Source organism: Schistocerca cancellata, chromosome 8 (genome assembly GCF_023864275.1).
Source record: "Schistocerca cancellata isolate TAMUIC-IGC-003103 chromosome 8, iqSchCanc2.1, whole genome shotgun sequence".
NCBI lineage: Eukaryota > Metazoa > Arthropoda > Insecta > Orthoptera > Acrididae > Schistocerca > Schistocerca cancellata.
In genome coordinates, this window is record NC_064633.1 from 470,862,407 (window position 1) to 471,150,764 (window position 288,358).

At 41.9% G+C, this 288,358-nt stretch overlaps 1 protein-coding gene across 1 annotated transcript; it reads right to left on the reverse strand.

The window, feature by feature from the left end:
* Nucleotides 1–10,469: 10,469 nt before the first annotated feature.
* On the reverse strand, nt 10,470–134,012 carry LOC126095637 (uncharacterized). Its single transcript, XM_049910399.1, has 6 exons — nt 134,000–134,012; nt 129,734–130,140; nt 39,276–39,495; nt 35,550–35,727; nt 27,334–27,470; nt 10,470–11,411 (listed from the first exon to the last, which is right to left on the reverse strand). The coding sequence occupies exons 1-6, from the start codon at nt 134,010–134,012 to the stop codon at nt 11,290–11,292; spliced, it is 1,077 nt and encodes a 358-aa protein (XP_049766356.1). The 3' UTR covers nt 10,470–11,289.
* Between the last annotated feature and the right edge of the window lie 154,346 nt (nt 134,013–288,358).

Here is a 288,358-nt window from a genome sequence, read left to right on the forward strand (position 1 = left end):
CTGATGGGTGCAGAGTCCCACGGCTGTTAGTTCAATAGTAAATTAGAAATGAGGTTCTGCAAAGAAAAAACCCTCGCAGCAAAGACTTACGTTCCCATGGCTGTCACAAGTCATCGTCATGTGAAGTATATAAGATGGTGAATACAAAACCTTACCGTGACACCGTGAAGCGGAGATCGCTGAAGAAGCAACAGGGCTGAAAAGAAAAGTCATCTCATCAGTCTTAGGACTTACTTTGAGGATGGATGGATGATACGCGGCCGAAATATCAGCAAAAGAAGTAATATTTGCGAGGCTACATGCCCGAAAATTAATAGATTATCTATTTTTAATTTTTTGCAGCCACCGGACGTTAGCTTTCGAAAGGCTTTCGTAACTAATCCTTCATCACCTTCGACATTGCTGCCACATACTTCTGAACCGCTAACAATCTCGTGAGCTAAACTCATTATCAGCACCCACAAAGAAGGTAAACCTTAAATGATGGTGCACGTTCGCAGCCTCCGTTTTCACAAAATCATAAGGTGAACCTGTTACGCACTCCCACGTGCGACGATCATTGTGCATCAGCTGAACAGTAAGAGTAGTGTGCATCCAGCCAAACTAGACGAGACTCCATTGGTATCTAAATAAAGACAACTCAAGGAGCCTTTATCGCTCTAGAAATAACTGTTATTGGTTGGCTGGGGGATGCCCTCTGCCATTTGACACGCTGGAACATCATTCACAATTTTAATCGATGTGCTGAAGTTCGGAAACATGGATGGCGTCTTCAGAAGCGAATACCTCTAGCTGACTGTCTTCAGAGCTTATGCATGAAACTTAAGTTGGAGGACGGATCATCAAATAACAATATGAGTGAGAGATGTTCTACTCGTTGCACTGACACTCACGTTTCCACGAATGCCGAACAGAGGGACCAAATCACATAGAAACTGCAAACCAAGTCTTTAGAAGAAGTACAGGAGAGGAGAAGCAAACTCATTCTAAACGGTCGGCAGAGGAAAGATACGGAATTACTGCTATGGGAGGAGCTTGAAAGTCCTACCGCAAAGTTGCACTAATCTGCCTGGTACATGACTGACTGATGCGGCACCGTTCTGTAAGTCTTCCGTTCTCATCTTCTAGAGGTCGGGCTGTCTGATCCGGTCCTGAGAAGGCTCTGTAATTTCCGATGGCAAGCGCATTCCGCCATCCAGGAGCTGACGTCCAATGGCTCTAGTACGGATTAAACTCTAGTACGGATTAAACGGATGGACTGATCGGTTTCTAAGTTGCTATTAACTTTTCCGGCAGTTGTCATAGACACCGATGCAACAAATTATTTAAACGGTGTGGAAAACTCAAGGAGGAATATCCCTTTTGCAAGATTTGTCGTTGCCAAGTAACATAGCTCGATGAAACTTGGACCACAAATAGAAAAACTGTTGGAGTGTAGAACAGAAGGTAACTGAAAGACATAAGCAACGGGACGAGCAGAAAAGACCCTTCACAGAAATTCATGGCGGTCCTTTGGACATTAGAAAAGGCGGAACATGGGTCTTAGTAGGGTGTGAGATCAGCACCCATGCTCGCCACCAGGTTAGTAACAAGTTCATGTGGTAGGGCGTTCCATTCCTCCACCAGCGTAGTTTTCAACTTTTGATTGGTCGTTGGTGCTTGTGGGCATGTTGCAATACATCAGCCAAAAGCACACAAAACGTGCTAGTTGAATATCAGACAGCTGAACGGACAGACCAGTCGATTCATCAACTATTGTCTCATTCCAAAAGTTTCTCCGCCTGCGCTGCTCGATACAGTCGTGAATTCTCATTCATAAAAATGAAGTTAGGGCAGGATTCACCCCTGAATATATGGACACTGGGGAGGAGTACAGTGTCACAACAGCCTTGACCAGTGAGAGTTCTGTGTTCAAAGATCTAGAGGTAACATTACACTTTCCCTCCCCATAACACTAGGCCCACGAAAACGGTCATATTCGACAGTGCTGGATCTACCATCATGTGGTACGTACTCCTCGGATGTGACGTGTGACACGCCTGAGTTGGTCTATTTCAACAAGAATTTTTATGGTCCTGAGTTTGACCATTTCTACAGTAGTTTCCAATTTGAGCTCCCCCAGCGTCAGGATGCGTATGTACCGTGAAGCCGAAAGTATGCGCTGAAGGGATTCATTTTGCAATACCTAGATGTTCTGTATTTGAGTCTTACTAGCAAGGCCCCCATGAAGTGACACAATAAATAATTTTTGATAGTACAGTTGCCTTGTAGAGTCTAACTTCTGTTGAGATGTTGAGCTCCTTGCAGGAGAAGAAGAGCAACAGTTCCCTCGCCATGCAAGAGGCTTTAACCTTTAGGTTTTGCACGTAGAGCATGTAGTTGTACCAAGTAATCTGTCCTAAAATGATCGTTTTAGTGGTCCAGGTGATACATTGCTTGAGGGGCAACGTCACATTGCCGTACTGACTTCCAAATCTTAGAATACGGTACACTTACTGGTTACTGCTATTGCGACACTTTACTTCATCCCCATTTGCGTCTTTCCAAGGATGCATTCGGCCCTAGCTTAATTTTTATGTATTATAATGTGCGACCGCATTGAAGAGTTCTGTTGGGGAGCTCTTGGATTGAGACGAACTAGGTGAATGGAGTGGTCTGCTTGTTCTCCCGACTTAAATCTCACGGGCCACTTGTTGGAGAGACGTATTGCAGAACGTTCACATGCACCAAAGACCATCCAACAGTTGCTAACCCTGCTGGTGGAGGAATGAATTTCCTGCCACGTGGGCAGCATGGAATCACGTTGAAGAGCATGCGCTGGTGTCTCATTGGGTATTTCCTTCCATTACCTTCAGTACTACGTTGTAGCACTTCTTTCTAGGTATGGTCCTAGTCTCAACAAGCTCTGGGACTTGGCAAAGACACACCTTGCCCCCGCGAAAGTTACTTTCGTCCTTAACTTTTATATTCCACTGTCAGAGAGGGCTTGTCTTACAGAGAGCGAGATCGTGTCGTCTGTGTACGCTAGAGCACACCTCCGTGGTTGCAAACATACTCATGTGCTGTAGGTTCGGTTCTTTTCCTGGTGGTGGAACATGTTTTCACTGCCATTAAATTGCTCTGAATGGGACGATACGTAGCGCAAAGTTCCAGCTCACCAGATACTGAGACAATATTCTGACTAATGAGTTATTTCGCAAACCGCTCCGCTGTGCCTCACTGAATGAAAGCATGTGAAATTGTAGACGGTGATCCGTTCGTCGGATAGGCACGTTAAGGTAGGAGGCTATCCTTTGGTGCTAGTCGAAAGAAGTAGCTTATGCTGGCGCCGGTTTCCGCCGTCTATCTTCTCTCATAGTCTTACGACTCCAACACCATAGACACATGTATAATAGGTACACTATCTATCAGACAACAACCCCACACAGTGAGGGAAGAGGCCGTTCTAAACGGAGAGAGATAACCCTTTCCTATTAAGCGGCTAAAACCACAAGTCTTCACCTCCCAACCAACGATGTGTTACGACGCTAAATTCTGCTGGAAAGAGGGGTGACTGACCTTCTGGGTGGAACCAGCGTAAACCGCCAGTAGCTACCACGTAATGTTCGATGGAACTTTGTGACGAAAGAATATCTCCATCCTACCAAAGTAACAAAATAAGATACAATAAAATTATAAACAGCGTGTTGCGTAACCGGACGGGCAGTGCGGCACTATGCTTTGTAATTTTTTTCAAATTGTTGCTTCCTTGAGCCCCCGGTTCGGGATGTATGCTCACCGGTTCTCGGCTGACGCTACAGATGACACTTTATTAATAACTATTGTACAAAGTAACATCACCAGTAACAGTTACATTTTCAGCAAGTACACCAAGTCCTTTCATCCATACAAGTATTTTCCCATCATTAGACACTTTTCTACAATAACGGAAATACAAAGTAAAAGGCATATTCTAGTCCAGGTAACGATGCGTTCTAAGTCCGTTATCATCGCGTTACGTAAAGGAGGTCAAGCGTTCTCTATATAAGCGGGCAGTGCACGCCAGCGGAATCATTCTGCTGTGAGCTCTATCTGCAACAGCATTGAAGCACTATGCCTCGTCGACGTATGTACCGTCATCGCCGCCACCGCATGCCAGTCTACAAACACATAATAAGTCTCGAGAATAAACTGGGCACAAATGGCACTTCACAATCTGTTATTATTAATGGAAATATTTTTTTTCGTGGATGTCGACTTAATTTTTCACTCGATGTTGCAAGTGGAGCAGCCGGCAATGAGTAGTTTACACTCGCAATTGTCCGCTGTGAGAATGGGTAAAGGAATTTTTTTACCTAGCTTTCGACAAATATAAATTTGTCTCCTTCAGAAGGTAACAATTTTACATTAGTAAGGACTAATGTACCATCGCCGTTTTTACAATTGTCGGCATAGATCCATATGGCAGAAAAAAAATATAGCCCTAGAATTAGGGTTTGTCACGTTAATATAAAATAGTTCATGGATCTTGCAGAGCTCACAACCGACGTAAGTATAATATATAAAACGCAAATGGTATTATTCCAGGTTAAACCCACTACGTAAGCCTCAATGTGGAAGCAAATACGCTTCTGAAAGAATAATAAAAATATATGGCAGCAGAACATGTATATGAATTTATAAAACCAATATTTCACTACCTCAGAGACTTGTTCAGAGGTAAGTGTGGCACAGACTTGCTCTTCTACAACAGATCTGTACTAAAATCGTCCATCACCGTAACGTCCTGTCATGAATATATGAGTTACCACCGTACTGTCTATTGATTTCCATTTCGGGATATTCGGACTACGTTTGTTCAAAGAATTTGACACTTCACCAGCACGAGTGGCTATCCATTACTGGTGGTGGTCTGATTCCCTGCCAGAGGTTATATGTCATCTCCGCGTTGACGTCGGCAGGGGACGCTGCCTTTGTTATTATCGCTGTAGCTCCTTGATTGTTACTTCCCTGAACAAATGGGCATGGTAGCTCTCCTCCACAGCGAGAACGTGTGTGGTGGTGAATTTTATTACGTGGTCGGGCTCATACAACGTGTGCTCCGCCGCGGCAGATTTCTGCACATGTGCCAACCTGCAGCATCGTCTGTTTGATGATCCTGGTACTAATGGAATTGCCAGTCATTGGAAAAGGACAAAATTACATATTATCGTCTAATAGGTTGTTACTTTGTTTACAAGTGTCACTCATTGACTATCTGGAAAATACTGATTCTTTTTCCAGATGTCTTGCTCTAGACTTTTTTTTTCATCAGTCTTCTGACTGTTTGATATGGCCTACCACGAATTTTTCTAGTGCATCTACCGTTTCATCTAAGAGTAGCAACTGCAATCTATGTGTTCAGTTACTTACTGACTTACTCTACAGTTTTTACCCTCTGCAGCGCAATCTAGTACCATGGAAACTTTACCCTGATGTCTTAACACTAGAACGGCGGAGTTAATGACGTTGCTAAAACGGCGGGAATGGATCATTTTGACCCGGCATGAAATACTTAGTTATGTGACTTAGACTGGTACTTCATTTTAGTGTTAGTAAATCCATACCCTTTTTCTAGTAAGCACAATAGTTATTTATCATAATATTTTTGTTGATGCTAACAAGTGTCCTGAACAGTAGATTTCTGTTTATTAACTGTTTGTGTAGCCTTATAGACACATTTAGTATATTAGGTCCATATTACTCTCGCATGTGTGCTGCACACGTCTTTGTATTGGCTTTCATTCAATTCATTGGAAACTACTAGACGCTCTAAGCACATGTTATTTCTCTTTTGCGCGGGTATTTTCCACACACGGCTTTGTGGCACTTTATATGGTCTTCGCTGGTCTTCTTCCCTTTGCAGATTCTTATTTGACACTCCTTACGCTTTCTAGGTAATTTAAGTCTCCCTTTGCCTGATGCTCTTCCTCTATCGTTTACTTGTTCATTCGCCAGCTGAAATATGAACTTTATCCTTTCCATTTACTTGTTCGTTGCTGTGTTGTAGATGACCCATGCTGCCATCATTTCATCAACCACTTTCACCCCATACTTCGTTCCACTGCAGAATGTTATGATTTCAGGTTTCTTCGTTCTTCCTTGCTTATTTCTACTCCAGGATGGTGTTCACTCAGAAAAATGACATTTTTACTCTTCTTGCTTTGGTATAAAGTCATGGTGTAGCCTGTGTAGCAACTGTGGTACAGAATGGTGGTGATGTGTATTTCAGCCTTAGCCTTCCTTAGTTCATCGGGGCCGCCCGGAGTGGCCGTGCGGTTCTAGGCGCTACCGTCTGGAGCCGAGCGACCGCTACGGTCGCAGGTTTGAATCCTGCCTCGGGCATGGATGTGTGTGATGTCCTTAGGTTAGTTAGGTTTAATTAGTTCTAAGTCCTAGGCGACTAATGACCTCAGAAGTTAAGTGGCATAGTGCTCAGAGCCATTTGAACCATTTGAACTTCATCGGGAATTTCACGATGGAACTTCTTCATTGTGCCAACTAATGATGTTTCCTCTTCTTTGAGTTTCTTAGCAAGTTGAAGGAACATAAAGAAGTTCTCCGTCGTCACATTGCTTCCTTGTTTTGCAAATGGCTCCATGAGATACATAAAGATTAATCTCCGAGTGGTTACTTCTCCCTACGCGTGTCCTCTATGATAGACTTGCCGTCACATAGACAGCCAATCAGAATTTGAGGCCATATTTGTCTGGTTTGTTGGGCACGAAATGAGTGAACCTGCATCTTCTTTTGCTTGGTAGCAGATGCTCGTTAATGGTTATATTTTCTCCAGAGCCCTAAGACGAGTACTGTTGTCAGTGAAATGAATTCAGCTACAAGGAAGGAGTTTCTGGCTACCAGGCTCCCGGTTCGAGTTGATTTTTCATGAAAACGGAGAAATGTGAGAAGCCATTGAAATCTGCCCTTGGCATAATGTGCTTGATGAAAGTAAGCCCCTGAGAGTGTGGCCAGAGGTCATCCACAGACATACCTTTTGTACAAATACATAGCTTTTGTACAAATGACACACCGAACTTATATGATAGCTATCAGTTTCTCCAGTTCTTCAAGTGACACAGTCCAGTTCTTCGTTTACTCGCTAGAAAGCGTAAGCAGTGGGACCTCCACTCTCTTTCACAATGTTCACAGCCGATCTTCTTCCAAAAGATGAAAAATTGGCATTCTCCCACACGGTTTCACCCCTAGCGACCATCTTTGTAGAGGCTTCCAAGTGCGCCTACTGTGGCGAAAGAGGTGATGATTAGCATAGATCAGCATGTGAATCCTCTTCCACTTATCGCTCCTCGTTCACAATGTCTTCAACTTCTCTGGTCTCAGGTACATAATCATCTTCAAAAGTAATGTCAGTTTCCGACTGAACATCGGAATTCTCTAAGATGGGTAACAATTCTTCATCAGAAAGTCTACACTGACGATACAAGTTCGAAACCGTGCTGAATGACGTGATATATTCTGTGGGTGATTGGAATCTACACCTGTCAAGTTGCTAAAAGTAGCAGCAACTACTTTGCATGATTGCTGACTGTTATCGCTACATTGTTGGATAATTTGCATATATCCAGAAGAGAAATTACAGTGGGATCAAACTGACCCTTTCCGCCACTCGCGGTGTATCGATTGAAATGTTTAAGATACTATAAATATTTTGTAATTCAAATAATTATCGTAAAGAGGAGAAAGAATTAGGACAAGTCATATGATTTCATTAACGCAGTAAATAAATTGGGTATGACAATGAAGGGAAACACTATGATATGACTTCCGCCACTCTAGTGATAACAAATGCTCTATCATCCTGCCCTTTTTTCTTGTCAGTCTTTTCCATACACTCCTTTCCACGAGATATCTTACATGAAATAGTGATTTCTACTAATAGCATCGAGGTTGCCAAGAGTAGTCAATTTCTGGTTGGAGAATTTCGACAGACAGGCGCTGGACTTGGAACTGTCTAATCTTCAACTGCGATACAGGTACGTCGATGACAAGTGTGTCGTATGGAGCCAAGGTGATAAACAGCTAGGTGACTTAATGAAACTGTCATCATTCCAACAATAAATTTACTGTGGAAATAGAACAGGATCAACAAGTACCCTTTACAGAAGTGCCGCTTAGAAGGAACAGAAAAAACCTGGCACGCAGTAGGTATCGGAAGCACACATATCCATAGGCCAATAGCGGTACATAAAAAGAAATGCAAGTCGAAGCAATTGGATAAATTAGCTGTGGCCTAGCGCATGCTGTTCCACACAGACCACGTAATGAAATTCGCCGCCTTGTAGGTTATTCCTATGGAAAAGAACTATCATTGTTCATGGAAGCCACCGAAATTCATAAATAAAAGCACAACTTTAAGAACAAAGAAGAAACCCTGATGAGGAATCGAGCATAGATTCCCGTAATGCTGCGAACGTCCAACAGAGGAGCTATAGCTATGATAACAAGGTAAATACCTTCAACCCCCGCCCTCCTACCATACCACCTCCGTGTGGATATCAGTTTTGAGGGTACTATACGTATTACGTCCAACTGCATGCTCGACTCCAGTCCGCCACTAACAACAGGGCGTTAATCTTTGTGAATGTCAGGAACTACACGTACCGCCGAGAAGTACAAATTATCAAAACAAATAGGGCCGAAGATCTGGAGAAGAAAGCTAACAGGCAGTATGTCATTATGTAGCAACAACATTCTCTACAATATGGTATACGATTTAAGGTTCAAGCAAAACGGCCCGTTTTCCACATGTGTCGAAGGAATTGCCATTTGTACCTTGAAGTGGATGTTGTTTTCCAAGCGAACAACTGTCAAGCCAATATTACAAGCCAACAAAAGGGCTTGTCCACCCAGAGATCATCGACCTTCATGGAAAGACCATTTGATGGCACAGAACCATTCATCTCCGTGGTGTAGTTTACCATAGAACTACTTCACAAATGGGAATTGTCATCTCAGGCTCGTCTTAAGATTACTCAAAGGCAACGTTACCAGACCAGCTGCTGCTTCGAATCAACACCACCGTAGTGTGAATGAATCCTGCAGAAACATATATCCAGTTCATACGACAAGTCTTATAACACGCACTGCGGCAGGCATACTGCCTGCGTCTCTCTCTATGTGGTGTACGATGGAAGGGTTGGGTTGGGCTATTTTTGGGGAGGAGACCAGACAGCGAGGTCATCGGTCTCATCGGATTAGGGAAGGATGGGGAGGAAGTCACCCGTGCCTTTTGATAGGAACCATCCCGCCATTTGCCTGGAGCGATTTAGGGAAATCACGGGAAACCTAAATCAGGATAATCGGACGCGGAATAGAACCGTCGTTCTCTCGAATGCGAGTCCAATGCAAACCATTCGCCACCTCGCTCGGTACACTGCGTAGCAAAGGACTTAGTCACAGCTCAAGTGCAGCGTGTCACCGTTATTCTCCTCCCCCTTTTCAACCCCCTCCCCCATAAGCCATTTCAATGGAGTTTTTTCAGGGATCTTTATAATAATTTTGGGCAAATTCGCAGGACGGAGAAAACCCTCACACCTAGGCGCTTTGACACAAAATCTACATTAGTGAAAATACAATGCGACAAAGTCACCACACATGATAATGAGAACCTGATGAATAGACTAAATAAAATAATCATAACAGAAGACCACTAAACGACATGACCAAAGAAATGAAAGGAAACCGCTACATTTTGGATTTCATTTCGATCTTAGCATACTCAGGAATATCATTCCAAGATGTGGACTGTGTAAGGGGGAATTGTAGAACTCACCGCTGGTTCAGCAGACGCAATAAGAGCGTAGTTTATAAGAATGTATTCTGGGCTGAGTGTTTGTATAAATTAATTACCTGTAGCAATGTCATTTTTTAAGGTGTTCCAATCTACTTGTACTTCTGATAATAACATTATATGCCACTTACCCTGTGTTTTACACCAACATAGCATTCACTTGCTTCATCCGCATTCCCAACTTATGCTTTAATGTTTTCTCAACATTTTTCTGTTATGGGTACTTTGTGCAGTTGTGAGAAATCCTTCGGCGTGTAAATGTTTGCAACCACTGTCTGTGAGCATGTATAATACTGTCCAGATTATAGAGTCGCTTCTTTACTTTATAACCACCGAGAACTAAGCACTTTCAGAACGTTTTCTTGACAAATTTAATATAGTTTCCTCCAAATCCTGAGAAACAGAAAAAGGTAATTCAATCTTATTATTTTTACCCTAGACAAAGTTCACGCAGTTATTTCTTTTCATTGCCGTATCGTAAGTAGAAGAAAAACCACAATTCTATTCAGGATAGCAGTGCTTATGAATGTGTTGCATACGTACCTTGCATGTAAATGCTTGTAGCTTATGTATCATAGAAAGGAATACAGGAAAGTCATGTTAACATATCAGTAACACACATTGTATTTTTTACTCTGTGCGCATTAAACAATTGAATTGGCCCTCTTCTTATCAAAAAATTCACCAAGAAATCAATTCATACAAACAGTTGTTCATATCATCAATGATACGACATTTTCAAATATGTTGCACCGACAGTAGTAATACATGGAATGAAATTAGAATATCGAGAACTTGGTCTTGTGTAAAAACCTGTAGACCTTTAAAACGCTGTATATATATTTTTCGTTTTTTATCCATTATTAGACAGTATATTTCTTCTCTAGAAAGCTCACCAGAAAAAAATATTCTGGATTAAAATTTTTATATCTCCAAGACAACCACAATAAATCAATCTCGAATCATCAACACGGGAAATAAAGTTTTAGTCCGAACTGAAAACACATTCTCGTACGAACAACGATAGTTTTTAGAATTCAGTGCCCTTTACCAATCTCTGGGCGTCAGAAAACGGGTCTGAACGCCTGGACGAACACATTTACACTTCTAGAAGTACGCGATTCTCTTAAAATATAATAAATAAATTCTGTCATTGATAGGAAGTCACAAACTGAACACTTTCGTTTGGTGTCTTTCGCAGCATTGCTTCCAGAAAGGAAGTCAAATGAGACTCTGTTTCGAGAGTAGCACCAGATTCCAATTGGAGTGTACAGCCGGCTGGAGGTACAGTACAGGTCGCGCGCTGGACGCCTGGCGAGGACGCGCACCACTGCACGCACAGCGTTCTCCGTGGTCAGCTACTCTCGTGGGGTCCGACGCAGACGTCGTCGATGGCCGCAGAGCTGCTGGCGACTGAGGCACTCGGGTGATATGTGTCCGCAACAAGACCAGCAGTTGTGGCCTCACCTGGCGGCGCGCAGGGCTGCCAACAGCGTGGCCAGTGCTACCACCAGCAGCAGCGGGGCGGAGGTGGCGGGCGGTGTCGGCACACAGTGGCTCAGGTGCAGCTCCGCTAGGCTTTCTCCTGGAACATAGGGGACTCCCCTCAAAGGTGGGCTGACATTCGGCTGAGCTACTGGCATATGACTAAATCTCTCTAACAGTTTTGTACACCGGCCACTTAAAGTATTGCATCTGAGCTGTTCGATATTATGGATCGACTCAAAAGCACCTCTGAGATTACGCAACCAGAGATTATCGTAGCACTATCTCTACGTATGTGGCGCAACTTACCTCTACAGGACTGCCATGTTTGTGGATTCAACAGGGAGGAGGAAAATAATTTGATTGTCTGGTCTGAGTAGGGAAGGGAACAATGAATCGAGCAAAATTATTCAGATAACCATTACTCGCAAAAGTACTGTTGTGAGTGATTCGTGCTTTCCGTGTTTGGCAAAAGATTTTGCTCCGTGTCACTATACGCCTGTCATCAGGCTCTTTGGTTTGGCTGGTCTTAAGAGGGTGCTATCATTTAGTTTGCAGGGGAGTCTGCAGAGGTAGCTGTAAGTAGTCAGAATGTGTTCGGAGGCAGTTCACGGACGGCTGACCTGGCTGCTCAAGGAACGGCCGTGTTTGTGGGACAGGCAGCATTCTGGTGGGCAAGCTGTGAGCCTGGCCTGTAGTGATCACTTAGATCAGTCTGTTGCTTTCAGAGCTCAATGCAGAAGAAATTTGGCGTATGGACGAATAGGGTTCAAATGGCTCTGAGCACTATGGGACGTGACAGCTATGGTCATCAGTCCCCTAGAACTTAGAACTACTTAAACCTAACTAACCTAAGGACAGCACACAACACCCAGCCATCACGAGGCAGAGAAAATCCCTGACCCCGCCGGGAATCGAACCCGGGAACCCAGGCGTGGGAAGCGAGAACGCTACCGCACGACCACGAGCTGCGGACGAGGAATAGGGTTCCATCATGGTGATGTGGGGTGTACCTCAAGGAACTGCCTTCGGTGTTGAGCCCGTGTGAGCTGCCGCGCTCTCCTTTTGAGACCTTTGTGGCGCCGCTCCGCCTTCCTTAGGTTTTGTTTACCAACCTACTGGCTGCTGCCGTTTACTGGTGAGCTGCGTTTTTGAATCCTTTGTAGTTCGGAAGATTGTCCTCCAGTTCCGACCATTAGGGGGGACCTTTAAAGCCCCCTACCTGCAGTGTGTCGCACGAGGTAGCCGCGTGGTCTACGGCGCCTTGTCACGGTCCGCGCGGCTCCCGCCGTCGGAGGCTCGAATCCTCCCTCGGGCATGGGTGCGTGTGTTGTCCTTAGCGTAAGTAACTTTAAGTTAGATTAAGTGGTGTATAAGCTTAGTGACCGATGACCTCAGCAGTTTGGTCCCATAACATCTTACCTCAAATTTCTATTTCTTTAGCGCAGCACAACACACTTCAATGTTGATCGTTGCACGATGAGGGAGGACATCAGGCAGAATAACCCCTTCATGTTTTGATGAGTGGCTAAGGATGTGTCTTTGCACTTTTTCTTCAGAGGAGAGGTGCGGCTCCCTATTGTGGATTGCCGTTTTGTTTCTGGTTGTATGGACAAACCCATGTTTCATCGCCTGTGACGATGTTCGACAAAAACACACACGATCAGTCTCCTAGCGCGCAAGCAGCTCCGCACAGATGACCCATCGTTGGTCTTTATGGAATTTTGTTAGTGCGGTGAGGAACACAGACTATGCACGTCTTTGAGTATCCCAACAGGTGGACGAGTGTGTCGGTACTACCAACAAAGACGTCCCGTTGTGGTGCTGTGGTCACATCGAAAGAGAATGAACATACCTTCCAACATTTCAGGGATTACAATTGTGGACTGACGAATGTCACGCGGGAGACAGAACAGGTTTGGCCAACCTAGATGTGATGGGGAGAGACGCCACTCCCTACAACTCGCCATGTTTTTGTTCACTTTCATGTTTTCTTAGACATTCTGCAAGCGCCTATGAATATCTGCATGGCTCGGGTTTTCCGCCGAAGAACCCTAAGTGACGGTTTTCTGCTTGTAATGCACCTCCGTTAGAAACGACATTTCGAACACCACATATAGCGTCGCCATGTATCAGAAATTCATGAAACTCTGACGGGTGAAGCGGAAATATTCCACCACATACCACAGCAGAGCCGAATTTTTCAACCGAAAGTTGCCGAGAAAGAAAATGTGTAGAATCATTTATTGAGCGCTCGTCGTAATTACGAGCGTCGCGACAATTTCGTATAGAGCGAAATGGCGCAGTGGTTAGCACACTAGACTCGCATGCGTGAGTACGATTCTTCAAACACACTCGACAGTTCAAACCCACGTCCGGTCATCAAGATTTATGTTTTCCGTGATTTCCTTCCCAAGCAAATGCCGGGATGGTTTCTTCGGAAGCACACGGCCAAATTCTTTCCCAATGCTACTAACTTACAGAGGTAGTGGTCCATCTTTAATGGCATCGATGTCAACGGGATGTTGAACCCCATCTGGCTTTCATAGTTTCGTGCGTCGAGCCTTTATCTTCATTGGTGAAACTGAGCAGGGTGACCCAGCACTAAGATACGGCCTTTGTAATACCCAGTTTGACATCCCTAAACCGGTTAATCCAGATTCCAAATGGCTTTGAAAAGGACGTTGTCTATAAATTTCCCTATCTAGTCCTATAGTTTTCGTGATATGCTTCTATACTCATCGGGGGCATGGCGTTAAACACTGATACAAGTATTTTCTTCTTTCCACACCTAAAAGTTCGAGTTAAAAGTAAAACCGCTAAATGGCGGTAAACTATGATTACATGCATGGAAAAGTAGATGGGAATGTGGATACTGAAAAAAGGAAAAAAAGTGGGTACCCATGGTACAAACAGCCTTCTGCTTAACGCTTTTGGATAACTTAGTTATATCTCCGGATCGTGATTTCTCTTGATTATGGACTGCAGGGTGAATAAATATGAACATTCTACACAAAAGATTGGGAAATGTTGAAAAGCCGAGTTTTTGAGTGAAACTGGTGAATCAGAAGACAGAAAAGTGCAGTCCGAAGTTCGATTTCACACAGATTAATGAAGTATCGTTTAATTTTCTGTTTCTTACAAGTTACTATAATGAAAGCTGGTTAGTAACGTCGGGTTATGTGCACTTCCCTCCCTCTATACTGTTGTTATCTATTGGCTACTACAGCAAAGAGTAGCACCGTAACAATGCCTGCCGACTATGCTGTTCATGTTCTTTAGTATCGTGGAGAATAACTAAAGTAGTTTCTAACATACAGCTGCTCTTTCTCACACACCGCTGCAGATACAGTTTTGTGGTAAGTTGAATGTCCCACGTACAATAAGAATAAATTCTCTAAGCGTAAGGAAACGATTGACATATATTCTAAAAAAAGTCTTCGATTTACATGTCTGACATATTGTTTGACTGATTTGGAGGAGGTGGCCAAACCGCGAGGTCGTCGGTCCCATCGGATGAGGGAAAGATGGGGAAGAAAATCGCCCGTGCCCTAATAAAGGAACCATCCCGGCATTTGCCTGAAATCACGGAAAACCTAAATCAGGATGGCCGGGTGTGTGTTTGACCTGGGAGTGTGTTACCCACTGCACCACTTCGCTCCGTACCGGACATATGTCTTAGTCCGTCAGATCATAAGAATTTTTTATGCAGTTGGGGATTTTCTTTGTCTTACAGATAGATTTACAAATAGGATATGAGGTTGCTCTCCGTAGAATCGGAGATAAGACAGTGTGGATAGTAATGAGGAGAAGAAAGTACAGAGCTTTAGGACATTTGTTAAGATATGAGGAAACAACTTCCACGGTACTAGGCGGACATGCAGAGGGTAAAATGTGTAAAAGAAGACAGAGATTGGAATGGACCTACACCGAAAAATAATTGAGGACGTGCAAATATTTCCCTACGGTGAATGGGTTGGCACAAGAGAGGAATTCGTTGCGAGCCCCCTGAAATCAGTCAAAAGGCTCGAATAAAACTAATATAGCTTCAACTATGAAATTTTGTTTAAACTCTCCTGTCTAGGGGATACACATTCTGCTTCAGAACAGTGTCAAACACTTTCACAAATACCGATCATCGAAAATAAATTTTCCGTACTCAAAGCAGATGGTTATGTTTGATAATGTTAGAAACAATGTGCGCATGAAATTGCTTACTGATGTTGTACATCCATTTACTTCATAATTTATCCGATCTTCAATACCAGTTCATAAGCGCAATTCTCTCTTCAGGGAATTATTACACCTCAAACAGTTACAACAAGGTATATTGTGTTCATTTCTATAACAGTAATGTCTTACATATCTTTATAAGTGTCATCATCATTACTCACTTCTGAACTGTCCGGTCTAAGCTAATTCTTTACTGACACATCGAGGCGCAATTTTATAATCAGCTCTTTCCTGTTGGAACTGAATGTCCACCGGCGTTTTCTATCCTAATCTTCCATGTCCTTAAATTTGAATCCAACAGCCTCAATGGCTGATGGATTTTTGATTGTTATTCTGTCTTCCAGATTCAGACACTTAATGGACTCCGCTTTCATTTCCGCCGTTCCTCTCAGACTCATTAATTCTAATAGGGAATTCCCTCTTAACGATTTAAAACTTTTTCTTCATTAACTCTTCGATGTCCTCCTGGTAATTTAGGGATGGCGCAGTATAGTCCCTTTACCTGTTTCACATTTTCATTTCAACAGTGGCAGCTCTGCGGTAGAAATGTTTTTCGAAGTACTTTTATTCCATGTGCTCCCATTCTGATCAGTATTACTATGAACCGAAGCAACTCAATTTATACGTTTTACAATCTTACTAATTATTACTACTTATCTAGAATGACGGCATTGCCTTTGATTTCTTATTTTTAGTAATTTTATGTTATGTTACACTCTAGTTTTAAGGCACCGTTTGATAATAATTTAGTAATCAGATTACATGCACACTATAAAACGAAGTTCCAGAAAAACACGTGTGACATCGACATTTCTATTCGAATCGTTTTATGTTCATATCAGAAATCATTTTACACAACTCTCCATCATACGTTAAATTTGAGAAAAAGAAACAAAACGTACCAATACAATGCATTATATGATCAATGCGTTCTTTCAGCCTGTGTTGTGTTGTGTTGCGTTATCCGCCTTCACTGCATTCATCTTGAATGCACTGATGTTTGCCTTGAATGTTGCGAATGAGTTGTAGCATAACCCAATGAGATCACAAAGTTCACATCTTGCACAGGACTTCGACATAAAAGTTGAATGGTTCGGAAAGCTGAGGCACCACACGATGAATTGCAGCTTTCTTTCCGATTCAAAGCGGTGATACTATGTTTCGATGTTCGACAAAAGTTGTCACGTTCAACATCATAATGGGTCAGCAGTTCCGCACGGATGGTCCTTCGTTGATTTTTATGGTCTTTCGCTGGGCAGCGAGCAAACCAACCACACAGTTTTGCGTTCCCATAACTGGTGGAAGAGTATATCAGTCCTACCAACAGAGACCCCTAGTGGAGCAGCGAGGTGTGTGGTTGTGATGTGTAGATCATTTCGAATGACAGTGTCCGTACGTTCCAACATTACAAGAGTCACAGCTGTGCGCAGCTGGTAGGTACGCAGCGTATCAGAATAGTTTACGCGACCTTGTTGCGGTGTTTGCAGATGCATCGTTCAATGATTCACCGTTCTTTTGTTCACTAGCAGGTCTCTGGAGACATTCTCCAAGTGCCTGTGAATACCTGCGATGCTCTGGTTTTCTGTAAAAAAAAAAAGACTAATTGACAGCTCTCTGTTTGGAACGAACCTCCATCAGACGCCATTTTGAAGGTTAGGTGAAACTATAAGGGCTGTCGGGAGGATATTCTATAATGACCCACAAGAGATTTCGCATTCCTTCAACCGAAATTGGTAGACAAAAAAGTTTCATTACTTATTTAAGGTCCCTCGTATCTATCTGCCAGCAGTTGTGTATACCTCCATTGCATTGTACTGGAAACAAAGTTGGTTATAATTCCAGTGGCTCATTGGCCAGGTGCAAGTTTTTCAATTGGACAAAATTGGACCTCAGTGATGATTGCTAGTAAACAATTAGGTACTCACCAAATAACTCACTGCCGCAAGTCAACACAAAAAAGACGTTAGCCGCATTAAAACAGAACACTAAACACAGCCACTGAACCTAAAATTACTAAATTAATCTAGACACAATCAAACGGGCAGGTTTAACGATTCATTTGAAAAACGTTTAATGTGGTCTACTGGTAAGCTTTATTACTTTTGATAGTCGTGAGTCATATACTCTGAATAACTGGTGAAGAATGTCATACGGTATTGATGTCTGGGAGACAGCGAGGAATTACTCAGTCATCTAATTAGAGGCGTTTCATTTCCTTCACACATACTAGACCCTGCGTAACAGTTATGTCGCAAGTGTCTGAATGTAGATTACTGTAAAAGGTAGATGTATAGTGCGGAGTCATGTTTGAGTCATATGCTGCTAAGGCAAGTGAGCTGATCAAACTCGGTGTTAGCACAAAACCAATCTCTCTTGTACAGCACGTAGGGGTGCTCCATGTCTAACACTCAACGGACAAAACACTAGCTACAGTGTTGGCTGTATGATATTTCTTCCACTCCTGGGTGAGAAGAATATGTCCTGAAAATATGGCCTTACCTGTTAGTTACATCATGTATATTACGAACACAGTTGACATTGTTGCGCTGTGTAAAGTCTTTAACTTTACAGATGTATCCTTTGATAAGGGTAAGGTTAGTTGAATAGGGTCAGATGTCTACATAGAAGATATATACTACTGGCCATTAAAATTGCTACAATGACATGTGATTACATTTTCACGCAATTTGGGTGCATAGGTCCTAAGAAATCAGTACCCAGAAAAACCACATCTGGCCCTCATAACGGCCTTGATACGCCTAGGCATTGAGTCTAACAGAGCTTGGATGGCGTGTACAGGTACAGCTGGCCATGCAGCTTCAACACAGTACCACAGATCATCAAGAGTAGTGACTGGCGTATTGTGACGAGCCAGTTGCTCGGCCACCATTGACCAGACGTTTTCAGTTGGTGAGAAGTCTGAAGAATGTGTTGGCCAGGGCAGCAGTCGAACATTTTCTGTATCCAGAAAGGCCTGTACAGGACCTGCAACATCCGGTCGTGCATTATCCTGCTGAAATGTAAGGTTTCTCAGGGATCGAATGAAGGGTAGAGTCACGGGTCGTAACACATCTAAAAATGTAACGTCTACTGTTCGAAGTGCCTTCAATGCGAACAAGAGGTTACCGAGACGTGTAGCCAAGGGCATCCCATACCATCACGCAGGGTGATACGCCAGTATGGCGATGACGAATACACGCTTCCAATGTGCGGTCACCGCGATGTCGCCAAACATGGATGCGACCATCATGATGCTGTAAACAGAACCTGGATTCATCCGAAAAAATGACGTTTTGCCATTCGTGCACCGAGGTTCGTCGTTGAGTACACCATTGCAGGCGCTCCTGTCTGTGATGCTGCGTCAAGGGTAACCGCAGCCATTGTCTCCGAGCTGATAGCCCATGCTACTGCAAACGTCGTCGAACTGTTAGTGCAGATGATTGTTGTCTTGCAAACATCATCGTCTGTTGACTCAGGGATCGAGACGTGGCTGCACGAACCGTTACAGCCATGCGGATAAGATGCCTGTCATCTCGACTGCTAGTGATACGAGGTCGTTGGGATCCAGCAAGGCGTTCCGTATTATTGGCCTGAACCCATCGATTCCATATTCTGATAACAGTCATTGGATCTCGACCAACAAGAGCAGCAATGTCGCGATACGGTAAACCGCAATCGCGATAGGCTACAATCCGACCTTTATCAAAGTCGGAAACGTGATGATACGCATTTCTCCTCCTTACACGAGGCATCACAACAATATTTCACCAGGAAAAGCTAGTCAACTGCTGTATGTGTATGAGAAATCGGTTGCAAACTTTCCTCATGTCAGCACGTTGTAGGTGTCGCCAGCGGCAGCAGTCTTGTGTGAATGCTCTGAAAAGCTAATCATTTGCATGTCACAGCATCTTATTCCTGTCGGTTAAATTTCGCGTCTGTAGCTCGTCATTATCGTGGTGTAGCAAATTTAATGGCCAGGAATGTAAATGTCTCCCACTATGAATAAGGTATCTATTTTTGTGAATTGCGGCGAGTGATAATTAATACTTTCTGTGCGTCGCAATGTAGACAGGAGTAAGCAAGACCAAACTGCCACCATAGCGAGCGCCTCTATTAGTGAAAGGCAGAACCTAGGAACTGGGAGTTGCTTGGAAGGACTAATACATAGATTGGAAGAGTGCAATCGAAGACAGCTCCCCAAATAAGGTTGAACTATTGGGAAATAAATAGCTCTTGAACTGCATCCCCCACTTTTCAGATCCTCATTCACTTTCTGCAAAGCCAATAACTTCTCCTCTCCGCTCCAGAATCATCTGTGCTAATTATCCTAGGGGACCCTCTCTCTACGTTAAAGGTAACTTAGTAGACCTCAACCCACACTGTCGTCGTCGTCCTGATCTAGTCACGCAGGTCACACTAGAGATTAGAAGTGGTCTCCATACACGCGCTTCAAACTCGCCTTTGAGTCCTGTGACGTCATCTCCGAAGAGCTCGCTGTCCTGTGTTATCGTAGACTCGACTCGTAAGGCTCCGCCGCTGCCCAGTGGTCAACCGAATCTGTTGTTGGGCACAAGTGACTCGACTCGCTCTTAAAGTAGACAGAGTATACGAGTTCGCACGTCTAACCGCGGACTTAGGGTATTCCCTTTACATACGAAAACGTTTTGCAAGGGATTTCAGCCACTACACTATAACTTATCATTCATTTACGTATTTCCCACAATCATGATTTCGGTTTTATTGCCATTGTGAAATGCAAGCTGAAATGTTACAAAACGTCCGACATGTCTAAATGACAGAAGCAAACATTGGACATGATGATTATTACACTGCTGGCCATTAAAATTGCTACACCAAGAAGAAATGCAGATGATAAACGGGTATTCATTGGACAAGTATATTATACTAGAACTGACATGTGATTACATTTTTACGAAATTTGGGAGCATAGATCCTGAGAAATCAGTACCCAAAACAACCACCTCCAGCCGTAATAACGGCCTTGATACGCTTGGGTATTGAGTCAAACAGAGATTGTATGGCGCGCACAGGTACAGCTGCCCATGCAGCTTCAACACGATACCACAGTGCATCAAGATCAGTGACTGGCGTGTTGTGACGAGCCAGTTGCTCGGCCAACATTGACTTGACGTTTTAAATTGGTGAGAGATCTGGAGAATGTTCTGGCCAGGACAGCAGTTGAACATTTTCTGTATCCATAAAGGCCCTTACAGGACCTGCAACACTCGATAGTGCATTATCCTGCTGAAATGTATTGTTTCGCAGGGATCGAATGAAGGGTAGAGCCACGGGTCGTAACACATCTGAAATGTAACGTCCACTGTTCAAAGTGTCGTCAATGCGAACAAGAGGTGATCGAGACGTGTAACCAATGGCACCCCATACCATCACTCCGGGTGATACGCCAGTATAGCGATGATGAATACACACATCCAATGTGCGTTCACAGCGATGTCGCCAAACACAGATGTGAACATCATGAAGCTGCAAACAGAACCTGGGTTCATCCGAAAAAGTGACGTTTTGCCGTTCGTGCACCGAGGTTCGTCGTTGAGTACACCATCGCAGGCGCTCCTGTCTGTGATGCGGCGTCATGGGTAACCGCAGCCATGGTCTCCGAGCCGATAGTCCACGCTGCTGCAAACGTCGGTCGGCAGGAGTGGTGGTGGCCAAGCGGTTCTAGGCGCTACAGTCTGGAACCACGCGAACGCTACGGTTGCAGGTTCGAATCCTGCCTCGGGCACGGATGTATGTGATGTACTTAGGTTAGTTTGGTTTAAGTAGTTCCAAGTTCTACGGGACTGATTACCTCAGCAGTTAAGTCCCATAGTGCTCAGAGCCATTTGAACCATTTTCGCAAACGTCGTTGAACTGTTCGTGCAGATGGTTGTTGTCTTGCAAACTTCTGTTGACTCAGGGATCGAGACGTGGCTGCACAATCCACTACAGGCATGGGGATAAGATGCCTGCCATCTCGACTGCTAGTGATACGAGGCCGTTGGGATCCAGCACGGCGTTCCGTATTTCCCTCCTGAACCCACCGATTCCATATTCTGCTAACAATCATTGGATCTCGACCAACAAGAGCAGCAATGTTGCGATACGATAAACCGCAATCGTGATAGGCTACGATTCGACCTTTATCAAAGTCGGAAACGTGATGGTACGCCTTTCTCCCCCTTACACGAGGCATCACAATAACGTTTCACCAGGCAACGCCGGTAAACTGCTGTTTGCGTATGAGAAATCGGTTGGAAACTTTCCTTACGTCAGCACGTTGTAAGTGTTGCCACCGGCGCCAACCTTGTGTGAATGCTCTGAAAAGCTAATCATTTGCATGTCACAGCATCTTCTTCTTGTCGGTTAAATTTCGCATCTGTAGCACGTCATTTTCGTGGTGTAGCAATTTTAAAGGCCAGTAGTGTATATACCAATATAATGACTCATCGGTTAGCAGCGAATATTGTTCGGTTTACTGATACATTTATATAAGCCAGACGTCCTTCCCCTTAGCTGAGAGGCCAGGGAGTCTGACTGCCATGCAGTGGACCTTGTTCTGTTCGCACATCGGTCTGAGATTTCTTCCCTTGTGGACTGGATGTTGCGTTCTCCTCATCATTAGTACATGATTATTGACACCCAAGTCGTCCAGTGTGACGTCAGCTGAAAAAATTTGCATCTCAGCTGTCGAGCTTTCCCATGTGTGGACTCCCAGATATCAGTGCCATACGATCATTTGACGGCATACGCAAAATTTGTCCGAAGGCTGCAGTAAATTTACTTTTACTATTTTAATATGTACATTCACAGAACGTCTAACGATTATTTGACGTACACAGACTCTTGAGGCGCTACCAAATGTCTAACGACAGTACCAAAATTCACGTCATGAAGTGATATCTGTAAAGGATGAGTAATTAATATAATAAATTACACTAATGAATGCCCATACACGCAAGTTCCCATGACCAAATGCACACAGAAATAGCGCACTTTTTTTTTCTCAGGAATATAACAGTGGCGTGGTGCTGTGCCCAGTTTTACGCTGTACGTACGTTTTCCCAGGGTGGAGGTGGAATAAACCAGAACACAACCGTTTTGCCTGCATTGGACGAAATTCGTATGTTTTTCGTCTGAACTACAGCATGAAACTTATTCCAGATATCACTCCTCCTCCAATGGAACATTTTCGCAATTGTGTAGTTTTATCATACGACCGGATGGTACTGTTGTTGATAATTCTTCCGGGTTATATGGCCGTGGTCCGTGGAATTCTTCTATTCCTAACGTTTCGTCCAATACTACGTTGGACATCCTCACAGGTATTGCTGGTCCTGCAGGACTTAGCAGGACCAGCCATACCTCTGAGGATGTCCAACGTAGTATTGGATGAAACGTTAGGAATAGAAGAATTCCATGGACCGCGGCCATATAACCCGGAAGAATGTGTAGTTTGAATCATGTAATTGTCGTCGTACATCCTCCAGTCTCACAAAATACAGGTTTGTTGAAGGCCATCTGATACTGACAAGTGCTCATTTCACCTTGTCAGTGCTACTTCTCAGCAACATGATCGTGTAATCGTCCTCCGTGCTAACTGTAAGTCACGACTAGCCTTAAACTCCTGCAAACTTCCGTAAGAGAGAACGAGTCGACGAATATGAAGCGACTGCAGCGCCACGGTTCTCATGCTTGTCGTACTCAAGGACCTACAGGGAACAAAGGAAGCCCGTTGGTACTGACGTAACAGCGGCGCCTTGACATGTGAAGTATGCAACACGCACATGAAATTCATTCTCGCTCCGTTTTGGTTCACCAGGCCACACCGTTACCCAAAGCTATTGATAGGACCTACAAATTTCCAGACGATTTGCCTGCTCGCAGAATAAGCCGTTCCCCCTTTCCCTTCGTTCTCACCACGTTTATCTGTCCAGCCTCTCCCACTCTCCTCGTCTCATCTTCACACATTCCTTCACTTAAGTGATCCATCTTGTGTGAATTAGCGATCGTGGCACTACTAAATTTCCTGCAGTGCCCTGCTCTTCGACCAGTGCTGCACATATGATTCGATCGCACCAGAGCTTGTGCGTTTCTCTGACTTAGGCAAGCCCAGTGCCATGGCGGGGCGAAAAGCCGCATTGGACTCAGAGTGGTCGGCAATCAGACGACTCGACAGGAAATAGGGGACACCTACTTGGAGATAGTGTAAGACACCTTGAGCAGTGGTAGGCAAGACTTCTGGATCGGCGTCGGTCTTGGCATGATGCACCGACAGAGCTTTTTGATGTTTCCGATATGGTTGACCCAGGGGTTGGCCAGTGAAGATGGAAGACGCAGTAGCCGCGTTCGTCTTTGAAAGTGGGAGGAGTTGGAATCAGCCAATAAAAATGATCTCTTCTAGCAAACTGGAGCTCCGTATAACTGCCTGGAGACGAAGCAAGAAGTGCAGGGGAACAGCAAGGCAAACTAATGGATTAACAGCAGAGGCTGATTATGGGTTGCTATCAACAATGGACTCCGCTTCGGCTGGAGCAGCGGTCAGTGTTTAGCTTTACGCGTCCGGGGATCATGGCGCTGCTGGGATCTAGGAAGTGCATGCTGTAGCGAGTTTTCTGCCATAGCAGTTATAGCAGAGTGTGTTTGTGACTAGTGCTATATCTATAATTGCGTAGGATTTCGCTGCCAGTCAGTTGACATAAAAGTTTTCTGAGCCTCGTACCGTGTCATAATATAAAAAAATATAGTGGAGGAACCAGCTGTTCGGCCACGATTACAGTGGCATTATTCAGTGTCTATAGCTTTTGTTTTTCAATAATGGTACGGTACGATACCTATAAATCTTCTAGGTCTGATGCTATATTGTCATTCAGAAGGTTGAGTCAAAGAAGGCCTAAGGCCACCAAGAGACGGCATTTGTGACGCACAGCTAGAGCTAGGCCGCTGTTGGGCCTCGAATTTGTATGGCAGAACTCTATTTGATTGAATTTTTTCTGTTTTTGCTGTTGCTTTTCTTTATCTTGCTTGTTACCGTGTGCATCTAACTGATATCGTACTGTTGTCTGGGGCTGTCTGTTTGTATTTACTGTCTAGTGTTCACTTAGGATGTAGGTCTTTTTTGGCAGCTTTGTTTGATTAGTTACTATACTATGATCTTTTGTTTGTTATTCTTGCATCGCCTGTTGCTGAGAATATTGTTATTTCCACTTTATTGTTATGTACTTGGTCACAGACGCTACGTTATTGATACTTTGTGCTGTTGTCGTAGGTTAGTGATTTATTAGTTCGGTATATTTATCCGTATACCCTTACGCAAAGCTGCTTAATGCCAATGGAGTCAGTATTTGATGATGTATTACCATTCAGATATCTAGTGTCATTTGATAAACTTAGTGGTGATTCTTTCTTTATTCCCTCTCCTTTACGCGCTCCGAGTTATACGGTTTAAAAAAAATTATTTACACGTGGTCAATGGTTTATGCCTACACAACCCACAGCGACATTCAGCTCCCAACGTCTCCTGAGTCACAGTTTCATGAGCCTGCCTTGATATCCTACCAAAATCCATTTTTTTTAAATGTCTTATTTCTTTTATATAGTTCCTTGCATGGATTCTGTTTCTCTGTAGCTCTCACTGCTTCACTTGTTACTCATCTATTCCAGTTATTCCTATCTTGCTTGTTTGACGTTTTACTTCGCAAGTCTGCAGCCTACTCACCTTCATTTATTCAATAAGTAGTGTCTGATGCATACGTGATTACTGGAGAATAGTATGCACGGTATAACACTAGTTTGCTCTTTGCTACTACATCCATCCTCCTGAATAAGCTTCTTAGCCTCTGCAAAATTTCGTTGTGCTTGCCTTTTCCTTTCACTAATCTGCTTATAATTACTTGCACTGTTGAATCACGCTCGCCAGGCAATGGAAATTTTCATCTTTCTTTAGTAATTGCTCTCTGATACTTAGAGATATTGACATTATCTTATTCCTAGTGATCGGTACGGAGATTCTGAAGTACTATTTGTCATAACAATTGATTTATTTAATTTAAAAAAAACATTTTACAGGAAGACATGGTTGTATTATCAGGTACTGCAGACAAGGGAAACACAAGTCATTATTTCGCATCATTTGACATACTAATATACACATCTGATTATATTGACCATTTAGTATTATATACCTCAAAAGCATACTAAAATAAAACGAGCATTATCAGGTTTAAAAGACTCTCCATTGTACAAGTAGTATTATGATATTCCTTAACACTCTCACAGAACTGGCGATAATCAAGTATCACTCACCTACAAAACACTGTATTGTCTTGTTGTGTAACCATCCATGCCAACCAAACACAGCTGTCAACACAAGCCTCTGAACGCATGTATTCCTTAAACATACGTTACAATGTTTGCATCTGTTGTGATTTGACACAATATAATGTTCACTGGTATATCATCCCACAAACAGTCGAGTCCTCGTGACTAATGCTTGATTTATGGTCCAAAATGTGTTCACTTCATACATTATCAATTACAAATTATAAAGATAACGAACTTCATTACTGCTGAAGGACGTTAGACATTCTTTTCCCTAGCATATTGCTAAAGTGCGCCCAGAAATGACCATTGGGCAATTCTGTCTTTTTGTTTACACGTTGACTAGTCGTTCATCTGTGAAAGTGTTTATTCATTATATTTCCTCTAAATTTGACGGAAAGTTATCTCATTGCTATTCATTCAATTTATTCAGTCCAATGACTAGCGCTGCTGATTCCGAAGGAGCTTTGCTACCTCCGGTGTTCTCTGTATTATTATATTCGTTGATGCCGATCAAGTCTTCTCGGGCTCCCATCTAGATTACTGCGTTGACATTCTGCGACGTTACGATGAGCGTTACATCATTTTCCCACAAGGTGTCGAGATTGCGCTCGCGTCCCATACGTATACCTGAGTGGAGGCCATCTCTCTGCATTCCATCACACAATCGTGGGATTTAAGGATCTGTGTTGGGGGCGAGGAACGCCGTTAGATTCTCGGTGCGTTCAGGCCTGTATATGGAAACGAAATTTATTCGACATTTCACTCCAAAGATAGTTTTCATTTCTTACAAAAAATAGGAAAAATGTGTTCCCGGGCAATGCCGGGTTTTGGAACTGGTATGTAAATGGGATTTAAGCGCAATCTTGACGCATTACCAGACGATAATGAGACTAACACTCATCGAAACGTCGCGGATGGCAGCCCAAGAAGATTTCATCAGCAGTATACGTCCGCTAAGCCTACGTTCATTCGTCCTTGTCTTAAATATTCTTACAGTCTGACAGAAGCACGATCCTTTTTTTTAAGTTAAATAAATCCGAATTTTGATAACTGGAACGTCAGAATATCCGTACTGATATTTATATACAGTGGAGTCACAACAGGTATTTTAACACTCGTTTTAATATTAACCTCACAGTTCTTTGGTTTACATTTCGGTAAACACTGTCTCACGACTCCCTCCCACACATTTATTCTTTCTTGGAGCTTTCCTTTCCCAGTTTTCCTACCCCTTAAATAATCCATTCATTGTGTTTGACTAGTGAATAGACTTCATTATTTGAAACATTACTCGTTTTCGTGTACCCAGAGGTTTGCTTATTCCGACAAGATATAATCTGGAGTCAGCTTTTCAGAAGAAAAGTCGAGACAATGCCACCTAAATCGGGATACCTGGGAAGCATGATGCCTATCGTTCCACCACTCACTAACCCGAGGCGGGTACTCACCGTTGAGGATGTGCACCGCGACGGTAGCGAACTCGGTGGTGGAGATGGAGCAGGTGTAGTTGCCGCTGTCCGCCTTGTCGACGCGGGCCACAGACAGCGAGCTGTTGGCGCCTTCATTGGTCAGGTCCGTGCGCACGCTGTGACAGCACACAGCATACAGAGTGCATTATGGATGCAGTTACCTGCTGCCCTTACTTAATTAAACACTTACAGTAGAAGGACAGTGCTATTACTAATTGTCAGTCATTCAAAATGCTTGTCACTTAAACGTGAGCTCAGTCAGTCTCAAGACACTACATTATGGAGATATGGGAAACACGCATATACTTATTATTTATTTACCCTGATAAGAAATAACATTATGACTACTGCGCACCGTAAGGCTGAATGCCCACTAATGGTGATTGGAGCACGAGACAAGGTAAAGAAAGAACGTAAGTGGGGCAGTGACGTGCAGGAAACGACACACTCGACTGACATAAGCGTCTTTAACAAAGGGATGATTGTTACGGTCTCCCGCCTCTGTATGGACATCTCGGTTCATGTGATAATACCGTGAGCATCAATGGAAAGGACAGTGAAACCGCGAATAGGCGACAAGGTTTTGGGCGTCCGTGCCACGTCACACCACAGCCTACCCGCTGTGTAAAGGTCTGACGACTGAGAGCAATTATTGTGCAACCACAACTATTGTTTCTGAAACTATCGTTACGAAGTAAAAGACCCATACGTGTTCCTGTCATCAATTAAGATTGCGGCAGGCACAGGAACACCGACAGTGTATTGTGTAGATCAATGTTACAAGTTACCTGTTCGGATCGCATTCCTTGGTACACAAGACCGTCCACCATGTCTGGAATGCCGTAATCTTGGTGAATTACTGCACGGCACGTGCAGCGCACCACAGATCAAGGCCGGTGGTAGCTGACTTACCTAACAAAGGACATTCATATGAGCTGGAAGTTTTAAGGCACGATGATAACATTATTGCCAATCTCTTGCATCCCTTCATACTTCACGTCTTCGAAGCGGCGATGACATTTTCCACCAGGATAACTATATCTCAAGGCCAAAGTCGTGTTATATGTTAGTGAACACCCGTTGATCTTTTGAGGTCTGGTATCATATACTTCCAGAACCAGAGCAAGGTTTTGTCGAACCCAATTCTAGCTGAATCGCTGCTGTACTGAGTTGCAAAAGAGGACCAGCGCACTTTTTAGCACATCATTTTCTTGAGTCCGTAACATCACTGCGCAAAGCATAGAACAATTTGCTCCGTCACACCTTTGCTAATAGTCTTGCCGAGAAGCCGAGAAAATTCTGCTCATACGCGAAATCACGAAATGAGTCGAAGGCTTCCATCCAGTCATTCGTCGACCAGTCACGGGTGGCAATGGAAGACAGCAAAAGGAAAGATAAAGTTTTAAATTTCACGTTTAGAAATTCATTTATGCAGGAGATTCGTACAAGCATATCATCATTTGACTGTTGTAAAGACTCCATCGTGCACGCCATAGAAATCGGCATGCACAGCATAGGGAAGCAATTGGAATAGCTGAAAACAAATAAGTCGCTAGGCCCGGATGGAGTCTCAGTTTGATTTTACAGAGAGTACTAGGGGTGGTGGCATTAGCCTCTTCATCTCCTTGCATTTATCGTGAATCTCTCTCAGTCCCAAGCGACTGGAAGGAAACGCAAGTGACTCACTTACAAAGTTAAAGGAACTGACCCGCATATTGCTACAGAATTCTTGAACACACTATGAGTTCAAAAATTGTAATTTTTTTTGAGGCATTAAAGCATCCGTCCACAATCAAGCAGCCGACCGATGCGGTCAAGCGGTTCTAGGCGATTCAGTCTGGAACCACGTGACCGCTACGGTCTCAGGTTCGAATCCTGCCTCGGGCACGGATGTGTGTGATGTCCTTAGGTTAGTTACGTTTAAGTAGTTCTAAGTTCTAGAAGAGTGATGGCCGCAGATGTTAAGTCCCACAGTTCTCAGAACCATTTGAACCATTTGAACCACAATCAAGCAGGGATTTAGTAAGAATCCTTCGTGCGAGACTCATCTTGCCCTTCTCTCACGCGGCATTCTGTAAACCATGGCTGAAGGGCAGCAGGCAGATACCATATTCCTTTATCTCCGGAAAGCGCTTGAAACGGTGCCCGCTGCAGAATGTTGACAAAGGTCCGAGCTTACGGGTCAGGTTCCCTGATATATGATAGGCTCGAAGTATAGAAACCAGTACCTTGTCCGCGATGGCGAGAGTTCATCAGAGACAACCGTACCGTCAGGAGTGCCCCAGGGAAACGTGATAGGACCGCTTTTATTCTCTGTATAAAAAAATGACTACACTGCCATGGTGTTTGCTGATGATACGGTGATGTACAGCAAAGTGTCTCAGTTGAGATATGGCGTTATTAATGACAGCTTGCACTAAATGTAAATAAATGTGAATTAATACGGAGAAGTAGGAAAAGAATCCTCTAATGTTCGTATACGACATTAGTAGGGTACAGCTTGACACAGTCTCATCAATAACTAGGCATCAAGATGCACAGCGATATGAAATTGAATGAAAATCTGGCTGATAGTATGGAGGGCGAATTCTCGGTTTAGTTTTATTGGGGAAATTTTGGGATAATGTAGCTCATTAAAAAAAGGAGACAGTAGACGGAACGTTAATGCGACTCTTTCTTGAGTTCTCTTTGAGTGTTGGAATCCCAGCTGGGGCAGATCAAACGAAGACGTCGAGGCAGTTCAGAGAGGTGTTGCTAGATATTTTACCGCTGGGTTCGACTAGGGCGGAGGTAACCGAAGGTGCTTCCAGGACTCTAAAGAGAATTTCCGGCGCGAAGGCGACATTGTTTTCGCAACGTACAGTTGCAAAAATATGGAGAATCGGCATTAGAGGCGACTGCAGAACGATTCTATGGCCGCCAATGTTCATTTCGCAGAAGGACAACCAAGACAATATGCCAGACAACACGCCACGTAAGGATGGTTTTAGACACTTTTTCCCTTGCTCTATTTGTGAGTGAAACACGAAAGGAAATGATTGCCTATGGTACAAGGTGGCCTTAACATTGCAGGTGGTTTACGGAGTATGTACATATATGTAAATATAGAACACTATATTAGGTTCATGCATAAATTCACAGCGTTTTCGTCTCATACATTGTTATTCCAGTTTCTATGAATTCAACTATCGAATATCAATTTTGGTTTGTAGCTCTCTGTTGCTTTTTGAGCTTACATACTGTCATTTTGTCATTCGCGGAACTGTGGACGCTGCCGGCCGGAGTGGCCGAGCGGTTAAAAGCACTACAGTCTGGAACCGCACGACCGCTACGGTCGCAGGTTCGAATCCTGCCTCAGGCATGGATGTGTGTGATGTCCTTAGGTTAGTTAGGTTTAAGTAGTTCTAAGTTCTAGGGGACTTATGACCACAGCAGTTGAGTCCCATAGTGCTCAGAGCCATTTGAACCATTTTTGAACTGTGGACGCTAGAAAACGGAGTGCCAAGGGCGAAGTTGAAACATTTCCGACATATTCTCCTGTTTGAGCTCAGTAGAGGGGTGACACCAGCGGAGACAGTATTTGGGCTGTGATGGGGATAACACCACTGGAAACAGCACGCCAAAAAATGTTTTTCTCGTTTTAAGGAGGACTGTTTTGACATTAGTGACTAGGTTCAGGAAGACCTTCAGGGTTTGATGATGATCTCTTAAACGCATTAATCAACAATGATCCAAGTCCGTGTACTCGAGAGTTGGCAAATTTCATGAACTGTGATCATTTCCCATCGCGCAACATTTGAATGCAGTGGGGAAGGTTTAAAAATCGGGTGCGTGGGTACCGCATGCTCTAAGCATAAATCACAGAAATCAGCGGGTGGCCATATGTGCATCTCTGTTCGTTGGACATCAATTGGCTCGTGAGCAACATCGGCCATTCCTATCCTGCATCGCTAGTGGTGACGGAAAATGGAGTCTTCATGCTCACGTGAGGAAAAGAATGGAATGGCTGGGCCCAAACAAAGCAGCAACTTCCGGGACCAAGACCTGCCCGCATTGACGAAAGATAATGTTACGTATCTGGAGGAACAGCGACGACTTCTCGTACTACGAATTGCTTCCCCAAGGTGTAACCATCACTGCTGACATTTATTGACGGCAACTGAGAGGTCTTGCAGGCGGAATCAAAGAACAACGACCAGGAGTACTGCGTGAAATGATGCTCCTCGTCGATAACGCCCGCTCGCATTCTGTTAGACTGACAGGAAACACTGTGCCGGAGTTGGGTTGTGAAGTGTCACACAATCTTGCACCCTCAGATTTTCACCTTCTCCGCTCTCTGTCGAACAACCTTGAAGGGCCTTCCTTTGCGAATGAAAATGCCCTCCGAACTTTGCTTGACGAGTTCTTAGGCTCAAAACCACGTGATTTCTACAGTCGCGGAATGAAAAACGTACCCCAGCGTTGTCAGACTATAGTAAATAGCGAAGGAGAATATATTATTGATGACTAAAACCTATGTTATGTGTTTCTTTTGTGTATTATTAAACTTACGGGAAACCCTACAAACTTATGAAACAACTCAATATTTTGTGCCAGTTTCATACTAAAATTTACAATTTGCACTTTGTGGTGCCATGATCTGAATCGCAGATGGAAACCTTGGTCGGCAGTTAAATCATACAATCCATCCTTTTTTTTTTAAATTTATCAAGCAGGTTGCCATAATGTTTTGACTCATCCGTGCGGGTATCTCAGCCTCCAAATAACCACACACACACACACACAAGCATGTACGCACTCACGCACACACGCAGGCAACATATATGTTTAAATTTCTGTGGGTAATCTACTTACATATACTCGTAAACTATTCATAGAATGGAAAAATATCAAGCAGTTGTGATGAAATTCCAGAATAAAAGTAGGTAACCTCTACGAAGTCTTTGAAATTAGATTCGGAAATGAGGGATTCACTGATCCACATTTGCAGTTGTATTGTAAGCCTATTGAAAAGGGATTGTGCCGAAGTGTACAGACAATTCTGTTCACTGGTATTTTTGTCTGGCGTTGATCGAGTGTATGCTACAGCTCCTTTTAATTAAGAGAACATTCTTCAGCAGAAACCCATGAATTCCGAAAAATTGTGCAACGTTTCCAGTGCGTTTGGGTGCCACCACGGATAGTTCTGACCACCTGATACTGGGCTAAATATGTTTTTCCTAGTTGCCTAGCGTGTCATAAACTGTTATACCGTAGGAGTTAACATGCTAAAAGTATCTGGAATACTTCTTATAGTTAATTACCGTATTCAGTTTCCGCGCAATAAATATATCTGTATTTCCACGAAGGGTTTTCTCCACTTTGTATTTCACTGTTAATTTGATCATCTGTAACCTGCACCACTAACATTTCATCTACACCTACGTCTTTCAGAAAGTGGTCTGTGATACCTGTAACAAATGTACGTAACTGTTTATGTAGAAGAGAACAATGACAACACAGTCAGAGTCAATGTGCCCCTTTATTCTTGACATAGGAGTAGAATGCCACAGTCTACTGTAGGGCTATCGACCGCTGCATGTTACTCCTTGTTACTCTCTGTTTGCTGTGTTATCTCTTGAATACTTTTGAATACTTACGTTCACGAATGCTTTTGAAGGATAACGAGTGTTTGGAGATTTTAAAAATATAAACACGTACCGTTTTCGAGAAGGATTGTCTGCATTCACCAGCATTATGCTTTTACAGAAGACCTGTGTGCTCAAAACTGCATGTTGATTGTGGCCCAGTGACCGATCACTTACACTAGCAGTGGGCTGATGCAAACGTGGATCTATGCCACTTTGATTTTCGAGCATTAGCGTCTGCAGCATTGAGTTTCCTGTTACCTTGTCTATGTTTATGGTTGTGACATTGATGTGGTATCCTTTGTTTGACGATATTCACTAGGTACAACTGTATGCCTCATGGCACGATTATAAAACTGAAATAGTACACTACATGTAGCACATGTGTTGTTGTTGTTGTATTCTTCAGTCCTGAGACTGGTTTGATGCAGCTCTCCATGCTACTCTATCCTGTGCAAGCTTCTTCATCTCCCAGTACCTACTGCAACCTACATCCTTCTGAATCTGCTTAGTGTATTCATCTCTTGGTCTCCCCCTACGATTTTTACCCTCCACGCTGCCTTTCAATACTAAATTGGTGATCCCTTGATGCCTCAGAACATGTCCTACCAACCGATCCCTTCTTCTGGTCAAGTTGTGCCACAAACTTCTCTTCTCCCCAATCCTATTCAATACTTCCTCATTAGTTATGTGATCTACCCATCTAATCTTCAGCATTCTTCTGTAGCACCACATTTCAAAAGCTTGTATTCTCTTCTCGTCCAAACTATTTACCGTCCATGTTTCACTTCCATACATGGCTACACTCCATACAAATACTTTCAGAAATGACTTCCTGACACTTAAATCTATACTCGTACATGTGTTACGAAGATGAAATTGTAATGCACTTGTTGTAGATGCATTATGATAATATTACGAATAACTTGCCTAACGCACTGAGCCATGCACCTCTTTCGACCTGTACTTCATATGCCTGTTTAAACATGCAAGGCAGACAAATGTTTATATATTGTTACCTAGATTATATTGCAAAATAGCCTTAAGAGAGAGCATGTGCAAAACTTTGGCGGCGTGCAGACACAGCAGATAATCACGAGCACACCATCATACGTGGCAGTTACTTTTTTCAACTGGCGCTATCAATATAAGTCTGTAAGAAGGTCTACCGTCTCCGTCAGCTCTCAAATGAATTGCATCCTCTCTTTCTTCCCCTCTAGTTGTCATATGAGTTCCAAGGATTTGAAAATCTCACCGATCTCGCGAACTTTATTCATCTCTCAATTATTTCATCTCTCGTTTATTTCTCTCCTTATCGCATCGTGGTCTCCCATGATCAGTCACACTTCCATTTCCTTCTATGTCTGACTTACGAATTTATCCAGTATTTCATTCATAAAATGATTAACAATGTTTAAAACTAGTATATAAATAGACAGTTAATTGTTTTGATTAGGCACATAACGCTGTCATTACTTTCATTATGGTCACGAAAACTCTTAACAAAGTTCCTTTTGCCAACTATTACAAAGCTTGCTACAACGCTCTTTGATGCTGCTTGTTTACCACAATAATTGTCCAACGGGAAATCTTTGGCCAATTTCCATTTCGGTTAAGTAATCTACAACAGTGTTAACCCGAGGAACTCATTACTACCACACGTCCTGTACGTGCTTTATACCTACTCTCGCAGATTTTACCCTTCAGAGCTATAAAATAAACAATCACAAAATGCCAAAATAAATGCGTCAAAAGCTGCATTGAGAAGTACAATTTTTTATTTCTTGATGGTGGCTAGTTTCGAACAACTTTGTCCATTTTCAAACCATCCGTGTCATAACTGTGACAAATACAGGCGATCGCCTATGCAGAAAACCTGCTCCAACAGTGATGATAAGAGCGGCGCTATGGCCGACTCAACGTTATTAACTGTAGTGTCCGTCAAATGTGTTGCATTTACTGTTGTTGAATCTGCCATATTGCCGCCCTGATCGTTACTGCAGGGGCTGTTTTTTCTACATAGGCGATCGCCTGTATTTGACACTTACAACACGAATGGTTTGAAAATTGAAACAGGTGTCCGGAACTAGTCACCATCACAAAATGAAAAAAAGATACTTCTCAATGCAATTTTTGGCGGAGCTACAACCATTTATTTCAATTATAAGACAAGTTGAGGGCCTATTTTTAACCTGCAGCATGCTGCAAGTTGGTAAATAACAAGGTTATCTGATGATAAGAAGAGATCCGTGACATTAAACAGTCACTGATGACCAAGACTGGAATGTATAGTTACGAACTAATTAACAAAACTATGTGGACTATCGCAAACAAATAGCATATTGAATAAAATATAAGAAAACGGACACATTTCGGATTATTGACTACTGAAAGATGCTTCGCTTGAGCGAAAAGAAGGGCAGAAGGGCATGCCTGGAGTCAATCGTCCATGAAGGCAGGAATCGGGAGGGTGGCTGGAGAAGATTAATGGATAGCGTCACACGTAGGAGAAGCTGCCGGGCACTGGGATGAGGGCCGTGAGCGATGGAGCAGACGAACAGTGCTTACCTTATCCCGCCCCTCGTCGTGTCGTAGTTTAGGACGCGGTCACCATGAAGCCACGTGACGACTGACGACGTCATGGAGACATGCCTCACGAGGCATGAAAGCTGGATCGTGCTCTCCGCCTCATAGAACTTGTCGTGGACTTGATGGCCTTGCTCGTCGACTATCATAACCTCCGGAGCTGTAATTGGACGCCTTATATTTTGTGATGCATGGTACTTTTAGGAAAAGAATAATAAAACATTCATGGTGTATGGTGAAATGGACATTCCTTACACTGTTCATTTGACCAATCAAAACTTTTGCGTAAAAACATTCGCGAAAGGTGAAAGTGGTGAACTGAATTGTACTATAACAGCATTTACGTATTCTGTTTCACGATCCTATTCATATATTGTTTATTTTTATACAACTGTTGTAATAAGTCACTGATGGTCAATTTGACAAAAATACTTGGTAGAAAGTAGGATAAAGAACTGTGGTGATCAGTACTTGAGGGCACAGAGATCCATGCATTTCCTCAAAATACAGTACAGTGCAGAATATATTTCTCACATTTGGTGAATGTGTAGTCGATGGCGACGTATCAGCTCCAGAGTAGGTGCATGATAAAGAGCAAGCTCTACCCACGTTGGTGCTGTATGTTTTTTTGCAAATAAATACGGAATTTCAGGTAGATTTAATGGACGGTGTGAGGGTAACTTCATCGACTACTTTATTACAGTATTGATATAATCATACCATTTCTGGTAGCTGCAATGGCGCTGTAGTTGTAGAATATGCAGAAATATCAAGTACACACAAATGACAGGTGAATCTCCCGGAAATTACGCGCTTTCGATCATGAGGGTGAGTGACTCGGTAGTGAGTGGCCTACATTGTATGAAATCAACTTCTGAAAAGGAGAACTATGCGATTCGTGTTCATGATTAAATATTTAAAGCCAGTGGTTTTGTGAAAAAAGGTGTGGAACCGTGAATTTTATTTTCGATGATCGCGAAGCGTTATATGAATGAAACAAAACCATACGGTTTCAGAGACCTTTTCGAGTCTCAAACATCTACGATCTATATATGCAGACGGAAAAGATGAATGAAAGATTGTACTAAGGCCAAGATTCGAAGTTGGTCTGCTGCTCACTATTGCACAACTGCTGGGACTATCTTAGCTCGTCCCCATTCCTTTGGATTGAGGAGGGAGGTGTAGTCCGTGTAGTTGTGCTGGTTGCAAGGCTGTCCTAGTTATTAGCCTCCATAGTGAGCAGGAGATCCAAGTTCGAATCCCAGCGTCGGTACAAGATTCAATTCGCCACTTCAGTTAGGTGAATCCGTAATAATATTTAGGCGATCATACCTGTAGAAGATCTTCTGAAGTAACTAAATAAATGTATTATTCACAGCGTGAGAAGTTGAAACGAACCAACATCCGTGGCTAAGCAAATTGTGGCTGCTCCTTTGAGATAATCTGAAAAGGGACTGTGAAGTAAAAAGAAGCGATAAAATGAACTGTGCTTTATTCTGATCATTTCAAGAACTTTGGAAATTGTAATACACTATACAAAGAGGAAGAAGTGCGTAAGTTGTTCTTGGCGCGTGGTTCCACTGATAGCCGCTGTGTAACTAACGTACACAACTATTTCTTATCGTCCTTCAACCAACTTTTCAGTGAAATTCAGATAACCAATAAGATGAGGCGATATTACATTCGCTTCACTTTGACATTGGCCGAGCAATACCCAGAGGATGGCTGGCAATGAGGGAAAATACGACGTATGTTCTAGCAGCAGCAGGAAAAACGAGGAAATTTCTAAAACAGTTGCATATCCTAGAAAGTGCCTTTCACAATGGACGAAGACAATAGAGACAGCGGGAAACGTAAAATTCCCTATTGTTAAGGTAAGAACGTACCGTACTGGTCCCAACAGTTGGACCTGTACGGGAAATGAATCGTGTTACTTGGAGTTGATTGACAGGAGGAGGCCAGGACGTTACCATAGGCGAGTTCATATTTCCACCGTCATCGCCTCATAACACCCACCAGCGTGATATATGACACTGTCATTTGCAGTAGTAACTCAGTGATATCTAGAAGCAGGTAAAATACTACAGTTTTGTCATGATCGACGAATGGTCTACCGGCTTAGGTCAACCCGGACTAGCCCCGTCGTAAGTTATTTTCATGTCCATCCTATATACACTACTGACCATTGAAATTGCTACACCACGAAGATGACGTGCTACAGACACGAAACTTAACCGACCGGAAGCTGTGAGATGCAAATAATTAGCTTTACAGAGCATTCACACAACGTTGGCGCCGGTGGCGACACCTACGACGTGCTGACATGAGGAAAGTTTTCAACCGATTTCTCATACACAAATAGCAGTTGACCGACGTTGCCTGGTGAAACGTTGTTGTGATGCCTCGTGTAAGGAGGAGAAATGCCTACCATCACGTTTCCGACTTTGATAAAGGTCGGATTGTAGCCTATCACGATTGCGGTTTATCGTATCGCGACATTGCTGCTCTCGTTGGTCGAGATCCAATGACCGTTAGCAGAATATGGAGTCGGTGGGTTCAGGAGGGCAATACAGAACGCCGTGCTGAATTCCAACGGCCTCGTATCACTAGCAGTCAAGATGACAGGCATCATATCCGCATGCTTGTAACGGATCGTGCAGCCGCGTCTCCATCCCTGAGCCAACAGATGGGGGCGTTTGCGAGACAACAACCATTTGCTCGAACAGTTCGACGACGTTTGCAGCAGCATGGACTATCAGCTCGGAGGCCATGGCTGCGGTTACCTTTGACGCTGCATCACAGACAGCATCGCCTGCGATGGTGTACTCAACGACGAACCTGGGTGCACGAATGGCAAAACGAGATTTTTTCGGATGAATCCAGGTTCTGTTTACAGCATCATGATGGTCGCATCCGTGTTTGGCGAGATCGTGGTGAACGCACATTGGAAGCGTGTATTCGTCATCGCCATACTGGCGTATCACCCGGCGTGAAGGTATGGGGTGACACTGGTTACTCGTCTCGGTCACCTCTTGTTCGCATTGACGGCACTTTGAACAGTAGACGTTACATTTCAGATTTGTTACGACCCGTGGCTCTACCATCCATTCGATCCCCGCGAAACCCCATATTTCAGCAGGATAATGCACGACCGCTTGTTGCATGTCCTGTACGGGCCTTTCGGGATTCAGAAAATGTTCGACTGCTGCCCTGGCCAGCACATTCTCCTGATCTCTCACCAACTGAAAACGTTTGGTCAATGGTGGCCGTGTAACTGGCTCGTCATAATGCACCAGTCACTACTCTTGATGATATGTGGTATCGTGTTGAAGCCGCATGTTTAGCTGTACCTGTACACGCCATCCAAGCTCTGTTTGACTCAATGCCCAGGCGTATCAATGCCGTCATTACGGCCAGAGGTGGTTGTTCTGGGTACAGATTTCTCAGGATCTATGCACCCAAATTGCGTGAAAATGTAATCACATGTCAGTTATACTACAATATATTTGTCCAATGAATACACGTTTATCATCTGCATTTCTTCTTGGTGTCGCAATTTTAATGACCAGTAGTGTAAGGACGAAGAGCTTGCCACATACAGTGAAGTTTCAATAGCTACCACGTTCACGCGATGCTTCTAACACAACTACTCGCTAGGGTACAAAGCTGCAAGTGGCAGCTAGTGTGAACGTAGGAAGGCTGACTCACTCTGGACCAGGAGGTAGGACTGCGCGGCGCGCGGCGGGTGCGTCGACACCTGGCACTCGTAGAGGCCCTGGTCGCGGATGGCGGCGCGCTGCACCAGCAGGCGCCAGTTGTTGGGGTACTGGAAGTCGACCATGTAGCGCTGGTCGGCGCTGTACGTCGCGTGGCCCACCGTCAGCAGCTGCATGTCCTCAGAGCCCTCCTGCCGGAACACCCACGATACCTGCAAACCACCGCCTCCGGCAATTAGCCACCCTTTCACCGCGGTCACAATGGCGGAGGATAAAACTCGATAAGATAAAAGTTTGTAGAAACCACAGGCACAAAATAGAAAGTGTTTCAACGAAAATAAGTACACAGGGTTGTAGAAAAATATCCGCTACCAGTCACAATAAAAGGTTGTTTATTTGTCACACGATCGGTTTCGGGCTTGCGCCCATCTTCAGTGTTCATACGTTCATGTACATGTTTGTACTGTTGGAAATCACTGTATAAAAACAAAAAAAATTATTTGCTGGTGACTACACAGATACAAGTGGGACAATTGTAAGTGGTAAGGCAGCATTTGACGAAAATATTTACATCTGCTACATCTAAGTTCTTTGACCACAGCCCACATGTTTGTATGTACACACGGTGTATTTCACGAGTGCACATCATAATAGTGTAATTTAGAGCTATACTTGGTAAAACTGATATATGGACGTGAAAATTACCACAAGTGTGTAACTAAGTGGCAAAACTATCACCACAGCATAGCTGTAATAATGGTGCTTCATCTTTTTGTAAGTACAGATATATTTTCGTCAAATGCTGTCTTACCACTTACAATTTCCCACTTGTATCTGTGTAGTCACCAGAAAATATTTTTTTTGTATTTATACAGTGATCTCCAACAGTACAAACATGTACATGAATGTATAAACACCTGAAGATAGGCGCAAGCCCGAAACCGGTCGTGTGACAAATAAACAACCTTATATTGTGACTGGTAGCGGATATTTTTCTACAACCCCATAAAGGAACAGTCACGGAGATCGACAGCATCCACTATGGGTAAAATTCATAAAATTATTATACCACAATCAGTGTTTAGTGCCCATATTCTACAGCAATACTAAGATGGTACAAACGCAGTTGGGAAGGGACCGGCACAAATGCACACCAGGATACGAATATTTTTCCGCGTAACAAGCTTTTTTTCATATCAAGAGACCGAAAAGAGTGTCCCTCATATAAAGAAACGGAGATTTCTGATTATCTTATCATTCTCAATAAATAATAATGCTGCTAAAGCGATGGACGATCTCTGACAAAGTGTGAAATCACATACAATTTGTGTGGTACTGTAAACAAAGCCAGGGTTACATTCTGGGCAGTAGGTAGAAATCACACAAAACAGTTTGGCCAATATTTGTGTACCCAGAGCGGTAATTGGTGACGGCTGTGGTGAGGGCTACATAGTGATGGACCAAACGTGCCTCGTTAAGAACATTTCCTGTAGGTATGATAAGTGAAGATTGGAGTCCTGTGTTGTGCATTAAACGTTCCTTGTGAACAATCGGCGGGTGACAGGAGGCGGCCATCTCTTCAGAACAATGGGGTGGAATCACCCAGCGCTGACGACGAGAATGCGTGTCTACGCCCGTGCCACGTTATTTTGCGCAAGCGCTACTCTTGTGAACTACCAGATTTTCCAACATACTTCACTTATAAATTATGGCGCGAAATGGGCGATTCAAATATGACAGTACTGTAATGCTACTATGGAGATTATCTAGTGACTGTTGAGGACCGAAATTGAAGGAAAGAAACAGGACGAATGTTATTCTAGCAGGATGAGACCACTATTGATATTGACAGAAAGGGTTCACACTCCACGTAAGCTCATAATCGAGTTGTTATACCATTCTGTGACACATTCTAACGTTACACAGGCCTTACATTTCCTTAAACAGAATTTGTCGCTATATTTTCTTGATTGTTGCTGATGGAATAAAAGTTCATTAATTAAACGTGGAAAGCAAATGAGGTTTGTTAAATTTTTTAACAATAGGGTAGACTGATAAGACGAAAAAAATTTTTATATTTTCGGGTATGACTAGAAGCACAAACGGATGTGCGACCTTGATTTCAACTGCAAACGTGATATAGGCATGTAGTAAGATTGATCCACTGCCACAAGTATAGGAATTTGTGAAACTATTTAAGAAAATCCGTGACTGCCTGTCGAATTGAGTGTTACGGTTAAAAGAAACAAAAAATCTGAAGTACATCAACAACCTGAGATTAATAAGTGTGTCATCTACCGATTCTATTTGATCATTAAGTAGGGGGTTCCAAGTCGGAACAGCACGGGAAAGTATGAATCTCGATACGTAGGTAGCACACATATGTGCCTCGTTTTTATTGATATTTTTGGCTGGATGCGAAGCGCCGTAATAAGAAATGGCTGTCCTGCGATTATTCGAAACTTTAACGTAATCCTATCTGTAAAATCATACAGTAGTCAACTGCTATTCGCTTCAATTCATTGTGGCAGAGTAAATTAATTTTATTGTAACAGTCAGCAGTGGAACATAAGCGTTACGGATCTCTCTCTAAAGGGCTATCTTATCTGCAAGTTCTGATAAGTATTCCTTTACAAAAAAGACTGTAATGTTTATTTCATATGTATAAAGAGACGAAGGAAAAAACTGAACTGTATTCTAACCACGATAATTAAAATGAGTTCTGGAGATGCTGATGAAATCTCAGATGAATTATGAAGGTACCATATTGAAACACATAAAAAAAATTCCACAGTAATCTTGTAAAATTACTCGTCAGTGAGCAAACATTCTTATCACGAAGTAGCCTTCTGTGAAAAGGAAGAGAAATAAAATAAACGTCAGTAAATCCCACAACTGTAATGTAAGGGGGGATTGAAATGTAAAAGCAGGAGAGGGTGTAGATAATGGTTTCTCATAGGGAATTTTGGATACTGTTACAGAAATTACATATATGATACGTCAGAAGGTTTTGCAGAGATTAATATATTTACACCAAACACATATTTCAGAAGCATAGAACAGCGAACTGAAAATAGTCTTAGCAAGAAGCGAATATAAATAAAAATGGAAATTAACGACTTTTTATTAAGTAAGGAGGAGCTGGTATAGGCTACAGTAGTCCCAGGCGTATTTCGATTACAAAATAATCTATGATGACACAGAATAATACCCAGCAAGGTACCGCAGTGGTCAGTACACTTGACTCGTGTTCTGGAGAACGACGATACAAATGTCCATCCGGCCATGCGGACTTAGATTTTCGGTGATTTCCCCAAATGGCTTCAGATAAATTTTTGGATGGTTCCTTTGAAAGGGCACTGCCGATTTCCTTCCCCAGGCTACCTTAACCAGAGCTTGCGCTCCATGTATGATGACATCGGTGTCCACGGAATGTTATATCCTGATCTCCAACCATAAACCGATAATGTGAAGTAGATATAAAGTAAGAAAGAAATAGGCAGAAAACCATACACATTAATTATGGATATTTATTCAGTTATAGCCAAGTATATCACATTATGTTCACCAACAGTTTCAGCATTTTTCGAAAATAACGTCTATATATAGACGGCATACAATGACAAAAGTAAGCAATTTTTTAGAATGGTTCTTTGGGAAACAGCGTAACATGTTGTAAATCAAGGAAAAGAACCTGTTTTTGGAAATAGAATGTAATTGGATTGATGAAAAATCTAATCACATCACGTGCATGACGTTTTGACAGTGATCTCTGTATTGTGTATTAACCTGTCTTACACCTTTAAGCTCTCAGAATTCCAAATCTCGTCCGGTTCAGTCCCCAACAACCTGTGTTTCCCTCCCATTCTGTCCGATAACTCTCCTCTGATCCAGGGTTCGGAGCGGCTTTTCCAAATTCTCCCTACGTCCTAAACCTCACCAATACTTTTCTTCACCTCACTTCCTTTCCCGTCTGCTGGAAGACGGAGCCACTGGCTTCGTAAGCTTTCAAATTTAAATACCTTGATATGTGTAATATGGAAACTGTCAAAACGTAAGTATTCTTATTTATTAGTAGGTTTAATATCAATAGAAAAGTGCCGCTAGCCTTCGATGACGATTGAGCTAACGTCAAGGAAAGTGGCATTGGTTGTCATCCTTTCCATATCGAACGTTCCCTCACATAAAGTCTTGGCATTTGAGGTAAAAGTATTTGTTCAAATGCAGGCTCTTTACAGCAGTTCATCAGTATTCCCTCATCAGCTTTCACTGGACGTGATTACCCCACCAGCATAGTTCAAAATCACCTTTTCCAGGGCATCACGTCCAATCCTGGTACTGCTGATCCCTCCAAAAAGCAACTTAGAAGTACACATCTTATCACGCAGTATTACCCTCGTCTTGAATGCATTATTCAGCTGCTTTACCAAGGCTATGATTTCGTAAAATCATGCCCTGAAATGTGGTCCATTCCGCACATCTTTCCACCCACAGAACAATTTTTCTGTCACCATCCCAATCTCCACAATATCCGTGTCAAACCCATGCTTCTTATGCACACATATCTGTACCCTAAAGCTCCTACCCCTGCCATCGTCCCCTCTGTAAGACTTGCCATTTGCACCCTCCTGCTAACACCTATACCAACCATGTAACTGGGGAAACATATACTACCAAGGGGAGAGCCATTTGTGATACGAGATACGTCATATACCTGCTACTATGTTAACACTGCTCGGCCTTTTACATAGGCATAACTACAACAAAGTTATCTGTTAGGATGAATGGGCACAGACTGAGGGTATATACTGGCCTGTTGCTGAGCATTCCGTCCAACATGACTGTCTTGATCTCGATGCCTGTTTCATCACACAAGCCATGTAGATTCTTCCCGCAGACACCAGTTTCTCAGAACTCCTGTATTGGGAATTGGTGTTACAACATGTTGGTTGTTCTCGACACCTATGTGACACTAATTAACGTTAATTACCTCGGTCTCAGCATTTCTCCTGTAACTGTTTCTATATTCACTACCTTTTAGGTTTCCATGTGTTTCACTCTTTGATCATTCAATTTTTCCCCGCCCCCTACTCCCCCCTCACCTACGTCTGGCAATAACTTCTGTCTTGCGTTTTATCCTGTCTTACACCTTAAGGTCTAATGTTTTCGAATCTCGTCTGGTGCAGACCTATACAATAAGTCTTTCATTTCATCCCGCCTGGTACATTGTACCAGACCCGGGATTATGGCTGACTTTTCCGAACTCTCTCCATTTTCTAAGTCTGACCAATACTTGTCATTCACATCTTTTCCTTCCTGTTCAACCCTTTGGCCAGAAGAAGGAGCCAGTGGCCCCGAAAGCTTGCAAATTTAGATACTTTTATATTTATACTCTCCTCTCAATTTTTGGTAAGTTGCCTTCATAACGTTGAATATAGAACGAAAACCAAATGTAACAAAAACCTCAAATAGAACACAGCAGCAATTAGGGGAAAAGTGCACGTAATTGATAATTCGAACGTTATTGAGACTGCGCCAACAAACAAAACAACGTGGTAATCTCATATCTAAAGGGCATTAGGACATAATAAACATGTTAACGAGATGTTTAATGTTATCCTCTAATGTCCTCTAGAAGTAATTATCCAGAAGTGAAGAGAGTGTGGCAAGCTGCATCAAATCAGTTTTCGGATGCATGGCCACATCAACCACAAACTTAACATTACTTTTTCTTTCTCACAGTTCTGTTGTACTTCATTGCCTATCTTAAACAGACAGAGTATTAAACATAACAAAACTAAGAGGAAGAAAAATAATATTGATTGTGGTTGTTGTCGTCCTACGTCCGAAAACAGATTTGATCCTGCTTTCGTCACTTGTAGAGCCTATTCAACCCTTTTCATCTCTGTGTAACTACAGTAACATACAGCCATTGACTGTGCATGGGAAAGTCAAGTCTCTGTCTCCCTTTACTGATTTTACCCCCGGCACTTTCCGCCATTACGAAACTGATGATACTTCAGTGCAGGGGCTCCTACCTTTGAGATTACCCGGGCCACACTCAATAATATAATTAAGAGTAATAAAGATCAGAAAGGACAAAAAAAACTACAAAACCAGAGATGGACAAGAGAAAACCATCGTGTAGCAGGTCTGAAAATGTTCAGTTCACCATCACTTTATGTGAGGTACTCACTTAGATGCTCGATCCAGGTCTGCACTGATATTTGCTTTGGACCACATACGGCCTGCAAGAGTAATGGGGCTAGGCGCTTTGTGGTACAGCTGGCACTGTTCACAAGTTTCTCCAAGATAGCGAGTCCTAGATGGTGGCCATAGATGTGACAATGTCACACTGACGTCATAGCTGGAAATTAAAATTTTGTCTGGAAGTAGGGCAACTGGAGCACTTAAGAAACGTAACATGTCCCACCCTTCTCTCACTCCAATGATGTCACCAACTCACAACACCACGTTGTCCCTAGAAACGCGGGTAACGTTCAGTCCATGCTGAGCTACAGGAGAGGAAGGACACAAGGTACTTATTAATTTATTGTGGTGGGAAATGTATTCATGGTGGTGTTATCTTGGTGCTCGATTGTACTCTTCACTCAGCCACTGCCACATCAACTTCCCTCCAACCTACACCCCCACTTTTCTGTATGTTCATTTGAAGACAGACTGTCCTATTCCACAATACAGGCAGCAGAGTGTACTCACCTACCCAACAGCCACCCTTTACATTCCGCCATCCCCTGCCCTCCAACTGTTTTAGTTTCAGCTGCTTGTTTGGAGGTACTGTCAGAGAGAAAATAACTGCAGAGTCCTAGAGCTACTCAAGAGTTCATGACTTTTCTGTAACGCTGACTGGGCTTAATTTATGTTTTCGTCAGGAGTTAGGGATGTTAAGGAATTTAGTTTTTATTTTCGTCAGTTTTCGAAGCACAGTTCTACAATGAGTAACCCACACTGGTGTCTAAGCACAGATGGGAAAATCAGATCAATAACATATAAAAGAATTTACATTTTTCCAAACCAACAAGATCGTGAATTTCCCCATCACAATGCTGCTACTGGTTTTGGGGCACTGTACGCTACTTTCTGCAAATTGAAAAATTACAACAATTTCAACGGAAAACTATTTTATAGAGATCGAAAGAAACATACAGCAGTCATATTACACTGACAGTTAAACCACGCAAAATTGATCTACAGATCATGAAATACAGCAACTATCACCAAAGACATTCAGTAAAATTTCTCTGCTACTGACGAGGAAAGCTTGAATTTTTCGTTGGGAAGACCAATTTCTTCCAGGCTATAGCACCATAAACGTTTGTACACCATACAATATTGCTACGTTGCTGAAGTAAGCACAATTAGTACCCTGCACCATACAAAATCATCACATCTCCATTCTGTACATTGCTGCTGACCACGAGACACTCCTACAAACACTGAAAAGACACACAGGTCCCAAAAGCAGAAGAACAATCACCATATATAGTCGTAGCACTAGGCATTCCCCTTTAGGTCGGTTGGTAATCCACTATTGCTAAAGGCCACGAAGCAACTGCCCTTGTATGCCTTGTCTTGATGCACTATCGGGACAACCTCTACCGATTGGGGTCTCTGCCCGAACTGATTTACAAAGGGTTGAATGGTTCCTCTGGTAGAAAGGTGTCCGCTAACGATATTGGCTGTCGGCTGCCATGGTTTCTGCAAAGAGCTGCGATCATTTCCAGACTCAGAGTTTACAAGAACATTTAATTTCTGATCTCTGTCAATGATAAATGATTCGTCAAGCACGAATTAATTTACGTACCTCGAAACCGTTATCATTTGTAATATCCGATTTTACACGCCATAACGACGATATTTGCTACACTTTTATGGTGTAATCATCGACTGACATATGAAAATTTCCAGAATTTCATGTATTTTCACATGGTCTGCCGCAATATCACACCAATTACGTGACTGTTTTGATATCTTTTGAATACATTACGGGAAAATCAGTGATCAATGTCTTATAAACATTTACTATTAAAAACAGTCTTGATCACAATTTATTTATCAAGGTGACCGGTTTCGACCACTACTGTGGTCATCTTCAGACCATTGAGTAGGAACCTCTTTCTGTTGGAGATTCTGATAAATAAATCGTGATCAAGACTGTTTTGAATAGTAAATGTTTTGATATCAACTGTAAAGCAGAGAGCTAGTATAACTCCGAAAATAAAGTGTGGAAATTTGTCTTTGAGAGCGGAAACTTTAACAAAGTCATTACATGGGATGCGCTGCAAAACCACTGAGAAACTAGAGACTTACCTCATCTGCAGAGATTTTTATGTGAAAACTCGAAAATATAGAAAACTACCACTCCTACTTTTAATAAATAAAGATGTCAGTGATATAAGAGATTCCAGATCACCCTTGTAATTTACGACGTCAATTAAGGTTTCAATATTAATAATCACATGCGACTCTCATTTCTACGCCGGCCGCGGTGGTCTAGCGGTTCTAGGCGCTCAGTCCGGAACCGCGCGACTGCAACGGTCGCTGGTTCGAATCCTGCCTCGGGCATGGATATGTGTGATGTCCTTAGGTTGGTTAGGTTTAATTAGTTCTAAGTTCAAGGGGACTGATGACCACAGATGTTAAGTCCCATAGTGCTCAGAGCCATTTGAACCATTTTGAATCTCATCTATACGGAACCAGGAAATGTCTATTCCGCACGTGTTTCACCGTCTCGATGCAAGTAACACGTCACAATTGACGTTCTCTTAACCCGATGAAGAAATGAGAATGTAGAATGGCAATATACTTCAAAAGTCGTTCAAAAGGCTTCTGGAGTTTTCAGACCCGCTGGGCCAACAACAACACACAGACACGGAGAGAGAGAGAGAGAGAGAAAGAGAGACAGAGAGAGACTTCTAACGATTTCCTTTCCCTCGCTACTGCCCTGACGATGAAGTATAATGTCACTGATCACACCACCTCACAGGTGAACAATAGGCTTTTGTTTCCAGTCTACAGAAATCAATCACGGATGGACGAAATACTCAATAAAAGAATGCGTCCTGCACGATGTTAAACGTATTCTCGTAAAGAATGGTCCCCCTGGAACAATAGCAAAATACCTGACAATTCGCACGGATGAAGAACTGAATGGTCAACGGCGCTGTGCTTTCAAACGTTCTGGATCGGCCGGTACCATCTGATAGCGGTCCTCAGCTAAGTACAATGAGGCTGATGAAGGAAAAACAGGCTGCTGAAAGCTACACTTTCATACTTCGTACTGCTTACGCTTCTGTTTCTCCCTCATACCTATACCTGCTGGAAACCTTTAACACTGAAAAATGGTATCCTGACCAACACCCTCATTCGTCAGATTTCGTATTACGCGTTAAACTACCTTTATTTCATTTCAAGGTTTTCCAGAACAGCGTGACATCGCTCCAGCTAGTATGTTACACAGGTTCTACCCACTCTTTGACAGTTCTTACTATTGATACGACCGTACCTATACCCACCAGAAACGTTTATGGTCTGTTTTTGGTTAGATTTACTACCACATGAGAGATGTTCACAATACTAATTTCGAAAAAAATTACAGGAACTCTGCATTGCTGTATAGCCCAGCCCTCATGAATTTGACAACGGAGTTCACTCATAAAACCTTCCTAAACGCGTTCACAGCCCATGTGCAAAGAATGCGCAGTGAACACGTGTGGAGGCACCTGGCGTGACCTCAGCTGCTGGGTGACACCTCCAGCTGCTAAAAACTCAGGCATGTATGTTGCTTGAGCCCACACTTAGGCGGTCCCCAGTACCAGCTATCAAAAACCTCCTCTTCATACCGCACGACTAGTGATAAGAAACTTGGAAAACACCGCCGACCTATTCCACCAAACATTTTACACTCCGGGTGCTCTAAACGAAGCTCTCTGGCGACTTCGTCCTGCTCCAACGTCCCTGAAGGTTCGCAGAGAGTTAATTCACAACACTGCCTTTTAAAACCTCCACAAGGAAAACCTATAATATTACATATCTTATAACTGAATTCGAAAACAATCTTCGTGCTCTAAACACAGAGATCACTGTGCCCCAAGTGACAGAAAATGCACCATAAACAACTTATAAGATAACCACTACTCTAAATTGTGGTGAGAAACCATCCAGAGCATTATACACAATGCTCATATTTGAAAGCAACGAAAGGATTGAGAAAATCGCGAACAATCACTGTAATAAAAAAAAGCCTTTCAGCCAGAGGAGTGCAGACATAAGAGGAGCAGCTAAGCAAGTTCACATTCCACGTGTACAAGATGCAGAGAGAAGCAGCCTTCCATTCTTCTCCCTCCTTCGCGTCTCCTGATCCTCGCGCAGGTTTCTTTGTTGATGTAGTCCATTCTGCATGATCTTGACACAAATAATCACTTAACCTCACGTGTACATATGGACCAAAGCAAATAGTATCTATCGCTACTCTGCAAAAATAGCGTATTTTTAATTGTGTGTGGAATCTGACCAATGGAACCAAACAGTTCTTCATAAACAAAAACCGAAACATGGCTACCTTGTGAACAATATCAAGCTGCGTACCCCTTTAACATGTATATTCCCGCATCGTATTCGTAGTGACTGAGCAAACACACGTATACACATGGCTAAGGTATAGGGAAAATTAGTATGCAACAGACTATATATTTCCTCTAAGTATTCTCTTATCCAGTAAAAAACAAAAAAGAGTCTGTTCATACCATCTTAATATCTGTTACCTCTTGCATCGCAGGACTAGAATATTAACCCTATTTTTCACTTGTGACGATAAGCTACGAAATCTCTTAAGGTACTGACATAGCAGACCAGAGGAGTTGTAAATATCAGGATAATACTGTCCCGTGATATATACATTTGTTTGCTGTATAGCTTTCATCATTCCATTTGAACCAGCCCCATTTTCGTACCTCACCATACATTCTCAATTTGCACTATAGCTCCTAGGTCATTGATAGCTCCTATGCCGACACATACTAGTGAAGAGTAATATCGGTAAATCAGCTCGACACTGCATAGTCGTTGTGTACCAATTCTATGGGCCCACATCTGTTTGTTATACGAGGCTGATATGTGAAGCAAAAGCTTCATATGGATGCTGATGTACGGGCTGGCATACTCCATTCGAATATATGATGGAAAAATAAATCTCTGGGAAAGACGACATAAGGTTTTGGTAGCGTTCTCAACCTTTTATCCCGCTGGATGTTAGGAAATAACACACGTTTTCCAAGCACATTTTCATTTACTATAGTGCGCTGCTACAAGCTATGGAGGAATGTGTCTAATGTCAGAAAAGACAATCCGTTCACCATGTCACGACATTTGCGCAATAATACCGATGTATATTTCAGAGCACTTGGAGGGTTATAATATTAAGGAGGGATGTTTCATGACATTTGGTAGCTCTCTTGCAGTAATGTTAAAAATTAACACCCTTGTACATGTGGTTGTGATCTCCAAGCTGCACTAGGCGAGACAGCCATCATAAGAAAATCAACTATATACGAAACTGATAGAGTCGCACATAGCATAGTACAGTATATTTAGAATTCCCGTGGGCTGCTGTTTGAATACCTTAAAAGGCTTCGTAGGTGCGTGAAATGAGTTTAATATTCTAATCCTGTGATGACAGATATTAAGATGACAATAACAGATCGTCTTTTTCTTTTTTACCGGATGAGAGAATACTTAGAGGAAACATACAGTCTCTTACATACAGTTGTACATGATTTTCACTATATTCCAGCGATGTGAAAACATATGCTTGCTCAGTCACTACGAATACGAGGCAGGGATACATATTTTGGAAGGCATGGTCAGCACATGGCTCTGAGCACTATGGGACTCAACATCTTAGGTCATAAGTCCCCTAGAATTTAGAACTACTTAAACCTAACTAACCTAAGGACATCACATACACCCATGCCCGAGGCAGGATTCGAACCTGCGACCGTAGCAGTCCCGCGGTACCGGACTGCAGCGCCAGAACCGCTAGACCACCGCGGCCGGCACAGGGTCAGCACAGAGATGTTTTACTATTGATCACAAGGTACACATGTTTCGGTTTGCGAAGAACATTTCTCCTCAGCGCTCGGGAACGTCTTTGAAGCCAGAACTCTCAACACTTCGTGGGATATTCTATATAGGAATTTTGTTCAGGAAGAACTCTCTGGTTCCACTGGCCAAATACCACACACGCAGGTATAAATACATTATTGTTGCAGAGCAGTGACAGCTTCTATTTGCTTTCGTCCATTTTCAAATGGTTCAAATGGCTCTGAGCATTATGGGATTTAACATCTGAGGTCATCAGTCCCCTAAAACTTAGAACTACTTAAACCTAAGTAACCTAAGGAAATCACACGCATCCATGCCCGAGGCAGGATTCGAATCTGCGACCGTAGCGGTCGCGCGGTTCCAGACTAAGCGCCTAGAACCTCTCGGCCACAGCGGCCGGCTCGTCCATGTGTACACGTGAGGTAAGGCACATATTTGCGTCAAAAATCCAGTGCGAGGGTTACGGGAAGGGAGGGAGGCTGGAAGGTAGCAGACTGCTTCTCACAGCACCGTCTACCTGCCAAATTGCGAACTGGCTTAGTAGGTCCTCTGATGCCTATGTGAACACTCGCAGCTGCCTCCAGTGTTCTGGCTGGATCTTTCTTTCATCACAGGGATTTTTCATGATTTTTTTCGATGCTTTGGTCGCTTTCAAGTATTAGCAGCGTGTATAATGTTCTGAATGGTTTCTCACAGTGTCGGTTGCCTTACACGATATTCATGGTACATTTTGTGTTACTTGGGGCATCGGGATCTGTGTGTTTCGAGTACCAAGGTCTTATGGCCAGTTCAGCTAAAAGATCTTTAATATTGTAGCTTTTCCTAGTGGATGAGTTTTCTGTAGGTTTTATTGTGAACTAACTCCGTGCGATCCCTCTGGGACAGCGGAATAAGACGAAGTCACCAAAGAGCATCCTTTAGATGACGCGGGCTGTAGAGTGTTTGATGGACTAGATGGGCGATGTTGCTCGATAGAGAATTGCGGTACAAGGACGAGGTTTTTGATTGCTGGTATTGGGGACAACGTCACTGTGAGCTCGACACCGTAAATGCCTAGTTTGTTAGGCAGCTGCAGACGTCTGTCTCACGGCCCATGAGGCCATGCACAGCGGCTACCGCCGTGAACTGGGCCCCGCACGTGTTCACTGTGCATTCTTTGTGCATGATCTGTAAATGCGTTTTGGAATGAATTTTGAGTGAACTCCATCGTCAAATTCACGTGGACTAGGCTATAGAGCAATTCAGCGTTCCCAACAATTTTTCTTGAAAGCGGTGCCTTGAACACCTCTCATGTGATACTAAATGCAACAAACCACGACCATAAAAGTTTCTAGTGGGCATACGTATGAAGGTATCAGCTGTGAGAAACGTCAAAGTGCGGCTTTAACCAGTCTAACACATTAGTTTAAGGAATGGCACGGTTCAGAGAAGTTATTCTGGAGTAACCCCAACACGGAATAACATTCATTTAAGGTGTAGTACTTAATCTGATGAACTGGAATACGAACAGGAGACCACATAGCAACGCTAGACGTTTCCAGGTGCTATAAGTATAAGGAAGAAAAGATGTATCAACAGTAAGAAATATTAAAGAATAACTTTGACCAGTCAAATGTTTTCCCTGCTTGGGTCTGATTTTGCTTAGCCTAGGACAACTGTCAGACAGTGCGGCCTCATGCAGAACATTGAAAACATAGCGTTGTAGACTGTTCAGTTCTGCATCCATGTCGTATAGTCAGGTATTTCTCTGTTGTTCCAGCGGGGCCAGTATTTTCCAGAAATTTACAACTTGCATGAAGCGTCCTGTTCTTGAGTCTTTTGTCTATCTGTGTTTGATTTCTGTAGACCGGAAAGAGAAACCTGTTGTGCGAATGTCGGATCGTGTGACCTTTGAAATTACACTTCTTTGTAGGTGCTGTAGTGAGACAAGTCGTTACAAGTCTCTATCTTTGCGTGTCTCCGGTCTGGCGGGTCCAAAAATCCAGCAGCGTCTTGTTCGACTGTGAGGTATATGGCCATTCTATACGTTTCTCGTCTTTATATGGTTGAAATAATATCAACTGTGAAGTGTTATTTGCATGGAGATGGGAAATACTGATGAGAGGGACATGTTCTGGTTCTCTACACAAGGGAAACACGTATTATTATGAGTATTGAAACGGTATGCGTTAAAAACTAGGATTGGTACTATCAGTTTCCTTCATTTTCGAGTTTTCACATTAAAGTCTCTGGAGTGAGGTACGTTACTAGTTCCTCACTATTTTGCAGCACATCCCACATAATGATCAAGTTCAAGTTTAGGCTCTCACGAAACACAATTTTCACTCTTAATATTCAGAATTATACTAGCATTCTTCTGTTGTTGTTGTTGTGGTCTTCAGTCCTGAGACTGGTTTGATGCAGCTCTCCATGCTACTCTATCCTGTGCAAGCTTCTTCATCTCCCAGTATCTACTGCAACCTACATCCTTCTGAATCTGCTTAGTGTATTCATCTCTTGGTCTCCCTCTACGATTTTTACCCTCCACACTGCCCTCCAATGCTAAATTTGTGATCCCTTGATGCCTCAAAACATGTCCTACCAACCGATCCCTCCTTCTAGTCAAGTTGTGCCACAAACTTCTCTTCTCCCCAATCCTATTCAATACCTCCTCATTAGTTACGTGATCTACCCACCTTATCTTCAGCATTCTTCTGTAGCACCACATTTCGAAAGCTTCAATTCTCTTCCTGTCCAAACTAGTTAATCATACAGTAGAGCTGCATGTCCTCGGGAAAAAATTACGGCCGTAGTTTCCCCTTGCTTTCAGCCGTTCGCAGTACCAGCACAGCAAGGCCGTTTTGGTTAATGTTACAAGGCCAGATCAGTCAATCATCCAGACTGTTGCCCCTGCAACTACTGAAAAGGCTGCTGCCCCTCTTCAGGAACCACATGTTTGTCTGGCCTCTCAACAGATACCCCTCCGTTGTGGTTGCACCTACGGTACGGCCATCTGTATCGCTGAGGCACGCAAGCCTCCCCACCAACGGCAAGGTCCATGGTTCATGGGGGGGAGCATTCTTCTATGCGACTGATATCGGGAACAGTCACGTAAATGGTATGATATTCCGGCAATCCATGAGACAATATATGATATTCTGGATATTTTCATATGCTCTTTTATGTTTCATATGCTAATAGATGACTTAAGCATAAAATTGTTACAAATGTCGTGGTTAAGGCGTGTAAAATCGTATATTGCAGCACATAACGGTTTCGAGCCCGGCAAATTAATTCACGATTAGAGAAGCATTACTCTTCAACAGAGCCCAGAAGGTAAATATGCTTGTAATCCTAGTGTCTGGAGTAGGTCGCTAGTAGTTGCAGAAGCCACGGCGGCGAGCAGGCCTAGAAGGAAAATATGTCGTTAGCGGACGCCATTGTGCCGGAGGAACCAGCCCAGCCTTTGTACACAAGTTCGGACAGCGACCAAGATCTGCTAAGGGCGTTCCAAATTGGCCGCAGGTAAGACCAGCAAATGGAAGCAGTTACCTCGTGACCAGTAGTCGCAGTGGATGACCTACCGACCTCACGGGGATGTCTACATTCGGTCCATGTGCTTATGATTTTGGAAGTTGTGTGGTTTCGTTGTATATGTATAAGTTTATGGTGGTCCACAGCTAAACGCAGAATGCAGGAGTGACGATTTCTTATGGTGCAGGAAATGAATGTGTTTACTATAACATCGTAGCGACATGGTGTGGTAGTCGAATCGTTTGTAGTGCCATAACTTGTTCGCAGTTCGTTTTCACGCAGGAAACTTCAAGCTTTCCTCGACGGCAGCAGAGCAATGTAAATGATTAAGTTCCTTAGGCGATAGTTTCTGTATTTCATGACCTGTAGACCACTGTTGCATGGTTTAACTGGCAATGCAAATGGCTGCTGTATGTTTTTCTTTCGATCTATAGAAAATAGTTTTCCACCGAAACTCTCGCAATTTGCCTGCCTGTAGAATATAGCGGTGAGGGCTTCACACCAGCAACAGCATTTTAGCAGGTAATCTCAATAAGAACCATGTAGTCTGCTCCATTCGCAGTGAGTTCTATGACGTCAGACAGTCATGCGACATCCTTTGTTGGAGGCATAAGAGTCCCAACAGACTGGTTCGAACAAGACAGGAGCAGAACAAGGCATCTACGGAAAGTTTCGTGTCGTCAGGGAGTCATGTGATGTTTTCTTCGTTGGAGCGTTCAAAGACACTTCGAGGCAAAGTAGCCTCCTCTGATTTGGACAGGAGGGATTCTGCCCACACCGATTCCTGTGGCTTTAGAGCATCTCCAGACCAGCAGTTGTAGGACATTGAAAATTCACATGAAAATCAGCCATTCTTCCCGACCGTAGCATAGTACTTCGAATTCTAGGAGAATCTTTCAGAGATCTGATCCGTTGTGAGTCTGTGGTTGTGGGTTTCGAAACATCTAATGAATTTTTAGATATGTGCTTGTTTGGATTTTTCGATCTGTACTTTTGGTGTGTGTTAGCCATTGTCGAACTGTGCTTCGAAAAGCGAGAAAAATAGAAACAGGGTGCCTTAACATCCCTAACTATAGCAGCAAATAGAAATTAGGCCCACACTCTCTGACAGTGCCTCTAAGCAGGCAGTTTAAACTCGGACAATCTACATCTACATCTACGTGATAACTCTGCTATTCACAATAAAGTGCCTGGCGGAGGGTTCAACGAACCACCTTCAAGCTGTCTCTCTACCGTTCCACTCTCGAACGGCGCGCGGGAAAACCGAGAACTTAAATTTTTCTCTGAGAGCCCTGATTTATCTTATTTTATCGTGATGAACATTTCTCCCTATGTGGGTTGGTTCCAACTGAATGTTTCCGCAATCGGATGAGAGAACTGGTGACTGTAATTTCATGAAAATTTCCAGTCGCAACGAAATCGCATTTGTTTTAATGATCGCCACTCCAATTCACGTATCATGTCTGTGGCAATATCTCCCCTATTTCGCTATAATACATAACGAGCTGCCATTCTTTGTACTTTTTCGATGACATCCGTCAGTCTCACCCGATGCGAATCCCACATCGTACAGAAACACTCCAGAATAGGGCGGACAAGCGTGGTGTAGGCAGTCTCTTTAGTAGACCTGTTGCACCTTCTAAGTGTTCTGCCAATGAATCGCAGTATTTGGTTTGCTTTACCCACAACATTACCTATGTGATCGTTCGAATTTAGGTTATTTGTAATTGTAATCCCTAAGTATTTAGCAGAATTTACAGCCTCCAGATTTGTGTGACTTATCACGTAATCCAAATTCAGCGGATTTCTTTTAGTACTCATGTTAATAACATCACACTTTTCTTTATTTAGGATGAATCATCACTTTTTGCACCTTACAGGTATCTTAACTAAATCATTTTGCAACTCGTTTCGCTCATCTGATGACTTTACAAGACGGTAAATGACAGCGGCATCTGCAAACAGTCTAAGACGGCTACTCAGATTGTCTCCTATGTCGTTAATATAGATCAGGAACAATAGAGGGCCTATAACACTTCCTTGGGGAACGCCGGATATTACTCCTGTTTTACTTGATGACTTTCCATCTATTACTACAAACTATGACCTTTCTGACAGGAAATCGCGTATCCACTAGCACAACTAAGGCAATATTCCAAAGGCACTTAGTTTGGGTAGAAGACGCTTGTGAGGAATGGTATCGAAAGCCCAATGAAAATCTAAAAATATGGAATCAATTTGACATACCCTGTCGATAGCACTCATTAATTCATGTACATCCACGTAATTACTTTGCTATTCACAATAAAGTGCCTGGCAGAGGGTTCAATGAATCACCTTCATGCTGTCTCTCTACCGTTCCACTCTCGAACGGCACGAGGGAAAAACGAGCACTTAAATTTTTCCGTGCGAGCCCTGATTTCTCTTATTTTATCGTGATGGGCGTGGGGCGAGGGATGGCAGAAGGTGGGGTTATGACAGTAGGATAGTTTCGAGAACCCTTTGGTGGCAGTCTTGTGGTCTGTTGCAGTATATCTTCAAATTTCGAAGCAAATATCCACCTGCGCGATCTGAAAAAGTGGGGATGAAGGGTGGCAGAAAGTGGGGCGCGGTACAGTGGAGTGGGGAGGACAATCTACCAGGAAGTAACATCACTGAGAACACATTTTATGCCAAAATACATGAATAAAGTTTTTATGTCCTTCTGCAGCTCAGCAGATACTGAAAGTTTCCCGTCATTTCAAGGAATTGCGGGATTGGTGATGTCATAGGTATTTCCCGAAGTAGTGTGATGTTGCTACATCTCCAGCCACCATCTTGGGTAAATTTGGTAACAATGGAAGTTGTGACAGAAACCATCTATCCCTATTACGTTCATGGGCCATAGGTTGTGTGTGTTTTAGATTTATTTCCTCGCCAAATCGATTCAATAAATATTGGGGTACAAATCTAATCTTTGGCATCGTTATACAGCTCTACATTTCAAATGTTTCTGATCTCTTCTTATCTGAATTGCTTATAATCCACATCTCCTGTAGTAAACACCTTCACTGCTGACAAAAAGCCTTCAGGAAAGATTATGTAGCACATACATTTCTATTCAGATTTAAGAAATCTTCTTTTCTGGCATGCATTTCTTACTATTGAGAGTGTGGATGGTATATCTCCTCTGCTTTGCCCAAATAGTCAAATTATATGCTACTTTGAGTGGGTTATTTCCTAATCTAAATTCATCGTCACATGCCTAACATAATTGGACTACATTCCATAACCTTTGTTTTACTATTGATGATATTTGTCCTATAACCTCGTGTCATGACACTGTTTATTTCGTGCAACTGATGCTTCAAGTCCCTTCCCGTCTCTGACAGTATTATGATACCACTGGCAAACCTGAATGATTTTATTTCTTGTCCCAGTACATTTATTCCCTCTCCTAACTAGACTCCGTTCATGGTTCGCTCAGAGTGCAGACTGAATAATATCGGGGATAGAACTTAATCCTGTCTCACTTCCTTCTCAAACAGTGTTGCTTTGATGTACTTCGATTGTGCAGTCGGATATCTGTATCAGTTGTAGATTACATCTCCATAACTGTATTTTATCCCTGTCAACTACAGAATTTCAATCCAGTCAACATTATTGAAAGCTTTATATAAATACACAACACAGCTTCTCCTTTCCTCGGTCTAAGGTGAGTCAAAGGCTCAGTGTTTCCTCCAGTTTTCTACATTTCCTCAGAACTAGATCTGCGACGTCAACTTCGACAACTCGTTCCATACGGATGTTGTAATAATTCGTGACAGTATTTTGCAACCATGACTTGCCAAACAGAATATTCGCTAAATTCGCATCAGTCAGTATATGCCTTCATTTGAATTATAATTACTGGGTTCATCTTTACATCTGAGGGTATTTTGCCTGTATCATATATGTGGCATACACAAAGGAATACTTTCTTAATGGTATATCCTATCAAAGTCAGCGTTTGAGGGAATTTGGTCTAACACATGCTTCTTGTTTCGATTTATTTCTTTCGGTATTCTATCAAATTCGTCTAGTTGTAAAGCGTATCCCATCTCAATTTAATAATTTTCCTCTTCACTATCCATAGTAGTGTCCTCAACTTTGTTTCCTGTCAATAGTCGAACACATTCGCTTCACCTTCCTGCCTTTCCCTTATTAGTGCTAGCTTTCTAACTTAGCTCTTAGTGTACCTTTACAGGGATACTTCTCTCTTGTTCATGAAATTTTGGAGGTACTAAGTTTGCAGATAACACTATTTTATACGATAAGGTAGTAGATGATAATGTAAATAAATGGATGGTAATTTTGTTGAAGTGACCCTGGCAATAAAGGTGTAGTGTTCTAAGCTTGGGATCATGAAATATTTGGGTTTTGGTTGAGCATAATAATCGGAATTGTTAGTAGCTGGTAGTGGCCACGAAAAGCCGCTGTTGGGCAGTAAGGTTAAGGCGAGCACAAAAAAATTATTCATGATGACGGGAGTTCCGAGTGCAGCGTCAGAAATTTTGGCAAGCTGGCATAAGAACAAAAACAAGAATTAAAAATATGGCGTAGTTCCCAGGGGCGAACCTGTCCTCAGATTCAAAATGATGGGAGAGACGAATGCAATTCAGAAGGTGAATGTAAAAGCAGTTCACCATGAAATTAGAGGTAGTCATTGTTAGGAGGCAGGAGAATTTATGCCATATGTCATTCTGGGAGTGTCTCTACTGGAACCCTCCAGTTAAGTCATTAGATGCAATTTTCCTAAAGCGGATTGACTAGTGTCACTGCAGACCAGAAAGAGCAGCAATGCGGGTGGCCAGCCATTGTAGGGAGAGCGTGAGGCTGCCGTTGAAATAGACCGGTTGCACAGCAGCAGATTATTTTGTTGTAGAACATTTAAAAGAGGAAGCCATTTGATGGACAAATGGTGTTGTCAAGCGTCGTAATGATGAGTTCGGGGAAATTTCTTTTAAAGTTTATTGGTCCTTGGAAATTCAACGTGAGCTGGACGTAGATTTCATGAGTGGAAAGGCCGGCCGAAGTGGCCGTGCGGTTAAAGGCGCTGCAGTCTGGAACCGCAAGACCGCTACGGTCGCAGGTTCGAATCCTGCCTCGGGCATGGATGTTTGTGATGTCCTTAGGTTAGTTAGGTTTAACTAGTTCTAAGTTCTAGGGGACTAATGACCTCAGCAGTTGAGTCCCATAGTGCTCAGAGCCATTTGAACCATTTGAACCATGAGTGGAAACAAGTATCTACGAGGATGCAAAGGTTCTGTGAATGCTGAATATATTGATGCGCATATGCTTATATAACTGTTTGCAGTGGATGCACGGTGTATGCTGCTGTACTATACTCATGGAGATTTGGTTACCACACCCTGAGATAATAACGACAATTACGTCCATATCCTCAGGACAGTTGAACACAGCGTCATAGCTAGATGATGTTAGGCCAATGCATGTCATGTGCTGTTGGAGTCAAAGGCAAAACACATACAGCAGCTGACAGAGTGAAAGTCATTGTAGGGATGATGTTAAACTAGTGGGTTTCGAAGACTCCAACTTCAGTGATACGATGGCAAAGAACATTAACAGACCGATTATAAGCAAAGTGCAGCACGAAGATGCTATAGATGACCTTGGTGGTGTCAGGTAATAGCAGGCGGAGACCGTGGGTCATCCAGCTACCCTTTCGGAGGAGTGCTTTACGACTTTTGTCGTTATAGAGGGACCAGTAATTTTGACGAGTGGGGACAGGGCGCACACACAGCAATAGGGCCGGAGCGCCCTCTGGCGTGAGCATACATACAAGCAGTAGTTCAGGCCATCGTCATATTTCTGATGAACTTCACGATAATCACACGCTTGGAATTGAGAGACTGTTTGCTGAAGTGGAAACGACTGCAGTAGGAATATTAAAGAATAACAGTTCGCTGCCGTGGCAACTTTGGACACCCAAATAAAATATTAAAGAGCGTACTTGCGAAAGCACTACCACATTACAAGCGAGACCTCTTGAACAAACAACTAAAGTAGGAAGTTCAAAAGTTGATTTTGAGAAAAGAGACATTATCTATAAATTCATTATCGATGGCGATTCCGAATATGAACTTCCCTTACGGCTGGATGCCGAGTTTGCTATGCTTTTACACTCACAGCTTAGTGGAGCGATCTTTGTGAATTGCAGCTTCGTGAATGGATGCTTAGATAGTTCTAACGATTTGCCTACGGGAACAGTAAGAAAATTCACTAGTTATGCCAGTTTGATAGAAAAGCAGTAATATAGAATTTGTTGTATGAAGAGGAGCCAGTGCCATCTGCAGCTGTTTCTAATTCTGTTGTAACAATATTAGATGGAAGCTTGAAGAGCGAGTCTTTGGTTTACATTGTTTCGACATTTCAGTAATATCTTGAAAATACTTGCAGTCTTGCCAATAAAAAGGGACTTGGCAGTACCGCCTATGTGGAATGTTAGTATATTCGGTACTACATTGCCCAAAGCAGTCTGACACGTTCTCATACTATCTGTGATATTTAAGGGATGCAACGACGTGGAATTCCTGCATTCGTCGTATAACTTTGAAATTCTTTCTTTATTCTTATGTATCGATTTCCATCGCAGAGTTATCATCTTCAGTGCCAGGCGAAGTCCACTCAACTCATATAACCATGCACGATAACTTCAAGCATAGTTGTTGATAGAAGAACATGCCAATTAGCACGTAAGGTAGTCAATTATGAGGTTGTACACACGGAAGAGATCTGCAGACTCCGTTAATTTTCACACAAATTACTTAATGTGTCTATAAAGGATAACGCTGTATGTCGTGCAATAAAATCTCCACGGCTCTCTTTCCGCATAATTTCGCAGTTTCATTTGCGACTTTTCTGAAAGGCTACCGTCGTTTTCCTTTATTTGTCGAAGGACCGGTTTGTCGCAGTCCGTCTCCGTAACAGGCCTGCAGCGAGCATTCAGATCTCCCAAAGCCCCTCCAAAACAATGGACCAGCAGCCCGGCCGATTGTTTTACGTATCTAGTAATTTGCTTTCGACCTTTACGATGCTGAGTGCTGCCTCTCCCGTCTTAATTGCTTCAGAGGCTGGTTGCAATGCTACAGTGAGACCGAAACACTAATCTCGACTAGCGAGAGTCGTCGTCACACGATATTTGAGTGATTCCTTAATAATTCTCTCCTAGATAACTCAGTAGATGATTGAAGACTCTTCGAAATCGAACATACGCTTATGCGTTGAGATGTGACCTGATAACGCAGATTCATTTTCCTCCCCGACTAATACGTTGAGTAAAAGTTGCGTGCCACGTTAGGAGACACATCGCTGCGTTTGTCTGGTGTAATATTTTCCATGCTTTGGCGGAATATGACAGACCCCAGGTGTAGGAAGTCCAAAGTTATCTTTCACGCTGTCACTACCCGCTCAACACCAGTGATCCATAATGCATTTTCCGTCGCGTCATCGAGGCTCTCTTAACCCTCAACCCATTATCATAGTAAGCAAAGAATACAAGAAGCCATTTGCAAAAAATGATAACCAATTGTTTTGAAGTCGTTCAAATGGTTCAAATGGCTCTGAGCACTATGGGACATAACAGCTGTGGTCATCAGTCCCCTAGAACTTAGAACTACTTAAACCTAACCAACCTAAGGACATCACACACATCCATGCCCGAGGCAGGATTGGAACTTGCGACCGTAGCAGTCGCGCGGTTCCGGACTGCGCGCCTAGAACCGCGAGACCACCGCGGCCGGCATTTTGAAGTCGTGGTTTCAGTAGGGAACCAATGGGACATACCGTTTTCTATCACCTGTCGGTGTATTTGAAAGGAATTTCACATTTTTCATAGATGAAATCCCACACCTCTAAATTTCCATGAAATTATAACGCCTAAAGCAAAACAAGGTTCTAAATAACAAGCAAAAATGGGCTTAAAATTTACTAACTTTATACAAAAAGTACGTACTGCTCCGGTTGGTTTCATTTCGAAACCTCTTATAACAGCAGTAGTGCCAGCTGAAATTGACGTTACAATACCTTCAGATATACTTACTTTCACCGTCAATGCTCTCCTCAATATGATCACTACATAACTAAGGAACACGAGTCACAATCTCCTACAATCACTACTGTTTATTCTGGCTGGAGCCACAGTCACGGCAAATATTTTAAATGATTCTGCCGTCCTTTTACTGTAATAATTATTTTGTACTTATGAGATCGAGATTTTGGCCTCAGGCCATTTTCATATACAAAAAATTATTGATGTGTCAAAAGACGTCAGATTAGTATGAAATGCAAGTCCTTGTCGAGAAATCGTATCTGGTCATACAGGCCAAATCTATCATTAGAAAAAGTTTTAGAGATGTTCTCACTTTGACTACTGACAGATGTAACCTCTATGACCAGATATGTTTTTGTACTTAAAATGGCCTAAGGCCGAAATAGGGATCGTATAACAATAAAATAAAAATTATTTCAGCAAAATAGCGGCAGCATCATTAATAAAAATATCCTACAATCGCGTAGCACTATCTCCGTGCTGACTGTTGCTTTGATCGCTGTGATGCCTGCAAATGTACTGCCTTCGTAGAAGTACGTCAGTATACTAGTAGACGTCTCTGTCTTTCAATAGAATCGGTGACTTCGAGCGTAATGCACAGAAACTTAACCTTTTACGGACATACAGAAATCTCGTAGACTGGTACCATTTTCATCTCACTTCCTCTGTGTTGAAGTATTGGAGCTACAACCTTTACCCTCTACCTAACTTTCAGTTTGAGTGTAAAGGCCATGCAGTGAAGAGACTGTTTTTACATGATTGTTAGTTTACTCAATGTTGTGTGGGACGGCCTGTGAGACTACGGCACAGCAGTTAACTTTTCTCAGGTAATTTGTTTTATATATACTTAAATTTATTTTTATTTCCTTAGTTCCAGATTTATTCATTACAGAGATGATGGCAGAAAGACCATCTACATCGAGAATTCTAAGGGGAAATGGCCCCATTTCTGAGATACGTTCACTTGCTAAGCACCTAGACAATAATAGTGTCATGGAAGAATCATACGAAGTTGAAAGTAGCCATAGCTCAGATTCCGAGCAAGAGTTAGGCAAATTGTCAAAGATGGAATATAGGCCTACTGATGGTAGCAATGACTCTTACATATAATTTTACGGAAAAAGTAAGAATTTCAGGTGGCAAAGGGAACAATCTCTATTGAATATAAGGAAAAGATGCCGTAACCAAATCGTCAAAGTCCCTGGACTTCGACCACTGTCTAGAAGTTTTGGAAAAATCCAGAAATAGTATAGATGTGGCAGCTTCTGTTTTCGGAAAATTATTCAGTCAGAAATAATCACACGGAAAAATGCAGAAGTATCAAAAATGAGAACAAATTACGAGAACCATGAGAGATATCTTCATGACCTTGACATTACCGAACTAAAAGCATTCATTCGTCTCCTTATTTTCCAATCGGGAAACGAGTCCCCAGACAGTTGCTTTGCATCTTATGGGACAGGAATTGACATTTTTCCATGTATCATGACAAAAAATTGGATGTTGTTCCTTTTGGCTGCCCTTAAGTTTGATAACCCAGGAGATAGAGAGGAAAGAAAGAAGGAAGATCCTGGTGCAGCAATTTCAAAGATTTGTAATCTGTTTCTTGAAAAAATCAACGCTCTTAAGAACTACAATGATTGTGGATGAGATTCTGGTACCGGTCATAGAGCGTTGCAGCTTCGTTGTGTACATGCCAAAGAAAGCGGTAAAATATGGCATTAAAGTAAATGCGTCTTGCTAGTGCAAGATTTAATTATGTTAATAATGCCTACGTCTACTGTGGAAGAGGGAGTGAAAGGTGGACTCTATGAAATGGTTAGACTGGTGAAACCAACGGAAGAAACTCTTAGAAATGTGACAGCCGATAAGTGGTTTGTACCCACAGAACTGGTTCAACACCTTCTTAAGAGGGGCTGATATTTGTGAGCACAGTAAAGAAGAATAAACCATAAATCGCTAATAACGTTCTTCCTCAAAGAAGATTTCTTATGGTTTCACGGAAGAGATGTTACTGCTCTCTTTTGCTCCGAGTAAGGCGAAAGCTGTAACCCCCTTTTCCAGTATGCATCAATCTGAGAGCCTCGATCCAGAGAATGGTAAACCAGATATTAGCTCCTTCTATAAAGTTGAAATAGGTGGCGTGGATTCTCTGGATCAAAAATGTGCAGCTTATACCGAAGTCGAAGGACAAGTAGATGGCCTTTAGAAATTTTTTTCGCAGTAGTAGATAATGACTCTGAGCACTATGCGACTTAACTTCTGAGGTCATCAGTCGCAGTAGTAGATATTGCCTGCGGAGTAAACGCGTACGTCTATACCAATCTTTCAAGAAGACTCCAGACGTAACACGTCTTGACTTCATGAAGTCGTTAGCAAAGGCGCTAACATATCTCCTTGTGACACGCCGACTGCAGATAAGAAGTCTTCCAAGGAAACTATCTCTTTCAATCAGACGCAAACTGCAGATACTAGACGAAGAACACCCACAACTTCAGGTTCTTCAAGACACTTTTGAAAAAAGACAAAACCAGTGACTTTTGCCCTCTAAAACTGAATAGGAACAATAAATACCATTGTCAACACTGATGACTCGCAGTATGTCTTAAATGTGAACGAAAAATGTGTAAAATGCCCTTTGAAACGAAAAAATAAGAGCGTTTTTATTGAGGCAGTCACAGGCTTCAATATGAATTATAACGTGCCCGTTTTTTTCAGTATGCAATATTTTTCTTAACAATAACTACTTTCGCAATAAAACAGTTTTCAGCAAAGATGGCTCATATTTATTTGAAATAAATTTCCGAGGTCTGACAGACTGCAGTGTGTTAGTTACGTAAGAAGCATTAGAAATGTTGGATCAGGGTAAAGAAAGTTAGTGAAACGGTGCTTTCAGACAGAAACACTGTTACTCAAAAGTTTAACGCGGCACTGGTAACAGTGTTCAGCAATAGAGACAAAATTACTCTGCACTGGTCCAGAGGTGGACTACAAGCACATAGAATTAATAAGTGGCCTCCTTCGAGAACTGAAGAAACAAAACATGCTAAAAAATTATGGTTTTACAATAGAAACGGTTAGAGATGGAGGAAAATTAATATAAAAGGACGCTGCAGAAATTGTTTACGTAACATACATGAAGTCAATTTTCTACAACGGGGTCTTTGTTACCGCATATACGTTATTCGCTGATAACCTCCACGCTGAGCGCCCGCAAGCTCCGCCTATAGGATATTATGGCTTAATCAGGCCATGAACCAAGCTACCTTTGTGAGTGAGTGCTCCTCAGTGTACTTTTAATTAAAAAAAATACTACGGATAATAGCGTAGTGACCCTCCTATGTAGTTACTTTTACCACACATTTTTTTTCCAAATATCCGTTACTTATTGTGTCTGTCCTTCCGAAACTGACGTTCCATGGCAGTCACAGACATAGAAATTCTCTGAAATGCTCTAATCTGGCAATAAAGTTAAATACTGACACTGCTCGGATGCTAACTGCTTCTAATAATATAGTTTCCCTTCACTTTGCATCCCAGATTGAGGTTTTTCTGAAACCTTAGTCCTTTGTATGTACCCTTTCATATTAGCGGGAAATCATAATCAGTTAAATGCGAGAATTGAAATCTACTGAAGTGTACTGACTTGTGCTTAACTTCTGATGAGATACGTGTCCCTAACATTTGGAATACCAATAACAGCTTACGAATTTATTCATCCGGCAAAGAGATCACTGCTGTATGTTCCTGCATTGATTAAAATTATCCCACTTAACCGAGCATGCTCTATGCTTCTACCAAATTCAATAAAAATGTATTGATTACATTACGTTTCTTGCTGCTAGTTACAATACTGTTGTCTGCCTACAGCGAAGCATTACGTCTGTTCCCTTTATTAGTGTTCCTATAATGCGGAGCATTTAGTAAGGAACATGGTATTGGGTGGAACACGGTAGACGCGATATTTTCCAGCACGTGTGCAGACGATATTGCCGGCCCATTTACAGGAGAAAACCAGCACATTGCGCTTATCGTTAATACCCTAGTTCCGGCTCGGACGCATGTGGGCTGCGTGCGCAGAACAAGGCGGATTCTGCTAATGAAGCCGGCCCTGGGCTTCCGGCGATGCTCGGATGCTGTACCCCTGCCAGCCCTGCACCCACCGTGTAGGCGTAAAGTCGTGTAGCCACCGATGGCTTAGCAATGAGGCCCGTCCCTAGTGTTCGCTTCTCCACACAAGGTACAACAGCTGGAAGCGCACGGCCTGGAGAAAACTGACCTCATGGCCACTCCCTACTCCCCAACGACTACAAGCCAACACTACCCCCTAACAATTCACACTTTAATGCAGTAAATAAGTGTACTGTGGAAGCCGCGTGCAACGTATCAGCGAACAACACTAAACTGGAAGTGAAGACCAAATTCGGCGAGCGTAGTCATTTGCCTGCGGGAGGAAAAGCGACAGTTAGAAATTAAAACAGTAGACAAAGAACTTTGTAGTGCGAGCAGCCGCAGCCATTAAACGTCATAATGAATGGAAGTAAAATGTTTACTGTCATAAGTTGTTTTGCTACATGGAAACATAATCTTAAGGTAAAAACAGTGTCACATTACTGAACCAAGACGCCTCCAACACTCGTAGTCAAAAAAATCGAAACTATGATGAGGAGGAAGTCGTCAAAATAAATAAAATAGGACATGGGGATGATTAGTACGATAGCGCACTACGAGAAAGAAAATATTTAAGTGCCGCGAGTGAAAACGAAAGACATAAATAAGGAAAGATCAAAATTGGGGCCTCCACCGAGCTACATAAGCAACCACACCAACCACCTACGCCATCACAAAAACCTCTCTCCTTCAATCACCGTTACATCAATATGAATAAATGTCGAGACAGTAAGGAAGACTGAGCAACAAGCCAGTAAGAGTATCCATATGAAATCCAGCTAATGGAGGACCCTAAATTAAAATTATCCTGTCTTTAGATACAGTTTTCATTGTTAGTCAGCTCCCCAACCTTTGGTATTCAAAAATCTCGGCCCTCAGTGTCGAAGCATTCGTTTTCTGGGTAGGGGCTTGGTGACCCTAGAGTTCTTGAGCTAGGAAATGGTCAGCGCCGCCAACAACATAAGCTGGAACACTGTATGTCACAGGGAACAGGGAACTTGGCTGGCCCGCCCGGATCACACGACTTGTAGAAACCTCTAAACCTGAAGTTGCGGTGCGCGCCTATGAAATGCACGGCTGTTATGGAAAAGTCATAAGCGGGCGTCTACACGGGAACCTGCCGCACCCCAGTCGTATAAGACTTACCTAGGCACGCAGTACTGTGTCAAGGTTGACTCTTATTTCCCTAGATGCTTGTGGGACCGGGATGAAACCATCGAAATTCTTCTTTTCCCAGGGGATAGACACCAACACCCAAACAAACAAGGACGTAGCCAGGATATTTTGTCAAAGGGTGGTTAGGGGTGGTTGGGTGGTCCGATTTCTTGAAGAAGACCTTCGAAAGGCTCATATTTTTCATTTATTCAGAAACTTTCCGTAAGGAACTACAAACCCATTTTATTTTACAATGATCTCGGAGTTTTCACCATGCAGAGATATAACTCGTTGCTTATGTATGCTCTATTTTGGCAAACCACTAAGAAGCACTCATGCTCCAGTCTCCCTTCACCCTACATGGACACTTTACACTCTTTTTCTTTCAGTCTGGATCTGAGCAGAGGAGGTATTTAGGAACGGACTAGCGTAAATTTTTCGGGAAACCGTAATTATTATCTACTGGGATTTTAGAATAAAGAGATCTCTGTTCGACAGAGAACCTACAACAAATTTTGGAAGAGAAAATTCAAAGGATCTGAAATCATTTAACATTAGGTTTCCCCAGATTCCCTCGTTTAAGTATGCAGCTGATCTTCTTGCAATGTAGAAAGATCATTTTCAATATTACATAATGTCCCAGTAGACAAAAGCATGATCCTAAATGACAAGATCTGGATTACTATTTGTTTAACGTATGGCTTTTAGAACTGAGATTCTTCGAAGAAATGTTTAACTCGCCTTCGATGCAGCTCTTTTCATTTAAGCAAAGAGGCTGCATCTTTAAGGGAATAGAGGAAATAGGAATCTGTCACGAAAAAAGGAATTCAGAAGGAATTGGCAGTGGCCTACATTAAGAGACCACCCCCAGCAATTGCTTGATTCTAACAAAAAAAAAAAAGAATTTTCAGGGTTATTGGAATATGAATTCGAACCATCTCACTTCTTGAAACCATGGATTGCTACCTTAGTGCCACAACGCTCAGAGCTATCCACGTGGATGGATATTATAGAAAAACTGGTTGTTGTACATTGTTTTAAAATAAAATAAAATTCTGCACAACAAAAGGGAGAATTCTGTTATTGTTTATCCTTTACTTGTGCTCCCTGCCGCCGTTGGATAAGCAGCTGCAGCAGCAAGTCGTATACTCCTAGCTCATTCATTTGTTACATAGTTTAATTCTTAATTTCTTTGCGTGTTTTTGATACTTGCATTGTGTAATTCATAAATTTCGGGCGTATTATAGTATTTGAGAGTTGTAGCATCGCGTTTTAGTACCTGAATAGTGTAAATTCGCGTAGTCGTCTGTCATCTGTTTTTGTTTTGAACGGCCAGTGTCGGTTGGTCACAGTCAGTGTGCTCCCTGCCGCCGTTGGATAAGCAGCTGCAGCAGCAAGTCGTATACTCCTAGCTCACTCATTTGTTACATAGTTTAATTCTTAATTTCTTTGCGTGTTTTTGGTACTTGCATTGTTTAATTCATAAATTTCGGGCGTATTATAGTATTTGAGAGTTGTAGCATCGCGTTTTAGTACTCGAATAGTGTTAAATCGCGTAGTCTCCTTCCGCCGCCGAGCAGTGTGTCAGCAGTGCACAAGTGGCAGCATTACTGCATTTACTAGGCAATCTTGTATTTTAATAACCGTTTCAATTTTGTGTCGTTTTGTTTGCGCTCTCTGTAGATTAGTTCAGACGTTCTTTGCACAACAGTTTTTAGCATGGATAGGGACTGCAACTGCTGTGTTCGGATGCAGGCTGAGTTGGCATCCCTTCGCTCCCAGCTTCAGGCAGTGTTGGCTTCGGTCACACATCTTGAGGCTGTTGCCAATGGGCATCACTGTGGGGGTCCGGATTGGGGTTTGTCGGGGACGGCCAGCTCGTCCCACGCATCCCCCGATCGGACTACGACTGTGGTTGCCCGGGATACTGCCCGCATTGAGGCTGATCCCTCACCTGTGGTAGAGTGGGAGGTCGTCTCAAGGTGTGGCAGGGGGCGAAAGACATTCCGGAGGGCTGAACGGAAGGCCTCTCCAGTTTGTCTGACGAACCGGTTTCAGGCTCTGTCTCAGGCTGATACTGATCTTCGGCCTGACATGGCTGCTTGTCCTGTTCCAGAGGTTGCCCCTCAGTCTGCAAGATCCGGGCAGTCGCAGAGGGTGGGCTTACTGGTAGTTGGGAGCTCCAACGTCAGCCGCGTAATGGGGCCCCTTAGGGATATGGCAGCAAGAGAGGGGAAGAAAACCAAAGTGCACTCCGTGTGCATACCGGGGGGAGTCATTCCAGATGTGGAAAGGGTCCTTCCGGATGCCATGAAGGGTACAGGGTGCACCCATCTGCAGGTGGTCGCTCATGTCGGCACCAATGATGTGTGTCGCTATGGATCAGAGGAAATCCTCTCTGGCTTCCGGCGGCTATCTGATTTGGTGAAGACTGCCAGCCTCGCTAGCGGGATGAAAGCAGAGCTCACCATCTGCAGCATCGTCGACAGGACTGACTGCGGATCTTTGGTACAGAGCCGAGTGGAGGGTCTGAATCAGAGGCTGAGACGGTTCTGGGACCGTGTGGGCTGCAGATTCCTCGACTTGCGCCATAGGGTGGTGGGGTTTCGGGTTCCGCTGGATAGGTCAGGAGTCCACTGCACGCAACAAGCGGCTACACGGGTAGCAGGGGTTGTGTGGCGTGGGCTGGGCGGTTTTTTAGGTTAGATTGCCTCGGGCAAGTGCAGAAAGGGCAACAGCCTCAACGGGTGCGGGGCAAAGTCAAGACATGCGGGGACCAAGCAGCAATCGGTATTGTAATTGTAAACTGTCGAAGCTGCGTTGGTAAAGTACCAGAACTTCAAGCGCTGATAGAAAGCACCGAAGGTACAGAAAGCTGGCTGAAGCCAGAGATAAATTCTGCCGAAATTTTTACAAAGGCACAGACGATGTTTAGAAAGGATAGATTGCATGCAACCGGTGGTGGAGTGTTTGTCGCTGTTAGTAGTAGTTTATCCTGTAGTGAAGTAGAAGTGGATAGTTACTGTGAATTATTATGGGTGGAGGTTACACTCAACAACCGAGCTAGGTTAATTATTGGCTCCTTTTACCGACCCCCGACTCAGCAGCATTAGTGGCAGAACAACTGAGAGAAAATTTGGAATACATTTCACATAAATTTTCTCAGCATGTTATGGTCTTAGGTGGAGATTTCAATTTACCAGATATAGACTGGGACACTCAGATGTTTAGGACAGGTGGTAGGGACAGAGCATCGAGTGACATTATACTGAGTGCACTATCCAAAAATTACCTCGAGCAATTAAACAGAGAACCGACTCGTGGAGATAACATCTTGGACCTACTGATAACAAACAGACCCGAACTTTTCGACTCTGTAAGTGCAGAACAGGGAATCAGTGATCATAAGGCCGTTGCAGCATCCCTGAATATGGAAGTTAATAGGAATATAAAAAAAGGGAGGAAGGTTTATCTGTTTAGCAAGAGTAATAGAAGGCAGATTTCAGACTACCTAACAGATCAAAACGAAAATTTCTGTTCCGACACTGACAATGTTGAGTGTTTATGGAAAAAGTTCAAGGCAATCGTAAAATGCGTTTTAGACAGGTACGTGCCGAGTAAAACTGTGAGGGATGGGAAAAACCCGCCGTGGTACAACAACAAAGTTAGGAAACTACTGCGAAAGCAAAGAGAGCTTCACTCCAAGTTTAAACGTTAGCCAAAACCTCTCAGACAAACAGAAGCTAAACAATGTCAAAGTTAGCGTAAGGAGGGCTATGCGTGAAGCGTTCAGTGAATTCGAAAGTAAAATACTAGGTACCGACTTGACAGAAAATCCTAGGAAGTTCTGGTCTTACGTTAAATCAGTAAGTGGCTCGAAACATCATGTCCAGACACTCCGGGATGATGATGGCATTGAAACAGAGGATGACAAGCGTAAAGCTGAAATACTAAACACCTTTTTCCAAAGCCGTTTCACAGAGGAAGACCGCACTGCAGTTCCTTCTCTAAATCGTCGCACCAACGAAAAAATGGCTGACATCGAAATAAGTGTCCAAGGAATAGAAAAGCAACTGGAATCACTCAACAGAGGAAAGTCCACTGGACCTGACGGGATACCAATTCGATTCTACACAGAGTACGCAAAAGAACTTGCCCCCCTTCTAACAGCCGTGTACCGCAAGTCTCTAGAGGAACAGAAGGTTCCAAATGATTGGAAAAGAGCACAGGTAGTCCCAGTCTTCAAGAAGGGTCGTCGAGCAGATGCGCAAAACTATAGACCTATATCTCTGACGTCGATCTGTTGTAGAATTTTAGAACATGTGTTTTGCTCGAGTATCATGTCGTTTTTGGAAACTCAGAATCTATTATGTAGGAATCAACATGGATTCCGGAAACAGCGATCGTGTGAAACCCAACTCGCTTTATTTGTTCATGAGACCCAGAAAATATTAGATACAGGATCCCAGGTAGATGCTATTTTTCTTGACTTCCGGAAGGCGTTCGATACAGTTCCGCACTGTCGCCTGATAAACAAAGTAAGAGCCTACGGAATATCAGACCAGCTGTGTGGCTGGATTGAAGAGTTTTTAGCAAACAGAACACAGCATGTTGTTATCAACGGAGAGACGTCTACAGACATTAAAGTAACCTCTGGCGTGCCACAGGGGAGTGTTATGGGACCATTGCTTTTCACAATATATATAAATGACCTAGTAGATAGTGTCGGAAGTTCCATGCGGCTTTTCGCGGATGATGCTGTAGTATACAGAGAAGTTGCAGCATTAGAAAATTGTAGCGAAATGCAGGAAGATCTGCAGCGGATAGGCACTTGGTGCAGGGAGTGGCAACTGACCCTTAACATAGACAAATGTAATGTATTGCGAATACATAGAAAGAAGGATCCTTTATTGTATGATTATATGATAGCGGAACAAACACTGATAGCAGTTACTTCTGTAAAATATCTGGGAGTATGCGTGCGGAACGATTTGAAGTGGAATGATCATATAAAATTAATTGTTGGTAAGGCGGGTACCAGGCTGAGATTCATTGGGAGAGTCCTTAGAAAATGTAGTCCATCAACAAAGGAGGTGGCTTACAAAACACTCGTTCGACCTATACTTGAGTATTGCTCATCAGTGTGGGATCCGTACCAGATCGGGTTGACGGAGGAAATAGAGAAGATCCAAAGAAGAGCGGCGCGTTTCGTCACAGGGTTATTTGGTAACCGTGATAGCGTTACGGAGATGTTTAACAAACTCAAGTGGCAGACTCTGCAAGAGAGGCGCTCTGCATCGCGGTGTAGCTTGCTCGCCAGGTTTCGAGAGGGTGCGTTTCTGGATGAGGTATCGAGTATATTGCTTCCCCCTACTTATACCTCCCGAGGAGATCACGAATGTAAAATTAGAGAGATTAGAGCGCGCACAGAGGCTTTCAGACAGTCGTTCTTCCCGCGAACCATACGCGACTGGAACAGGAAAGTGAGGTAATGACAGTGGCACGTAAAGTGCCCTCCGCCACACACCGTTGGGTGGCTTGCGGAGTATAAATGTAGATGTAGATGTAGATGTGCTAACTGGTTCATGAATGCATGCATATATTAAGTTTTAACTGTGCATGGCGCTGCTGGCTTCAGTTATTGTGGTATTAGAAGAGAGTAAATAGATTTTGGACCGGACTGGGGGGTGAGTGGCGCAGAGATGCAGGGCGCAATCACCTCGGCCGAAATGAAACAGACCACTGAAATTTTTTTTACAAACGAACGAATTATAAAATGTGGTATCATTACATATCCTTTCCACTCTCCACAAACTCATCCCCATCGTTATGTAACAGATCAGGATTTCATACATGAGAACCACCTGGGTGACCAGAGTGGCAATAGTTCGCCATTTGGGCTGTTAATGACACAATATTTACCAAATTTTTAAAAGAAATGCCACGACCGACGTTTGGGTGGTATTTTTGGGCAACAGAGGCAAATCCTAGTGTGCTTTTATGGAGTGATTTTAATTTAATGTAATCAGACATTGATCAGCCAGAATGTTATGAACACCGACCTACTATCAATGTAAACCCGTCTAGGCGATAGCAGCGTCAGTGGCAAGGAAATTAAGCCAGTCAGACATAAGCACGGTGCATGTAGCATCAGTGAGCATGATGGCCGTATGTAGAATGGGGAAGGTACACAATCTATCTCTTTGACCGAGGGCGTATTGTGATGGCTTGCGGGATCGGCAAGAGCACTCTAAGAGTGCTACGGTTTTCAACACGTAGCAAAACCAAGGTGAAACCAGTCGAGACGGTGTGACGCTGGTCGGCCTATCCCCACTACAGACGTCGGACATAGTAGGCTGGGCAGGGCAGGCAGAGAACTGTGGCGAAACTAACATCATACCTCAATGCTGCACAGAGTACAAGCGTGTCTGAACACAGAGTGCACTGAACACTTCTAACGATGGGTCCTGCAGCTGAGTACCCATACATTTGCCAATGTTAACACTAAGACATTGGCAACTAGAACTGAAAAGGACACTTGACCGTTTGCAGTGGGCGTTGGCGCAGTGGCAGAGTGTAACATTGTCTGATTAATACCAATACCTTGTTCATCATGCCAATAGATGGATGCGAATTCGTCGTCTTCCAGGAAACAGCTTTTTCAGGATTTAAGCTAGCTCCTACTACTGCAGAGTAGATATGGGTAGAGGAGGAGTTGCCACATTTATTAGAAACTACCACAAAATCAAGAACATTGCCATTAATAAATTCTGTTTACAGCAGCATCTAGAAGCATGTGCAACAGAAAGAGAGTTCCATAACAGATCCTATATAATAGTAACTATTTACCGAGCACCTGCAGGAAATTATAATCTGTTCATAAATCATCTAGAAGCTCTTCTGTGTTACTTAACAGGACGAAACAAAGTAATTTTGATTGCTGGTGACTTTAATACACATTTCCTAATGCAATCTTACAGTAAACATTTACTGCACTTAGTAATGTTATCTTTCAATTTAATTCACACTGTAAACTTCCCAACTAGGATCACTGAATCCTCAAGGACAGCCATTGGTAACATTTTTATAGACAAATCAAAGGAACAAAATCATATAATAAAACCTGTAATAAATGGACTATCAGATCATGACATGCAGCTCCTTGTTTTAGATGTAAATTCTTAGCAGATTATCAAGACTGCTAAATATGAGTACAGGAGAGTAGTCAATCAACCAAAAATTGAGTATTTTAGAAAACTGCTCAAAGATATGAACTGGAAAGATGTTTATAGAGCTCATGACATGAATGAAAAATATAACTAATTCATGAACAATGTCAGTACCATGTTCGAAAACTGTTTTCCTCTAAAAGTTACTCAAATTAAACAGAAGTCTATAACAAAACCATGGATTACACAAGGAATAAAGAATTCCTGTAAGACGAAAAGGAAAATGTATCTGTCGACGAAGAATATCTCCAATGCTGATGATTCAGCTAAATACAAAGAATACTGTTATGTATTTAAAAAAGTAGTTCAGACCTCTAAGCAAATGCACTACGAGAAGAAGATAGCAATGTCAGGGAACAAAATAAAAACAATATGGGATATAGTGAAACAGGAGACTGGTAGAACCAGAAAGGAACAGGAGCAAATAGCATTAAGGATAGATAACACATGGGTAATTGATGGGCATAGTGTGGGATATCTATTTAACAAGTACTTCATATCCCTTAGTGATAGAATGGGGTTGTCAGGATCAGTAAATAAAGCCCTTGAATATCTGAAACTAGCCTTTACAGACAGCTTCAGGTGCATGAATATGTCAGTCACTTCACCAAAAGAAATAAAACCATTAAAAAACAAAGCATTCTAGTGGTTACGGTGAAATATCAACAAAGTTAATTAAGGCACGTTCTTGTGAGTTTAGTAAAATTCTAAGTTACTTGTGTAACCGGTCAATTATAACTGGGACATTTCCTGACTGGCAAAAATATGCAGATGTTAAGCCTCTATTCAAGAAAGGGGACAAAGATATACCATCAAACTACAGACCGATTTCACTTTTGCTAGCATTCTCAAAAATTTTAGAAAAAGTAATGTACAGGCAGCTTCTCAACCATCTGACCACAAATGACAAATTATCATGAACACAGTTTGGATTTCTGAAGGGTTCTGATATCAAGAAGGCTATTTACACGTACAGTGAAAATGTACTTAATTAATTAAACAACAAGTTACAAGCAGCAGATATTTTCTGTGATTTGTCAAAGGCATTCGATTGTGTGAACCACAACATCCTTTTAAATAAATTAGAATTCTATGGTGTCACAGGCAGTGCTGCAAATGGTTCAAGTGATACCTCGCTAACAGGAAACAGAGGGTGTCAGTGCAAGGGACTATTGAATTAAGTCATCATCAGAATGGGAAGAAATTACATGTGGTGTCCCACAAGGATCCATCTTAGGGCCATTGCTTTTTCTTGTGTACATTAATGATCTCTCATCAGTTACACTGCCAGAAGCAGAGTTCGTTTTGTTTGCAGATAACACAAGTACTGCAATAAATAGTATATCGAGCGTAGTTCTAGAAAGATCTGCTAATGATATTATCGTGGATATTAATAAATGGCTTAAAGCCAACTCACTGACATTGAACTTCGAAAAGACTCACTATATGCAATTCAGAACCTGTAAGAGGTATCTACACAGCATATGCATAAAGTCTGAAGAAGAGCAGATGGAAGAAGTTGACAGTCTTAAATTCCTGCGATTACAACTTGATAATAAGTTCAATGGGGAGGAGCACACCACAGAACTACAGAAACTCTTTAACAAATTTGTATTTGCAATTCCAGTGTTAGCAGACATAGGCTACATAAAAATGAAAAAGCTTGCATACTTTGCCTACTTTCGTTCAATATTGTTATATGGTACAATATTTTGGGGTAACTCTTCACGTCAAACAAAAGTTTTCAGAGTCCAAAAGCGTGTAATACGTATTATTTGTGGAGTAAATTCACGGACGTCCTGTAGAAACCTCTTCAAAGAACTGGGTATACTAACTACTGCCTCTCTGTGTGATGTACATATTGATTCTGTTAGTATTGTTATTTCAGCTTAAAAAATTTGACATGTCCCACATCCACGAGGACCTCCTCAGCACGGATCTATGGAACGAAAAACTAATCTAACCTCCTTGACACCTCTCCTGCAGGACAGAGACAAGCTGACGGCGGCTAAATTATACTCTGGGGAACATTCACATGGGCATTCATGGGTTCAGTGGAGCTCTTCCAAGGTATCATGACGGCCAAGGTGTATCGTATGCCGGCTGCATACCACGTACACCGCTTCATGGCTATCGTGTTTCCTGATGGCAATGGCATTTTTCAACAAGGTAATGCGCCATGTCAAAAGGCCAGTTGCGTGATGGACCGGTTCAAGGAACACGTTGACGAGTTCCAGTCGATATTCTGGTCCCCATCTTACCAGATCTGAACTCAGTTGAACACATCTGGGATGTCATTGAACGTGGTGTAACAGCTCATAGCTCCCTCCCTGTAATTTACGGGAATTAGATGACCCGTGTGTGGAGATGTGGTGCGAGCTCCCTTCAGCGACCTACCAAAGACCTCTTTGCTTCCGTGCCAAGACCCGTCGCCGCTGTCATTCGTCCAAAAGTTGGACATACCGGCTATTAGATAGATGGTCACAACTTTCTGTCTGATTAGTGTATGTACCATTCAACTGCGTCACGAAATACTGAGATTCTACAACTCCAAAGTTCTGCCAGTCTCCAAACAAACAGCTCTCGACCGGTAATTATTATATCATAGTAGTGTGTGTATAGTTTTGACTTACTGTAATGCTAGTGGAGGAATCAAAACCGGTTTTCCTCAACTTTCTTGTTACTAACTAATCCGTCATTATAAACTGTGTCGCAAAGACAAACAGCAGAAACAATAGATGGCAGCACTTACTTTCAATTCAATTGCAAGCAAGAGCTGAATTGGTTAACCAAAAACAATTGAGCTCAGGCAAACAAAAAACGTACATTAGCTGATCTTGCCTAAATCAGGGATGGGCGATTGCTGGTAGTGCTATAGATATAGTCCTCCTGATTCGGGAGTTAAGCCGATTAGTAATGGGCCTAGTAACAGTACGTACGCTGGTCATCAGAATTTGTTTTTAATAGTGAATAGGTAAGAGGGTAGCATCGAGAAAGTTTCGCCTTTGTGTTTTCAAAAAGACTTAGGAAGCACCGCCGACACTTAAAAATCAGTTAAGCGATTGCATAATGAGAGGTTGCTTTGGGGAACATGACATCGAAACTGAGCTGCACGCACATTGAATTTCAGCTAAGTTGTTACGACGTGCAAGGTTCTGGCGGATATTCCCAAGGAGGAACTGGACGATGGGAGGGCTCCAGAAGGTACAGTCGACGTGCCAAACATAACGAAGAGGGTGAATGGGGATCTTGTAAAATCCGACTCCTTTATCTTAACGTTTGGAAGCACGAATCTTCATGGGCACGTTAAGGCAGGTTTGCTTCGTCAAAGGCTGTGGGCATATACACTCAACACAATAAGCTGTTTCAAATGCCAGCGCTTTAAGCATAATATTCTTGGCAGCAAAGGAGAAGCCAACTGTGACAAATTGCGCTAAAGCTGCACACGAAGATTCGCTTGTTCATCTCCGTTGAAGTGTGTGAATTGTTCTGAGCTCACCCTGTGTAGAGTCGGGAATGCAAGGTATATTTGGAAGAACGGGAGGTACAAGAGCCTAAGACTACGAAACGCATTCCCTACGATGCGGCTGAAAAGGTATATAAGGCCATGCTAGCCCCCCCCCCCTCCGCACAACGTTTACTACTGCCTTTGATTCGTTTGCAGAAAGCCGATGCTGTTACACAAACGGAGGCTGATAATGCCAGCACTAGACCTACGTTCGTCAATGCAGTGTTCTGCTGCAGTTATTTTGGCGCCTGTACCTCTACCCAGAACTTCAGGAAAGGCTGTGGTTGTCGACGTTGCACAGCTCCCTCCCTCTCCAAGGGGTCAATCCAGTACGCATCCGCGGTTGTGTCTCCGAAGCCTACCCAGGGCAAAAAATCAAAGGCGAAGAGTCCTCCATTGATCGAATCTGGAAGTAAGCAGTCCGACGATGTCGACGTCATCCTTTCTGACGTCTCTCTCGATTCTTCTTTAGATGCGATGGACGTTGATGTCATACTGTTGTGCTCCCCTCCCCAGCAGGAAGACAAGATGAAAGTGCGACCCCATGATAGATGGCTCCCGTTGCACAGCGTAACATAGTTTGTTCAGAGAACATGTGGAGGAATTGAAACTACTAGCACAGGAACGCCCGCTGTGGTTGTGTTAGCAAGAAATGCATTTTAAAGCGTCTGATACCCCTGTCCGGTAGAGCTATACACTCTATCGCAAGGATGAACTGACTGGGGAAAGGGTCGGTCATGGGAGGGGTCGCATCGTTCTTCAGTAACGCACAACAGCCCTCTGCTCTCCCACTAGCAACTGACCTGCAAGCGGCTGTAGCTGCAGTTCGTATATGTAAGACGAGCACACTTTGTTCGCTGTATTTACTTCCACATGATGCGATTGACTCCGAGGCTCTAACGAATCTCATTTAAGTCTTCCGTTTTCACTCATTGTATTCATATACGACCTTTTTCTCGTAGTAAAGTACCACAATATTCGCCCCGACGTTCTGTTTTAGTTATTTTGCCGACATTCCTCTTCATGGGTCTGATTTCTGATGACGAACGTTGGGGACGTCTTGATGCGATAATGTGATTGTGTTGTAAGTAAGTTTGAAGTTTGATTTTTTCTACCTGTTAGAATGCTTTACATAGGATCTATGAAAATTTTCAAAAATTTCTTAATAATTCTCGAAAAAGTTTCAAAATTATTTAAAATTTTTAAAAACGTTCTTATAGTATTTGGATCACGTTCATTACTTAGGATCCTTTCCTTCTTATATAGTTCACCTGAGGATGCTGTTTTAATGGAGCGAAAGCGGATGTGACAATAAACAAAAGACCAGCTACAGCTGATTTGCGGTTCATTAATTTCCATTAATTATACAGTGGTGTAGCAGCCACTAGTTTTATGTAACTTTTTCTTCATTGGCACACAAGGGAGAAAAATCGATTTTTTGAAGTAGAGACGATCGACGAATATGGATGGTAACTAAATGTGAATGATTACTAAATGTGAGTAATTGGGATTTAAAAATCGATCTTTCTACGAGGGCTATTCGGAAAGTAAGGAACGATAGGTCGCGAAATGGAAATCATAGTGAAAATCAAAACTGTTTTGTTTGCAACGGATGGGCTACACCTTCCAGCTACTTCTCTACACAGTCACCTCTCAGACTTAGACAACTGTTGTAGCGTTGTGCCAACTTTTCAACTCACTCTTTATAGAAGACAGCCGCCAGTGCTTTTCGACAACTTTCTACTCGGGACTGCAGCTCGGTGTCTGTGTCAAAATATTGTTTTAGTAGCCAGTGGTTCATTTCAGCAGAGATGATCCCCAGGGTTAGCCAATTACGGGCTTTATTACGGGTGATCAAACACGTCCCATCGAAAAATCTGTAGGTGCATCTTCATTGCCCCTGCAAAGTGCGGCCGAGAATTGTCGTGTAGAACGATCCGCATGATTGTTATGTTATGTGGATTGCATAGCTTCGGGCGAAATATTTTACCATTCCCTCATAATTGGCGGGAGACGCTAATTTCTAGCCATCTTTATCTTCTCACTGTGAGCTCAGAACTGAAAAGAACGACATGATGTAATCGACGGGCCAACGCATCTCTGGAAAGCATCAGATTTTCACTGCATTTTCCATTACGCGAGCGATCGTTCCTTACTTTCCAAATAACCCTCGTACATCGGTAACAAAGTCTTTGAATCATTGTAACGTAAATTTCAAACATGAAAATGTCGGCCTACCTTGCTGTCGAAACTTAAATAAGTTGGTAAATAGACAGTCCAGTAACATTAAAGTCAAAAGCCTGTATAACCATCTTCTACATCGTGGACTGCAGAGAGACTTGCAGGAAGGAGGTCAGTGGTGTTCTGGAAGGTGGGGTTCAGGGATGTGGACCCATGACGACGCTACTGCCATGGCCAGCTGCAAGAGGTTTGTCAGTTGAAGGTCCATGGTGCAGACAGGCAGATACAGATGGTCCCGCTGATTCTCGAATGGGTTAAATCAGGGGAGTTTGGTGGCCAGGGTAGTATAGTAAACTCATCCTGGCGCTATTAGCACCACGCACATTCACTGGTAGTTGTGTGGCACATGGGACTGTTGTGCCAAGGAAAAGCAAACTTTCCGCAAACCTTTTGGGAAGAACAGCTATCGATGATCACAATTGTAGTTCGAAAAACAGTCCATATCGCACAAAGCATTTTTCAGGTGAGCGGTTTTGATCTAGAGCTGGACTATCTTCAGACCCTACTCTCATCTATAGATTACAGTAAGTAAAGAGGCACATACAGATAAAATGTAAATAATGTAGTAAAAATGGGTATAACTTGGTTTTATTTTTATTACAATGTTTGTATTTTATCTGTATGTCCCTGTATATTTATAAACTCTGTACTGCAGAATACAGCCTGAGGATGGTCCGCCTTTGGATTGAAGCCGGTAGTGATTTCTGTAATCCACACCGTTCTTCCAAGGACAAGTGAAACAATAACTGCATGTAGGGAAGGACACGGTCCTCAATGATAGATGCTTAGTTGTGTTGAGCCTATAAGCCTTCCAGAATGACGACATCTCCCAGGAAGTGCCAAAAATCATTTCACGGACCATAACATTTCCTTCTTCATCCTGGACGCTTCCGGCGACTGTTGCAAGGTGTGTGCTTCCAGCTATTTCACGCCGAAGAAGCCATCTGTCCGATGAAGTATAAAAAGTGATTCATTTTAAATGGCCATCGGTCGCCATGCAGTGGATGTCCAGTTGAGGTATTGGCGTGAAAGTTCGAGCCTTCGTCACTGATGAACAGCAGTCAGCAAGGTGTGCGTGAGGCAGGCGTAGGTCCATCAGCAGCAACGTTGTCTGAAATGTAGTTGAGGAGCCACCGTCAGTGCCGCCCTTGGTTCATCTGTGAGGTCAGTTGCTCATCTGTGACGTCTATTTGCCCGCACACGTCTCCGCAGGCGACGTTCACCACCGTCATGTATGGCCTGTGGTGCACCACAGAGGCCTTAGCACCGGTTTGGAATTGAGCCACTTTGCCATGCACGGTATACGTTGATAATGGCGGCAAGTGAACAGTTTGAATCTCCGCTGTTTCGAAAGTGCTTCCACCCTTTCCCGACAACCAATGATCGTATCATACTGGAATCTCTCCATTTTCCGCATTGCGACAACGACTACAATGTTTTCCCGGCCCCCGACCTCCTTTATATTCTCTCCGCTGCTAGTCCTGCCAGCTGCTGTCTGTGAGTGGTTATTGCACGTCGATGTCGAACATACGTGGTGGTAACTTTTACGTGACTGATAGTCTAAATCACACATTGCTTATTACCACTCTAAGTAATTTTTCATCATTTAAGAAGGTTTTTGTGAACATCTGTCATAACGACACCAATACGTCACTTTCGCCACTTCAAGCGTGGGCTGGAGGGTGGTAGAGCGGGAGAGGGGGGGGGGAGAAGGGGAAGGAATATTTTTGTTTGAACAAAGGAAGGAAAACTGGATTTTGTTCCAGACTCATACTGTGTAGACAAAGGCTTTTCATTATTCATTCAGCCCATGCCTTCGAGGTGTCTAGAGTGTGCGCTTATTTCGTAGAATTTTCTTTTATGTAATGGGTATCCCAAAAAGAAGTCAGATTTGCAGTTGTCACCAGTAATCATTACTTCTTCGCTGCACAGTTTTTAACACTAATAGAGAATTACTGTATCCTTGTGTTACACAAATTTCAATCCGGGCATCCGATCGTGCTACTCCATACCTTTTGGTTCCTTTTTAGTTCTTATTTGTAATGGCTAGGGAAAAGAAAACTGTCCCAGAATATGTTTATATTAAGTCTGATGCGGGACTGACCCTTGTGAATGAATATCACAGAACATTACAGGAAGCAGTATTACGCCTCATACCTTACTTATATCTATTGTTACCATAATTATTGCTTTTTTAATTTCTAATACTTTTGTGACTTCATTGCTTGTTAAAGTCTAGAGGAGGCATTTATGTAGCAGCAGTTATCGGATGGTTGACGAAAACGATGATGCTGCTCATGATTAGCCGGCCGTTGTGGCCTAGCGGTTCTAGGCGCTTCAGTCCGGAACCACCCTGTTGCTATGGTCGCAGGTTCGAATCCTGCCTACGTCATGGATGTGTGTGCTGTCCTTAGGTAAGTTAGGTTTAAGTAGTTCTAAGACTAGAGGACTGATGACCTCAGATGTCAAGCCCCATAGTGCTCAGAGCCATTTGAACCATTTGATAATGATCATGGTGAAGATCCTCAATAGATAAATAAATGTTTGTGCCACCTCATCTTCTGATTCCTAGGCGATGATTTTGATGTTGACAAAAGCATCAATTAGGTGCTTAGTTGCATTACAGTACCACGTTACCCCTTTAATAATATCGATATCTGTCTCCCATCTTACGAGAAAGCAAGGCTGTAAATACCTTAACCTTGAACAATGCTATCGTTTCCACTGCATTTAAATTTCTATTCCGATTTTTATTTTTTATGCCTTCAGGTGCAATAGTCTACAGTTCTGCGTTACTCAGTTTGTTAGCTCTGAACTGCCTTTCTTGATCAGTTTCAGTGTTTTTATTGCACTAACCTCTTATGGATTACGATCTTACAGTCTAATTGAGTCTTATTTCCCTCATGTTTTCGAAACTGCTGTTGATATTCTTCCCACTATATGAGCTTTCAACATTATATCACATTACCATTATTGTTATTTCTTTCGCATATCAGAGACGCCCTGGTTATGTCGACGTCTGCTACTGGTTTGTGTGGAACCAAATCGAGCAGCTCTCTATTAAAATATGTTATTTTTCCCTGGATTTCAGATAGCCTTTCCTTTTGTCATACTGCACGTTCTGGATAGTCCCCAAGACTGAGCTTTAGTAAATGTACATTTTACTCCGCAGAACATATATTATGTCATCGTTTACCCCGAGTAAGCCTCGGTTATAAGATTTTCTTCTTTTTACCATTTATTCCTGTGATTTTGTTCTTGATATGGCACACTGCGTGCCAGCTTCGGCATATTATACATCCTTTGTATCGGGTTTCCTCTGTTACATCTTCTGGACATATGAGTAATGAGCTTGCTGTATTTTTAACCGGATATCGTAGGTGTACGACGTATAGTGGTGGAATGAAAGCAATAGGCTCTCTAGCGTAGTCTGTGGTGAGATAATGCTCGTCCTATGTGTAAAACATCAGAAGTTTCTTAGTCACAGTGTACTAAAAAAGATTTACATATCCGTGGGTACTCCGAAAGCCACCACAGGTTATATACCTATGAGTACGCAGTGCACAGTATTATCTCCCCCCCCCAATTCTGCACCCCCCTCTCACCCATTACATCCCTTCCCAACCCATTCGTGAATGGTAAGCAGAAAGGTACACGGTCGGTATCTGTGAACCCATTTTTTTTTTTTAATATGGTGTTAAATTCTTGGTAATAATCCGAGATTCTTATTGGAGGAAATACTAACTCAGCTGATTCGAGCTTTAATGTAATTTTGTAAGCCTCTCCGAGATACACAAAGTCTTTCTCGTGTTGTCTTTCATTGTAATTTCTTAAAGACATCCATGAAACGCTTATATCTGGATGGACTGAACAACGATCCTCTAGATCAACTGTTTTAACTACTTTGGCACCTCGACAGAAGAGGTTTATTGGTGTTTCAGAAGTCACATATCTATAAATAAGATTCTATTTACAATGTACTTTCTCGTATCGTTTCTCACCGTTTCGTACCCCGGAGTTAAATACGCAGATATTTGACGTCCACTGGTCTTGTGCTTTATTATCCCGAATACAGCTTCGCAGTTATCGTACAATAGTTCTTGCTATCACCAATCACAAAAGAAAGTGTCTATGCTGTAATTTATGTAAATGGTTACAATTCCTCCTAAGCTTGCCTTTCGATGGCATTATGATGCTGCAACCATATGTTCCAGCATTACCTGTTGCAGTAGGTTCACAGTTGATCATAATCACAGAACATACCCTGCATATGGTATTCAATTACTGCTAAAATCATGCTTTGCAGAATGTTAGTCTTACTGAACACTATCTCTTCATTTGAAGAGCAATGCACTTTCAAGGATTAAAAATACACGTAAATATATTTCCCTTTATCATCTCCCACACTTCGTAAAAAATTTCTGATTCTCACTTTACATAAGCGTCGAACAACAGTAATACAGCACAGATATTTGACAATGATATTTATGATGTCAAAGCAGGCTAAAAAGGCGAGCCTCAGATCTGCGTGAAGCCACAGCAACATGCTACGAGAAACACAGAGCAATACGTACAGTTTGGTTTCTGTGCCCCAGGAGTTACAGTTTGCCCCACAGCGGATATCTCTGACCATTTCATTGTTTCGCGGACGTCTGTTAAAGGAAATAGCTATTCGCAAATTTCCTCTATTTTCGTCCAGCCTGTTACCTACAAAGACAGGTATGTACTCTTGTCGTGGGGACTTACAAGCAGCACATCGATCAGCTACACATTGATGCCAAGCAAACAGAACGTTTTCTAGAAGTTATTTCGTTTTCGTATCAACAGTGTCTAATATCATTTCACAGTGTTTAAGGTATTTGCAACGAAACATGCGACACAAATATCCACTTTTATGGCTACAGTACACACAGCTATGCTTCAGCTTCTACATATTTAGTGCTGACGTCCATTGAATTCCGTTAGCAATGTGACTTACTTTTGAACTCTTTCTTTAATACAAACATAACGAAAGTACAGCTATATACTTCTTATGTCTGCGAAACCGGATTCAGCCCTCCACACAGCCAACTCCTGAAACATATTTATGTGCAAAACTAGAGTTCTTTCCGACATGTAGATCGTTAATATAGAAAGAAACCATATTAAAAAATATTTATCCAGAGGTCTTCCACATAAGTTGTAAGTAAAAGTATACACATTTTTTCTTAATTCATATTTCTAAGTTTGTGTTGTACCTACTCTTTTTCTGTATTTTACCTCCTTTTTTCGCTGGGTCAGATAGTTAATGGTACAACTAATATCTGCAATTTCCATCGAATTCTTTATTAACATTCCCTCAGACTGAAAACTTGAGTTACCAGATACTCAAATATACGAATTCTTTCATAAATAGTGGGTTACTGGGTTTAATCATACCATTTGTATTAACTTTGTAAATTTATGTCCTTTGCAGCAATGTTATGCGAAGTATCACAGAATACCATTAATTAAAAGCTGCGGACTAGAGATAAATAAAGACAAGAGATAAATAAACAACGAAATGTTTTCTCTATTCTCGTAACGCATTTTAGTGATTTCATTCGTTTTTCGAATTTGTTAAGAGAAAAATAGCACACGCTCATCTGACAGTAATATCACTAACTTGAAAGGAAATACAATAAAAATGTGAACTCTAGCGGTAGTCGTTTTTATTATGCATCCACGCACGAGCACACACACACACACACACACACACACACACACACACACAATGCTCAATCACCACTACAAGTTGCATGGCCCTGAAACTATTAAATCATTTTACTATATGCGAAATCTTGTTTCATCCTCCTCTGAACGTGTTCCTTGAGGTGTGGTTTGTCAACGGGACCTTATCATGTGCTGACCGACACGCAAGATCTTTGGTTGGAGCCCTGTTGTAGATCCATCAGATGTTTACAAAATACCATTCACAACAGTAATAAGATCCATTGGGGGACATTTTTAAAATAACGTGTATGCGGGATTAAGACGTTACTATAATTATAATGCCGGTCAGAATGTATGCCAAGAATTCAATGTTTAACTAATTACAGGGGAGGGAACATCAATTTATTCCAAAGAGTTTTATGTTAGCAAAAGTACAGTTAGATTCACTCCCGTATTTCAACAATCTCGACTTTACTACTTGTATTGAAAATACAGTTTTAATTGAATTTAAAGACATAATTTCATTTGATTATTTTCCGTGAACAGAGAAATAAATTTCAAATACTCTTCATTAGTCATTTATTAAAGCAACAGTTTGTGTAGACGATTAATGGCGAGTTTCATTTCTAACTTTTTCCCGATAGTATTTATGATGGCAACGTATGAGAGTAATATAACATCTTTGCAAATGTCATGCGTTATCAAACCCGTATTAATGGCACAGGGATGCCGTTTTTACATAAAGGTATTATCTTTTTCAATTCAACAAAAACATTTCAAAAATACCGATCATTCAACACATTTCTTTAAATTGCTGCATCATGGAATTAATGAGAATCTTCGAAAACAGCTCTTTCGTATCTAGTGTGTAGCATGCAGACGATTGTTCTCTAACGTATAACACACAGAACGAGATCACATTAAGTTGGGTGAGATGGACTAGTATTCACAAGCTCTGCTTGATCAAAACAAAGTGCAACGATTCTCCAACACGAAATTCTTAGAAAAAAAACTGTTACAGTGACATAAAACAATAAGCTGAACACTATTCAAAAGTTTAATGACGAAGATTAGATGGAAATCTTCCTTTGAGGTACGACAAACCGAATGTTATACAGAAATTCAATACTGTTAATACAGTAATACCATCGAGTGCTAGGGATGGTGAAACACGAAAGCGTGTTTTCTTTGCTTACTTCTTTTGCTTACTTCTATTGCTTTACTTACTACGGTATGCATTTCTGGGCAACTCTAAAATTTAAAATGCATATTGGTGTCCAGAAAAGGATTGCATTATATGCATCGCAACAGGACTTCTATAAGTCACTTTTGTGTGTCACATTTTTAGTTGCGGTGGCGTTTAACATTCCACCACTAATTTCGTCCGCACAATTTGTAGGTGTTCACTAAGGTACCTTCTGACTGACATAAATCGTTCCCAATCGACATAGCCTTAGAGGAGTAATGTGTACTCGATCAGAATTTTGATTACATTAAGAACCTGTACAGAATATTTTAACGTCTCTTTCCAGCTGAATTGCAGTTCTCATTGACGAGGAGTAGTCAATATCTCTTCAATGGAACAATTCAGTAATCGGAAAATTATCATTTTTTCTGCTCTGCATGTGGGGTTCACCTTAATACGCGTATTTCATTAATTGATTAATTTTTCCATTCCACTCGAATTGTGTCATGAACGAAGAGAGCAGCCGTAAGAGTGTAGTAAGAATAGCCTTATAGTGTAACTATTCAGAGAAATAATCAGTTCTCTTCCGCCGTTTTCGCTGTTTGCCAACGTGTACCTTGAGTAAAAAAATGATTCAAATGGCTCTGAGCATTATGGGACTCAACATCTTAGGTCATAAGTCCCCTAGAACTTAGAAGTACTTAAACCTAACTAACCTAAGGACATCACACACACCCATGACCGAGGCAGGATTCGAACCTGCGACCGTAGCAGTCCCGCGGTTCCGGACTGCAGCGCCAGAACCGCTAGACCACCGCGGCCGGCGTCGTACCTTGAGTAAAAGGCATTTCGGCATTAGGATGTAAAAGTAGATAAAAACTATAAACAAAGAAACACACACTATTCGGCCTGCTGTGATTCTCTTCAGGGTGACTACATTGACGAGTTCTCAAAAAAAAAAAAAAAAAAAAAAAAACCGCATACATCAAGGTATGCAGTGCTACAGCTGCTTATGCTTCTCCATGCTGTCTGAGTTCCAATAAAATCCATAGGTGTACCGGATAGTGTTGTTCTACAATTAATGACCAACCATCCGCTTAAAAGATGACGAAATTGGTGGGTTCTGAAGATTATCCTCTTTGTTTACCAAATCCTTTCGAAGTACAATGCCACAGACTCGTCCCTGTTCTGGGCAAATTTTTTATCATGTTTTCTGACTGATGTGATGAGTTCTGTAGCGAGCCATTCTTCTGAGTTAATCTCTAAATTTCAGAGCGGCACCTGCTTCTCACATCAGTTATTACTAAGAAATATTCCATTATATCTGCACCTCTACAATTATGGTCCTCTGCGGCTCCCTCCAATAACTTACAAGTTACTATCTAACGTTAAACACACAGCTAAACATTCTGTCCCTTCTCCTAGTCAGTGTTTTCAACATACAACTATCCTCAGCCACACTGTGGAGAGTTATTTATTTTTATCGTCTCTTATCTTCTGTCCATACCGTTATGAGCATCATCCGTAAAATTAAATCTCGAACAAATTAATTTCCTTCCCGGTCTTTCCTCATTGGGCGATCCCGTTCCGTGCGATGCTGTGTTCCAGATGCACATTCTGAGTTATTTATGCCTTAAAGTAAGGTCTACGTTCAATAATTGTAAACTCGGTTCCGATAAGGTCACGCCTTCAAAAGCGTCTTTGCTATATCGGCCGTGCATAGCCCGTCATGTGTGGTACTGGTACTCAAGTAACAAAATTACTTCACTACAACTACTACAACCGTTATAAAAACGCTATGGTGCTTGAGTGATATGTTTGTGCGGAAACCATTGCTGATATTACGGTAACAGATACTCGCCAGGCAAGAGGAAGTTATCTGTTGCACAGGGGTAAAAAGACAACATATTTTGTGCACGAAGTTTGGAGTGAGTGCTACAATGTGTGTACACATTGGTAAAAGACAAACCACCGCATATGCCAGAGACCGTTATCACAATGTGAGACTGGGACAACTCATCAAACAAGCAGGAGATGATCGATAACTGACTATGATTGCCGCATCAGATTCCAAAAGAACTTTGCGACAGACGTGGATGGAACAAACGAAAATATGAGAGGTTAGTCGGATTGCTAAAAGGGATCACAGGATTAGCTGGGAGGATATCCTATATCTGCAGACATACCGGAGTATTAAGCCCAGCTAGGTAGCTGCTCAGCTGCACGTAAGTGAACAGAAGACAAAAGAGAACTGCCGTGCAGCACGAATGGCATGCTGGAGTTAAACGCTGCCACTACGAGCAACCTGCCCATTAGCCTTTGTCTCCCACCCACACTGCAAGAGCAGCACAAGCAATAACCGGTCGTAACATCAGTCCACCATATATAACGACGTGTTATCACAGACCAGAGACGCCAAAGGATTGTGACGTTGTTTATAACATGACAGTCGAGAAACGAAGCAGTGTATACGAAAGATCACTACAGTATCGTCGCCCTGGAGAGGACCACGGCAACTCACAAGGGGAGGGCACGACGTTTGGAACGCGGATTCACTTCAAACTTCGTACACTTGTAGTACTCCATTAGGACAACAAAATGTGTAAGCAGTAGCGCGTACTTCTCAAGCGTTATTGAGAAAATCACAAGATAATTCCGATCATCAAATATATACCTGTGCGTGGGCGATTTTACCAGGAAGCGCCGGCAGCTGAGTGGGTAACGTTAAAGCCCCGTAATCGCTGGATCGAGTCCAGTTCGTAAGATTTTTTTTTAGTTTCTAACACAGTCATTTTTTTACAATTTGTATTAGAATTGATATAATGGGAAAAATGCGTGTAATCGGATGAACTTTTATTAAATTTACAATGTTATTTGGCAGTCTACAAATTTTTATTTTCACAAATAATATAATATTCATAACTATCGTCTAGTAAACGACCAAACACATAAAGTGAGACTGAAAATGTATGCTTCTCCGTGTCCTCAAAATTGTTCGTATTTAATCGAAAAAGAACGACAAATTGCTTCTCGTGGAGACGCTATTAAAATACACTCGATACTACATGATCAGATATCAACGCCGATAATTGAGAAAATGCTGCGTTATGCATGGTTTGCTTCCAAATTATCGGCAGAAGGTTAGGTTTTTGAAAATGTTAACGAGGTCTGCTTTTCCACGGAAATCCTCAAAAGACCTTGCGTATGCGGAAACAACATTTATTCAATGCAGCTTTTGCCGTTTAACTTTATGTTTTCCATGTTTTTGCGAAAAAAACCAACCTGCCATTGTACTTGTAATGTCGAAAGCGACGATTAATTGTACATTTTACGAAAACCATCGGTGCAGGTCAAAACTTGGAGGTAACAAGTAGTTTCAGGATCCTTACACGTATAAAGGATTACTCATACATTTTCAGTATCACTTTATGCGTTTGGTCGTTTACTAGTCGATAGTTATGAATATTATATTATTTGTGATAATAAAAATTTTGTAGTTTGCCAAACAACAATGTAAATTTAATAAAAGTTCATCCGATTACACGCATTTTCACATTATATCAATTGCAATGTAAATAGTAAAAAAATGACTGTATTAGAAATTAAAAAAAACTGACGGACGGGACTCGATCCACCGATGCAGAGATTACAGGGCTTGAACGCTAACCACTTTTTTTTTTTCGATGTCAGGCTTACCACCTTTGCTGAAATACATTTTGTTGTACTACCGCATAAATAGTGTCTACAATGTCCATATGTTGACAAATAGTGGCTAATTATAAAATTAATTAATTAAGGAAATGAGTAAAACTGAAAATGCCCAAATGAAAGACATGAAGAAATTGCGGATAGTACGAATACAAAGGAAACCGGCTCCTGTAGCAATGAAACGAAATTTCTCGTCGGGGGCGACACCTGCTCACTACCCGACGTTCGATAGAGCAAGAGGGCCATCTATAGACTCGTTCTCCAGACGTTGGTGTAAGACCGGGTCGTCTTCTCGAAATTAACTAAGGGTCCGTAGGTGTGATCGATGTCTATCTCGGCCTTTCCGTCTATCTCGTCTCTCACCCGTCACACCCCATCTGGGCGGCGGGTCGGCAAATGTAAGTTGCAAGTAATTAGCGAAGTCATGCCCATATTTCTTATGCTGTTGCAGCTTTGTGTGTCCATCCAGGAGAAAATGCCAAAAATCAATTTTGCCCTTTTCCGATTCGTTATACACGTAGCCCACCACCATCCCCCGTACCCATATCACTGCATTGGTTTTTTGGACCGGAAAATAAGATTCTTGGGGGAAAAAAGGGTGTCTGATGAAATTGAGTGAGCGGCGGAGCGTAACAGGAACGCCAATATCTGTTGTGCCAAGTGCCAGTAGCCGTCCCACTACATGCTAAACGATGTTCATCAGTGTCCACTGTTGTGTAGCCTAAACATAGTGGAGTGTCTGCCAAATGAATCGCGTGCCACCGTTGATTCGTTGCGAACTTCCTGTTTACCACCACATACCATGCTGAGCGTACCGTCGTTGGGAGGTAAACGTTCCGTATAACGCGCCATATCTGTCGCCAGTTCTTGTCTGGGTACTTCTTTTCCAGGGTATTCCTGGGGCACCGGCGCAGTAAGAGTTGGTATACATCTCGTGTCGTCAGTAGTCGTGTTATTGGGAAGGACTCTCTGACATAGCTAAGCTCCAAAAGAAAAAGACTTGAAATGTGACAGCTTCGGTGAAATATGTCCCACATTGACTAGGGGCAGCATTGAAGTGGGCGCTAGTACATCGGCCAACGCACCCGAGATGTTGCGAAATTGACCACGCCACTGTCGGAAAATCATACTGACGAATAACGCCCGTGCCTTTTCATATACGTTCACTAGACCAAGTCCACCTTCTCCAGGTGGTAGCGTAAGCGTTGTGTATTGGATGTTAAACAGGTGTCCCACACTCACGTAGATTCCCAAAGTTGCTCGTATCTGTGATGCTATTGTGCGCGTTAAAGGCAGTACACGCGATACGTGAGTGAGTCTCGGTGCTAGGTATACGTTAACATAGGTCACCCTCTGAATCATATCCAACGCTCTTAATATCTGTAACAGCACCATTGTCCGCATCAGCTTCAATATGCGTCGGTAGTTATCCGCTGCTGTCCGCTGCACATCCGTGTGGAACGTAACACCTAGACATTTTATGGTCTTAACTAACATGAGCGGGCCTTCCTCCCCCGGTCGTAATCCTCGACCGACATTCATGCAGCGTGATTTCTGTAGATTAAGCACGCTTGCTGCCGCCATCCCGTACCGCTGTATCCATGCCAACGCCGTACGTACTTCGTCGCCTGTCCTTGCCACCAGCATCACATCGTCAGCATAAGCGCGGCAATGAAAGGTCAGTTGTGGAACGGCATTCCCTCCAACCGTCTTCGGAGACCATATAGACAGGGTTCCAAAGCCATTGCATACAAAAATATCGAAAGGGGGCAATCCTGACGAACTGACCTTGAAATTACAATGTAGTCAGTGCCCCGCCCATTCACCGAAACCTTTGATCGCACGCCGTGTAACAGTCGCATGATCACTAAAATGAAGGCCTGTGGGATTCCCAATCTGCCCATCACCGCATGCAAAAATGTATAATCCACTCTGTCAAACGCATGATCGAAGTCAATAGCGACGAGTGCCCCACGCACTCGGCATGCCGCTGCTAATGCGATGATATCTCGGTAGTCACCGAGCGCCGTATGTACGTTACTCTTACCGCCGAGGCAAGTTTGATCTAAGAGGAGTCTATCAGAAATTGAAGACCGCAGGCGAGTCCCAAGGATGCGCGCGAAAATCTTATAGTCGCAGTTCAAGAGAGTGAGTGGCCTATAATCTCCTGGCCTTCTGCCACCGCGTGGCTTGGGTATTGGGATGATGATACCCTCCGTGAATTCGGCAGGTATCTCAGTCTGCGGTAACAGGAGTTCGTTGTACATCTGAATCCAGGTCCGTCCCATGAGGTATGCAAAGGCGCGGTAAAATTCAATTGGGAAGCCGTCCTGTCCTGGGGACTTGTTCGGAGCCCCCCTGGCAATTGCGTCTGTCAGCTCGTCCTCTGTTATCGCTGTGATGAAAGTCTCTGCATCCAGTGGTTGTCCTCTATCTGGCATTTCGGAGATGACAACATGTAGTGCCTCGTGGTTCACTTGTACAGATCCATATAACTGGCGGAAATAGTAAACACATGCGCAATATCACGCTGGTTCACAACTTGCTGGCCAGCTTCAGAGATCAGTTCCCTGATGAATGTCCTGCGTCGTCGTTGGCGTTCACGTACTGCGTGGTGCATGGAGGGGGTTTCGGCAGCAACTGTGTCCGCCAATCTCGCCCGGACCATTATACCTTCCATTCTTAGTCTCGTCAGCTGTAATAAGTTGGCTTTTATCCTGCCCATGGCCGTGTGCCTTTCCGGCGATGATTGTTGGGTCATCAGCTCCCTCAGGATTGTATAATAAAAATCAGCCGTCGTGCGGTTCCACTGCGATTTGTCCTGCCCGTATCGTATCAACGTTCACCGTAACGTTGGTTTTGCGCATTGGATCCACGACTGGAGAATCGAGGTGTATGCTCGTTGGCAGCGAACGCAGGTCTCCCAGGCCGCCTCTATCGACCGGCGACATGCAGTGTCACGTAAAAGTGCACAATTCATTTTCCAGTGACCCTTACTCCGCCATATCTTCTGACGAGTTAGTGAAATCGTACATACGTACACCATATGATCCGTAAAAGCGGCTGGCCAGATTTCGGCATCCAGTATCGCCCTCCGTAGAGCTCGTATACATACACTCTATCAAGTCGACTCGCCGAGTGTCCCGTTACAAAAGTATAACACGGTCTGTCGCTATGCTGCAGTTCCCAGGTATCGAGAAGCGCCATTTCGGTAATCAATGCACGCAGTTCCATGCATGGTACATAATGAGGTACTTGGTCTTTTTTGTCGACGACACAATTAAAGTCGCCGCCAACTATATAGTTATCATAGCGTCCAGCGAACAACGGTGCTATCATTTCTGTGTAAAAGGTCGCCCTTTCTCTTCGTTTTGTGGAGCCAGATGGCGCGTATAAATTGATGACACGAACGCCGTCGACAGTGATCGCTATGCCACGTGCCGAAGGGAGAGACATGACGTCCTCCAGTCCTATTCCTTCCCTGGTGAGAATCGCCAAACCGCATCCACTTTCATCGTGCACTGAATAATGTGCCTCGTAGCCGTAGAACTCTGGCGGCGATGTGAAACGCACTTCTTGTAGGAGTACAATATCCACGTCCGCAGCGCGTAACATATCTTTCAGCATTTGATATTTAAGCGGTGTCCGGATGCCATTAATGTTTATCGTTGCAATGCGGTACGCCTGGCGTGTGTTCATCAGTTGTAGGGCGGTGTCATTAAGCGTCTATCTGCACCCCCGGCGTTCCTCACCACACTAAGTTGTTCAACATTGCCCGACCCCTCCAGGCCTCTGGCTAGGGCTATCCTCAATCGTCGCGTTCGTATTTTCATTCTGTTCCTGTTGGTCCATTTCTTGCGCCCAGTCCCCCAGCATATTTCCGGAACTGGTCAAAGGATGGGAGGCAACGTTGTCACCGCTCTTATGTTGGACAATTGTCATCTCGACCTCTGCCTTCCGGTCACCAGAAGGAGAGTTCAAGTTATCGTCGCTGTACAATTCCTGCATCGTCATCTCGGTATCTGTTGAATCCACTGGTCTCAGGTCGATACTCTCGTTGTCGTCCACTGTCCCCTCGGGACTATGGCAATCGTCAGCAGAAGTCAGTCGACGCTTCTTTCTTCTCTTCGGCGAACGCTGTTTCCGTTGCCTTGCTTCCGTATCGGCTGTTTGGGTTGCGTATCCTCCGTCTTGGGCCTGGCCTATCACATTCTCGGTGGAAGCACTGGCAGCCACCACGGATGAGCCTGGAGCGGCCGTCAGCTGCATCTCTTGTGTGGTGTCCTGTGTCTGGTGTGGTGGAACCGATGGTCGGAGGTCCAGTCCGTTGGTGTCCATGTTCTCTATAGGGGGCAGCTGCTGGTGCCCATTGGAAATCTCCCTCACGTCGCCTCTCAGGGCTTCCACAAAGGTCAACGGTAAGACAGTCATCTGTTGTGGCGCCTGAACGTCATCCCGTGGCGTTTGCACTAAACGTCGCTGGAGGCATTCCGAGCGGACGTGACCTTCTTTCCCGCACCCCGGGCGAGTGCGAGGTTGCCCATCATGGATTATAATCGCTCGACAACCTCCTATATACAAATAAGAGGGGACGTGCTTTCGCAGTTCTATCCGTATTTGTCGCACCTCATTTAAAACGGGGTACATGGTAAAACTCGTCCATTTTTCGGCCACATGGGATAGAACTGTACCGTATGGTCGAAAGGCGTCAATAACAAGTTCAGACGGGACGTCAAACGGAACTTCGAAGACTCGTATAGTGGGGATCCCCATTCCCGACCGTGATCGACCGTAACCGCACCAACATTCCCGTCGGCATGACAGAAACGATACCCGTTCGGTGATCGTTGTAGAAGTCTTTCGCAAGCAGCCTCGTGAACAAGCTTGACATAGACGACGCTTGAACCGATCGATAAATTGATTCCCATGATTTCCTGTGGATCGATTTTTACCTCTTCTCTTAAGAAACGTTCAATCTCGTGTGCCTTTGGTCGTGTACAGTGGTTCGCAAAACTGAACTTCAAAGTCGTTTTTCTGTACGAGTGTGCCATCTCGTTCTAGACTCACAACACCGCACACGCGAAGCTGCTCCGGCGTAAACAAACAGGCGCGCGCACCACAGCGTCGCCGGCAGGCAACACGGACCGCACTGTGTCACTGCCGAAGGCAGAGTGAAAAAAACCTCAAAAGACCTTGCGTATGCGGAAACAACATTTATTCAAAGCAGCTTTTGCCGTTTAACTTTATGTTTTCCATGTTTTTGCGAAAAATACCATCCTCCCATTGTACTCGTAATGTCTAAAGCGACGATTAATTGTACATCTTACGAAAACCATCGGTGCTGGTCAAAACTTGGGAGGTAACAAGTAATTTCGGGATCTTTACACGTATAAGGGATTACTCATACATGTTCAGTATCACTTTATGCGTTTGGTCGTTTACTAGTTGATAGTTATGAGTATTATATTATTTGTGATAATAAAAATTTTGTAGTTTGCCAAACAACATTGTAAATTTAATAAAAGTTCATCCGATTACACGCATTTTTCACATTATATCAATTGCAATGTAAATAGTAAAAAAAATGACTATCTTAGAAATTAAAAAAAAACTGACGAACGGGACTCGATCCAGCGATGCAGAGATTACAGGGGTTGAACGCTAACCACTCGGCTGCAGCCGCTTCCTCTAAAAAACCGCCACGCACAGGTATATATTTGACGACCCGAATTATCTTGCGATTTTCTCAATAACGCTTGAGAAGTACGCGCTACTGCTTACATATTTTGCTGTCATAATGGAGTACTACGAGTGTACGAAGTTTGAAGTAAATCAGCATTCCAAACGTCGTGGCCTCCCCTTGTCAGTCTAAATACGGGTGTGTGTATTTCGTCTCTCATTTTACAGAGTAACGTAACCTAGTACCAAAAAAAAATTAATCAAATTGTGACTGGCCGTGGATGCCTAGGACTTAACAACAAAGCAAGTCCTGTTGCAACACAGTTTATTTTTAAACACTTGAAATAACCAGTGTTCTGAATTTCACATTCTTTGCTCTAAGAAAGTGTCCCAGCCTGTCACATGTCTTCAATGATCTCAACGAGTTAGTCTATGTTATGTGCTGCGGCTTATGCAACTTGAAAATTGAAGAAGAGGCACATCTGATTTTATATTTTCTACTTAAGAGGACGTGTAGAACAACGAGCCCAACGAATAGGTTGGCAGCGGTTATCTTCCACAGATTTCTATATTATACTCATATGCGTAATGAACTGCATGCTTTCTTTTTCGTTATTATGTCATCTGGATCTTAGATATTCAGCATTGTTAGAACTAGAAACATTACAATGTGTACAACTGATTGATGAAATATTACAAAATAAAAATCAGCACTTTCTTGGTCAGTAGTTTCTTACACTACATAGAAAGTTCCAAAGAGCTACATATCCTACACCAGGGTTTCCCATTACATATATTTTTAGTTCAATGCTGGGGTGCCTACTTTGCCAAACACTGGCATATGAGGGATGTGAAGAAAATACGGGCTGTCATGAAGATGCACGACACCCTTCGCCTGCAACTGGCAACACAGTTAACAGAGTCATTAATTTGTGATTGTGATTAAAATTACAAAACAATTAGGCACCACTGTAAATGGATAATGTTTAATTCACGTAGCGCTCGTCATGGTGGCTACAAAGGGGAAACGTTGCAAATTTGGTTAAAATGTAATGAGGTACAGAGATTCAGGATTCATTTCTAGTACATTTAATATGTATCACAGAAACAGTGTAAAAATGCCTTCTGAGTTCCTGATGCACTTAGTGTGAACAGTGGCATATATCGTAGCACGAAGGGGAGTAGGATTTTTCGTCTATTAAAGGCCCTTCAGGAGTGGTGAAATGCAAAAGTATATTCTAACGCCAACACACACCGATTCTATTCGACTGCATTTTCGCACTGGTACTTAACAAATGCACTTCCTATTCAACAATAAACTATACCTTAATCGCAAGTCTCAACAGCATTATATCAACAATGCTTATTATCTACATCGTCACGAGATTAGCGTTTTGTTCCGTCCAACACAGGCATAGTAATGGCTTTTCTTGGGATGTGTGCAACAATAGCTACAACTATCTCAAGGGCGTCCGCAAATTATGCGTGAGGAGGAGAAGGTGTGAGACAAATGGGAGCACGATTTTATAAGCATAATTTGTGATAAAAACAAACAAGGTCTTACTGAGATCAGCGATATAAGACTACAACTAGCTAAACGAGAGGCTGGCGGAATCATGATATGTTACTTAGAGAAATGAGTGACAATTCTGTAGGTCCAAAAATGTAGTTACTCCACTTTTTAGAGTAAAGGGGAAGGGGATGCCTATGAAGTTACTACCAATTTTTACCATCCGACTGGAGCTACCCGTTATTGGGAATAATTTATCAGGCAGTGAAGCTACCATTTCACGAATGTAGCTGTTGACCGCTCTCCGCGTTTACAGTGTCCTAATACACTGGATTTCCCATGTACTTGTTCACCGATATTATTTTTTGGGCCATTAAGCTTGCTTTATTCTCGAAACGGTTTTCGATACATTAAGAACGACGGACGTTTAGTTGAAATGCTTTACCTTATAGCCTCATAGCCACAAAAAATTGCTGGTTCAAAAACTAAAGATTCTGGCAAACTTATCCGGGGGCGAAACACACAACAGCAGTGAGCTCTCCCCTGCTCTCTGTGTAATGTAAAATGTCAACGCCAAGGAAGCTTTCAATGCAATATGTAAGCTATTGTTAAAAACTGACTGACTGAGGAGAGCGAATAGCGATTGTTGGATCCAGTGTTACCTGGAAAAGAGAGTGGAAAAGGCAGAATTATTTATGTGATTGCTGATTATAAATTTTTAGTGAATGAACTGTCAGACAAGAAACATGTTTACTACCCTAAAGATGGTGAATTAGGTCTGATTCTGTATTTAGTATAAATCAATGACTTTTCAAACAGTAAAGACATGAATAAAAATAACTCTTTGCTGACGACAGTAACGTCTTAATCATTAAAAGTCGGAACTCGTTTTAGAGATATAAAATGAAAAACTCAAGGGTGTTTACGATTGGGTCGAATTTAATAAATTAATAGTGAACAGAAATAAAACAAACAGTATGCACTTCAGCATAAAGACGGTAAACGACTATATCACATTAAACGATAAATTTATAGATTCAGTAATAAACGTAGATACTGGCAGAACGAATGTCTTCAGCATGTTAAGGTTTTAGGGTTCTATCATCATTATGTTACAGCGAATGTCTTGTGATGACATACAACTGCTACGCACACTCACTTGTTAGCTATGGGATTGTTTTCTGCAGATCTAAGGCGCAAAACATGGACTTAATTTTTGAATTGCTGAAACGGGCCACAAGAACAATATCTAGAAATAGTATTTTGGCTCATTGCAAGAAATCATCTTAAAAAACTCGTTATCCTTAATACGCCATTTCAGAACACTTACTAACCCGGGCTGTTAGACAAAATCATGAAATAAGAATCAGTTTGGTCTTACACCTATCAAGGATAAACAGACAAAAAAAGAACAGCAATATTTATGAGAGAATAAAATTTCCCAGTGAGATGAAAACGATTTTTGAAACGCGTCTGATGAAAGAGAAATTCCGACATCTGCTGCAATCGAGCATTCAAGTAATTAAAATAGCGACAAGTGAAAAGATTTTCAGAGTAGTACTTGCGCCCGGATTACCCGCTTATCGCAAGCGCTGGCCGTAAAACCTCGGCTAACAGAAGGCGCTGACAACCCATCCAAAATTTCCATGTGTCGCACACTTAATAAGTTATTCCACTGTCCAATATCCTCATTACTCCCACCCACACCTGACTCCCGCGTGACGTCGAACGAAGAGTGCATTCGCACTGAAGGTATCAATATTTGTCGTCAAGGCGCCTATACTTGTATGTGTGGTGTCTGTCCTTAAGGCGAAAGAGACCCAGCGTTTGAATCCATATCCCCTTAAATAAGATCTTTTGCTTAGCAATACGAATCTTCACTGTCACTGTTGACATTCTGAGATTTCTGAACTTGATGTTTAAACGGGACAGTGCTGGGAATAAGAGTTGAACGCACATTTTCACATACCCCTTTCTACGTGCAAAGGAGATTTTACACATATTTGTCTCTTTGGTAACATAACCATCATATTTTTAGACGACACATATATCGGAAACACGAGCTCTATTCTCTAGAAAACTCAGATGATCATCTGGTTAAGCGACGCCCATAACGTCAGCATAGGACGTCCATTGTTTGTAGCAATATCTTGTAAATTAGGACGCACCATCGTTTCGAGTGACTAAGATAACGAAAGAGATTCTGCTTCCTGTTAAGTAGAACCTGCCTTCTATTGTTAGTTTGTCTCTCCCTATTCGAAATATTGGTAGGGAAACTTCAGCTCGTTACAGAGACACTGGTCCACTCACTTTTATTAACTGGTCACTGTGCTACACTAATCAGGTTTTTTTTGAAAGTATTTTTACTGTTGTATAATATTTTTATCGTTATTCTGCATTGTTAACTGTGTTGCGTGTTACTGAAACTGATGACCGAGTTTGAGTCAGTATTACATTTACAATCCTGTTCGACGTATTCCTTTGTTATTCCTATTCAGTTCTCGAGATTCTTACAGTTTTAATCGGTTTTAACCATATTCGTCTAATTATATTTCGTAAGGGTGCTGACGATCTTACATTTTTGCGGCCTAAACCACAAACATTCTCATCTGAGGTGTTATTTTAGGGGGAAGACTTCGTGCACGCACGCACGCACACACACACACACACACACACACACACACACACACAATGCCAAGGGCACCTAACTTCAGCCAGTGGTATGATTTTAACTTCCTTTTTTGTAAATACCTTTCATTTCTTATCCTTTAACGTTGATCAGATTATTCAACTAATGACTCAGGGAAGAGTCAAGGACTTACCAGGCAGATACCACGTTAGATGATAACTGAACAAAGCAAATCCCAATGAGACGAGAGGACTTCAAAAAATACGATGCACATGCCATCCCGTGGTAAGACTGAGCACCAAGAATGGCGAACTTTCCGAAGAGAGTGCATGTCCAAATTTCCTGCGGACACAGTTACGTTGCTCTAAACGTAACAGGTGTAGCAGAGTGTGCGAGTAAAATGGAGCAGAAACTGGAATGGTAATCCAAAGCTGAGGTACGTGGGACATCATGGATCACGCGGCCAAAACTTTGCACATTGCGTCGCCGTGAAGTTCTGTTGGTATGTGGACCACATACAATGTCGCCTCAAGCTGTAATGGATTTATGCCAACGGATAGAATAGGGATGCAGACACTTCGGTGATGCTCAGGATGGAAGGCCGTCGACCTCAGCCACAGGCGACTATGTCCACAGAATCAAGAAACTGATTCGCAACAGTCGCAGATTTTCCGACTACGAGCACTTCGACGCATCGGTTGACGAATGGCACTAGGATTTATGTGACAGGTATAACTTCCCGACCGTTGTTTGCTGATGTTTCTTGCTATCTTGAAATATAGTGTCGTGTATCTGTGTCACTTTGAAGCGTAGTGCTGCATTCAATAAAAGTTACCTGTCCTGACAAACTGACGGGTAACTTACTTTCTGAAGCCCCCTCGTAATACTTGGGAGGCATGTGTCTTACAGCCACCGCAAATCCCCCGAAAACCTTGGTCAGAACCGGTGTATAGGTACAATTTTCAATTTAATTGTGGGATCCAAGATGGAAGCCTAGATTACGTGAAAGTGTATTTGAGAGGTATAGATTCCTAAATTCCGGAGTAGAACGACATATTGGTTGTCTCTTTGACCGGAGCCGCTACTATTCGGTCGAGCAGCTCCTCAATTGGCATCACGAGGCTGAGTGCACCCCGAAAAATCGCAATAGCGCATGGCGGCCCGGACGGTCACTATATATATATATATATATATATATATATATATATATATATATATATATATATATATAAGGGACGGCATATCTGGGACAGAGATTCATACCAATAATTCTAATAAAAGACAAATCAATCGAAAAGAAAACAACCAACAGATATCTCGTTCGAGTGACACATGAGTGTCGTTCATCTTTCTGGTACGTTTACCAGGTGGGTTTAGGAGCGCGAAAATGTCACAAACGTGCTCATTCGCTTCCACAGGCAGACGTTACGAGAGAGCCACTGTGAAAATATTACATTCGTAATAAATATTTTGAAGGAAAAGAGAAGGTTTTACTGTCAAAATACCGAGAACGCACGTTTCACGAAAACGCAAGCGACGTAATCCATTCAACCATATTAGTTTCACGGAATGATCATGTCGAGAGAAAGAGAGAGATTCCAGCTCATTTGCAGGCTAATAGATAGTCCATCGTCACGAGCACCCGTCTTGAACAAAAGAGAAAAAGGATGAGAAACTGGTCTCCGCGAAAAATTCTCTTGTACACATTGCGAAATGTATTGCGGACTACAGCTGCTGATTTCATTGGACATATTTCCTAATGCAAAAAGATGATTATAGCTCATAGGAATGATGATGGTTACATCCAATTCTTCATACAATACTAGCAACTAGCACTGACTGCTTTTCATAAAGGTATTACCCTTACATATACTCTAGGGCTTTATCGCACATCCCAAATGATCGAATAAGATACAATTTAAAATTTTTCATCATTATTTTAACAGAAGTATTCTTCTGCTTTCACTTCATCCATACTCGCTAGGAAGAACGCTAGGAGGAGAGCTGATATGCTTATACACTCCTGGAAATGGAAAAAAGAACACATTGACACCGGTGTGTCAGACCCACCATACTTGCTCCGGACACTGCGAGAGGGCTGTACAAGCAATGATCACACGCACGGCACAGCGGACACACCAGGAACCGCGGTGTTGGCCGTCGAATGGCGCTAGCTGCGCAGCATTTGTGCACCGCCGCCGTCAGTGTCAGCCAGTTTGCCGTGGCATACGGAGCTCCATCGCAGTCTTTAACACTAGTAGCATGCCGCGACAGCGTGGGCGTGAACCGTATGTGCAGTTGATGGACTTTGAGCGAGGGCGTATAGTGGGCATGCGGGAGGCCGGGTGGACGTACCGCCGAATTGCTCAACACGTGGGGCGTGAGGTCTCCACAGTACATCGATGTTGTCTCCAGTGGTCGGCGGAAGGTGCACGTGCCCGTCGACCTGGGACCGGACCGCAGCGACGCACGGATGCACGCCAAGACCGTAGGATCCTACGCAGTGCCGTAGGGGACCGCACCGCCACTTCCCAGCCAATTAGGGACACTGTTGCTCCTGGGGTATCGGCGAGGACCATTCGCAACCGTCTCCATGAAGCTGGGCTACGGTCCCGCACACCGTTAGGCCGTCTTCCGCTCACGCCCCAACATCGTGCAGCCCGCCTCCAGTGGTGTCGCGACAGGCGTGAATGGAGGGACGAATGGAGACGTGTCGTCTTCAGCGATGAGAGTCACTTCTGCCTTGTTGCCAATGATGGTCGTATGCGTGTTTGGCGCCGTGCAGGTGAGCGCCACAATCTGGACTGCATACGACCGAGGCACACAGGGCCAACACCCGGCTTCATGGTGTGGGGAGCGATCTCCTACACTGGCCGTACACCACTGGTGATCGTCGAGGGGACACTGAATAGTGCACGGTACATCCAAACCGTCATCGAACCCATCGTTCTACCATTCCTAGACCGGCAAGGGAACTTGCTGTTCCAACAGGACAATGCACGTCCGCATGTATCCCGTGCCACCCAACGTGCTCTAGAAGGTGTAAGTCAACTACCCTGGCCAGCAAGATCTCCGGATCTGTCCCCCATTGAGCATGTTTGGGACTGGATGAAGCGTCGTCTCACGCGGTCTGCACGTCCAGCACGAACGCTGGTCCAACTGAGGCGCCAGGTGGAAATTGCATGGCAAGCCGTTCCACAGGACTACATCCAGCATCTCTACGATCGTCTCCATGGGAGAACAGCAGCCTGCATTGCTGCGAAAGGTGGATATACACTGTACTAGTGCCGACATTGTGCATGCTCTGTTGCCTGTGCCTGTGGTTCTGTCAGTGTGATCATGTGATGTATCTGACCCCAGGAATGTGTCAATAAAGTTTCCCCTTCCTGGGACAATGAATTCACGGTGTTCTTATTTCAATTTCCAGGAGTGTACATACAGAACCAGTAATGTATTAACCAACAATTGTATTTTCATCTCTGATTAATTCCAGAAGCAACCGGTTTCGGCAGTGCATTTTGTCAACATCAACCCCATGATCAACAGAGCAACAGCAGTACACCTGAGATCGCATAAAATTGTGGGTAGCAAACTTATTATGAATTATATATTATCATTACACAAAGCCGTCGCAGAATTAACACCCGTTCTCGTCAGATCACCGAAATTCATCGCTATCGGGCTTGGCTAACACTTGGATGGTTCACTGTTCCGCTCAGTCGGACGCTGTTGACAGGAGGGATGCTTTCAGCACTAGTGAGGCTAATTGAAGAGCCTCTTCATTGAGATCAGGGTGAGAGAGCTGTATGATCACACGTCCCTCCATATCCATATCCAATGAAGCTAATCGGCTGAGGGTGACACGGCGGTCGGTCGGAAACGTTGGGCCTTACGAGGCCTGTTACAACTGAGATTACACAAAAACACATTAAGGAACCTAAAATGCAATGACAAAGATCATGAGGTACCTCTTAACATCATGCCGGCGTTCCTTTTGCATGGCATAGTGCAGGAACTTAACGTGATTTTTACACAAGAAACCGTTGGAAGTACCTGCAGAAATACTGAGCTTTGCTGCCTCTATAGCCATCCATAATAGAAAAAGTGTTGCCTGTGCCGGATATTGTGCACAAACTGTCCTCTCGAAATTTTTTTCGAATCATCAGTCATATGACCAGTTAAACGCGGTCCGCCATGATCCCCTCTTCTGTGCCAACCTTTTGATGTCAGAGTAGCAACTGAAATCTGAGTCCTCAATTACCTTTTGCTTGTTTTCCAATCCCTGTCTTCTTGTATAGTTTTTACCCTCTACAGTTCTTTCTATTACCATAGAAGGTAATCCCCAATGTGCCCGCATCTCGTGGTCGTGCGGTAGTGTTCTCGCTTCCCACGCCCGGGTTCCCGGGTTCGATTCCCGGCGGGATCAGGGATTTTCTCTGCCTCGTGATGGCTGGGTGTTGTGTGCTGTCCTTAGGTTAGTTAGGTTTAAGTAGTTCTAAGTTCTAGGGGACTGATGACCATAGCTGTTAAGTCCCATAGTGCTCAGAGCCATTTGAACCATTTTTTAATCCCCAATGTCTTCATAGATAACATTTCATCTTGTCTCTCCTTCCTGTGGGAGCTTTCCAAATATTCCTTTCCTCGCTGATGCTGCGGAGAACAACATCATTGCTTACCTTATCAATCCGCAGAACTTTAACATTCTTGTGCAGCACTACTTCACAGAAACTTCCATTCTCTTCTGTTGCAGTTTTACCACAATCCATGCTTCAATACCATACACTGCTGTACTCCAAATGAACATCCTCAGAAATTTCTTTCTCAAATTAAGACCTACATTTGGTACCAGTTGACTTCTCTTGGCGAAGCTAGTCTGAATTTTATATCCTCCGCGCTCCTTGCTCCGTCCGTCGTGGGTTATTTTACTGTATAGATTGCTGGTTTCCTTAACATAATCTATTTCGTGGTTCCCAATTCTGATGTTAAGGTTTTCGGTATTCTTATTTTTGCTTATTCTCCTTAATTTCATCTTCAATTTACTTTGAATCCATATTCTGTACTCATTAGATTGTTCATTTCATTCAGAACACCCTGTAATTCTTCTTCACTTTCACACATGATAGCAATGTAGCACTGTTATTTGCGAATCGTGTTATAGATATCCTTTCACACTGAATTTTGATCTCCCTCTTAATATTTTCTCTCATTTTCATCATTGCTTATCTCATACACAAATTGAATAGTAGAGACGAAAGACTACATCCCTGTTTTCCACTCTTTATTCCCTCTTCGTTATAGCCCAACTTCCCTACAGATTACCTCCACTATTCTCTTGATTTTGAGGATCTGGCGCCATGTCACAGTGCCGCACTCTGCTTCCAGATCGAGAAATCCAATGAACTCTTATATTTCTTCAGTCTCGCTTCCATTATCAATTGCAATGTTAGAACTGCCTCTCTGGTGCCTATACCTTTCCTAAAGCCAAACTGATCGACATCTAACAGATCCTCAAGTTCATTTTGTGTTCACCTATATATTACTCTTGTCCGTAACTACGATACATGATCTGTTAAGCTGACTGTGCTGTAAGTAGTGCACTTGTCGGCCCTTCCTTTCTTCAGAATTGTGTGGATGACGTTTTTCCGAAAGTTTGATGGTGTATCATCAGTCTCACACAGTCTACACGCCAACGTGTATAGTCATTTTCTTTCCACTTTCCCTAATGATATTAGAAATTCTGATGGAATGTTATCTTACCTGTCTGCCTTATTTTATCTGAAGTCGTCCTAAGCTCCCCGTATCTCTTCTCTATCGACTCCTATTTCTTCTTCCACCACGTCATCAGATTAGTGATAACCTTCAAACACGCCTTCAATGTACCCTTTCCACTTATCAGCTCTCACACATCGCACTCTCAGTGTTACCGCCCTTGCTTTTAATTTCAACTATGGCTCTTTTGACATTTCTATATGCTGGATCAAGCCGCCTTAGCTTCCCTGCGCTTCCTGTTTATTTCATTCCTAAGTGACTTGTATCTCTCTAATCCTGACAGCTAAAGTATAAATTCTGTTACCCATGGGTTCTTCGCAGTTACCTCTCTTGTACCTGTGTTTTTATTTCCAACTTTCGTGTTTGCTTTTTCAGAAATGTTCATTCATCTTCAACTAAACTGGTTACTGACCTATTCATCATCGCAGTATACATATCCTGTGTATCCCACCTCATTACCCATTGTTTCTTCCTGACTAGTCTCTTAAACTTCAGCCCAGTCTTCATCATTACTAAATTATGAGCTGAGTTTAATCTGCTGGTGGGTATGCCGTACAACCCAGTTTCTGATTTCGGAATCTCCGTCTGTCGATCATATTATCTACATTAAATCTTTTCGTATCTCCCGGCTATTTGCAAATAACCTCCTCCTCTTGTGTTTCTTGAACAGAGTATTCAATATAACTAAACTATATCTGTAGGACATGTCAGTTACTCTTTCTCTTCTCTCGTCCATATTACCAAATCCATATTCTCCTATAACACTTTCTTCTTCCCCTACAATAGCATTCCAATCCCACTTGACTATTGGATTTTCATCCCCTTATGTATTGGATCACCTGTTCAGTATCCTCATATACTGTCTCTATCTTTTCGTTTTCTGCTTGCGACGTTGGCATATATACCTAAACTATGGCTGTCGGTGTTGGTTTACTGCCGATTCTGATGATAACAACCCTGCAACTGAGCAGTTCAAAGTAGCTCATTTCTGATCTACATCCTGTTCATAACGAATCTTATGTCCGTTATACTGTTTTCTGCTGCTGTCCATATTACCTTATATCGTCTGACCGAAAATACTGGTCTTCTTTTCAGTTCATTTCACTGACCCCACGATATCGAGATCAGCTTCAGCACTGCCTTTTTCAAATTTTCTAGTGTACCACCACGTTCAAACTTCAGTCATTTCACGCCTCGACTAGTAGAACATCATCCTACATATGGTTAATCAGGTTTTTTCTTATGGTCACCGTCACCTCCCTCTTGGCGGTTGCCTCCCGGAAATCCGAATGGGACTATTCCGGAAACTTTTGCCAATGGAGATATCATCATCGCACTTTACCGGTTTCAAGCCACATGTCCTGTGGATATGCAATAAGTGTTTCTAATGCAGTGGTTTCCACAGCCTTTTGCATATTTACGCCGTTGATCACTGCTGATTCTTCCGTCTTTAGGGTCGATTTCCCAACCCAAGGGCAAGAGACTACCCTGAACCTCTATCCACTACTCCCTTCTGCCTAACGAGGCCATTTGCCGAACAAGAGTGACTTTTTAAGACGGATATCTTCGGCCGCCATTGCGACTAATTTTTATTCAAAATTTATGCTGTAGCGACATTCGAACTAGACACGTTTTACTGCTAGTCAAAAACGATAACCTAGGGCCACAGGTAGCGTCACATAAATGTTCATGTGATTCATGTCGGGCGATCTCGGTGGCCAAATTATTCGCTCGAATTGTCCAGAACGTGTTTCAAACCAATCGCGAACAACTGTGGCATGGCGCATTGTTATCCATAAGAATTCGATCGTTGTTTGGGAATATAAAGTCCACGAATATCTGCAGATGTTTTCCAAGTAGCCACACGTAACCATTTCTAGTCCATGATCGCTTCAGTTAGACCAGGGTATGTAGTCCATGCCATTTAAGAACAAGCCACACCATTATATATCCATCACAACGTTGCACTCAGTATTGTTGACGACCTGGGTCCATGACATCGCGAGATCTGTGCCACATTCGCACCCTGCTTTCAGCTCTTGCCAACTTAAATCTTGACGCATCTGAGCAGGATATGGTTTCTCATTAATCTAATATCCAACCAAGAACGGAGCACAGAAAGCTCCCGCAGGCGATGTCGTGCCGTTTAATTGCAATTAACGCTAAATTATGCCGCAGTGTCCTAAAGAATTGATTCTGCGGTTATTTCAGGCAGTGTCACTCGTCTGTCAGAACTAATAACTATACGCAAATGCCGCTACTCCCGCTAGTTTAAGAGAATGCCATCGGCCACTGCGTTGTCCGTTCTCAGAGGTCGGAAATCTTTTCACATGAATCACCTCAGTTCAAATAACGATTTCGCAAACGCACTACCCTTTTGAACCTTGTGGATGCTATTTTACCGCCATCTGTATATGTGCATATAGCTATCCCATGACTTTTGACATCTCGATGTATAACTAACGGTGATCTCGATTAGATGTTTATATGCTGTGCTGTATCCGTTAAATATCGTTTTTCTCTCTATGCGTTTATGGTTGGGTCGCTCCGATTGCGCGGTGACATGATATGTAGCTTCACGTTTCTTGCTGTGGAAAGCAGGTTGGCTACATATGTGTTCCTTTGTTGTATGTTGCTATTCCATAATAGATATGTTGTTCCCTATCACACATAATGAGTGTAGTTTATGTATGTTGTTTCGGCTACATTTGCGTCTTGTTTTGAGGCTACATGCAGGTGTCATTGAGAGGCTGTTTCCTGGTCCCTTTACTCCATCTCTCTGGCATTTCAACTGTTATTGCGGGTTTTTGGTAGGGGGACTTTCACACTGTAAGAGGTCTCTCTCCTTCTTTGTGATACTCAGAAGTGTTGCATACAGTTCAGTTTCGTTGTTTCCTCGTACACATAAGCAAATGTTAACGGACCTGAGATACCACATTATTAGTTTTTGTGCATTTGGTTTTCTTAACAGGGCTTCAACACAACGGTATGTTTTCTAGCTCGTATAGAGTTTGAAACCAATCAGGATTATGTGTCCTTCGATACCAGACGCTGCCTTTGACACGGAGCTATGACTGCTACATACTGCATATTCCATCTGTCTTCACTTAGCCCGACTAACATGGAATTATGTAACTATGGTCTGCTAATGGTCACCCATGCAGGTTTAATTGCTGCTTTCTTTGGCCCATATTAGGGTGATAGTTTATTTTATTCATTTCTTATTTCATCTCTTTTAGTAAGTAATATATCTGGAGCCTGCTATGGTGGTGCAATGCTACTTTAAAATTTTGCTATATCACATTGTTATATTTAGTTATACACCCGTCAATCAAAACATTGTGACCACTGCCCATGGCGTCATTGGACGCCACGTGGTTACGTTGCTGGCATATCCAGCGGTAACAAAAGTACGTAATCGGAGCAAACAAGGGCGGGGGGTCATCCTAACGAAAATGAGCTGCGAATGGGGAAATCCATTCAGATAAGTGACTTTGGCACAGGCCAGATTATATTACGCAGTGACAGTAAACGAGTATCTCGAAAAAGGCAAAATGTTCACTTGTTATTGTCGTGAGCATCTATGAAAGAAGGTAGAAGGACAGTCAAACTACTACTATCCGCTAAATGGTTGTACGTCCATTTCACAGAAAGTGGGGTCGCAGGTTGGCTGCTTTGTAAAGTAGGACAGATGGTGATCCGTGACATCTATAGCGAACGAGCACAATGCTGGTAAGCGCAAAGCGTTTCAAAGCACACCGTTCATTGTACATTGTACATTGTTGAATACGAAGCTTCACAGCGGACTACCCCTACACGTTCACGTGTAGACCCAACGACGTCGTTAATTACGATTGCAGTGGGTAAGGGCCCATCGAGATTTGACCATCGATCAGTGGAAACACGTGGGTTCAAGTGAATCACATTTCTGCTGCACTAGGTCGCTGGTTGTTTCCGCGCACTCCGTCACCGAGGTGAACGGCGGTAATGAACGTGCAGCGCGCCACAGACACAGGTTGGTGGTATTAGTACATGGTCCTGCGTTGTAGGAGTAATCGAAGTCATACTGACGGCTGCGAATCACCTGCATCTCTTGATGCTTGATGTCTTCTCCGACGGCGATGTCATCTTTCAGCAGTACAATTGCCAGTGTCTCAGAGCCAGAACGGTGCAACGGTTGTATGAGGAGTATTATAGTGAACTGACGTTGAATTATCGACGACCAAATTCGCCTGATGTACATCCTATGCGGTCTATCTTGGTCTCGTATATGATTTACGCGAATTTCGTGATCTGTGCGTAGGCGTCTAATGCCACATACCTCCATAAATTTACCAACAAACTGTCGGATGCCAGATACGCAGGATCAGTGATGTATTTCGTTCGAAAGACGGACAAATCCGTTATGAAGCAGGTGGCCATAATATTTTGGCTCACCATTATAGGTTTCTTAGTGTAGTTTTGTATAATTCACGTGACATCTGTTACACAGTTTTATGCGACATCAGGTGCAGTATTGCTGTTACTATATTGTTCATAGTACCCCATGAGAGCATTGTGGAACGCCGGTTGTCTATGGAATAAATCGTAGATGACAATACAGGTTGGCTTATTTATTGCTGGTTATTACTTCTCTTAAGTCGTAAAAGTTGAAAATCCCGTGCGTTTGGAGTCCTCAGTGAGCTATAATCTCTGACATTACACCTGGTACACCGCTAGAAGTTTGCTAAGAAGCATCTTTCGTTTTAGGTTGTCGTGTCCCTGGTAGTTAAGGTACATTTAAAACATCAGAAATAAATCTTAGCAACGTCTGGCAGATTTAGCGGTGCTAGATATTGTAACTTGACGTTCGATGTTTACGAACATGCAGAATTGCTAGAAGTTCGCATGTATTTTAATACGTTGCTGAGGCTGAATAAAGCATTCTTGTTAGTGGGTAAACCGTCATGACCATCCTTGTGAAAAGACTATATCGAATATCGATGTATATGGCTAGACAGAACGACAGTCGTAAGCTATCTTTCCACAGTATAATATTTGCGTATAAACGGAGCGACATATTGGTATGCTTATACTAGGTACCGCCTATCGTATTTCAGAGAGGTACTACACAATAGTGTGGAAATATAGGGAGATGTTTTCTGTTGTGATAACTATCAGTAAAAAAGCGGTGTTCGAATGATAGCTTGGGTGAGATTGTCAACCTGGGAAACTTTTGGATTAAAACTTAGAGATAAGAGTTTTACCTCGTGCTTTAAGTCATAAAGATGGGTTTCAGCTCTTGCTCAAGTTAAGCGTCAATTACACAGTAAATGGTTGCAAGTACATTCCAACCACCTGCCTACTGAACAACGAAGATGAAGCTTTCCTTGTACAAACTTGAAAAATCTCTTATCATCATAGTTTGTGATGTAGGAAGGTTAAGATAGAAGCACAACATGTAGGCATGAACCGGACGCCTTAGCTTCAAGGAGGCTAAACATTACTCACTTTGGTAATCTCTGACAGTGGGCCAGATCCCTAAAATAGACAAAGGTCACAGCCACACTTCCCAGGAAAGGAGAGGCTGCTGTCATCCGATCACCATCAGTACCGGCTCCGGTGCCATAAGGAAACCTGGTACAAGCCTCCGCTACTTTGGATGGCGCAATCAGCAATCGGGTATACGTTCAGATGATTTTAATTTTATTGCCTAGGAAGAAGAACGTATTTTGGAGAGGTATAGTAGCATCAAAATTACGATAGAGATCTTCAAGCCGTTGCAAAAATAGCTTGGGTGCAGAAACTGTTATACGTAGTTCGACTGCTTCGCGCTAATGTAAATCACTAAATGAATTCAATGGACATACTCAAACGGTCGTGAGGAAAGACAGAACAGTCTGCATCAATAACGCAGAAAAAATTTCCTTGCATAAATACTTCATTCGTTATCAGTACAAAGAGGTCAACAAAGAACTGTGGTTCTTGTAATTTTTTCCGACAAGCCGTAACAGCTCAATGAAGAATGAAATTTAGCTCATTAACAAAGCTTCACTGTTAGTGAGACAACTGAAAGGACGAAACAATATATCCATTTTATGTTCACGGACCTCACCCCCATGAACCATGGACTCTGCCCTCGGTGTGGTAGCTTGGGAGCCTCAGCGATACCCTTAGCAGTATCGTGGGTGCTACCACAACGAGGAGGGAGGGTATCTGTTGAGAGGTCGGACAAACGTGTGATTCCTGAAGCTGGGCAGCAGCCTTTTCAGCAGTTTCAAGGGCAACAGCCTGGATTATTTACTGCTTTGACCTTGTATTATTAATCAAAATGGCCTTGGTGTGTGTAACTGTGAACGGCTGAAAGCAAGGGAAACCTAAAGCCGTAATTTTTCTCGAGAGCATGCAGCTCTACTCTCTGGATACATTATGAGGGCTTCCTCTTGTGTAAAATATTCTGGAGGTAAAACAACCCCCCATACGGATCTCCGGGCGGAGAATACCCAGAAGGATGTCGTCACCAGGAAAAACAAAACTGCCGTTCTAGTGATCGGAGCATAGAATATTGGATTCATTAATCGGGCTGGTAGGGAAATGGATAGGTTGAAATTAGATATAGTGCTAAATAGTGAAGATCTGGGACAAGACGAAAAGGACAACTGGTAATCTGAAAGCAGTTCTGTAAGTACAAAATGAAAAAATGAATAAGAAAATCAGGATTCCTGAAGCTGGGCAGCAGCCTTTTCAGCAGTTTCAAGGGCAACAGCCTGGATTATTTACTGCTTTGACCTTGTATTATTAATCAAAATGGCCTTGGTGTGTGTAACTGTGAACGGCTGAAAGCAAGGGAAACCTAAAGCCGTAATTTTTCTCGAGAGCATGCAGCTCTACTCTCTGGATACATTATGAGGGCTTCCTCTTGTGTAAAATATTCTGGAGGTAAAACAACCCCCCATACGGATCTCCGGGCGGAGAATACCCAGAAGGATGTCGTCATCAGGAAAAACAAAACTGCCGTTCTAGTGATCGGAGCATAGAATATTGGATTCATTAATCGGGCTGGTAGGGAAATGGATAGGTTGAAATTAGATATAGTGCTAAATAGTGAAGATCTGGGACAAGACGAAAAGGACAACTGGTAATCTGAAAGCAGTTCTGTAAGTACAAAATGAAAAAATGAATAAGAAAATCAGGAATCGGGTAAGTTGCTATGAACAGCATAGTGAGTGCATTATTGTAGCCAGGATAGACACGACGCCAACACCCACCACAACAGTAAAAGTTTAAATGCCAACTAGCTTCGTAGAGGATGAGCGGACTGAAGAAATGTATGATGAGATAAAATAAATTACTCAGATAGTTAAGGGAGGCGAAAATTTAATTGTGATGTGGACTGGAATTCGATAGCAGGGAAAAGAAAAGAAGGAAAAATTGTAGCTGAATACGGACTGGGGCAAAGGGTTGAAAGAGGAGGTCGTCTGGTAGAATTTCGCACAGAGCAAAATTTAATCATCGCTAACACTTGGTTGAAGATTCATGGAAGAAGGTGAAAGATAACTGGAGACACCGAAAGACTTCACATTGAGAATAGAATAGTAAGACAGAAACTTCAGAACCCAATTTTAAATTGCAAGGCATTTCCAGTGGCAGATGTGGACTCTGACCACAAGTTATTGGTTGTGAACTGTAGATTAAAAATTAACACATTACAAAAAGTAGGAAATTAAGGATATGTGGCCCAGTTCATTTAAAGGAACCAGAAGTTGTAGAGAGTTTACGAGAGATCACTACGCAACGATTGACTCGAACAGGAAAAGGAATACAATAAAGACCATTGAGAGATGAAACAGCTGAGGCAACAGAGGATCAAACAGGTAAAAACACAAGGCCTAATAGAAATCCTTGGATATCACAAGAGATATTGAATTTATTTGATGAAAGTGGAAAATATAAAAAATGTAGCAAATGTAGCTAGGGAAAGAGAATAAAAAAATCTAAGAAAATGAGATTGACAGAAGTGCAAAATGTTTCATCAGGAATGGCTAGAGGACAAATGTAATGAGTCACAATCATTTATCACTTGGGGAAAGAATGATACAGCATCCATGAAAATTACGGAGACCTTTGGAGAAAACAGAAGCAGCTGTTTGAATATCAAGATCTCAGATGGAAACCAATCCTAAGCAAAGAATGGAAAGATGAAAGGAGGAATATGTATATAGAGAGGTGAACTTCAGTACAATATTAATGAAATTAAAGAGGAGGAAGAGGAAGATGATATTGGAGATACGACACTGCGAGACTAATTTGACGGAGCACTAAAAGGCCTTATTCCAAATAGGCCCCAGGAGGAGTAGACGACATTCCATCCCAACTATGGACAGCGTTGGGTCAGCCAGCCATGACAAAATTCTTCCACCAGGTGGGCCAGATGTGTCAAATGTATGAGACAGGCGAAATACACGCGCACTTCAAGAAGAATATAAAAGTCCAAAGAAAGATGGCACTGACAGGTGTGAATGTTACTGAACTATCATTTTAATAAGTCTTTGTTGCAAAATACTAACACGAACTCCTTGCGAAAGATAGGAAAAACTGGTAGAAGCTGACGTCGAGGGAGATCAATTAGGATTTCCGAGTAATGTAGGAATACGCGAGGCAGTACTCACCCTACGACTTATCTTAGAAGACAGATTAAGGAAAGGCAAATCTACGTTTATAGCATTTGCAGACATAGAGAAGGCTTTTGACGGTGTCGACTGGAATAATATCTTTGAAATTCTGCAGGTGGCCGGAGTAAAATACTAGGAGCGATAGGCTATTTTCAGTTTGCACGGAAACCAGACAGCATTTATAAGAGTCGAAGAGCATGGGGGAGAAACAGCAGTTGAGGAGGGAGTGAAAAACGGTTTTAGCCTATTCCTGATGTTTATTTAAACTGTACATTGAGCAAGAAATAAATAAAACCAAAGAAAAATTTCGAGTAGAGTTTAAAGTTCATGGAGAAGAAATAAAAACTTTGAGGTTCGGAAATAGGAAATTTGTGTTAAGTTCCTAAGGGACAAAACTGCTAAGGTCATCGGTCCCTAGGGTTACACACTACTTAAACTAACTTAGGCTAAGGACAACACACGTACCCTTGACCCAGGGAGGACTCGAAACCTCTGACGGGAGGGGCTGCGTGAACCGTGGCAGGCCGCCTGAGACCGCACGGCTACTCCGGCAGGCCCTTTGAGGTTTGCCGATGACGTTGTAATTATGACACATACAGCAAAGGACTTGGAAGAGCAGGTGAACGGAATGGACAGTGTCTTGAAAGGAGGATATAGTATGAACACCAACAAAATCAAAACAAGGAAATGGAATGTAATCGTTAAACCAGGTGGTACTGAGGGAATTATATAAGTAAACGAGACAAAGTAGTGGATGAATTTTGTTATTTGGGCAGCAGATTAGTTCATGATTTCCGAAGTAGATATGATGTAAAGTATATACTTGGTAATGACAAAAGTATTTTCTGCTGTTATCTGTCTGGAGTGCAGATATGTATCGAAGTGATACATGGACAGGTAATGGTTTAGACAAGAAGAGGAGAGAGGCCTTTGAAATGTTGCACTACAGAAAAATGCTGAAGATTAGATGGATGTATCATGTAGCTAATTACTGGATGGAATAGGGGAGAAAAAAAATTCGTGGCACAGCCTGATTAGAAGAAGGGATTGGTTGACAGCACTCATTCTGAGACATGAAGGGATCACCAATTTAGGGGAAGTGTTGGGAGTGAAATTCATAGAGGAAGGCGAAGATATGAATACAGTAAGCAGATTCAGTAGGATGTAAGCTGCAGTAGTTACTTCTCAGATAGAATAGCATGGACAAGTGCACCAAACCAGGCTTTGGACTGAAGACCACAACAATAACGTGTCCAAGGATCCAACAGGTGATGCAATAAGAGCTGTGTTGTATCGGAGACACCAGATTAAGAATGTGCGCTCAGGAGCACCCAGTTTTAAATCTGATTTCATAAATTTGTAAGTTATAGAAGCATAACAACGTAATTTGTTCAAAGAGTCATTTATATGATTAATGGGTGTGACTGTAAGACACTCTACGTGTTTGGCTTGACGATTGTTTCTTCAAGGAGCTGGGGCGGTAATTGGAATGTTGAGTTTAAGTTTAAATAAACAGAATCAGGTACAGATTACCTTCCATTGGGAAAGAGGTTGCACTCAGCGACTGTTATATTGACTTGTAAATTATAGATTTCAGCGATCAATCGTCCTTTTTAAATTTTATTGGCAGTTTTAGATTTCAGCTAGAAGCTAGTGCATTGAGAATGGCTAGCTTCTAGCTGAAATTTAGGTGTGCCAATAAAATTTTCCTCATAAACTGGTAGAGGTATGAAGCCGAAATTAATGCCAGACCCTAAGCTCTCCATATCCTTGAGGTGTAAACATTTATGCTTCTACGTCCATACAATGTAAAGATACGACCATTTATATAATGGAAAGATACGACCATTTATATCATATATTTTGATAGTCGCAAACTCATTTATCAAAAACTACACATGAACTGTCTGTATACATAATAAAATTTGTACGGAACCCATACGAAAGTGTATGCCTAGTTAGTGAAATTTAATAAAATAATGGTAAACCACTTCATGATATAGAAATTAGTACTGATCAATAGCCGTTCGATATACACTGATGCGCTAAAGATACTGGTATACGCATGCGCATTCATATACAGAGATATGTAAACAGGCAGAATACGGCGCTGCGGTCGGTAATGTCTATATAAAACAAGTATCTGGCGCACTTGTTCGATCGGTTACTGCTGATACAATGGCAAGTTATCAAGATTTAAGTGAGTGTTATAGTCTGCGCACGAGCGATGGGACACATCATCTCCGAGGTAGAGATGAAGTGGGGGTTTTCCTGTAAGACCGTTACACGAGTGTACCATGATTATCATGAAGCCGTCCGCCCCTGCTAGCTAAGTAGTCAGCTCGACGGAATGTCATACGTAACGGCCTGGGCTCGATTCCCGGTTGGGTCGGAGATTTTCTCCGCTCAGGGACTGTGTGTTGCGCTGTCCTTATCATCATATTTTCATCCCCATCGACACGCAAGTCACCGAAGTGGCGTCAACTCGAGAGACTTGCACCAGGCGAACGGTCTAACTGACGGGAGGCCCTAGCCACACAGCATTTATTTTATCAGGAAGCCGACAAAATATCAAATCTTCGACATTTGTGGCGAAAAAAGGTCCCGCAAGATCAGGGCCAACGACGGATGAAGAGAATCGTTCAACTTGATAGAAGAGAAACTCTTCCACAAATTCCCACAGGTTTCAATCTGAGATAACTGCTAATTAGGCCAATTTTCGCATTTACTCTCATACGCCACTTAGGTCCTAAATGGGTTTCTCGTACCTCGTGACGTTCAAGTGACCAATGGCAGCGTTGAATGATCGGAAATCCAGCCAAATAATGTTGTTGCTTCTTTATTTTTTTCAGGGCTCAATCGGCGGTGTCGAGCTGCAGTCAGCACAGCGTTCTTGTAGGCCGGAGCGACACCCACTAACTGTGTGATCAGGCACGTAGGTCTGCTGTACTCTGCCGCCGAACTCTTTACTGACTCCTGGCTGCTCTCAGGTAGCTATCTGTAGCATCATCACGCCGAGATGTTTTGCCGATTGGCAACGGTGGGTAGCACAGCCGATTGACGTGATGCTATGTGAACGATGCGTCGTTACCGGAGTCTTGCCACACTTTGATGTGACTTGTGGGGTGGTTTGCAGGTCAGAAGTGCTTTCGGGACGGTAAGTGGATTACTGCGCTCGGAAATACCTCGGTGTGATAGTGATCTACTCCACAAGAATTTTAAGAGTTTTGTTTGTGGTTCTAATTCACTGTAAAGTCTGAACAAACTCTTGTGGTTTTAGAGAAGAGGAGGAGAGTAGATTTCGTCAGGAGTTTCAATAAATGGGAAGCTGATACAAAGGACGATAACATACATTCACGTTGCCGTCATGCATTTAGGATCTCATTTGCTGCTGCTTTGAAATTCTCGCCAGTGACACTGAATTTGTTTTCCGTTTTCATCAAATATACTTTTAAATTTTTGGAAACATTACTCCAGCGGCAGAGAGACAGCAGCACCTTACAGGTTTGGTTTATCTATACACATTTAATTATATGCCAGCCACGTGGTAGACGCTGACTACTTGGCAGTTGTCGAAGATGGGCCATCACACCACTTTCCTCTCGTCTTTGTCAGTGGATTGGATTCTGTCGTTAAGAGAAAATCGACTGCTACTAATGCTTGACAAATAATCATCATATCAGTTTTGTACCCTCTTCTAGTCAGTTTAAGGAAAACTAATATAGTGTGGGTTAAAACATGCAAGAATGTAGAATGAGAAAGAACCATGCTGTCAAAGATACGTACCTATATTTGAATAGCAAGAAATGTCTATGAATCTGTCGTGACGCTCCCTACCTCGTTCACCACGTTTCTGAAGAGGATAGTTCCTGTTCACACCAAGTTGGGTACCCAATTATGAAGAAACAAGCACTAGCCTTGCTCAGTCAAATACTGTAGAAATTAATTTGTACGAAGGGCAAAAAGACACATCCCTACTTTTATTTATGGCGAATGAAGTCGACAGATCAGAACAAATATTAGTTTTTATGCTGCTCCACGTTTGATACGGAGACACAACTCATGAAACCTCTACTAGTCGAAATTTTTTAATGCACTCATTCCGCTTAGAGCTTTTGAAGATAGTTATTGTGCTTGCAATTCCTATTCAGACCGGAACCGCAATACTTCTACGATCTCAGGTTCGAATCCTGCCTCGGACATGGATGTGTGTAATGTCCTTAGGATTCGTTACGTTTAAGTAGTTCTATGTATAGGGGACTGATTACCTCAGATGTTAAGTCCCATAGTACTTAGAGCAACTTGAACCACTGCAATTGTGGCATTGCTATTTTCCAGGATACTGAAAGGAAATATCGTCACCGAAGGAAATGCGCTGCTGTTAAAAATATAGTAACAGAATTTTAAACGCGTAAGCATAAGAAGTACTTACGTGAAATGTTGAATCTCACTCTAGAATGTTAAATCGTTATATGCTGGACAGTAGCTCCCTGCTTTCTGAATTAACATACACTACAAATAATCTACATGCGCAGACAAACAAACGATTACAGTTTTAGAAATATTGATTTATTCAAGAGAAAGAGTTTAACATGTTGAGCAAGTCAATAACGTGTTAGTCCGTCTCTGCCCATTATGCAAGCAGTTCTTCGACTTCGCATTAAATGGGTTGTTGTATATGCTACTGGGGGATGTAGTGCCGAATTCGGTCCAATTGGCGCATTACATCGTCAAAACCCCAAGCTTCTTTTATGGTCTTGCCCATAATGCTCCAAACATTCTCAACAGGCGCAATTCAGGGCTTGGCAGGCACGAAGTCAAGTAGTAGAAACTCTCTTTGTATGCAGTTGAGCACTAGCGTCATTAAATGTAAACCCCGCATGGCTCGCCGCTATGGGCCACAAAACGAGGTGTACAATATCGTCGACGTACCACTGTGCTCTAACGCTGCCATGGATGACAACCAAAGTGGTACTGATGTATAAAGAAAGGCACGCCGCACCATCATTCCTGGTTGGCGGGAAAAATGGACAGCGATAGTCAGGATGATACCACGCCACTGTCCGGTGTCTCTCCCGACACTTCTGTGGCTGTCGGGGCTCAATTGGAAGCGGGGCTCATCATTCGAGACAATTATACTCCAGTCAGTGAGATTCCAGGCCGAAGTTATAAATGTATTTAGTTTCTATTACCTTTAAGGTGAATTTAGGATTTTTGGAAGCAATGGAAATCATTTCACAGTATTCGTTCACCATATGCTCTCTATCAGGTCTTCTAGTTATCAGTTCACCACGGAAAATTTTCTGTAATCTGCGCTATACAAAAGTCCACGCAAATTTTCCTGCCCACCAAAGTTGCACAAATTCCAATAGTACATGGATCCTTATTTTGCCCAGTGCAGACTTCGGAATTCGAACATAGCTCTTTGACATTTTCTAGTAAATATTCTTTCATACGCATTCGAATACGGAGGTGCCCACTTCATTTGCTTCTTTCTTAGCAATACCTTGATGTTATACATACATTACATTTTCATGATATATATAAAAATTCGATTACCCGCAGGTGCTGAAGATACAATATGTCCTGTATATTCTGCTTTGGTAATGGAAAGTTTTGCATGAAATCAAAACAAATATCAAGAAGTGAATCACTATCTTTGCATTCTTCCTCAGTAAGTTTCATGCTCTTAGTTTAGATGGTTCTGAGCACTATGGGACTTAACATCTAAGGTCATCAGTCCCCTAGAACTTAGAACTACTTAAACCTAACTAACCTAGGGTCATCACACCCATCCATACCCGATGCAGGATTCGAAGCTGCGACCGTAGCGGTCGCGCGGTTCCGGACTGAAGCGCCTAGTACTGCTCGGCCACTCCGGCCGGCCATGGTCTTGGAGAACTTTTCAGTTCGGCGTTTACGTACAACACGTTCCAGAACAGCTATTGTTTTAGCAGTATCGTTCAACATAGGACTTTTGATTTTAATTTGAGTTATTCTCATTTCATGTATGTGTCAACTAGTGGGGGACCGAATGACAGACTAGAATGTCTAGTGAATTATTTGGCATGGCACTTATATGTAATGCCAGAATTTATGTTTTCTGTGAAACAAGTCGTACATCGACTGAATTGTGAACCAGTTGTCCAAATATCTAAATTCACATGATGAGTACCGTGACTTTGGATAGGTAACGACTGTCCGTGGTCATGAATGACTTTCACACCCGCAGCTGCCATAGCACATTCGCCACATATCTTGTGGACTCTTCCTCCAAAGCATTAATAGCTGAAGCCTTCTTACTCTTTTCACTTTTATAGCAGAGAGAGAAACGAACTTGTATAGCACACTCCATGTCGTTCAGTATATACTTGTGCAAGAAATAATAGGGAAAGCGCCTGTGGCCATTTTCTAAAAGACTCAACGCCTTGGCCATCCTTCTTTTATGTATCGGTTTTGCGACATGAAAGCCAATTAAAAATGTGTTCTGTTTTTTTTTTTTTTTTTTTTTTTTTTGTGATACACGTTCGGGAGCATCGCAGTACATCAGTACAATCATTTTTTGTGGGGTTTTCAAAACACTTATCATGGCAACTAGAACGAAGCACAACGGACAAAACATTTGTCTTCGTCTTTTGAGACGTAATACGCACCAGTAAAAGTAATAATTTATTTTGATACAGCACTGTACTGGTCTCCATTGTTAAACAGTTTTCCATTCTGAAACTAGTAGTATTTTCATGATCTTCCACTCTAGCTATTATTACAACATTTTGTTCTTAATTTCGAGCCTTAAGTTCTCCTTTCTACCTTTTCTTGATCTTTCAACAAATGTTCAGAAATTACAACATTTGGACAACGAAAAGCGAAACGTACTGCATAGTGGATTAGGTACTGGAAAGATGACATACGAAAATGAATACATTGAAAGGGCCCTGTAGTAAAACCCTTTCAAAAATTACGCTGCTTTAAAGCTATTATCATGCAGAAAGGTGTTTCAGTATGTATAATATCTTGTACCCTACTTAATTCATGTTGTCAAAAATTATATTAAGGTCCTTGTAAGATTGACTTTATACTTATGGAAACAATGGAGTAAGATGAAATAGGATTAAGACTGACTGGCTTATTTCCAAGGACACTTTTGTGGAAGAGATAGGGCACTGCTGCTCCTGCAGTGGGTGGGATCATGTGTGTTTTGTGTGCAGACAGTGACACTGTAGTCTACCTTGATTCTGAACATGATGTGTTACAATGCGTAACCTTTATATAGGAATGGCTACAATTAGCAACAATCAGCTGTTACTTTGAAAGACATAAACAGCACTTACAAAGTGCTCTATTAAGTTCATATTTACTGGCCGCATCTCCAATGACTTGTTTCTCATTCCGTGCTGCCAGCAATGGGAACAGTTAGTTCATGCAAACGCATTTTAAGCACTTTTAGCATTGAAATTAATGGTATTGAAACAAATCGTTTTTACTTTATTAAATCTTATTGTTAATTTTTTATTATAATTTGTTAATACAATTCTTATAAGAACGCTAACACGTAAATCGGTATGACACTGGAACAACTTCCTCAACTTTTTTCCTGTGCGTATGAAACCAGCTGACTACTTCTTTCTCCTAGGGTTCCTTCCCACTCTCTGACTCCTCATTCCCACGACTCCTTCTTTTTGTCCATTTCCTCTACCTCCTCCCTCTCTCCATCTCTTCACTATCCATCTCAATCTGTCACCAGCTCTGCTCATTGGCTCTTATAGCCCCTGCAGTACTGTTCCATAAACCTGGCTCATATTACCCACGAAACAAACCTGTCTTGCAAGGTGGGCTAAACAACAAGGTCTTGAAAATAATGTATTTTCCCCTTACACATTTGTTGTCATGCAAAGCCGTTTGGCGAAGTAGACTTATAATACTACAACACAACAAACCTGTCACGCAGGGCAGCCTACACGTACAGGGCCAGGCAACTGACGTACAGGCTGCCCTCAGAAGTAGGGCACGAAAATTAGAGTTCTCACACATCAAGCGTGGCAGTTTACGCGGGAGAGACAGGGAAAAAACTCTTTTCTGCCACATCTCCACTCCTTTAAGAGCTAGAAGTTTATAAAACAGTACTGATACTGGCGAGGATTGCTGTTTCTCAGCGAAATTTGATTGAAATCGAACCTGTGGTTTGGGAGGATAGCCCAGACACACAAACACACAAGCACTCTGTTTTATACACACAGCATATGACTGTGACTGTGACTTCACCTCTACATGCCCAAAAGGCTGAAGATTGGACTAATGTAGTTATTTTTACACAACACTCTCATTAAGAACCAATACCAAGAGGTGTTCAAGGAATTCTAGAAGCCAACTATTATTTTCTTGGTAGTAAAAATTACGTGCTCAATGATTAAAGAATATGTATTTCATGTTTAATGGAAGTTCTTCCAAGCATTAAAAACCCAGTAGTCTGTTTATAATTTTATTACGTGAAACCGTTGCTGTTGTGCAGCTATGTTTAAAATATTAAAATTCCACTAATTAATTCACACCATTGACGCCGCCACTCTTGGAAGGTACAGAGATATTCAACTCCACAGCAAGAGGTGCAGGTGTAAGATGCAGAGGTCATGTTCAGACAAATATCGCATGCTGTACCATAACTAAGATATGACAAATGGAAATGCTGGTAGATGGAATCATGAAATGTCAGTTTTGGGCATCACACCAAGATAACTGAATCTTGTGGTTTCCCATATCTGATAGTGATGAGGCATATGGGACATCGTTGTTAAGGCTACTCCTTATAATATTATTGGACAAATTATTAGTCACCACTTGTAGGAGAACATTTGGGTTGCTGGAGCGCTGTAGAATTGTTACAGCGATGTCACGTACCTCCCTACGATTTAAGTCAGATCAATGAAGTGGTTTACATATGCCAGACTTTAGGAAGCAATCAGCTCACGAAGATGGGTCTACAAAGAGACAGAATGGCAGAAAGGTGGTATAGTGATGGGACGTGCTCATGCCCGCACCAGGAATGAATCTGCCAGAACTGTTGGTCCATATCGCGCATCATCAAATCATTTTCACCCATGTAGAGCGATGTTAGAACAGAATGTGTAAAAATACGCTAACCGAGAGAGCCTGGATATGAGTGCCACGTTGTGACAATGACAGTCGGTTTCAAAACAGGCAAGAATTGCTGATCACGACGCAACAAGTTTCCGCACAAACAATGCAATGGTAACTACATACTGTTTACTTTTAGAGTCGAGCACTTAGCAAAATGAAATTGCTCACAGTGACACATTAAGTCGCACATCTCCACTGAGCCATATGACACAACAACTGTAATTATTTTACATGACAGACAAATCGTGATTTTGCATGTTATAAAATGACACCACCAATCGATAGATTTAAGTGTATTCCGTGTACGTTCTCTGCTGACATTTTAGACTAGTGTATCTGCATGGTCAACATCTTTGGTTCTGAAGTATTTAATAACTATGTTAATTAATTTGACGTTTTATGAAACTACATTGTAGCTGTGCCTTTCGTTTTATATGTAACAATCTGTGACTGTAATAATTCGTAAAAATTCTTTATATTTGGCTGGTCCATAAGTAAAGAAGCTAATTGTAAAACCTCTGGTAAAGCCCCGACAGCATGGACTTAGCTTGGCGGATCTAAAGAAGGTGAACTTGACGCTCAAGGCGCTTGATTCCTTTGTGGCGAGTGGCAGTTCAAGTTCTGATTGTGATAATGAGTGGAATATTCGGGTTCTGCGAGTGATACTGAGTGGTCGGTGGCAGCCTTGATCAGCTATTGTGGTTGATTTCGATATATAAATCGAGGCAAGAAGAGCTTGCGAGCATGTAAAATATCCTCGAATGGAATGTTAAGCTATCTGTCGACCAAGGTATCATTGGCCCCATTTGATTACGTTTACGACGCCAAGAAGAGCTATATCGGGGTATGGCTAACATCAGAAAACATGGTTGCTTTACCGCCAGTTGTATAGCCACAGTAGTTCTCCACAAGCGCCACCACCTTCAGCAGAACTGGGATCTAAATATGTACATCCAATAGACCATGGATTATGTATTGAATAACAACATTTTTTGGAACTCATAACTTATGTGTGCACACCCACGGTTATACCCAGCCACATTCCTAGACAGGGTCCTTTCCAAGTGAATTAATTCCGAGTATCCAGTATTATTAAACAGACAATTTTGGCAGTAAAACATTTCGCTGGTTTTATTGATTTTGTGGAGTATGAAGTATAGTTAGTTTCACATACAGTAGTTAATGATTACTCAACATAAATTTTCATCTTAGAGTTTCCTAAATTGGGTTCACAAAGAAAGATTTTCATTAAGTAAGAAGCTGCCAAGCAGTGTTATTTCACTTTGAACAGGTTTGCAAACATGTAATTGTTTGTTTCAAGTTATACAGTCATTTATGAAGTCAGTTGGACTTTGAGTCCAATGAGAGACTAGTTGCTAGATCCCCTTGTTAACTGACGGACTAATTTTTCACTATTCATTATACTTAAAGGTGTTACTAAACATATTTGCCATCTCCTTAATTTTGTGTGTTATTATTTACAACTAATTACGGTTCTTAAAAACCATACCAGCTTAAGGAACCCCATCAACTACTTTAACTGCGTGATAAATGAAGGTCAAGGCTCCTTCTGAGCAAGTGCAGCAATCACTATAATCATTGATTCTGCACCTATTTTTTTTTAAATTAACAGCTGTACTACCTATTTGAAATGAGTATTGTAACTTCATGTGCAAATTTCTGAAGCTCATAGTAATTATTACTGTTTCAAACCATGATTTTTTGTGATAGTTAATTAAGAGAATTATAGTTCATGATACTGCCAGGCAGACTTTGTTAATAGGTTCATATACCTTTCTCTATTTGTTCACTATATTGCATAGTAATTTTTGCCAATAGGAAGTATTATTGCGAGACAGTGTGTACTGCTTTATTTATTGAGCATTCTATATTCTGAACAAGGGTTAGCTGTTGTGTTGTTCGCGAGGGCAAGTAAGCGTATAATTTGGAGAGTAGCTGTGTTGGAAGAGATTAGTTTGGGCATCAAGTGAGGAAAGTTTTCTTAGGCGAAGTTTATTTCCGCTTTGCCATAAAACTTGATATCGCATTGCCTAAATAGTCTAGCGACAGCATGTATATATAATTACAGTTTCCTCTAATATATTTATAACGTCAGGTCAAAACCCTTCGCTTTAATATTGTTTCTGTTTCACTTACTTCGCGATTACTAAATTATAGTCAAATTCCCTGTCATTACGTACAGCCACTGTCAGGCTAAACGGTTCACAGAAGGTTCAAATGTTCAAATGTGTGTGAAATCTTATGAGACTTAACTGCTAAGATCATCAGTCCCTAAGCTTACACGCTACTTCACCTAAATTATCCTAAGGACAAACGCACACACCCATGCCCGAGGGAGGACTCGAGCCTCCGCCGGGACCAGCCCCACAGCGGTTCACAGAAGGATTCCGTTATTGGAGAGTGCTAATTTGGTAACTGCCGGTAGTATTACAATACAACTTCTGTCTTCGCAGGGCAACACACATGCGTTCCTTAACCTACCCCTGTCGCACCACAACTGAATCGCTGAATAACCAGATTTAAATGTCTGGGACTCTATGAAACAGTGGATGAAACGTAACAATTGACATCCATGGAATTTTACAGCTCCAACGGAGTAATCAACAATGAGTGACTTCAGCAGGATGTGGCATACGGGGCTAAGCTTGTGGATTCCCTTCCTGTCCATTATCAAGGCTAGTGACGGTGTTACATTGTATTAATCCGATAGCTCCTATGGATCGCTGATTTTTTTCACCTTCATATTTATTTATCTCGTTCCTACGCCAAGTTAGGTAAAAGGCGTTGTAACTAAGCAAAATACTGCGTCATCTTGCACTGAAAGCATAGCTTGCCGTGGAGCCGGCAGGGGAGCAGATTTTGGTTCTCACGCTGGCACAACTGACGCTGGCTACTGGGCCAAGCGAGCAGTGTACTTGCCAAATGCCGATTGCAATACGTTACATATGCTCTATTAATCTATCAATATTAATCAATCGTTTTTATAGTTAGTACAACAAATTCTATGTATAACAGAACAATACAGTTAAAATTTCAAATCAATAATTTCAGCACTTTCTGAGATACAACTTTTCACCTAAAGCACATAATAACCGTCCTGAAGTGTAATATATTCATCTACAGTACCAACTGAAACCACATCCAAGATGACTGGTTGATATAATCTAATTATCTCAATTTTTTGTTGGGTTCATTACTCGGGTTTCTGATTTCATTAAAAGTACAATGGAAAATTATTAGTTCATCATGTTTTGGCTCTGAATGTTTTAGAGAGACAGAGTGTGGATGTGAGATATACGTATAGTGTGAACGTGATATTTCATTAAAACTATGTAAATGTATGTGTGGAAAAGTTTCTGTGCAAGAAGGGAATTTGTCTTGAATGTCCGAGATAGCTTGACTTTTTAAAACGCAAGCAGAAGGGGCGTTGACTATTAAATTTATTAAAAATATTTTTAAGAAAAGGAATGTGTTTTGCTTCCATTAAATTTTGTTTATTTCTAACCTAAATTACTTGTGGTAATCTGATTGGCTGACATTACAAATACCGAGAGTATAGAAGTGTTCGAGACGATGTGATCGGCTGTTTAACACATTAGCCAACAGGAATTCAACATTTCCCAACGCGTTTGAACAGGGCTTTGTTCCTCAGATCTACGAGTCGAGAGACGACTTTGCGAAACACCTATGCTAAATCGCGCTGATGAAATTTGTACCAAAATGAAGAAATTCGCGCGTTTGAAACAATCCTCGTGCAGTTGACGAAACGCGACTAATGTGTTGAGTATTTTGTGAAAGTTTGAGCTTTGTGAACAGTTTATTTTAGGAGATATTTGAATGCGAACATTTCACGTCGTACGTAAACTCCACGTGTCGTGTTTCGCGCAGATTACGAGACATTATGGCAAGCACTTCTTTACAGAAAGCCCACTTAACGACTGAGTGTGTTGACTCGCAAGTAGTAGTGAGTCAGCGCTTGTTTAGGACGTTCAAAATAAATATCTACTCGATGCTTTCGCGTGTGAACTTCAAACAGAAATAAGCAGTAACACCCCATAATTGATGTTGGGATATTAAATACGGACTTGCTACCCATTTTCTGTGTTTTAAACTCAATAAATCAATTTAAAGGAAATGTTAGACATTTTTTCAAACGAGTCATAAAAGCATCCCGACCGCTCGATAGTTTAACTACATTGCAGCTACTGGCCACGAACTGGAGTTATGTGGCCTTTGCGTGGTCGGTATTTAGTCGAAATTTCATCAACGCTGTTTTTATTGGCTAAACCTGTATCTAACGTCGCCGAGTGAAGGGGCAGACAAACTGAATCCTATCCAGGAAGATGAGCTGATTGTGTAATGCATAGTGAGAGGACAACCCGGCCTGCCGCAACGTGATGACTTTCTATGACTCCGCAACGTATGTGACACACGGTGACTTACCACTTTGTCCTGCAAGAGGCTGATCTTGCAGTTGAGGACGGCGGTGTCGCCGAGCTGGACGGTGACGTTGGTGACGTTGAGGCCGTCGTCCTCGAAGTGCGGTCCCCAGCGGTGGTCGTGGTGGTGGTGCTTGTTGGCGGGCGAGTGTGTGTCGAAGATGTGCGCCAGCAGCAGCGGCGCCACCGTGTGGTGGCCGGGCCGCCTCCCACTGCCAGCGGCACCGGGCGTGGGCGCCGCGGGAACGACGTGCGGGGGCGGCGGCGGCGGCGGCGGCTGGGAGGAGGCGCTGCTCTGCAGCTGCGCCGCCTCCGGGGGCTGCGGCGCGCCAGCAGCGGCCGGCGACTCGCTCAGGCTGCCGGCGGGCGTCGCCGTGGTCGCCGCGCTGCTGCTGGAGGCGGTCCCGGGTTCTGCAGACGTACCAACAGATCCGTTTGTGCGCAATTAATCCCTAGGAACAGTGAGGAGTACTACTGTAGAATTCACAGATTTCACAAGATGTGAGGCGTAATTTACTTTGCGGGTTTGTTTTTTCCCAATTTCTCGAATTTTTGAAACTAGGCGGATATGAGAAGTCAGTTCACTGCGTTAAGCAGTGCTACAGAATAAGCCGACAGAATTCCCCAAGCTTTTACTAAAGAGGCAGTGGTAGCAAACAGACCTGACGCCACAGCAGACTTCTTTTAACAAAGCGATGTTCAAAGTGGCTGGCCCCTGTTTCGACTGTACAAGACGAGGTATTCTTCCTACACATCGGTTTGGGGCCTAAAGATAGCGTAGTGTAAAGGCTAAACTGGTAGCAAAAATTAAATAAAACTGGACGTTTAGATGGCGGGAAGTGTTTTGATTTGGCATTTTACACTGTCCTTTATAAAGATGGATTTACAGTTATGGCCCTGAATTCCGTTCCTGCGTTCATCTCAGAGCAGCACTTGCACCCTGCGTCCTCATTGACTTTTTGGATGTATACAAGTTTCTGTCTTCTCCTACCATTGCTAACCTCTACGGCAGCCTCTAGAACCATGGATGTAATTCCCTGATGCAACAAATCTCCTATCATCCTATACAGTTTCCTTGTCAACGTTTTCCATGTGTTACTTACTTCGCCGATTCTGCCGAGAACCTACTCATTCATTATCAGTCTAACTAATTCTCAACATTCTTCTATAGCACCACATCTCACACGCTTCCATTCTGTTCTTGTTTTCCCACTACCCAGGATTCACTACCATACAATTCCATATGTTTGCTACCAGTAGACTTTCTTTGCCAGCAATGACCTCTTTGACTCTGCTATACTGTAGTTTATGCATTCATCGCTTCGTCCGTCCTGGGTAATTTTGCTAGCAAGGTAGAACAATTCCTTAACTTCGTGATCATCAATTTTGATGTCAAACTTCTCGTTATTCTGATATTTGGTACATCTTATTACCCTTTTCTATTTCTGGTGTAATCTCAGTCCATTTTCAGTACGTATTGGACTTTTCATTCCTTTCAACACATCCTATAATTCATCTTCCTTTCAATGATGATATCAGTTCCATCAGCAAATGTGATCATTGATATTCTTTGACGTAGTATTTTAATCCCACTGTTAAATCTTTCTTTCGTCTTCCGTCATTGCTTCTTCGACGTATAGATTGAGCAGAATGCGATAGACACTGCAGCTCTGTCTTACACCCTTTTTAATCCATGCACACCATTCTTGGTCTTACATTCTTATTGTTCCCTCTTGACTATTACACATATTGTATATTACCCGCCTTTCACTGCAACTTACTCCTATTTGTCTCAGTGTCGAATATCATACACTATTTTGCACTTTCGAAAATGTTTCTAGCTCTACGAATTCTATCAAGCGCTAGGTCTCTCTGGTGCCTTTACCAATCAGAAACCAAATCGTTCGCCATCTAATAGATCTCCAATTTTTCTTTACCATTCTTCTGTATAATAGTCTCATTAGCATCTCGGATGCATGAGCTATTAAGCTGATTGCTGTCTTTGAGATTACGTGGATGATATTTTTCCGAAAGTTGTTAATTTATGAATATTATTTGCTCTGGTTTTGTGAAATTTAGTTACTACTCAGAATTAATGTACGTTCTATGTTACTACTTGCTGTTTTATTTTAATATATTTTTTGTATATTATCTATAAATTTTGTCATAGAACTAGCCTGAGAGAAATGCATTCTAAATAAATTCGATATTCTGTTTCTTTCTCTTACAAGACACCCATTACCACCTCATAGCAATTAAAATATATTTTCTCTGTTTTACAAAAAGCTTATATTGACATAATTTTGTGGTTGTAGATTGGTTTTCAAATCTGCTCGGCTTATAGATGTAAACTGATATGTTAACTAGAAGTTTAGTTATGCCTGAGATTTCATTTTTTCTTTGTGACTTGTGTTAAATGAAATTTTTATTTTCTGTATGTTTTACTAAGGCCTAAATTCATGTGGTGCTTTACTTAATTTATTTGAGGCAAGTGTCAGCTTAATGTAACGACTGAAAACATTAACTGAGAGTGGCCTAAATTTGAAATGTTAATGTCTTATTGCTAGTTTTCTTGCCTTTACTTGTGGTTCTCAAATTTCACATGTGATAAGAAATTCTTAATAATAGTTCGAAGAAATTTTTAAAATAAATTTCTTTTTTCCTTCTGAGTCACGTTTTTAGTGTGCTGGCATCTACCTGCTCCTTGTTTGGTAACACATGTATGTGCTCACATACAACATTGAGGTGCTTTTCTCCCTTACGTCCAGGGTCGGTGTTATCATATACCTTTCATAAATGCTGAGTGTGCCGCCACCGTGAAGTGATAAGAAATTCTTAATAATTCTTTAAAATAATTTGTTTTTTTCTTGATGAGTCACGGTTTTAGTGTGCTGGCATCTACCTGCTCCTTGTTTGGTGACACATGTATGTGTTCACATACAACACTGAGGATGTTTTTCTCAATTACGTTTAGGGTCGGTGTTATCATATACCTTTCATAACTGCTCAGTGTGCCGCCACCGTGAAGTAGCGCGGAGATTAAGAAGACTTGGGCGGATGGAAGTGTCAGAGGAGGAGGGCGGAGTGGGGAGAGGAAGGGGCGGGCGGACGAGAAGTCTTATTGTAGACGATGCTGCGTGTGTGAAATTAATTCACATGCAGCGCCAGAAATAATGTGCAGGTAATTCTGACTTCTGAGCCTACTTTCAGGACAGATTCGAATCTTGCAATGTTGTAAGCAGCCAAAGTAGTCCAACACTCATGGAAAGAGCGTAGGGGAGCAGCAGCAGGAATCCTGCAGCGTTCATCTAGGCGTGGTCCTAGTGGAAGAGGTTTGCCATTGCCTTTCTTCTGCTTGATATGATGTGTCAAGTGTGAATCTCAGACACATGGGTTCTTTGGCAGATGCATTTATGGATGAAAGGAAGGGACTGGTGAAAGTCGTTGCCCGCCACCGATGTCACTCGACGAACACCTAGGAAGTCACTGGGCATAACGTTCCCATCCGACGGATCACTGTCAACAGTGCCACATGCTTCATCTCATGAAACACCGCGGACAACTTTGAACTTTATACCAAGACATTGGCACAAAGACTGATGATCAGGCACCCCCAGCCCAACAGTGGCAGTGAGAATATTCCACGACCAGGATCTGCACTGGCCTACCCTCCGGGAACGACTGAGCGAGCGTGCGTCACTGACCTCGGCCAAATAGTGTGGTATTATGAGATTAGATTTCCTATTTCCTTCGACTTGCAAAGGATAAGGCATCTCTCTCCTGACACCGTTAATCAACTTAAAAATCATATTTATAAGAAAAACAAAAAGCAAATAAAAGCAGTTTACAGATGCGATTGGCGATGAGATCGACCTTTAAACTGGCCTACCAAACCTATGTTCATTATATTGCACTGAGCATCTAGCTGTGCGCTAAGCGTGACTTGTAAACACGCACACACATGTGTGTATACGTTTGACAGAAAACTGGGAAGAAAATATTGTTCTTCTAGAGTTGGTCACCCCAATGACTACTTTATCATGGACCTTGTCAGAGATGAAAGGATTGTGCATATAGCAAGGAAAGATAATGATGCGAGAGGCTCACCTCACAGAGAAGCTGTTCTCATATTGGCATGGTGGAGATGAAATGAGGTAGACTGTGTTATGTTAAGGAGATTCTGGAGGCTTTATCTCTTCGCCGTTCAAATTTATCGATTGAGTGGCTCCCCGATCAGTGGCCTTATGATGCCAACTCAAGAGAGGCTCACCTGGAAGTATCATTTCGACTCTTGCCTTGCACAAGCCAAGGGGCAAGCAACTCTCATGTTTGTAAAGACGCCGCCACATAATCCGACAGCAGCGGATTAACATAATGCCCTGTAACCTTAGCACCCTCCATTGTCAGTTACTTTCTGAATGTATTCCGCTCTCTGTCTCCCCTTACAGTTTTTATTCTTTTTAGTTCCTCTAGTTTCCTTATATCTTAGCACATGTCCCATCAGCTTGCCCCTTCTTCTTGTCAGTGTTTTCCAAATATAGCTTTTCTTGTTGATTCTTAGTAAAACATTCTAATAACTTTTCTTATCAGTTCACGACGTACTCATCTTTTTTCTCTAGCCACACATCTCTCACATTTCAGTCCTCTTCTTTTCCAGTTATCTCACTGACCACGAATCACAACCACTGTTCTCCAAACTCTCATTCTCAAAAATTTCCTCCTCAGGTTAAGTCCTTTGTGTGATACCACTGGACTTCTCTTGGCCACAAAATGCCATGTTCACCAGTCTTGGCTGCCTTTAATGTTCTCCTTGCTCCGTCCGTCATGGATTATTTTGCTCCCAAGGTAGCAGTATTCCTCAATTTTGTCTGCTGGTGACCATCAGTTTTGATGTGAAGTTTATTGGTGTTCTCTTTTCTGCTATTTTTCATTATTATCGTCTTGATTCGATTTACTCTCAATCCCTATTCCATAATAAGCAGATCCTGTAAGTCATCCTCAGTTTCACGAAAGACTACAATGCCACATGCGAATCTCATCACTGATATCCTTGCACCCTTGATTTTATGTCGACTCTTGAACCTTTTTCTTTTCTTTCCGTCATTCCCTCTTTGACATATAGACTCAACAGTAGGAGCGAAAGACTTTTTATTCTGAGCAGTCCGTTCTCAGTTTCTAGTCTTAGTGTGTCTAGTCTTATGTGTGTTGTATACTTTGAGGTGATAAAATTCATGCGATACAGATATGCACACATATAGTGCTGACGGTAGTATCGCGTACACAAGGTATAAAAGGACAGTGAACGGGCGGATCTGTCATTTGTACTCAGGTAATTCATATCAAAGGCTTTCCGACGTGGTTATGGCCACACGACGGGAATGATAGTTCGAACTGGACCCATGGGACATTCCATTTAGCAAATTTGCAGAAGTCGACGGCGGTCTGTGCTTGGAGTCGTCATTGCTAACAGAAAAGCAACACTGCGTTAAATGTTCTTAAATCCATTGATACATTGATAAAATGATAACATCTTGAAGGTGTTGCATTTCCAACAGATATGCTACATTAGCTCCATGGTACCGGTAAAAGGTCCCGCAAAAGGCTACAACAGAGCATCACAGCTGCGGAAATAGTAACCTGAAAAGGAAAAGACAAGATAGTATTCATACTATAAAGGCCTCACGTTTCAGTACTATAAAGGCCTCACGTTTCAGATAGCTTACGCTTCAGTTTCAAAAGGCTCCAGTTTCCGCTACGATTAGTGAAAAGTAATGCTGAAGATAAGATGGGTAGATCACATAACGGGTGAGGGGGTATTGAACAGAATTGCGGAGAAGAGGAGTCTGTGGCACAACTTGACTAGAAGAAGGGATTGGTTGGTAGGACATGTTCTGAGGTATCGAGGGATCACCAATTTAGTACTGGAGGGCAGCGTGGATGGTAAAAATCGTAGAGGGAGACCAAGAGATGAATACACTAAGAAGAATCAGAAGGACGTAGGTTGCAGTTGATGCTGGGAGATGAAGAAGCTTGCACAGGATAGAGTAGCATGGAGAGCTACATCAAACCAGTATCGGGACTGAAGACCACAACAACAACATGACCCAATAAAGCACAAGCGCAAACACTGCTATGGTGTGGAGAGTATTTAATGCAGGGACGGCTGAGGATTGCCAAAGTTCAAGCGTGCCGCATGTGCGGGCCACGTGCTGATCAAGGCTCGTCCTGCCACTCGCCTTTGGTCTGTCTTCCTCGGAGGAGCCCGGGACAGCGCGACATTTAGTTTAGCATAGCGGTGCGAAATTTTGCAAACTCTCTGAGTCCGGCAGAATCGTGGTATCGGCACTGTTTATCCCTCGCTATCCTTTCGAAGGACGTTCACATATCCAGTGGCTCTTTGCACGAAAAGAGGCTGTCTAGAGGTGTATCGTCACAAATCATTAAAATGAATGGGAGTAACAGAAGAGAGGGACGAGAATTCCCAATTTACTCATTTACTACAAAACGTGCCCTTTGATTGTGGCACCATACACAATCATTAACCTGGCTCCAGGAAGGTAGGGTGCCCTTCCCTATTCCTCCACTGGGGTAATTCCTGTCTGGCGCGTCCACGTCGCGAGGGTGGGCATCCTACACTTCAGTAGGCCGGAGTGCTAGGATGGCTGAGTTCAGGCAGGGACCCAATCCCGTGGGGTATAGCACGGAACCCATGCCCAGGGTTACGGGTGAAGACCTTAATGGCAGCGACGGCGGAGAAGGAAGACTTCGGAACGGCGTAGCTGGCAGATGAGGCAACCCTCCTTTCTGGGGATTAAATGAGAAGGGAACCACTGCCTTGTGGTGGAGGAGAAACTCCAAAGGCTAAGGGAGACAACCCCAACAGAAAATCCTTCCTTGCGTTAGGCCTAGCAAGCCAGTAGGAAAGTGTTCATATATTGCTTTCAAAACACAGACGAGCCTCGGAACGAACCACTCAGGATTTGCCCCACTGCTTCTTCAAGTACTGGTGCAAATGAAGGGAGACATGATGTTACTCATCAGTACAAGAAGAAGAAACCAACTGGACTAAAAAATAACCTAAATATTGGCACCCTTAATATATTAACCCTCAATGGAAAAATGGAAGAAATGACAGATGTACTGACAGAGAGGAAGTTAGATATATTGGGATTAAGCGAAACAAAGTGGAAGGGAAAAGGTGAGAAGAATTTGAGAGGAGGAGGAAAACTGTACTGGAGTGGGAATAACAGGTCTGGAAGAAATGGTGTGGCAGTGATGGTGAATAAGAATGTACAAAGCTGTATTGAAAATGTGAGATATATATCAGACAGGATCATAATCTTAAACCTGAGATTCCAAAAAGAAACACTAAAAGTAATCCAGATTTATGCACCTCAAGTGGGATGTAGCGAAGAAGAGAAGATGGACTTTGAAAATGTGTTAGAAAACCATATAGAGAGTGCTAATATAGTGATGGGAGATTTTAATGCACAGGTAGGCAAAGACAGAAAGGGATTTGAGCAAGTATTGGGATGTTTTGGTTATGGAGGTAGAAATGAAGAAGGGGAAAGACTCCTGGATTTGTGCCAGAGAAATGGAATGAAAATAGCAAACAGCTGGTTTATGAAGAGAGAAAGTCATGTTATCACCAGATACAGTTGGGATGGAAGAACGAAGAGTGTAATTGATTATATTCTAGTAGATAGGGAATGGGGAGAGAAAGTAACAAATGTGAAGGTAATTCCAAGTGTGAGTGCTGATGGAGACCATAGATTACTGGTGGGACAATGGAAAATGAATCAGTGTGTGAAAAATAGAAAACAGAAGAAAGTGACGAGGATACGGGATTGGAAATTGAAGGAGAGTGAATGTGCTGAGAAGTACAGAGAATTAATAACACAAAAATTTCCAAAAGAAGTTTTCTGCGATGTAGAAAAAGAATGGAGTTTATTCAAAGACACCTTAGTCGAAGCAGCACAAAAAGTATGTGGCAGAACATCTGGAAAGGAAAAAATAAGACAGACAAGTTGGTGGGATGATACCACAATCCAAGCAGTTAGAAGAAAAAATGGAGCATGGAGAAAATGGTGGAAAACTAAAAATGACGAAGACCATAAAAGATATATAGAGGAAAAGAAGAAGTGCAAAGAAACAGTGGAAACAGCAAAGAAAAAGGCATGGGAAGAGTTTACAAAAAAACTTGAAGAAGATGTGAAGAGCAATAAGAAAATGTTCTATAAAATGATGAAAAATAAAAGGAAGGCTTCTGAAGTACCAGTAAAGATGGAAACAGAGGACGGTACCATTATTGAAGATCCAGGGAATATAAAAGATCTCTGGAAAGAACATTTTAAGAAGCTGTTAAACGCTGAGGACCAGGTACATGAGGAAACAACAAATAATGGAGAAATTGAGAGAAGTTGGGAAGCAGAATTAGGACAAATTACACAGGAAGAAATAGAAAAAGCTGTGAAGAAGATGAATGGGGGGAAAGCCCCAGGACCTGATGAAGTATCAGTGGACATGATAAGAGCAGCAGGTCCAGTGGGAATGCAGTGGCTGTATAGAGTACTATCAAGCGTGTGGAGAAATAGTGAAACACCTGGCGACTGGAGAACAGGAGACATTGTTCCCACCTTCAAGAAAGGCAATAAAAGACTTTGTAAAAACTACAGAGGAATAACCCTCATGAGTCATACAGCCAAGATTTTTGAAAGAATTTTACTAAATCGAATAAGTGAAAAGATAGAAAAGGACCTGAATGAAGAACAGCATGGGTTTAGGAAAGGAAGGAGCACAATCGACCTGATATTTTCTATCCGTCAACTGATGGAAAAAAGTTGGGAGTATAACAAAAGGGTGATAATGGTTTATATAGACATAGAAAAGGCATATGACTCAGTTGACAGGGAAAGACTCTGGGAAGAACTGAAGAAGATAGATATAGAAGATGGATACATTAATGTTATAAAGACAATGTACAGAGGCCACAATTGTAGAATTAGAACACCATTGAGGAACTCTGAATACTTCGAGATAAGACAAGGACTTAAGCAAGGAAGTATTCTATCTCCTGCGCTTTTTAATGTTGTGATGGAGGGAATGAATAGGGCAGTTAAAGATATAGTAAAAGAAAAAGACAAAAAGATGATTTTTGCAGATGATATGGTAATATGGGGTGATAAAGAGGTAGATGTACAGTTACAGCTTGATGCGTGGAAGGAAATAATGAAAAAGGTATGGATTAAGAATAAATAAAAATAAGAGTGAAGTAATGGTATTTGGAAGAGAGAAAGGAATCAATGGAAATATTACCTTGAATGGAGAACCCCTCAAATTGGTAGAAAGTTTCACTTATTTAGGGAGTGAAATATCTAGGGATGGAAGAATAACTAACGAAATTAATAGGAGGTTACAGAAGGGAGGCAATTTCTACCAAACAATAAAACATCTGATTTGGAATAATGAAGTTTCAGAAAGAGCAAAACTCCTGATGTATAAGAATTATTACTTCCCTATTGTCACCTATGGTGGAGAAACATGGACAATGAAAGAAAGGGACTGGAGCAGACTGCAAGCAGGGGAAATGAAATTTCTCAGAGCAGTTAAGGGAAAAACAAGAATGGACAGAGTATGGAATGTAGAGATTAGAAAGGACCTCAAACAAGAAAGTATGAGAGAAGAAATTGAAAGAAAGAGATTAAGATGGTATGGGCATGTTAAGAGGATGCATGGGCAGAGACTCCCCAAAATTATGGAAGAAGTAAAGATGGATGGGAAACGACCTAGAGGGCGCCCAAGAACACGGTGGAAAATGGGAGTGAGAATATCTGTTGAAAGGAGAGGTGTGACCTGGCAGCAAGTGGAGGAAGAAAAGTGGTGGGAGGACCGAGCCAAATGGAGAGGACCCGTCAGCACCCAGACCCGGCAGTAGCTGGAGCGGGATTCGGATATAGATAGATAGAAAGATAGACTACAAAACGTCATTACAGTACTATGCAGAAAGAATTTATATCTTACATAACAATAGAAGAGCAAAAAATTACAACGATCGACACACAGGGTTCGTCGTTCTGTATTTCAAGAAGTATTTTGTGCTAAATTTGCCGTACTTGAAGAAGTACTTTGTGGTAAATTTGCCGGCCTGTAGCACTCGAAGAAATTGGTGGTACGAACAGTAAGATTTCTGGAGTTGGACCCATTACTCCATTTTCAGTTGCAACAGTTTTCAGTGGAAATGAGAGAAGAGTCTGGAAACTTCGTACATTACTGCGAAGTACGTTGGTTAAGTCGAGGGGCACGCCTCGAACTATTTTCCAATTTCAACCTCTCTATTGTTGAATTTATGAAGGGAAAAGGGGGCGCAGGAGCGATTACTGGAACATCTGCAATGAATTACAGACTTAACATTTTAAGAGGACTTGACTACCCACTACCCACAGTATGACATTGCAAGATAACTTCTTTCTATTTGATGGGGATACATTTAACAAGAAAATCGTGTCGTAGAAGGGACACATTTTGAAATAAACAACACAATTCCCTTAGCTGACTGTCGTTAAAGAATGCGTGACGTCTGAAGAATTCATTGTGGCCTTACGAGAATTACGACGATAGTTTTAGAAACGTTTTAAAGACACTGTCAATCTCACATTTTTTTCGAGTCCGTTTGCCTTTCAGTTGGAAGCACTCATGTGCATGTGCCGAAGTAACTTCCTCACCTGTAAGGTAATTACAGATGTAACTAAAAAATGTTTACATTAAACTGTCCAGAACATCGATAGGTAGGTTTTCCAAATTCCATAATGAGGTTGCAAAATTGCCACAATATATCGATCGATATATTTGTGTAAATGACCTTCTTTTATTATGAAAATAAATAAGTCACGGTTACGTGACATCTTGAGTGCGAAACTCTTTGAAACTATCTGCGCCTGTCGGCCGACAGATTTTAGAAGATTAAAATTGTATTATGTCTTCAGATCAACCAAAATAATTAACTAATACCAAAAACTTGTTTTGTTCCTCGTATATGTTGCTGAGAAATGTGATGTATAAAACTAAGTCGTATGCAATGCGATTGCACTGCCATTTAAACGCGGCGCGTACGCTGTTTTCCCATTTTCCGCCTCCTCGCGCTGAGACAGTGCGGTGTGGCGGTGAGGGAAATGTGAAGTGAGCGCTTTGGTCCCGAGGCCCAGGCAAGTCCCACGAGCCGAAATATTTGCCAGCTCTGATTTAAGGGAAACGAAAATCTCTTCCAAATCTGAACGCAATGTGTTCTGTTCCCGAAAGTGACAACCACAAAACTTATTCGTCTCTGCACCCAAAAGCAAAACATTACATTTGTTGATAAGAATGTAGTCTCAGTATTTTTAGGTGCTACTGAGATGATTTACTCAATTTTTTTCCAGTTCAAAAAAAAGTGGATAAAAAAACCGAAGAGCAGATGGCACTTTTCAGCTAGTAAGCTAATGATTTCGTGACTTGAGACGCAGTATTTTATTCTTATTGTTTGAACGGTAACCCAAGTCGTTGGAGATCACTCCTGAACTTGGAAAGGACCGTAGCGTTCATCACGTAAACGCTAAATTACAAGCAGCATTAACGATAGGTATTCCAACTGCGGATGAAAGCAGTGTAACAATCCGAAGAGGTCACACCCTCCGCGGTCATATACATGGACAATTACCGGCCCATCTGCACGGTAAACAACTTCCTGAAGCCAACATGTTGATTCCTTGTTAAAAGGGCGATGTGACGGCCAATATAAATAGTTTTTCAGACTTCAATTTTAATCAACGTCACTGAACGTCAATAGACTTGCACCAATTATCACCAATATTTGTATTTACTGAGGGGGCAGTTATGGGTAATACACGTTTTTGGAACCAACATATCATTCCACAGAACGTATATAGATATAAAATTGTTTCGGCGCTTAGCTTAATTTCTATGATACTGTCAATCTGTCAATATGTTTCTTTTATTTATTTATTTATTTATTGTTCCGTGGGACCAAATTAAGGAGAAGTCTCCATGGTCATGGAACGAGTCGATACATGAAATTATAACACGATGGTAGAAACAGATAAAATGAAATATAAGAAACATATTCAGGCGACAAGTAGTAAGTTTAAATAAAGAAAATCAACAATGTAACACTGGAATTTGCTTAATTTTTCAGCTCTTCCAGGAGCTCCTCGACAGAATAGAAGGAGTGAGCCACGAGTAAACACTTCAGTTTAGACTTAAAAGTGTTTGGGCTACTGATAAGATTTTTGAGTTCTTGTGGTAGCTTATTGAAAATGGATGCAGCAGAATACTGCACCCCTTTCTGCACAAGAGTCAGGGAAGTGCATTCCACATGCAGATTTGATTTCTGCCTAGTATTAACTGAGTGAAAGCTGCTAACTCTTGGGAATAAGCTAATTTGATTTCTGCCTAGTATTAACTGAGTGAAAGCTGCTAACTCTTGGGAATAAGCTAATATTGCTAACAGCAAACGACATTAAAGAAAATATATACTGTGAGGGCGATGTCAGAATTCCCAGACTATTAAATAGGGGTCGACAAGAGGTTTTCGAACTTACACCACATACAGCTCGAACAGCCCGTTTTTGAGCCAAATATACCCTTTTTGAATCAGAAGAATTACCCCTAAAAAACAATACCATACGACATAAGCGTATGAAAATATGCGAAGTTGACTACTTTTCGTGTTGAGCTGTCACTTATTTCAGATACTATTCTAATGGTAAATAAAGCAGCATTTAGTTTCTGAACAAGGTCCTGAACATAGGCTTTCCACAACAGCTTACTATCTATCCGAACGCCTAGGAACTTGAACTGTTCCGTCTCACTTATAATATGCCCATTGTGTGTAATCAAAATATCGGTTCTTGTTTAATTGTGAGTTAGAAACTGTAAAAACTGAGTCTGACTGTAATTTAGTATCAAATTATTTTCCTCAAGCCACGAATTTATTTCATGAATTACATTATTTGATACTGTTTCTATATTACACACAAGATCCTCCACTACCAAGCTGGTGTCATCAGCAAACAGAAATATTTTTGAATCACCTGTAATACTAGAAGGCGTATCATTTATATAAATAAGAAACAGCAGTGGCCCCAGCACCGACCCTTGGGGAACGTCCCAATTAACAGTGCCCCATTGGGACTGAACATCACTACCACTCTCAATATTGCGGAGCATTACCTTCTGCTTTCTGTTCTTAAAGTAAGAGGCGAACCAATTGTAAGCTACCCCCTTACTCCATAATGGTCCAACTTCTGCAGTAATATATTGTGGTCAACACAGTCAAAAGCATTTGTTAAATCGAAGAAAATACCTAGCGTTCGCCACCATTTATTTAATCCATGCAAAACCTCACAGAGAAAAGAGAATATAGCATATTCAGCTGTTAAACCATTTCTGAAACCAAACTGTACATTTGACAGCAAATTATGTGAATTTAAATGCTCCAGTAACCTTGTATATACAACCTTATCGATAACTATAGCAAACACCGATGGCATAAAAATAGGTCTAAAATTGTCAACATTATCCCTGTCACCCTTTTTATAAAGTGGCTTCACTACAGAGTACTTTAATCGGTCAGGAAACCGACCGCTCCTAAAGGAAAAGTTACAGATATGGTTAGATACTGGGCTAACATACATAGAACTATACTTCAGTATTCTGCTTGATACCCCGTCATATCCATGAGAGTTGTTGGTCCTTAGTGATTTAATTATTGACTCAATCTCCCTCTTGTCAGTATCATGGAAGAGCATTTCAGGTAACAGTCTCGGAACACCTTTTTCTAAGAGCGCTATATGAATCCCTATTGGGACTAAGTTTCTATTTAGTTCACCTGCTATATTCAGAGTATGATTATTTAATACTGTACATATATCAGTAGCATGGACATTCCCACTACGCACTGATTCTGTATCCTCGACCTGTCTCTGCAGACCAGCTACTTCCTTAACGACTGACAATATCGATTTAATTTTATCCTGAGACTTAGCTACTTTATATGCATACCACATACTTTTTGCCTTCCTAGTAACTTTTTTAAGCACCTTACAGTACTGTTTGTAATGTGCTCCTGCATTTAGATTTTGACTGTTTCTAACGTTTTGATATAATTGCCACTTTGTTCTACAGGATATTCTTATCTCTCTAGTCAGCCACCCAGGCTGCCTGTTTGTGCTAGTTCTCTGTTTTGAACCTTCCATCCTGAAGCAACTTTCAAAGAGCACGAGAAAAGTCTTGAAGAAAGCATCATATATATCTACTGTACCAGCACTATAAACATCTTTCCACTCTTGTTCCTTGATAAGGTTTACAAAGGTCTCTACACCAACTGGAGCAGCTTTCCTGTAAAGCCGATAACTATATTTAACATGTGTTGCAGCTTTAAAATCTTTCAGAGTTAAAATTGTGCATCATGATCTGAAAGGCCATTCACCTCTTTGCTAACAGAATGCCCTTCTAGTAATGAGGAATGAACAAAAATGTTGTCTATGGTTGCTCTACTGTTCCCTTGCACTCTTGTTGGAAAGAATACGGTTTTCGTAAGATTATATGAATTAAGGAGGTCAACCAGCATCCTTTTCCTTGCACAGTCACTTATACAATTAATATTGAAGTCACCACATATAACTAACTTTTTGTATTTCCTATAAAGTGAACCGAGAACCTCCTCCAGCTTTAGCAAAAACGTTGTGAAATCGGAGTCTAAGGATCTTTAAATAACACAGTTAGAAGTTTAGGTCCACTAAATTTAGCCACACCTGCACAACATTCAAACACCTTTCTAGTGCAGTACTTTGAAACATCAATTGACTCAAATGGGATGCCGTTTCTCACATACATGGCTACTCCCACACACCGCAAAGAGTTCCTAGAAAAGCTGCCGGCCAACCTATATCCTGCTAAAGGAAGCCTTTGAATTACCTCCTTATTTAAGAAGTATTCAGATATACCAATAATTTCAGAGTCAACATCTATAAGCAGTTCACTAACTTTATCTCTAATAACTAACTTTATCTCTAATACCTTGTACATTTTGATGAAATATACTAATTCCCTCATTACTCGGATACCTAAGCTTTGTCGAAAGTGGTTCCTTTGTTAGAGAGACTTCCCATGAGTGATCCCACCACTCCCACCTATGCTGTCACCTACAAGCTTTGCCAACCTCCGTTTCCCATACCTGTTGAGGTGTAGGCCATGTCTAGTGAAACCCGTCCTGCTAGTAGACTCCACTGACACCCCTGAAATGTGACCCATGCCTTCTGTCATCACCGCATCCCCAAGTCTCATGTTATTACGCCTGATGGCTGTATTAAGATGAGGCCGATCGTGACGCTGAAACAGTTCCATGAAACGCACATTCGTGTTCCCAGTCTCGGTGGCTATCTTTCCCGGTCACCATCTATGTCATATTCCCCATCCCTATCAGTACTATTACCAGCCCCACCCACAATCACTACCTGATCCTCTTTAGTAAAATCCCTACATAGCCCCCCTATGTTAACAGTCACCTGAGCCAATCTTGCATTAGGCTTCACAATGCTGGTGACCTGGTACTCACTCCCCAACACCTCCTGCAACTGCTGGCCTACACCTCTTCCATGAGAACTACCTAACAGCAGAACCTTCTTCTTTCTCTTAGACTTTGCAACTGTCCTAGCCACCGTAACTGATGAGGTCTGCTGCATACGTCCTTCATCTACAGCTACTACAGACTCTGACAGTTGGTCATATCTATTGCAAATACCAATAGTAAAACTATCTGAAAATCTCCTTCTCCTAGCAGATCTCTTGCCAGCAGATCTCTTGCCAACAGCCAGCTCCCATTCCCCAACCCCTTTCTCCCTCCTCATCCTATCTAGCTCCACCTGTGCGTTTTTCAACTGCACCTGAAGGGCACAAAACCTGCAGTTCCTGGAGAGGATCTCACCAGAATGCCCACTGGCTTCCCCACTGCATTCCCCCCAGTGAAAATACTTCGAACAAGCCTCACACCGCAATCCACTACTCACGAACCTGCGGCAAAGCCCACACTTCTCACTCACGGTAAAATTTTACAGTTATTGAAACAAGTAAACTACTTTATCTACATTACGCTACTACAATAAGAAGATGTTGAAAAACTGATTACAATAATCACAAACTTACTCTACAAGGGAAGTGATCTAAATTAAACAGCTATTGATACGATACGTAGTGAGAACACACACGTATAAACTCCTAGTTCGAATGAGTGGAGAGGGAGGGGGGCAGGGGGGGGGTGGCGATGTGATGGGGCGGCCGCCATCGAGTGTCTGTTCCTGAGGACTCCATATCTACCTTCCCTTGCGATTTCAAGGCTCCAGTATTTTTACTCAAACACAAAAGAAGCCTCAATATGTGGTATTTTTAATTTAGAGCCCTCTATTACTAGTCCGTCGCAATTGTCCATATGTGCTTTTAGAAATTTTGTAAAATGTCGCGTAAAACGAAGAAATTGTAGAATGATAAGCATTTGAAGCTGACTGCAGAACTGCTCTACTGCCTGCAACGTACATTTAGTGTAAGGACCACGAACATAAGAGCAATTAGGCCTCATATTGAGGCATATAAATAGCCGTTTTTCCCTCGTTCTGCTTACGAGTGGAACAGAAAATAGAAGTAGTAGTACAAGGTATCTCCCGTCAGGCACCATACGATAGCTTGCATTGTATGTCTGTTGTAGATGTAGGTACAGGTGGTTGGTTGGTTGATTCGGGTTCAAATGGTTCAAATGGCTCTGAGCACTATGGGACTCAACTTCTGAGGTCATTAGTCCCCTAGAACTTAGAACTAGTTAAACCTAACTAACCTAAGGACATCACACACATCCATGCCCGAGGCAGGATTCGAACCTGCGACCGTAGCGGTCTCGCGGTTCCAGACTGCAGCGCCTGGAACCGCACGGGGTTGATTCGGGGCAGGGGACCAAACAGCGAGGACTTCGGCCGTATTGCATTAGGGAAGCGTGGGGAAGGTAGTCGGCCATCCCGGCATTTGGCTGAAGCGATTTAGGAAAATCACGGAAAACCTAAATCAGAATGGTCGGATTGGGGTTTGAACCGTCGTCCACCCGAATGCTTATCCAGTGCGCTAACCACTCCGCCACGTCACTCGGTTAGGTATAGATGTAGAGGCAGATAATCAATTGTCAGGTAGAAGCCATTATTCTGTATCAAATGTTTTTGATGCCCACACCATCTACGTCTGTGTACTATAAGTACACTGCATGCTACTCGAGTATACCATATCTTAAAACGTCAATAATGCACAGAAAGTGACAACTCCCTAAAACAGACTATGCTCTTCCTAATGATTCGAGCTATCTCCATACCAAATGCCATCGGAATCGGTTTAACAGTAAAGTCTTGAAAAGGTAAGAGAGCGAGTTATTAGGAAGAACGGTATTAGTGTGGAAGTGTGGATCAACGATGTTGAGAATTGAATACGAATTTTATTGTTTGCATTGAGTAATATTACACAGAATGTATCAAACAATAAAAGAATTTTGACGCGTATGATAAAGTTCAAAAATTAAAGAGTAATTAGCTATTTCAAAGAGTAAATATTTTTCTTAATTTGTGTAATATTCTTCAGCTGAATAAGTATCTTGTACTACACACTTTGTAAAGTATCAATCTTCTTCACCAGAGATCAAGCAATCTGACGTCAAATGTCGTGGATATCGGTTCAGTGGTTCAATCTCGCATACATAACAGAGTTACTTTCACGTCTATAATATTAGTATGGAAATATGGAATGGCACTTTCACGATTGTATAAGCCGTGTATTCTAGCTGTTATCCTCGTCTGCGCTCGCGTATCAGTAAAGTGGAAGGGAATGTGTGTATGGCTTTTTGGCTCGGAAACTCAACTTCGGACGTTCGCAAGCCTGGTGCAAGTCTTTTTTTCATTCGACACCATTTCGGTGGCTTGCACGTCGATGATGACAAAATGGTGATGATGACAATCCACACATTAAGACGTAAGCAGGAAAAAACCGACCCGATAGGCAACTGAACCCGTGAAACGCAAAATGAAACAGTAACTGAATGTAAATCGAAAATAAAAAGTGAAAATTTGTAAATTTTCCTTAGTGTATTTGTTAATAAAATGTTGATTTGATTTATATCTTAGACAATGTCCAAGCGTAAAAGAGTAGGAGATCTTACCAGTTTGGAAGAAAACGGCGAAAACAAAATGTCGAAGAGCGCAAAGCACGTGTAAGTTCCCAACGAACGACAATGTGTACCGTGAGACGCAGAGAAACAGAACAACAAAAGAACGGATTGTAGAATCAAAAATTGCGACACACCCCTATAATAAAACACTGCGAACTCAAATCAGCCATGAAAATATCACCCTACAATAAACACTGACGTGCTCAAGTAAACAGAACAACCTAACAAATGAAGCATTCCACTATGACTCGACGATAGTATATAACAAACACAGACACATCGTAATTGAAAAAGTTTATTACATCTGTCAATATTTCAACGCGAAAAAATTCAGTAGAGGAACATTGGAGTTCTGCTGCACGAATAGAAAACTTCGACTACCTCCACTGGAAGCACCACGGCCTGAATTTTTACATTACAAGACCGGGAAACTGTAGAATCAAAACACTCCCTTCAAAACGTAAAACCGTACAGCATCTGCTGCTAATCGTCTTCTTTCAGTGTCTCTGCGACCAACAATAACAGAGGTGAAAGCGATTAAGTATTTTTTTCCATCCAAGGACAAATCTATCACAATATGGGACCATTACTACCACCACCCAACGAAGGCTATAAATTTCTGCATGTCATCGGAAATGAAGAAACAGTAATTGATCAACGAGGCACAAAAATGAGTGGACTGAGACGAGAAGTAGTCCAAAATTTACAGAGGATCTTACGCAAATACAATCAACTGGTCCACATAGTCAAAACAGCACTAGACCCAATGATTTATGATGATTGTAAAGTTACAACTCGAGCCAATAAAAGAACTCCCTGAGAACACGATAGTCGATTTGATGCACCTCATATATACGTAGTCGCCATTGTAATTGTAGAGAATGGAAACACAAGCTGTGACATACTTGCACAACGAAGATCAGAAGGACTAAACCGCATTGCAAAGACACACCACCTATATGATGCCCTCCAGTACCTATTAATATTTCTGCACGGAGCGGACGTAGATCTTTTTAATGTGAAAGTAATCCAACATGACATAGTCGTAGAAGCAAACAAAATAGACACTTAATGATCAGAGACTATGAAACATACAGTCACATTCGCAACACTCACCTTTTATTCCAACACTTCCTCGTAGATATATAAAAAAAGAAAAACAAAACCATACTTGGACGACACATCAACCAGAGTTGATAGCTATCCCAAATACTGAAGACGTTCTCTAAAAAACGGTGGCTTACAGCAAAAATACGAATACGAGGCAGCGACGAACTGGAAATAGGTAATCAATGGGTAGTACCATATAACACATTACCTCCCAAAATATTCTTAGCACAAATAGACGTAGAATACACCAATTCAGTGAAATATATCAAATATTTCTGTAAATACCTGAAGAAAGGAAGTGCCAAGGTAGTATTTCAAGTAGCCAAAGACAGTGTACAACAAATCAGAAACTACGAGATCCTCATGTACCAAATGGGATGATATATCAACAGCAACGAAGAATCGTGGCCAATTTTCGGTTTTTCCATACACGAATGCGAACCAACTGTGCAATATCTAACAGTACATTTGGAAACTGGGCAGAGAATGTACTCCACAAAACACACCGAGAGAAAAATTGCCGGTGAACCACCTCAGAACACAACTCTGACAGCATTTTACGAACAGTGCTAAACGGATCATTTCGTGAAAACATTTCTGTATGTCAGCTTCCTATGTCTATTATACGTGTAACACAAGAAGAAAAAGTAGAAGATCATCCCGGAATTATGAAAACTGGTGCACTAGACAGAATATACACCTCACATCCGAAAAACAACGAATGTTTCAATCTCCGGACGTTGCTATATGAAATACGGGGACCAAGAAGCTTCACAGATCTCAAGACCGTTGGCCATACGTACAGACGTACAGAGAAGCATGCCAACGCTTAAGACTACAGGGAAACGACAACTACTTGGGATTAACACTACAAGAAGACTTATTCACAGTCTCAGCCGAACAAATGAGAATCTTATTCACGATAACTCCAATAACATGTAACCCATCGAAACCAAAACAGCTATGGGAGTCGTTCAAAGAGAGTATGAGTGATGACATACCGTACCAAATCCGACGATCTCATACTTAAATGACTATCGAATTCAACGACGATATCTTGAATGAAACACTCATTCGCCTAGGAGATAAATGTTCAGCAATAAACAACCAGACCAGTACAATTTGGGATGCAAGAACCCCGAAAAGATGCTATCAGTGTGCTAGAACTACTTCAGTACATTTGCTCAATACGTTAATAATAACGGCTATCTCAAACTATTATTACGAAACTATCTGGTAATGTAACTGTATAAGTTTTGTTTCTAGACGTATAAAAGGAAATGCAATATTCGTATTATACTTTTTAATATATCTGTGTGCGCTACCTGATAGTTCCTCTGCTGAATGCTGATTCATATTCCCAGTTTCTCATCTATACCTTTATGTATGCTTATTACAGTTACTACAGTATAGAATACACACATTATTAATAGATAACTTCTTGTCAGCCTTTAATCTATCTGATTCATTTTTTATTAAATGTAATTTTTTCAGTCATTCATATATCTGATCCACTTTTTATAAAATGTACACACACTCCTCAATGACAATCAAATAGAATTTTACAACGTTATCAAGGGATGGGTCGACAACAACACTGGCTGGATTATTTAGTTAAACGTACCAGGCTGCACCAGAAAAACGTTTCCAATAAATACATTGCTGGCGGAAGTCCGTGCTAAACAACACATAGCACTTTCACCAGCATCATCCGGCCTTACAGCCACGCTAATGGAAGGAGGACGAAGTGTCCAATCAGCTCTTCAGCTGCCGTTGAATACAGCCAAAGAACAATTCCCAGTATGTAAGATCTGAAGAGCATTGGGTGAACTTCTAAAGAAAGCTAAAATTATCTTCTGGGACGAATGCACAATAACACGTAAAAGAATCACTCGAAAGTAAGGAGAGAACATTACAAGATTGGCGAGGAATCTCTTAAGTAATGAAAGGAGCTCTACTCATACTCTCAGGAGATTTCTAACAAACACTTCCAGTTATCCCCAAGTCAACACCAGCAGACGAGATCAATGCATGCTAAAAAAAATTCACATCTCAGGATACATATACTATTAATGTGCTGGCCGCTGGGGCCGAAGGGTCCTAGGCGCTTCAGTCCGGAACCGCGCTGCTGCTACGGTCGCAGAATCGAATCCTGCCTCGGGCATGGATGTGTGTGATGTCCTAAGGTTAGTTAGGTTTAAGTATTGTAAGTCTATGGGACTGATGACCTCAGATGTTAAGTCCCATAGTGCTTAGAGTCATTTCAACCATTTGAGCAAATACTGTAACTAACAAAAAATTTGAGAGTTGAACTATCGAAAGACGAAACAACAATACATTTGGCTCAACAACCCTCAGAAAGAGACGATGGCACGTATCCTAATGACCAGATGGCCATTAAACTCGACAATGAGCTCTGCATCACAGCCACTGTTCAAAACCAACTCGTCTACCACAGTTATCGAAACATTGTTCACAACTATACCAATCCGGACTGGCTATTTGAAATGGCAATTTCGGCAATTAAAAATTATTTTGTCGATGATATCAGCTTTAATATGAGAAAGAAAATTCCCGATGAAAGGAGAATATACATATCGATGGACACTATGGTGAACGAAGAAACTGTGAATTTCCCTATAGAATTCCTGAACTCTTTGCAGGTACAAGAAATGCCCTCAACTTAAAACTGGATCTCCAGTCATTCTACTCAGAAATCTCACCTCACCAGAATTGTGTAATGGAACAAGGATAATCGTGAAACAGCTATCGAACAAAATCATCGAAGCGGAACTTATGACTGGAAAGTACAAAAGATATCCACTATTAACCCTCGAATACCAGTGATCTCTTTTGAACAACCATTTCGATTTAAATGTGTGCAATTTCCAGTGGAATTATCCCACAGTTTTACATTTAACAAAGTGCAAGGGCAAACTGTAAAATTCTGCGGCATCATCCTCAAAGATGCTTCTTTCACGGTCAGCTACCCGTAGCTACCTCTCTAGCAGTAAATTCTAAGAATTTTTACATGTATACCCCAGATAATAAAAAGAAAAATACTGTTTTTAAACAAGTATTGTAAACACTTAGAATGTGTTTTTAATTATTTTTATACCTCTTATAATTTAATAAATAATGTATTGAGTTATAATTTGTTTTCAATAATTTTTTTTTTGCTTCTTATACCTTAAAGTTTATCCTTTTCTTCCAACTACCACACAATCTTATATCAACTCCTTGAGCGAGGCCTGGTACCCCATCTAACAATATTAATAATAACGGCGATCTCGTAATAACATTACGAAACTTACTGGTAATATATCAACACAAACTCCCTTTTCAGAAGTATAAAAGGAAACATAATATTCTTATTATATTCTTTAATATATCTGTGCACTCTACCTGAAAGTTCCTGAGCTGAATTTTCGTTAATATTCTCAGTTTGTCAACTGTCCTTTAAGTGTGCATACTACAGTTGCTACAGCATATAATACTTACATTATAAATAGTTTATATATCTGATTCACCTTGTATAAAATGTACACTACAAATACATAAATTTCTGAGCTTTCCAGGGCCTCAGTTTCGCCGAGCCGGGATGCAAAGGAATTAATTCGCTACGGGTTCAAAACAATACTTAATCACATCACAACAGAGAATCCGGAGCAACATACATAAAAAACATTACTTTACTTTCAAAGAAGAAACATTTGTCACTTAAGAAGTAAGAAAGCAACAGTGAGAAAGACATCTAAACATGCAGCTCAGCTACCTTTTCCTAAATAATCATTATTTCGCAACTTTTTTACAAATTGGATTCATTTTATGAATGCGATGCATATCTGAACTTACACATAAAATATAAGGCATTCATAACAACATAGAAGTCATTTAACCAGTATAAATTGGTTCCTTCAAGTGCTGGTGGTGTGAACTGTGTTGAGAAATGTCTGGAACATGAATTTAAGACGAAAATGAGGCCATGTTATATTGTCAAAATGTTTCTCAAATTATGTATGTAAAACCAATCATCAGTCTTGGAACCGTTAGAGCTGGTAGCTCAGTCACTCTTGTTCAGCAGTAATTTTCAACAGAATGTTTTTACCTTCTGGCACACGAAGGGTATTAAGCATTATAAACGCCAACACTTATTTTTCATATGGCAGTTCCACGTACCAAATTAGGTGCTCGTTATTAATTAAGTGTCTCATCTGCTTCCTTGTACTTCTAAGATCTGCATTCATGTAGAGTGATTTGCCAGTCAATAAGCGATCTTCGAAGATGGCAGGTCCTATGAGCTCTCCTTTCTTTAACTATTCAGATTACTAGGAAATAAGCAATTAGGACACACATCTAGTTTGGAAGTCACTGTGACCAGTATTATGCTCATGAAAGTGGGTTAACAGTGGTTGGGAACAGAGCTCATTGGTATCTAATTGCATGGAGTAATTTGAAGTGATGGAACTGGGTTTGTGTTCGATAGAACGTTTTGTAGGACATTTACAGCTGCAGCTGGGTGAATGGAAGCCGGAGCTCTATTGATACCAGTACAGAGATAAAGGAAGAGGCGCAGACATAGTTATATCGGGCAGGATTGGTAGACTGTCGCAGATTTTGCACAGAGGATGGCAAACTAGAAGACATGGCTGGAACATCAGTGGTTCAAAAAAAAAAAAAAAAAATGGTTCAGATGGCTCTGAGCACTATGGGACTTAACATATATGGTCATCAATCACCTAGAACTTAGAACTACTTAAGCCTAACTAACCTAAGGACAGAACACAACACCCAGTCATCAAACAGCAGAGGGCTCGGGGCCACATGTATAGAAGTGCTCTTAGGGGGCCACAGTACGTAATTTTTACAACTTCTTTAGCCGAGTCGTGCCGGACCGGCGCTCTGATAATTGGCCCCTGATAACAGTGAATTCTTCAGATTCTGCAGGTATCCATGGACCTTCCTGCAAGATCCGTATCTGTAATTATCATGAATATATTTCACCTCGTTGGCTGAAATGGACCGGCGCGGCAGGACGCCCGACACACTGCCACCGGGATAGCTGTTGCGTTTTTTAGAAGTCACGTAAGCATCCACAATAAGTGTATTCTGTGTGAGCTAAAAAAGAGTGTCGTGATTGGGAATCCGATGGTGACGTCAAAAATGTGTTAGAGAGTGTTTGGTGTCAGTCATGGAAAGCAATGGGACCAGAGGAGGATAATTATGGGATTGGTGCATTGAAGCGATAACGCATTTCGTTTGGTAGGTTAGAGTAGTCCACGTGGAGTGAGTGTGGATATTATAGTGGAGTGGAGGAAAAATGGGATTTGGGCTTTCGCTCTGAATTGAGTCCGATTGTATAATCAGGCGTGAGCCTGGATCGACATTAAACCATGGCTTCAGGTTCGATCTGGTGACATGGTCACATATCCTGGGACGAGAGAAGGAGTGTTGGGTACGTTACGGTTTGGTGGTGGTAAAAAAACGAAAGGAATGGCAATCGATGGAGAGGGAAAAGGAGAGAGGAGACCTGACCTGGAAGAGTTAAAGTCACTAAGGGGTGATAAATATCAGGCCGGATCTCATCGTCTGAGAGAGGGATTTGGTTGACATTGCGCTGGGTAGGATATGGAGGGTTCGTCGATGTAGGGACGGTGGCACGTGTTTGTAATGATGCGTCAGCACACCAGAGTTGATGTTCAGAGGGGAGACAGTAGTGTTATTGTAATCTAGTTTACGGTCAGTATGGCAGACGAGCAGGAGTTCGATGGTGGTGAGGAGAGGTGAGAACTTGACGAGATGGTAGCGGATTCATACGAGCCTAGGTAAATGGTTAGGGAAAGCGAGAGTGCATGGCCTTGGTCGGGCAGATATCCATACAACTTTTGCAAGCAGAGGATTGGTTACAGCATAGAGAGTCTTAACCAGTTATTATACCCGAGAACCATAAATGAATGGCCAGAAAATAAACTCTAACAACTGGTACAGTGGAACTTAACCTCTACGATAAACGTCATATTTGAATGCAAAGCATAGCTGTAGACGGACGCTGCTGGCTTTACAACTGCCAAACCAGGACGGATGAAAAATACTGATATTTTATTTATTGTGGTTATACACTACGGTATGAAGAATACATGATCAAATCGGGTGGTGATTTAGGTGTGCAGAAGCGGCAAAATGTAGTTCGCATGGCTAACCCCTTTGGCAGCAACCAAAGGTCTGACCTGTCTGGGTATCGGATTCAATTCAGCTTGGGTGACAGGTAAGAGTAAGCCATTTCGTGGTGCTTCAATTCTTTGCTGGGATTCCTCAACCATTGTGATTGGCGTCAGATAATAGAACTTATGAATTCGTCACTGTTGTCACATGGTAATACACATTACGTGTTTAGTCATATTACTATGCACCAACATGACGAATTAATGGATTTTTCTGACATCATTGATTTTATATCGCCGAATCATGCCGTTACAAATACCTTGATGGTGCTGATTATTGTTTGTGGACTGACACTGGTTGTTCAATGCAATCTCTTTACTGAGCAACCAGTTTCGTTCCATAGACAATCATCAGGTCCATAAAAACATTTCCTTACCAGCAGCTCTTGGCGAAAAATCATGACATTCTTGAACTATTTACGACCTGTGGTGCACTAACTTTTGAAAATTATTTTCACATCCAAGCCTATTAGTCGGTAAGTCAGTTTTATGTTCCATGGACCATTTGTACTGATGTGGAACAATACTTATTTATTCACATCGCAAATTAATTTGTAAATATGGCTAGATGCCGAACATTTATAAGAGTTTTACTTCTTTCTAAGTACACAGATGTGATTATTTCCCACCGAGCACCATTTACAAATTAGAATAATAGAAGGTCTTCTATGAAACACAAAGAATTCTCAAGACAATTTTTTCAGCTTGTTTTTAAATTTTAGTCTGCTGTGTGACAGACATGCTATACCACTCAGTAAGTTAGTAAAAATTTTAGTTGCAGTATTGTGCACCCGTCTTTGTGCTGAAGACAACCATAATGTCCAGTAATGTAAGTAATTTTTCCTTCAGGCATTGTAGTTCTGTACATCAGTGTTCTTTTGAACTGCGGCAAATTATTTAGAGCAACCTTCATGTTGGAATAAATATACAGTGTAGCAGTAGTGATAAAGCCTAACTCCTTAAACAGATGTCTAGAAAATGATGTTGAGTAGGTATCACTTACTATTCTTACACCACATTTTGAACATTGGAGAGCCTCTGAAAGTGAGCTACCCCAGAACTTTAATCCATAAGACATTATCGAATGAAAGTAATGAAAGTGCGTCAAATTACTGATTTTTCACTGTCCAAGATTTTCAATGATTCTAAGTACAAATGTGACTGAACTAAGGTGTTTTCGGAGTTCCAAAACTGCCTTTTCTAATTAAAATTATCATCAGTGCGAGCCCCTGAGTATTTTGAAGTTTCTACAGTGTTTATTATTTTATCACTATGTGTTCCACATATCAGTAGTGCAGTACACCTAGAAGTGCTGAAGTGAATATTTTGTGTCTTTTTAATGTTGATGGTGAGACCGCTCGCAGGAAAACAACCAATAATACTTTTAAGTATTATGTTTACCATTTGTTCTGTAGCTGTATGTATGCCTGGATTGATTATAGCCTAGTGTCATCTGCGCAACGAAGTTATTCTGCTTGTTGTGTATTAGAGTTTGTTTAATTGTATGAGGAACAACAGTGGTCCTACCACTGAGCCTTGGGGCAACCCATACTCGATTTATCCCCAGTCAGAATAATGTCACCGACCTATACTGATTATATTACTAAGTACAACTTTCAGCATTTTGTTTGTTAGATACATTATTCTTCGTCTGGCTATACTTTCAGATACATACAATTTCAATTTCCCTGTGATTCACTCAGTCAGATACCTGAGATGAATAGGAGGAAACACCAACTATTTTATTATTTACTACTTTATTATTTAATGCTTGAAAACGTGGTGAGTTATCACATAAATGGCGTTCTCAAAAGAGTAACCGTTCTATTATCTAAACTGTGACTCGCCAGGGATATTATTTTGGCTCAGGTGGGAAAGTACTCTAGAATGCATCAACTTTTCAAACATTTTGTGTTCTACTGATTCACTTTATGTATTACGCAAATGGCCTTTTAAAGTACCTGTCTCTTGCATGATCTTCCTAGATGTCTTCTTCCAGAGCATTTATAATTTAGAGCCTTTACTGGGAAACTTTTTTCAGTGAGGTGGTCTATAGTTCCATTCTCCCTAATTTTCTCTATATTTTCTTTTAGCTAATGTATTCTAAAACTGTCCTTACGACTGCATTTCTTTTTCGAATTTGCCTTGTACATCGTTCCACTCATATTAGAAATCTCCTATTTTGGGCCTTTATTCTTGTTTGTTGACGTTTTGTTGTTGCCCATGCTTGAGTTCCATAAGTAAGTGTTGGTACTGCTGTTGCTTTGTGAAACTTCAGTTTGGTTTCTTTCTTGACGTTAAAGTGCAAACTTTTTACTATGCTTCCACATATGGAAGCAAATTTATTGAAGTATTGGTACAAATCATGGTTGTATTCGTAAGTAATCCTAGGAATATTACTTGTTGCAACGTTTTTATTGTTCAAGACTATTCTTCATCTTACTGGTTATCTGCCCTGAAAAATTTTTAGTATACTTATTTTTACCAATTTTTACTTCCGTTTTGAAGGCACTTCCTATCCAGTAGTCTTCTATTGATGTAAAGATGCACAAGCTGTCATCCTAACTACAACGGGGACTGTTGCCTTTTCTAGTCATGAAACATTTATATTTTACTATGCTTCCACATATGAAAATAAATTTATTTAATGTTTGGTCGACTTCATAGTTACACCCCTGGAAATGGAAAAAAGAACACATTGACACCGGTGTGTCAGACCCACCATACTTGCTCCGGACACTGCGAGAGGGCTGTACAAGCAATGATCACACGCGCGGCACAGCGGACACACCAGGAACCGCGGTGTTGGCCGTCGAATGGCGCTAGCTGCGCAGCATTTGTGCACCGCCGCCGTCAGTGTCAGCCAGTTTGCCGTGGCATACGGAGCTCCATCGCAGTCTTTAACACTGGTAGCATGCCGCGACAGCGTGGACGTGAACCGTATGTGCAGTTGACGGACTTTGCGCGAGGGCGTATAGTGGGCATGCGGGAGGCCGGGTGGACGTACCGCCGAATTGCTCAACACGTGGGGCGTGAGGTCTCCACAGTACATCGATGTTGTCGCCAGTGGTCGGCGGAAGGTGCACGTGCCCGTCGACCAGGGACCGGACCGCAGCGACGCACGGATGCACGCCAAGACCGTAGGATCCTACGCAGTGCCGTAGGGGACCGCACCGCCACTTCCCAGCAAATTAGGGACACTGTTGCTCCTGGCGTATCGGCGAGGACCATTTGCAACCGTCTCCATGAAGCTGGGCTACGGTCCCGCACACCGTTAGGCCGTCTTCCGCTCACGCCCCAACATCGTGCAGCCCGCCTCCAGTGCTGTCGCGACAGGTGTGAATGGAGGGACGAATGGAGACGTGTCGTCTTCAGCGATGAGAGTCGCTTCTGCCTTGGTGCCAATGATGGTCGTATGCGTGTTTGGCGCCGTGCAGGTGAGCGCCACAATCAGGACTGCATACGACCGAGGCACACAGGGCCAACACCCGGCATCATGGTGTGGGGAGCGATCTCCTACACTGGCCGTACACCACTGGTGATCGTCGAGGGGACACTGAATAGTGCACGGTACATCCAAACCGTCATCGAACCCATCGTTCTACCATTCCTAGACCGGCAAGGGAACTTGCTGTTCCAACAGGACAATGCACGTCCGCATGTATCCGTGCCACCCAACGTGCTCTAGAAGGTGTAAGTCAACTACCCTGGTCAGCAAGATCTCCGGATCTGTCCCCCATTGAGCATGTTTGGGACTGGATGAAGCGTCGTCTCACGCGGTCTGCACGTCCAGCACGAACGCTGGTCCAACTGAGGCGCCAGGTGGAAATGGCATGGCAAGCCGTTCCACAGGACTACATCCAGCACCTCTACGATCGTCTCCATGGGAGAATAGCAGCCTGCATTGCTGCGAAAGGTGGATATACACTGTACTAGTGCCGACATTGTGGATGCTCTGTTGCCTGTGTCTATGTGCCTGTGGTTCTGTCAGTGTGATCATGTGATGTATCTGACCCCAGGAATGTGTCAATAAAGTTTCCCCTTCCTGGGACAATGAATTCACGGTGTTCTTATTTCAATTTCCAGGAGTGTATTATCTAAACTGTGACTCGTCAGGGATATTATTTTGGCTCAGGTGGGAAAGTACTCTAGAATGCATCAACTTTTCAAACATTTTGTGTTCTACTGATTCACTTCATGTATTACGCAAATGGCCTTTTAAAGTACCTGTCTCTTCCATGATCTTCCTAGATTTCTTCTTCCAGAGCATTTATAATTTAGAGCCTTTACTGGGAAACTTTTTTCAGTGAGGTGGTCTATAGTTCCATTCTCTCTAATTTTCTCTATATTTTCTTTTAGCTAATGTATTCTAAAACTGTCCTTACGACTGCATTTCTTTTTCGAATTTGTCTTGTACATCGTTCCACTCATATTAGAAATCTCCTATTTTGGGCCTTTATTCTTGTTTCTTGACGTTTTGTTGTTGCCCATGCTTGAGTTCCATAAGTAAGGGTTGGTACTGCTGTTGCTTTGTGAAAGTTCAGTTTGGTTTCTTTCTTGACATTAAAGTGCAAACTTTTTACTATGCTTCCACATATGGAAGCAAATTTATTGAATTATTGGTACACGTCATGGTTATATTCGTAAGTTATCCTAGGAACGTAAAATGTTTTACTTGTTGCAACGTTTTTATTGTTCAAGACTATTCTTCATCTTACTGGTAATCTGCCCTGAAAATTTTTTAGTATACTTATTTTTACCAATTTGTACTTCCCTTTCGAAGGCACTTCCTATCCAGTAGTCTTCTATTGTTGTAAAGATGCACAAGCTGTCATCCTAACTAAAACAGGGACTGTTGCCTTTTCTAGTCATGAAACATTTTTATTTCACTATGCTTCCACATATGAAAATAAATTTATCTAATGTTTGGTCGACTTCATAGTTATATTCGTAAGTAATCCTAGACACGTAAAATACTTTACTTGCTGCTAGGTTTTTATTGTTCAAGGCTATTCTTCATCTTACTGGTTATCTGCCCTGAAAAATTTTTAGTATACTTATTTTTCCCAATTTTTACTTCACTTTTGAAGGTACTTCCTATCCAGTAGTCTTCTATTGATGTAAAGATGCACAAGCTGTCATCCTAACTACAATCTGCAGACAAACTTTGTTTGTCATGAAACATTTTTATTATTTTTTCTTTTGTTTTGGTGCAGACTGAGAGCCACGAGGCTGTAATTTTAATGATGAGCAGTGTACTCTTTTGAGTCGCACACTGGTCTAAAGTACACCTGCGGAGCACTTCGCGCTGGCGCGCAGCCGCACCTGGAGTGAGGGATAGGACGACGTGAGCGGCCATGGCGATGAGGCAGCAGCGGCAGGCCGCTCTCATGGTGAGGCTAGCCGGGCCGGGGCCGGGGCGGGCGCGGGCGCATCCTCCTGCCCGGCCGCATCTGCGCCCGCGGGCCGCCGCCGCTGCGCGCCCTGCAACACACCCACCACACGCGCGCCTCAGCTCACTGTGCGTCAGCAGGGTCACAGCAGACGGGAAGCTAATGCTCAGTTCTGGCCACCAGCATCCTCTCCAAGGAAATACAATTAGGAAGACATGAATGAGAGACACTGTGTCGGAGAGGGAGCGCTCGTGACGACGCACTGATTACGTTAGCCTGGTATATTAGGCTCGATGCACACGAGCGATTTAGTACTGCGAGTTCACAGCGTCATTTTGTCGGGCGATCCAGCAGTGCATGTGAAACAATGGAACCGTGTGACGCTTGACATCTCGCCGCGAAGAGTGGAATGGATCAGTGAAGATGCGTCTGCAAATCCAGCAACCGCTCCCGTCAGAGTGTTATGAATGAAGCCGCTTTCGACACAGAGTTGTTCATTGAAGGGGTGAATAAATATCCTGAAATATGGGACACGTCTCACAAGGAGTATGATGGAATTAAGAAGAGAGTCCTATCGTTTCAAGTGAGTGACTGATTTTATTATTAATGGGTCGTTTACATCATATGAAAATTTGTTTTTTAAGTTGTGTGCGAGGAAAATCAGCTCTATATATTTTACACCATTTTGATTTAAATTGCTTTTCGTTATAGTAAGCTTGTTTATTATTTTACAACTTACATGCTACTGCAATTTTTAATTATTAAACATTTCCGGAACATGACATGTTTCTGAAGTCAACAGAAATATTTCATTTATTTATAAGTTTTTGTTATTTCTACACTGATGGTAAAAAAAAAAAGAAAATGAAATACTTGGAGTTCACTGTGCTTAAATGGTCACATCAGCACAATACATCCACTCATCTTCATAAGATTCTAAGCACATCATAATCCGTCCGAAATGGAACTGCATACCCCTTTTCCAATTTTTACTCCGTTTTCGAGTCACCTCCTATCCAGTAGTCTTTTATTGATGTAACGATGCACAAGTTGTCCTAACTACCCAGGTACTCTCACCCTTTTTAATTTGCAGACAGACTTCGTTTGTGATGAAACATTTTTATTATTATTTATTCATTTATTTATTGTTTCATTCTTTATTTATTTCTTAAGTAAAGACCTGCTACCGGTTATTATGTAGCATGTGCTACATTGAGTGATTTTACTTGTTCCGTAATAGAAAATCATTGTAATTACTAGTATATTTCCTTTTTTGTTGAAAATGTTAAAAAAACTAAATTAAAAAATATTTATGTAATAAGTACAAACGCATATAAGCAAGTTTGTTTAAACTTGTTGCTAGCTTAGATAACGATGGTAATCAGATACATTATAGGCTGTGGATGTATTTTAATTTAAAAGTGTGTTTAATAGATGGAAATTTGGCTTAGCTATGATGTGAAAGTTCTTCCCTTTATACCTTCCGCATGCTCGGTTATGTCTTTTAAAAATGTGTTGTGTTGACAGTGGTAATATTTAATTTAATGTATTGATTAGTTACATTATATGTGCTTCTGAACTTAAGGTAACAGTGGAGATTGGGAGTTGATTTAAATGTCATAGTCAGTTGCATCAGGTACGACGTCTTGGGAAAACTTCGAGCCAGTCACACCTGATGCAGTGAAAGAAGAAGAAATTTCAGATCCTCAAATAGTGTTACATGCTACGAAACGTTGCAACAAACACAAGTTGTTTTTCAGAATAATTGGAGGCAGTGTTGTAGAGCCTTCGCTTACTTTTGCTATGTTTGTCTCGTCTTCACTTCCTGTGTGTGATGTAGCATCCGATTCTGTATCTGTGCTTGTGTCTGTATCGTTTATTGTGTTCTTCTGATCCGTCCGATGTGGAGCCTGTCTTATTCTAGTGTATGGTATCTCTTGTTTTTCATGTCGCGATGCTGTTTCCAGAGTTCCAGTCATCTTCTCTGCGTATCAACTGTCCTACGTCCTAGTTTCCTAACCTCTGTCTAATGTCTCCTTGGGTATCGCAGAGGAACACTATGTGTTCAGGTGGACCATTCTCACCACAGGCAAAAGTGTGAATCTGTTTTAGGCCAAACCCTGGAAAATCCCTAAACTATGTTGCATTTGGGGTCCATCTGTGAGTTAATGACGGAACAAAAGACCAAGGTTTTGAAATGAATGTCACTATAGAAACTTGTGGAGAGTAAAATCCTTGCTTCTTGGTATCGTTTTCAAAGAAGTTTTTGAGTGGTGAAACAAGTGGAAACAAGTGACGATATGTGTACACCCCATTTCAGAGTGGATCAGGAATGAGTGAGAAAAGGAATTAAGGATTGCACTATAGATCTGAAGGGAAAAAAAAAACAGGAAAATCTTGGCTTTAATGAAGAACATGTTCCACGGCCAAAGAACAGCTAAACATTTCATCATTATCCATCAGAATGGATGATAAGAACGCTCCTGCTTATAGTAATGAGAATAAATAAAACTACGCTCAGGCTCAGGGTATAATGTTACAAGTTAACTGCATGATCGATTTCGAAAATTCAAGTCACATCTCCAGATGTAATATTGTATGCTTCTAAGCTACGTTAACGTGTTAATTTCTCGGAGCACTGTAGGTTTTCAACCAAAATACTGGTAATCATATTCTATACGGTGTCGGTAGCACCATATGCTCAAATAGGTGTGAGTTCCTAAGAGACCAAACTTCTGAGGTCATCGGTCCCTAGACTTACACACTAATTAAATTGACTTATGCTAACAACAACACACACACTCATGACAGAGAGAGGACCCAAACCTCCGGCGGGAGGGGCCGCACAATCAGTTACATTATTCCTCAAACCGCACGGCCACTCCGCGCGGCTTACACATACGAGCAAGAGAAGAACACCTACAGTGAATCGATCATTAGTTTGAAATAGTTCAGCCTGCACAGAGTGGGAAAAATTGTTACATTAGCAACTCACTGGATATTTCCTGTAAACATTATCCCTTCGCCGGCCGCAATGGCCGAGCGGCTGTAGCCGCTTCAGTCTGGAACCGCGCGACTGCTACGGTCGCAGGATCGAATCCTGCCTTGGGCGTGGATGTGTGTGATGCCTTTAGGTTATTTCTGTTTAAGTAGTTCTAAGTTCTTGGGGACTGATGACCTCTGACGTTAAGTCCCGTAGTGCTCAGAGCCATTATCCCTTCAGAGACTACTTTTTATTGTTCATCATGAGTAATCCGCTGGATAGTACGTGGCCAGTGCAACTCCGTAATGGTTTCATACATGACGTCATGACCTATTTGATTGCACTTTACAGGCATAATACTGTAATTATAGTTAATTGTCCAGTTGTTGCCGACTTGGGCAAAATATCGAGTAACTACAGATTTGTTGACGCAAGGTACACATCATATCCGATAAAGCACTTGTAAGTATCGCTTGTCACATCGCAGAATCTGCAGAGGCTGTACTTCGATTCTGGAAACCGCCGTCGCCCGTCAGCCGCCACGTGATACTGTTACGGCAGGAGGTGTATCAGTGAACTGGCCGACACCATGCAGGATCAGTGGCATTTCGTTGGTTCACAGTAGCCGTTAAATACATGCAGGGTGGTGATAACTAACGTTTCAGTTTCAAAAACATGTAAAAAATAAAAAAAATAAGAACCGCTGCTCGTGGTGACGTCAGATTTGAAGGGAATATTATCAAGAAGGGTAAAACAAAAAATTTTACGCAAATGTTCCCACTGGATGGCACTGTAAGCTTCATAGTGTAAATGGGTTTGGTTACAAAAGACAGATGAGTGGCTAAACGAGGGCTATGGTGTGAGTTGTACATGAAAAGATCAATACTGAGCAATATGCGTGACCGCACAAGTTTAACATTCAACATCTGTGGCACTGTACCACATATGACTGGAAAGATCGTTTTGTATTATCCTTAGGAAAAAAAATGAAGGAAAGCAACGATCAAATGGGATTTTAACTGTCGTGAGACTGTCGCAAGACATAATTAGTAGGTTGTCCCTCTCCTTGTCCCAAGTTAATATCGAGAAATAGCATGTTCCTCGACAGATAGTAGTGTCTCGCGACCCATGTTCATAATGCGTTGCGCAATATGTGCCTTCAGTTCACCTACGTTAATAGTAGGAGCACTGAACACAGCATCTTTCAGATAACCGTACAGCGTGAAGTCATACGGATTAAGATCAGCTGGTGGGGAAATGAAGGCTCATAAGTATATAATTTTCAAAATGCCTCTGCAGCAGTTGATCCGATGGCTGTGCAATGTGCTGAGGAGCACCATCTTGTATAAAAGTGATCCTAGACACATATCTGCGCTGTTAAATGCGCGGAATGACGTTGATGCACAAAAGACTCTCATATTGTTTACTGGCAACGGCACGGGTAACCGGACCTGCAGGACTCATCTCCTCCAAAAAGTGCGGCCCTCCGATAGACAATACCGTCAACCTGCACGAAACCGTTATCTTCGCAGAATGAGTGTTGTCCGTTCATGTGCCAGCAGATATTTTCTTGCCTATATTCTGCAATTCTGTGTATTGACGTTTCCTTCGACATGGGACTGACCTTCGTTGCTCACCGAATGTTCTATGGCTATTCCACGTGAGCAAGAAATTCTACAGTCAGCATTTGCATTCGCCACATTTTGTATTAATGTCGGATCAGTTGCTTTCCTCTCTCACTTGAACGTGTATATCTAATTTCGTTATCATTTTCTCGAGATACTTGGCAGGCATCGGACCAATGAATTTTTGCGTACCTATAAGTGTCCGGAATTTCTGCATAGTTACTGTTGTTTAGTTAACTTGTTCGTAAAACAACTTTACCAGCAGTTTGCGACGCTGCATCGAGAAAGTCATACCGAACGTCTGAGACGCAAACTGAGGAATATCCCTACACCCCACGTCATTTATTCCGCATATTCTTCCTCTGACAGTACCATTTAGCGGTTAGACTTTTGTTACGTGTATTTGTTTCCATAGCGTTTCCCCCTCAACAATAATCTGTCCTAATTTGACGTCATTCTAAAGATAACCTTTCTTCTTTTTTCTTCAGCGTTTTGAAACTGGTACTTGAATTAAATTACACAGTACACGACGAACCAAAATAGTATTACCACAGCCCACCATGACGTTGGATGCCGCCTTGTAGCGTTGCAGGCACGTGACGCAGTAAAAAAAAGAATGTAAGCAGATGAGGCACGAACGGGGAATCACCCAAACGAGAAGATGGGCTGAAAATGGGGAAATATATTGAGATAAACCACTTTGATAAAGGACTGATTGATATTCCTCAGAGCCTGTGAACGAGTATCTCAAAAACGGCGAAGCTCGTCGAATTTTCACGTGCTACCGCTGTGAGCATCTACGGAAAGAGGTAGGACAGCGAAACTACCACTAGGCGGTAAATGGTTGGACGTCCACGTCTCTACACAGAACGTGGCGTTCGGAGGTTGAAATGGCTCTGAGCACTATGGGACTTCTGAGGCCATCAGTTCCCTAGAACTTAGAACCTAACCAACCTAAGGACGTCACACACACCCATGCCCGAGGCAGGATTCGAACCTGCGACCGTAGCGGTCGCGCGGTTCCAGACTGTAGCGCCTAGAACCGCTCGGCCACTGAGGCCGGCTTGTGCAGGGTGGTTCGAAACGTGCAGCTCACCACGGACGCAGACTAGGCGGGCACAGTATTGTGCTATTGCAGACATTCTGCTGAGCTTTCACGGGCCCTTTGGTAGTAATGAAAGACCCGCTGACAGCTCCAAACCACGTGCATCCCTTCATGCTTGATGTCTTCCCCGATGGCGTTGTCACCTTTCAGCAGTATAATGGTTCATGTCTAGGAGTCAGACCGGCTACAGTTGTTTGAGGGGAATTATCGTGAACTGACGTTGATGTCTCGGCGACCAAGATTGCCCGATATAAATCCTATGGAACCCCTCTGGGTGGCTATCGTGGCTATCGGGCACCATCAGCGCGTGCGCTATTTTGTTGCCCGTTATTTATTTGAGTTACATGAATTGTGTGTGGGCGTCTAATGCCACATACCTCCACAAACCTACCAACAGACTGTCGGCACCCTAATAGACCAAATCAGTCATGTATTTTGTTACAGAAAGGGAATAACAAGCTATTAAGTAGGTGGTCATAAAGTTTTCGCACATCAGTGTACATTACTCATGAACATCACGTAGCTTCAGTAGCAAACACGGCGGGTTTTATAAATTGAACTTCATAGGGCTCTTTATATTCTCGTGTCTCCTTCACCACACAATAATCCTATCTCGTGCATAGCTCACCGTTCCTTGCAAGGTACTTGTAACGTCAGGAAGATAATGTACTGCTTCATAGCACACAAGCTGTGACACAAGGGTTTGATGAACATGATGCATTGATGGAAGTTAGCCCACCCCCTACACCCTTCCACCCCCCTCTGATTCCCCCCCCCCCAACACACACAAAGTTTTCTTACCACCTCCAAGTCTCCTCTTAGCAACGAGGTTGTTGACAACTGGTAGAGTATCTTGTGAGGTAGATCCAGCCACGACCATGTTCCTTGTGTTTGCGGGTGGCGACTGTGAAGTAAAGGATCGACACGAATTCCCAGCATATTCAGTGTTTCACGTGCTCCCTCGTTCAACGTGTCGCCGCCATCATCAGGGTACGACACAGTGACATACGTAATTACGTACGTACCCCTAAATCAAGCGCAAACTCAATGTGTGCGTTGGCTAAGAACATTACAACTATTGGTGCAGATTCAGTGAAGATAGGAATCTCCATTTTAGGCACGCGATTGATTTTGCAGAATACAGTTTTCTTCGGAATAAATTACCTTTATTTGGCGGACTTCTGACACTTCATTGGTTCCGAATCTTATGTGGCAGTGTCAATAATACAAATAGGTATCTAGCAGTCATCGTACTCATCTGAAACTGGGTAAGTGATATCAAGAGAACAGGTTATGTCCTGGACAACTACTTTACTAACAAGGTACTATGTGTTTTGACTTTATGGTTACTGTGTACAGTTAGCTTAAAGCTTTCTGCCAGGAATAAATTCCCCGTTCACCCGCTACAAGACTGTCTACTTGTAGAGAGGTGTGTGGGACTTGTAAGGCTAAATACTGTGACACATGAAGAAAATGGGATCTTTTGAAATGCGTCTCGGCAGCGGTGAGCAGATGTCAGCACTGCAGAGTTGAATCTGTTATTTATTCAAAAATTTACATTTCTTCAATTTTGATGAAGTAGTGATAGTAATATTTTGCTTTCGAAAAGCAGTGATATATTCGAATCTGCGCAGATAGTACGTTGCGACTATTTAGTGGTACATCACTGTGGTTAAGGACCGAATACGGAAGCACAGAAACAAAGATCACAATCAGAAAAAGATTCTTAATAACACAGACATTACAAGTAATATGCGTGTACAAGTCAAAGTATTTTAACCTAATTCTAGAGCAGGGCACAGACAGGGAGAAACGGAGGCAAATTTGACACATAGAGAAGGATGGTGTGGCGAAAGCACCCCGCACCCGGGTTCAGGTTCTACAAGCATCATACTTGTGTTGTTCAATTCGTAGAGGTCGTAGGGAACTTAGTTTTGATTGTGATACAATGCGCCATTTTTATGCACTACTCATGATTAAATTCACATTTCCAACTACTATTACTATAGTTATTATTATTAGTAGTAGTAGTAGTATAATTGCTATTAGAAATAGCACCTAGCCAGTTATTACAAAAGCCCTAGGACGAATATCAGCCATCCTTCTACATGCTTTATTAATCGAACACATAAACAGGATGTCAATGTAACTCTGGCATATGGAAGAAATATGTTGAGCTTGATGTGACAAGAAAAAGAGTCAGGACAATGGTTATTTAGTTAAAATCTTTTGAACGAAATGTTCCAGAATACAATATACAAAGTGCACCAGTATTCTTCTTTAAATGGGATCATGGAATTTTGTAACACAGTAGCAGATGTGTATGAGCAAGTTCAATAATATAACTCGTTTATAAATAACACAAAAAATTTCGAGTGTAATATATTTTTTATAAAGTCTGACATTTGAATGGCACGCTGTGCGGTTGTTAATCTCACTCGCACCTCTTTGCTCTCCGTACAGAGCGGGACTGGTTTGAACAGCACAATTCATTCAACTTTACGCCGAAACACTAACATTAGTAACGCGTACTTCCATGTACAAAGCTATCTTCTGACAACGGACAGTGATTCGATGTTGGACTATTTAATCGTTTGTCTTCTTTTAAGTATTATCGTGACAGTACTGTTAAACTCAAATAGTTTTCTTCGTTGATGCCTTTCATAAGATTAAGAAATAATTTAACATATGATACCAATTACAACATGAAAAAAAAGATAATGTGTAGCTGCTATATGTTGTTCCTCTAGCGAATCATAAAAGTGTGCAGGTATGTTGCAATTAAGGGGAGCTAGAACGGAAAAATAATTTTTTTCACATTTTCGGATTTTTGTCTCATTATAAAATTTGTAAATTTCCGACTACTTTAAACTCACGCGGGAACTGTTTTATTTTATTTTTTTAATATAACCTAAACTGAAACTTAACAACTTAAAATTTCTACGTGCCGTACTTCAAGGTCTAATAAACTCGGCAATTTTGTATATAGAAGGCTGTGGACTGCTGTTTTATGTAGGTCGTGTCCAGATGAGGATGGACATCAGGTTGAGGAAGTTGAAACAAAGTCTGAGAAACAAGAAACTTTCTTATGGTAAAACCATAAGATACCTGCTGACAGACAAATTCATTGATGAACTAAAGCAGTATTATCGGATGGGCATTAGAAATAGCAGGCCGTGGTGGCCGAGCGGTTCTAGGCGCTACAGTCTGGAACCGCGTGACAGCTACGGTCGCAGGTTCGAATCCTGCCTCGGGCATGTACAGGGTTATTACAAATGATTGAAGCGATTTCACAGCTCTACAATAACTTTATTATTTGAGATATTTTCACAATGCTTCGCACACACATACAAAAACTCAAAAAGTTTTTTTTAGGCATTCAAAAATGTTCGATATGTGCCCCTTTAGTGATTCGGCAGACATCAAGCCGATAATCAAGTTCCTCTCACACTCGGCGCAGCATGTGCCCATCAATGAGTTCGAAAGCATTGTTGATGCGAGCTCGCAGTTCTGGTACGTTTCTTGGTAGAGGAGGTTTAAACACTGAATCTTTCACATCACTATGCGTGAAACTTGCCCGCACGCGTTCAACCGTTTCTTCGCTCACTGCAGGCCAACCCGTTGATTTCCCCTTACAGAGGCATCCAGAAGCTTTAAACTGCGCATACCATCGCCGAATGGAGTTCGCAGTTGGTTTATCTTTGTTGAACTTCGTCCTGAAGTGTCGTTGCACTGTTATGACTGACTGATGTGAGTGCATTTCAAGCACGACATACGCTTTCTCGGCTCCTGTCGCCATTTTGTCTCACTGCGCTCTCGATCGCTCTGGCGGCAGAAACCTGAAGTGCGGCTTCAGTCGAACAAAACTTTATGAGTTTTTCTACCTATCTGTAGTGAGTCTTGACCATATGTCAATGAATGGAGCTACAGTGAATTTATGAAATCGCTTCAATCATTTGTAATAGCCCTGTATGTGCGTGATGTCCTTAGGTTAGTTAGGTTTAAGTAGTTCTAAGTTCTAGGGGACTGATGGCCTCAGAAGTTAAGTATCGTAGTGCTCAGAGCCATTTGAACCATTTTAGCCATTAGAAATAATACTGAGGATTTGCTGAAAATGAAACAGGCAGTATTGGCTACTTTCTTCCACAGACTGTCAACTGCTGAAAAACCAGTAAACCACGTTTGCCCTCCTGGACCTGATTTATGGTGCAATTACCGCAATGCCCAGTACTTAAACAGTTCATGCAGCCATAAACATTCCATCCCAGCAGCAGTCGTGGATATCATAAAACCTATTTAGAGAGAGACCTGGCAAATCCTGAATTATTGAAGGAGTGTCTTCATGGTCAGACCCAAAATCCCAATGAGTCGTTCAATAATCTTATACGGACTCGCTTACCAAAAAATGTTTTTGTTGGAATGAAGACAATAAAGTAGTGGGAGGGGGGAGATCAGAGATGCTGTTATTGATTTTAATGATGACAACATTGGTAGGGTGATTGTGCTACAGCATATGGGAATTAATTTCAGAGAACTTGAACGGATGGACAAGGTTCGCATTGACAAAACAGAGTATGTAGCACAGTTGGCCACTAATGAGTCCAGAAAGAAGAAAAGAAGAAAAGATTTGGAAATACATCAATAGGATGATATACAGTATGGTTCATGGTGCCTCTGAGTGACTAAAAGTAAAAAGACAAAAATATATCGAGATACAGTCTTTTGAAACCTTAGAAGCCGTTCCTGAAAATTTGCATTTTCTGTTACATTTTTCCTTAAATCTGAGAAACCACTTACAGTAGAGTATTCAAATTTTCAGGGAGTAATAACATACACATCCTGAGTCTACTGAACTAAAAGAAGAACATAATGTTATGTATATTTAAAATTATTAAGGATAACGCACAAAAAAGTACACAGACTTTTAACCGTGTACTTAAAGAATTGTATTTCAAAAACCAGTGGCTGAAATGCACTTATTCTAGTTCAGTAGATTCAGGACATACAGTTTAATGTCCTGTAAAAGTTTCTTGACAATGGCTACAGTGGTTCCTGCAATACAGGGAAGCCAAGTTACTAAATTTGTCATTGTCGGGATAGGGCGTTCCAACTTCCCTTAACTTCATTAACATCAAACAGAAAATAGCAGCAATAAAAGATTTAAATTTTGTTTTACAATCAAATAGTTTTGTTAACTGCAGGACATCCTCAGCGCAATACGCGTTTGTGGCTTTAGCACCTCTATTCCTTCGCTTCAGCTATGAACATTTGTTACAGTATGCTGCGAGGAGTCTCAAAGGAATATCTCGGAACGTGATTTCTACGAAACACGACGCTCCGCAGTAATGAGAAAGCCAGTAGTTGCGGAACTATAACTCTCCGAGATTATGCTCCATGTTCCGTCGGGTATTAACTGGCGACTGGAATTGTCTTGTTTTCCCAACGTCTCACCTTCTTTCTGTGCTACAAGTAACCAACCCCGAGCGTTATATCTGCATCTCAAATAGATATATATGAAATGAAATACGATTTTACAATTAATTTTTCTATATTGAAAAAGAAAGGAAACAATATCCCTTCACCCAATGTTTTAAGCAAATTGGCGTTTACTTACAAGTATTAGCACGTTTATGAAAGCATAGCACAGTGCGCAGATTAAATGAATAGGAAAACGTAGCAAACACGATACATTAAGAACAGACGAGATGAAGTACTGGACAGAACAAATGAGGAAACGGGAGAGTGATATACCTCCCCAGCCGCCGCCAAGCCTTGATATGGTAAACTTGAAAGAACAGGCAGCGATACTCTATTTTGTTTGTCCTGTAAATGCTTCAGAATAGTACGCATACGACAGTGCGCACTACCTAGTATGTTTCATAGCGCTGCGGATAAAATCGCAGTTTTTCAGGGTATCGTTCCTCGGTTTCTTTTGATGATAAAAATGCATATTCGAGTGTTTTAGTCAATCTTTGTGCTAGGGACTATTTGTGTACCCAGCAGAAGACTCGTCCTACTGTAACCATCCCGCAGTGCAGGAACGAAGTCTAAGTACTACACAATTCCTCGAACTTATGCAAATAGAACAAATCGATTGGTTCTTATTGCAATAGATGTGCTCTATGGCGGGCTTGAAGGGGCTTATGAAGACGCTACTTAGTTCATGAACGTATGTCAAGAAAACCCGAAAGATTTTTGTCTCTGGGAACCAAAGCCGAGGCGCGGTTTCTACGGTGAGCATGCACAGTAAATGGCTCAAATTATTACGATATATTTCTAATCATCTTGAATAAACCTGAATGTTTTCGTGATATCTGTACCCGTTTCTGAAGTATAGAGGTTCAGACTGATCCCAGTTGTACATGTAAAATCCGGTGTGAGGTACAAACATAGTTTATAAATCGACGTGGTACGGAGAAATTTGCTGCAAAATGCCTCGTAAGGGCTCTACAGCCATTTTATTATAGTACTGAAGTAAATGCAAAATTTTTGTGCTCAAAAAATACGGTCTGGGGTGTCAAATTTTTGTAATTTTGCGTTAATTCAATTTCACATAAACAAACCATGAAAGTACTGCTGACCCATAAAGTTCTGTTCATACGAGCAGAATGCCTTGTTGTAGCAGGAGAAATAATGCAAGCAGTGAAAAAATGCACATATCAGAGCACAAAAAACTGAATATACTCCAGTTTATTGTAAGACTCTGACTGAAAAGTACAGTACTGGGTACCAAATTCTGTCTTCCCGACCATCTTTAAAAATGTTATCAAAAATTTAGGCATTTGAACATATTCGCACTTTTTACGCTAAAGAGATAAGGAGGGAGTGGTAGTGGGAAAGAGTCCAAAAAGTAAGAAATACTGGAAGATAGTGGGCAGCGAAGCAGATAACATTAGTGTGAGAGAAAGGAGGAACACAGTTGCAGTGGAACATAGTTGACAGAACAGTGCTAGGAAAACAATGAAGGAGACAGTGCCAGGGGGAAAGGATTAAAGAGGAGAAAGTGGAAATTGAATAGCGATGGACTGGTGAGCATGAGACAGTTACAGCTAAAAAGGACTAGGTCATTCTATTGACAAATGAGGTAGTAGGTAGTTCATCATTGTAGGAGTATACAGCAACAAAGTTAGCCCAAATGAAACACACGTGTCAAAGTAATGGTTGACCGAAAAGTCGCATCAGTATACAGTGTATCTCCCTCTGGCTACAACGCAGGCGTACACTCTCGCACGCTAAATGTGCCGAATGGCATTATACGATAGACTGTCGCAATCACCTTACACTTCTGCTGCAATTCGGCAGTGGTTCTCGCAGGTCCTGGAGAACGAGTAAGTTCTAATCACGTCCAGTACGCGTTAATTGGTGAGCGATCTGGTGGGTTTTTTGGCCAGGGTAGTTGCTGTACACCACGAAGGGTCCGGTGCTTCTCAGCTGCTGTACGTGGCACATTACCTTCCTGTCGAAGAAATGGTAGTTGCACAGCCTATGCAGTGTAGTGGCTACTTGTTACTTTACCCTGCAGATAAACCAAATATGACAGTAAGTTGTAACTGATAGCTCCCTACATCATGAAGGCGCGGATGGGATCTGTGTGTCATGGGTGGATGCACACTGGAGTAGGCACCTCACAAGGCCCACGCCGCACATGTGTACGTCCAGTACACGCATATAGGAAGAATCTATATCATCACTGAAGACAACAGAGTGGCATTCCATTCTCCAGCCAACCAGAGTAAGCACGATTATCTGTCTCTCGTTGTCAGTAGTAACCTGGACAGAGGCATACGCAGTCGTAAACCTGCTACAAGCAGACGGCTTCCAATGTTCTCTGAGGATGCAGAAGGTGTTACATGTGCCAGTATTTGCCCCCTAACGATGTTCAATCGGCCACCGCTGCTCGCACAATGGTCGATCTCGACGCGTGTCTGTACTAAAAGGACGTCCAGAAGACGGTCTCCAGGTTTGGGAATGTCCACAGACCAATGTTTAATGCAACGACACAACACCAGTACAGTGTGCCTAACATGCGCAGAAATTCTTCGACACGTCCACCTTGCGGCACCGTTTATATGGCTTAAGCTGGTCAATAACGAGTACCTACTCGGGCATGGTTGTGACATAGAGAGAATGTGTTAAAAACCTCTAACCACAACACAGTTTCTGCCTGTTGAGTCAAATGAGCGTACAGCATTGTGGGCCGGTAGCTCCCCATTAGGGGAAGTTCGGCCACCGAGGGCGAGTACTTATTGTATTCGACGCCAAATTGGACAACTTGCGCCTCGGAAATGGGGATGAAATTATGATGAGGACAACACAACACCCAGTCTCTGACAGGAGAAAATCTCCCGCCCCAGTCGAGAATCGAAGCCGTACCTCTTGGCACGGAGAGTAAAAACGCATTGTGCAGAGACAGATCCTGAGCGCTATGTGATTGTCGATGACAGTGACAAATGAATAACATTACAGTGCCTGGTTACCCACATATTATATGGCAGTGCTAATGAACGCTGTCCTGAGGGTCTTGTATTCCTTTACCGGCAGTGTATTGGAAACGAATAATATCTAATAAGTGGCAGTTCCTGATAATATAAACATATTCTGCACACCGTATTTTTGATACTGATTCGTTCGCTTGCATTGCTATCTTACGCGGCAGCTGTTATAACCAATTATTATTGGTTTCTTTCCGTCTTAGGTCTCCTGCCATCAAAGAGTATTTTTACGGTAGACGTGTTTCGTTTGTTTATGAAGTTTCTTCTGTGGTCATTCTGGGGCTATGGACGTATAATTTGTCTGTACGTATTGATCTTTACAGATTAAAGAATGTATTTTCTTACAAAGTTGGCATACTTATGTAACGAAATAATATGCAACCAGTTACATAAAATAATTCGGTTTATTTACCAGTTTCGGGCAGTTGTTCAGAAGATTGCACCTATCGCATTATTTACGAAGGTCGACAATAAGAGCGATGCAGCAAAACGCTGTGATCCTAAAAAAATATAGGAGCAATAAGTAATTCACTGCTGAATCCATTAATAAAATAAGAGCTCGTAAATGTTTACACGTGGTTCATAGTGACTGTACAAAAATAATGTACAGTATGAAGCACATGTAAGCATCTACGAGCTCTTATTTTGTTACTGCATTCAGTAGTGTATTACTTATTGCTCCTGAATTGTTTAGGACCACATCATTTTTAGGCCTGCCTCCTATTGTTGACATTCACAAAAAATACGATGGATATAACATTCTGAAGAAGGGCACTAACTGCGCTAAACCGATAAGTAAATTAGATTTATTTTATGTAGCGGATTGCTTATTGTTTATCTACATACAACCATAGTTTCTAAGGAGGGTTAAATTCTAAATTTATTTAAGATGGTTTGCCTCTTGTTTACATCCTCAGCAAACCTTTGTTCAAATGGTTCAAATGGCTCTGAGCACTATGGGACTTAACAGCTGTGGTCATCAGTCCCCCAGAACCTAGAACGACTTAAACCGAACTAACCTAAGGACATCACACACATCCATGCCCGAGGCAGGATTCGAACCTGCGACCATAGCAGTCGCACGGTTCCGCACTGCGCGCCTAGAACCGCGAGACCACCGCGGCCGGCAAACCTTTGTTCTTCCCTTCGTAATTAGCAGAGTATGACGTCAAAAGAAACTTACTTTCACATTCGCTCTTGATAATTTTTCATCTTTTTTGAAGCTTTTTTTTGTTCCTCTGCATCGGCGTTATTTCTCCTTCATCACACTTTGTAAAATTTTGGCGTGCGGTCGGACCCTTTCTCGTAATGTTGTAGAGAAGTACAATGGTGTTACTGCTGGAGTCATGGTCCAGGAAGGCACCGGATATGACTTCAGGTCACTGCCAACATTGATATAGTGATCTATGACGGCACAAAAGTACGTGACGGATATCCTGCGTACTCGTGTGTTACCTCTCTAGCGGAAGTATCGTGGTGCCACTTTTCAACACGATATTGCTCACCGGTATCTGATATGTGTCCCTATGAGCTACGCGTTATATTGAGGTACTCCCATGCCAGCAAGATCCCCAGGTGTGCGCTCGATAGTACACGTGTGGTAGCAGTTCGGACGTCATCTTTGTCCCAGAGCCAGTATCCGGTATGTCATGGACTAGTCACAACTGTTGTAGGCCAGTTTGTCTCAGGACTACGCGGTGTTTAACGTCATACTACGTAGTTAATTTCCTCGTACTGCCAAATTCATAGTAAATTTGACTGTTTCACCCCACAAACACTCTCGTACGATTTTGAAACTCGTCATGTTCTTCCAACCTGTTTTAATAAGGTTTTATGAACGTTCCATTTGGAAGCCTGTCTTTGTAATTCGACGTATTCTATCGACGTTTCTCTGCTTGCAGATAGCTGGTTAACCTCAAACCACGTGAACGTCTATGAAGGTGACCAGTGCAGTATTATGCTTCCACATGACATGAATCAGACAACGGCACCGTAATTACGAACAAATTGTTTACATTTCTTTAATCATATTACTGACAATCGATATAAGTATTTTTCAGATCTGCAGATCACGCAATGCTGTGCATTTCAGAATAAATGATTGTATCTGCCCCAGTCAACGGGTTGAAATTGCAAATCAGATTTCTGATACATTGTCTGCATTATATGACCTTTCTTAAACATTAAGGAGTCTCCATGTGGCAGTGCATTAAGTACCTCGACGTATTTGTAGCTCTGTCATATCCTCCATCTCTCAAAGACTTAACGAATGAGAGGTCGTGGACTACCTATTAAAAACAAATGAAACATCTTTTATTTTATACTACGTGACCTACATTTTTATTGAAAAAGAAATCTGTGAATTCAAAATCCCTCGAGCCATAGAAGTTCTGAAAATTGAGCATTCGTGACCGTTACCTAAAGAGGAAGAAGTATGTAATGCATTGTCAGTTCCTCATTTTTATTACTGATTCATCATTACTTCACAATGACAGGTTATAAAATCCTATAAAGACTATTTCTTCATGTACATTTTGTAAACATGTTTCCGCATGTCTTTCAAGGAGCATTTTTACTTTATCTCCACATAATCATGTCAATAAAAAAGTCTTCCTTTCTCCAGACTGCATAGCTATATTTATCAAACATGCAAATCAGGCATTTGACACCTGAAGAGAAATACAAGAACCAGGTATTTTCTTATTTATTTACTTATTTTCGAACATTTAGCAGGTCTGACGAATCTTCGTCAAAGAAACGTATTATAATATTCATATTTCAACCATGACATACCATTTTCTGATAAAACTCTATGAATGTAAAGGAATGTGTTTCCAAACTGCGTACATGTCAATGGAAAGCTCTCCTGTTTCTATTCGGGAAGCAGTGTTGAGATACCTCGAGGTTTTGACAAGTTTCATATATCCATCTGACTAAGTCTCGAGGTACCGTTCTCAAATGGAGGTCCTCCGCGCCCGCACTAGTAATGTGCAATGGACTGTGAGTAGCTCTAATTTAATTATAGTGATAAAGAAGACTATCCAGACTGTAGACCAGAGGATTATGAGTGTGTGGCACTAGTCTGAATGTCACAGTATCCCAGCACAGCCACCAGTCAGGAAAAGCGATAGCTCTTCCATCAGTCTCTATCCACATTTCACGAATGTTTATAGATGTTATATGAAACAGAAATAGGAAGACTGAAGTTTAATGTCTCGTGGGTGATGACATCATCAGAGACGGAGCTCAAGCTAAGAATGGAGGAAGGATGGGGAATAACGTCTTAAGGGATTTAAGGATGTTGCTGAAAACCTAAATCCGGGTGACTGGACAGGTATTTCAAACGCTTTTCGTGTAAGCAGGCTAAATGTAAATTATGTATTCCTGTATTTATACTGTATATAGTTACATGAATGTCATTTGTGGTCTCTTATTAATGCACTTGCTATTGCTCTTTGTGATAAATGGACTTATAAACTTCTCTTATCATAAACACAGACTTTATTCATTAAAACCAAGATGCGTTTCATGACCACAAATAACAAAAGGTAACGACAGCAGTCGCTTTTATCTCAAGACTAAGAAACAATTTCTTTTCTTCATTTTGGTAAATGAGTTAATTTTACATTTCTGCTGAAGGCTACTACGTACCCGTAGAAGTTTCTCAGATTCTTTTGTAAAGATTTCACGAAATAGGAATTTATTGTCGGAGGAATGGTATGCGTATTAATTAATAGAACAAACTGCAGCATGAACCTTGGAACCTCTATATAGGAACGATAAATGCAAAACGAGAAACCACAGTCTCTTATTCTGATTCCCTCTTGAAAGGTCTACATCTTAAAAACTTGCCTTTCTTGTTGGAAAGAAGTTCTTACTCTTTAACTATAATTGCGAAGAAAGAATAACGCCACGCGGTATTCAAAGAATATTATTTCAAGCAAGATATAAAAGTAAACTGTTTCTGTCCCTTGAGGTAGTATCGCCTCACCGCATTACCTCAAAAGGAATGAAAGAAGCTCGTTTAAAGAAAGTGTCTGTCAAAATTCCTTAGATCTCTGCTAATTAGATGACATGAGTCGGTAGTGCGTTTAAGGAAAGTAATTACCTACTCTGGCGGAAACGTTGTCCACTTACTTTAAGTTGTGGAGAAACTGTGTCGTTATAAAAAAAATTCTCCCAAAACGTAACATCAAAAAAAAAAAAGAAGAAGAAGAAGAATGATATTGCTTTAAAGCTCACAGTAGCAATAGTAAGTTATTTTCCTCCAGTCCATTAACTTCCACGACATACATTTGGTGATTTCGTTTCTTGTGTTGATTGTTTCACTATCTGTAGGTTGGTAAAAATGGCAACTAGTTCACACTGTTGCAGAGATGTACCTGTGAATAGGTTGGTTGTGAGCATCTTGTCAAACACGTGAGATGTAATAGCTATTTTGTGTTTAAATGTATGCTTTATCAAGTTTACAATATGCGTTTGTTTTCGAAAATCGTTAGTCACGTAGGAGTATAACTGTTTTCTAACCTTTTTTTGGTGAGGTGGGGGTTCATCATTTTTAGTCTTACAAATAGTTTTTAGTTTGCCATAAGGAAGTCTCTAACTATCGTTACCGATTAGCACTCACGATACCTTCCCCTCATTTATATTTCAGATTGTAATCTGATATTAGAGTGACTTGAGTGTTATAATTAATGAAGCATTCTATGATCGTAACACCCTAAATACTGATGACGTCTGATTTGAATAAATTCTTTGGTATTGTAGGAATTACTGCAAATTGGTAAATGATGTATCGGACTGTTTGCATACTGACAAAATGTACTGGAGAAAGAGCTTCCATCCGACGTACCAGTCTTGACAGCGACAAGTATCTCCAATCTACAAATGTCAATGGAAGCGCAAGATATAATGTTGAGATTCGTATCAACTAAAATCAGGGAATGAAAGACGCTATCCACAGACATAGCCACCTACTTTGAGAAGCAAATGTTCAGCGAAAAAGCAGTCTGACGGCTGCTATAAAAGGAAAGAAAGTTGTTGAATTTAGATTGTCCTTACTAGCTTGCCGCCGGATGACTTGCAAATTCCACAATATTTCCTCGGAGCAACTGTCCGACATCTTCAGGTGGTTGAACGTTGTTGGTGGCTAGGTACAGTATCCGCACGTCGACACACGCGCGCGAAGAACGCGCAGGCGCGGAAAACATGTTTGCATAATGAGTTGCTGAAAGATGGCGCCCTACTCACGCGCCCTCTATCGACAATCGGAGAGCGACCTTCCTGTGCGTGCGCTTTACGCTACGGTTGCAACAAATTTTGATTTTCTCTTTTCTCGTCGTGATTTAATAGCGGCCATTGCTGCCTTCAAAGCTATGCTCAGTTGAAATCCCGCATCCCTATTGATGAGATTATCAGCTCTACGGATATGTATTGCTTCCTTAATGATGCAATCCCAGAGGGATGATGCAGGGGATTAAACCTTTCATAAATGTTCTGTATTCAGACAGTGTTCTGCAATTGCCGATTTCTCTGATTGGCGTAGACGTGTATAACGCTGGTGTTCATCGCCGAGTACTTGTACCGTGCGACATGTCTGGCCTATATATGCCGCCCCACGCTGACAAGAAATCTTATACACACCACGTTTCCTTAGGCCAAGGGTATTCTTACCAGAACCCAATAGGTTCCTCAGTTTTGCAGATGGTCGAAAATCACATTCAGTGTCATATCTTCCGAGGACACTTCCAGTTCTTGACGACCTGGCACCAAAATACGACAAGACGGTCAAAGTGGAGGGTGTCTTCGTATCTTCATTCTGCTCCGTGAACTGAACTCACTTGGGATTGAATGCATTACGCATCTGTCTCCCAGAGTAAATGTTTTGTCGAAACACTGTCTTCAAACGTTGTATCTCAGTTGACAGGATCAGACACCACACTTGGTCTATAACTAACGTACATAATTCACTAATCCACTGTGCAGGGTGATGACAGCTTGTGGTCTGCAAATATAGATCTGTATGCCTTGACTTGCGGTAGATGCTGTGTCCTGAGTTCTCATCTGCTTTCCTTCGCATCAGAACATAAAGAAAATGTCAAGTTCCATCTTTTTCCACTTGCATTGTGTAGTTTATTATCAGATGGAGCAAATTTAAATTCTGAAGAAACTTTGGTAGAGTATCAATTCCATATGGCCACACCACAAATGTATCATTCACATACCGCAGAAAACAAGATGGCTTGAAGTGGCTGACTGTAGAGCTCTTTCTTCAAAGTCCTCCGTAAAATAATTGGCCACCACAGAAGACATGGGCCTTCCTATGGCGACACCGTCCACTTGTTCACAATACTCGTCATGAAATAAAAAGTAGGTTTAAGTAAACACGTGCGTAAATAAGGCAACTATATCCTCCTCAAACATGTTTCTAATGGGCTCTGAAGAGTCCTGCAAGGTTGCTTTTGTAAATAAAGACACAACATCTAACCTTACAAACAGATCCGACGATAGCAATCTAAGAATTTTCAGGGGATCTAGTAAATCGTCATAGTTTCGAGTATTATAGTCACAATTGGCTATGAGAGATGCCAACGGTGATGTCAGATATTAAGGAACAAAATATTTCGGAATCTGCACAGCGTCATCCGGTGGCAAACCTGTGAAGACTATTGGCAGCATATCCGCCCAGAACGCTTGAAGAGTCACAGTTGTTGAATTATTTAAGACAATTTTTTTGATGTACCAGTGTTGATTCTGGTTATCACTGCATGTGCTCAGTATTCATTGTGCGTTTTCCACCCGCCGAAAAACTGTCTCAGAATGGTTTTATGGACATTGCTTTAACGAGAATACCACGTTCTCTTACAAAAGTAACTGTACTCTGTACCCGTGGTCTAGGAGTAGCGTCTTTGATTCATAATCAAAACGTCTTCTGTTCCGGGCTCGATTTCCCCCCAGTACCTAAATTTTTATAAATCAGCATTGGCGGCCGAAGACTTCCGGCATGAGAAGTTAGCCTAATTCTGCCAACGGCCTTGTCAAAGAGGGCGCAGCAGCGGATAGAGGTTCAGGGCACTCTCTTGTCCTAGGGGTGGGAAATTGCCCCTAAAGGCGGAAGAATCAGCAATGATCAACGACATGAGGATGCAGAAGGCAATGGAAACCACTGCATTAAAGACACGTAACGTGTATCCACAGGACATGTGGCCTGTAATTGAAGAGGTGTCATGATGATCTCTCCATTGGCAAAAGATTCCGGAATAGTCCCCCATTCGGATCTCCGGGAGGGGACTCCCAAGTGGGAGGTTACCATGACAAAAAGATGGAAAAATCAACGAAAGGATAACGTTCTACGAGTCGGGGCGTGGAATGTCAGAAGCTTGAACGCGGTAGGGAAAATCTGAAAAGGGAAATGCAAAGGCTCAATCTAGATATAGTAGGGGTCAGTGAAGTGAAGTGGAAGGAAGACAAGGATTTCTGGTCAGATGAGTATCGGGTAATATCAACAGCAGCAGAAAATGGTATAACAGGTGTAGGATTCGTCATGAATAGGAAGGTAGGGCAGAGGGTGTGTTATTGTGAACAGTTCAGTGACCGGGTTGTTCTCATCAGAATCGACAGCAGACCAACACCGACAACGATAGTTCAGGTATACATGCCGACGTCGCAATCTGAAGATGAACAGATAGAGAAACTGGATGAGGATATTGAAAGGGTAATGCAGTATGTAAAGGGGAACGAAAATCTAATAGTCATGGGCGACTGGAATGCAGTTGTAGGGGAAGGAGTGGAAGAAAAGGTTACAGGAGAATATGGGCTTGGGACAAGGAATGAAAGAGGAGAGAGACTAATTGAGTTCTGTAACCAGTTTCAGCTAGTAATAGCGAATACCCCGTTCAAGAATCACAAGAGGAGGAGGTATACTTGGAAAAGGCCGGGAGATACGGGAAGATTTCAATTAGATTACATCATGGTCAGACAGAGATTCCGAAATCAGATACTGGATTGTAAGGCGTACCCAGGAGCATATATAGACTCAGATCACAATATAGTAGTGATGAAGAGCAGGCTGAAGTTCAAGACATTAGTCAGGAAGAATCAATACGCAAAGAAGTGGGATACGGAAGTACTAAGGAATGACGAGATACGTTTGAAGTTCTCTAACGCTAGAGATACACCAATAAGGAATAGCGCAGTAGGCAGTACAGTTGAAAAGGAATGGACATCTCTAAAAAGTGCCATCACAAAAGTTGGGAAGGAAAACATAGGTACAAAGAAGGTAGCTGCGAAGAAACTATGGGAAACAGAAGAAATACTTCAGTTGATTGATGAGAGGAGGAAGTACAAACATGTTCCGGGAAAATCAGGAATACAGAAATACAAGTCGCGGAGGAATGAAATAAATAGGAAGGACAGGGAAGCTGAGACGAAATGGCTGCAGGAAAAATGTGAAGACATCGAAAAAGATGTGATTGTCGGAAGGACAGACTCAGCATACAGGAAAGTCAAAACAACCTTTGGTGACATTAAAAGCAACGGTGGTAACATTAAGAGAGCAACGGGAGTTCCACTGTTAAATGCAGAGGAGAGAGCAGATAGGTGGAAAGAATACATTGAAAGCCTCTATGAGGTGAAGATTTGTCTGATCTGATAGAAGAAGAAACAGGAGTCGATTTAGAAAAGATAGGGGATCCAGTATTAGAATCGGAATTTAATAGAGCTTTGGAGGACTTACAGTCAAATAAGGCAGAAGGGATAGATAACATTCCATCAGAACTTCTAAATTCATTGGGGGAAGTGGCAACAAAACGACTATTCACGTTGGTGTGTAGAATATATGATTCTGGCGATATACCATCTGACTTTCGGAAAAGCATTATCCACACAATTCCGAAGACGTCAAGAGCTGAAAAGTGCGAGAATTATCGCACAATCAGCTTAACAGCTCATGCATCGAAGCTGCTTACAAGAATAATATACAGAAGAATGGAAAAGAAACTTGAGAATGCGCTAGGTGACGATCAGTTTGGCTTTAGGAAAAGTAAAGCGACGAGAGAGGCAATTCTGACGTTAGGGCTAGTAATGGAAGCAAGGCTAAAGAAAAATCAAGACACTTTCATAGGATTTGTCGACCTGGAAAAAGCGTTTGACAATATAAAATGGTGCAAACTGTTCGAGATTCTGAAAAAAGTAGGGGTAAGCTATAGGGAGAGACGGGTCATATACAATATGTACAACAACCAAGAGGGAATAATAAGAGTGGACGATCAAGAACGAAGTGTTCGTATTAAGAAGGGTATAAGACAAGGATGTAGCCTTTCGCCCCTACTCTTCAATCTGTACATCGAGGAAGCAATAATGGAAATAAAAGAAAGGTTCAGGAGTGGAATTAAAATACAGGGTGAAAGGATATCAATGATACGATTCGCTGATGACATTGCTATCCTGAGTGAAAGTGAAGAAGAATTAAATGATCTGCTGAACGGAATGAACAGTCTAATGAGTACACAGTATGATTTGAGAGTAAATCGGAGAAGGACGAAGGTAATGAGAAGTAGTAGAAATGAGAACAGTGAGAAACTTAACAACAAAATTGATGGTCACGAAGTGAATGAAGTTAAGGAATTCTGCTACCTAGGCAGTAAAATAACCAATGACGGACGGAGCAAGGAGGACATCAAAAGCAGACTCGCTATGGCACAAAGGCATTTCTGGCCAAGAGAAGTTTACTAATATCAAATACCGGCCTTAATTTGAGGAAGAAATTTCTGAGGATGTACGTCTGGACTACAGCATTGTATGCTAGTGAAACATGGACTGTGGGAAAACCGGAACAGAAGAGAATCGAAGCATTTGAGATGTGGTGCTATAGACGAATGTTGAAAATTGGGTGGACTGATAAGGTAAGGAATGAGGAGGTTCTACGCAGAATCGGAGAGGAAAGGAATATGTGGAAAACACTGATAAGGAGAAGGGACAGGATGATAGGACATCTGCTAAGACATGAGGGAATGACTTCCATGGTACTAGAGGGAGCTGTAGAGGGCAAAAACTGTAGAGGAAGACAGAGAGTGGAATACGTAAAGCAAATAATTGAGAACGTAGGTTGCAAGTGCTACTCTGAGATGAAGAGGTTAGCACAGGAAAGGAATTCGTGGCGGGCCGCATCAAACCAGTCAGTAGACTGATGACCAAAAAAAAAAAAAAATAAAAAAAAAATAAAAATAAAAATAAAAATAAAAATAATCGAACGAAGACGAGGATCTAGAAGTAAGGCGGTATTTTCATCTCAACGATTAAGCAATCTCTTTTATTCATAAATGCTTTGATCGCTTTTGATAGATACATTACAGTGACTCCAGACAGTCATCATCAGAACTAAAAATTCTGTATCTTGTTACGATGAGAAGGCGTGTAGTATAAGAAAACGCAGCATGATGAGTTATTTCCCTATTATTTTGTTTCAGTTATGACTATTAAAGTTGGAAGCTGTTAACAGTAACGTATCTATCAAAAGCCAGCGAGACAGTTAGCAGTAAAGGCGTATATAGCAAATAGGTAGCGCTCCATGTTGACAAAGTCAATACTTACTACTAAAACGCCCGTCAGTAGCAATAAACCTGAACAAAGGGACAAACGCTAAAAAATTCGTATCTTTATTATTCATATTAAAAACAGTTTCTTGAAACTGGCATAGTATTATAAATTCCTAAATGTCGACAAGATTATAGTTCCATACGATGGTCATTATCTTCTCAAATAGTTCACTCGAGGAAAGCCAGTGAGATTTGGGTTCAAGCAGTGTGCAACATGCTGCTCCTGAAGAGGTTACTGCCACTAAATGACGCTACATGAAGGAGAAAGGAGCGACTACAAGGAAGTTTCACTTATTGAGGCAGGAGCAACAGAAGAAGAGTTCCTTACTGGACAATCCAGAATATGATAAAATCTGCTTCTCCTATATTATTACGAGTTTTCGCCAGACGGATCTTCTTTAAAAAATTGGAGTTGGGGAAACAAAAACTTCCCATCCAAAAACAAAGGATACGGGCACCATTGACTGTTAGGATGGCATAATGAAGAAAGGGAAATCTATGATCACAGTTATGACACTAGAACAGAAAAACTAGCAGTATTGTAAAAAGACAACAGTTGTATGAAAGTGCTGTTTAATCGTTAGAAACTGTAGACACCGATTCAGGGCAAATGACGGAGAAAGTCTGAAAAAAACTATCTTCAAATTTCACATCCTAGACAGATTCAGAACGCAATAAGCACACGCGAAGCGTTGATCGGCTTGAATGTAATAAGCAAGTACATCGGACTTGAATTACGTGAAAGCTACTGCAAAACGCAGTAGATTTGATAGGGGTCAGAGCATGTGTTATCCGTTACCCTGGCAATCAAAATATTCCTGTTATTCGATTCTCAAGACCTATACAGGAGCTCAGCTTTATTGTTTCACTTTCTGTTTTTGATACGAATCGGACTGAATGTACGTTACACATATAACCATGAACATCATGTATTATGGTAGAGATCATAACTTTCTTAACTACACATACGATTGAACAGGCAGGAGTGGGAATGCAAATAAAACTCAAAGCAACTGTACCCTGTTTGTAATATCGGACTACACGTTGACCGTTTGGCAGGTTAGCTCTATGTACGTATTGAAATATTAAGCGATGTTCGTTATGATCCACCTGTCCAGACAGCTAGAAGTGTACTCTTTTCTTTTAACATTGTTAACAGTTTCTTACATCCATTTATTTAATATAACCTGGAGACATTGAAAATATTACAGGTATGAAATAATGGTCATTTATGTGTTAAATGTTTACTAACGAAAAGCATAAATAACGGTGCTACGTGTACACGGTTCACACAGAATGGTTATTCTATTTTTGTGTGGAATAATCTTGATAAGCGTCAGCATCATGACACAGATTCGAGTACGATTCTCACGTACAGCTTTTGTAGGATATGTGTCATATATTCCTATAACATGACTATGTCAGAAGTGAGAGTATTTTATGACCTATCCCAGGGCTTAATTTCGTCCAGAACTCAGGAGATTATTTTTAAATCGCTGTAGCAAGTCGGCGCCTGATACCTAAAGCTATATGCGTGTATTAAATTGCAAAGTAACGAAAATTTTCCATTGCGCCAACGACAACGACGTGACACGATGGGCGAGAGCGTGAGGGGAGCTATTGCGTGCCCACGCGCGAGCGCGCGCGCGTGTCTGTGAAAGTGCGTGTGTTTGTGTGTATGTGTGTGTGTGTGTGTGTGTGTGTGTGTGTGTGTGTGTGTGCTGTAAACCCGAAATGTGTTCGAATGTGTGTGAATTCCCAACGGACCAAACTGCTGAGGTCATCGCTCCCTAGTCCTTACACACTACATAAGCTAACTTATGCTTACAACAACACACACACGCTCATACCTCAATGGTCAATGAATGCACTACCTTCAGTGCCGGTGCTAAATTATATCAGGCCCCTGCAGGAATCTCAAAGTAACAATCATGGAGGATTGTGGCGAAGACTATGGATACGTGGCGTTAGGTCGGAATGTAATTCGGCTGAGAGGCATGCTGACACAGTCGGTACAGTTCCGTTAAGAACTGTGCCCGGGTGGTGCAGTGGTTAACGAAACTGCCTAGTAAGCATAAGTTGCTGCGTTCGAGTCCTCATCCGGCACGCAATTTCGCTCGTCGCCCTGATTCCTCGTAAAGTCCCGATATGTATAGCATATGAGGATTCCACGTGGTGTCTGTTCTTTCATGCATGTCCGAGAGACCAGACACCACGCATTCACAGAGTTAGTTGTCACACCTGCAAACACGCAACCAGGAGCAAAATACAGCAACCGAAGAAACGTCAAGTAAACAACGCTATGCAAAGATCATCCAAGGAATAATCATAAAATTTAAAGGCCGCATGTTATATACCAACTCAAGAAAACAAAAAGATATGACCGGTTGTGTCTTACGTCAATTAATAAGCGAGCAAGCACTAGAGTGGAACAAACAAAGACGTCAGATTCATATTAACTAAGGGGAGCCGTCAAAAATCTCAATATTGTTATTACTATTCGCCAGAAATATAATGTATCATACAGCCGAACTACGTATAAAATGACGAACCCAACAAAATATAAAGTGACACATAGAAAGTTGTAACGCACAGGTAAATAGGGGATGGAACAGTTTAAAAGCTAGGTAAGCGCGCGGAGACCAACAAGACACCAAAGTATAAGCACACTAACTGAGAAACATACTGGCGCAAAGAGGGGCAAGAACTGTGAATGAAAGGCGAGCTTTTAAAAAGCCTCATACCATAAACCAGTCATAGAATAGCCCAATACTAAATCAAAACGTTGTGGATAATGAGGATATCCAAGGATCCTAAACAAACAGTGTTGTAGCGCAAGCCTACATACGCAAGCAGTTCCGAGCCACACAGTAACACTTGTTACCGTCGTCTGGTCAGTATTGCCTCACGTGTTTCATTATTTCTACGGAATACAAACTGATCTTCCCCGAGGTCGGCTTCTACCAGTTTTCCCATTCGTCTGTAAAGAATTCGCCTTAGTGTTTTGCAGCTGTGACTTATTAAAGTGATAGTTCAGTAATTTTCACATTTGTCAACATCTGCTTTCTTTGAGATGGGAATTATTATATTCTTCTTGAAGTCTGCGGGTATTTCGCCTGTCTCCTACATCTTTCTCACCAGATGGCAGAGTTTTGTCAGGGTTGGCTCTCCCAAAGCTGTCAGTAGTTCTAATGGAATGTTGTCTACTCCCGGGGCCCTGTTCCGAATTAGGTCATTCAGTGGTCTGTCAAACTCTTCACGCAGTATCATATCTCCCATTTCATCTTCATCTACATCTTCTTCCATTTCCATAACTTTGTCCTCCAGAACATCGCCCTTGTATAGACTCTCTTTATACTCTTTCCACCTTTCTGCTTGCTTGGAACTTGGTTTCCATCTGAGCTCTTGATATTCATACAAGTGGTTCTCTTGTCTCTTAAGGTCTCTTTAATTTTCCTGTAGGCAGTATCTATCTTACCCCTAGTGAGATGAACATCTACATGCTTACATTTGTCTTCTAGCCATCCCTGCTTAGCCATTTTGCACTTCCTGTCGGTCTCATTTTTGAGACGTTTGTATTCCCTTTTGCCTGCTTCATTTACTGCATTTTTACATTTCCTCCTTCCATTAATGAATTTCAATATTTCTTCTGTTACCCAAGGATTTATACTATCCCTCGTCTTTTAACCTCTTGATCATCAGCTGCCTTCACTACTTCATCCCTCAAAGCTACCAAATGTTCTTCTACTCCATTTCTTTCCCCCATTCCTGTCAATTGTTCCCTTATGCCCTCCCTGAAACTATGTACAACCTCTGGTTTAGTCATTTTATCCAGGTCCCATCTCCTTAAATTCCTACCTTTTTGCAGTTTCTTCAGTTTTAATCTACAGTTCATAACCAACAGATTGTGGTCAGAGTCCACAACTTCCCCTGGAAATGTCTTACAATTTAAGACCTGATTCCTAAATCTCTGTCTTATCATTATATAATCTATCTGATACCTTTTAGTATCTACAGGGTTCTTCCGTGTATACAACCTTCTTTCTTGATTCTTGAACCAAGTGTTAACTATGATTAAGTTAGGAAAATCAACTAGGCGGCTTCCTCTTTCATTTCTTAGCCCCAATCCACATTCACCTACTATGTTTCCTTCTCTCCCTTTTCCTACTCTCGAATTCCAATCACCCATGACTATTAAATTTTCGTCTCAATTCACTGCCGGAATAATTTCTTTTATCTCCTCATACATTTCATCAATTTCTTCGTCATCTGCAGAGCTAGTTCGCATATAAACTTGTACGACAGTAGTAGGTGTGGGCTTCATGTCTATCTTGGCCGCAATAATGCGTTCACTCTGCTGTTTCTAGTAGCTTACCCGACCTCCTATTTTTTTATTCATTATTAAACCTACTACTGCATTACCCCTATTTGATTTTGTATTTATAACCCTGTATACTCCTGACCAAAAGTCTTGTTCCTCCTGCCACCGAACTTCACTGATTCCCACTATATCTAACTTTAACCTATCCATTTCTCTTTTTAAATTTTCTAACCTACCTGCCTGATTAAGGGATCTGACATTCCACGCTCCTATCCGTAGAACGCCAGTTTTCTTCCTCCTGATGAAGAATATGGTAAGAATATCATAAAATCCCTCATAAGAAGTATGGTGAAGGGAAGTAAAGGTCACAAAGCTATAACTGTACTAAACCAACTAAACGCAACTCACGAGACGCAGTTAGTAAACGCCCAATACTCCACACACGACCGGGGTAATATGTCAATTTGAGTCTAAAAATGTAGCTGATTACAAAAAAGCAGACCATATCGAAGCAGCAGCAGCCTCACTGTCCTATGAATCAAGGAGACATCACTATCATAAGAAAAATTCCATCATAGATGCATATAAGTCTAAAAAATACCAAAACATGGTCAATAGTAAAAACGTGCTACATACCAATAGTACAGAGACTTGTATAGCGAGATTCACAGAGTTGCAGAAACAACAAAGACCTATAAAATGTATGAATACTCACAGGCAGACAAGCAAACGCATCTCTTTAATAGTAACATAGCACATGAATATTAAGAAACGGCGACAACATTCCACACATAAAAAAACCTATATAGTATCGGTAACATAATGGTCAAAGATATAAGTACTTGAGTTAATGAGAGAATACACAAATACAGGGTGTTACAAAATGGTATGGCCAAACTTTCAGGAAAAATTCCTCACACACAAAGAAAGAATATTTGTTGTGTGGACATGTGTCCGGAAACGCTTACTTTCCATGTTACAGCTCATTTTATTACTTCTCTATAAATCACATTAAACATGGAATGGAAACACACAGCAACAGAACGTACCAGCGTTACTTCAAACACTTGGTTACAGGAAATGTTCAAAATGTCCTCCGTTAGCGAGGATACATGCATCCACCCTCCGTCGCATGGAATCTCTGATGCGCTGATGCAGCCCTGGAGAATGGCGTATTGTATCACAGCCGTCCACAATACGAGCACGAAGAGTCTCTACATTTGGTACCGGGGTTGCGTAGACAAGAGCTTTCAAATGCCCCCATAAATGAAAGAGGGTTGAGGTCAGGAGAGCGTGGAGGCCATGGAATCGGTCCGCCTCTACCAATCCATCGGTCACCGAATCTGTTGTTGAGAAGCGTACGAACACTTCGACTGAAATGTGCAGGAGCTCCATCGTTCATTACCACATGTTGTGTCGTAATTGTAAAGGCACATGTTCTAGCAGCATAGGTAGAATATCCCGTATGAAATCATGATAACGTGCTCCATTGAGCGTAGGTGGAAGAACATGGGGCCCAATCAAGACATCACCAACAATGCCTGCCCAAACGTTCACAGAAAATCTGTGTTGAAGACGTGATTGCACAATTGCGTGTCGATTCTCGTCAGTCCACAGATGTGAATTGTGAAAATTTACAGTTTGATCACGTTGGTGAAGCCTCATTGGTAAAGAGAACATTTACACTGAAATGAGGATGGACACATTGTTGGATGTACCATTCGCAGAAGTGTACCCGTGGAGTAGAATGAGGGCTTTCACGACCGGTTGACATGGCTGTTTATATACTTTCCGGGATGCGAGGTCGTGGTCCAAGAACTTTTCTGCTCCTTACGTTTCGTCCAGGACTGCGCTGGACTTCCTCAGAGGCGCTGCTCCGCTGAGTCTTGCCGACTGACTGGTCGGGTGTCTGAGAGCGACTTATATATTGTAAGGAAGAGGGGCGTGGTTCAGGTGACACGTGATGAGCAGTGATAATCCATAGCAAAGTACCGACTTCGACTATCGATTACCACCTTGTCAAAGATAAAAATTGTTAGCAGTTTTGTAGAGCCACTGTCCATATATCGCTAAGTTTCATAGCCTCCTCTTTCCTATTAAAATTATCGTTATGTTTATAAATTTCGATAGCTTCTCTATAAAGCCGTGGGTAGTAATTTAACGTTGTAGATAAAACTTCGGTATCCGAAAACTTCACTTGGTGGTTGCCTGGTTGAAGAGCATGTTCCGCTACAGCTGACTTTTCTGTTTTTCCAAGTCGACAAAGACTTTTATGCTCTTTCAGTCGCGTGTTTACGCTTCTTTTGGTAGTACCAATGTAAACTTTGCCACAGGTACATGGAATTTTATACACACCACATGTCGACAGAGGAGGGCGCTTATCCTTCACAGATCGTAGTACTTGACTTATTTTCTTAGTTGGTTTAAAGATCGGTTTTATGTCATGTTTTCGTAAAATCTTACCGATCCGATCTGTTACTTTTTTAATAAAAGGGAGGACTATTGTATTTTTCTGTTGTTGTGGTTCATTCTTATCTTTTGGGTTTCTGTTCCTTGGACGCAAAATTCTATCTATCTCTTTTCTTGAGTAGCCGTTTTTTTCAAAAGCCTGCTTCAGATGTTTCACTTCAGCATCCAAATGTTCAGGTGTACATATCCGTTCCGCTCGATCGACGAGACTTTTTATGACACCTCTTTTTTGTTGAGGATGATGATTAGAATTTTTATGTAAATATCTATCCGTATGTGTTGCCTTCCGAAAAACTTTATATTCCAAGCTTCTATCGTGCCGTCTCATAACTAAGACATCCAAGAAAGATATTCTTTCTTGGATGTCTTAGTTATGAGACGGCACGATAGAAGCTTGGAATATAAAGTTTTTCGGAAGGCAACACATACGGATAGATATTTACATAAAAATTCTAATCATCATCCTCAACAAAAAAGAGGTGTCATAAAAAGTCTCGTCGATCGAGCGGAACGGATATGTACACCTGAACATTTGGATGCTGAAGTGAAACATCTGAAGCAGGCTTTTGAAAAAAACGGCTACTCAAGAAAAGAGATAGATAGAATTTTGCGTCCAAGGAACAGAAACCCAAAAAGATAAGAATGAACCACAACAACAGAAAAATACAGTAGTCCTCCCTTTTATTAAAAAAGTAACAGATCGGATCGGTAAGATTTTACGAAAACATGACATAAAACCGATCTTTAAACCAACTAAGAAAATAAGTCAAGTACTACGATCTGTGAAGGATAAGCGCCCTCCTCTGTCGACATGTGGTGTGTATAAAATTCCATGTACCTGTGGCAAAGTTTACATTGGTACTACCAAAAGAAGCGTAAACACGCGACTGAAAGAGCATAAAAGTCTTTGTCGACTTGGAAAAACAGAAAAGTCAGCTGTAGCGGAACATGCTCTTCAACCAGGCAACCACCAAGTGAAGTTTTCGGATACCGAAGTTTTATCTACAACGTTAAATTACTACCCACGGCTTTATAGAGAAGCTATCGAAATTTATAAACATAACGATAATTTTAATAGGAAAGAGGAGGCTATGAAACTTAGCGATATATGGACAGTGGCTCTACAAAACTGCTAACAATTTTTATCTTTGACAAGGTGGTAATCGATAGTCGAAGTCGGTACTTTGCTATGGATTATCACTGCTCATCACGTGTCACCTGAACCACGCCCCTCTTCCTTACAATATATAAGTCGCTCTCAGACACCCGACCAGTCAGTCGGCAAGACTCAGCGGAGCAGCGCCTCTGAGGAAGTCCAGCGCAGTCCTGGACGAAACGTAAGGAGCAGAAAAGTTCTTGGACCACGACCTCGCATCCCGGAAAGTATATAAACAGCCGTACCCGTGGAGGCCAATCAGCTGCTGATAGTGCCTGCACACGCTGTACAAGGTACGGAAACAACTGGTTATCCCGTAGCACTCTCCATACAGTGAAGTGGTCAACGTTACCTTGTACAGCAGCAACTTCTCTGACGCTGACATTAGGGTTATCGTCAACTTCATGAAGAATTGCCTCGTCCATTGCAGGTGACCTCATCGTTCTAGTTCTTCCCCAGTCGCGAGTCATAGGCTGTAATTTTCCGTGTTCCCTAAGACGCCGAATAATTGCTTCGAACGTCTTCCTGTCGGGACACCTTCGTTCTGGATATCTGTCTCGATACAAACGTACCGCGCCACGGCTATTGCCCCGTGCTAATCTATACATCAAATGGGCATCTGCCAACTCCGCATTTGTAAACATTGCACTGACTGCAAATCCACGTTCGTGATAAACACTAACCTGTTGATGCTACGTACTGATGTGCTTGATGCTAGTACTGTGGAGCAATGAGTCGCATGTCAACACAAGCACCGAAGTCAACGTTACCCTCCTTCAACTGGGCCAACTGGCGGTGAATCGTGGAAGTACAGTACATACTGACGAAACTAAAATGAGCTCTAACATGGAAACTAAGCGTTTCTGGACACATGTCCCCATAACATCTTTTCTTTATTTGTGTGTGAGGAATGTTTCCCGAAAGTTTGGCCGTACCTTTTTGTAACACCCTGTATGTGTAAACCAGGATAACCGGTAGTTTAGTATGTTTTCTTTTGTTATTTCGTTGTGTTTCCTTGGCTCATAGACATAAAGTGACATATTCCCGGGACCTGTGGGGAGTATTCGGCGTTTCTTGACTGCGTCTTATGAGTTCTGTTTGGCTGGCTTATCGTAGTTGTAGCTTTGTGACCATAACTTCGCCTTATAACTTAGGATGAATTTTATGATTTTCTTACCATACATGCGTATTTTATAATCCTTACGAATTTTGAATTGATGTCGACTTCTTTATAGCTTTGAGTTTTTAGGATGTTATGTGCTACTGCTGTGGGTCTCGAATTTTGCTGTATGGCCCGAGGCTCCTGGCATATGCAGACTCGTGCTGTTACATTGTTTGGTTGATTGCCTCGGTTTCCCATATTTCTTACAAGGCTATGATTTAGTATTGTTTCTTTCCATAACTGATGAAGCTATTAAACAAACTTGTTTTTCGTTCCGATTTGTTGGCCCTCTTTGCTGTTCCCTAATTACTGGGATTATGCTTTGGCGTCTTGGTGGTCTTCACACATTTACCTCGCCTTTAACTTGTTTCATCGTCACACTACCCATTGCGATAAAACTTGCTATGTCAGTTCATCTTTGGAAGAGTTAATCATTTTATAGATTGGTGAACTGTATGATACATTTCAAGGCAAATAATAGTTACATGGTCTACTGAGTTTTGAAGGACTCCCCTTCCTTAATGTAGATTTCATGTCCTTGTTTGTTCCTCTCTAGTAATTTCCGAGCGTTCAGAGCACCTAGTCATATCTTTTTATTTTTTTATTTAGGATGTAACATGTGTCCGCTTGGCATTTTGTAAGTATTCTTCGCATGTTACTTGCATACCGCTACTCCCTTACCATTTTGTCAGCCGTTGGGTTCTGCATCTGGCTGAGGTTTTGAGGTGACAACTAATTCTAATATATCTCCATCAGTGATAATATTAGTCGACAGAAAGGTGCGCTATTGTGTATTTCATAGGTTATATCGCGACGATTTACTGTGGATGAGGATACATTGTCCTAAGAACTAGGGTGTTTCTCATCTACGAGAATTATGTAGGTTTCCTATATTTAAAATCTGCAAATAATAGTAATAATTATAAAAAGATAGAAAATGAAGGAAAAAATATTAGATAGCTCTATTCGTTAGTGCTTCTGGTTGTATGTTGTCTGTTTCTGGTTTTTTGTAATGTTTCGCATAATGTTTAACATGTTCTGCTAAAGCTCTGTGATGTCAAAGTAGTTTCAATGTTTATCACTATATGTAGATATTCTGCTTTGTTGTGTTGTATGTACACAAGTACTTGTCTTAACGCAGCGTACTGCATTATATATGTCTTAAGAACTTTTATTATAATGCTTCATTTTCTATAAACTCAGCTATAGTATATTTTGATGAACACTCGTTTACAATATGCAGCGGTCAGCAGATGTCATTGTAGAGATGCCGAAACTGGTTGTCAAAACAAAATAACTTCTCAAAACGTAGGACTGTTTGCGATTTTCATTGGTAAACATTAGACTGGCCGATATCCCGTATCCACAATGGACCAACAAAGACCATCACGGAACTGTTCACAGTAAGTCTTTCTCTTCCCTACCTTCCTTTTCACATCGAATCCTACTTACGCTCTATCATTTTTGCTGTTGTTGGTACTACCCTACACTCTTTTGACCTAATATCCATGTCTTCTTTAGATTTCACTTAACTGACCATACTGTATCTACACGGAGTCTATGCATTTCCCTTTTCGGATCTTCTAGCTTCCCTACAACTTTCAAACTTCTTACATTCCACGCCCCAACGTTGCCCTTTCGTTGGTTATTCACTCTGTTTGGTATGGTCGCGTGCCAATTAGCAGTTCCCTTCTGGAGATCCGAATGGGGGACTAGTCCAAAATATTTTGCCATTGCGAGATCATCGTAACACTTTTTAATTAAAGACAACATCTCCTGTAGATGTGTCTCTAATGCAGTGGCATCCATTGCTTCTACGTCCTCATGCCGTTGATCATTGCTGATTTTCATCTTGTAGTGGCAGTTCTCACATGAATGGCAAGAGAGTGCCCTTTACCTCCCTCCCTCCTACCTCTCTTCCTCCTCCTGCCTCTTTATAGGGCAGCTGGTACAGGAGGTTGACTTCTTATGTTGAGTCATAGGCCGCAATCTCAGATGATTTTTGTTCAGAATTTAAGTAGTGGAGAGGTTGGAACTCCGGACTGAGAGTGACTTGACTACTGGTCAAAGTTGCTATCCTTTTTTTTTTTTTTTTTTTTTTTTTTTTTACCCAGTGGAACCTTCCTGAGTCGCAAACGAAGCAATGGTGACTAAGTAGGCAGGGGGCGCAGCCCGAGGCTAGGCACCATGTCCCGTTCGCTCACCCAGGAACCAAGGAAAGCGTAGAGAACATGGAGTAAAAGTACAAAGCACGTAAATGAGACAATTGTTTATCTTTCTTCTCTGATGCGTAGGGAATCGCAATTTTTCACGCTCGGTGGGACTATCGACACATAGATTTTCGGAGTAGAACATTCCATTGAGCAGAGAACAACTTTATTAAGAGGGAAAATGCGTGGATGAACTCCTCACTGCAGTATCAACCCCACCTCTGGAGTAGGTTAAGAAAGACACTACAAAGGAAGGTAGAGAGAAGCTGTCTGTATTTGGATTTGCGGACAACTGCATAATGTCGTTCATTACGCAAGTGTCAAAAATCACGAACATTTTTATCATAAATGAAAAGCACTGGTTTGCTTATGTTCTACAGAATTACTTTTATTGTGTTAGCCGCTTTTCGGCTTACAAGGCCATCTTCAAACATTTACTATTTTGACCAAATAAGTTACAATGTTTGTAAACGACACTGGAAGAGAAGTTACACGCCTGGATTGAAGCAGAAACATACAGTAAGTAACATCTTTGACATTACACTGGTAATGCAACGAAGAAGTAAGACGTTGAACAGTAAATACTAAAGAACAAGAGCAAATTACTGCTTTTCAATTATTATAATGCAGTTCTTCCAAGACCTGACGGAAGATTCAGTTAACACTTTTATCGTGGTCAGCAAACAAGTAGTGAACCATATGTCCACAAATCCACTTCACGTAGTCTTTTTCGTTTGTGGGAATATCCCGAGTGCCGAAAGTGGGGCAGATGAGGAGGAACCTGAAGAGAAGTGAGGATATTTAAGGCCACCACCTGCCGCACCATGAACCAGACACATATCGCCGGTCCGCGCACCAAGCGATGGTCGTCGGTGTCCAGAAAATCAGAGGCGGGACGAAGCAGGGCGCCTGCAAGGCGAACCCTGTGAAGGTGTGACTGGTATACTTGCTTCTCATTGACAGTGAGGTAACATGCATCCAAGATGTCAGTGGCAAAATAAGGAGCGCACGCCTGTCGCTAAATGGCACGCCAATAAACGTGTATTTCCCCTAACCACATTCGGTGACCTGTTCTGCCGAAGAAAGGCATAGATCGCCTTCGTGATTATAGGAGCGCGTTGGCAATACTACAGTACGGACATACATCATTTCGAGGAAATAGTGGTGGAAGTAAAAATAGTGTGGTGGCACATACGAAAGCTGGATAGAGGCTGAGTGAGGACGTGGTGCAAGAGCCTCCAGCAACAGCCGGTAAGGCACATACAACAGCGCACAGTTCCATGTCAGGGACATGATATAGGCCTAAATCACCCTGCACCGTGGGAGGATGAGAGTCTCACACCTCATATTGAACAGCAAGCCATGGTAAACATATGAGCGCAATGCTACTAGCATTCGCCGGGTCATGGATGGGGGAATGGGGAGCGTCTGCCCCATGTGAGAATACTTGACGCCAAGTATATATGCACATACTGTGCCCGCTGCAGAAGATCCAGGGCTTATAAGCGATAATCTGGGAGTTCAACTCGTAACTGGGACTGTAGGCGGTGGCGGTTGAGGGCAATCATGCGACGCAGATCACTCTCGAAATCGAATCTTCAGCATCGGATAGTGCAGCTACACGAAATGGAGCAGCGCAGTCCTCAGGAGGCCCCGCACCTATAGCCATAGGCTCGATTTCGGACACTATGTCAGCTACCAGAAGCTTCGCCGTCAGTGGTAACCCATGTCAATGGCTCCCTGACCTCAGTACCGCTACGAAGAACGAGACAAGATCGTCCGCTTAAGCAGTGCACCAAAGTACAGCGCCACCGAGAGACATCACAGACCGGCGTTGACGGATGCCGCAGAGAAACGGCTCCATTGCGAAAGAAACAACGCTGCAAAGAGCGGGCAGCCTTGACGCACCGAACAACAGATCAGGATGGGGAAAGTGAAGCGGGACGTCGCTCCGCGAAGTTGATGCATTGCGACGTCGACAGCGGTATCACAGTATCCTATACTACGGAGCACCCATTCTAGGTAGTAGTGGTCGACCTGATAGAACGCCTCGGCTGTGGTCAAGAGTTGCCGTATGTCCAAGCACACGACGAGCGTGAGCAACAGAGATTATGCCTCGACAGCGACAGAGAGCAGAGCGGATGTTATTGCCACCTATCAAAGAGGTTTGATAAGGGGAAATCATATACCGAGCAGTTCGTTTAACCCGTGCAGCCAACAGCCGGGTAAATATCTTTGTCTTGCTGTTGAGGAACATCAGGGAACGGTAATCGTATATCCTTGATGTACCTCTAGTCGAGTGGATGGGAATGAGGAGACAGTCGAAGAAACCGACTGTGATTTGTATGAGGCGACGTTAAGGTCCTGACAAATTTCCGTCCACACCGGTGCCAGTAGGGGACGAAATGTACGATAAGACTCTGGTGGGAGGCTGCCAAGGTCGGACGAGTTGGTCGTAGAAAGCCGCTTCATTGTACCATAGACTTCTTTCTCCGTGACGACGGCAAGCAGATCAATCGTAGCTCCCCTAGGAACAGATCCAAACGAGAGTCCGGAGAGCGCCGTAATGTTGACCGTGTGGTGACCTTGTGCAGAGTACAGTGTAACTTATGTGCATGGAGGACAGACCCTACTTTGGGCTGGGTATCTGACCGCCGCTCATCATCAGTCGTAAGAACAGTAACAAAATTCTCCGACGGTGGTGCAGCACCGCTGCCACGAAGTGCATATACGAGGTGCATTCAAGTTCTAAGGCCTCCGATTTTTTTCCAATTAACTACTCACCCGATATCGATGAAACTGGCATTACTTCTTGACGTAATCGCCCTGCAGACGTACACATTATTCACAACGCTGACGCCATGATTCCATGGCAGCGGCGAAGGCATCTTTAGGAGTCTGTTTTGACCACTGGAAAATCGCTGAGGCAATAGCAGTACGGCTGGTGAATGTGCGGTCACGGAGAGTGTCTTTCATTGTTGGAAAAAGCCAAAAGTCACTACGAGCCAGGTCAGGTGAGTAGCGAGCATGAGGAACCACTTCAAAGTTGTTATCACGAAGAAACTGTTGCGTAACGTTAGCTCGATGTGCGGGTGCGTTGTCTTGGTGAAACAGCACACGCGCAGCCCTCCCCGGACGTTTTTGTTGCAGTGCAGGAAGGAATTTTTTCTTCAAAACATTTTCGTAGGATGCACCTGTTACCGTACTGTCCTTTGGAACGCAATGGGTAAGGATTACGCCCTCGCCGTCCCAGAACATGGTCACCATCATATTTTCAGCACTGGCGGTTACCCGAAATTTTTTTGGTGGCGGTGAATCTGTGTGCTTCCATTGAGCTGACTGGCGCTTTGTTTCTGGATTGAAAAATGGCATCCACGTCTCATCCACTGTCACAACCGACGAAAAGAAAGTCCCATTCATGCTGTCATTGCGCGTCAACATTGCTTGGCAACATGCCACACGGGCAGCCATGTGGTCGTCCGTCAGCATTCGTGGCACCCACCTGGATGACACTTTTCGCATTTTCAGGTCGTCATGCAGGATTGTGTGCACAGAACCCACAGAAATGCCAACTCTGGAGGCGATCTGTTCAACAGTCATTCGGCAATCCCCCAAAACAATTCTCTCCACTTTCTCGATCATGTCGTCAGACCGGCTTGTGCGAACCCGAGGTTGTTTCGGTTTGTTGTCACACGATGTTCTGCCTTCATTAAACTGTCGCTCCCACGAACGCACTTTCGACACATCCATAATTCCATCACCACATGTCTCCTTCAACTGTCGATGAATTTCAATTGGTTTCACACCACGCAAATTCAGAAAACGAATGATTGCACGCTGTTCAAGTAAGGAAAACGTCGCCATTTTAAGTATTTAAAACAGTTCTCATTCTGGCCGCTGGCGGTAAAATTCCATCTGCGTACGGTGCTGCCATCTCTGGGACGTATTGACAATGAATGCGGCCTCATTTTAAAACAATGCGCATGTTTCCATCTCTTTCCAGTCCGGAGAAAAGAAATCGGAGGCCTTAGAACTTGAATGCACCTCGTACATACATAGACTGACGCTCCTGCACTAATCCGTCGTGTGCGTGCGCCCTAACCAGAAATTCCTTCAAGATAATGTCGAGAGAGGGCGGTGAGCTGAGCCTTGCCACGATTCACCATCGCCTGACGCTCTGGCGAATACGGCGTTATAGTACGTTCTCGGCAAACAGTGAAACAAAAATCATGGGTACGTCATCACCACGCCGCGACACCCATAGACCGCGGGTGTTTGTTAAAAGATGTACAGTACTACATCTGTTCAGCATTTAAAGATGTTAATTGTTTTAGTTAGTAATTTATCTGATGGTAGTGAGCTTCACGAATTATGCTTGAGCAGTTATACGCGTCGGTAGCTCAAAGCAATGGGATGGTCACATAACCAGTCATCGTTGTGGGCAACGTGGCGAGTGCCGATAGTCTCATCAGTAAAGGTTGTATGTTCCAGTAACGCTGGTCTGCTGGCAACGTGCCTCTGTGCTCTGCTGTCGGTAACCTATAGGGTGTGAGGGAGATAAATCACGTTCTATCTGTTGGCTACCGCCTGAAGCATTAGTTCCAGGCTATACGCACTCTGCGGCACCAGTATCGAACCAGCAATGACGTGAATCCTCTTTTATACCTTCTGACCGGTCTTTGAACCGACGCTGAAATTATCCTCCTCTTACGAACGCCATGACTGGCTAATGGCCTCAAAGGCCGACATAGACCGCGCTTTTACGAATTCCGTATATAGACTATTGCTAGTTTATTAACTTTTAACCAATGAATCATTGGAAAAAAAAATCTCTTCAGATGTCCACATCATGTGCAACGTGACCAGGAAAATGACTCCGCCTGTAAAGCGACATCTGTTACCACGTTACCAAAAAATAAAATTTCCATATGATGAAAAAATATCAAGTGGCATTTTTGTGGTCTACTGAAGGAATATTTAAGCCCATACATTCTAAAATAAAGATAATGAAAAAACAATTACAAATTAAAAATAAATTAATAGCGCCAGTTGGTAGGTTTTCTTTAACATAGCAGTTGAAAACAATGGAATTGTAGATAGAAGAAGAAATAAACAGGACAGAAAAAGTGGCCTCTGTGCTTTCGATAAACAAAGTAGGTTTTTCACAACAGATCTCCCAATGTGCAAACAGTTTGTGTAGTACCCAGTTTTGATTTACGTGAGTTACATAGAGTCTTCTTGGGAATGCAAAAATTAAGGGCGATCGGTGGGAAATTGATATATATGTAGCGCATTATGAGGAGACAGATAAAAGGAATCATATGGATATGGGATGAAACTGCAACAATAGATGCAATTTTGACTGTAAAGAGACTTATATGAAAGTGGGTATGGCCCTTTTTTAATAACTCTTACGACTGGATCGATGCAGCCCGCCAAGACTTTCTCTCCTGTGCCAGCTTCTTCGTATGATAGTAACTCTTGAACCTAACATCGTTATTTCTAGGATATATGAGTACGTCTGTTCTCGCTGAGTCTGCGGTAAACCTCCTCAGTTAATATCAGCCCATCTAATCCTCGGCATCCTTCTATACTACCACGTCTGAAAGCCTTCGATTCTCTTCTTCTTCGGTTCCTGCGTAAACCATTATCCACATGCTGTGTTACGGACTTTCAGAATTACTTCCTAAATCTATAATTTGGCAAACTGATCTTAGACCGACGACGAAAATTCCTTATTGCAATCCAGGGGATAATGAAAAGCCAAATTGACCGAGTAATCTATGGAGGGTGAATAAAATTTGGAAACCTGTTTGAGAAATATAGCAGCGTCCATCGTATGATGGAAACATTTAGGAGAGGATGCCTTCATCCAGAAAATAATGTTAAATTCCTGAGAGACGAGTTAAATAGGAAACTCCGTGCAAACAATGGATTGAAATGAAACGAGAGACAGAAACCAAGACAAGGGTGTAACAGAGGTAAAGATATTTGCTTATAAGGAAAAGTAATACATCAACATTTTATATAAGTGTTGTGCACAGGTACTTCAAAAATACCCATTTTTCATATATTTCTTTCGTGTAGGCTCATTGGCCTGCTGCAAGTCTTTCAATTGGACGCCATTTGGGAGACTTGATTATCTAAAATACCACAGTTATCAAAGCGGGAAAGGAAACCTATGGCGTCACGTGTAATTCGAACCACAAGCATTTCTGGTGGCTCCTCACAGCGTTGAGAAGTGATGGTTAGGTTGAAACGCAGAAAAATCCAAGGGCCGACCAGGATTCGGTCCAGCGACCTCTCGGTTTCCACTCAAGCAGTTTACATCTTTTTTTTTTTTTTCAAAACCTGATATGTGTCAGGGTCGTTGCATTCGTTCCTTTTCTGCACATAATAACAATAATAATAATAAAATATTTCCATCTTTTTATCACAATACCGTCATTTTTCATATAAAAGTGAATATCAATGGCCTCACCACACTAATTCCATAAGTATTAAACTAGGTTCTTCTTTAGTCTCCGTCAGCTTTACAATAACCGTCGCTGTATTATACTTTGCTTGCCATTTCCACAACAGCACCGACTTCTGTTTCTGTGTCTGGAGCACTTGGACCTATGGACTCCTCTTCCACTCCTGGTTCTGCGCCTACTCCGCAGGATTCTACGAGGTTTGTTAGAAAGCATTTTTGAGCAGACAGCATATGAAAATTTCTGGAAATTATGCGTGTTTCACTACAGTGACCACTTCCAAGTTCAACACCCAGCTAATATCGGAAGTAAGCATGTCGTCCAAATGTTCTAGACCATTTGGCAAAGTCTGTTCCTGTACATTAAGGTATTGATAATGATCATTGTAGACAGTAACTTCAGACCTCTCCGTCACTGGAAATAAGCTGAACGACAAACTTCTACTATCACCAACAAAATTTGGGCTTGTGGTCCAAATGCAGGGTGAAGGAACCTCCTCAAACTTGTCCATAACTATCTCTCTCTGTCATAGTGTCCCTTGTTCATTATGATACAAACAAGTTTAAAAAACGTTCTCCCCTCACAACAATGGAGTACAGTAGTCTATATTCACTCTGAAACAAGAAGGAAATCATGCATCCAGAAAGACGATGCTTGACCATAACAGTACTGATTGGAGCTTATCACTTGGGGTCCTGTTCGCAACTGGAATCATGTTTATTTTTCCATTGCATCTTCGTCTAGAATATTGTGTATGTTATTAAAAACTAATTTCTGCAGTGGAGTAAAGAATAAATCAATGACGTCACCCAAGTAGTCATGCCTGAAGGAGGCACCGCAATGCACGTAGGCAAATCTTGTCATAAATATTTGGCTAGTGCCTGGAGCAGATCTATCTGTATCATTATGTTCTGGACCACTTTCAACAGTTCAAAGTCTTTTTTATCCTAGGTTCTGTATGTTTCTACATACGATGTGAAAATGTCTTCCACATACAAATGCGTTACCGAGAGCTTAACTTCCTTGCTTCCTGCTGATATCATTTTACAAATAGCAGATCCTTTCTCATCTTCACTCAGTTTTGTTATATAAGATAGATGCTATAAAAACTACACAGAACTTATGTCTGAATTATCTTGAAACAAATAATTGAGAATTGTTTGCAGGATATATTCATCAACACCTTGGCTTCATGCAGACTTAGTCTCCTTTACTTACAAGTTTCTTTCATTTACAAATAGTCTTGAAAACAGTCAGAAGTGTTTTTCTTTCATTATTAGCAAGACTTCTGTTTGAATTAAAATTTACTCCTTCGAATGCTGTCCTTTTTGTACCCGGTTCACTTTATTTCGTAATTTGCAATAGCAAATAGTATCCACTAGAACACCACGCTCGACGAATTGGACGTAATCTATGTACTGAACTCTTGAGAAGGAACGTGAGATGGTACAGTTTATCTCAATAATGGCAAAACTTATGGAATAACCAGACTTATATGAGAAAAAATCAAACAGTAGTTTAGATTTTCAACCATTGACGTTGCATCTGCAGAGACATCTACAGTCTTACACGAAATACTTGTATTACAACACGTTATAATTATCTACGCTCTTCAACAGATATTTCTCAACATGTGTGTGTCCGCTGCATTGACAGGTGTAGTTTAAAACTCAACAGAAAAGCGTTATAGATACCATACAATGAAGTCTAGCATACGTGTAATGAGCGCACATCGATCAGGGATTTGTCATTTCATTTGACAGTGTACACATCGTCGCGTAATTCGGTAATTAGTGCTGACAGATTGATGTATACAGCCGTACACCTGGCTATTATACAGTTTGCATCTTTATCGTCCAATTATTTTTGGCTCTACACTCAATGCAGTTTTGTGACGAAATGAGGGACAGGATCTAGCGATGCTAATGACCTCGATTTTGTGCTGCTAAACCCAAACAAAGCAAACAATGTAACTGGGCAAATGTGAACCAAACGCGTATCTACAGCGCCTTCAAAGCAGACTTTAACACTATGATCGAATCACCAAATATGTCTATACTTTCTCGATTTGCGTTAAGAGTGAAATCGATGTGCTAGACAAGAGATCGTCCTCATTTACGGTAAAGATATAGTATATTCGTAAATCACCAAATATGCAGACCTATGTTGAAACTTCGAAATATAAAAAAAGGAGTACCGAGATGTTAGTTTGAAATCTTACAAGAACAGCACAAATCACTCTTTGAGCTTTCAACAATGCGACCAATAATTCCGAGTACGATGTATTATTATTAAGTACTGCATGTGGCTTGTCTTTTGCTCACCAGTATGAGGGGTCTTACAAGTCGTGTGAATCTCTCTTAATCCGGGGTATAATTCACATATTAAGTACGGGTTCGCTAATTCACAAATTAATGATTTATTCCATCAGGCTACAAGATTTAAGTGAAAGTGTTTGATACAACAATATTTCAAATACTATATAAGTAGCTAAACTATGAAAACTCCAGCTCACTTTGATCTTTTCCTGTCAGATTCTCTACATAAGGGGGCAGATGCCGGTTAATTATAGGAACAATGACGTCATCAATGACCTTAAACACATAACTACATCGATACGTCAGGTAACGGGAAACCTAAAAATCCAAGATGGCTCATGTAAATTTAAAAATCCAAGCTGACGAATGGACAGGAGATTCCAAAACTGAAGATAATGATTTGGCGGGAAATTTCGTAAATTATAGGTAGTGGATGACGGGATATTTTAAAATTATAGATGGTGGAACGAGAAAAATTAAAAACTGAATATGACAGTGGTGACAAATAAAATGATAAAATGTCATTGGCGGATAATTTAAAAATTAAACTTGGTGAGCAGTGGTACATTTAAAAATTAGACATGAATAAAAACATTTTAACACTGCAGTATGGTGGAACCAGCTCAGTTGTACTTTCTAACACATTCCCCTACCTTCCCCATTCTTCTGCCTCAGACAGAGTCTAGTACTTTACTGCTTATTAAAATGAAATAGCCGGTCACAATGTAACCATTTTGCTGTTAAAAACTACACATAGCTCCTGAATTTTTTTGTGTTATGTTTAAAAATATTTATACAAAACACTGTGTAGAAGGCGTAACTTGCAGTACTAAAAGTAGATTACTGATCATTATAATGACACTACAAATCACAATGTACTCATATTGCCTGTGCTCCAAAGTACGCCAACATTCTGAATTTTAAAATGAAAGTTTTCTGAGATGGTACCCTCATACTGGTGTACAAGCAGATACAGAAGGAGAACACGCTAACCACGACTTATTTTTTGGTTTCGCCAGTAAAAGTTTTTGATGGTGTCACACAGTACCTTACTCAGAAAACTTTCGTGTTCATTGACTCTGGCCAGTGAGTACAGTGAAATTACATTGACAAACAGAATTTTCTGTACCACGTGATCAGGCATCAACAGGACAGAATTAAGTGAGTAATTTGCTTGTTTTGACAAGTCTTGCCTTCCTCACATTCGATGCATTTCGCTCTTGGCCAGATGTAATATGACATGCATTCCACACGCTTGAGAACTTCTGCTGATCTAATTTAGAGCTTAAAGTGCACTTGTCGAGTGCAGTTGTGAATCTGAAGTGTATTATACTCATGTCAAAAGCCAGCCACTAAAACCCATATGAAAGTCAGCCAAGCACCTCAGTGACGTTCATGCAGGGTATTAGCTTTAATTTGCATTATAAAACTTTTGCCGATAATGCCACATCATGTTGTAACACATTGGAAACAGGTGTTTTCAGGTTACATATATGCTAGAAATTTTGTACATCTCGGTTCCTCTGTGCACATGCTTTATACCATTTACTAGCACTTCCCCTGTGCTGTCAGCTATTGGGGGACGATTTTCCGATGTAACCAAGAAACGGACCGGTAAGGGTATAAGGTAATGATAAATTGTAAATGGGTAACGGAAACGGTAAATGGATGATGGGTTCGAGTACTGCAAACGGTAATTGGGAAATGGACTAATGCTGAATGGTAAAAGGTAATTGGATAACACATAATGTGTAATGTGTAATGGATAAATATAAATAGGTAAGAGTAATAAGTTTTCAACGTCGCACATTCGAAGTCAGTCAAGAATTATAGTGACCCCACGCCACAGTATTAACTTTATCTTGCACACAAAACTTTTTTCATATTCTACTAATAATGCTGAATCATGTGGTGACACTGCAAAAATTGCATGACACATCGACGAAATAGCATACTGTACGTAGCTCGTGACTACCACTATCCCTTTACCCTGAATGTGTGGTGAATATTATTACTGATGGAAAGAGGTAAGGTTTAAGAGGTGACTCCCATTAATCTAGTCATGACGACTACCATTATCCTAAACATACATAGTGACTGCCATTACCTACTCATGATGACTATCGTTACTCGAAATGGTAGTTCCCATTATCCTAAAGAGCGTTATGCCATTACGCCATTACACCATTGCCCTGTTACAGTTTTCCACCATCATCCCATTACATTGTGATTTGACTATCCTGTACCACATTTCTCTATTATCCCATTACCCTCTTACCCATATATTGTTATCTCTTACTTTTTACACCATGCACCTTTACCTCATACACAGTTCGGCAACTATATCATTATGCCATTATCCCATTACACTATTACCCCATTACACCATTACCCATATATAATTTACCATTTACTGTTTACAATTACCTGTTACACATTAACTGTTGGCTGTGTTGTTGTTACACCGGAAGACTGCCGTCCAGTATCTGACACCCCCACTAGATGACACTCCCCATAGCTGTTAAATCATAGCAAATGCAAGTGAAATGTCAAATTTCCCAGTTCAAACACATTATCTCCACTGTGTGATAGCATGATTTAACATTAATACAGCGAGCCAGTGTGGCTGAGCGGTTCTAGGGGCTTCAGTCTGGAACTGTGCGAACGCTACGGCCGCTGGTTCGAATCCTGCCTCGAGCATGGATGTATGTGATGTCCTTAGGTTAGTTAGGTTTAAGTAGTTCTAAGTTCTAGGGGAGTGATGACCTCAGATGTTAAGTCCCATAATGTTCACAACCATTTGAACAATTTTTTGAGCCATTAATGCAAGGTGGTACATTTATGTTCTGCAGGATACATGGGATCACTGCAATATCTCACTGACTGAAAATATATCAATCGTCGGTTCTTACCTATGAAAATATGTATTATTACAGTTTCGTGGTCTGTTGCATCACCCGTCATGTAGGGCTAGATTCCACTACAAGACAGTAGACGATGGCAAACGTTTTGAGGAACAAGATGAGGTTAATACTCTACCACGAGAGTACTATAATGTTTGACTAATGTGATTGAGAATAATATAGCCTACTTCGGTAAATCAAGTTTACTAGTGCACTCTAACGTGAAACTTAAAACAACAGTAGAGCACATGTGTGTTCTGCAATGTGTCATTAAGTCTCATACTACGTTCTGATGATAATCAAATGCGTTGCATGAAAGCAACACAAGACTTGTCTGAACAGGCAAAAGAATCAGTCAGCAATTTCAGTCTTGCCGATGATTGCCTGCCTGCCTCGTGAGACTTGACAAGAATTTAGTTGTGGAAAATAATTAATTTGAAGTTCTGTTTTGCCTTAAATTGCCTTTTGAACAGAAATCTAATTTTGCAAGTGTGGAAGTAGTGTGTTACATAATTTTTGAATAATTGCCTTTGAACGTAGCGTAAAGAATTCAGAGCTTATGGATCCTTCCGGGACAGGTCAATTATGTTGCTAGTAATCTCATTTATGTAATTTTTGGGGTAAATAGTTGCGCACAGAGACCAAACTAATTCATAGTGCTTGGGCACTTCTAAGCACCAACATGACTGCGTTGAGACAGGCTTCTCATTTTAATGGCCCGAAAACTAATAGATTATAATAAGAGGATGGGGACGTGAGGGGACAGGGAAGTCTTACAATGCACAGCTGAGCTACAACCGCCATTCTGAGTTTTTGATGTTCTTTTAACCGTCGTTGAACGCCAACCCCGCCCTGGTTTGCAGTAATAAATTTTCAAACTTTCACCCAACGCAAGGACGGCAAACAGTGGAGTATGACTGCACCCGGGACATCGTTCTGCTACCTGTACAGTACAGAGTAATAACATGCGTTCCAAAGCATTACAGTACTCATGAGAAATGGAGAGGTAGGGGAACTTATCCGTAACTGAGAGATCATTGTGTGGACAGAACCGCTCAGGTAAGTTATTTAAATGAGAGCAAAAGGCCGCCTAATTAGCTAAAGTGGCGTGAGGTCAGGTTTTAAATACCCATATTTCAGATATGTCGTCCTACGTGTCTGGTCACTCTGTCTGCATCAGTGAACTTGACACAATGACAGGTTAACTCTGTTCTTGTGAACCATGATGTGCTCCTCGCTGCCTGTATGAAGACATGATCTAAAATACTGCAGCCTGCAAGCCATGTTTAGGTTTCGTCACTCGATGCTGTTGTTATCGATGGGTCAGAGCTGTGACTGATAGAAGATGTGGACCTACTAGAACCGTATCTGGGGAAGGGTTAAGCTGACTGATGGAAGCTCCATCTTCTGCTTGTTGGGTGGCCACCTCAGTGCCGCTGCCTAGAATGTATGTGTTCCACCTTCCTGGCTGTATCTCATGTGTACAGAGGAATCTCTGGGCTTCCACCTTCACAACAACTGCCATCCTGAAAGTGCGCATCTTAGAGAGCACGGACACCCACTGTATCCATAGAAGCACTGCAATGGGCAACCTCTCTGGCTCCCGCTACCTCATCCAGCACCATTTCGCTGTCAGACAGTGTGCTCGCCCTGCTGGAAGGTACGTGAACTGCCGGCGCCTGAGTGAGCAGTCCGGCCCACTTCATGTGCACAGAAGGAAACAGAATTCATTGTAGTAATCACGTTAGTAATCTCTTACTAAAGATACAATGGTTTAAGGGGACTGATGACCTCAGATGTTAAGTCCCATAGTGCTTAGAGCCATTTGATACCATGGTTTCACTGACACATTTGGTCATAAGACTGGTACATCCACCAGCCCTCATAGCTCGGACTCCGACAGTTGTAACATCACTGCTTCCCTTGTTGAACCTCAATTCCCACTGACCTCCTGTTAGGGGTGACCGTCATATCATCTTCAGTTTTTAAATTTACCACCATCTGCCATTTTTAATTTTTTAATTTAGATCACCAGCATCATCTTGCCCTTTTTCATATTCATCACCAGAATCTTTAATATTTAGATTGTCACCATCTGCCGTACTTAACTTTTAAATTCCTCACTATCCTCCATCTACGACTTCAAAGTTTCCTCTCCATCTGCCATCATTAATCCTTAAACTTCCTCCACATTACTCATCTTGGATTTTTAAATTTCTTACCCATTTGCCATCTTGAATTTTTAAATATCCTGCCATCCGATGTCTCGGATTTTTAATTTCGCGCCATGCATTATCATGGATTTTTAAACTTCAGTGTAAAACAATTTCCCACAGACAGTATTTTGTTGCTTTTATGGTCTTCTGTTAGGCGATAAGGAATTCCGGGAGAACACATCTTTGAATACCCGAAGTGGAGCATGTGTGTGTCAGCACTACCAACAGATACTTCCAGTTAACAGCGAGATGTTTTATTATGATCTGTCAGTCACATTGAATGAGTGTGTGCAGTCAGGAGTGGATGGGTAGTGGGGAACTCGGTGCAATTTTGATATCAAATTGACATGCAAATCAATTAAATTGATCAATTAATCACCTCTGCCCCCACCCACCCCAACCCCAACCACGTCTTTTCTCATCTGCATGTGTGCCCCAGCCCCCCATCCCCCTCCTCCTCCCCCTCCCACCAACATACCCTATTGGAGGGAATTTTGAATTTTGGCAGGAATTTTCGTGGGAAGTTCTTTGTCCCAGGGTTCAGCTGATGTGCCCACCCCACTCCACCCGTGAATCGGCAATTGGCAGGAAATAAAAAATTGGCAGTACCCTTTCTGGGACTCTAAAACTGGTCCTCCTGCACAGAAAGCCCAAATGTACCCATCTAATGCGGTTGAATCAGTAGAGGCGCTTGAAACTGATAGGAAATTAAAAATGGCGATGCCCCTTCTGGAACTCGACCCCTGATTCTACTGGATGCAAAGCCAAAGTGCACCTCCCCCCCCCCCCCCCAACACATGGAAACTGTCCAGATGTTGGAGAGGAAGGTTAAATTAATGTACTTTATTGACTTTGGTCACTAATCTGGCGCAAATATCGATCCTAATTACATAATTAATCACAACAACACGCATAGCGCTATACAAGGACGGCAAAGAAGCGCAATTAACTGTTAAAACTGATGATACGATACAACTGGTGTAATGCTGATGGGAAAAAAATTCGCAGCACCACTCCAAACCAGCGACAGAAACACTCAAACTCTACACTACACCTACAAGCTGTCAGGAAAGAGGCTGTGGTGTAAGGCACTACCTTTATTATTTATATGTTCAACTGACGAGATGTTGGACAGAGAGGAGTTTAAAAGTGTATTACCTGTAAGCATACAGTATCTATTGCTGTTTGAAATCAGATTTCGCTACAGACACTTACTAAAATACACCCTACAGCCCAGGTAACTGATGTCAATGCACACTATCACAGCTGATGGAAGGCATGCATCACAGATCTAATTACACTTCGAAATTGTCATGAAAAAGCCGGCACTCATAATGAATGGGTCTTAATGCGCATGTAGTGGGGAAAATCATCGTCCTAAAAGACTGCAATGGGGGTGGTAGTTGACTGTACGTTCCCCTCGATGTACAATCACAAAGTGCCAAAAATCTAGGCCTTCTCCACTCACTACCCCCACCCACCTACAGGGTGGATGGACGGAGAGAGGGAGCTACTCCATTAGCAGCCTTGTGGCATGTGCTGCCCACTGTCTGCCTTGAGTCGATTGCCCTTCACTGACACAAAAGCATTCTTACTTAACTAAATAACAGCACATAAAAGAGCAACAATCCCGAATGCTACTTCTTCGTCTAAAGTACAGTGACACAGCTCCCCTAATGGTTAGGGGGCGCACCTTCGGCGACGATCTGAGACAGACTAGATGTGTCCCCAGCACCTCCAATAAGTCTCTCGTTCTATGATGAAAACACTTTTATTTAATGTCAACAACTCTTTCTTGCAGTCTGTTAAAAGTATTTCTCGGAATGACCAGAACCTTTTGTAAAAACAACGAAATTGCGAGAACGGTTCTGCTGACTGCCCGCACTCGGCTTTCAACCATCTACCCGCCGTCTTAAGGCGATGCCCCTAAGTCTGAACAAAAGTGTGTAACAGCTAAACAACAGAAGTTAAAAGGACGGTCTCCTCTCAAAGTGTAACTTGTTCGTCCAAAATAAAGGGACAGAGCCCACATGCACTGCCTCCCCTGGCCAGAGAGCAAATGTCTTCAGCGCCCTTAATTGCTTTTCTGCCGACTCTCGTACAGCTGCACGCCCTCCGTGGCACTAACGATATGCACCATGCTTTCCGGTGGCAGTCCTAGACAACACAAAAGGAAAATTAAGTAGCATAACCCTTCCAATCCGTAGGATGCTCCAGATAGGACCGAGGGAGAGCCACAGCCTCTTAGGGAAGTCTGCTATTATTTAGTTAAGTAAGAACGCTTTTGTGCCAGTGAAGGGCAATCGACTCAAGGCAGACATTGGCCAGCACATGCCACAAGGCTGCTAATGGAGTAGCTCCCTCCCTCCGTCCATCCACCCTGTAGGTGGATCGAGGTAGTGAGGGGAGAATGCCTCGACTTTTGGAAATTTGTGATTGTACATCGAGGGGAACACACATTCAACTACCACCCCATTTGCAGTCATTTAGGACGATGATTTTCCCCAGTACATGTGCATTAAGACCCATTCATTATGAGTGTTGGACTATTTCCAATCAACTCTTATAATAAAGCAACTATTTAAAAAAGGGCACAACATTCGTGATGATAATAAATGTCCTCTTTCCACGAAAATATTCAAAGGCCATTTTCATTTAGTTTTATGAACAAAATCGGTACAGTTTTTACATTCAGCTGCAATCGCATCTCATTACTTTGTGACGTCCAGTGAAGTGCACCACCACCGATCTTAAATGATCAGCGGAGACATACCCACCCGTAAAACCAGGAAAAAACTTCGACTATTTTGATGCGAAAACTACCGATCACCGCAGAATGTTCTTGTTATTTCGAAATTAAATTGATCATGAGAGTCAGTTTTGCTGACAAGTATTTTTTTTTGTTTTATTTTCTGTAGTCGGATTATACATAAAAGGTAGGTCAATTGGGAACCAGCGGAGGGAACACAATTCCATTTCGAGGAACAGTGTTGAGAAATGACATCTGAACCCGACCACAGAGGGATTCTACAGCCCACAAAATACATTTCACACAAGGAGCGTACTATTAAAAATACGGTCGTCGTAATTACGTTACCATCATCCTGCATAAAAAGCGGTCTTGAGTCTACAGGTACAAACACGAGCTACTGATTGTGTAACGCTTTCTGCTAGAAATGCTGTCTGCGATTTGGAATCAAGTCTACCCGTTCAACCACTTACTTGCGTTGGATCCTGTAAAGTCATCTTTTAATGATTACAGCCACTGGTGAAACATACTCGTGGCACTCTCTTATCTCGAAATGAGTCACCATTTTCGAACCTGTCTGCTAAGGATCCCATACGGCAGAAACACCAGCGCTGTTTCTTTGACAGTCCCTCTGCATCTTGTAACTGCACGTAAGTCTATGCCCCCAACACACAAGCAGCTTAGTCTATGTGATCGGCGAAATTTAAGTCTGACTTGTACGGAAGTCGGAGAGCACTATACCTAAGAACTTCTGCATCCTGTAGGGAAACAGGCGAGCTAAGTTAATGCGACAGGAGCGCGTGTTGACCACTTATTAGAAATGGAAACGTGTAATATCTCCGTGCAGGAAGACAAAGGTTCGAGACCCGGAAAGGGTACTGCCAATTTTTAATTTCCCGCCAATTACCGGGTGTTGGATGGGTTGGGCATATCAGCACAGCCCTGGGACAAAGAAATTCACATGAAAATTCGAAATTCCGGCCAAAATTTGAAATTCCCGCCATTGAGATAGGTTGGGCGTGGGATGGTCGAGGCGGGAGGAAATCAGGGGGCTGGGGCACATGTGCAGCTGAGAAAATACGTGATGTCATCTGGGGATTGGGGTTGGGATTAGGGTTGGGCCTGGTAGAGGATGGGGGTGGACAGGGTGAGAGTCATCAATTAATCAATTTAATTGATTTCCTTATCAATTTGATATCAAAATTGCACCGAGGTCCACACTACCCTACTGCTAGTAGTGGACCAAGGCCACCACCAGCGCATTTTGTTAGTGTGGATTGCCTACATCAGGTGCAGATATGCACTCTTGGACAAACCTATTGTTCTCCTTTGATTAACAGGCCCTGAACCTATTGTTCTTCGTTGATTGACAGATACTTAACATAGTGTTCTGTTAAAAGGATCCTTCCTTTTGATTGACAGGTCCTTAACCTGTTGTTCCTCCACCCCCTGCCCCAACACCCCTCAGCAAACCTCTCCCACCCCCACCCCCCCAACCCGCTCACTGCTACAGGCAGACTTGCAGGTCTGAGATACTGTAATAGCCCCTCTCATACAGGTATGAAAAGGTTGCTATACTTTCGATTACCTAGTTTCAAGTACTTTTCCAGGTCACCCACCTACCTATTTTTGCCGCTTTGCAGTATAACTTTGCAGAAGATGTGAATGGATTATCGTAAATAGGAGACTATTTATCGATTTTTGGCAGGATAAGGTGTTCTCGCAAAGCAGTGGGTACTTGGGTGACCTGGAAAAATAGTTGAAATTAGATAGTCGAAAGTATAGCAACGCCCTTTTTGTATCTATATGAGGTTTCCGCCCAGGAGGACCATGGATAAAGTCCTGGAAAGGATACCATCAATTTTAATTTCCCGACAAAATTCGAAATTCCCACCAATAGAGTAGGTTGCGGGAGCAGTGGTGGTGAGGGAAGGGGTGACGGGGAGGAGGGTGCTGGGGCACATGACGTCATTTGGGGGTGGGCGTGGTTGGCGCAGGGAAGTGCGGGGATTTGAAGGGATGGTTGGGAGTGGACAGGGGTGCGTGAGGGCAGGGGTGCTTAAGTGATCAATTTTATTACTTTGCATATCAGTTTGATATCAAAATGGCACCGACGGCTCCACTACCCTACTATTGTCGGACTGGTTTTTTTCAGTAGCACTTCCAGGTTGTTTAACGAAACGATAATGTATTCATATACAGGAACGTGTCGGCGCTAGGCGATTGTACGTAAATGCAGAACAACTTGAAAAACACGTTCAGTTTTTTTACTGAATGGTAGCTGTCCTAAAATGTTGATAATGTAAAACAGTATTCGTAGAAAGCAGAAAGCATCAAATCGTATCAGACTACAGCGTTAGTAGGAAACATCTAGAGTCTGTCACTGGTGTATACACCTGCTGGAAAGACTACAAACCCTTGTACATTGGTTGGATATAAAGTCGTGGCTACACTTTATGATTCATACCAGTCACGACTGACAGACGTTTTTAATATTAGACGCGCTCAATAGAACCGTCACGCCTCTGAATTACCTTTCCTCAAACAGAAGGAAGGCGTCATACATCTTCAGTGCGTCCAGCTGCCTATGTCTCGAAAAGACCACCCTATGTCAAGGCTGACGTTTTGCGTTGTAGCGCTTGCCATAAAGAGGGTTTTTCATTCTATCTAACAGGTCGTAGCCGCACGGACTCATGTTAAGTGAATACCACCCTAACGCACGCTGGAGCTCCTATACGGGGTTCGCCGTGTAGCACGTGCAGTGTCATGCATTGTTTCAACTAAGCTTCTATCAGTTACAGACAGTGCGCACCCTTAATGTTAGTCTTGCCACCACTTTTCAACCAATCCTAGTACAGTCTAAATCTGTTCCTCCAAAGGCCAAAGGACGACATAGGTTTGCTGGAGGAATTTGAAAGAAACAGCTTAGAGCTCTTTAATGGGACGGATAGTAGAGAAGTAGAGATTCGGTGTTCCGTCTCCTTATCAAGTTGTCCGACCAGAGGCATTCACTGAAGTCTGACTCGCTGCAAGGATTTGTACAACCCAGAGGCAGTCAGAATGTTTTAAATACCGCCCCTGAACAACTAAGTTATGTGATAAATTTTTTGTTTGTTTGCAGGTACACGTCTGTAATCCATTTACACATTGAAAACCTCGCGACTTGGTACAGTATCACGAACATGTTATCTGTATTTGCAAGCCAACAACACTACAAAAGTCCGCGCTGTGGTTGACAGGACGCAGGCGCCTAAAGTATGGTCAAGCTTCTCTGACGAAGAAAGAAGTGGAAGACCATCTTTCTGTGAACAACCGGCTACGTCCTGAATGGAGCGTGACGAGGACCGGGCAGAACGCCCTATGACGTCATAAACTAGGCGACGCTGTAGTGTTTGGAACAGCACTTAGGTTGCGATCAGGATGGGTTCGATATCGGTACATTCCGCCGACGACCGACATCAGCCGCAGAAGGCCGAACTTCACAAATCCGCACGCCACTATGTGCGCGGTCACATTATGGACAGTCTTATCTCCCAACCTTGCAGACTTCGGACGACAGTCGGTGAAGTTCTAATCAGCTTGTTTTCTTCTGTGAACCGACGTTCTTTCACGCAAAATATGGAGTGTGAGAAACTGATAAGTTTATTCCAAGAAGGAGTGAGATTGTGCCATACTGAGGATGAAAATATCATAATCAAGATACAGCTCGGAAACTATGGACTGGATTCTCAGGTTCATTCGAAACCTCAAGTGGGCAAAATCTTTATTGTAAGTTTTAGGCGTCGATTATAACCTCAAAAAATAATTTGTTCAGGTGAAAAGGGTGGCTTGTCTTACATGCTTTTAGCTGCTGTACTGAACCTTCTTTGAGGTAGATTGTCATTAGTTGTCCACAAATTATTATTATTACTTACTGGTGGTTTAAGCCAGTAGGGTAGTGATTCTCGTAATATGAAGTGGTTTGAAAATGTGGTGTGCGGTACGTATTTCCACTTTGATGTACTTTTGCTTTTCAGCCTATCTTACGCTACATTTCATGGTTGTCTTCCAGTCGTGTGCTAAATGACAGTCATTGAAGGTTAATAGTACGTATGCAGAACTGTAAATAAATGCAGCGAAACAGATGGTTTATAACTTTCTTTTCAAGATCATCACGAATTATCGCGAGTATCTAACAGAACGTTTCTCCCTCATCTCATATATTCGTAAAACTTGCCTGGTTGTTCCGATATCTTAGGAAAGTGTGTATAGTACTCGCCACGTACTTCACGAGACAGGAAACCTCATTCACATGCTTTTGGCTTCTCTTCAGTAGCAGAAGATGCTATGTACGAGGGCAAGTCAATTATTGTCAGCAATTTAGTTATATTTATGTTTTTATTGGTAATACTCTTCTTTTACGTTGATGACACATGCTTTGTTTATATGTTGTTATATGGTTGCAATTTTCAAGCTGCTAACTTAGTTTCGTTATCGCTGCCTTTCTGTTAATCATGCCTGCTCCGCAGTCAATTTCCACCAAAAAAGAGCAACGTTCAGTGATCCGTTTTTCGTGATCGGAAGGCGTATCAGGGGCGGAAATTCATAGAAGACTTTCGGTGCAGTACGGGAACAGTGTTTTGCCACAACGGAGTGTCTACGAATGGATTGAAAAATTCCGAAATGGTCGCACAGGTGTTACGCACGATGAAGGAGCCGGACGACCGTTTACTGCCACAAATGAAGAAACCATTAAGCGTTCACGTGAAATGATTCTCTTAGACAGACGATTAACTATTGCCGAAGTTGCACATCGTCTGCAAATTAGTCACGGTTTTGCCTACGAAATCATCCACAACAGATGGGGTTTCATAAAATTTGTGAAAGATGATCCCAAAACAACTTACACAGTAGCATAGAAAAACGCTATTGCACATGTGCAAAAAACGTTTGGATCGCTATGGTAACGAAGGAGACCACTTGTTAGACGGAATCATTACTGTAGACGAAACATGGATCCATCATTACGAGCCACAGAGTAAACGGCAGAGTATGGAATGGATACATCCAAATTCGCCGCGCACTGAAAAGTTCAAGATCCAACCATCCGCAGAAAAACTGATGCATATGGTTTTTTGGGACGCACAACGTCCTGTACCGGAACATTATTGGAAAAGGGGCACAACAATAAATAGTGTACTTTACAGTGAGATGCTTACTGCCAGGCTAAAGCCTGCAGTTCGAAGCAAGCGCCGAGGATTGCTGTCAAATCGTATTGTGTTGTTGTACGACAATTCCCGTCCGCATACTGCTGCCCACACTGCTGCAACTCTCAAGAGACTCAAATTTGAAGTACTGGGTCACTCTCCACATAGTCCCGATCTTGCCCGTTCTGACTATCACTCGTTTGGTACACTTAAACAGGCAAGGGGCCGTCGATTTGCCTCGGACAAAGCAGTGGAAGAAGGGGTGCATTCCTCGCTCGAAGCTCAACCAAGAACCTTCTTTTATGAGGGCATCAGGAAGCTTGTACTACGGTACACCAAGTGCGTTGAAACGCAAGAATATTATGTTGAAAAATGATGTTCTTGTAAGTTTCCTATTTGATTACAATAAAATTTTATAACTACCGGGTGACCAAAAAGTCAGTATAAATTTGAAAACTTAATAAACCACGGAATAATGTAGACAGAGAGGTAAAAATTGACAGACATGCTTGGAATGACATGGGGTTTTATTACAACAGCAACAAAAAAAACAAAGTTCACAAAATGTCCGACAGATGGCACTGTACAGCAAAACTTCAGTGACTGCGCATGACAATCGTGTATAAAAGCAGCTGTAATGAGAGAGGGAAAGAGATGCGCCAGCAGTCGTAGTATGTTGACGTTACCTGAAAAGGCGGTTTTAGTGAAGTAGTATTGTCAGAATGGGGAGTGTGCCAGTTTAGCGTTACGATCCTATCGCCATAGGAAGGGGATTCGAACGGGTAAATTTCCGTTGACAAATGCAGCAGTGGCGAGAATGATTTCGAAGTTCGAAGCCACGGGTATGTTTAGACTATATACTCCGTAGTTGCCGACCGAGCACAAGGCGTAATGCTGCTGAGACAGTTCAGGAAGAAATGGAGACTGCAGCGGGTTTGTCTATGCACGGGGAAGTCAGCGCTCGTGCAGTCGCACGTCGCACCAGCATTCCATACACTACTGATTGGTTGGCAATTAGGCATACCCTCCGATGCTATCCGTACAAAATCCATCGGCCTCGTGAACTGTTACCTGGCGATTTAGTGAAGCGGAGGGCATTTGCAAGGTGGGCGGTTCAAATGATGGCAGAAGATAAATATTGGTTGAGTAACGTGTTGTGCACCGACGAAGCTCACTTCACGCTCCGAGGGTATGTCAACGCCTGCAGAATTTGGGCTACCGAAAATCCTAGAACTGTCGTAGATACTCCATTGCACGACGAGAAAGTCACGGTATTGGTTGGATTTACCACATCTACTGTTATCGGGCCTTATTTCTTCGAGGAAATGCGTGATATTGGTTTTGTAACTCCTATCGTGACGGGTGAGAGGTGCGTCGATATGTTACAGAATCGCATCATCTGCAGCCTGGCTGATAAACACCTGCTGGAACGTACGATGTGTATGTAGGATGGCGCTCCACCCCTTTTGCTAGAGCGTGAAAGATCTCTTGCGCGCGACGTTTGGTGATGATCGTGTGCTCAGCCGCCACTTTCGTCATGCTTGGCCTCTCAGGTCCCCAGATCTCAGTCCGTGCGATAATTGGCTTTGGGGTTACCTGAAGTCGCAAGTGTATCGTGATCGACCGACATCTCTAGGGATGCTGAAAGACAACATCCGGCGCCAGTGCCTCACCATAACTCCGGAGATGCTTTACAGTGCTGTTCACAACATTATTCCTCGACTACAGCTATTGTTGAGGAATGATGGTGGACATATTGAGCATTTCCTGTAAAGAACATCATCTTTGCTTTGTCTTACTTTTTTATGCTAATTATTGCTATTCTGATCATCTGTCGGACATTTTTTGAACTTTTGTATTTTTTTGGTTCTAATAAAACCCCGTGTCATTCCAAGCATGTGTGTCAATTTGTACCTCTCTATCTACAATATTCCGTGATTTATTCATTTTTCAATTTTATACTGACTTTTTGATCACGCGGTATTTTGCGGATAGGAATTGACTTACCCTCCCAGTACTCGTATGCAAGCACAGAGGCGTTGAGGTATCGACCCACCCTAAGAGGTTAAAATCTAACCAACTTCATACGTAGAATATATTCTAACCAAACCTAAACTCCTTGAACCTGGCAAAAATTGACGAAGGGGGTTGAAAACACTAGGATCAGGCTGGCGGGCGATGTTATCGAACCATTGTCGGTGCCACTGTTAACCCAGCCTTATTTGTTCAGCGATGTGCACTAGGGTTCCGCACGTATCAGTCAAACAATATAGACGGATGTATTGAAGTCCAGTGCGATACTGGAAGGAAACACATTTCTGAAAATAAATTTATTGGAATGAGATTTTCACTCTGCAGCGGAGTGTGCGCTGATATGAAACTTCCTGGCAGATTAAAACTGTGTGCCCGACCGAGACTCGAACTCGGGACCTTTGCCTTTCGCGGGCAAGTGCTCTACCAACTGAGCTACCGAAGCACGACTCACCGCCCGGTACTCACAGCTTTACTTCTGCCAGTACCTCGTCTCCTACCTTCCGAACTTTACAGAAGCTCTCCTGCATACCTTGCAGAACTAGCACTCCTGAAAGAAAGGATATTGCGGAGACATGGCTTAGCCACAGCCTGGGGGATGTTTCCAGAATGAGATTTTCATTCTGCAGCGGAGTGTGCACTGATATGAAACTTCCTGGCAGATTAAAACTGTGTGCCCGACCGAGACTCGAACTCGGGACCTTTGCCTTTCGCGGGCAAGTGCTCTACCAACTGAGCTACCGAAGCACGACTCACGCCCGGTACTCACAGCTTTACTTCTGCCAGTACCTCGTCTCCTACCTTTCAAACTTTACAGAAGCTCTCCTGCATACCTTGCAGAACTAGCACTCCAGAAAGAAAGGATATTGCGGAGACATGGCTTAGCCACAGTCTGGGGGATGTTTCCAGAGTGAGATTTTCACTCTGCAGCGGAGTGTGCGTACCGGGCGTGAGTCGTGCTTCGGTAGCTCAGTTGGTAGAGCACTTGCCCGCGAAAGGCAAAGGTCCCGAGTTCGAGTGTCGGTCGGACACACAGTTTTAATCTGCCAGGAAATTTCAATAAGTTTATTAATTGTAAGGTAAGTTCCAAGTAATCTAGTGAAACAGAAACAGTTGTTTGAAAAGATTAATTCATTGTATGAGACTACGATCAGATCCCGATAAATTCTATGGATATACGAGAATGTCTGTATCTACATTTGATTACGTTTTGAAAACGATCGGTGTAAGCCAGAGAGTGCCCTTCACTTTCCTATTCAACTACGTTGCCAGAGAAAGAACTTACAATTACTCCGACTCAAGTAAAAATGAATTCAACAATTTTTTTCAAATTTAATTTCAAACTAAAATAGTGTCACTCAGTTTAAAAATTTGCCATCTAAAATTACTAGTGGCAAGAAGTGTGCGACACATGTTTGAGAATTAGTTTTGTCAGAACAGAAAGACACAATAAAAATATTTCCACTAGGTGAGGTTAAACAGGCATAAAGTGTTTTATAAAATGTGTTTTAACCATAAGCTGTTTATCTCTCCCATTAGTCATCTACTGGTTTCGGTTATTAACAATCATCCTTGAAGTAGGGTACAAGAAATTGGTAAAGCGCGTCCCCAAACGCAACCCACAAAGTTATATGAAAATACCGTTAACTAATATGTTGTGCCCTACATCCTGGGCGATGGTTAATAAGCGAAGTCGGTAGATGACAAATAAACAACTGATTGTTAAAATGCATTTGGCACTGAAGAAATGGTTCAAATGGCTCTGAGAACCATGGGACTTAACTTCTGAGGTCATCAGTCCACTAGAACTTAGAACTACTTAAACCTAACTAACCTAACGGCATCACACACATCCATGCCCGAGGCAGGATTCGAACCTGCGACCGTAGCGGTCGCACGGTTCCAGACTGTAGCGCCTAGAACCGTTCGGCCACTCCCACCTGCGGCACTGAAGAGCTAAAGAAAGTTGTGCGCCTGCCTAATATCGTGCAGGGCCACGCCAGCACGCAGAAGTGCCGGAACACGAGGTGGCAAGGACTCGACTAATATCTGAAGTAGTGACGGAGGGAATTGACACCATGAATCCTGCAGGGATGTCCATAAATCCGTAAGAGTTTTGTGGAATGGAGATCTCTTCTGAACAGCACGTTGCAAGGCATGCCATATATGCTGAATAATGTTCATGTCTTGATCGTGAGTTTTAAGGCCAGTGGAAGTGTTTAAACCCAGAAAAGTGTTCCTGGCGCCATTCTGCAGTAATTCGGGACCTGTGGGGTGTCACACTGACCTGCTGTAATCGCCCAATACCGTCGTAATGCACAACTGACATGAATGTATGCAGGTTATCAGAACGATGCTAACGTACGTGTCACCTGTCAGAGTCGTATCTAAACGTATCAGGGGTTCCATATCACTCCAAGTGCACATTCCACACACCATTACAGAGCCTCCACCAGCTTGAACAGTCCCCTGCTGACATGCAGGGCTGATGGATTCATAGGGTTGTACTCCATGCCCGTACACGGTCATCCACTCGATGCAATCTGAAACAAGACTAGTCCGACCAGGCAACATGTTTCTACTCATCATCAGTATAATATGGTGTTGTCAACATGCAGGCGAGGAGTACAGTTTTGTGTAGTGCTGTCATCAAGGGTACACGAGTGGGCCTTCGGTTCTGAAAACCCATATCTATTGTGTTTCGTTGAATGGTTCGCATGCTGACACATGTTGAAATGAAATGGGCGTATGGCATCGTGGTCCGGGAGGCAACATTCGGGGAAGTTCGGCCACCAAGTGCAAGTCTCATTTCATTCGATGCCACATCAGGCGATTAGTGCACTAGTGATGTGGATGAAATGATGATGAGGACAACACAACACCCAGTCCACAGCGGAGGAAAGTATCCAACCCAGCAGGGAATCGATCCCGGGCTCGCTTGCATGGGAGGCAAGCACGTTACCATCCAGCTAAGCAGGCGGACACCGACACACGTTGATGGACAAGCATTGATATCTGCAGCAATATGCGAGAGGCTTACACTTCTGTCGCGTTGAACGATTCTCTTCAATCGGCGTTGGTCCCGTTCTTTCAAGATCTTTTTCCGGCCGCAGCGATGTCAGAGATTTGATGTTCTACCGTATGCCTGATATTCACGGTACACTCGTGAAATGGTTGTAAGGGAAAATCCCCACTTCGTCGCTACCTCGGAGATGTTGTGTCCCATCGCTCGTGCGCCGACTGTAAAAAGACATTCAAACTCACTTAAATCTCCATAACCTGCCATTGTAGCAGCGGTAACCGATTTCGCAACTACGCCTGATACTTGTCTTAAGAAGGTGTTGCCGACTGCAGCGCTGTATTATGCATGTTTACAAATCTCTGTCTTCAAATACGCATGCCTATACCAGTTTCTCTGACGCTTCAGTATATAAGGCTATAAAATATTTATCTTACTCTCTGTTTTAGCTTCATTGCTATTTCACTTCATATCTTCCTCCGAGTTGACACATTTTTATACCAAGAATGATTGCCAAATTTCGGATGTGTCTTGTACCGCTGTGGTAATTTCTTCAAAGGACGTGGCTCGCCGCACGCTCGAGGAACACAAACTGGTTTGTGTTGAACGCGCACGTCCCGCTGCACGCTCTTACTGCCAACGGCACGCGCCTACCGAAACGCTTGCACCTTTGAAATGGCACCCAGTGATATCTTCCTCTTTACTGGTATGAAGAAGCAGTTACGTGGGCAACATTTCCCGAATGACGTCGATGTCATTTTATAGGTGGGCCGTTTCCTGACTTTTAGAACTAAGATTACTGACAAGTCATCCATCAGCAGTGAAAAAAAAAGTGTCGCATTGAAGGGTGAATATTTAGCGGCCTAACTCCACGACCAAATTTCATTCTCGTAGCTAGATTTTTTTCGAAAGGAAGAAGGAAGGAAGATTATGGTTTACCGTCCGGTCGGAAACTAGGTAATTAGAGACGGAACACAAGCTCAGATTGTTTCTTGGATGGAGAAGGGTTCTGTCGCTCCTTTCAAAGGAATTGTCTCGAAATTTTCCCACAGAGACTTAGAGAAATCACGGGAGATCCAAACCATTGTCGTCCGACACGGATTTGAACCGTCGTCGTCCCGAATGCGAGCTTAGTGTGCTAAGCACAATACTACCTCGATCGAAGATGTTTTCTTCAGAGGTGATTACTAAAAATAAATGCTTATGGTCGACACAGAGTAGAAGATTCCTCACAGCTCGCAGCACTGTTGGAAGATTTCAGCTGCAAAGAGCTAACGGCTGCAGGCAAAAACAGTAGCCATCTACAGAGCTATGACAACAGTGAGGCGTTGCCATGGAGACATTTACAAAATCGCGTTACTTTACTGTCTGAGGTAGGCCTGCGAAGCTGCCACGCCAGCGCACTGCAACTGCCAGATACCAGCCTAACGCCAACTCAAAAAGTGGCGCTCGTGAAGAGTAACATTTTCCTTGCCGAACCTACAGGGATATTATTGGACGTAGCTGACATTTTTTGGACAAAAAATCTCTGGTAAGGAAATACAATGTGAGGAACAAACTCATAAGTAGCGATTATTGTTCCGCATCACTTATAGAATACTTCAGAACTAATGAAAATGTATGCCTAACCGGGACTGGAACACGTATTGCCCACTCGTCGCAAGCAGTCGTTTTGACCATTTCGGTTAGTCGAGGACGCTGACAGCAGCACATGTTATCTCCAATCGTACTGATATTTACTCTGCCTTGTGTTCGCTCTGTGTTACCATGACTCCTGCACAGGACACTGTTAACTCTCGTAGTTGTCTTGCTAGGGCATGAAATAGTGTAGTGCAATGTCTGGAACAATTCGCTGAAGATCTAGAGACGCTTTAAATTCAGTATGAATCATTTACAATTATATTTCCGCAACAGCTCGCGACAAGCATGAAATCCGGGTTCGAGTCCCGGCTGGCGCCTTTTTAAATTGTTTTTAAATATTGTACAGCTGATGCGCAAGCATTATCGCAATTTACGAGTTTAGTCTTAAATTAATCTGGGTGCCGATCGTCAACGCGCTGACTCAGAAACTGCACTACAGCACAGGATAAAGAGTAAAATAGTGTATTCTATTGTTTTCACCCTTCACTGACGTAGAGGTCATCAGAGCGTCATAAGAGATAATTAATGACGTTAGTCCAGTGCTCATTTTTTAAATAAAATGGATTCTTTATTGGTAAGATATGAGGCCTGATTTCTGGCGTGGGTGTTTAGAATCATTTGTGTCAGTATAACTGAAGCTGTGTCTGAGCGACAAGCCCTGAGAATTTGCGGCTGTAGCTGATTGCTGTTAAACTATGCTTGAAACGCCAGAGTCTTCGCTGCCAAGTTATTCCATTTTTGCTCGGGACGTGGCGAGCAAGGGATAGCCGACAACCTTTGTGGCTGCGATGAGCCAGGGCAAAGTTCCGCAGAAACTTGTTCTACAAGACCTTTCAAAACTTTGTGTGTTACAAACCACAGACGTTGAATATTTCACGAGCGACGTTGTCAGACTTGTAATCTCATTTTCGTGTACTGGCATGTCTTCGTCAAATTACAAGAGTTGACTTATATCTAAAACATTCGAGAAACGTACTATGAGTATTTAATTGTTGTTTAATTTCCAATGCTGTAATTTTTTTTCCAAAGTAGAGCCTCTTTGTGCTACATGTCGTGTATATCATTAATACTGTCTGACATTACATGTAAGGAGTGACAGGTGTCAGTACGAAAGGAGAAATAGGCACGCAAGAGCAGCGTTAGATTTAAACCAGTATACCACCGGTTCTCTAAAGAACACACACTTTCTTGTACAAAACAGCTTCAAACGTTTGAGTACTTTGCAGATTAGTTAAGCATGTAAGCGAGAAAAAGTGTAGACTATACTTTATATTATTTTTTATGTTTGTTGTATGTTGCTAAATTCTTTCTATATAAAACACTGGACGAACATGGGCTGTGTCATTTGGGCTCCATTTCAAGCAAAAGCTAGTTTTCTCACGTATGTCAACATCTGTGACGACATATCTCTGAAATACACACCTGGAAATTGAAATAAGAACACCGTGAATTCATTGTCCCAGGAAGGGGTAACTTTATTGACACATTCCTGGGGTCAGATACATCACATGATCACACTGACAGAACCACAGGCACATAGACACAGGCAACAGAGCATGCACAATGTCGGCACTAGTACAGTGTATATCCACCTTTCGCAGCAATGCAGGCTGCTATTCTCCCATGGAGACGATCGTAGAGATGCTGGATGTAGTCCTGTGGAACGGCTTGCCATGCCATTTCCACCTGGCGCCTCAGTTGGACCAGCGTTCGTGCTGGACGTGCAGACCGCGTGAGACGACACTTCATCCAGTCCCAAACATGCTCAATGGGGGACAGATCCGGAGATCTTGCTGGCCAGGGTAGTTGACTTACACCTTCTAGAGCACGTTGGGTGGCACGGGATACATGCGGACGTGCATTGTCCTGTTGGAACAGCAAGTTCCCTTGCCGGTCTAGGAATGGTAGAACGATGGGTTCGATGACGGTATGGATGTACCGTGCACTATTCAGTGTCCCCTCGGCGATCACCAGTGGTGTACGGCCAGTGTAAGAGATCGCTCCCCACACCATGATGCCGGGTGTTGGCCCTGTGTGCCTCGGTCGTATGCAGTCCTGATTGTGGCGCTCACCTGCACGGCGCCAAACACGCATACGACCATCATTGGCACCAAGGTAGAAGCGACTCTCATCGCTGAAGACGACACGTCTCCATTCGTCCCTCCATTCACGCCTGTCGCGACACCACTGGAGGCGGGCTGCACGATGTTGGGGCGTGAGCGGAAGACGGCCTAACGGTGTGCGGGATCGTAGCCCAGCTTCATGGAGACGGTTGCGAATGGTCCTCGCCGATACCCCAGGAGCAACAGTGTCCCTAATTAGCTGGGAAGTGGCGGTGCGGTCCCCTACGGCACTGCGTAGGATCCTACGGTCTTGGCGTGCATCCGTGCGTCGCTGCGGTCCGGTCCCAGGTCGACGGGCACGTGCACCTTCCGCCGACCACTGGCGACAACATCGATGTACTGTGGAGACCTCACGCCCCACGTGTTGAGCAATTCGGCGGTACGTCCACCCGGCCTCCCGCATGCCCACTATACGCCCTCGGTCAAAGTCCGTCAACTGCACATACGGTTCACGTCCACGCTGTCGCGGCATGCTACCAGTGTTAAAGACTGCGATGGAGCTCCGTATGCCACGGCAAACTGGCTGACACTGACGGCGGCGGTGCACAAATGCTGCGCAGCTAGCGCCATTCGACGGCCAACACCGCGGTTCCTGGTGTGTCCGCTGTGCCGTGCGTGTGATCATTGCTTGTACAGCCCTCTCGCAGTGTCCGGAGCAAGTATGGTGGGTCTGACACACCGGTGTTAATGTGTTCTTTTTTCCATTTCCAGGAGTGTATGTGTCGCACAATGATGTAATTCTATAAGCTTATTAGTTGCTATATGTGGATACTGACTGCAAAATGTGTAGCTAATTTAGTTAGTTGTAAATAAGTAATAAAGTAAAACGTCCTGCCTGTTGGTGAAGTTGAAATGCAAGAACAGGGAATGTATCGTAAGCGATAAACTTGTTTCCTTTCACTAGCTTGTGCTGGGAGTAGTGAGCAAATGTTCGATATAGGTTTGAAATTATGTTTAAAGATTTTTATAAGTTGCTAGGTGCTCTCATTGTCAAGTACTGGATTACTAAAGTCCGAGCTATCTGCGCTTGATGATCTACGCTGCCTTGGGACATATACACAGCTTCTAAGCGTAATACTTTTCTTGCTGTGGTATACCCTTAACATGAGATTACACCTATTAATGTATAGATTACTAAAGCTTCTTAAAATTTTAAATTCGGTCAATAATTAAATAAAATATTCAAAATCAAATTTCTATTGGCCTATGAATTACGTACCGTTTGCTCGGCTAATAATGAAGATGATAAATCTCGCTTTCGAAGATCTCTCCCGTCTTCATTGTCAGGAACAAACTGTCTAATTGCGAGATCCCTAATCTGTCTGAGTGGCATTCGCCTAGGAAGGTGCCTCTTTCTTCGATGTAGCCCCGCAGAACGGTCAAAAATTTCGTAGGTGGATTACCTCACGATGATTTTTTCGTTTCTTTAGCAAAGATAACTCAATAGTCCGTTCGCCATACCCAGGAAAACAATCTTACAGTGTCCACTCTCGATATCCATGTTGCACATGTAAGAGCCTCTTTGTGTCACAGCTTTCGTCATTCAGTCCAGGGAAGAGTCCTCTTGTTTTTTACAAATAACTGAAAAAAGTAACATTTAAGAACCACCATGAGCTGCTGATGACGTTACTAGGATGGCACAGATCCCTTGGATTGGAAAATCCCAATATTCTTTGTGCAAATGCTGCCCACAACGTTCTGAGGTAACATTTAACCTACATTGACGGAAAAATATCGCAACTCCAAAAAATAATCTATGTAGAAATTTCGTGAATACATTTATCCAGGTAACATATTTAAGTAATTAACAATGCAAGGTCACAAATTTAATGTAATTGCGAGATAAGCCAATGCAAAAGTGAAATGGACATACATTAATAACAGGTCTAGCCGCCAGACTGTTGACTGCAAGCTTGCAAACGTGCATGCGTTGTGTTGTGCAGGTGCTGTTGAAACCTCCTCTTAGAAAAATTAATGATTTACTGTTCTGATAAACCTCTTACGTTATTTGAGTTTCAAACAGCTGAGCAGAACTGAACGTACTCAGACATTTCTCTCTTTACTTATTCTGATCAACACTAAACTGACACACAATATCTTTAGCGCAACGCAATCTAACTTTCAATAATCCCTGCAAGAGAATGGCCCTGACTAACAATAACCTATACCTTTCATGAATCACTTACCTCACAAAAAACTTCGTTACTCGAGTTACTGCAATACAGCTATCGCCAATACCCCAGTTAAATAAAAGATTCTAACTACTGAAGGCACTAATTACTGATATGCATAGTTAGCAAATGAAAGATTTTGATAGAGAACAAACAATGTATTTACCTTTATAATGTTCAAAAGTCATCATATATATATATATATATATATATATATATATATATGATATCCAGTATTACAAATTTAGTCTTTATGATGGACACACGTCCATATCGTCCGCTCTCAAAATTCTGCCATCTCTCTCCCCACATCCACCACTGCTGGCGGCTGACCTCCAACTGCACAACGCTACGCGCTGTTCACAACCAACTGCCCATTACTACAATAGCGAATATTCCAACAATGCCAACCAGCCACAGATTGCACACAGCATAGAAAGTGATTCTCATACAGAGCGCTACGTGACGTTACGAACATAAAAACCTAAACAGCCTACTTAGCTGGATGTAATTCATGCCTGTTGCTCATGATCGGTAAGTAGACTGACCATTAGCGTTGGTTGTGAATGATGCTGTAACTCTTGTCCGTTGATGTCCCATATGTGCTTCATTGGAGACACATCTGGCGATCGAGCAGGCCAAGGAAACATGTCGACACTCTGTAAAGCATGTTGGGTTACAACAGTGGTATGTGGGCGAGCATTATCCTGTTCGAAAACGCCCCTTCTAATGCCGTTGATGAATGGCAGCACCACAGGTCGAATCAGCTGACTGACGTACAGTTTCGCAGTCTGGATGAGTGAGATAACCAGGAGAGTGCTCCTGTCGTAAAATATCGCACCGCAGACCATAACTTCAGGTGTTGGTCCAGTGCGTCTAGCACACTGTCTTGTTGGTCCCAAGCCCTCAACTGGCTTCCTTCTAACATATGCCCATCACTGACACCAAGACCGAACCAGCCTTTGGAAACACAACAGACCTCCATCCTGTGCTCCAGTGAGCACTCACTTGAAACAACAGAAGTCGCAGAAGGTGCCGGTTTTGAATAGATGAAACGCTCGCTCCAGATCATCTGGGTGGGAGCTGACCTTGAAGTAACCGATTTGTAACGGATCGTTGTGTCACTATGGTGCCAACTACTGCTCAAACTGCTTCTGCAGATGCAGCACGACGCACCAGATCATACATAGGCTGAACACGATGGCCTCCCCTCTCGGTAGTGCCACGTGACCTCCTGGAGCTCTGTCTTCTTGCGACAGTACATTCTTGTGACTGTTGTGACTTGGCAAGACAGCCAAGCCACTATGAGCGGTAGCCGAAAGGCACGCGTTTAAGCTCACGCAGGCTGGCGTGAGGTCTGGAACAGTTAAGGGAATTTATAGTAGCAAAGAACGTAGCTGATGGAATACTTGACTTTAATTCATAATTGGTAAACATCGCTCTGACGGTACATGCATCACAAGATAAATAGCAAATGATAATGGCGCCTTGCTAGGTCGTAGCAAACGACGTAGCTGAAGGCTATGCTAACTATCGTCTCGCCAAATGAGAGAGTAATTTGTCAGTGAACCATCTCTAGCAAAGTCGGCTGTACAACTGGGCGAGTGCTAGGAAGTCTCTCTAGACCTGCCGTGTGGCGGCGCTCGGTCTGCAATCACTGACAGTGGCGACACGCGGGTCCGACGTATACTAGCGGACCGCGGCCGATTTAAAGGCTACCACCTAGCAAGTGTGGTGTCTGGCGGTGACACCACAGTGACAACCGCTATCAGCATACATGTTGGGTGACTACATGCTGGCCAAGTTTTTTGCAGTATCCCAGCGGGAACATCCAGCTGGTCGTAGCCCAATTACACGACCTCGTTCAAACTCAGTGAAGTGTTGATAACGGCGTCTTCGTCAACTTAAAGGTATTCTTGACTTAAATCAACTCACGACGTCAAATCTCAAAGGTAACTATGGATCACGATGGTTACAGAGTGCATTTAAAGCGAACCTGATTAATCTCCTCATAGTTACGATTCCAGCCACTGGTGCGACATTTGAATAGATATCACCTTTCACATGTATAATCACGCCTAGGTGCTGCGATTTATTTCTATCATTGCGTGTGATCCTGCGATATAGCTCTCTGTATAAAGCCAAACAGTTCAGTGAAATTTATCTTTGTTGGGGACTGTGCATTGTTACTGTAGAGTTGAAATATCTTTGGAGTGAGCACTGAGATGCCCGAAACGGGATTTTGGTTGTCAATGTACTTTCCTGTGAAGGTACGACTTGAAGTATGGCAGTAACTGCTCTGCAAGTTCAGAATGTGTTAACATCGCTGGCACAGACAGATACATGTTAAAAGTACCGTCAATTCTGGGTGCGCGTCTGCGAGACATCTTAATACTTTATGAAGGAGGTTTATGCGCTTATTTCCAACTGAAAAGCCGTCGTAAATGTAAAAATAATGAGAGAATATCTAAATCTGTATACTGCAAAACGCAAAGCTCATTTAATTTATTTAAATTTTCACACATTTCATTCACAGCACATGAGAGCTAAGTGACATGTAAAAATGTGCTATTTTCAAGCAAATACCGCATTAGGCTGGGGTATGGGCAGAGGAAGCCCCTATTGGAAATATTTGGGAGTGACTTTCTAATTACAGCACTTATATGATAATCAAGGAAAGCGTCACACAAAACTTAGTCGGAACTAGGAAACTGGTACCATTTTCATTTATTTTCTGTAAAATAGAGTCTAATGTGCAATTCAGTAATAAAATTATGTGAGTCTGTGTCATTTTTCTTTTATAGGAAAAGAAGGAATAACCATTACCATTTCTCATATTTTCTACTGCACTTGACAGTTCCTGTGGGGTAACAGCAAAAATTTCTACCTATTTTGCCAGCTGATTTACAATAGCCCAAAATTTGATTTTGGAGCCATGAAAAGCAACAAATTATCGACTCATATTTCCCCATTACAATTTTTTGTAATTGGTTTCGTCTTTATCGAATACTTGAACGTATTCGTTTTACATTTTAGTATATTTATTTTGTGAATTTGAGGGAAAACTGTTCTTACATAAGTATTAAATGTTGCATACTTTCTTTATTCACAGACGTTAATAAATATAATATTCTTTCATCCTTATAGAAACTAATGTCATACGGAAAATCTATGAACGCTACCAATAATTCAGTACGTTGTCTTGCTGTCGGTACAGGTAAGTAACGGATGATGGTAACCAGAGGGCCGAATTTCTAAGCCTAGGTTTCTAAATCTCGTTTAATGTAGAGGACTGCAGCACCATTCCACCTCCCAATTATCGAACGAACGCAAAGATGGCTGCCATAGTGTTTAGTGTATCTGGGATTGTAAAACAGTTAAGATCCTTAGACGCCAGGAAGGCATCTGGCCCAGACGGTATCCCCATTAAATTTTATGTTGACTATGCTACAAAGATAGCACCTTTCTTATCTACCATCTGTCAGAGATAACTGGAACAGCGGAGAGTTCCACGGGACTGGAAAAACTCATAGGTCATATCAATCTATAAAAAGGGTAGAAAATCGGATGCACATAATTCCCGGACAATTTCACTGACGTCGATTTGTTGTAGAATCATGGAACATATTTTGTGTTCAGACATAATTACCTTTCTAGACTCTGAGAAGCTAATCTGCAGAAACCAGCACGGTTTTAGGAAACAGCGATCATGTGAGACACAGTTGCAATTCCTTGTGCATGACATACAACAGGCTCTAGATGCCGGCTCCATGGTTGATGCCATATTCCATTCGAAAGGCGTTCAACTCAGTTCCACACTGTCGCTTGCTCCAAAAAGTGAGCACATACGGTCTCTCCGATTACATATGCGGTTAGATAGTAAGTTTTGTAACAGACAGAAGCAGTATGTCGTCCTAAATGGGGAGACTTCAACGGAATTAAGCGTAACATAAGGTGCGCCCTATGGCAGCGTAACAGGTCCGCCGCTTTTTGTGATTTACATAAACGATATGGTTGATGGTACTGACAGCGGCATTAGACTGTTTTCCGATGATGCTGTAGTCTACAGGAAAGTAGTATCACACGAAAATTGTGAACAAGTCAATGAGGATTTGCAGAAAATAAATGCGTGGTGTAATTAGCGGCAGTTGTCCCTCAATATTAGTAATTCTAATCTGTTGCGTATAACAAAGCGACAATCCCCGTTATAGTACGAGTACAAAACAAATGCTCACTCGTTTCAAGCGGTAACATCCGTCAAGTATCTGGGTGTGACTACCCGAAATGTTGTCAAATGGAACGATTATAATACACAAGTAAAGGGTAAGGCGAACTTTAGATTGCAGTTTATTGGTAGAATACTGAAGCAATGCAGTCCTTCAACAAAGGATATTGCTTACAATACTTTAGTTCGTCCAGTCTTAGAGTACTGTTCGTCTGTATGGGATCCTTACCAGTTGGGTCTGATTCAAGAGATTGAGAAGGTCCAAAGAAGAGAAGCAAGATTCCTGATTGGTACATTTAGCCAATGCGAGAGCGTTACAAATATCATAGAAAGTTTGAAGTGGGACACACTTGCAGTTAGACGGCGCGCTGAACGGAAGAGGCTGCTCACTAAAATCCAAAATCCAATCTTTGATGTAGAGCATATATTCACCATTCAAAGATAAGGGAAATTAGAGCTCGTGCAGGGGCGTTGAGAGAGTCGTTTTTCCCACGCGCGATCCGCTAGTGGAACAGACGGGCGGGGGTGCGGGTGGGGGGTGGGTGGGGGGCGGAATATGACTTTGGTGTCAATAGTGCCCTCCACCACACAACGCTCGGTGGCTAGTGGAGTGTAGATGTAGATTGTATTAATCATACATAATCATAGGTATGGTACTAGTAGTAGCCTACAGCTTACTGTTGTTTCACAATGCATTCGAAATCTGTATAATACGGGAAACGCGACAGGAACTAATATAGTGTACGTCATATCCTCAAATAAGCCTCGTCCAAAAAGGAGTCTTGTTTTAACGGCTTGACTAGCGTCACATTGTCTCACTACTTAATTTAAGTAGCGCGTATCTCGTATATACGCACATCAAAAAATGTTTTGTATCACCCCGGTTCCCAGAACTCCTGAAGACGGACGTTGACTGCTGATATTGTATCACAGACCCAGTCCCTTTGATTCTTCAGAGATGTCACTTAAACCGGCCAAAGATGTAACCAAGCATGAGCAGCGCCTATTAGACGGAGGGGGTTCGAAAACCGATTAGTTCGTCAGGCCACCAGGAAGGAGGTACAAGGCTCGTGTTGTCTGTAGTTCAACAATGCCTAGACGGACAATACCGCTGTTCGATCTCGTCCGCATAGTTACTTTGTGCGAGGAAGGGCTCTGAACAAGTATCCAGGCGTGGTGATCCAAATCGATGTTGTTCGGACATGGAGGAGATACAGTGAGACAGGTACTGTCGATGACGTGTCTCGCTCAGGTGGCCCAAGGGCTACTATTGCAGTTGATCATCCCAACTAACCAATTATGGCTCGGAAGAACCCTGACAGCAACACCACCATGTTGAATAATGCTTTTTGTGCAGCCATAGGACGTCGTGTTACGACTCAAGATGTGGGCATGATGTGCAACTTCACTCCAGAAGTCCATGGCGAGGTCCAATTTTGCAATCACGACACCATGCAGCGCGGTACGGATGGGTCCGACAACATGCTGAGTGAACCGCTCAGGATTAGCATCAAGTTTTCCTCACCGATGAGTGTCGCATATGCCTTCAGCCAGACAACCGTCGGAGACGCGTTTGAGGCAACCCGATCAGGCTGAACGGCTTAGACACACTCTCCAGCGAGTTCAGCCAATACCGACTCAAAGGAAGGCCTCGGCGCTTGTTCGTGACGTCACGTCAGCTAGGTACGACGAACGCCAGGTCTGTTGCAGGCATACACATAATGGTGGTGTGTCCCTCTCTGACACAGGAAAATGTGAAACTATAGGTGGTAGTTGACCAACACACGTTGTTCTGAGAGATTTCTGCAATCAATTAATTGTGAAATTCATTACACTTCTTAACAAATAATGTACTCCTGTATTTAAATTTCCACCTGTTTTAAGGATTGACATACAAAAACAACTTCATGGTCCAGCAGCAACAGAATTCGTACTTCTTTACCTTATTTGTAAATCTGAGGAAGTTACGTTTGTACTGGGTTGCATTTAGAAGAAACTGTGAACATATTGGTCCTCTTCTTTAGGTATCTTGGTTGACTAAGGGGGGAGGGGCACTGAATGTTAATGAAATATCTTGCGATTGTACACGTAGGGGGAGGGGATGGGGTACAGAAGAAGAGGCAAAAGAGAGATACTTGTTTTATCAAGTAAAATTTATGTTATAGAGTTTCTCATTTCAGTTGCAAGAGGGGAATATTTATCTTTTCTAACATGCATGTTTAAAAAAGCTTAAGCTCAGCAGTATTTTCGATGTACGAAGCTATTTTGTTTCCTGTTTAGAATCTAATGACTGGCAACAGTTGGACAGTTACACATGTAAATTAGTTCACATTTCCAGTGACGATCTCAAACGAAAATAAATAAATAAATGAAAGAAACGAGTTCATTGTAAGGGGGTTGAGGTAAGTTTCGATAGCAAAATGGATCGAGTAAATATAGTTTCTTGAATGTAAAATTTCCGAAGATTGCAATGGGGCAAAGCATCTTCTCATATTGATCTACGTTTGTTTCGACAGGATTCAGTAATACAGAACTATGATCTTCATTTGTAGCTTTACGATAGTAAGAAAATCTTTCCTCTAAATAAAACTGCAGAATCCAAAACAATACCAAACAGTTTGTCCAAAAATAAGAGATTTATAGTGATAAGCACGCCCAGGCGTTTCTGCCTGCAACAGACCTGGCGTTCGCCGTGCCTAGCTGACGTGACATCACCGACAAGTCGTCCTTTGAGTCGGCGTTGGTTCAGCACGGTAGAGGTTCCCTGCTGTTTTGTGATGGCATTATGTGGGGCAGACGTACGCCGCTGGTGGTCATGGAAGACGACATAACAGCTGTACGATACGTGAATGCCATCCTCCGACGGATAGTGCAACCGTTTCGGCAGCATAATGGCGAGGCATTTGTCTTTAGACGATAATTCGCGCCCCCATCGAGCACATCTTGTGAATGACTTCCTTCAGTGTAACGACGTCGCTCGACTAGAGTGGCCAGAATGTTCTACAGACATGAACCCTATCGAACACGCCTGGGACGGATTGAAAAGGGCTGTTTATGGACGACGTGACCCACGAGCCACTGTGAGAGATCCAAACCGAATCGCAGTTGAGGAATGGGACAATCTGGACCAACAGTGCCTTGATGAACTTGTGGAAAGTAAGTCACGACAGATACAGGCATGTTCAATGCAAGAGGACGTGCTACTGGGTATTAGAAGTACCGGTGTGTACAGCAATCTGCACCACCACCTCTGAAGGTCTTATTGCATGGTGGTACAACATGCAATGTGTGGTTTCCATGGGCAATAAAAAGAGCAGAAATGATGTTTATGTTGTCCTCTATTCCAGTTTTCTGTACAGGTTCCGGCACTCTCGGAACCGAGGTGACGCAAAACTTTCTTTGGTGTGTGTATATATTGCCATAAAATACATAAATCTGCAGTACAATATTAAGCTTATATTAATCCTTCATTACACTGCATCTCAATAGACTCTCTAAGACAAGACGGAAAAGGAAAGAAAACAACACACCACAAAGAAATTATCAGAATGCGAATAAAATCGGTAAATGTGATGTACATATACAGACAAACAAATGATTATAATTTCAGAAAAATAGGATGATTTATTCAAGAGACAGAACTTCACAAATGGAGCTAGTCATAAGGCGTTAGTCCACATGTGGTCCTTAATCAAGCAGTTATTCTACATGATATTGATAAACGGAGTTGTTGGATGTCTTCCTATGCGATATTGTGCCAAATTATATCCAGTTGGCGCGTTAGGTCGTGAAAATCCTGAGTGGTTGAAACAATTTTTCATTTAACGCATGAGAAAAAGGTTATTTTGGGCGAGCAAGACAAATGGGACAACCTGTATATTACAGAAATATACAGCCTATGTCCGTCCGAACGATCATTAAAGTGTCGTGTAAAAATTTGCAATAAATCGGTCAAGAACTGCTCGAGATTTTCGGTCGCAACTTTTCCCATTTATATACAAGTATTTATATATTATGTATTTAACTGACAAATTAACTTTGTTGTTATGAAGAGGTGTGACAGAAGAAATGCCAAACTGAAAGCATTTTTTTAAATTTTATTTTCCATACCAGAAACACAACTAGCATTCACAATTACGAATGCAACAATAAAGAAAATTAACCAGATTGGTCGAGCTGTTCTCAAGTGATGATCTTCCACAATTTAATTTCCGACTCTTCTGGTGGATTTTCGAAAAATTTTCTTTGATACAAACCTTTTCCTGACAATTACGAACACAACAAAGACAAAAATCAGCCAAAACCTGTCGAGCCGTTTTTAAGGGATGTTACTTCCCACATGCGATAATTGTAGCTAATTCCTGACTTTTCCGTTGGTTTTTCCAAACTTTTTCTTTACAGACTTTGTCCTAATAATAACGAACACAACAAGAAAATAAAATCAACCAAGTCGGCCAAACAGTTCTCATACGATGGTCTTTCTTACATATGGCAATTGATTTCTATTTATATGGATTATAGTAATTTCCAGAGTTGTAAATGAGCACTTCGACCCCTGTTCCCATATTGGAAAACAGTTAGTAACATTTCCAGCTGTTAATTGACTTTGAATCTAGATGGTATTATTCAGATGAAAGAAGGAAGAAAATTAATTGAGAACTGAACGTCTAATAAATTAATCAAATTATGATAAATTGATTGTAACTGAGATCAGAAAAATAACTTGGTGAGACCCATTGCACTGTGGTGATACTACCAACAAATGACACTAGATTGAAAGACGAGGAATATGTCAATAATCTATTTATTAGTGGCAGAGTTTACATACACTTAAGTGTCAAATAAACTGGTAAAGGTAAGCGTATTCAAATACAGAGATACACAAAGAAGCTGCGGTTGGCAACGCCTATAAGAGATAGAAAGTGCCTGGTGCAGTTGTTGGATAGGTTACTGCTGGTACAATGACAGCTTATCAAGATTTAAGTGCGTTTGAACGTGGTGTTATAGTAGGCGCACAAGTGATGGGACGCAGCATCCCCGAGGTAGCGAGGAAGTGGGGAATTTCGCGAGTGTACCTTGAATATCAGGAATCCTATAAAACAGCAAATGTCCAACATCGCTGCGGCCGGAAAAAGATCCTCCAGGAACGGGACCCATGGCGGCTGAAGAAAATCATTCAACGTGAGAGAATGCAACCTTTCCTAAAAATGCAGCAGATTTAAATGCTGAGACAACATCAAGTGTCATGTGCGAACTATTCAACGAAAAAGTCGTGTACCCTTGATGACTGCACGACGCTAAGCTTTACGCCTCGCCTGGGTCCGTCAACACTGAGATTGGACTGTTGATGACTGGAAACATGTAGCCTGGCCGGACGAGGCTCGTTTCAAATTGTATCGAGCAGATGGACGTGTACGTGTGTATATTCAACCTCGTACATCCATGGACCCGGAACGTCAACGGGGGACTGCTGTAGCTTTTGGTGTAATGGTGTGGGGCGTGTGCAATTGGAGTGATAAGGGTCCCCTGATTCGTCTAGATATGACTTAGAGAGATGACAAGTATGTTAGCATCCTGTATGATCACATACATCCATTCATGTCCGTTGTGATTTCCATCGAATTTGGCAATCCCAGCAAGACAATGCGACACCCCACACGTACAAAATTGCTACGGAGTGGTTCCAAGAACTCTCTTTGAATTTAAACACTTCCGCTGGGCACCAAACTGAACAGACATGAATATCATCGAGCACATATGGTATGTCTTGCAGTGTGCTGTTCAGAAGAGATATCCACCCCGTCGTAATCTTGTGGATTTATGGACAGCCCTTCAGGGTTCTTGGTGTCAGTTCCCTCCGAGACTACATCAGACATTAGTCGAGTCCATATCACGTCATGTAGAGGCACTTCTGCCTGTTCGCGGGGTCTCTACGCGATATTAGGCAGATGTGCCAATTTCTTTGGCTCTTCAGTGTATGGCCTCCACTCTACTTGGTGAAACAGAACTACACCGACAATCTTTCAGAGTTTCTGCAGCGTTACATTCTGAATATTTTGGTATAAGGAACCCGTGGTGTGCAGCAGCTCGTTACAGAGTGATAATGGTAATATCACTTATTCGGTTTGTTGCCACAATCAGCCTGGTTTTTGTGAAAATATCTTCACAATGATGAATAAGCCTGACTTCATACTGAGAAGATATGTTGGGGAAAATACATGTTTAAATTCGGTGGTAGGAATAAAACAACTTCGAAAATCGTACTACATGCTTTCTATGAAACTTATTTAGAAGAATTGTTTCAGGCACCCACTCCGAGTGAAAATGGTTGCGAAAACATGCTCGACCTCTTAGTAACAAATAACCATGAGATAATAGGAGGCATTACGACAGATAAAGGAATTAGCGACAAGGTCGTTGTAGCGAGACTGTATACACTGAAACCCAAAACCATGTAAAAATAAACGCAAAGTATCCCTATTTATGCCAACGGCCTTGCCGGAGTGTTAACACCGGTTCCCGTCAAATCACCGAAGTTAAGCGCTGTGAGTTGGGCTGGCACTTGGATGGGTGACCACCCGATTTGTCAAGCGCTGTTGGGAAGTGGGGTGCACTCAGCCCTTGTGAGGCAAACAGAGGAGCTCCTTGATTGAGAAGTAGCACTCCGGTCTCGGAAATTGGTATACGCCTGGGAGAGCGGTGTGCTGGCCATATGACCCTCCATATTCGCATCCGGTTACGCCTGTTGGCGGAGCATGACGCGGCGGTCGGTCGGTACCTCTGGGTCCGGCAGGGCTTGTGGACAGAATTTAGGTTTTTTATATCCATTTATAAAAACAGATAAAAAATCTCTTGATGCCTTCTGAACTATGAGAGTGTAGATCAGATGTGGCTTTAATTCAAAGAAATGTATCAACAGAAATGTAGAGATTTATACCTAATAAATTAAAAATAGACGGAACTGAACCCCTTGGTACACAAAACAGGTCAGAAAACAGTCGAAGAAGCAACGGAAACTTCACATCAAATGTAAAGGGAAGCAAACTCCCAAAGGTTGGTGATCCTTAGATTGGTTAGAAATTTAGCACGAACTTCAGTGCGAGAAGCTTTTAATAGTTTCCACAGTGAAATTATGTCTCCAAATCTATTATAGATTCTGAATAGCTTCCAGTCGTATGTGAAGTATACCAGCGGCAAAACAATTAATACCATCACCGCGCAGTAGGAACGGTATTGAAGTAATGAAGAATGAAGGGAGATTGAGTTTAACGTCCAGTCGACATCGAGGTCTTTAGAGACAGAGCATAGGCTCGGCCTGTTCGAGGATAGGGGAAGGGAATCGGCCATGACATTTCAAAGGAACCATCCCAGAATTTGATTAGAACTATTTAGGGAAGTCACGGAAAACTTAAATCTGGATTGCCGTACGCAGGTTTGAACCGTCGTCATCCCGAAAGCGAGTCCTGTGTACTAACAACTCCACCACATTTATAGGTGCAACGGTATTATTACCGTTGGCAGTTCCACTAAAGCAGAGATATTATAGATGTCTAAGGATACAGATTACTTATAAATGGTGGAAAAATCTAAATTTTTTATGACTTTATATTTAATTCTATAGTCTTTCCTGATTACATTGATATATACACTATAGGGTTTCACATGAAAAAGCCGGCCGTTGTGACCGAGCGGTTCTAGGCGCTTCAGTCCGGAACCCCGACGCTGCTACGGTTGCAGGTTCGAATACTGCCTCGGGCGTGGATGTGTGTGATGTCCTTAGGTTAGTTAGGTTTAAGTAGTTCTAAGCCTAGAGGACTGATGACTTCAGATGTTAAGTCCCATAGTGCTTAAAGCCATCTGAAACTTTTTTTAAAAGGAAAAATGACCTATATATGCCAAATTTTAAAGCTACAGTCATATGTGCCACTACGCTCCCATTATTTACGTTGCAGAAACCAGCATTACTTCGAAAAGAACTGTGCACTTTCTGATTGCAGCGATTATACGTATGATACATTGTATATGTTGGTAACAGTGCAGGTTTCTAGAGTCTGTAAATGATTATCTTTGCTAGTATTTACTTTTGTTCGCTGAAGCAGTTTGGTCACGTGTTACTGAATGTTTGTAGCCCAACTGTTACATATATTTGTGGAAGATCCTTTAGTGTACAATAAATACGAACTATGCCACACATCAAGCAATTCAATAAAAGGGAATTCCGTGGTAACCAGTTCACAAACAAAGCAACCCACACTGTTGAAAGTAAACTATGTATCAGTTCTTCAGGAAAGAAGCTCTCACATGGCACACCTCCTGGTAATTTTAATTTTTATGTTAACAATGACGCTGTTTGTAGTGGATTTGTTGTTGTTGATGTGGGCATCTTATTTCTTCGATAAAGGAAGTGGCGAAATGTAAACAATGTGCTTGTGTCTGCTGTCTGGAAACAACTGAACAACGAGGTAGCAGAAAGCGTTTAGCATCAAAATTAGTTGTTCTGTGTAGATCATGCAATAAATCTATCTCGAAGATGAACTCGATCACTGCGCACAATTCATATGAAGTGAATTTGAAGTAAGTATGCAATACGTGCAATACGAAAAGGGAAAAAAGGCTGCTCAAACGTTTTGTGGTTTGATGGACCTTCCTCCTCCCCTCAGTAGGTTCAACAAGTACATAAAAATACTTTTAGATGACTTGACGGTTGTGTAATCGATATTTATGAAACGTGCAGTAGAAGAAACTGTAAATATTAGTGGAACCACTAATATTTCACTATCACAATCAACTTGTACTTGATGTGACACAGCAATGTCGAGGACATTGTTCCTTGCGGCCGCTGTGGCCGCGTGGTCCTAGGCGCTTCAGTCCTGCTACGTTTGCAGGTTCGAATCCTGCCTCGGGCTTGGATGTGTGTCATGTCCTTAGGTTAGTTAGGTTTAAGCAGTTCTAAGTCCAGGGGACTGATGACCTCAGGTGTTAAGTCCCATAGTGCTTAGAGACATTTTGGAAAATTAATGAGTTCGATGTTTATGGTGATACCTTGGTAACAAATCTGGAGTGTTGTGGACTTGTGCAAAAGAGGATGAGTGCTAGATTTATGAAGCTACGAAGAGAAATGAAAGGAAAGTTTCTGTCTGATGAAAAATCTCTGTCTGGCCGAGGCAGATTGACAGAAAGTGAAACAGTTTCCTGAAAGGTCTTAAATGGGCTGTCCATTAGACGAACTGCACCTCTGAATGATGTTACAACAGTGAGAAAAGCTGTATGTGACACCTACTTTCATAAGTTATCCACAGATGCCCATGCTGTTCACGGACATTGCCCTAAAGGAGCAGATTCTTGGTGTGGTTACCAAAAAGCCAAAGAAAGAGGTGAAATACGCCATCAAAACCATTCTCCTCCTGAGCCTGTTATGAAGGAAATAAAATTAATTTTTAGAGACCTGTGTGACCCTGTTTTTGTTAGTAAGTCTTTACAAGGGGGCACTCAGGATACAAGTGAAAGTTTCAGCCATTGCATATGGGAAAGATTACCCAAGAATGTTTTTGTGGGACTAATTACATTAAAAGTTGGTGTACTAGATGTAATGATATGTTTCAATGATGGAGTGATAGGAAGGTTGGAAGTATTGATAAATATGGGTATAAAATGTGGCTCTAATACGGAAGATCAATTGCTTACGTCTGACAGACAATGGGTGCATGAAGTTGAAAGATTCGCTCTTCAAGTTACCAAAGAAGCAAGAAGTGCTGAAAGGAATGCCAAGGGGAAGCATGAAGATAAAGAAATGCTGCAGGATGAAGACTATGCTTCAGGAATATTCCAAGGCACAGTTTAACTGGACTCATATCTTCATTCGCAATTTCCCGCAAGTTGTATTTTTCCGAATTCAGGTACAGATATTTCCTAAGGTTATAAAGCATTGCTGTAATTTTTTTCTGTAACTTTCAATAGTCCATACTTATGTAGTAGACCTAAGCTTTATTGAAGAATAAACTAAAGTGTAGAAAAATTAACATTTTTTTAGGATAATATTATGAAAATTAAGATGTAAGATGTGATAAATTTTAACTTTGTAATTTGCATAATAGGTGGAATTAAATAGGTCTTGTATCTCAGCCATTATGTCATACATACGTGGTAACAATTTTGTCTCCTTCAAATCTATAGTATAGGATTAAATGGTACATCAATTTGAGGATGCATTTTTACTTTCAAATGGCAGCTACCGATTTACTTCCCCGTCTTTGACCAACCTATGCTTGTGTTTTGTCTCTAATGATTTCATCATCAGGTAATATTATTCACATTTCCTCCTCCTTTTGATTACTGTTTCACATTCACACTAGCTAGTGCTTATAATTCGTTAACTTGCTTGTTTTAATTTTAACAAGTTTTCGAACTATGTTACAAAGTGCTTCATAGAAATGGGTGCTCTCTACAAACATTCGAAGCTACGAATTGTATTTGTGTAATCAGATAACAAATTAAAAATGATAAAATTAATGAGCAGCTTACCAATTGGAAGGTGAGTTTCTATACAGTTTAATTCTTCTTTACTTAAGTACGTTGTCTACCTCTTCTCGAGCGATACCTGGTTGTACGACAATTCTTCTCCTCGCTAAATCAGTGTCTCTTCCGTAATGAACAAGATAATTATCGTTCTAAAATAAGAACAGTCGTGTTCAGCATAACCATGCTAATTTTATTTGTTAGTGTGTCTTCCAGAGCCCTACAAAGGCTCGTACAAAAGAACAACAGATCATATGCTACGAGGCATGACTAAACCTTTTCACACTTAAATTCTACACCACGTGTCTATTCACTAGGCCAACGCCCAATATTTTGCAATCCAGTTCTCTCTTGGTCCGTTGAAACACCACTCAAATCTCGAAAATAACATTTTTTCCACGACTACTCCGCATCACGGTCCACAGTCAAGTACTATGGAAGAGGGCAGCTGTAGAAGGTCTTTGGACAATCATTATTAATGTAAATTAATGCTCTGCAATACTATTCAAGTTTTTCCTTTTTCTGTTTCCGAATTTTGGGTTGTCCAGGCACTGTTGATGTATAACTGCTCTACTTTACTTCAAGCCGAAGAAAAAACAAAGATACAAAATTGGTATAATTTGCCTCAAAAATTGACTCACAAATGCTTGTTGAGAAAACTGAGGTTGTGAAAAGATTTCCCAAAGACGTTGCTAGTAACAAAATTTTTAGACTTCTTAAGTTATTTAATGAAGCTGTGTGTGTCAACGTATAAATTTCATCTTGAGGTCATAATGGCAGTTACAAAACATGGATATTAAGGTAGTTTTGTACAGTATTGGCATGTGCTGTGGACATCTTTTTCCAATTGAAATGGCTGTCTCCTTGTCGAGTGTTCAGTTATCTGTGCTGCTATAGCCCTATGATTCTTGTTAACCTCTGTTCGTATACTTGCTAAGCATATGTGAAACAAGACTTCACAATAAACTCTACTGTGCAGAAAAAATTAGATGGCAGAAGAAACAAATCTTTTTTTAAAATTTAAATGTCGATATATCTGTCGTAGTGTTGTCAGTCACTTGCATTGTCTTCTGTACATCTCTGATGTAGGTAGACGAAATACATTGCAGTAAGAGAAACAGCGACAATTTTATGTAGAAAATGAAATTATATAAATATTTCAGAGAATTACGAAGATATTTCTAGAATACAGATTCATTTTTTGTTCTTAGTTTATGAGTATTTCCTGTTTCAACAGTATTGATGTTGGCGACGATATGTATGTGTTTGCAGTCTTTAATTTCCTTTGGAATCTAGTTTTGCACTTTTGGCCATGGTTTGATATACTCTCAGGCTCCAACGAAACTGGTATAGGGAAGCTTATTCATATACAGAGATATGTAAACAGGCAGAACATGGGGCTGTGCTCGGCAACGTCTATATAAGACAAGAAGTGTCTGGCGCAGTTTTTAGATTGGTTACTGCTGCTACAACGGGAGGTTATCAAGATTTAAGTGAGTTTGAACATGGCGTTTATGTCGGCTCACGAGCGATGGGCAAAGCATCTCCGAGGTAACGATAAAGTGTAGACTTTCCCTTACGACCATTTCACGAGTGTACCGTGAATATCAGGAATGTGGTAAAGCAGCAACTCTCTGACATCACTGCAGCAGGAGAAAGGTCCTGCAAAAACGGAACCAATGGCCAATGAAGAGAATCATTGTCGTATGACTAGGGCCTCCAGTCGGGTAGACCGTTCGCTGGGTGAAAGTCTTTCGATTTGACGCCACTTCGGAAACTTGCACGTCGATGGGGATGAAATGGTGATCACTAGGACCAAACGGAGTCCCTGAGCGGAGAAAATCTCCGACCCAGACGGGAATCGAACCCGGGCCTTTAGGACTGACAATCACTCGCGCTGACCATTTTATTTTATTTCAGTTTTGTTCTGTATTGTTCCTTGAATTTGTTCGTGGTGGACGTCCGATGACACTCGTTCAGATGGTTCGTTGATCCGTTCACTCATTTTTTTTTATGGCAGAGGGTAGCTACACCCTCTGACCGAACACACTGAGCTACCCCGCCAGCGGCGGACAACATAATCGTTCAACGTGACAGAAGTGCAACCCTTCCGCAAACTGCTGCAGATTTAAATGCTGGCCCAAGAAGTGACAGCGCGCGAACCATTCAACGAAACATCGTCGATATGGGCTTTCGGAGCCGAAGGCTCTCTCGTGTACCCTTGATGACTGCACGACACCAAGTTTTACGCCTCACCTGGGCCCGTCAACACCTACACTGGGCTGTTAATTACTGGAAACATGTTGTCTGTTCGGACGAGTCTCGTTCGACTATCGAGCGGGTGAACGTGACGGGTATGGAGGCAACCTCATGAATCCATGGACCCTGCGTGTCAGCAGGGTGCTGTTCAAGCTGGTGGAGACTCTGTAATGGTGTGGGGCATGTGCGGTTGGAGTGTTAGTGGACCCCTGATACATTCAGATACAACCCTGACAGGTGACACGTTAGCATCGTTTCTGACCACCTGCATCCATGCATATCCGTTGTGCGTTCCGACGGACTTGGGCAATTCCAGCAAGACAATGCGATACTACACACGTCCAGAATTGCTACAGTGTGTTCCACGAACACTGATCTCAGTTTGAACACTTCCGCTGGCCATCAAACATCGCAGACATGAACATTACTGAGCATATCTGGCAAGTCTTGGAACGTGTTGTTCAAAAGAGATCTCCACCCCTAGTGCTCTTGCTGATTTATGGACAGCCCTGCAGGAGTCACGATGTCAGTTCCCTCCAGTAGTACCTCAGACATTAGTGTACTCCATGCCCCGTCGTGTTGCGGCACTTGTGCGTGCTCGTGGGGGCCCTACACTATATTAGGCAGGTGTACTAGTTTCTTTGGCTCTTCAGTGTATGTATTTCCTCGAAGGTGACCATTTTCGAGTTCTTCTCTAAAGTATACAGTACTTTAAGTTTTCTATTACAACACTGTGTTCCGTTACGTCCATACGTTGTCATGAAGTTGACTTGCTAGCTTTATGAACTCTAAAAGGTCAATGTGTTCTTTAAAACGGAATTATAAAATTTCTCTCCGTTTGGCCAGTGTGTTATTGATATCAGTAACTGTGTAGGAAGTAAGAGCTCGGGATTGTAGCTACGTATAATAACAATAACAGATCATATATTTCATACACATGTAATTTATTGTGTTACAACGGCAGCTATATTGTTCCAGGTGACTCCACAACTGCATGTTACTGTGTAAATACCAGATTTGATCAGTTCCTCGACTGGTTGTTAGGTATCATGCACCAGTTTCTCTGTTAAGTTGTTGATGGTGGCCAAAGAGATCCTATTTGTGTTTGTAAGCGGTTTGGATATTTTGATTGAAATGACTCCTAAGTACAGTATATTGATGCAGTTAAGTTTTTATGTTGTTGTGGGTGATGGTTGTTCAGTTTTTTTTTCTTTTGTAATGCATTATGAAAGTGCATGTACTTCATACTCATGATAGCCAATACATTTGTATTCACTCCTGTCTCATTGTTATTTCTATGCTGTGTTTATAAAGGCTGTGAATTCAGCTTATTCACGTGAGTTAGAATATGTGCAGGGACTTATCAATGGCCGTGTCTCTGTTGGTTAGTTTTACGTGTACGTTGATGCCCAGGGCTTGGTTTGTATTAATTATTCCTGTGGAGTGCTGCCCACTCGTCTCTTACAGGGTGCCTTCTCGAATACTTATACATAAATTGAAGCAACTCACATTAATAGTTTTATTACAATAACGAAGATTGACAATACTTAACTTTGGGTTTACAACGAGTTGTCGCAAGCGATGGGCAACATGCAAACAGTGTTCTTCACTACATACAGTGTCCAAGTAAGACATTGGTATATGGCACAAGTCTCAGTATACCAATTGGGATGACTCTCTACCATGGTCCCTTCTAATGACGGGTCTACTAGTATGTATTCTACTTCCGGCCGACGCTGGCAGGAGCGGCGCCTATATTCTCCTCGGATGTGGACAGCCCCTGTCGTGGTGTCGTCCTAGTCAGCGGGCTATTGGCTGACGTCCTCTCACATCCTTCTCTGTCCCTGAGTTCTTCATCTCCTTGCCGGCGCTTGTCACGAGGCCGAAACAATTCCCATGAGTAAGAAATTGATTTGGTCTTTATAAGTGAACACAGTAGAAGAAATTGGCCATTTCATATGCACCAAAATAACCGAAGCACTTGCCAAGAGTGTACAGAACACGCTTAATGTATGTATTTACCTTTGTTCGATGTTCTTATATCACCATTGTAGACTGATAATGTTGTTTATACATCGAAATATGTTGTTCCATTAATTTCATCACTCAGTAAATTTTGTGACTATTACCGATGTCTGAAAAGTCTATTCGTGTTTTTGGAGCAGTTACGCTCGATTAACCGTCAATATGGGTATAAACTGTAAAAATAAGTATAAATAACTGTCAAAATGTTTTACGCGGCAATGGCCCAACATTTGATAGGTTACTGGCAACTGATGTCCCGTACGTTTCTTGTTAAACAATTATTTTCAAAATAGATTTTCCTTCGAAACTGAAGGGTTATCGCTTTCTGTATATGGCCTGTGACAGTACATAAGAATATATTAAATTTTTCGGCCTCATATTCTTCTGCCCTAACATCCCAATTTGTCGGCAATGATTCGTAATTATCGATACCATCTAATACGAATGCTTTCCTATATTGTTTTGAACTAAAAAAAATAAAATGTCGTGTGCCGAGTGCAGGTCTTTCGATTTCACGCTACTTCGGCGACTTGCGCATCGATGGGGATGAAATGATGATGATTAGCACAACACAACACCCAGTCCCTGAGTGGACAAAATCTCCGACCCATTACTTTCATTTTGTAAGATATAGTTCGCTGCATTTGGTCTGAGCGGACGTCACAAGACGTCCGTTCAAATTGATCGTTGATTCCTTGACTCAGTTATTTTTTTTTTTTTTTTGTTACAGAGAGCGCGAAGCTCTCTGACCGAACATGCTGAGCTACCGTGCCGGCATTCAGCTACAGGAGGCGGACATTTTGAGCTCATTTTAGTAGATTGGCACAAAAACAAATAACAACGTACACAGAGACGCCGAGGGATTGTACTGTACTTCAACGAAGCACGTGAGTGACTGGTAAGGAAGCTGTCAGTCTACCCACAGATGGCACAATATGTCTCAGGTAGCGCTACATACTTCAAAAACTTTTGATATCTTAGAGTTTTACTGCGCAAACTCTACACGTAGCTTACATGTTTTAAACATTACTGCGCGGACGGAAACGGGAAAATAATGGGCTACAATACTGGCCGTCTGGGGGTCGGTTTATACTGCTTCCATATAGACCATTATTGCGCAGTACTTCACCTAATATTTGAACAAGTAGCGTTATTTGTCATCAACAGCGAGCCACACACCATACGGAAGAATAGGTTCAATGAATATACAAACATGTATAATACGGATATATCATGTGCAGGGAAATACTGCCGTGATAAACAGAAAACAGTTCTAACCATCCCAAATCTATATTTCGGATGTATATTGATAATTATCAAATATCCGCGATAGAGAAGCAACACTTTATGTGTAATTAAATGTTGTACAGCAGGGCTATCAGTATCATTCAAATACATTCCTCGCCATCATTATTGATCTTCCGCTCTTAGCCGCTCGGAGTGGCCGCGCATTTTGAGGCGCCATGTCACGGACTGCGCGGCCCATTCCTCGGGCATGGTGTAAGTAGGCTGTTTATGTTTTCTTTATGTAAGTAGGCTGTTTATGTTTTCTTTATGTAAGTAGGCTGTTTATGTTTTCTTTATGTAAGTAGGCTGTTTATGTTTTCTTTATGTAAGTAGGCTGTTTAGGTTCTTATATTGGTAACGCCGCCGCCACGTAGCGCTCTCTGTATGAAAATCACTGGCTGTGCTGTGTGCAGTCTGTGGCTAGTTTGCATTGTTGTCTGCCATTGTAGAGCGGCAGCTGGATGTGAACAGCGCGTAGCATTGCGCAGTTGGAGGTGAGCCGCCAGCAGTGGTGGATATGGGGAGAGAGATGGCGGAGTTTTGATAATTTGTAATACTGGATGTCAATTATGAATATTAAGGTAAATACATTGTTTGTTCTCTATTAATATCTTTCATTTACTAACTATCCCTATCAGTAGTTAGTGCCTTCAGTAGTTTGAATCTTTTATTTAGCTGGCAGTAGTGGCGCTCGCTGTATTGCAGTAGTTCGAGGAACGAAGATTTTTGTGAGGTAAGTGATTTCTGAAAGGTATAGTTTAATGTTACTCAGGGCCATTCTTTTGCAGGGATTTTTGATAGATTGCGTTGCGCTAAAATTATTGTGTGCCGGGTTAAGCACAGTCTTGTATAAATTGTTCTAAGGGAACGTTTCAATGGGTGTGTATTGTTTTTAGCATAAGTTACTTTAAGTAGTGTGTAAGTCTACGTACCGATGACCTCAGCAGTTTGGTCTCTTAGGAATTCACACACATTTAAACATTTTTTTCTTCCGCTCTTCGATACAATGACTGAAATACATAAACGAATCTGATGTCTTGAATTATTTTTATTTTCCTTAAATTATGTTTCTTTCGGGTTCTGCGTGGCGTAATAAGAATGTACTTGATTTGTGTGGGTTTACGAACTTTCAGTACGCTGCAAGTGAATATTTGGTCCGTAACTGGTTTCATAATTGAAATAAAACGTAGTAGCTCCACCACAAACTGCATTAACAAGTATATTTTTTATTGCGGTTTTTTAGACTTCCCCAACGGATCTGTTGTAAATACAATCCTCGGGTTTGCTACCGGATCGTGTTGTTTAAATCCCACAGTGTTTCATCGCTGCAACTGCTCGACATCTTCAGGTGGTGGTAGTAGCTGCAGTCACTACAGTCACTCAGTTATGTGACTGGATTTGCGATTTCCTATCAGAGAGGTGACAGTTCGTAATAATTGACGGAAGTCATCGAGTAAAACGGAAGTGATTTCAGGCGTTTCCCAAGGTAGTGTTATAGGTCCTTTGCTGTTCCTTATCTATGTAAACGATTTGGGAGACAATATGGGCAGCCATCTTCGGTTGTTTGCACGTGACGCTGTCGTTTACCGACTAATAAAGTCATCAGAAGATCAAAAGAAACTGCAAAACGATTTAGAAAAAATATCTGAATTGTGCGACAAGTGGCACTTGACCCTAAATAACGAAAACTGAGAGTTCATCCACATGAGTGCTAGAAGGAACTCTTTAAACTTCGGTTACACGATAAATCAGTCTAATCTAAAAGCCGTAAATTCAACTAAATACGTAGGTATTACAATTACGCACAACTTAAATTGGAAAGAATACATAGAAAATGTTGTGGGGAAGGCTAACCAAAGACTGCGTCTTATTGGCAGGACACTTAGAAAATGTAACAGACCTACTAAGGAGACTGACTACACTACGCTTGTCCGTCCTCTTTTAGTATACTGCTGTGCGGTGTGGGACCCTTCCCAGGTAGGTCAGGATTTGGGCTGGAAATCATTAAAGAAAGGCGTTTTTCGTTGCGATGGAATCTTCTCTCGAAATTCAAATCACCAACATTCTCCTCGGAATGTGAAAATATTTTGTTGATACCGGCCTACATAGGGCGGAAAGATCACCACGATAAAATAAGGGAAATCACAGCTCGTACGGAAAGATGTAGGTGTTCATTCTTTCCGCGCGCTATAAAAGATTCGAATAATAGAGAATTGTGAAGGTGGTTGGATGAACCCTCTACCAGGCACTTAAATGTGATTCGCAGAGTATCCATGTAAATGTAGAAGACACGACTGATAATCATCAGAGAAACCCGAGAAGTGTATCTTTTTTTTATTTCTTGCTAGTGACTACTTTCGGGCACCTATGTCCACTCACAAACCATCCGTGTCACTAGCGAGACATTACAAGCGAAAGCCTGTGCACAAAAATTGCTGCTCCAGTGAGTCGGTCATAGTACCCTTTCATCGTCACTGCAGGGGAAATTTTTGTACATAGACTTTCACCTGTATTGCCACATTTACGATACGGATTGTCCGAAAGTGGACATATGTGTCCGAAACTAGTCAGCATCATACGACGGAGCTACGACGATTTACTTCTATTGTGTAGAGTTAATACGGAGATAGTTGTAGTTCGTTATCAGACAACTATCGTATACGATGAACATAATTTCGAATCAGTACAAATAATGTCCATTTTACGAGTTTTTGTCCTACATGACACTGTACATTCAGTACCTGTACTGACTGGTAGAATGTAATATTTGAATGAAACTGTAAATTTATAATCAGTCACTCTACTCAATCAGAGGACAATTACTGAAGTCTACAATGAGAGTCATCACTCACACAATCAGGTGAAGGCTGTTTACCTTGATACACATAACGAAGCATTGTTTAACGCCACGAGGTAAGTCTGCCGCGCCGGCCGAAGTGGCCGTGCGGTTCTAGGCGCTACAGTCTGGAGCCGAGCGACCGCTACGGTCGCAGATTCGAATCCTGCCTCGGGCATGGATGTTTGTGATGTCCTTAGGTTAGTAAGGTTTAATTAGTTCTAAGTTCTAGGCGACTGATGACCTCAGAAGTTAAATCGCATAGTGCTCAGAGCCATTTGAACCATTTCTAAGCCTGCCGCGAAGAAATCCGTGTTCCGAAAGTACCGCTACATGGCTATAAATTGGGCGTGACGAACTGGCTTTCTGTTGACTTGGGACCGCACGTGGAATAGAGAGAGCAGAGAAACCTTCCTGATGGTAGCGATTCGTGCCGTGAACGGTTTGCTATTTCGCCAGCACATTTATTTATTTATTCGAAAGGAGCGAACAGTGCCGAAGCGTGCGATACGGTATTTGATTTTCCGAAAGCGATTCCGCGGCGCAATATACCGGGACAGGTTATCTGCGCGGCCTGTTGACAAATGGCGCGCGGCGGGGTGCCCCGACGCGGCTATCGGCGAGCGACAGGCCAGCAGCAAAACGGTTCCCGGGGGACGCGGCCGGCGCGGCCTATGACACCGGAGACCCCGCCACTCGCAGCCGCTCTGTTGTTGCAAAAGCGCTGCGGGCCGCTTCGAGTGGCAGATAACGCGCCGTAATGCGAGCCATTTGCACATCTCTGGCGATTCCCGTGCCAGTGACGGTCTTTGCCAGGTGAAACCCTGTGTGGCTGCTCTTCATATCGAATGCCATCTGGGGGAATCACGACCATTTAGAAGCTTAGCTGAAAACAGCCGAGAGCTGTTAGCAGTGAATATTTGTGGCGCATTGAATTAATATTCACTTTAAGCTGTGTCGATATATATGAGCCGGTTCAAGGTTTCGTGGGACCTCAGCACTGGTACACTGGAGTCTTTGTTCAAGGATATGGGCTCATTTTATGCTAAAAATTCACGAAGCTTTTGGAGAACGCCGCGCAAAGTGTCCTCGCGGTTTAAGGCGCCATTTCATGGATTGTGAAGCCCCTCCCACCGGAGCTTTGAGCCCCGCCCCGGGCATGGTTGTGTGTGTTTGTGTGTGTGTGTGTGTGTGTGTGTGTGTGTGTGTGTGTGTGTGTTGTTCTTACCATAGGTTAGTTTAAGTATAGTGTAAGTCTAGGGACCGATGACATCAGCAGTTTGGTCCCTTAGGAATTCACACAATTATTTATTTACTTATTTATTTATTTATTTTTTCGGAGAACAAAAGCCTCATCTACAAGAATCAGCACAGATTCCGCACACACAGATCTCAGCCTGTTCCCACATGAGATCCATAGCAAATTAATGCCATGTTCCACTACTGCAGAAAAAAGCTTAAGTGCTTGACACCGACTCACAATGCCGGTTAGAAAAAAAAAAGCTTATCTAATTTCGGACTTTCTTGCAGATGGAACTCAACAAGTTGCCCTTAACGAAACAAAATCGACAGATGTAAAGGTGATTTCCGGAATAGCCAGAGAAAGTGTGATAGTTCCCATTCTATTTACAGAGTGTATAAAATATGTGACACAAAGCGTCAGAAGCTCTTTAGGGTTGACAATATTTTCATATTTTTGAGTCTCATTCATGTTATAATATTTCAATGATATTTCCGCCACTTGACTGCACAAACTTCGTTATTTTATATTAAAAATCATGATTTCGTCCTTAAGCCATTATGAAGCACAATAATGTTTGAAATAATTAGATTTTTTAAAGTGAAATAATCTTCAAGATGTACTGAGCTTGGTGTCCCAGTGTGTAAATAAGTACATGAACCGAAATGTTTGGCACAAGAGTGGCAGACACGTTACATGTGCAGTGAACATGCTGAAAGTATATTTTCAGACCATGTTCACTGCAAATACAGCCACTCTATTTATGGTTATTTTGCTGCTTAGTTGTTTTATAACGGGAAATCAGGTCTGCTTCCAGTCTACCATACATTTCGATGATTTTGTACTTATCTACACGCTGGGACACCCAGTCCAATACACCATGAGGGTGGCTTCAATAAACTAAGCGTAATTACACCCAAAATTGTTGTAGTTGATAATGTAACAATCGCTTAAAGTCGAAATTATGACAGAAATATACAGTAAAGAAATTATATCAAATGGTGGAAATATCGTTCAGCCTCTTAATACTATTCGCAGATGGCGGGTTGTCTGTAAAAAAAGTATCAACGCCGGAAGACAGTATCGATTTGCAGAATGACCTCCGGAGGACTGATGAATAATGCAGCCTCTGGCAGTTGATTTTTGGACAACATTGTTGTGGATATGAAGCAGCAATTAGTATGATTAATCTATTATTCCAAAACGGTCTTAATCGTATTTATTATTATTATACCGCCAACCGGTTTCAACCCAGCGTAGGTGTCATCTTCTGGGCGTTTACACCATTGGTCGACTGATATAGTTTCCTGCCGTTATGCAGACAGGAGTGACACCACCAGCAGTCGACCAATGGCGTAAACGCCCAGAAGATGACCCCTACGTCGGGTTGAAACCGGTTGGCCCTACGATAATAATAAATGCGATTAAGACCGTTTTTGAATTACTGATCTGGCAGTTGATCCTGAACGGTGTTGAATGTTACACGGCGCACGTATCTAGGAAAAAGAAATATGCAACTCTGCACCTACACAATTGATCAAAAATTGGTGGAAACAGTATCTACCATAAAATATCTGGGAGAAACTTTCCAGAGCGAACTTAAGTGTAATTACCGCATAAAATAAACAGGAAAAGCAGATTCCCGACAGAGATTCATAGAAATAATCTTAAAGAAGTGTAACTCACCTACGAAGGAAGTATCTTATAAATCACTCCTGAACACTGATAGAAGATACAGAGAAGATCCAACGAAGAGCAGCACTTTTCGTCATGGAATCATCTAGTCGCTGCGACAGTGTTACATATATGCTTAGTCAACTTCGGTGGCAGACGTTACAAGAAAGGCGTCGTGGGTCAGGTAGATGTTTGCTATTGAAATTTTGATGGAACACTTTCCGGGAAGACACATCACATTCATTCCTAGCATATAATCTCGCAAAATGATCACGACGAAAAAGTTCGAGAAATTAGAGCCAGTGGGGAGGCTCACCAACAATTCCTTCTTCCCACGCGCTATTCGCGAGTGTAACAGAATAGAAGGCTCAAATGGCTCTGAGCACTATGGGACTCAACTGCTGAGGTCATCAGTCCCCTAGAACTTAGAACTAGTTAAACCTACCTAACCTAACGACATCACAAACATCCATGCCCGAGGCAGGATTCGAACCTGCGACCGTAGCGGTCTTGCGGTTCCAGACTGCAGCGCCTTTAACCGCACGGCCACTTCGGCCGGCCAGATGATGATAATGATGATGTTTGGTTTGTGGGGCGCTCAACTGCGTGGTTATCAGCGCCCGTACAATTATCCAATCTTTGCTCTGTCCAATTTCGCCACTTTCCTGGATGATGATGAAATGATGAGGACAACACAAACACCCAGTCATCTCGAGGCAGGTGAAAATCCCTGACCCCGCCGGGAATCGAACCCGGGACCCCGTGCTCGGGAAGCGAGAACGCTACCGCGAGACCACGAGCGGCGGACAGGCCGGCCAGAATAGAAGGGTTAGTGGTACCAGAAGTACCCTCCGACACACACCGTAAGATGACTTGCGGAGTGTGATGTAGATATATACGTTTTTTAGGAATCCATACCCCGAACACAAGAAACGGAACCCTTACCGGATCACTAGTTTGATCGTCTGTCTGCCTACCTGTCTGTCCGACTAATAAGATCCATTTTAAGACCCATTTTTCTCAGGGAACGGGGTGGTAGCAACTTTAAATGTATGTGAAATATAAAAGTATATTGTCCCTTGGAGGTGTACGTGTAAATAAATTAAGCATCTAGGTCAATGCAATCAAAAGATACGGCCACATCCATGATTTGATACTCACACACTCTGTCATCAGAACCTATCGATTAACTATCAATACGGATTTCGGGCCTCGTGGTGGAAGTGTTAGGCTCATGCAGGTCGCAGGATTGCGCACGGGTCGAATCACAGATATTTTTTCCAGTCTTCGTTTTAACCAAGACTTTACCTCTCCACGAAGTGAGGACACACGAAAAACAACATGTGATTCATATTCCAAGCTCAACTTCGGATGCTCTGGTAGGGTCCTGTAAAAGACTGGCAACAGGTTATTGGGGCACATGTAATTACAGAGCGCGAGACCTACTTGCACTTGATCGGGTCTGTATTGATGTACTTCATATTACTTTACTTACAAATAATACGAGAAGATACGGCTTATATATTTTATTTTGAAAAACAAATGATATTGGATATAGCACTATGCCAGTGACTTGGCAAACAGCAGTTCTTATCCCACTATTTAATAAAGGGGACAGCTGGTTGAAAGTCTTTTATCGAGTTATTAGACTTTTGAATTCTAGATACAATGTATAAGCGAAATTAATAACAAATAGATTGAAAGGTGGAAGCCGTCATTTGCTTGAATCGTAAATATATGTCCATGTTATGTTAAATGTTATTACCTTTTCATAAAGATAAAGTATTATCTTCTCAATAACCTTCAAATCGTGAGCTACATCTTTAATTATTATGAATGAAACTACTGAATTTCCTCAGTGCACTTTTGTTGCCTATGTCTGCGGTCATTTTCAGAACTCAAATTAATAATCAAATTAACTAATTTACTAAGATTTAATTGCTGATGTTTCCATGTAACACCGCAACGAAATAAAAACAGTGGATAGAGGAATGTGAGTGAGAACAGTGGCGTATTTAAGTTTAGAAAAGTAATGATAAGTTTTTATTAAAACTTCTACAACTACAAAAAGCTGATAAATTCTACAAAATAACAAACAGAGAAGGGATGGTGCTTGATTCGCAAAACATTCATTAGGGTAGACGTTATACATATTCTCCCCTGAATTAATACCTTTTAGAACGCTATCTGACTTTTTTACATGAATCCGCTGTAATGGCCAGTTATATTGAAATGGTATCAGCTACAACCAAGTACACCACAAACTACGGTTCACGAAGAACAGGGAGCCGTGAATATCATTTAACAACGCTACGGTGGTGCAGCAGTACTTTTACCCTTTCACCTTGATTCAGGCGGCAGCAGCAAACAGTGCGCTGCAGCAACTGTCCACAAAAATGTTCATGCTACGAGGGCTAGCCTACTGGTTATTAGAATGCACTAAACTTCTCTAGCAGAACCCAGAAATACCAGCAGATTTCAGTTTGAAGTGCACCTGTTCGCTGGTATGGGCAAACCAATTTGACTCACAGGTACGACGGTGCGGGCTGGAAGTGTCAGACGTCAGATGGTCGACTGAGAACGAATAAGTTCACTTTCGTGACACATGATATGTCTTATATGGTTAGCACTTCCACTGTCGGTACAGTTGGAAACTGCCTCTGGCGGTTAGTCCACCACAAGTTACACACCATAAGTCTCAGCCACTAGGGAAAGACTTGAAGTTCTCCACCAGGGAAGGACCAGACGACGAAGCAGGCAAGGAATCCCATCTACTTTCCACCAAACCTAGGCAAAGGAGCTGAATTAGCAAAAACGAAACCACATCATCACTGAACAAGCCAATCAAACTGTCCTCTACATGTTCGATCTCCCCTCTCAACTGTTCTGTTTGCTTTGTGCCCATCCAGACACAGCACTGGGGTTCCCACGCTGGAGGAGCAATTCTTTGCTTTGAAAAATACAGAGCGAAGCCAATCTCTCTTGTATGAAAACGAAGATTGTAGACTAGGGATGCGTCGTTCTCTCGGTAAGCGCAGCCATGTTTCGGAAAAAACCATTCTATCTAATTGGGACCACAGTCTCTCATTTATAGAGAGATCCAATTTCCAGAATGACCATTTCCAATTATTGAAAGAAGGCCGTTAAGCTTCCCAGACAGTGTCGTGCTCGTGAAATATATGTTTTTGCCTCTGAAGAACCAGGCGATTTCCTGGCGTTAGGGGAGTTACAGTCTTCTGTCCACTAAACATGAGCACCAGCCCATATGTATGTACCGTCCCAGGTTCTATCATGAGAATGCTCGGAGTTTTATTAACTGCCCACTATTGCAGAAACGCTCTGATTACACCAGTCTCTCTTAAACGGCTTCCTCCACTCACTTTCCACTAACTCGCCACTTTTGCGATGAACTGTTGCCTGGCCAGGGTAAAATGATTTGCCAAGTGACGCCCTCTTGCTCCCACCCTAAGTAGAAAGAGGGGAGTGTTATTGCCTGTAATCCCTCTGCAGGTACAATCCACAGAGTGTGGCTTCCCAGAATCACTCGCACAGCCAGGCCGCTGGATTCAACTTTTGTGGCCCGCATTTCACATCTGTCCTTGTTCTCCGTCGCCTCCACAACAAGTTCTCTACCGGCTACACATGCAGCTATGATCATTCTGCCCACAATTTACTCGCGAATAAAAGTCATTTGATACATATACCAAATGTAGCACTGGGAAACACCAATATCATGACCTAAAATACACTATGTGATCAGAAGTATTCGGACACCCCCAAAAACATACGATTTTCATATTAGGTGCATAGTGCTGCCACCTACTGCTAGGTACTCCATATCAACGACTTCAGTAAACATTAGACATCGTGGAACACTCCGCGGAACTCTTGGACTTCGAACATAGTCAGATGGCTGGGTGTCACTTGAGTCATACGTCTGTAGGCGAGATTTCCTCACTCCCTAACATCCCTAGATCCACTGTTTCCAATGTGATAGTGAATTGCAAACGTGAAGAAACACATACAGCACAAAAGCGTACAGGCCGACCTCGTCTGTTGACTGGCAGAGACCGCCAAAAATTAAAGAGGGTCGTAATGTGTGGTAACCAGACATCTATCCACACCATCACACAGGAATTCCAAACTGCATCAGGATCCACTGCCAGTACTATGAAAGTTAGGCAGGACGTAATAGAACTTCGATTTAATGGTCGAGCGGCTGCACTTAAGCCACACATGACGCCGGTAAACGTCAAACGATGCCTTGCTTGGTGTAAGGAGCATAAAAATTGGACGATTGAACAGTGGAAAAACGTTCTGTGGAGTGACGAACTACGGTACACAATGTGGCATGGTGTGGGCATGGCGAATGCCCGGTGAACGTCATCTACCAGCGTGTGTAGTGTTAACATTAAAATTCGGAGGCGGTGGTGTTATGGTGTGGTCGTATTATTCATGGAGTGGGCTTGCTCCCCTTGTTATTTTGCGTGACACTATCGCAGCACAGGCCTACATTGATGGTTTGAGCACCTTCTTTGTTTCCACTGTTGAAGAGCACGGTTCGGGATGATTCGGGGTTGGCGACTTCGTGACAGGCGCACTGACCGACATCGATACCTCTCCTGGGTGCAGCACTCGTTGAAGAGTCGGCTGCCATTCCCCAAGAAACCTTTCAGCACCTGATTGAATGTATGCCTGCGAGAGTGGAAGCTGTCATCAACGCGAAGGGTTGGCCAACACCATATTCTATTCCAGCGTTACCGATGATGGTTTCCACGAACTTGTAAGTCATTTTCAGCCAGGTGTCCGGATACTTTTGATCTCATAGTGTATGCATGTTAATCTGACTGACAGTGTCGTTAAAGTGAGAGAGTGGCGTTCCATCTATCCTATAATTTATGCATAGGTAGTGTCACACTTCATAAAGAGGGTAGTGTGCCGTGGAGCAGAAGAAAGTATGACACCCCAACTGTGTCTCTGAGAATGACATGCTGGGCCATGACAGCTTTACCAACCAAAAAAGAAAAGAAACTACCCTCTCTCTTGACCTCTTTCAACCAGGGGTCATGCACACTCACTTATGCATGTCTCAAAAAGTCTTGTGTGTGTGTGTTTTTTTTTTTTTTTTTTTTGCAAAATTCTCCTGTGGACCATCAGGTCCTCGTACACCCCTGACTATAAATACAACGACTGCATAGTTAAGAGGTCGTACATAACTAACCCAGTCACAGCGAAACTGAGGTCAGAGATGATTGGTTTCCCTAACCAGAATACAATATTGTTGTAGCACTGAGCTGCCTCAGAGATTTGGTTACCCTTGCCCAAGCATTCACAGTGATTAAATCTTCCGTAGAGGCAATAACATTAAAAATTCTATACAAGAATTCAGTGTATTTTAGTACAACAGGGTAAATGGTGTTAACATAAAATTAACAATAGTTAAATGACATGTGTAACATGCTGAAATTTTACGTAAATGACGAAGAAATAATAAATACATTTTCAATTTCAAAATATGTTTTCAATATTAATGTATTTGTTTTGTGTGACCTTGTATCCCAGTACCACGCATAAGTAATGTTGTCTCTTAAAATATTACCTTTAAGCTAATGAAAGAAATACAGCAAGGCACATAAAAATAAGAAACGAAATGTATTTTAAGTCTTGCACTGCTCCTTTCTCAAGGATCTTTAGGGAGTTCAAAAATTACCTTTGACAGAAGATGGATAAACAGACACAGCACTACACTCAAGAGCTGCTTAACAGGTTGGATGTAGCAGGTGTAGTGAATGAGTTGGTTCTTATAGAAGGATTACCCTTATACTTAACATCATCAGTGGCTGCAACAGTGTTAGAGGTGGGACGTGTCCCCTGGCTTTGCCAGCAACCGGTAGGCACCTCGACTACTGACAGACCTGAGATGGGGCAGTAGAGGACAAACGGTTGCTTTTCTTGAAGACAGTGCACCAGCAGCAATTATGGGAGTTGTAGTAAGTGTCCAGAGATCTCAGTCGCTTCTTATGGAGCGCTCCAGTCCCTCGTTTCTGATCGGCATTCAGGTCAGGTCCCTCGATACTCTTGCTTCAGAGCCTCACCATCAGCCTGTAAAGTCATGGAGACGGTCTTCTGGGACACTGAAGGGGCCTGATGTCCCCCCTCGTGGTTCAAAGATCAACTCTGACATATATTGCGTTACCTTCACAAAACAGAAGAAACGGCTTCGGCGTGTCCGTTGCCACAAAAATGCAAATGAAGACGCGAGGCCTCACAGGTCTGCGCACCCGACAGAAGCTCACAAAACTTCATTGGACTGTTCTTCCTCACTGACCGTGCAGCCCGGACTTGGCACCTTCCGACCTCCATCTGTTTGGCCCTATGAAGGATGAACTCCGCGGGAACCAGTACGTGGATGATGGTGCGGCTATTGATGCAGCAGACGTTGGCTCTGCGTCGACCTGTAGAATAGCACTATGCCAGTATACAGGCCCTGCCAGAAGGTGGCGTAAAGTCGTCGCATTGAGCGGAAATTATGTTGAAAAATAAGTTTTGTTGCCGAAAAGTGGGGAATAATGTAGTGTCTCATTAAAACCAACCTGCTTTCAGAAAAATCGTGTTGTGTCACTTAATGAACACCCCTCGTACTTCACTTCAGATAACTGCATTTTCTACAAAAGGTCTGAGGTTGCTATTAGTATTGTCTGCAAGGTCATAAATACGCAGCATGAGCAGCAGGTACATCCAAAGTTACTTTTACGTCTGTCGATGCTTGTGCATTCAAGGTAAGTCACCGCCCATCCAAATGAAGAGAGATAAACTCGTAGGACACATCTAAAGACCAGTAACATCTTCGAAAAAATAGCAGAAGGAGCTATTGAGGGACCAGTGATGTCATAAATGGAGCAGATTATGAGTGATGTAGGGTGCGCTACGTAAGCGGAAATGAAGAGGATAGCGGACAGAAGTTTGATTGGCGTACTGCTGGAACCGAACCTCTGCGTTGAGGCGCTTGTCGTTCGTCATTAGAAATACACTACTTTTGCTCATGCGCAAAGGGAGTTTTCTTTTTACCGTGGCAACATGCACATCCGCTTTCGGCCATTTTACGCTACTTGAATTAGACATGTAATTATTTAGGTGGAGTGTGTTAGTTTTCCCTTTCCAGATTCAGCGCAGGATGACGACGGCTGTTGTACGACAGTCCGTGCCGACATGAAGCATGAAAATAACGAGGATACATAAAAAAAGTTTCGCGATACTGTAGATGCATTGGATGCGAAAAGCAACTGGATTTACAACAAGCACAATTTTCCAGAACGCGTGATAGACTTATTTGTTTATTACAGAGAAACAAAATCTTTGCGTAGCTGCCACAGGTCCCTCCAGCGACTTATGGTGCAGTTCAAAGGATAAGTACGAAAGTTTTAATTTTATACTGAACAGGTAATCGGTTATGAAGTAGGAAAGACTTCAAAATTTTTATCTTAGCTCTGCTACGAGACAGAAGTGCGAAATAGAAATTTATCCACGTTACTGGTGACTATGGAGGAAACGTTTCGTCGTTTCATTCTTATAGCTTGTGTGTAGTCTATGCAACATGATCATGTGTTAAATACGAATCTGTAACTTAATGCTCGGCTCTTTGTTATATAGTCAGTGTGGTACATTTACAGTGCACAATATCAGATCCCCACCAAGAGATTGTCACATAACAAAAGACAGAAGCTGCGGCGCAGCATTTACGTTTTATAACTATGCACTCAACAACCGATCTGCTCTATTTGTTGTTGTTACTCTTGTTTTGATCTTTAGTCCGAAGTCGAGATTCTCTGCAAGGATAGTTGTTAGAGGAATATTATTATGAAATACGGCTAAGAACTGTGGACCGCAAGAATACTTGATTCACGGTGCATACCGCGCGCGGAACGCATATTCACGAATCCTGTCATACGCTGTACTACGTACGAGTACTTCGAGTACCTGGGTATAACGAAAATAATCGAGACTAAGGGTCCTCTTTAAGTTGCCCCGATTTTTATATATCTACACGTTTACCATACACTTAAGTAGCGGAAACGGGTTAATTTATTGTGAGAGGATACATTGGATGAAGCGCAGCGTTAAGAGATGTGGTCCTCTACGTCTAGGCTAGAAGACGCATATTCGAAAGAACACACGTTTTATTACGTCTGTTTTTATCGCACGTGAATCATACCGAAAATCTGCACGGTTTTAGGATGGTATATTGCCTAACATGCAAGTTATTTAGTTCGGTACTTCCTCTCTGTTGTTGTACGGGTGGTTGGCGGCATGAATTATAGTACAGATTCAAATCTTCCCCGCTAATGAGAGGTATGCAAATTACTGCGACCAGTTCGGCTAAATCGCTACTGGTGGTGCTTAACGCAGGGTGACTAACACAAATTAAGCTCTGATCTTTCATCCATGGACGTTTCATTGCAGCGTTCCACAGTAGCTTTGAATTTGGGATTCATTTCGTGTAATCTGGTTATCGCTTAGCACTGAGGTTTCGCTATTACGGTGCATTTGCAGATAATTCGGATACAGTTAATGTCATGTTGTCCTCAATTCACAGAAAGAGAGCATTTGAGTGTCTTTTTATTATAATTCGTATTAAATCGTTACATTATAATTCCAGTGCACTGGTCAAACATTCTGATGCTTACTACCCCGACCTGCTAATAAATTAATCCTCAGACTTTTTCGGAAGGTTATTGCGAAATCAGTAATAGAGTTGAGGAGGGATAACACATAAGGCAAAGATGAAATTTTTTTTCAATATTTCAATGATGAATTTCATGTGAACAAGTAATTGAATTGTTGACTCATAGTAGATGGCGTCCGATCTTTGTGTAAACGCATAGAATTCATATATTGTAAACGATAATATCCAGGACTCTGTGTATTCATGTGAATAAGAGTGTGAGTATATGTGAGAAAGACAGTTCACAACAATATGTGCTGGGTACTCGGAAATATTCTGAGAAGCCCGTGCGGGCGTTGCCGGGTAGGCTGTGCTGACAAATAATCGTTAAGAAATTATTCGATACGTTGCGCCGTTTCTGAGGTAATTATCATTGCAGTTAGCCAGTCAGAGCGTAGCGCTCACAACTTCAAGCGCCTCGCAGGATACAATTGAGGGACTCAGAGGCGAAGGGGTACAACTGAAGCTCACAAGCTTTCAGAATTCGCTTGAGATTGGAAAATGGAACTTTAATTTTTTGGGTATGTTAGACATAAAAATACTTTGTAGCGTTTTCTGTTTACGTGTTGGAATAACGGGACAATATAAATGAGGTTTTGTTTCAAAAGTTTTAAAATTCTTATGCAGAATATTGTGAATTAAGGTGAATGGCATTTAGCTTTCAAAAGATAGACCATAGGAAACAGTCGTCCTTTTCTTTCACGTTTTACAAGGCAAATATAGATTTCGGCTAGTGCCTAGACATTATTAATGCACTATTTCATGATATCAGTTTACTGATACCATGAAATAGTATACTGATAATGGCTAGACTCTAGCCGAAATCTAGATTTGCCTGATGAAACCTGTAAGAAAAGGACGTCTGATTGCTGTGCTCTGTCATTTGAAACTTATATCATAGCCGTTGAGTGAACCCACATTCCTAATGTAAGGTACATTGATAAATGTGACCTAGATGTTCTGTAAAATGCTTTTTTGACTGTTGTTACCGTTTCGGGTATCGTCAAATTGCTTTTTAGAGCTATAATACCACATTTATGTAGTTCTACATTAACACCAAGCCTTTTGTGACTTACAGCAGCGAAACAATATAAGAAAGAACACTGTTTGATGTATTACCCATTATTGAAAATATTTCACAACGTCTGGGGCCCTTCCATATTTTTTTGCACCATAAGAAAGTTATTTGGATAATATACAACGTAAAAAACAGTAAAACCATACACGAACGTAACTGTGATGCATTTAAACTAGTTTTCTTTTGTTCGCCATGGGCATAGAATGGGATTTCATTTGTATCCCTTTGAATGAATAATTCTGCATGCCTTACCAAGCTCTAGATGCACTTTTCTTGTTTTTGTGGGATATGTCACTGGTACACGTTTGCTCCTGACTCCCTCAATTAGAGTAAGGAGTTGTCTAGAACAGATGGTAGCGCACCAGATTGCTTAGCCTTTGGCTCGTGTGTGTTCCTTACTACCGCACTCTATCCATCTTTCCTGTCGCTCTCTTGTTCGATTTTAGGGAACCAAAAGAAGAACACGTTTGCTGCTACCATCTTTGGCGGGCCGATTTAATTAGCTCGTGTAAAGTCCTGATTGCCTAACTTCAATGCTAAGTAAGCCAAAAATGGCGCAGAATAGCGTATCTTTTCCTTAAAAATTATTTCTCAGTACGAACTATCCTTTAACACCCTCACAAGCTTCTCGGACTGCTTCTGATCGCTCTATATATCTACATATCAGCGTTACACCCAAAGATTGCTGCTTTGTTCAGTCTTTGGTTGGTTGGCTTGTAAATCCATTCGCCCACTTACGTCAGTCACTTGACACTCCTTTCATTGACGAATGACAGCCAGAGCCGTTCTTGTTTAGTAGTTTTGTATTACTACCTTAGCAGGTGACAGTCATGCTCTGCCTGTAGCATTGTTATACTATCTGCACAGGTAATATATCCCTTGTAATGCTCGCACCGTTACCAAATTAACCGTTTGTATTACTAAACGTTTCACCACGGACACGGTGCCCGTTACAGGTCGTCTACCTGAAAACGGTACAACAAGACCTTGATTTTCAATATCACAGACAGTTATTGACCGTATTTAAAAACTAAAAATTCTGGCATTGTCTCTTCCGTAAAGGGCATATCATATATCTTCTCTGCTGTGCCTGCAGCTTACGTATAGTCATCATATGATTTCCTTTTATACTTTTACAGGATTAGCTGGGTTCGCGACAAGCTTGTCGGCATTTGTGCCATTTTATCACACAAAATAAACAAATTGTTAAAGAATACAAAAATAGAACTATCCTTTCGAACTACCGATAACTTACCAACAAAGCTAACGTAAGGAGAAAGCGCCGTCCGTACCTTTGCTAATCCAGGTGTATGCAAAATTACATGTAACAACTGCAGTAATTTTTAAACTGAACAAATAGGACGAAATTTTAGTATAAGATTCCGAAAGTAGCCAATCAAGTTTTTACCCACACTTAAGAAATGAAAAGCACAGCGTGAACACAGTCGAAAGGGCTCTGAAAATTCTACATAGGACATCAGAAGATCAAACCATGAAAATTTTGGAAGAACAGAAATTTATAAAAGCTAAATTGATACCAGAATGATATCCTAAACAAACATATGGACCTCAAACATAAGAACGTAACACAAAAAGAAACGAGATGAACGCAAGACGATTAACAAAAGACGATAGACAGCATTAAGATTGCACACCTAAATAACGAAAAATATCTCTGACAAAAACATATCTCTGACTATCTAAGATATAATTTACTTGTAAACGTAAGGCATTAATGGAAGCATCTGTCATTCGGCAACTGTCTAAAAGTGACACGAAATTCATATAGAAGATAAATACATGGCTTACATTAACAATGCAGTAAATAAAAGAAATCACGCTCTAAGATGTTCTATGGACGATACTCCATCTGGACGTAAGTATTGTATAATACAGGATAAACGCCTTATAGTACTGTTACACAGACGTAGAATAAAATGCTTCATAAATGTAATGTTAGAAGCAACACTTAAAAATGGACCAAACATCGAAACAATGCTTTTATGAATCTATGTAAAAACAACAATAAATTAACAGTTTGTAGCTATTTTTGTAAAAGCATAAGAAGATATCGCATTACTTACGGAACACATTGAGTCAAGTACTACAGTTAGGCCGCGCGGGATTAGCCGAGTGGTCTTAGGTGCTGCAGTCACGGACTATGCGGCTGGTCCCGGCGGAGGTTCGAGTCCTCCCTCGGGCATGTGTGTGTGTTTGTCCTTAGGATAATTTAGGTTAAGTAGGGACTGATGATCTTAGCAGGTAAGTGCCATAAGATTTCACTCACATTTGACCATTTTTGAACTAAGAAAATGTAAATACATCTTGATACAGCGTAACTCAGAAAGCGAAAACTACCAAAATTATAGTCATTCGTTGTTTGAGAACGAGAGAACTTAGTGACTGACAACAAACTTGACACATATTTCTGGCTTACACCCATCGCAAATGATGGAAGGAGAAAATGTGTATCTCATACTAAATTTTCGCTGTTCACGCAGTAAAATTGTAAGATGAGAATGACGTTGTAATTTATAACTTCTTCGCTACTAACTCTACGTGCGACATATTTTGCAGATGGTATCTACATATACCACTGGATATACTTGCGAAATCAGATCATTGTGCGAAATTAAATCGGGAGAAACCACTTTTGTACAGGGTAGTTTGATTATGGTTATACCATAAGCGCACCTGAAACATTAGACAATCTGTCCCTGCGTGTGTGGGTGTGTGTGTGTGTGTGTGTGTGTGTGTGTGTGAGAGAGAGAGAGAGAGAGAGAGAGAGAGAGAGAGAGCCTCCCTCAAGGAAAGATTTCTATGTCAGCATTTCTCCTGCAGTCCTCCTTTAGATGTCCCCCTTCGTCGTAACGTACTTCTAAGAAACCCATGTGAAATTACTTCAGTTCCTATCTTCTGATATCAGCGCTGCTAGTAAAGGAAGACTTTTTATTAAAAGAGCTTTAAAATAATCCTTTTCTTTTGTGTATGTCGTAGAACTAAATGCGACTGTCAGCGGCTGTGACGCAGATTCAAGCGCCATGTCCCAGTTTGTACCCGTGGCACTTTGTAGTTTAAGTAGCCTGTTTATACGTTTGTATGTTGGTAGCGCTATAGACTGCATTAATATCACTGACAGCGCTCTGCGCTCTCGTTAAGAGACTCTGTGGCTGGACGCTCTTGCAATTAGAGGTTAATAGTTTGCAGTGATGGAGGTTAGCAGCGCGAGCGGACGGTTTGGACGTGTGTCCTTCATGAAGATTTAGTATCTGTTTGACATGTATTTGCTAATGTTTAGGAAATGGAATTATTGACGATTATATAATTTTTGGAACTGAATGTCACATAAATAAGGTAAAATCTCCTGAATACACTGTTTACCTTGCAACAAAATCTTTCCTTTGCTAACCACATGCCTATTGGCTATTAGAATTGGGAGACTTTAGTAGTTTGAATCTTTTACTTAGCTGGCTGTATGCTTGCTGTATTTGCTGTACATCGTGTCATGAAGATTGTCTGTGAGGTAAGTGAGTCATGAAAAAGTGTAGGTTATTATTAGGATTTCTTCTAATTGAGGGCCATTCTTTTGTGTTAATTATTTGCAGTCAGACTGCGTTTCGCTTGTATACTGTGGATCACAAATGAATAGTATAAGTTGAGATAAATTTGTCAGAGAAAATTCTGTAAGTCAGTTTTGTAATTGTAGTAACAAGCAAACATACTATTGATTCAGTCGCACTCAGCAGTTTCGGAAATAAACGTAGAAGTTTCAACTGTCGACCGTTAGCCGAGGGTACCTCACTGGAGTCTTCTGATTTTCTTGTAGTTTCAGTAATTAATGCATGGCTAGAGATTAGTTATTGTTTACTCCTAGTGTATAATTGTATTTGGAATTTTCTTTGTAGTTGTAATCTCTTATTGTTGAATGGTAATGTAGTGAGTAAAGCATTTGTGGCATGCATTGGGATTTACACAAATATCTCGCATTCGCTTTTATAATTCATTAGATGAGTTCTGCTTTTCAAGTTGTGTTTTTTCTTTGTTATCGTGTGAAACAGTTTGATAATTAAGGCTTGTGAAAAGCGTAGTACCAGGCTGCAAAGCAAATTAGGAAGTGACAGTGACGACGAGTGTAGCTTGTTAGTAACACCATGTAACGAATTGACAAATTTTCAAAATAATGATTTGATAATAGTGCATAGGGGCACGGACCAGGCAGTAGATAACGGTGTAGACAGTGAAATTATCAGTGAACAGGGAAGTATTGTAGATCGATCGGTCCGTAACTGATCGCCTCAGGAATGCCAAATAACAGAACGAAATCATGCACCGTAGATTCAGGTTTTGTGTTATTACCATTTTCTCAATTAAATCAAGATTCATTATTTTCTCTTCAGAATCAGTATTTGCCGGTGCAAATGCACTGCCGAAAAGCGAAAAGCAATATGTTTCATTTACCAATACATTATTATTGCAATTAATGCAACAAAATCAGAAACAAATTAAAGAAAACTTGAACAAACACGTAAAGTTTTAACCTCTGACTTACTCAAAACGGAATCGAAATATCAAAAAATTTCTGAAGGTGTAAAAACACACATTTGTGAGCATTTTCAGCCTATTTTTAAGCGACATGAAAACACATTACAAAATCATACTGCAGATCATTGTACACGGAAAACACGACACATTACAAGCTAAAATTGACTCTGCTTCATCTACCGATAGGATCACGCAGCCGTCCGCTGTGGTCGAGCAGTTCTAGGCGCTTCACTCCGGAACCATGCGGCTGCTGCAGTCGCAGGTTCGAATCCTGCCTCGGGCATGGACGTGTGTGATGTCCTTAGGTTAGGTAGGTTTCAGTAGTTCTAAGTCTATGGGACTGATGACGTCAGATGTCAAGTCCCAAAAACAGGAAAACCTAAAAGACACAGAAGATACGATTGTGACACAAATGGACACTATAAAACTTGGCTCAGAAAAACACATTGAGGACTTAGCATATTATCGGAAAAGTGGCGAAATTTCATATCTCTTAACAAATTTATCTACGAAGGTAGATGATGATTTGAATGATACAAGACCGGTAGCCGTTACTGACACAGAAGAGTACGAGAAAATTAGAAAATTCAAACGGAATCAGCAACAAATTAATACGCAACACAAAAGAGAAATGCGGGAAGTACAAAATCAGCTGGTACATGTGAAATAAGAATTATATATTTCAGAGGATACTCGCATTTCGACACGGGAAGAGGGATTTAGAAACACAGATAGGTCACAAAGTAATAACACTGGGTATTTCGGAGATTTTGAAAAGAGTTGGCAAGGTACAGCGAGCCTTGAGATTGAACCGCCGACATGACGTAAGAAAATTGAACCGCCGACATGACGTAAGAATAATCGATTTGCGACTAGTCGTCACGATGACTTTGACTATAAGCTCTTTATCACAACACGTTAATTTAAAACATCCAAGAACTCTGGTAACGACATACATCCACAGGCTTGGCTGCATCAATTTTATCACTGTTTTCGTCCTAATTGGTTGTTAGAGCACAAAAAAATTAACAAAGGATTACAACATATTTCCCATGTAAAACCGTTTATAGAGAAATTATTTGCTTTCTGACTTAGTCGTTGGTATAAAGTTTTTCACTTCATTCCACTATTATGCTTTGTCACGTTTAGCATGCAGTGATGTTTCGAAGTCAACTGTCTAGTCAACAACCTATGGCACTTATTAAGACAGTAATTTTACGAGCTTACTTTTATAAGGAACAGACGATAAAGTCTTATTGTGTGTACATTTTTGCTTGTTAGTTGCACGATTACGTCACGACTATAATGATCACATTTATGGAACATATACTGGTAATGAGGTTTTACTGCAAATTTTGGTTTACTTAAAAAAGACAGTTTTAATTAAACTACTTTCTGGGGGATCACATATGACAGAGTATTCGGTTTGTTTGACAGCTACACTATTATACTATGACGCTACTAATGAGTGACACAGTTTTCATTCTTGCTTTTACGCTGTATCCGTTTTATGTCTGCACAGTTTTTCTACATTCTTCTGGAAAGTAAAACACGCTTTGGTAATGTTTTTTTGTGGCATGGCTACAATGAGACAGATATTTTCGAAACACAACAATACGTTACAGTATAGTACTTTCAAGGTCATGGCAATGAACATAATAACTACGACAATTATATGCATAACACTTTACTTCGTATATGACACGCTAAGTTCATTGACTTTTGGAGAACATTGCTTATTGATGACAGTAACTACGACACTTGGTAGGTATATTTTTACCGTTAAACAATGACAGAAATTTTCTTACAGCAAGCACTATAGATCAGTGGTGCAGGACATACATTTGAGCGATTACTTTTTGTACGTGGTATATTTTTAGAGATATTTTTTGAACTGCAATGATACAGAGAAAGTTTTCGGTAATACATTTCATTCCACAGTTTAATCTGTAATATCTGAGGCATAACTACATTATCTATCATGGGGTACGCCTACTTTGTGTACCACGAATGTGGCAAGCACATGGAGCTCTATTAATATGGTATTTGCTTATACAGTTTTATACATCTGTACCACATTTCTCTGACACAGAATTGCACAGCGATCTGGTCCTTTAATTAAGAGAAATAAAAATTTTTACTACGTCTCTGACACATGTCTAGTTAATTTCGCAGTTGGATTACTTTGCACTTATGAAATTGAACTACGTTTGCATGTTTGGAACAGTTCATATTTAGTTTAGGAATCATGGTAATACTGCGAGAGTCTTGTGTGATGTTTATTGTATGTGACCTTGACGTAATGCTCTGCTACACTGGGTGGCGCGCTAGCTAGCAGGAAAAACCCATTGTTGTGTTGCCTTTCAAATTAAATGGTGTTGCTATGCCTACTTTTAATCTTTCTGCACTCCCGCAAGCACTGACACAGCTGTAAAAAAGAGAGGCTGTTGACCTCACTATTGACATATCTTTGCAAAACACACCACTAACACGACACACTATTACTAGGAAATATATGATTACATTTTGGAGTTTGTACTTTGTGCCACTTACTGAAATGCTTATGAATTGATGAGAAATATTTTCACGTCTGCACATCAGATTATGACAAGTGTCTCTCTATGACAGTTGGAAGGGTATTTACTGCCTTATGAAATCCTATATGACTACTGAATGAAGTTTTTATGCTTTGTTTGGTAAAAAGTTGCTTATTTTATTTGATAACTGGTTTCCAGCTGCTCTGCAGCATTGGTTTTATTAAATAAATTTTAATACTTATGCTAATGTGAACACTTTCTGTCAACAAATCTATTAAATAAGCATTTTATGATTTACATTCTTAGAAAAGATCACTTGGAAAGGAAAGAGCAGTAAGGAGGAACAGTAACAGGAACTGCATACACAATTTTCATTTGAAGGACTTGATATATATATATATATATATATATATATATATATATATATATATATATATATATATATTGGTAGAATAAGTTGTTGGGGTGCATCACTTTAGTGTTAAGATGTGACATAGACATTAACATGGGAATAGTCATTTACTTTATCTGTGTTACTGTCTTTACTGTAATATTGCTTCTGCCTGTACTTTGTCATGTTTAGGTATAAGTTATTGTGTTTGCTGCTGCTATTTGTCGGGTATTGTCATACTGATTTTTATTTTGTATTACTGTGCTAAGCCAGTTTCACCACCGATTTATTTTTATAGTTTGCTGCATATTGCCTTATATTAGTTGTAATGTTGTATTTGCTTTGCTAATTTAGATATGCTGCTGCTTGCTAAGCCAAGTTGTATTTTCGTCGTTGTTGTTTGTGTTAATGTTTTGTTCTGCTGCATTGCCTGATTCTGTAGTTTATGTATCTGACCTCATTAATTTAAGTTATCTTAAGTGGGGTATGCTATATAATAACGTGTATTGTGATCAGTTGGGAAGAAATGTATTGAGAAGCTATAAGGAAAATGTCTGGCCAAAAAAGCATTGTGTAGTGAGGAATAATTGTTTTGAAATAGGAAATGAACAGATATATGTAGGGTATAGAGACAACAGGTTTAGGTAGGATTTTCTGGGAAACGAATGAAGAGCTAAGAAGTATATGAAAATATAAATACAGGTAGCATGCTTACATAGGATTTTTTTGTGACAATAAATGTTGAAATAAGAAGAGATTTGCGAAAGTTAAATCATGTTTTGGTTGTAAATGAAGTAGTTTTGACTGAAAGTAAACGCGGTATAAGCATGAAGGCTATTACTGAAAGGAGAAAAATGAAACAGAAGTGTGAGATGCTCAGCACAGGTACTGCAGTACTAAATGTTACACTAAATACAGACCCTGTCCATTTCTTTTATGTTATTCCACTATGCCCATCCATACCCTTGTGTTTCTGTGTTCTTCCTGTTTCTGTGTGTTTACCTGGTAAGATATATTTGGTAGAATTTTTTTCTTCTAATACTAAGCTGTATTCATTGTGATGAGGAATACTTTTATCCTCAAATCTAATCTGTTTTATACCACATTCTTTGCTTTGGGGTATTGTTCAGACATTATTTATTCTGTTACGTTGCTCATGTGTCAAGTTAATGTTTCTACTGATATTCATATTTTTCATTTATTTACTTATGTCATAATTGCTGTAATACTCTTATATATGTTTATTTCTATTCTTTTCGTAAAGCCTGTATCACTACAAATGTTATTTGTATTATCATGTTCTTTACTGTAGTGACGTTTTCTTTACATTTGTAATTGTATTCTTATGCTGTAAAACTGTAATTGTATAGACACCAGTTTTCCAAGTTAGATAAATGGAAGGGATTCATTTTACTGTACCCATTTGTCTTTTGGTCATACTGTTTCAAAGACTATAGCACTGTGTTAGTGTTTGCATGTGTGTTGGTAATTCAGCAAGTGACTCGTTAACAGCATTGCTCGCTCTAAGGATATTGCAAAAAAAAAAAAAAATTGTGAGTGCACAAATGGTGGCTCATGGACTTGCTACATTATCCTCAGGACTCTTCAGTTGTGATTGTGCACCTGAACAGTCGCAACAGATGGCTGCTGGCCATCTCTACAAGGACTACAGTTAGTCTCCACCTTTGGTGGCCCATTACTGCCATAATCTCTACAATGACTACAGTAGATTTGCACCTTTGGTGACCCATTACTAGCATAATTTCTATAAGGACTACAGATATTCTGCTCCTTTGGTGGCCCATTACTACCATACTCTCCACAAGGAATACAGTGGATCTGCTCTGTGGTACTTACCAGTTCCACCAATATTCTTCAAGACTTCGATTGACTATGCTGTGGGTCTGCTCTGTTGTAGTCCATTACCAATCTTCTCAACTGAAATCTTCATATCAAGAGGCAGCACTGTGTTTCCATGGGGCGGACAACACTACTTCTTCAAGACTACATGGTGACCCACTACTTACATTTGGATTTTTTTTTTTACTGCTCAGCCTTTATGCATAAAACTGTCACAGACTACTCTTCTAATGAAGGATTAGCACTGTCTTTAGGGACTAAGAGGAGATTTTTTTTATTGGCCATTAGTATATTACTAATTCTGTGCATCTGATCTCTTTGATATTGTCAATATCAAAACTTTTAATAAATTAGTATTGGCCACTGCCCAAAACACGTTGCAAAATTTTTGAGAGGAGCATAGAAACTATGTACGTATCCTGTTTAGGTGTATGTATGTTGGCAGCGATATAGACTACATTAATATCTCTGGAAGCTCTCTGCACCCCCGCTAAAAGATTCTGTGGCTGGACGGTCTTGCAATTAGAAGTTAATAGTTAGCAGCGATGGAGGCTAGCAGCGCTAGCGGACGGTTTGGATGTGTGTCCTTCATGAAGATTTGGTATTGCTTTGACATGGATTGTAAAATGATGATTGATGTGTTTGCTAACGTTTGGGAAATGGAATTATTGTTGATTATATAATTTCTGGAACTGGATGTCACATGATTAAGGTAAAATCTGCTAAATGCATTGTTTGCTCAGCAACAAAATCTTTCCTTTGCTGACGACGTGTCTATTAGTCGTTAGAGCCTATAGTAGTCACAATATTTTTGTTCAGCTGGATGTATACTTGCTGTATTTGCTATAGTTCGTGTCATGAAGATTTTCTGTGAGATAAATGAGTCATGAAAGTGTGTAGGTTACTGTTAGGATTTCTTCTAATCCAGGGCCATTCTTTTGTGTTAATTATTTGCAGTCGGATTGTGTTGTGCTTGTATACTGTGGGTCATAAATGAATAGGATAATTTTGAGTTATATTTGTCAGGGAAAATTCTGTAGGTCCGTGTTGTAATGATAAAAACAAGCAAAGAGACTGTAGGTTCAGTTGCACACAGCAGCATTCAGCAGTTTCAGAAATAAATGTGGAAGTTTCAGTGGTACCATTCTTGTAGTACTTCCACAAAAATGGAGACAGCTTACGGTCCAGGAGACGACCAATAAACATTCAGAAATCCTAATATTACTCGTAATATCGACATCGCAATCTGTTCGTAACGCAGTTTTAGGCCAGGTTTATGCACGTACTATGTTATTCGAAGTGCCATTTGTAGGCACGTATTAAAAAATGGATACGCCAAACCTAATTAAAGCAACGTTTACAATGAGCAAATGTTAAAGGCAAGTTTTCATATACAATATATACGGCCTGTTGCCGCAGAAGTTCTAACTTAAAGTTATAAGAATCTGCTAAAAGAGATATTATGTACTAGAGATCTTAACTAGTTGCTGTACCAGACAGTCAATGATGAAATGGGTATCGATTAAAATTAATTATTTGGACACATTTATTTTTAAAACTACAAAAAATATATTTAGAATTGTAGCGGTTTTATTAAATGACGAATTAATAGTTCAGTGAGACAACTGGCACTGTCTATATCCAACAACCATTTTCTTATAGAATAATAAAGCTGTTCTCGGTGCATTGCAAATGCTGTCTACCATCTCATCTCAGGAAAGATAACTTACTTTTCACAATGACGGTAGACACTTGTTGAAAAACATTCTTGCTTCGCCCCACGCCTCTCTCTAGCGATACTTGATTCAGCCACACACTGCACCCATATTTAAAATGAACAAAAAAATTCGACCTGGTATTTGTAAATCACTTGAGGCTACTGGCTTTTGAAATGTCATGAACTGGAAAGCTTCAGGACGTCACCGCTTAATAATTATACCGCGTAGGCCCTAAACTTGGATAATAGTTACTGTTGTGTTGCTCTGTCAGTTTGTTTGTGTACTGTTGCGAAATGAATAATGAAGGAATTTCTATTCTATTGCAGTAAAGATCTGCAGCCCGGAGATATATGAGCATATCTGATAAAAGGTGTCTCAGTTTTGCTGTCAGGGTCATTTTGCTTCCGAGGTATCAGAATTCATCGACGTCGTCTACTTCGTGATCTTAGATACTGAATTTAAATCTCTCGCTGTCCTGGTTTTTGGTAGTTCTGATTAATTTCGTCTTTCTTCAATATACTTTCGAACGAGATTCTATACTGATTTCGTGGTTCATTTAGTTCAACAGACTGAAAGACTTCAGGATGTCAACTCTTAATCCTTCTTCATTCTTATTGTCGATGGCCTATCACCCTGAATTTTAATCAAACCTTCCTCTTATTTTCCCTGTTGCTTCTTCGATGTGTGGAGTGAACAGTGGAGGCGAAAGGCTACATGCTATTCTCACAGCCTTTTTAATCAGAGCACTTCGTTCTTGGTCTCCCAGTCTTATTGTTCCGTCTTGGGTTTTGTACACGTTGTATAATAACCGTATTTCTCTATAGCTTACCCATATCTTTCTCAGAATTTCGAATATCTTGCACCATTTTAAATTATCGAACACTTTTTCCAGGTCGACAAATCCTGTGGACGTGTGACTTTGCTTTTCCTAAAGTCAATTTGATTATCATAGAACATATCGTTAATTTTCTTCTCCATTATTCTGTGTGTCATTCTTGTCAGCAACTTGGATGCATAACCTGTTAAGTTGATAGTGCAATAAATCTCATACTTGTCGGATCTTGCAATCTTTTGAATTCTGTGTATTATGTTCCGAAAGTTTGGTGGTATCTCACCAGTCTCGCACATCCTACACACCAATGTGAATAGTCGTTTTGTTGTAACTTCCCCTAACGATTACAGAAACTCAGATGGAGTGTTATCTAGCTGTTCTGCCTCATTCGATCTTAAGTGCTCATAAGCTCTTTTAAATTCTGATTCTAATACTGGTTTCCGTATCTCTTCCCTATCGGCTAATGTCTCCTCTTCTATGACGTCATCAGACAAGTCATCCCCACAATAAGGGCATTCAATATAATCTTCCCACCTATCTGCTGTCTCCTTTGCACTTAACAATGGAATTCCCACTGCACTCTTAATGTTGCCATCCTTGCTTTTAATTTCACCGAAGGCTGATTTGATTAATTTCTGGAATAGTCCTTCCAGTAGTCAATCCTTATTCGATTTCTTCAGATTCTTCTTGTAGCCATTTCGCCCTAGCTTCCCTGCACTTCCTACTGATTTCATTTGTAATTGACTTGTACTTCTGTATTTCAGAATTTCCCTGCACATGCTTTTACTTCCTTCTTTAGTCGATCAACTGATGTATTTCATCTGTTACCTTGGGTTTCTTAGCAGTTACCATCCTTGTACCTATATTTTTCTTTCCAACTTCTGTGATTCTCTTTTTCAGAAATGTCTATTCCTCATCTACTGAACTCCCTGCTGAGCTATACATTGTCACAGCATCTATAGCCTAAGAGATCTTCAAGAGTACATTTTCAATTGTTAGTAATACTGTATACCACTTCTTTGCATTCTGATTCTTCCTAACGAGTTTATTAAACTTAAGCCTACTCTTTATCAGTACTAAAGTGTGATCTGAATCTGTATATGTTTCCTGGTGCGCCTTACAATCCACTATCTGATTTCTTAATCTCTGCATGACCCTGCTGTAATCTAACTGGAATCTTCCTGTATCTCCTAGCCTTTTCCTAGTATACCTTTCGTGTTATGATTGTTGAATAGAGAATTCGCTATTTTAAGCTGAAATTTATTGCAGAACTCTATTAGTCTTTCTCTTCTTTCATGCCTACTACCAAATCCATATCCTCCCATAACTCCGTGTTCTACTCACGTCCCTACAACTGCATTAGAGTTCTCCATGATTATTAGCTTTTCATCTCCCTTTACATTCAAAGTTATCCAGTCAGTATCCTCGTATACTTTCAATCTGTTCTTCATGTTATACTTGTGATATCGATATGTATATGTTCAGTATTAGTTTGCTGCCGATTCTGATAAGAACAACTCTACCACCGAATTGTTCGCTCTCTACTCTTCTATCCTGTTCACAGCAAACCCAGTTCTTGCTGTAGCATTTTCAGCTGCTGTATATTCTGCACTATATTCGTCGTACCAGAAATCCTCGTCTTCATTCCATTTCACTTCATGGACCCGCTCTATGTTTAGTTTCAGCCATAACATTTCCCTTTTGACATTTTCTATATTCCCTATCAAGTTCAAACTTCTAACACTCCTTACCCTGACAAGTAGAACGCTATCCTTCCGTTGGTTATTCAGTTTCTTTCTCACATTCCCCTGCCACTGGAAGTTCCCGCCCGAGGATCCGACTGGTGGACTAGTCAGATATATTAGTCAATGGGGAGCTCATGATGACAGTTTCTTCAATTACAGACGACATGTCCTGTGGATCATGTGTCATTAGTGTAGTGAATTCCACTGCCTTCTGCATCTTCATGCCGTTGGTCATTGCTGATTTTTTCGCCTTTTGTGGGGCAGTTTCTCATCCTAAGGGCAATAGTGTGACCTCTATCCACTCCTCCTCCCCTCTTTAACGAGGCTGTTGGCAGAAAGAGGGTGATTTACTGTGGTGGAAGCCTGCGGCGCCCATTGCCGATGACTTTAATTCAGAACTGAAGCAGGTGTTAGGTTCGAACATATGGTGGAGGACTGTGCTCCTTTTTCACTGTGCCCTATTGTTCTAGCTACTTGGGCTGGACAGAAGTCACATGTCCACACCTCAAGTTCATCGTTGAATACTTCACTCAGTTCCTTTTCTTAAAGAAGGCATTCAAATCCCTGGCCGAAATGCTAAGCCAAAGTGCCGGCAGTGTCGTAGACCACGGTACAGAGGATGTGCGTAGTGAGTAGACTGAGGAAATGTTGTTCATAAATTCGTTTCACGAGCTGTAACATCTACCAAACTGTGTCATACGTTAATGGTAGCATTCGTGAAACAAAATGTTATTACTCGTAACTTTTGTAATAAATATTTGCTTCTTACTATATAGTGATAACAGTAATGATGTGTTCAGCGTGATTTAATCCTTCATAACGTCGGCCTACAAATGTGTAAATTAATGTTTACTGATTATTAGCTGCAACAGAAATATTTTTCCTCTATGAAAATCTCATGTACACATTTGCGAATATTTAGGCCTTTCACCATGCACAAGCACTTCCACCTGTTGGGCATATCTATGAAAGTATCATCAAGTGAATGTACCTTGTGGCCGCCAGAATAAACAGAAGTGGCTGGTTAGTTTGGAAGTGATTGGTTAGTTGTATTCCACTATATAATCAAATGTTATTATTGTTATTTTGCATGGTAATTATTGCATTATCAGTTTATTTATTATAACAGTGATTATTTCATAATAATTTTAGTCCATACAAAAGAAGCCAACTGTACAAAGTATTTTTTGCCGGTCGGAGTGGCCGAGCGGTTCTAGGCGCTTCAGTGTGGAACTGCGAGACCGCTACGGTCGCAGGTTCGAATCCTGCCTCGGGCATGGATATGTGTGATGTGCTTAAGTTAGATAGGTTTACGTAGTTCTAAGTTCTAGGGGACTGATGACCTCAGAAGTTGAGTCCCATAGTGCTCACAAGGGAACCTCCCCATCGCAACCCCCTCAGATTTAGTTATAAGTTGGCACAGTGGATAAGCCTTGAAAAACTGAACACAGATCAATCGAGAAAACAGGAAGAAGTTGTGTGGAACTATGAAAAAAATAAGCAAAATATACAAAATGAGTAGTCCATGCGCAAGATATGCAACATCAAGGTTACTGTGGGCTCAGTAGCGCTATGGTCCCGTGGTTAGCGTGAGCACCTGCGGACCGGCAGGTCCTTGGTTCAAATCTTCCCTCGAGTGAAAAGTTTATTTTTTTTTATTTTCAGACAATTATCAAAGTTCAGGCACTCACACATAATCAACTTCGCTCTCCAAAATTCCAGGACATGTTCAGATTTGCTTGGACATATGCAGGATTTGACGGTCTACACACGGAAACATTTGAAAACGTAAAAAACATATGTTTTGACAGAGCACAGGGAAAACTGTACGACTGAGAAACTGTTGCATTCATTTGTTGCAGTTTATGTGACAAACTCTTATGTTTTAATCACTTTTTTGGGAGTGATTATCACATCCACAAGAAAACCTATATCGGGCAAGGTAGAAGAATCTTTTTACACATTCGCCAAGTGTACAAGTTAGGTAGGTCGACAACATATTCCTGTCATGTGACGCACATGCCGTCAAAAGTGTCGTATAGAATATATCATACGTGTTTTCCTGTGGAGGAATCGGTTGACCTATGACCTTGCGATCAAATGTTTTCCGTTCCCATTGGAGAGGCACATCCTTTCGTCTACTAATCGCACGGTTTTGCGGTGCGGTCGCAAAACACAGACACTAAACTTATTACAGTGAACAGAGACGTGAATGAACGAACGGACGGATCATAAATGTGCGAAAATAAACTTTTCGATCGAGGGAAGGCCCGAACCGAGGACCTTTCGTTCCGCATCTGCTCACGCTAACCAAGGGACCACGTCACTCCTGAGCTCACATTATCCTTGATGTTCCACATATTGCGCATGGACTACTCAGTTTGTATATTTTGCTTTTTTTTTCATAGTTCCACACAACTTCTTCCTGTTTTCTCGATTGATCTGTGTTCAGATTTTCAAGGCCTATCCACTGTGCCAACTTATCACTAAATCTGAGGGGGGTGCGATGGGGAGGTTCCCTTGTCAGAGCCAGAGCCCGAAGTATGTTTTGAAAGCAGACATATTTATGTCTACAAATCATGCATCTAAAATCACTAAAAATCATCTAAGAGCATCAGAGCACAAAGGAAAATTTTCCTTCCTCCAGAAAAAAATTGAGGTCTGAAAGCTTTAACTTCGTAACCGAAATACGAATTGGACCCTTTTGTTTCTACCAGTCAGAAAATTATATTTTATCCGTCAGGGGATTATTGCAACACTTTGGGATCCACTATTCCAACAGATAGCCACACACACATTACTACCGACCGATAGAGTAGCCGTTATCCTTACATTATATCACTAAAGCAATGGATATAGTCAATGCAGAAAAACCAAATACTCCACAACTTCCGTTACCGTCAGTTTTGCTCATCCCATTTCTTCATCACACGAGCTTTCAATATGAGGAACTAGCAAACACTCAGGTAGTATCGATGTGTTAAACTATTCTTCCCCGAATGATTGGAAGTGGAAGTTTGCATTTGAGAAAGGTTAATTTTGATACCGCTTTGTACGAGTATAATACTCCTATCTACGGTACAATGCATTCGGAACTACATGTACATCCGAGTACACAGACATTGGTAAACATTAGTGACAGTGACACATACAAGAGAACTACCTACAGTGAATTAATATAGAGAGTGTTTCAGGTAAAATGAAGCAGAAGCTGCAGATCTCATCCACTTTTTCGCAGATCAAGTGGATTAGGAAAAATAATTTTATGAACGAATTTCCACACGTATCCTGAATAACTTTATGTGTTGTATTTGTTATTAAATTTCTCTAAATATGCAGGCAGTGTTGTATAAAGAAATATATCGTGTTATATGGTGCACTTGATAAACAGAAAAAGCTCAAATTCGACAAAAACTAAATCTTGGACAAGCGTTAAATTTGTTTATAATTTGAGTAATATATATTATGTCATGATTATTCGGCTCTGACTGAGTCAATAAAATTCGTTATTTCTGAGCTTTCATCACACGTTCGCGCAGTGTAACGTTGCCAAAGTAGGCTGTGCAGAAACATCGAAAAATCCTTTGTTCACCTCACTGCCATTACCGTATTATGTTCATGTTACGAAAGCGAGCGTCTTCCCTAACATTTCTTACTCGTTATGCGATCCTTTTTATCACGGTGAAGGAATATGTCCCCGAGCTTGTTAAATTTCGGGCCTTGACAAAAATTATCTTCAATCTGTCGGCGGTTAGTGGCTGTTTGAAAAGAACTTTTATCAAGTTACCAAACATATTCCGTCACACGTGGAGAAATTTTATATGTCGTACATCTCTTCTTTGCCAGAATCGAAACAGGTCCACCCCTAATGACCGCGAAGTCGACGGAACGTTAAACCCAGTCTTCCCTCCTCCTTCCTTCGAAACAGGCTGACTTTTTGTAGTGAAGAGATATTTCGAACGGTGTGATTCCAGATCGACTGGCGGCATAAGCCACTTAGGAATGGATGCGACAGTCAGATAAATTCGGACCAGCCATAAATTCAGTGCTAGCGTGAGATACTGCACTAGGCATAACTCTCGTTGACCAGCTTGACGTTTATGGGATCCGTCACAGAAATGCGCTGTCAGTTTGAGACACTGCACCGACGTTGCTCTGCTCTCTGTGGACGAGTCGTCGATAAGTAGCCTGGGACATAAGCAGCTCTACTCGAGAAAGCGCAATATTTCCAGTTATGAAATTACACGAATAGTGATAATCGCCAACAGAGGAGGGTGGGGAGACGATGGCTGGAATGAGCTGTCGCTTCGGGTCTGATTCCACCCTCCTCTGTCATCGGCGACGTCGAACACAATACCTTCCACACAAGCTTCACTACTCAGTTACACGTAAATAATAAACCATACAACCAGAAGTGGCATCATGTGCGAGAAGAGGAAACGAGTCAACTTCCATGGAGAAACGTGATAAACACGTTGCCCGACAGAAAATGTGAAGCACCCAGAAGACATGGTCGAAGTCAGTGTTACTTCTTACACGTAAAATCATTGCGGATATGTAAACTGATTTGCATTTCTCGGTGACCGGTAGAATGGCAGACAAAATGCATTAGTGTTCAGTGTTGTTACTATGCCTGCTACGGTTGAAACACGTATGTAACATAGCAGCGATGGTGAGGCAAGTTAAAATCTTTGACCAGAGAGCCTATAATCGTAGTTAGTCTGCGCTTGACCGCGCGAGTGTTGCGAGCAGTACTCTATCAGTAGTCGTTGAGAGCAGTTCCGTAGTAGTCGTCATGCAGAGCGGTCGGTCAGTAGTAGCAGCCCAGTGCGGTTGTGTGATGTAGTCTGTCGGCAACACTGGTCAAGATGCTGAATGAGGTATATTGTTAATTAAGGTAATCATCAGATAATGTAAAGTTTATTTATTGTAATTAATTTCCAACAAGTGCCCCAATAATAATTTTGATTTCGAAAGCAATTTTACAAAAAAATAATTTATTTAATTGAACTAACGATTTCGTTCCACTTCCCTTAAACAAAAGTTTCAGTTTAATTACAAAAAAAAAAAAAGGAATATTATTATTTGCAATGCAGTTCCTCCAAGCTGTGCGCAAGAATAAGAGCAGAAATTTGACTACCAGTTACAATGAGGTAAGAATTTAATTCTGATTTGCACAGGGCCAAAGACCGATATTTCGGTTCAATTGAATTTTCATTATCACTGAGATTTCATTAGCACTGAATTGTTTTTCATTATTTTTGTGGGAGCTTACACCAGAGTCAGATTGCGAATTTCACATTTTTGTTGCCTTTGTCAGTACATTTCATTGCAGGGAGGTTATTCTTGGGTCCCATTTATTATTAAATTTTTTATTTAAATATTTATGTGGGGACGATATTGCTTCTTGGCTCCATTTCTATATAATATTGTCTTGTAAATTTTTGTGGGGAGGTTACACTTGGCGACACCCAGTCCAGGATCGTATTTCGTTGAGAATCTTTTGAAAAACAGTCAGATATCTGCTCTTATTTACTTAGATATAATTAGGATTTGGCGCTACGCTTTTACTAATCTTTCTTTCTACAGGTCAACGGCAATTCGTTGCTCTGTTGTATTTGTGTGTTGCTTTTGCATTGTGCTTATTTATTTTGTGAAAAATTTTGACTATTGTAAAAATGCCGCGAAAGACTGTGAATAGTGTATCGCGAGGTATTGTGAACGAAATTACCGACTTAAGCAACTTAACCGATAGGACTTGTGACGCGCAGTGTAATGATGATAATCGTGCGTTCACTAACAATCAGTGCATTCCAACCACTAATGATGACTTTTACCTTAATGATGAACAAACGAACTCAATTGTCTCGTCTGTTAATTTGACGACAATTGATGTCGCGGAACGCTCTATTGTAATGAGCGCTGCCCAGCTTAACATACCCGATTTGGAAAATTCAAGTAACGTACAGACAAATTTGTCTAATGAAAATAAACAGGATACTCAAAGTACGACGGATCTATTTAATTCCGAAATAGGGACTGACAGTGTACATTCGACTGACAAACCTTTTTGTAATTCTCAAAATGACCAAATGGTTACAGAAAGTGAAACAATTCCAGTTCCACCATTAATTAGCACAGAGAATAGAGCTGGTAATATTGGGTTGGAGCAAATGATGGCACTATTGCTACAACAAAGTAAAGAGAATTTCAAACAACAGAATGAAAAATTAGACAAACAAAGTGAAGATTTTAAACAACTTAGGGAACAGAACGAACAGCTAAATAAAAAATTAGACGACAATTCCAGACAGTTAAATGAAAAATTAGACGACAATTCCAGACAGCTTAGTGAACAAATTAGAGCTGTTGCCGCGCAGTGTCATGACACTAAGGAACAGTTGCGCGTGGAAATTGAGGCTTATTCACGTAAAAATAGCGAAGAAATTAAGTCTGTTGCGCAAGAATTAAGGGAAGTGCAAACAGCCGCAACAGAAACACTCAGAGACGAAATTAGCGGAGTCGCTAAACAATGCTCTGAAAAAGTTACACAATTACGCGACGAGTTTAAAGCAATGACAGCAGAACTTTCGCGCACAATGGATGAAAAGATCGACGCGAAATTCGAACAACAAAATACTCAGATTGACGAACGCTTTAATCACCACATAGAAAACAGTAATACACGTTTCCGCAAATTTATTCAAGATCAAAATAAAGTCAAACGTCAAGTCATGGAAACAATCACAGCACAGAGACAGGAAGACAAACGTAAAATGTTCGCGAAAGCGAAGACGTATGTAGACAATAATATTACTACAGTGTCCGACAAAATTAATACCATAGAACAGTTGAACGCGGAATTACGGGATGAAATTTCTGATCTTAAATCAAAAACAGATACACACACAGTAAATATTCAAACAGTGACAGACAGATTCGAACAATTAGAACTAACACAGGATTGCGATGTCATCAAAGCTGATGTTAAAAAACTGAGCGAAACTACGTGTAAGTTGCAAAAACAGATTAATGCGTCCGATTCTAAAACCGATGATCAGGCAAAAATACTGACTGAAAAAAATGATGAATTGGCCAGTCGTATTGATGCTATTGAAAGTAGTAATGATAATAAATCAGACGATACTGCACCGATTTCATTTAACCAAACACCTGAATTTCAAAATTTGCAGCAGACAATTAATGAGATCGACTCGTCTAACAACACGTTGCGTAGAAAACTGTCGAGTTTACAGCAAGAAGTAACAGACATTAAAAATATTTCAGTTAATAACACATCACAGCAGGCGCCACTTTTCGAACATTTGCCAGACTCACGCAACGCGTATAATTTGGGTAATCTACAGAGAGTACGGGACTTAGATTCCGAACAACCACAGTTCAATAGATACTCTTACGATCCTGAACCTGTTGCATCACACAGAGACGATAATTTCGATTACAAACATTTTCTGTCGGTGAGAAAGTTTAAAGTTTTTAAAAACGATAGAACGCAGATTCACCCACTGGACTGGTTTCAACAATTTAGCTTTGCTCTTCCACCGACTTGGCCTGTAACGCATAAACTTGAATTTATTTGCAGCTTTTTGGAAGGCGAACCGGCAACTCGTATGAGACCGATCGCGAGACTGTGTTACTCGGTAGAGGAATTTCAGAATGCTTTTCTGTCAGCGTACTGGTCGAAGACGACACAGCGCGGAATTAAAGACCAACTAATTAGTTTGCCAAACTATGAAAACTCAAATTTTCCCAGTGTAACGCAATTTTTTGAGCACATGGTACAACAAAACCAATACCTGAGTGAACCGTACAGTGAATCCGCACTTATACAATTATGCATTTCCAAATTACCACGGTCATTGCGAGTGTCACTGCTAACGGGCCAGCAAAAAGAAAACATTTCAGCATTCAGGGATCTTTTGCAGCTTTTAGAAGTACAGCAATCTGATTATTCATTTGTGAACAAAAACTTTTCGTATAATAACCAAGGTCAACAAACTTACAGTAATTATGATCAGGGACGTAACTTCGATAGGAAAAGTAACAGACGCTTTAGGAACGACAACTACCAGAACTTAAATCACAGACAAAATTCAGATTGTCAATATCGTCAAAATTTTCAGCAACAGGAAGCACATTATGGTAACAATAGAAATTTTCCACCGCAACAGCATGAAAGTCAACCGGTTAGCATACGTAACCAACAATGTAATGCACAAGGTCAACCAGGCTTTAATGTTCCGCCGCGAGCACGTATAGTCCCTGATACAACAAATAGTAATGCACGACAGCAAGGAAATAACTATGTACAGAGAAGACAGTATTACAATTCCTATCGCAATGCACCGTATAGGAATGACTATTACGACAGGCGTAAAAATAATGAGAACAATTTTCAGCGTACATCTAACAATAGTCGGACATACCAACAACAAAATTTTACACAAGAACCTATTCTCATGAACGAATCCGACAGTAGGTATCATCCAGAGCGTAACACGTCTGGAAGAAGTAATAGAGCGGTTCAAATAGTAGAAATGCCACAGAATCCTCCTAATAATAATAACACGTCAGATAGAATCTGACTAGATACTGTACAGATCGCATCTTCCAATAATACAAGCACTACTTCAAACAAGCAAAATGTTGTTCACGAAAATGTAATTACTTTTGATGACATCGGAGACACTCTCTTGCAGGAAAGACCATTTGTTCAGAAAACTATTTCACATCCTGTCATCGAAATTAAAATTGGTTCATCAAAATTCTCAGCAGTAATTGATTCTGGATCACCTATATCAGTAATAAATGAGGAGACTTTTAATGAGTGCAACAAAGAGAATACCGATCCGACATTACCTTTAGGCAAAACAAAAGTGAAAGGAGCAGTATCGAGTAAAGGAGTAGACGTTAAATTACAGACGCATTTATCATTTTGTATTGGAGGTCATACTTTCCACTCTAATTTTTGGATTGTTCCTTTATTGACAACAGACGTAATTTTAGGTACGAATTTTCTGGTACAACACGACGCAGTTATTGATTTTCAGAATTCTTATTTAATGCTAAAGGATGAAAACGTACAACTTGCTTTAGAATTTCAGCACTCATTATCTGCGGAAGAACAAACAATTAACCGCACAGAGGTCATTTCCGTGTCACGTAGCATAGACTGTAATCCCACATTGTTCACGGATACGTAC

Bases quoted from the DNA above. Each gene is read 5' to 3' on its own strand.
- LOC126095637 (XM_049910399.1), bottom strand. The intron at 35,728-39,275 runs GTGAGTCAGCCT...GTCCAATTACAG, and splicing joins GTCCTACCTCCTGGTCCAGA to CTCCGGAGGTTATGATAGTC. The intron at 27,471-35,549 runs GTAAGCACTGTT...GTGCTGTCACAG, and splicing joins ACGACGAGGGGCGGGATAAG to CGTGCGCACGGACCTGACCA.